The sequence below is a fragment of the Vanessa atalanta genome, chromosome 1 (assembly GCF_905147765.1).
Source record: "Vanessa atalanta chromosome 1, ilVanAtal1.2, whole genome shotgun sequence".
NCBI classification, from domain to species: domain Eukaryota; kingdom Metazoa; phylum Arthropoda; class Insecta; order Lepidoptera; family Nymphalidae; genus Vanessa; species Vanessa atalanta.
The window spans coordinates 1,178,912-1,467,269 of record NC_061871.1 but is presented as its reverse complement, the minus strand read 5'-3'; the positions used below and the strand labels follow the sequence as shown (position 1 = coordinate 1,467,269).

General features: G+C 32.3%; 2 protein-coding genes across 2 annotated transcripts; both read right to left on the bottom strand.

The window, feature by feature from the left end:
* Positions 1 to 51,424: 51,424 nt before the first annotated feature.
* LOC125065653 lies at positions 51,425 to 54,889 on the bottom strand. Its single transcript, XM_047673410.1, has 5 exons — positions 54,755 to 54,889; positions 54,109 to 54,239; positions 53,392 to 53,493; positions 52,250 to 52,360; positions 51,425 to 51,609 (listed from the first exon to the last, which is right to left on the bottom strand). Exons 1-5 carry the CDS (start codon positions 54,777 to 54,779, stop codon positions 51,502 to 51,504), a joined length of 477 nt encoding a protein of 158 aa, XP_047529366.1. The 5' UTR covers positions 54,780 to 54,889; the 3' UTR covers positions 51,425 to 51,501.
* A 13,486-nt stretch (positions 54,890 to 68,375) lies between these two features.
* LOC125077199 (probable G-protein coupled receptor 158) lies at positions 68,376 to 259,443 on the bottom strand. Its single transcript, XM_047689059.1, has 12 exons — positions 259,254 to 259,443; positions 125,004 to 125,789; positions 117,035 to 117,218; positions 102,739 to 102,862; positions 85,573 to 85,716; positions 83,606 to 83,806; positions 82,986 to 83,164; positions 80,520 to 80,734; positions 78,061 to 78,199; positions 70,423 to 70,528; positions 69,909 to 70,052; positions 68,376 to 69,790 (listed from the first exon to the last, which is right to left on the bottom strand). The coding sequence occupies exons 1-12, from the start codon at positions 259,441 to 259,443 to the stop codon at positions 69,182 to 69,184; spliced, it is 3,021 nt and encodes a 1,006-aa protein (XP_047545015.1). The 3' UTR covers positions 68,376 to 69,181.
* Between the last annotated feature and the right edge of the window lie 28,915 nt (positions 259,444 to 288,358).

Sequence of the window (288,358 nt, the reverse complement as noted above, 5' to 3'; positions counted from 1 at the left end):
ATTAATAAATTCATTATAGTGAAGCTTTTGTATTGTTATTCGACAAATAAATACTAATGATATAAAATAATTCACCGAAATTCATCATATTTTTTGTCTTTTGTTATAATTTGCTGTATGTGTGTAAGTGCGTATTCGGGAAATGATGGAAATTACACCACCAAATCCGACAAAACCTTAATGGCTTTAAATTGAGTATATCACGCGAACAAAGAACTGCAAACGTTAAAAGCTAAAGGTAATTAATGATCCCACTGTATTATTAATATAGCATTATTTCTATCTCCCTTACTCGAAAAAAAAAAAACATTTACCTTTCCATGGCAATAAACAATGACTGTTTAATTGAAAAAAAAAAAAAAAAAATTATATACATTGTATCATTTTTAACTTTAATTGAAAGTCAAGATTTTTTTATTGAATTATACGTATTCTATTAAATACTTAAATTAATCCGTTGCAAGACAGTCTGCTTTACGTGGATTCCAAGGAAAGGGAATATAAACATGGCCCATTTCTCAATTCCGAGCTAATACTGAGGTTTATTGACAAAATACTTAATAACTTTTATTCGCTTGACCAAGACTTGATCTCAGGGTGTATCTAACTTATACTAACTGGCCACAAAACTAACGTTGCTATCAACTAGTATTTGTGATTGAAAATAAATTGTTACATAAACCTGAACAAAATGTTTATTATAATTATAATAGTTAAAGAGTTATAATTTGAATAATTTAATATGAAAGATTTTAAGCAGCGAACTTTGCTTCCTTTGTTGGAAAATTAAGATTTATTAATTAAAGTTTATTTCGTAAAGTCAAGCAGACTGCTAAATGCTCTAACAAAAGGATTAAGTCGAGAAAGGGTAATATTGAGGCGCAATATTTGATATCAATGATAGACTCAAACATAAACTAAATATAAAATATCTTTCTTATGCTTGGTACACTAGTAGGTAAAAGTAACGCATAATTAAAACCTTGTGGCTTATTCTGATATGTTGCTCCATCGCCGACAAAAAGTTCCATTCAACACTTGCAGGTTTCTTTGAGATGTTTAATATCCTCTATTCCTAGGTAACATGGGAATGAACACAAATTAAGCGATAACTCAGTATTGAGTGAAATGACAAACAAATCATAAGCCGGTGAGGGCTATGATTTCTGTTCTCAAGTACGATATATTTCGTTGTAACTGCCCAGAATTAAGGCACGTTTGGGTAATGAATAATGATTGTACGCTCGAGAAGGGATTGCATCAAGTACTTATTTCTTCATACTTGGTGGTAGGGCTTTATTCAAGCCCGTCTGGGTCGGTACCACCCACCAAATCACAGTACTCTGTATTGTTGTATTCCGGTTAGAAGGGCGAGTGAGCCAGTGTAATCACAGGCACAAAGGACATAACATCTTAGTTCCCAAGGATGGTGGCGCATAGGCGCATGTAAGGAATGGTTAATATTTCTTACAGCGCCTTTGTCTATGGGCGGTGGTGACCACTTACCATCAGGTGGTCCATATGCTCGTCCGCCAAACAATGCCATTAAAAAAATGAATTCATTGAAAACCTAGGATTATGAGGTCGTAAAAATAACCCGAATATCGGTAAGGTACATTGGTAAGTTAGTCGGTATTAACAGTATTCTCATGAGACTCCCTCAGCTGTTGTCCATTATACAAATATTGGTGCCTTGTGCCCGTATCGTTGCTGACTTGCTATTGTATTGCACGTGTTTTCCATTAAACAATGTTATCTTTTTGTGTTAAAACTGTTGTTTAAATCCAAATTATTATAAATTTAGGTGTATTATCTATGTAAACATGTACAAAATGTGCTTGGCTAGTTTTTATTATAAAATTTGTATTTCGTGATCGGAGTACACATTCGTGTTGGCATCGCAGCTGCAAAATTTGCAATAAGGGTAGGTTTAGAACATGTGATAACGTTGCCAAATGCAAATAGGACGTAGTACTTGGCAATGCTTTGAACATGTATTATTATTTGAATTTCGTGCATGATTTTAATATTTGAAGTTTACGTTTTATGAATAGTTATTATGTGTTAGTTTGATTTGTCACACTTGGACTGGTATTACTCAGAGCTGCTGGGAAATTCTGAATGCGCTCGCTTAGTACTCATTCGTGAAATGTTGTAACCGACTTACGGTGATACGCTATTTTGATACTTGTATCATTTGAATGTATAATTATTATCACAGTCAAGTCAGTCTCACATAATATGTGTTCTTAGTTCAGAATAGCTCTACAGACATTTATAAAGTAAAATGTTTAATAGCAATCGGATATGTTATATAAACGTAAATTGAAAATCGTTCAAAACACCAAATATTTAATTTTCATAATATTATATACATATACATTATATAGCAAAGATCCTGCTCGGAATTCTGAAATAGAATATAAATTAGGTTTTATTTTTGTCTTGCATATGTGTACAATAATGTCTGACGGGCTGTTGGTACTGCGCCTGAACTCTTACCGGTCGTGTTAAATTGGTCCCATTACATTCTGTGAGTGACTACACTTACTTAATAAATTAAATTTTTTTCAATTTGAATATTTCAAAATAAACACCAAATAATTTTAATTGTATCAAGTAAACAATTTAATGTAATGTTTATGTGTTTACGTTCACAGTAAGCTTTTTATACCGATTGATGAATTGATCCTAGGTAATAATAAAAAAATAATATCACCGTCGCAAAAGTCCGGACAAACAACGTCGCGCGCATAGCTAAACAAAAAAGAAAAGTATTAATCCATTAAAAGAATCGATGTCGAGTGTCTCATTATAGTAATGGCAAAACATTTGCGTCAATCTATACAGAGAACTCCACTTACCCGGGAACTAATAGAGTCCGATTGGGAGTATTGTCCAACGACCCGGGGGATAGTCCAATTGGCACTTTCATACACGCTGCGTTCGGGGACTTCTAGATTTTTGTGTCTATGAAACGTGCGATTTAATCACTATTGTGTCTTGAAGATACGACAATAGAGAGTGTCTATCATATCATTACATCATGCTTATAAGTCATAGACCTCACTTGATGTTATCGTAAAATATGCTACGCGGAAATCTCTCATCCTGTGAGTCTTGTAATTCCGGAGAAAAGTGTAACAAGTCCGTACAGTATAAAATTTATTACCGCGTTAATATTATAGGCGACAAAAGGAGCGCGGATTTGCGTGTATCGAATATGTAAAAAAAAAATTAAAAAGTTATTTTGCAAAATTAAGCCAAAGGTTTTCTTAGTATAGTTTTACTTAACATAGTAAAGTAAATAAAACATTATTGTAATGAATAGCTTTGAAAAAAAAAGCAAATAATAACAAATGCATGCAAGAATACAATGCACATTATTAATATTATTTCTAATCTTTTATTATTTATTTTGAAGGCGAGGAAAATGCTTTATACGATGTAGGTTAAAACGAATATATTTTTGAAATGTTTCCTGTTACAATTACTGAGAAAAACGAATCGTAGTCTCTCTAATGAAGCCATTTCTTGAACATCCAAGCCCTAATTGGGTATAATGTAATGTATATCCAGAATAATATCAAATATTTTTATGTATCTTTAAAAAGAAAAAAATTAACACCAAGTTTCTGTCTCTGTAAATTCAATTCGTCCTTCCCAGACCAAGATGTTCGCTTTTATAATCCCACATCATAATACCCATAAATTATTTTTGCTTTTCCAATTAATAAATCAAAATGTCATTTAAAAAAAAATACTAAGCTGTATCGATTAAAAAAACGCTGAGTTTGTGTTCTTCAATCCAAAGCTGCGACCATTGATAATGATCAAATGTATTTATTTAAAAATAAACTAAGTGTGCCCGTGAATTTGTTCGCGTTTCAATTTAATTTACTTGGACATTGCAGCGTGACCTTATTTTGATGTTATATATAATTTTTAAAGAAAAGTAGCCTTATTACATCCTTAGTACAGTCCAGCCGTTCCAGAGATTAGTCGGAACAAACAGACAGACAGACAAAAATTGTAAAAAATGTTATTTTGGTACATGTACCGTGTATGCATTTAGTAAAAAGCGGTTGTTTTAATATTACAGTCACAGTCCAATTTTATTATCTGTATAGACTACAATAAACTTCATGACAAGGTTTTGTGCAAGTCCGCCTGGGCAGGTGCTATCCGCTCATCATATATTTAACCGCCAAACATCAATACTTAAGTACTATTGTTGTGTTCGGGTCTGAAGAAGGTGTGAGCCAGTGTAAATACAGTCTCCATGGTTAGTAGTGGATAGTGTACTTGTGAGCGGTAGTGTTCAAGCCCATTTGCCTGTTCACCAAAATATTTTAAAAAAGAAAAAGCTCAACTACGTCGACTAAACTAACTACAGTCACCACGGCCATAACATATAAGTTACTAAGGTTGGTGACGCATTAGCTTTGTGAGGAATGTGTATATTTCATACAGCGCTAGTTAATTGAGCGATGGTGACCACTTACCACCAGACAGCCATATTGCTCGTTCACCTACGTATTACATAAAAAAAAAAACGATACATTTCTTTAACTAGCTATTACAACAATTCCGCCTCAGTGCGTACTGAGCGATGTACGTAATGTAATATTTTCGGTCCATAGGTTAATGTCACGTCTCAAATGAAATCATTTCAGGTATAAAACTACATCGATAATATATAAATTTTCATTGGTATTATTGAAAGTAACTGGAGTGACAATGATTTTAAATGAATTGTTTTGAAATCCTTATCGTTACACGGGACGCCGAAGCTTTTACACTTATTGTACGATAGGAATATTAATATTGCCTTTAACATTGCTTGACTGTGAAGCTGACTATAAAACTGTCTCTGAAGCAGAAGTAAGGCTCTGAAGTTTCTCTTAAAATTGTATCAAGACTAGACTTCATTGGGTTTCCGTTTAAAAAAATGTGTCTTAGGACACCGGGATGGAACGAAGTGGCTTTTAACTACTGAGTTTCTTGCCGGTTCTTTGTATAATCTACATTCCGATTCGGCGGTAGCTTTACTTTTAATACAGATCTATAAAATGACGATTCAAATGTGCTTGTTAAAGCCTAAATGAACAAAGTTTGAATATATATAAATGACAAAACATTAAAATGTTATTAAAAATCCCTTGTGCTTTGAAAATAAGTTTAAAAATATTATATGAAACCCTATACAGTAGAAAGAGACAGAGAGAAAGAAAGAGAGGGGTAACTCGCCTGGAGGGAGCATAACGCTTTTTTCTTACGTGACGGTCCTGTCAGTTCACTTTACTGTGAGTCGCGTAAAAGAACTTCGTTCCAAAACAAATAACATACAACAATATTGTAACCTTACTAAAGTCTATAACAAATATTGACGGCTTTTTACTTCACGTTTATCTAACAATAATACTATAAGCAATAAGTCGCATTCGGAAGGCTCATTCAAACATTACAATACGAAAAATTCGCTTGGTTAATGGCCGTACATAAACGTCTAAATCGACTGAAGGAGGTTTGGGTTTTATTTAGTGTGAAAATATATTATGACAATGTCAATCGCAGGACCGCCCGTTGACCTTACGGACCCCGAACGGACCTCGGATTTCGGTTGCCAAAGAATTACTTTATTTTTTACAAGCTAGGATTTCATATCTTTAGTATATTATTTAGGATTGTTATTTTATAAAGATTATCTTTTTGAACTGTATAAATATTATTTATATCTATATAATATACTTTTATATATTTTATATAAAAAGTAGGCTTAATGCGAAAACTTTTTTTACAGCCAGATAAACTCACAAAGCCTCACATTCATACATATAAATATCTTCAAATATTGGTCTTAAAATCATGACATTAAATACAAAAAAAAAATTAGATTCTTTATTTTCAGCTTAAAGAGATCACGTGAACACACACACAAACACACTTAAAGACGTTTGTTGGACTCTGGTAATTTGTTCTAAAAAAGAACGGGTGATTCAGAAAATTAGACAGATGAAAAACTTGACCTGTGAACGATGTACTTTGACATGCGAATCAGATAAGAAGTGACTCATAATACAATAAAAAAATTCCTTTGTCTCATTTCAAACTGACCAACGTATGTTTATCTTTTTTTTATAAGTAAGAGTCCAAAGTCCAAATATTTTTATTTTATACAAAGATATGTTAGCAAACGTTACAATAAAATATGTAAGTAATCTTTCCGTACCGTTCGTTCCTACAGCGCTTCTCGTAATACAATAAAATATTATGCGTTCTTTCAAATATACGAGTATTATATTAACTCCGAAGTACTCTTCGAAATTGTAGAATATAAACGGTACATTTACTTACGGAAAATATTTAAAAGATACGATGTCATTCATTTTGATGAGATTTCAAAATCGTGACGAGGAAATTGTGCTCAGGCATAGAATCTGTTTTTTTTTTTTTAAATACATTTTGAAACAATATTCAATTAATTTCAGCGTCATCTGATGATCGCTTCTTTTACTTATTTTTTGTGTTCTTATTGTGAACCTATTTATGGAGTTTTAATTTTATAAGTTATATCGAAGGTGATTAGAACTAAAAGTGCGTCCTAAGGATGGAATGAGACCAACAAAATAATACAATGTTGTCACTGGTTGAGAGTCTCACTCGATATACAACTAAAATAGCTTTTTATTTCCAAACGCAATTTTCAATTTATATATTGTTTATACTTCTTCGTCAAATTATACAATAATAATAAAATAAAATAAAATCTACTCCTATTCACCTACTCGCTCCTCACAAAGTCATATAGTTGTCGAATATTATTATTATTATTAGTTACTTCAAGATTTTAAGTTTTTCTTTAATATTTTCTATCATTATACAAATACCATATAAACATATATAATAATAATATATGTTAATGTATATGTTAATAAAAGGTAGTGATTAGCTTTTAATATACTAGTTAATAGAAATATTTTTCACGAAGTAACAGTAACCAATATAATGGTAAGCTCCAAATTTAAAACAAAATGCAGAACGAGCGCGAGCAGCATTATAGTGAAGCAACAAAAGCGAATACAAAATCAAAAGTAAATGCTAATTCCCGGTATTGCAATGTTTTTGACGTTTATGATAACGTATTAAAAATTTTTGATTACCACATTCATTCATGTATTGTGTATATGTATTTTGTACAGTGAACTCTATACACTACTAACTCTACACGCACTAACTCACAAACGCTACACCTTAGTCAAAATATGTGGCTTCCGTTTCGCTTGGCTTGTCTTGGCAGAAGCTCGGGTACTACCGTGACCTCTGATATCAAAGTTTTTTACGATAATAGAGTAGCCAAGCTTTTCTTGTACTTATTACGAGCTCTTAAATATATTACTTCTTTCATGAAGAAATAGAAAAACTACAAAAACAAACATAACAATTTTCCCCGGTACGGAGTATCAACACGCCGCCCTAATAAGTTTCAAAGTTAAATAAAATTTAACGATCGCTGCCGAATTATCTGGTATACAGTTCCGTAGAACGTCAAACAAACTTTAAGATTAAAAATGATTAATTATTAAAAGATAATGATGTCATCCTGACTGATTTCGGCCAATCTTAAGAAAGACCAACCAGAAAAGACCAGGACATATAATAGTGTATTCGCAAATACAGATGCACCCTCTATTCCCTCACTCTCATAATCCTATAAGGGTACCAGGTAGGTACCAGCCACTCATCAGATGTTCTACCGCTAACAACAGTAGAGCCAGTGTAACTACAGGAACAAGGGACTGAACATCTTAGTTTCCAAGGTGGCGTATCGGCGATGTAAGGAATGGTTAATATTTCTTACAGCGCAATTGTCTATAAATGTCTATTGACCGGAAATAGTTCCAAGATATGGGAAGGTATATACTTCTGACTTCCAGGCTCAGTGCTGAAAATTTTTCGATAGAAAAACCCAATAGCTTAACCTTGAACTCTAGTATCTGCAGCCTTATCTAGCCACTAGACCAACTCCTAAAGTGAAGTAAATTTGGGGAGAAGGCTGGGAGAATACAGGAGGTTGGTGGATACAAATGTGTTAGAATTTTAATTGAATTTAGACACATGCAGGTTTCTTTATGATGTTTTCCAAACTAAAGATGAATTATAAACACAAATCAAGCGGACGAAATTTCAGCAGTGCTTGTTTAGATTTGAACCCGCAATCATCGGTTAAGATGCACGTGTTTTAACCACTGGGCCATCTCGGTTGTAAAATATTTTAACTTTTCCTTGCTATCCGCTACCAATCATGGTGAGGAAGTTGTTATTTACATAACGCCTGTAGTTACACTGTCTCACTCATCCCTCAAACCGAAACGCAGAAATGCTAAGTATTTTTGTTTGGTGGACGATTGGATCGTATTTACCCAGACGGGCTAGCACAAAGTCTTACCAACTGTAGTATGGGCAATAATCACAAAATTTTTATTAGCTTAATCAAGATCATTGATATAGCGTCATACCTATACAAAATCCTATGTTCTAAATTACTTACTATCTGTTTTGCAGCTTGTATTATACAACATTATGATATAAAATTTTTTGCTCATCAATCAATACATATTTCTTGGAGCAAGATATCGTTCCTCAATTCATAAATAATTTAATTGAAATGTTATGAGAGCCGAGATGGCCCAGTGGTTAGAACGCGTGCATCTTAACCGATGATTTCGGGTTCAAACCCAGGCAGGCACCACTGAAATTTCATGTGCTTCATTTGTGTTTATAATTCATCTCGTGCTTGGCGTTGAAGAAAACATCGTGAGGAAACCTGCATGTGTCTAATTTCTTAATTCTGCCACATTTGTATTCCGCCAACCCGCATTGGAGCAGCGTGGTGGAATATGCTCCAAACCTTCTCCTCAAAGGGAGAGGAGGCCTTTATCCCAGCAGTGGGACATTTACGGGCTGCTAATGCTAATAAAAAAAAAAAAAATGTTATGTTCGTCTTCATTCGCCTCTGGTTGCAGCTTAACGATCACTAATGTCATACTCGTGGACAAACACCTGCTTTACTATGTGGACCTAAATACAAAACACGAGTGTCTAATGCGTGACTATTATTTTTGATAAATGTATGTAGCCTGTGTATGTATGAATGTCTGATGATTCCCTAACATCCAAATCTGTTCAAGCATCTAAAAGTTATAGTGGAATATATAAACTCACATATATAAAAGAACTCGTATACATTAAAATCCATTTTTGGGCTGTCGTCTAAAAATAGATCAAAGTTACCATTCAATGAGGCCGTATGTCCGTAATAGTAGAAAGATTATGTAACAGTTTCTACAATATTTAACTGTAACTGTAACTTTTAGTGTTGTAACTTTTATTATAGGATTATTGGTTGAACGACTACCACTACCCCAATGGTCGTATCTTAATTGTGATGTACATACTGGCGTAATAGTGGAGTGAGGGGAGCCAACTTGTAAACTTGCGTAAGGTTATTTGGTGGCAGGGAGCGGGCAAGCCCGTCTGGGTAAGTGCCACCCTCTCACTCATCATATAGTCTACCGCAAAGCAGCAATAGTTTGTATTGTTGCGTTCCGTTTCCAGGGTGAGTAAGCCATTGTAACTACATAACTAAAGGCACAAGGGACATAACAACTTAGTTCCTAAGGTTGGTGGTACACTGGGGATGTAAGGATTGGGTAAAATTTCCTATAGTGACCTACTTGCTAAAAAAGGTTAGTTCTTGATAAACTCTTAGTTCCTAGCTAACATAAATCGACATTTATGTAAAACCTTAGAATAAACCTAAAATATAATATCTTAGATTATTAATAAAAATATAGATAGATACGAGTGTCGCATTACAAAATAGCTAAAACAAACGAGCCAAATTTATTATCTTGGTGTGACAGCTTGACAATAATTGTCAAACTTCATACGTCGTCTAGACATATAAATAATTAAAGGTTAGCAACATATAAAGGTAAGCTTTTATTTATTTTGATGATATCATCATAATCAATTTAAAAATGTCGGGAAATATGAGTGAGTATGTTGAGAACGTTGTTTGATAATAAGAAATTTCTAGAAATTGTGACGCGAATAATATTCATACCAAGAAAAAGCAAAAGTTTTTATTTCTGTTACGCTCGTAAAACAGGTTCTCCGAAAAAGTGTTTGAAATATAAAATGAATTTTCAATTGAAGATAAATAAATAATGATTTGTTTATTTATTACAGATTATAAAAGAAGCGACGTCTAGGAACGAAACGGTTACCTCCAAAGCATCTCGTATAAAAAATACAATGTAATTAATTTTACTTAAAGTAACAGTTGGAATCTGAGTACATGAATTTCTTTCGCTGGATTCTGATTAGGTTTGTAGTACCTTTTTCCGATAAATAAGTCATTGTAATGCTTCTGAGTGTAGTGGTTTTCAAGATTAAGACTTCGACTTAGAGTTTTACAGACAGTGAACAGATTTTAATTGAGCAATTATAATTAGATTAAATTATTTTACACTTGGATAGACTGTAGAGATTATTACACTTTTTATAATATATAATTTTTTGAACAAGTTTTAACAAAATGAAACTTTTAATTAAGAATAGTGCTAAGTTTCAATAATTGTCTAGTTATTGGATATAGAAATCGATTTATATGAACACATCGAGAAACCAAAATTAAAAAAATAAGAAAATGTTAATACGTATGTATAGACAAAATAAATGTTGATCTAAAATAATGTAGCCGAAAGGACGCCCAGTATATCTACTGGGTTTTATATCTCAAATATTGAAATTGATGGTTATTGAAAGAATTCATAAGTAAAGAAAAAAAAAATATAGAGTACAATAAGATAAATCATAGAGTAATAAATAATTATATCAATTTTATTTATGTGAATTATATTGGCGCGCCCGGGGTTACGACTCGTAGGCAGTGGCGGCAAACGGCATGCCACCCTCTTATGCTCTCTCCGCCGTCACCACTCTCGTGGCACCAATCTCTATTCCTAGCACGCATAGTATATCATTTAACTACCCAGGAGATTAAAGAGGATAAATACATGCTGGTGTACATCCTATTCTCTTACATTCTAAGTTCGATCGGAAGGTAATCCTTCACGAGTAAAGAATCTAGGCACAACACGTGGAACACTTACATTATCCCTACTCCAGTATTTTAACGAGAATCTATTGTCAGAAAAGCTCTAAATATTTTTACTATTCGTATCAGTAATGTAACCACTACATAGTTTATAAAAATGCCGACGACGCAGTTAACTGAATCTTCAATGAAATGCTATTTTATATATCGTATTAAAAGTTATTTTAAATGTTAAACAGAAAACATTACAGAATCAACTACCAACTATCAACTACTCGTAACAAAAGTGTCAATATGAGTACTTTTAAAGTTCACTGAGAAAATATTGAGAGAAGTTTAGCATTATGTTCGATAGTATTCAATGGATAGTCAAGACTTTGTATTTGAGACACACGATTGCACTCTAAAAGTTTTAATAGTTTTCGGAACAAGTTTCGACATTATATCCCTTGTTGCTGAACGGAGATTACAAATGAAATGTATACAATACTGTTTATTTTGTACTGTTGTACTGTAGCTTTGTTCGAAATCAACAACTAGATAGAATACATATTTTTTATAGGTATGTAGTTATAAGTGAGTAATATAAATATATGTTTATACCTATATAGGTTAATCAGCGTACGTGCCTTTTCACGTGCGCACGTTCACAGCACGCTCACCGTGCCGGTTGTAGTAACGTAGAGATCGGGCACGGCACCGTCGCCATGAATCGCGAAAACTGTCCTAATAGCTCATTCATCAGATCATACTTCTGTAGACTGTACAGTCACCGTGGCATGATTGTACACATGTGAATAGGTCCACGTGAAATATTTAGCATAGTCCGGCACCGTGCCGTCCCATTCCACAAACATTCACAAAGAGAATTAATACCTATAGGGTACGCGTTGATCTAGAATTTCATTATTGATGATCTTTTACAATAAGCAATATATTGTAGCACAAGTATAGGGAAAAATCTGTAAACCGTAAATTTGTTGGTACATCAGTGTTTGTTTTTCTATTTGTCTGGTGGTTACGGAACCCCCAGTGCGCGAAGCCGAATTGCCCTTGCCCGGTTTTAATGTATGGGTTATATTTGAAAAGCTCCTTAACAGTCAGTTGGTTTTTGTTCAAAATCCATATAAAAACTTCAAGGCGTTAATTTAAAGTTGTGGAGTTACAGAATCCCAGATCATTGTTCTCCTTCCTACGAATATTTATGTTAATAATTTTCTTGTTTTTAAAGCAAAATGAAAGTAATGTTTCAGTAAGTAACTTTTAATTGTGAAAATAAACAAAAATACTACACATTTCCTTTGTCATCTTTTGTTCTGTATCTCTTTTGTGTAAAACTAATAAGATATTATGAAAAACGTGTTTTAAGATTAAAATTTAAAAAAATATATGTGCCGTCGTAACCCAGTACTGTCGGAAATTGGTTTTGGTTTACAAATTGTAAAATTATATATATATATATATATATTTACACTATCAAAACTAGACGTTGATTTTATTAATAATCCGAAAATAGTTTTCGGAGTAAGGAAAATGACGATGAGCTGAGACATTCTTGTCTGACGGTGTAATGACTTTTACATAGGTATCTATGTAAAAGTCTAAACTAGGGAAGGTTGTTAATAACACACTAAAAATCTTCTTAGACCCCGTCGGTCTTCTTACCTCGGATGCACTCTCTTCACAGTCCTGTTCTACCGTCTCCTACTGCGACGTAACGTTATCGTAGACCATCTCATTCCATTGTGTATCGCTACCGACCGCGGTGCTTATAATGCACGACAGAGAGCGGTCTCCGTCGATAAAAGCTGCTAACGAATGGGCAACCCATAAGGGGGTCGCGAGTCGCGTCTACGAGCGCACCACGCTTACGGCAGAAAGGTGCTAGCTATTCCATGCGGATACTTGCATTATAGATGTTTACACCTGTGTGACTAGACGTTACGGCCAATTGATAAGGGCTTAACCAAACATTTTTAATTTTCTATATAATTTTCTTGAAATTAAATTATATCGAAAGAAGTGAGCACACAATTTAATAAAAACTTGTCATATTTTGATGTGTCTCCCAGGAAGGGTTTCCTATATTCATGAGACTGTATTTCTCTATTGATAATTTATTTATGTACATATAATAATCAGAATATTCTGATCAAGTGACGTAGACAACACGCGCATCATCTTAGGTTAGTAGTTTGTCTTACTATTCAAGTACATATTTGCGGTTTCATTTTATGGATATGATCTTAAAAGTTGGAATCTGCTTGTGGTTAGTAAATTTCATGTTAACTGGCCCATAACCGAGGACCCTGCAGTTTCGTTACTATATCACAAACTTGCGCAATTTAAGCACATAACATTTGTTTGCGTTTGTTACGCGTAGTCGTGTAAGGCATTCACATCACTAGTTTTATAGCTTGACATAGCGCAATATGAGGATATATTTACTTGAAACGATAAGCTGATTATGATGTCATAATTTTTATTTGATATTATTTAAGCTTCAAAGGTTTTAGTCCTAAATTTTGAGTTATTTCATCTATATAATCTTCTTGCTTGGTTTAGTTGCTATAATAATATAAATATCATATAAGTATTAATGATTATATCAATACGGATACAATTTTACCTATCGTTCTATTTTATATATATTTAAAAAGCAGGGTCCTTAATATAAATAAAGGTAATACGATTTATGTGCAACATAATTGTGTTTATGTGTGTGCTTGTGTCGTGTTGTGATATTTACTTACCGCGTTCCAATATAAAACTTTAAAAAAATGTATCAGTCACGGGGTGACTGGCAGATGTGTTTCAATAAATTATTCTATAATAGAAATCTATATCAAATTTATAATTAAAGAAGTCAGGCATATCTAATACATCAACAGCCTGTAAATTTCCCACTCCTGGGCTAAGTCCTCCTCTCCCTTTGAGGAGAAGGTTTGGAGCATATTCCACCTCGCTACTCCAATGCGGGTTGGTCCAGGCATACCTCGAGACATGCCATGACATGATAGATATCTCATGTAAATGACAAAAAGAAAGCTTTGTATGGTATGACATAGTACTATATTCCAGTAAGACATACGCTTTGCGCTGTGACGTGTTCGCACCCTTCAGGGCGAGATCCCTATCGTTGTAAACACATTTTGCGGTGAGATTGTGTCTTAAGTGTGTATTCAGTATTTACGGTGAGTTTTAGCATCGTGATTAACGCAATTTAATGACTAAAGTTCTTAAACTTTCACCAAATTTGGTATCGTTATTAATATACTTATAAGTTAATGTGACCACAAATAACGCTCGAGTGAAGGACGGAAATCTTTTATGAAGCGTTCCTTAAGGATCTTAATTTTAACATTTATAATAGTTAGGGAAAAGGAAAATTAAAAAATGAACCAGGTGACGGTACGTGACCTCCATCCATAGACATGGCTACTGTCAAAAATTAAGCCATTACATCGTCAATTCGGGCAAGACGGACAAGGAGATAAAGCAGACGTAGGACCATCAGCTTTACGTGTTTTCCGACGTACAGGAGAGCAACAATGCCAACTACTAATACCAGGCTACTTTTTAGAATTTCTGGATGGAAAAAACAATTACGTTTATTGGCAACTTAGGATTTATCTCCTCATTTTAGTGATCTGTAGTCGTTGGACTTACGAGGGACCTAATCAGTCTCGACCGATTTTGGCCACGGTGATCAACACGACCAGTCGCTCTCGGTGTCTCGAGGGAGATAAGCTAACAACGCAGGACTGCACTACATGTGCATAAGTGTGCAAACAGATTTTCTGTCTATTTCCTCGATCATATCACACTCGATTCGACCGGAAAGAGTTCAGGTGAAGGAAGAATAGGAGGTTTAAGTGCTCTCTGAGGTACGGAAGTGTACGCTCTTTTAATATACAGTCGACACTGGTGCTGAGAATTTATCGACAAAGAAACCCAATAATATTTTCGACCTGACTTTGGACTTGAAGCCAGGACTTTGTTATCTGCTGCCTTACACCTAGCAACAAGACCAACGAGGCAGTGATACTTTATAATATATTAGTATTTTATATTTTGTTATTATTATGAAACGACAAAAAAATTTTTAGTACATTTAAGATCATTAATAAAAATAACATCAAACAATTGAATTTTTTATTATCTTTGTGGAGTAAGTAATAAGTAATATTCCCGCTGCGGTTTCTCGCGTCTCATTATAAAGAGCTTATTGATCTTCCAGTACAACTAAGATATAATATGTACTTATTAACTGTTCGCGGTTCCCTCAGACTTACTTTGAAACTTTACAGTATGATATTAACTATATTTTACGATAATAATTCTATTCGTTGATTTTCAAGCAGTAATTCAATTATAATAGATGTTGTCGGAAAAGAGTTACTTTTTTGTTACATTGATTTTCTCGCCGGATCTTCTCCGTAGAATCAAAGTAATATTCCGAAGGGATGGTGATGTTAAATTTAATATCAAATGTCCATTCATAGTCCTCGCAATAGACTAATGCATAAAATATATTTTTATTTGATTTATTTAAATACAGGCTGTAAACCCTTGTACGGTTTGCGCAGCGTGAGTAAATTTTAGTGATGATTTTAGCCGAGATAACTCAGCGGTTAGAAAAAGTGAATCTTAATCGAACATTAATGCGGTTTTAAGCCCGGGCAAGCATCAATACGTTTTATGCGCTTAATCTGGCTTTTAATTCACTCTGTGCTCGGCGATGCAGGAAAACATCGTTACATTCTTTTATCATTTATCCCACATGTGTCTGATGAAAGTCGAGCATCAATGGAAATTGATATTTTTATATAGTCTACATCATCAATATATATACACACATAGCAATTATAGTTAGATTAGTTATATTGGTGAAAATGGAAAAAAAATAACAAACACAACTTAAGTCTACTTAACAATTGACTACTACGAAACGTGCTACATGTTTATTTATAACTAAAGGGAAAGAAAAATATTATATTAATATTATAATATAATATTCTACTAAAAATTATTAGCAATATTGTGGTGATTACTAAAAATATCACCATCCGTTAAAATTTTTTCCCGAATCCATAATGTATTATTTTAGATTTCGACCAACGAGGTAAATTCAAGATAGTGTATTTGTCAATAGTTCTTGCCTTGTCTCAGGAATCGGTTGTAGATTCGCTGAATAGATGAATAAAGTCTAAAATAACATATATATACATATAATAAAAATTGGGTTTGAAATTACTGTTCCTTAATCGTACATCATAAAAACAAATGAGCTTGGGGCCAGTACCGTATCGTATACAATTAAAATAGCTAACATTTGTACCATTTTTGGTGTTAGGCTTGTAATTAATAACTGAGCCAGAGTTTTGACCCTCATCGTGGTATTCATGCAATCGTAAATCTATGCTCTATATTTCACGAGCTCCGACAATTTGCTATCACCGATCCCTTCCACAAATTCGTGTCATCTCGTTTAATTATAACGAGGGTCGCTTTTGATTTCGAAAACAGAAAAAGAACTTTTTTAATTAGTTTCTTTTGTTTTGATGGAAACGTGTTATTGGTTTCAATTCAATTCGTATTGTGATGTCTAGTAAAGATGAAAGAATCGGTTTGTTCGTTGAATTTGATCATGATTAACAAGAAAATACTGCTAATGCTTGGACTAGAACTTTGTGCAGGCTCTCCTAGTTTGGTAACGAGACACTCACGAGGTTTAAAGCCGTCAAATATTAATAATTTATTTTAACATGTTTCGATTTAAAATAAATCAATCAATTCCGGGATACTACGGGTCTTAAAATGTTTGGACCGCACAGAGCATACCGCCGACCTTCCTATAGTGTCAGACCATCTTCGAGGAGCCCTACCTCTAGAACGTCTGCTACTATTTGCCCAAGAATAATTTGCCCAATGCTTAGCCTAATATGTGTTCGAAGAAACTGGAGACTCCTTTTGGGCATATAAATGAAGGTCTCGTGGCGATTTAGCTATTTTAATAATAAAAAACTATTTTATAAATTTAATAAAAAACTCATACATTTTTTTTATGTATTACGCGCCCTATTTATTTGCTAAATAAAATAAGTGGTAAGGTTAGCTTTATTTAATGTAAAACTTAATTACTGCTAGGACTCTGTGCTCTATTTTTTTGCCACTGACTGCTTAAAATAAAACAGGCGATCATCCCTAAATTATGCAACAGTCATAAACCAGAATGATACTAAGACGGGACCCGCAAGTGTACATTTCATAAGCCGCCAGCGATATTATTATTTTAATCAAGGATTTTTGACGAACACTTTTTAATTGTCTTAAAACCTTGAAATTATGTTTAAAATGAGAGAAGCGCACAACATTCCAAGGTTTCAAGGTTTTAAATGTGACTGGGTGAAACGTATTTGGCGCGAAAAAAAAACTTTTGTCTAGATTTTAGATTTTATTATTTTCTGTATGCTTATAGATACATTTATAGATTATTTGTCTATGAAGTTACTTTTATTATAATAAATTCTTGCAGTTATTGGGCAGTTTCGTTAAATACAAATATAAATTAATATAAACATTATTTAGACGGACAAACGAAAAATAATTTCAAATATAATATTTAAAAACTAAAGTGACCACATCATTATGTTTTTCACAATATTATCCATCTAGAAATAGATGAATATCTAACAAGATGATTTTGGATTTAAAAATATCAGTATTTTATTATTATATACATATAGAATAAGTCTGGCTATAAATAATATATAGCAACCGAAAGGAAAATAGTCATTTTGAGAAACTGAGGCATTTTTCAAAAATTATCTATTTCATTGTCCGAACCGTAACTGTTCAAATTTATCTATTTTCAAACTTCTTTCAACACACACCTGTAGAGGTATTCTGTATGAAGAAATTCGAAACTCACCTCATAACACGAGCGTGTAATTTCAGAATGTGATGTGTTATGTAGACTGTTATAATTATAACATTTATAGGATAAACGGATCAAAATCGCGTATCACCGTAATTCGGTTATCAACATTTCACAAGATAGATACGAAGTGAATCCTTACAAAATCGCACTGCTGTTTAGTTATTCTGTAAGAACAAAGTCGAAACTCACCTAAGAACATCAAATTGACATGTCTACATTAACACTTATACACGCATTAAAATAAGTCACTATCGTCGGCTTACAACATTCTATGTGTGATAGACATTTTTTTCAGAATGACTAATTTATTCATCTGCTACAATATACGAAAAAAAAAAAAATCTTGTCTGTTATGGGCCATGATGAAAAATTTATGTCTTTTTTTTAACGTATTTTTTTTAATGATTGAAAGTGCGTTAATGAATCTAAGGGTATTATAAAAAATAGATTTACCAAAGTAAAATGTTTTATTTTACAATATGTGAGTCGTTATTTTACTCAATGAAAGGTATCGTCTGTCCCTCGAACCACATTTCAGTGGCGGCAAGACTTTTGTAAGCAAGTTATAGTCAACATTATTAGCTTTTTCTGTTTGCCTCGTGGACGGTAGATTTATGTGATATTGTGTAATTTCGCCCGTAACCAACGCACCTACATTATATGGAGCAAACATTTTACCTTCATCTTGGTTTACGATGTGCGTGTCGTTTAATTTTGATATACTCTCTATTATTTTAACCGACATCGCTGATAAGACGCGTATGCGTAAATATTACAGTTCTCAGTATAACCCTTTTATTCATAATTATAGTAAGATATAGCAATAATCGTGAGCCGAGATGGCCCAGTGGTTAGAAAACGTACATCTTAACCGACAATTGTGGGTTAAAACCCAGGCAAGCAATAATGAATTTTTATGTGCTTAATTTGTGTTTATAATTCATCTTGTGCTCGGCGGTGAAGGAAAACATCGCGAGGAAACCTGCGTGTGTCTAATTGCAATGAAGTTCTGCCACATGTGAATCAAACAAGTCGCTTTGGACTAGCGAGGTAAAGTTATTATTTCATATATATTTATTATTATAATAACGGATAATAAATATAAAATATAGCTTTATAAAAATACATAATGAGCACCAAATGCTTACTAAATGAATAGAGTTTTTTTTTGTGGTGGTACCGATGTTATTACAGTTATTATTTATATTAAAAAAAATTGGTTGGCTTATTTTTGTCGATATCATTCCAATTCCAAAAAAAATAACGGAGTTGGTATTTAAATAAAAATACATTAAAGCATACTAAATTTACTTCAAAACTTTATTTTGTATATATAATTTTTTTAGCGATTTTAGCGTTTTTTGGCGTTAGATGATCTATGAAACTGGGCTCTTTCATTTAGAGAGCAGTCAGTAACTTACGTCAATATCTTTTTCAGAGATTTTCACAAATAACATAATTAAAAAAAAATACAATATCACCTGTAACGCGGCGTAGAATTGAAAAATGTTCATAAAACGCAGGCCAACGTTATTCTTGTACCATCAAGAAGTTTCACTTTATAAGTCTAAAGTAAAGAACATAAATCCAAGCGAGGACGAAAAAAAAATTATAGGTCTGAACAAAGCCCTACCAAAAAGATTATTACAATATTTCCTCTGTCACCTTTTATCAAATAAACTGATGATTAAAAAATTTACGAATTCAGTATCATTATGGTACATTACAAAAACCAATAAGGCAAAAATAAAGTATAAAAAACCTATGTAAGAAGTTTTAGTGTTGTAATATGTTATTAACTTTTAACCTTTCTTATCATACGTAAAGATAAAACTTCACTAATGAATAATTCAATAAGGATTCGAGAAATCAAGGAATATTAAAACAACAGACATGTTGAAATGCTTTCTAAAAATAAAACCGTGAGCAGCCAAATTTTAAGCTCGAAACAGATTCTGGGATTTTCTTTCTAATCTACAAGTTAATTCCAGACACAAATCCATGCTTCGTGTTGAGATTTTAAACTCATTTAGTTAGCTGAGCTCGCCAAAAAGGAAAGAACTGCAAACGTTTAAAACAATTATCATAGGTATTACCTTATTTTTTTCATTGTTGTAAAAAGGACTGAATTTATATTATATGTCAAATATCTTCCAGGTCAATAGAATGTAAGTATATAGTACTTTATAACAAGTCAAGTACTACATAATTAATTTCAGCTTCGGAGCGATTTAAATCCATATATGTATATAATATACGGTTCAACCGAAAACCACGATTCTGTAAATGTTAACAATATACATATAATAGTATGTTATATTTCGAAATGAAAGTTAAAATGAATACCATCGTTTAATACGGGTAAGACGAACGCTCGGGGGTGAATAGAATTGACAAAACCTCTAATGAGCGTTTAGGGAATATTATCTGATTTTATATAACTAAAGGCATTTTCATATGTAAGCCAATTGATACAAAATAATGATTTATGAGAACATCCCTTATATATTTTTTCTCTTATTATCTTTTACAAGTTTTTCTTCGCGGATTCGTCACTTAAGCTCGTTTCATACTATATTTCGTCAAAATTCGGTTCCGTAGTTTTGCCGAGGTAGAGCATGATACTTCATTTTGAATTATTAATATTAGTATAGATAAATTATTCCTTAAAACTCTTTCTTTATTTAATGGATCGTTATTGTGTTGGTATCGATATCTGTACCACCATTTTGGTTCCATTCTTAAGAATGCGGATATTAGTCAATGATATCAGTACTTATAAAATTTATACGGTAATAACACAAATTGCATAAATTTACTGAAGCTTTAATAACACAAACTAACTTTAAAACTACATGTACAAACATAAATTAGAATCACCTAAGACTACTAACCCACCTTAAGACTTTAGACAGTTATATTATGATCATAGGTTTTGGTGTTGAAAAGTAACAAGCGGGCAGTCAGAATTACTTTTGCATTTATTAAACAAACATTTATTAAGCAGTAGAAGATGTATACCTAATGGCTATTCCTAAATTACATATTCTTAGTGTAATAAATTACAATTAGGAACATTAATGCAAGTCAGATAAACATGTCCGTTCTAATACGATTACGAGAATGTAAGCTGCCCAAAATTCTTATTGGCGCGTAATATACGGCTCTGCATTTTTTTTTTATTTGTTAAAATCTATCTAAGTAGGTCCACAATACTTATCATGCATGTATAATGACAATTTATGCCAGATTTATACCATATTTAGTTAGTGATATGTAATAAATATTTGTATCTAACTGAATCGCCCTTTATAACATGAGGGTCCGGCTTTCCACTATGTTACAGATTTTTTTTTTTATTAATATTAATTACGTCATCATTATTATTTTTTTTAGATATAAATGAAGTCGTGATGACGTTATCACATAATAACATAATCCGTCTCTAATGAATATTGGGCTTTACAAATAATGATTATTGTATTGACGACAAATAAAACATTCATCTACAAATCTTTTGCCAATCGTTGGATCTGGTTTCAGGGGTAAAATTTACGAGATTTAGAACTTTTTCGAACAAAAAAGTATTTTACAATTTAAGTCTATAGGCTTTTGACAGATTTATGCCTGAACATGAATAAATAACCTCCTTCTTTTTTGCAGAAGAGATAAGAAAAATATTTGTTGCGACCCAATCGTATGATGACGAAAATTGACTAACAGAGATCAACTATTGGGATGAGCGTGTGCTATAATTGACTGCTTTATTGATAGTGGTTAATTTATAAGACAGAAAAGATCCTGGGTTGAAACTCCAGATGAGATCAATAAATAGTTTTTGGATTTTTCTGGCAATAGCCTCTCAGTACCAGCCCAAAATCTGAGAGTTTGTGATGTTTATTGTGTTAGTGTGGCGCTTTCATTATTCGGAGGTCACGCAAAGCCATTGGTGTTGCGTTTAAGGGGTGGTCCGTCGTTAATAAGGAGTGAATAGCTCAATTTAAGCACTTAATTTTTTTAGTAAGCAAGTTAAACTGATTCCTAAAACACTCAGTTTAATAAATATGGAGCATGATAATATCGTTTTCAATTCATATCCTAAATCCATAAAAAACTATTTTTTTTTCTAACGTCGACCGCTTCTTCAATCGCGTATCTAATAAATCTCAGTTAATATATTTCTTTGTCATAAAAGCATTTAAACTATTTTAAAAATGCAATTAAGAGTTGGTTTTAGAGGACGCGATCACGATCTTCTAAGACTATTTCCAATTCTCGTTCCATTTATATCGGTTTTCATGTAGGTACTATAGTTTTATAAGAATAAAGGGATAAAGGGATAAAGACTTGTCTTTGCGCATACACTTATTAACTGTTATTTGTCCTGCGTAGTTGGTTATCCTTTGATAATGATCGCCGTGGTCGTCCTTTGCTCATAATTTTAGATCACGTTTTGATATTTCATTATCTCGTTCTCCATTACATTTTTGAAACTCATTTTTACAAAATAGCTTCAATAATTAGAATATGTTTTAATATAATAACGAAATACATTTATTAAAATAATATCCTACACTGTAGTGGATGTAAGTAGGTAGGACACAATTATTTATTACCATGCATTGGAGATATGTCGAAAAAAAATCTTTGATACTTCGTTCCGTTAACTGTGTCAAATGCCTGATTAGACGTAGGAACTCTCAAGTTTTTTTGGCGATACAATACGCTTGAGATTCTGAGAAACTTCGACTGACACGATCTATTTATCATTTAAATTGACTTAGTCTTATTCCGCTTGAACGGTCACAAAAAGTCAATCGGGCTGTCAATTGTTAACGTTTTATGTCAATTCTTCGCTACAACCTTCGACATATTCACAAACGATTTTGTTAATAAAAAAATTAGAAAATAAATCGACATTACATCGATATCTATACTGATATTATAAATGCGATTCACGACTAAACCATTAAACCGAATTTGATGAAATTTGTTATGAAGCATACTTTAAGTCCAAGGAAGGAAGTAGGTTACTTTTTGTGAACTTAACATTTGATAACCAACCCCTCTAATGCGAATAAAGCCGCGGAGGACCACCAACCTTCTATAAATAATTTATATGGAGCAAAAATGCGTAAAGCTAAATACTATTATTTACGTTTATATTGTCAATAACGAACATTTAATCTATTTATTTATCAAAGTTAACAAATAACGCCAGATTTGGCCAAAACTCGAAAATTAATAAAGAAGTTAAATGAGTTTATACTTATGTCTAGTCTTATTTATTAGCAACTAGCTAATGCCACGGATTTATCGTCCTGGAATTTATAAGACTCCATAACACACAAACCTTTATTCTTAATTTGACTCCCTCGAGGCGTGAATTAAAAAAAGTGGTTAAACTTTAAGGAAGGTAAATCTTAATAATCTTTCTTGAGGCTTAACTACTAATTTCAACTAAAATAATTTTTAAATCGGTTCAGTGCTTTTTCCGTGAAAGTGTAATATACAGATAGAGCTATTTTAGCATTTATAATAAAGGTATTCGGTAAAGGTAAAGGTAAAGGTAAAGGTAAGGTAAAGGTAAAGGTATCGTGAGTTATGGTTGAAATTTAACCAAAAGACGATCACATAAAATAATAGCTCCCAAAGCGGCGCGTAGGAAAAAACTAAGTATGACGATGTAAACAGTGGAGCTAGAGATTCCCTTCGGGATGTTTCGAACAAAGAGGAACACTCTTGCGTCACAATATATTTACAACAATAGTATATTCACTGTAACATTGATCACTTTGATAGAATCAGTGATAATCATTGTATGTTCATAATCCACAAAGTCAATAAATCCTTTTTGGGATATATTTCTATACTAAAATTCCGATATTTTTAACTTTGCCGATTTATACATTTAAATCATTTGTTAAAAAAAAATACATGAAAAGAAACCATATAATTCTATACAAAACTTCCTGACAGAATATATTAAATACACACATATATATATATATATATATATATATATATATATAGGAAAAGAGTAACTACTGTTTCTTACCGGTTCTTCTCGGTATGTACGTTCCGAATCGGTGGTACTATAATAATATGCTGTCGATTAGAAAGTGCTTGTAATAGCTATATACTACATAATAAGGTATATACCTTATACAAGTAAGCTTTTATTTTAACTTTGATATTTAATTGGTGATGTAAGGAATGATATGTGTGTGAACTTAGCAGATTATTGACCAGCAGATCAAAATGAAATGTGAGTTCTGTTAGCAGAAGAGTTCTACAGTTCCTGATAGTTTTAAGAAATAGATCTGGCGTTTCTAACTTAAAAAAAGTTAAGTAACGAAATGATCTGCCACTTACAGCTACTTTCGTTAGCTGATCATTTCACAGCAGATCAAAAATAAATAGGATATCTTTGGACATACAACTGATTTCTATAGAACTGATACTTTTTAGAAATCGTTACGACATTTTTACAGCGAAAATCGTTAAAAAAATTTATAGCAGGCACGTTGCATGCTAACAGGAATCACACTTAATTTTGGTCTGCTGGACAATGACTTACAGTGCTAATGTATGAGCTCTGCTGGCCACCTATCATCAGGTGGCCCATTTGCCAGTACGCCTACCGATATAAAAAAAACAAAAATAAATAAATAGCACTAGATGTTGAGTACTAAATATGCACTCTAAGGTTCTATCAAGCACGTTGTCACGCTCAAAACGAACCGCTTCTAAACAGCTTTGAGAATGTTTAAACTTGGATTTGTTTACGTGCAAAAATACAAATTTATCTTTTAAAACTACATTTATTAATAACTTTAATAAATTCCGCATTCGAAACCGTGTTCCACGTGAAGGTGTTGGGGTTAAAAAGTAACCTATGTGCTATTCCAGGTTATAATCAATCTCTGTTAAACATTGCAAAGATCTCATATTTCGATAATCGATCTCATTCCTCATAAGTTCTATATTTAAGTTTTTTTTTTTTTTAATTTGCTTTTAAATTCCTCAGTACAGTATTTTACTTTTTTACGGCATAATTTCAATTATTTTATAATTTAAATTTGATTGATTATTATTTTATATAAGTTAGTTTGGTTTATATTTTTGAAGGTCGATGTTGTTTACACCTTTAAAGACGTGTATCACTTTGAATGTCACCCATATCAGTTGTTAATTGTACAGAATAAAAACAGAATGATTGGAACTGTCGTATTTATTATTGTTATGATATAGGCAATTATTATTTAAATTTTTATTATTATTTTTAGTATTAAAAATAAATTGATCCCCGTAATATGTGATCGCAGCTTAAGGATGGATATTCCTATGTTATAAGTAATACCTACTCATTCCTTGTTCAGTAAAGTTGAATTGAGTTTACCAAATACGGAATCTGATTTTGACGTTTTGTAATTTCGGAAAGAGAGACGGAAATGGATCAAACGCATTTCTGATTGAACATCTTCCATAGTACTTGTAAAATACTTTTATATAAAAAAAAAAAAAAAACAGAAATATAACGCTTCTTTTTTGAGGTACTTATTTTGCATTGATGATTCATTTTTTGATATCTAACGTTCACTTGGTGTTTGGGTTGGCAAGCCCGTTTATGTTGGTACAAACTATTTATCAAATATTCTTGATTTCTTAAATATTTTAAATTGATAATTTGTGAAATTTTATCGTTGCGTATAGTAAGAACTGTAAAAAATAAATTACAACACTAGAACTTCTGACCCAGGTATTTTCATACCATAGAGAAATTTCTTTCCTATCGGATACTGTAATGTATGAAACCATTATTTTTCATTTTTTTTCGATCTTTAACCCATTTGATAATTTAATTACTGACAGAAAAAAAATATAATAATCTCAGTGGTAAGTCTTTGTGCAGGTCCAATTGGGTAGGTACCAAAAACTGTCGCAGTGTTTTGTTTTGTGTTTGTTCTATTCCGGTTTTACGATGAATAACTACAGACACAAGATACATTTGCTGCAACGGTTGGTGGCGTGGCGTGACTTTGGTGATATGAGAAATTATTTCTTACAGTATCAATGTCTATGGGAAGTGGTGACCACTTTCATTAGGTGGTCAACCCGCCGACATATATGACATGTGAGTCGCTTGTCTTGCCATTTCTTTTTAAATTATTATTGTTGTACAATCATTAGCTTATTAAAAATATAGGACCAATCGATTCGTTACTGTGGTGAGGTATTTTTAAGTTACTGTGGTAAAGTAGGTGTATGGTTTTATTTGCAGATAAGTTTCGTGAGTAAAAATGGAATTCCAATTGGTGAGTATGTTTGTGATGTAAAATTACTGATTTTTTAAATTCATCTCTGCTTAACACTAATACCTGTGAGTAAATTGATTCAGATAATTATAGACATATATTTTAAATCAATCACCTAACAAAAAACAAAACACTCGTGAAAATTTGTCCCGGATCTCTTATTTATTTAAACGTTAGTTCCTCGGCGTTAATAATTCAAAGGTGATTGACCCCTTACTCGGAAGTTTCCCTAAACTTGTTTGTTTAAGTTTCAGGTATAATTGAAACAAGCCTTATTTATAGCCCTAAATCGAACCCTTACAAATTTCAACCATTAATTCCAAAGTTTGCTTGCACTAATTGAATTAATTTACGGGTTTTGAAATTTGCCTCGGGCTGCATTTTTGATTAATGATAGGAAAGAATATCTTCTTTGTTTGTCTATCATGATGAATGGGTTTCAAGTGGTCGCTATTGTTCACACATTGAATACATTGCACAGAAAACAAAGAATTTTAATATAATTCAATATTTTCTGAAAATTGTTTCATTTCGTGAGATAATTCTCTTCAAAGGGTATAAATATGAGCTAATATCCGACATGTTGCGAATGCACAGAATATTTAATATTCACAGAGATTTCGTACAGGTCCATGTCATACACTTTGATCAATAAAGAGTCTTTACGTAACCTTAAAGCTGAAAATAAAAGTTCGTAACGAATTTTTATACATTTATGACTGTTCACAAATTTTTTAGAGATCTCGCTTTGTGTATATTGTATATATCACTTAATAGTGAATATTAAGTAATCAGATCTTTCTAATAATAATCCTAACCTTTAAATATAGACACTCTTGAAGAGAGCACAAATGGCTACTACTCAGGAGATTCTGGATTACGATCTAAAATGGCTCCATAATAGAGAAAAAAGATTATGAATGGATACTCAATACCATCAAGACCAGTTGAATAATCCAGTACCTCATAAAAACTATTTATTCCAAGGAAGATTACTCAACAAAGACAAACTCCGAGTCATTGAAGAAGTCGTCCCCGTAGAGTTAAAATTCAAAAATTTAGATTCTCATGCTGCTTGGCAATATAAAAAGAAAAAAAAAAGCAGATATATTAAAACACAAATTGAATATACCAACGGCAAGGACAGTACGTCTGCTGTATAAAATATAAAATAAAAAAAAAATTCGACACTATGTCACTATTTAGGAAGAAACAATAATATTCTCTTATAATCATTAACCTAATTCTATAACTGATCAAGCGTTCATCATCTTATAACAAAAATATTGATATTTTAAGCAATCTATTAAAATCGCAATACCAGACAATTTAGAAATCCAGTTCTATTTTCCACGATCTACCAAAAACATCGTAATATTACTCGATTATATGAGTTGAGAAGCGAGACCCCAATATTTTTGCCTTAAAATTTTATCACAATAAAAGCTTCAGGCCATAATGCGAAAAAAAAACATAAATACTTGTAAATGTACATATGACGCAATATTTAAAATATATGCCGTATATAAAGTCCATAACTTTGATACTTATTGCATTTTCGTTCTCATTATCATTATGTAAAGGAACATTCATTTCACAAACAATGATAAAGTTCGTACATTTCCCCCAAAAATTGCGACTCGACCATGAAAGACGACAATTCATGGCGCTTAACTGCAGTCTGAAACAAAAGGTGAAAATAATCTTAAATCTTCAGGCCGAATAAGGAAATTCTTGGAGTTTATTTTAAAATAATTATTTCAAAATAGTTCGTGTTTATTTTAAGCTCATTTGTATTAAAACTTTACATTTATAATTGTTAACTCATCGGCTAATCTATAATACTTACAATTAAAAATTAAATTTATATTAAAGTACATATTACCTTTTTTATTATTAGATATCATGACAGTGTACTATGGTGGCAAGAATACTTGCAGCTTTTCCCCGTTGAATCTAATTTAAGAATGCAAAAAATGAACCAGGGGAGGCAATAAAACGAGGTCCTTACGAGATACTTTTAATAAAGAAATTTGCCCAACTACTCCAAGGTCCAAGCGTTTTAAGAGCAAATGGGACGATTATTATTTGGAAGAGACGAACGAAGAGACTTGGATCATTTCGCTTCAACTATTTCTGCGGCGGCTCCGGCTCTTAACATTCTTTCTCTGATATGAGACACGTCGTAGAACGAGTACATAGAGTAGCGTCCCACACTAGGGCCCGTCCTCGTTCCCAGGGAATCAATGTCTCAACCATTAGGTCTCTTAACATCATCATGACTAATTCCACGGGGCTCGATAAGAGCAGTGACGTCGACGGTGGCAAGACCTCTTTTTATTGTATTATCAAGAGAACCGTGACAGAAAAACCTACCTGAGCTCGTCTAGAGTCTACCTTCTTTCCACAGAGGTATCTGTGGAAAGGTATCTCAAAGAGTAGCAGTGTGCTTAGTGACAGCAGACCGATTGATATGTGGAAACATTTACTAATATACATTATTATATTGTACCTATTAACTGGAATTTACACATACACACATACACAGAAAATCGCAACATCACATTTGTTTCTTACACGCGTTTTATTAAATCAAAAGCTTAAAATACTTTATTATGTACAGATTAATTTGCCATCATTTTGGATCAGGTTCACTATTTTCCGGAGGTCTTTTTTGATTACTACTATCAAATGAATGCTCCACGACAAATTACCATTATTATCAGACTATGATGAACGATATATGTATCCTTATTTGCCCCATACTTACTGTTGAATATTATGCCATAACTACATTAATGTCATCACTGAATTATAGCAGAGGGGTATAATTACTTAAAATACTTAAGCACACAATCTTGAGATATAAATTGGAACTGAATCTCCTTCATTTGTTCTAAAGACTCACTGTGTCTTCACTTCATATCCTATTTACTATTCACTTAGCACAATTACTGGGCACAGTTTCTGGGATATCCAGATATACATTTTCATCTTTACAAAATATGTGTAAGTGTAAATATGTTTACAGTTTTGAAATCCATTTTTTAATGTTGAACTAAAATGGTATATATTTCTGTTTATCTATCTTATTTGTAAATATAATTTATTGATGGTTCTGTCAATGGTACTATTGTATAATATACTATACTTTTAATTGTATACTAATTTTACTATCTTCTTTGTTATAGGATCTATGTATCGTTATCCTTTAGTATGTTTATTTCTTGGATTTCTCTTATACGGACCGTGGCTTCAAGGTGGTAAAACTGCTAGCAGAATTTACCCGTTGAATCGCAATTTCTATTCTCTGGGCAAAAAATGAACCAACCCTTCTGTCACAGTCGAGGGAATAAGGCGACATTCAGTTAAGATTTTTGCACTATTGTTATATATTACTTATGTGAACATATATATGATATATATTTTTTGTATTAGTAATAGGTAGAGTTTCTATAAGTGTTGATTTTCAAAGTATGCCAATTTTGTAAACATCAGTAAAGTTTTTATTTCGTGTAATAACATTCGCAAGGAATATGGATATAGATGATCTCATTACAATTCAAAAGTTCTCGCAAGAGCCTACTTGAATATGGAATATGAATTTTTAATATAAGTTTTCAGCATTTTTATTACTAAAGTTGTTTCAGGCCATGCGATCAAGCTACCAGATAAAAATTCTTTCAAAGAGCACTATAAGGGTTTTTTTTTGAAGTTGACCGAAGCTGCTTCCGTTCCAAAGTGCCTCCCCGCATCCCTGTAGTTCGCAAAATTGCTTTGAATCATTTGCGTTGGCAACACTTTGTACTCTTACAATAAAAAAACGCTGAAATTTAAGCTGAGATAAAAAATGATGTGTATTATTAAGTATTTTTTATGACACGTTTTCTATGCAATTTGTATACATTGAACACATGCCTGAACTCCATCATCTATCATCTATACATAAAATGAAACTGTAACAGGAAATTGTCTGTACATAAAATATCGTCAGAGAAGATTAATAGGTGTGGATATTGTTATAGAAATATAGGTAGAAAGCTCAATTTTTTATAACATTTCTCATATGCCTCTCCGACTATAAGTGCAGTGCAGAATTTTTTGGACGTTTTTTAGTAACGTCATTTTTATGGAAGATACTATTGGAGTCCTTATATATAAAATTAGTTAACATTAAAGTTACTTTTATATAAATTCTCTAGACGGAATAGAGAAAAAAAATCTATGACGAAAGTATTTTCGAGCGAAGTCGCGGGTAATGCTCGCATATAATATTTTCTCCCATATTATATGATTTATGGGACGCTCTTGGATTAGGAGGAAATGTTTTTAAGATGATGGACGTTTGAAAGATTATTTTTTTACATTCAGTTTTATTACGAGATAATAATTTAAGCGATATAAGAAATATTAACAAATATTTTGGTATCGCCTAGTGTTACGCAATTCATACAAAGTTTTTTTTACACATTTCTTCTCGATAACTGACACCAGTCTGTTCAGTCATTTTACACTTTGTTTTTACCATATAGGTAATTAGTTTCGTTTACCACAAATCCATCTATTGCTTCATGCTCAAGATTGCTTCAAGATTATCTTGATGCACGTCTACCTTTTATTTTCTTACGAGTTATTTCAAGAATTTTGTAATAATTACCAACGTACGTAGGATAAATTGTAAATGTAATTCCAGCATGTGACTTAAGCTTGGGAGTTTGATGTTGGAAACTAGAGTTAGGCATTAGATAGTAATACACTCATATGCCTCTGAAACCACGTAAATCTGTTCGTCCTACTTCTGATCTCCCTCCGGGCGTTTCGAAATTCGATCTATCCCATTGGATTATGAGAGCAATATCTCTTGCGCAGATAGCTAGCCTTTGAGGTTAGCCGCGCTGGACGAAAATCTCTGTGTAACATATTGTACCTAAACTGGTATGTTATAATAAAAACGAAAATAAGAAGGAAACAAATTATGTAATACTTGAAGTAAGTTAAAATATGATACCATTTACAAATGACCTTGTTTTATTTTTATTTGGTTCAAGAGTTACTTTATAAATTAACAAGAGTATGAAATCCATGCTTGTAACTCAAAGCGCAGCTAATTATTTAATAACATTATATACAAATACCTCCTCCTTTAGATATAAGCTTTAGATACATTGGTTTAAAAGATTTTTTAGTTAGGTATTATAAAAAAATATATATATTAGCAGGTAATAAGTAAGTTATACTTAAGGAACCTTATATAAGAGATCACTAAAACATGTGCAAAAAGGTGCTCGATCATAATAGCAGCCTTCGATAGCTGAGGAATTCCCTTCCAATGTCGAGGCGGAAATTCTTACTCCGGCGGCACGTAGACAGCGGGCATTTTCTTCGAGGATTTATCATTCAGAATGCACTATGCAGGTAATATAGGAAATGACGTTACGTCCTAATGTGCTTGCAAGTTAGCAAGAATATGTAAAAATGAGGATTATTGTATAACTGTAATAAAACATAAATCAATAGTAAAAAAAGAAATAGCAATATTATGGATTTGGTTAATGTACGTTATTGCTATTTTATTTTAAAAGGAGTAAATTAACTGAAGTTAAACATAAAAAATAACTTAAAGATTTTAAAGATAATTGATGAATACAGTGGTGATTAATTTATTTTATTTAATTTATTCAACGATACAAACTTTAACGCCATTTCAAATTAACTTCAGATCGGCACCTAGCCGTTATGTTAAAAACGCCACAAATGCAACTAGTAAAATTGTTTTTAAACTCGAAATTCACACAATAAATTTACGCCCGACTATTTTAATTTCGCACAAACCTGCGGAACGTAATATACGATGGGAAAAACAAGTGCGAGTGATAGTGAACTAGGGAATAAATTTTCCGCTTTATAATTTTAAGGAAAATAGTTATGAAATTATATAATACGAAATTTTGTTACAAAATATATGGGAAAGAAATTCGATTTATTCCTTTATTTTGAAAAATATAATATTTCAGATAATAATTTTACCAACATTGAGAATACCTTTGGTTTATTTATTTTCAAAGCAAATCAGATACTAACTATGTAATTTATAAAAATATTACGTGTATTAAGGAGAAAATTATTTGAATATTAAAAATATTTTTATAAACGTTTTATACACAGCTTAAGTATGATTATTTCAGATACATTTGAACGCTTGCGTTGGTATAACGGTAGCTCTCACGACTCGAGATGCGAAGAACTCAAGTTCGATCCCCGCGTGCTTCAGGCCTTTATCGAAGCTTACATATTTTCATTGGGTATGGAAGTCAAATCAAGGCCGATATTAAATATTCTCCATCGGTCGCGGTTTAGATAACATGTCTTCAACGTATTACCAGAGAGGATTACATTTTTATATTATTTAAAAACTTTATCTAGTTTATAATCGCCGGGTCGTGGGGTCCAACTTTATACGTGATAAAAATTAAGTTTTTTTAGCTATTAATGTTTAATTTTTTGATTACTATGAATTCGTTATGTTGTTTTGTTTTTTATCACAAATTAATCTCTGGTCATGTAATATATTACTTAAAACTATAGGATCGAATTGCAATTATTAACGCTATATTATTTTTTATGAAAATTATTAATAATCTAGTGCTATTTTTATGGTAAGTATTCGTATCTTCTTCGTAATATATTGTATAAAATATATATATTCCGGTAGATTATATAATATTTTATGTAAAATATATGTCAAATTTCATCAGTGGTTTAGTTTCCAGAAAATGTTAATATGTTTATATAAATATATCAAGATAATCTTTAATTGTATTTGGAAGTATTGGTTTATATTCAAATGTTGTTATATGATACAACTTTTAAACAAGATATGTTTATAAAAACTGTATTTTTAGTCAGTGCAGCGTCCAAATATTTGCCACCCTGTGTTTACTTGTGTTCAAATACCAGCTTTAGAAACGGTTATTTGATAGCCGGCTTTCAACCAAAATAATCACTTTTTTTCTCTTTTTCGTTCCGTAAATATTGCTCCGAGCCCAAAGTACTCACAAAAGAGATCTTCTTTGATGTCCTTAAATGAAATGCGGAAGTAATTAAACATTTTAATATTGAAATAGCTCGTGATAAACAATCAAGTTTTGTATTTAGGTAAAAAGTGGAATTGAAATATAATCAGTTCAAAAATGATATTATTTGGAGAAATTCCTTCACTGTCTTAGGTACATATCGAAATAAAATTATATATATATTTATTTAGGTGTACCCTATGTTATAAAATTGTGTGATTTCGCTTATCACTTACTCCAAAAAGTATCTGTGGAAAAAAGTATTTTGATAGATTTCCACGTACTGTAGAATGAATCGATTCATCTGATCGATAATTGTATAAATAAAATAATGTTAGATAAAAGAAATAGGATGACGTGTGATATACAATGGGCGTGTCACTTGAAATAAATATATATATATATATCTATAATTTTATATATTATGAAGAAGAGTCATTTTGTCTTTGAAAATTAGGAGCTGAGTCCTATAAAATGTGCTTGCTAATTAGTACGTTATTTTTAGGCCTAGTAATTAGTGAAGCTAAGAGATTTGATAGAAATCAATGAGCAAGTAACCATAAATAGAAGTCTTCAAAAAATTAAACTAAATAATATTTATGTACATCAAAAACTTTTGTCGTTAAGCCTAACTTAGAAAGCAGCGTTAGATCATCTTCAGCGCTTGCTTATAAGAGATCTCGTAAAAAAATGTGTAACGTAAACAGTGCTATCTATGCAAAGTTTAATCTTAATTAATTCTCTCAGCCCCACTAATGATGTAAATTCAGAAACAAGTCGTTCATCATCTGAGGGTCTCGTTTATCTCGATTTCTACAGTTCATTAATAATTAAGAAGGCACGATTTGTTATTTACAAGAATTTTTGGTTTATGATATAGGTCACTGGTTAAAATTTGACTAATAGATAAATTACTACGATTATCTCATCACCGTTTTGTTGAATTTTGATCATCATAAACTTTTAACTTTTGATCTTTGCAAAATGATTGATTGCTGTATTTTACCGTGTCCTGATACTGTAGCCAGGTTTGTCCTAATAAGGGCATTTCTCATTATGTCAGTATTTGTACACTAATTGGTCCAATAATTGCTTATCATATTATTATAGCAATCATACTTAGGTCATTAAACAACTAGTAGCCGGTAAAGTCCCTAACGGGCTGTAAATGTCCCACTGTTTGTTTTGGAGCGTAGTGGTGCCACGCTGATCGCGAATTGGTCACAATGTTGTCTTAGATTTTCGCGATTATTACACATTGAAATAAAACTAGTTTTTAACGGATTTATAATATAATTAATATACGCGATTAAATCCGTTAAAAACTAGTTTTATTTCAATGGTCAGAATGTGGTATACTGGTGTGAATTATCATCCAAAACTTGTAAATTTCCTTACTATGTTATTATTCACCGCTATGCCCGGGCTGAACTATAACCGAATGGTTATGTTGACTGGATCCCAATACTTTGCCTCGAAATATTAAGCGGAAACTTCAGAAGTGACTGATACTCAGTGACCAGGTAAAAATTTAAATGATTATTATGAATACGTCTTTCTTGAGATTTAATGAAATTATTTTCATGATATTATTTTATACATTTCTAATGTAGGTCACATCGTACAAATATTTAAACGGAATCTGAAGCGAACAAAACAAGTATGTTTCTGGGCGACGATTGAGACAAATGTGATTGGAATGCATTCGTAAATAAAACAGAGAGAATATCGAAAATTTTCAAGCAATACTTTTACACAATATTATTTATGAACCAAAATGCTATTTTATTCATCGACGTCAAAAAGGAATAAATTCTTGTACGACACATGTTCTGATTATTCGATTTGTTTTTGTTTTAATAACCAGAATAACCACAATATTGACATCCGTATATCCTATGTCAAAGCTGAAACTATAAATTAAAATATTTTGTAAGTTCATTATTATAATCTTGAAGCTCAGATGGTTTTAATGAAGAAGGAAATTACATTTGAGTAACAATAACACTAATAACAACATTACGTATTTAACTTTGATATAATTAGTAATACTCGTTATAGACATTAGACGTATTTTAACGTCAACTTTCCGACTACGTAAAAAAAGGCGTAAAAGGCGTCACGCTTAAAGTAAAAGGGCTCACTCTTCCAAAGTCAAGAATAAAACTGCCTTTCTTGGCTATGTAAACATCAGTTTTGGACAGTTGCAAATTGTACTAAAATATCTTGTAAGTACAAAAAGAAGATGAAAGATGTTTTCCTTTCATATTTTATGTGGACTTATATATTATCATCATGTTATATAAATGTTATTATATATAAAAAAGGTCGTCAACGATTTAGGACCCCAGAATAAGAGAGCCCTTGGCCTTGCCCCTGTCCGTAAAAACGATACATCTATCCAAGATTAATTGACAAAGGTTATACAACTAAAAGGTACAAGAATATATACGAGTATGTCTATGATATTCGAATTGAATTTAGTATTCGTATTGGACCATTACTTGTATATAACAAATCAAATCAAAATAAAATATACTTTATTCAAGTAGGCTTTTACAAGCACTTTTGAATCGTCATTTAACAAATTATATTAAGTGAAGCTACCACCGGTTCGGAATGTAGAAGACCCGCCAAGAAACGCAGTAGTAACTCTTTTTCAACATTTAAAAATGGCCGGTCTCAAAGTCAACATATGCTCGTACATATCATTTTAAATTTGACTATAAGTTTTCGGTACTAGCTTTGCATGCTTGTTAGTTTAGTTCTTTGTTCTGGTGTATTGTAATTACAATAAATTTGAGGTAAATAAAGTACATCTTCTTTTTCCTCGGAGTTCAAGCTTGATTCATACAGAATTTCATCGAATTCGGTTCAGTGGTGTAGGCGAGAAAGCGTAACAGACAGAGATACTTTCACATTTATTACATTAGTATAGATGTGTTTGATATGAAGAACTACTGAGTTTCAAGTCAATTCTTCTTGATAGCACCAGTAGCTTTACATATATAATTTTTAACTTGTTTTTGTAGTTTTTTGGATATTCAACGTTGTCACATTTTTATGATGGTAGGCTATTGGACTAATAATGCTATTTGGATATCATCACGGCACTGTACAAAAATGTTCTCTTGTCTCCGTAGTTAAACTCTTTTATTCTGTAAACCAGAAAACAAAATTATCAAGGATATTTATTTATTTATTTAAATGCTTTATTGACCACCATAAAGTTAATGGGACAAAAGGCGGACTTAATGCCCGAAGGCATTCTCTGCCAGTCAACCTTTAGGTCAAACAGAAACACCATGAAGGCGGAATATATAATGAGTATAAATTATATATAATAAGTATTGGTAGGTACCACCCGTACCTAACCGGACTGCTACTTACCACCGAGTGTTCCTTTAACGCTATGTGCAGCAAATATTAAATCAGTTCCGATCTGAACATTAATTTCAACGTTATTAATTGTGCGGCGATTCAGCAAAATTCCATTTCTATTTTATTTAGCTTTTCGGCGTTTTAGCAAAAGCACTCATAAATATTATCGTTTAGAAAAACGGTTCAGTGTTGTTTGGCTTTTATTTTTTTTATGTTTTATTATATAATACTTTCCAGTACCGTTGTTGTACGGATAAAATGAGAAATTAATCTCGTCCTATTCTAAAAGGACCAGTAAGGTCCGATTTACGTAGTGTATAACGAAATATCTTTACATAGTATAAAACAAAGTTGTTTGCCGCCGTCTGTACTCTTAGATCTTACAAATACTAAAGGATTTTAATGCGGCTTTCATCATGAAATAGAGTGATTTAAGAGGAAGTTTTCTAGAATTTAAACTTTTCCGATGGGAGCTATATAAGATTTTTTATGTTTATAATTCAATCTAAAAATTGTATATATTTTCTTATTGTACCCGTATGAAGCCGGGATTTTTAGCTAGTATATCTACATAGAACGCTTGAAGCATGAATATGCTATTTAATTTATAATAAGGACTAATTTTTAAACTATTAAACTAAAATGTTATTGGATGTCATATTCCATATTTTAAAAATTAATATATTATACAAGGGTAAGACAATAGAGTAGGATGCAACACCTTCACAATAAATGCACGAGAAAATTGGAGAAAAAAATGCACAATACCGCATCCAATACAATGTCGCGTCCTTCAAAAGATAAAAATATCTAAAAAGACAAAATGAAAACCAGAATACAAGCCTACAACAAATTATAAAAAGATTCTGAGTCCATATTACATAGTAGTAACCCAAAACTTTCATTTGTGACGCTATTTGGAAATAAAAGCGAGAGGTCACATTCGGGTCCGAAAGCCTTAAAAAAATTAAAAGGCTCCAAAAGGCACCAGAGGCACGGACATCACATCTGAGTACATTCGTTTAATCATATTACTGAAGAAAAAGTAATGTTATGTTGTAAAATTAAAACCGAAATAGATACTTTGAGCTTGATATTTGATCTTTAATAAATAAATAACAAATAAATATTGGACAACATCACATACATTACTCTGATCCCAATGTAAGTAGGTAAAGTACTTGTGTTATGAAAATCAGAAGTAACGACGGTACCACAAACACCCAGACCCAAGACAACATAGAAAACTAATGAACTTTTTCTACATCGACTCGGCCGGGAATCGGACCCGGGACCTCGGAGTGGCGTACCCATGAAAACCGGTGTTACATGAAAAACGGACTTTTGAATTCTCATTTAACATAATTGGAATAAATAGTGAAGTTTCCACCGATATACAATTAAATAGTGATTATGTCATACTTTACGCCCTTTGGGTACATTATAATAAATCGTTCAGGGTGCTGATGGGGTTGCCACAATTCTGTAGTGCATCGGGAATGTTCGCGGAAAATCGGATTGTTATTATGCCACGATGCGTAAAAGATGCGCAACCCTAGTGCGTAAAGTCAGTGGCAGCACCGACAGCATACTAAGGATGATCGCCAGCAGTGATTGTTAACAGTTCCTTTAATTTCAATTTTTGTTTTTGTTCTCTTTAGTATTATTTATTGTACTTACACTAGGATAAGATAATTGTTACTAACAAAAATGGACATATAGTCTGAAATAAATGATGTAGTATTATTATAATTATAATTAGTCGATATGATTTATTGATACAGCATCTGTTCCTCGCGAATCCATCGACAAATAATTATTTTCGCATAAATAATATTAACAATCTGATAGATTTATTTATGGTCAAGATGGCCCGAGGGATTGATCCGGTGGGTCTGAACTCGATCGCAGGTTTAAATCCTGACTATACGAATCGGTGACTAATGAGTTTTCATGTCGTTAATGGTAGAAGGAAATTGTACATTTGGGAAATGAGGTCTAAAGTTTTCACTTTAAATCTTAAACTATGTGATTTATTCGTATTTGTGAGTTATCTCGTGCTCGGTGTTGAGGGAAAATGTTATGTGGAAGGATGTACGTGTATGAAACTCTGTTACATGTATAACATTCACCTTGTCTATCAGTGTAGCAATGTTTTGGAATATAAAAATAAAATTAATGAGTTGTTACTTTAGCAAGGTTTATGTACAAAAAAAGAGATAAAAGCTGTTTGTTTTTCATTTCCACTATATTAGATGCAGAACGTAATATGTATAACGTAGCTTATCATTAAACCAATTGTTGGTTATAACTATTTCCACTTCTATAATAAAAACAAGCATATGCTCGTAAAAACAACGTAAATATTATTAAAGGTACGCAATAATATATCACTGGTTTATAACGCAGTTACCTTGTCAAATAAATTCTCATTAGCCGTTATGGCGGTAGGCTAAGGGTTAGATTAAATGCCACCTCGTGGATCTAATATAAAGTGAGGGCTCTTTCTGACTAGCCGGAGCAAGTCCGGGTGCGAGTTTCGTGGCTTGCCTACCAGGTACTATCACCGGCTTTTTTATTGATGTGCTATTTATATAAATGTTGTATTTAGAAGTGATGTTTTTTCTAACTCAGTTATGTTTTCAAATTATGTTTTTTTATGTCTATGGGCTGTGGTGATAACTTTCCATGAGGCGGGCCATTTGACAGTCTGTCTACCTGTATGATAAAAAAAATGGAATAAAGTTGACACCAAAAGAGATATTGAGTTTCGTCGTCAAAATCGAACTAATTGTCCAAAGTTGTGATACTAGGCAGAATTGCATTCCGTGTATTGAAAAACACGTACAGACTTTGCCTGAACTCTTCCTAGTCCTGTCGTTTAATGTATTCTGCGTGATAAAATCCTGTACAGTTAGCTAATCTTTTAGATAATCCTTTGCCTAAATTCTATCAAGCGTGATTTATAAGATCATCAAAATTTTGGTCATAATATTTGGTCTTCGTAGACAATTTATTAAATTTATCAAAATAAATTCAATTTGACGTTACCGAGCCGGTTGCCGGTTTTTTTTTAAATTATTTTCTTGGCAATATGAGATAAAGCACGTAACGATCGAGGCGTTAAGGACCGAGTGAGCTTTGACTAAAGATTGAATGAAGATAAGAGTGCAATCTGATTTTTTTATGTTTGATTTTATAGTTTTTCAATCGTTGGAAAATCTTTGCCCACTACTGGACGTAAGTTTTTCCCAAGATAAACCACAGTTCTAGGTTCCCGGTTCTCCTTCTTTCGTATCAAATGGCATCCCGCCACCTTTTACATGCTAAATGATATTATTAAAATATATTTATTCATTTAACTTATTTTCATTTTTTTCACTTTATAACATTAATGAAATAAATATAATTAACTTAATGACTTAAAATTATAATATGATAACTACTGTAATTTCAGTATGAAATCTAACCTACCGATCGTATCGAGACTGGATTGCATTGTTTCAAGGAATAGATGACAGCATGCACATAAATTCTCTAAGATTAACTTCGAAACATTGTGTTTCAATTTCAATAGAACTGGTCTCAACCAGATTGCGTTACAATAGCGTTGTATATAATAGTGTTCGATTTAGATAACAAATGCTTATGTGATACTAACTGTGGCCCGTAGGCTCACTCGCCTTAAATTTTTTAAAGAAAATATGTACACGGAGACATTTTCTGTCTGAAATTTTCCCATTGCTACAGCTCTCTCTTTGGCTAGGTTGGGAGCATTCCTAAACTGAAATATACATTCATCACGCTGCTCCAATGGGGTTGGTAGATTCACATGTGGCAAGATTTCGTTGAAATTAGACGTATACAGGTTTCCTCACGATGTTTCCTTCACCGCTGAAATGATGATGAATTATAAACACAAATTAAGCACATGAAAATTCAGTGATGTTTGTTTGGGTTTGTTAAGATGTACGTGTTCTAACCACTGGGCCATCTCGGCTCTTCACATAGAAAGCCTGATTTTAAATAGTCACACCAACGGCCATATACATAGATACCTATGTGCTACCAAAATTAAGATAGTGAGAAAAAAGTTTTTGCGGTATCGAAAAACTTCGAATAATAAAAAAATATATAAAGTACATTTTTTAAAGTATCCAGGGGTGGCACTGAGTTTGTATCCGGCACTAGCCACCAACCTTTGAAGTTAAGATGTTCCTTATGTCTGTAGTTACTCTAGCTCGCCCTTCGGTAATTTAGTGGTCTTCTTGGTGCGCAGTATTTTTTCTACTCAGTTGTTTCAAAACTTTTTTTTTTCAAAATATATATTTTTGGAATAATCGTATATATAGTTCAGCCAGTGTGGTGTTCACCTCACTGTAATAATTTGTGACTCGAAGTCAGTCAATTAATGTATCTTATAATTAATTAAATTTTAGCTGTTTTGGTATAAATGTAGAAACGCCAATGTTCGCTCAAGAACTTTAGCATTTCAAAAATATCAAGCTATTGAGCGAATTTTGTTGACGTCTTAAATATTACGTTACTAAAGTTTCACTGTAAGTCTGATGATAGCGCGATTTAAAAGCGTACAGCGCCACCTATCGAATACTGAATTAACTTATCACATTACATCCGCTGATGGTTTTGCATAACGCGTTTTTTTAATTGAGAAACAGACTTATGAATAAAATGCATAATTCAGAGCTTACATTCACTTGCTGGTTGGGCTTCGTGCATCATATTATGTTCTACAGGCAAACAGCAATACTGTTGTTGTATTCCAGTTTGAAAGGTGAGCCGGTGAGTGAGGCAGTGTAAATACAGGCATAAGAGGTATGATATCTTGATCACAAGGTGTATTGGTATAATGAGAAACTATTAATATTACTTACTTTACTAATGTTCTTTGGACAAAGGCGGCAACTTACTATCGGGTGGTCCGTTTGTCAGTCCACCTACCTGTATGACAAATAAAAATGAATAAGCTTATTCTCCCTCATATATTATTAAAAGGTTCATAAGTCACATCTATAATTTAAGCCACAACAAAACATTCTAATTTTTAAACAGCTATTTTTATGTTTTTATTTTATGTAAAATAAACTGAATTACACAAATGTACGTGTACACGTAGAATTTTAATAGCATTTTTAAAAGCACAATAATAAAAAAAAACAAAATTTTTTTTAGTGATATAAACAATAAGAACATATGCATAATAGGAAAACATGTTCGAGTAAAAGTAAGTAAGTAAAGTAAAGTTTCGGCTTCAATAATTTGGGAGCATAATAGTTTAAGTAAGATAGCTTGTATAATATAGAAGACTGTATAATTATTTGGAGGTGGATTTAAAGCGGTGTTCATTAGAAACGGTTTTACTCTAAGTTTATAATAAAAGAGTTTTTACTCAACCTATTGAGTATCATATTTTTTCGCAGGCTCAGTGTTTTTAGTGAATAATATAATATTTTGCATCATTTTTATAGATACAGAAATTATTCTTAAAGCATCATGAAGACGCCATCAAAAACACATCGCAGAACATCTGTCAGCGTAACCGATGTAACGTTATAATATGTAGCTCGACTCACTTTGTATCGTTTATTATTCCAAACAGACCCAACAAGGGTCGGAAAAACGTGTTTGTTTTGAAGATTTATTTTTTAATTGACATGACAAAGCCAAAGATAGGTTTTTTCTAACATCTCCTAGGGATGAATTCGTATTGGTTTTTAAGGAAAATCAACGTATAAAGCCGTTCTCATTGGTATAATCGCAATTTTCGTCATTGCAAATGTTCTTATTGCCTAATAATTTCACGATTTACACAAACTCTGGCTTTCTTTTCTTATTTTTTTCTTATGGAGATTCAGCTGAAAAAACAAATAATGGAATCGATGAGTAGAAGATTAATAAAGACTGACTTTAAAATACACTAAGAGTATCAAACAATCGTTTTCTGATTTTGAACTACAATCTAGAAAAATATAATTAAAAAATCAAAAAAAAAAAAAGATGACATGAATTAAATCGGAAATCGGTACACTCTTTTTCAATATATCGATATAGAGAAATAAAAAAAAACGTACGCGTCGGATATGGATTTTATTTTCTTGCTGACATCGTTTAATAAAAACTAAAGATTTTTTTAGGAATTTCGAAACCTATACATAAATAAGCAGCCCGTAAATGTCCCACTGCTGGGATAAAGGCCTCCTCTCCCTTTGGGGAGAAGGTTTGGAGCATATTCCACCACGCTGCTCCAATGCGGGTTGGCGGAATACACATGTGGCTGAATTTCGTTAAAATTAGACACATGCAGGTTTCCTCACGATGTTTTCCTTCACCGCCGAGGACGAGATGAATTATAAACACAAATTAAGCACATGAAATTTCAGTGGTGCCTGCCTGGGTTTGAACCCGAAATCATCGGTTAAGATGCACGCGTTCTAAGCACTGGGCCATCTCGACTCAAAACCTATGATTGAACTTAAGATTATTTCAATTTAATTTCATTGAAAACTGCAAGTCACTCTTCTACATTTGGTGCCAAAATTATGAAGACTTATTTAAATGAAATAGATACATTAGTTCTGTTAGAATTGGAGTTAAGTCGAGAACAATTTAATTTATTTTTAACATTTTTCTCTTTTTTTTTATACAGCCGTAGTACTACTCTCTAACCAGCCAGTGACTTTTGTCCGCTCTCTAAAATTAATTATTTGTTAAATCGTAACAATTTAGTGAATCTCTTTAATGTTCAGCACATCAAAAAAAACTTAGATTATTAAAATATCCAGATACAGTTTCTCACAATAAAGGAACTAAACAAACGTGTTAACTTCATTATTTTAGTGTGCGTGACGGATACGCTTGACACTCGCCAAACGTCAAACTATTTTACTAGTGTGTGTGTATTTTTTTCGACGCGTTTTACGCATTCTCTGTTTATCTTAACAAATAAAATAATCAATAATAAAGTTTGAAAAGTGTTGCGATTCATAAATAATGTGGTGTAAAAATATTGCTTGAAAATTTTTGCGATATTTTCTCTGTTTTATTTACGAATGCATTCCAATCACATTTGTCTCAATCGACGTCCAGAAGCAATCTTGTTTTGTTCCATTCAGAGTCCGTTTGAATGTTTGTACAATGTAGTTCGATATTTATGAATAAACAACATCAATACAATTGCATTTAATTTAGAAGTATTAATAATGTTAACGTATTCATTTTCATATTTTATCTTAGTCTCTTTTGGTTTAATCGTTGGAAACCTTTTTGTAAGTCGATTAAAATGAGTCTTAGACACGTAACACGTTAATTCGATTTACATATAATAAGTATTTTTTAAATAATTTTTCCTTTTCTTTATTTATTTTAGTTTATATTTTTTTGTGTTAAAGCTCATTCATATTAAACACAACAAAAATATCTCTTAACATATACAAGGGAGACAAAAGTAATTAACTTTTTTATATTTGCCTATTTATATATACATATATTCTAACATTATAAATGCGAAAGTCTGTCTGTGACGCTTTCACGGTTAAACCACTGTAGCGAATTTGATGAAATTTGGTATGAGGCAATCTTAACCCCACACTATCCCCCCGCCCTTCCCCTATAATGTGGGTGTAATCTCCGTATGTAAAGCCGTATTACAGACGTTTTAAAAATAATTTACTTAAAAAAACAGCCAACAATTAATTGCCCAACAGTTTTTTTTTAATTTTTGGGGAAAAATTTGATCCACTACTCACATGTGCCTTTGTAGTAGATATTGAATCTACACATGGAGGTTGTCTCACGATGATTTTCTTGAATGTTACGAGATGAAAAAATATAAATTAAGCTTACAAAAATTCAGCGATGCTTGCAAGGGTTCGTGTATTTACAAACGTTAAATATATTTCCAATATCAGCGACTGTGTTATAATTGTAAATTAATACAATCGTATCTCAATATACGCAATACAAACAGACGTCTTAAGTGATTAGGTGCCACTGCACTGGTTTTGTCTCAGCTTAACCCGAACTAGCAACAATTAACACAAATCTGCAGTTGGTGATAATGGCCCAGTCTAACAGTCCTGACAGTATCGTCTCTAAATACGCTTAATCCTGTTCATTATAGGTATCAAAATAGTATTATTATTATTATTAAATTAATATAATTTTGCATTTTGTATTAAGTTTTAAAATTGTCGAATATGTTGTTATAAAGTTGTTTTATTCAGTGGGTAATTTATAAGATGATACTCCAATATAAATTAAGATAATTTTAGTTTCGATTCCAGGCTTCGCTCGTGCGAGAAAGGGCCCCACCCCTTTCTCTATGAGATTGAGAAGCCCTTGAACTATTTTGTTTTGCTTTGTTACTATACGTGGCTTATTGAAATCGAAGGTGAAATTAAAAAAAAACATTCTATATCCGTATTCCATACATAGCTATTAGTTCAGCTATATTGTACACTACCAAAAGTTTTTTCCTCAGACCTACTTATATCCATCTTTAATTATACTTCCAAAGTTCCGACAGCGGTGTCGTCGATATTCAGCACGCCATAGTGTTTTTTTTTATGTTAGATGTGGCAAACGAGCAGGAGGCACACCTGATGGAAAGTGACTACCACCGCCCATGGACATCTGCAATACCAGGGGGCTTGCAGGTGCGTTGCCGGCCTTTAATGAAAATCATACATTATCCAAGCTTTCCACCAATGATATCGCGTCAATTATTGTTAATTTGGCTTTTATCCTCTTATGGTTGGAATGGACTACAGTTTATTTCTGCTCAAATTTAGCAGATTCGTAATGTCTCTTTTGCTTAATCAAAATAAATAAGACTTCCTTGCGAATTAATGACTGATATTTTCAATCTTAAATAAAAAGTAAACCCGAATCCATGAAACCATAAATTTAATTTCTACTAAGCCAATCAGGTATAACAATCACAAACGCGTACAAAATTAAAAAAACAGAAGGTTCATAAGGTTTTATTTGTAAATCAACAGAGTACCGCGTGAGAGCACGGCGGCCGTGTATTCATCGGAGTCGGTGCATGCGCTGGGTTCAAAATGAAACTATTATTATGCAAATGAATTTCGAGCATATGACCCTTTTTAAAACATAAGCTTTGTAATCTCGCTGTGAATGGCATTTCTGTTACGGTATTTATACAGCTCTTGTTGCTGTAATTAGCTTAAAACTTGTAAGCCAGGAATTCTATCGACATCTTTAACTACTGAACTCAGGTACTTTGAATATATCGAGATATAGACTTTTCCCAATGTTGATGGCGCATTGGCGATGTACTTCTTACAGCACCAATATCTATGGGTGATGGTGATTACTTAAATCACATGGGATATTTTATGTACTCTATAAATAAATAAATATATTATTCTTATAAGATTTTAAATTAACATGGTTATTTTTATTACTACAAGTATTTAAAAGGGTAATATCCTGTTACCATGTTTTTTAGTTTTATTAGGTGGAACTCGATATTTCGACAACAACAAATGTCTTGTTTACGAGAAATATCGAGCTCCACCAAATAAAAATAAAAAACATGGCACCTAAATATCCCGTTTTATACACTTGTAGTAATATATTATTTAGTTCAATTCCCCTTAACGTTGCGAACTTTAAGGCTATTTATATCTAAAAATAACGTGGGACGTACTGTTTTTTTGTTTATAAATAATTTCATTTAAAGTGCAAGTAACAACTCAACTGTGACAGCATAAATAGATTTATACCTAGAGGGTGTTTTGAATTATTTATATATGTACTAAAATACCGCTTGTTCTCCGTTTGATGCGACGGTAGTTAGTAATACCACGTTGCAACAAAAACACATCGCACCTGTTTGAACCCGCAGTCTTCCGTTTATAATAATAATAATATAATAATAATATTTGCACAACTTAGTTATCAAAAACAAATATATACATAATATAAGGCGATTTCTTATACGACTTACATTTATTGAACGATTTATTTTGAAAGTTGGTTGTATAAATCTACTAAGTAAAATTTGCAATAATTCTATATGTTATGTATGGTAAATCTTAAGATTTTCCAGTAAAACCTAGGATTTACCGCCATGAGTTGGTAAATGTAAGTATTTAATATAAAGGGACGACTTTTTAGGACTTTTACCATTCCAACATAATCTAACCTGGCAGATGGCAAAAGTTCGAATCCCAAAGTGTTATGGACATTTACCATTCATAATCGGTAAATCTTAGGTTTTACTGGAAAATCTTAAGATTTACCGTAGTTCGAGCTTTTACAGTAACATATATACAACATATAAGATGATATATAAATTGTCATCAAAATGCTTAAATCGATTTGATTATTAGTATTTTTATCACTCTTTGAAATGCTCTTGAAGTTATTTTAACATATTTGCCAAATAATAAAAAGTAGAACAGATTGTGAAGTAAAATTAAATTAAAGTAAATTAAAAAATAAATTACATTTCAAAATTATCAAGGCTTAAGTTCTACTACTTACAGGTAGTCTTACCATGCAATATCATATTACACAATGTATGTATTGAAAATATAAGAAATAATAAAAAATAAAAAATAAGAATTATAATACATTTTTCAACTATTATATAATAAATAAAACCAATAAGATAAACCATAAAATTAGATTTAAGCACAAATAAAATTATTTCTTTTTCGATTGAACTGAGGGCGACATTGGAGCAGCGTGGTGGACTATCCAAACCTTCTCCTCAAAGGGAGAGGAGGCCTTAGCCCAGCAGTGGGAAATTTACAGGCTGTTAATGAGGGCGACTATCGTGACATATGTCTAAATCTTTTATTTGATTAACAGTTGGTGTTTAATGTAGGTTCATTTAGGTAACTATACAATATTCTATATATAAATTTGTCTTAACAAGAGCCTCAATGTATAGCAACATTTTCCGTCATGGCGATTGCTTACCATTAACCTATTTATTATTCTACTTTGCTCAATTATTTTTGGTATAAAAACGCGCTTTTATCAATTTAATGAGCTGCATATTTGTAGCTAATGTCTACCTACTCTTGTGGGTAATAGATTTTGTTAACAAACAATGAAAACCTTAACTCGATGAGGCTTACAAGCCATTGATGGGTTAATTAATCCATCCTAGGCTCTCTTATCAGATCATCTTGATGTTACCAAATTATATTCTGTCATCCAAATTACGTACACAAAGGAAAATTTTCAAACCTATTTGTTTACATATGGACTTTATTACAACCGGATAAATGAAATAAGTTAGGAAAGACGGTTTAGTAGCTTAGACTGAGTGTCACTATAATCTACAAATTTCTAATGCAAATTGTGCTGGAATGAACACACCTGTGCAACCGAGCAGAATAAAGGCAACCGCATCGTGGAATCGACTTTAAAGCTACGCCTACATCTGCGCCTATGAAATATTTTATTTTAACCTTTACCGATTGCCTGTGTCACCTTAGCGTTACTTATGAGTTGAGTTATGAAATGCTACACTCGTTTACGGTGCACGTGGGTCCCGACCCGACTTAAGATATCTTGTATTCTTCCTCAATGAAATCTTACGGGAAATGAAGTTACAAATATTTTGTTTAAATTTGAAAGAAACGTTTGGAACTTAACATGTGACATTTGAACGACATTCATTTTATTAAGTATTAAAAGACCGTTAGTAGCTTTTGTGTATTTATAATGCAATGGCACAATTTAAATACGACAGCAGGGAAAAATATTAATTAGTTGGGTTCTAATAGAACTGGTGACCCCAAAATAAAATGCGTGGAAGAACAATCGAAGTATTTGAAGAAAAAAATACTGATCAGTTCTACTAAGCGTATGAATTCAGACAGTTCACCATTCAGTAAAAGTTTAAAATTTTAAACCAGTCTACGTAGAAATCGCGCTCTGAAAAGTATGACGTGATTTTATAAGTTTTACCCAATTACCGAGTTAATTCGACCAAAGTAGAAAGCAAGTACTAGTAATATATATGTATTTGAATTGTTAATAAATCTCTTGTACTTAATACTAAATACGGTTCATTTCAAAAACATAGAACCTTATGTTAGAAGGCGCTATACAGTGACGTCAAATAGCCTTCAACCAGCGGACAATCAAGGCGCTTCTATCGATATATCATTTGTTGAATTATGATAAGTAGTTTAAAAGATACGCGTCTACAGATGAACATATTTATTGTACAAGCAGTACATAAACACGCAATAAAAAAAATAAAAGTTAACAATTAAAAAGAAAATAATTGTTCGTGAAACAGCACACGGCTGAGTCAGCTGTGAGTTCGCGACCTTAGTAATGTTCGAATGCGACACGATTGATGTAATTTGCTGTCCCTTTCTGGCTTTGCAGCTCATAGAAGTGTAGACGTAATAAACCATTTCTCGTAACAAGTAATTATGATTTAATATTTAATGATACTATTTATATTAAATAGTTTCTCATACAAGCTGTTTACTTACGTATGAATCCTTAATTATAATGCTGGCTGTGTATTTTATACATCAAAGACACGCTCTTTGTTATATATTATTAAGATAAACAGCTTGTGGTAAAGTAAGGTAGTTAAATTCATGCAAGCATGATTGTTTGATAGAAATAATTTTCAAGGCATGACCAAATAAACGGAATTAACACGGATAAGGTTTATTTGGAATGTAGTTCCTTAACGCGGCTTACATTAGAGTGAACTGCATAAATCGTCACGTTAGGAAAACCGTTATGCCCCCTCCACTCTCCCTCTTTCTTTTCCGTCTCTTCCTGTCCTTTTCTTTGAAATTTTCTATTCATCATATTTAATCTTATTTTTGGTTTTGCTGTAATTTATGCAGGAGTTTAATAACAATGTATTTATTATCGATCATTGTTAATTTATTACAATGTATTTTATTTAATTCATGATATTTAGTGAAAACAACTTTGTTTCAACCGAGTGTACCACGTTACCTCTAGTTTAAATTTTTTTATTAAGATACTCCGATTGATACTATGCAAACCTATTCTAGACAGGTAAAGCCACGGGCTTAAGCTTGCCAGTCATGTATTCGAGTAACGTAACCTCTTACGAATGGTAGTACAAAAATGTTTATAGCGCCATTTTGACCGTTTTTTGTCCTAAATACAGCTCGGTAAAGGCGTTCTTACTACCCGACTCCTGAGTGCACTTAGCATTCTGAGGGCTGGCGGCTCTTAGAAACTCTCCTTAACATGCATATTTCAGCTTTTACCTCAAACGATTTGTGAAATAAAATTATGGATTCGGATTAATTAGGTTATTCGCTAGTAATTACCGTAAAAGCGTAATAAGGAACAGCTTTACAAATGCAGAATAATTTGATAAACCATTTAAAAACATCGTAGACTTCTTTTTGCTGCGGCTTTCATCCCGTATATTATTGAGATAAAACCTGCGTCTTTCTCTGGATTGAGCACTAGCTCTATGTAAAGAAATTACCTTGACTATGATTCCGTTTCTTTTTAAAACAATGAAAAACAAACGAACTATCACTCTGTGTAAAACTTTATGCGCTGCTGATTGAAAGTCGCTGGTCCTGCACGTGAATTCTCTACTTTTCATACCATCGGATTATGCGATGTTTTTTTTATGTTTTTTTTATGTTAAGACTTATCCCTTGTTTTTTTTATAGAAAATGTAGATCGATTTGAGCAAATGAGCCACCTTATGGTTAGTGGTCACCACTGCCAATGAAAATTGGCGCCGTATATCATTTCACCGATTACTTATATCGCTAATGCGCCACCAATCTTCGGAACTGAGATGTGATGTCCCTTGTGCCTGAAATTACACTGGCTCATTCCTTCAATGCGGAACCCAAAAATCCTACGTATTGCTGTTGTTGGTAGAATATGACGTACGACGAATAGCTGTTTCTTACCCAGATACGCTCGCACACAGCCTTACCCTACCAAGGCCCTAGTTTACCTCCAATTTCATTACGATTGGTTTAGATATTTAATCGCGATGACGTAACAAGCAGAGTTTATATTAGTCTGATAATTAAAATGTCGGATAATCAAAATATAAGCTGCGAGGTCCTCCTGTCCAAGCTTTAAAGGAAAACATATAAATCTCGTATAATATGTGCTTATTGCTTATTACGCGAACTGTTATTATCGTTTACAATGGAACACAATTTTAATTACGGTTACCATTGTTTTATTATGAGATATATCTCTATGACTTTTCACATTTCAGTTGTATGTTAAAAACGATTGCTTGACAGTGACATACCTAAAACATATAATATTTTTAAATTACACTTTACATTCGTTGAACTGCACAATTTAGTTCTAATAAATGTATGTTTTGATGGAAAGTAATTATTTATTCTTTATATAAATAAACATACATTTACAATAGTGAATTTGAACAACGAAGCACAAAATGTGTTCAGGCAATAATAGAATTGTACGAACACACACACACACACATACAAGATCACTTACATCCCGACAGTATATTTGTATCGTTCCTTGTCTATAGTTTTTTATGTATCAAGTACAACAAGAAAAATATATTATTGTTGACCTTTAATTACTCGTATGTTTATAGAACTTAAAAAAAATACATGTTTTACAAAGAACACTTTTCTAGGATTTAATATTTTCAGCCATCTTCAATAGTATGTCCCTCATAATGTTCGCCAGTAGGGGGTAATTTTGACCAAGTAAGGGAGCACGGAGTTGAGGAATACAAACCTGTAATGAACAACCTCATAAAATTATTTATTATATAATGATAATCCTGTAAAATTTTTGACTTGACTGCATTGTTGGACATATTTAATTGTATGTTAAAAGAAAATGTGTATAATTATTTTATTTGATAGATAACGTGTAATAAATAAATAATAGATATTAAAGTCTAAAAACCCTACTGAGATTTTATTTCCTTAAGTTGTGTCTATTATTCATGTTATTCATAAAATTCGTGAAGGATAAAATTCGGCTACATGGTGTGCACATTCACGAGCACGTACTGGAATAAAGTAATTAAGTAGTGGTATAGTTATCTCCTTAAAAATAAGTTTAAGATGAAAAAAAACTATAATACAGCCAGCCCCGTCTTAAGGATATCAAACACCCGGGTACAGGCGGTATTTAGGCGATCTATCCTCCTCCAAAATATATTTTTTATCTCCCCAACTATCAGCACCCGATTTGTTTATGACTCTACACCTCGGGCTAAGACTATCCTGTATCAATGTATCAATACAGACTGTTGCTTTAGATATTATTAATTATTCCAATTTAAAATATAAGAGAAAATGACCTGAATTATTTTTGAATTTATGATACTTATAATACAGTATTATTATCAATTGAATCATATAGTCACCACAGCGAGTAGCACAACGAAAACGGGACAGATGAGGTTAATCAAGAGCGCCAGCACAGTCCGGACGAGCCACCACAGACCAACAACGACCAAAATACTGGCAATCATTACCTTGTAGATAGAAAAAAGATACGTATATTGTATTATATTAATTTAATAATTTGTTAAATAGCGGTTAGTTCATATTAATAGAGACAAAAGTCGAGAAGGTTCTACGTCTGTCTTATTGCATGAACAACCGCAATAGAAAAAAAATTTATATCTGTCTCTAGGGATGATGATCTAAGCCTTATATTGTAATCGGAACACATATAAAAAAAACCACTACTTATGTTATGCTAAGTAATTTGCTCTTTTTTTGGTTTCGTTCACTTCACTAATTATGACAAGAATTTTACGAAAAAAAAATAGAAAATTTGATAACAAATGAACAACAAACGCTATCTATAACTAGCTATGTCTTTCAATAAGTAAATCACAAATAAAATTAGCTTGCCAGCTCCGTAGATATAATAGTACGAGTATATTATATTATTATATCTTAAATGTCAAACTATTTAAAAATCCGTTCAGTAATTTGAGCACGTTTCAAACAATCAAGCACACAGACCAATGTTGCGTCTATTATTTACATATTTAAATTATAATCCAACGAACAATACGGATAAATCTTTAAATAGCTCATAATAAAATTCAGCTGTGCGTTCTTTCTAACCTTACAATTGTACTCCTTAAAGTTTTCTCACCCCTATGAAATAATTCTAGAACTCACCAGATGACGAAAACATTCGATCGCAATACAAATAAAAATCAAGTTCTAATTCGCTTGTAAACTCATCGACTAAAATGAACTGGGAATCGAGCCAAGGAATCAACTTTACCACACTTTTGGGTCTTCAAAATTTTTACATACACGTTGACAAAATAAACTTTTAACTTATAAATATTCCAAAATAAATACAGTGTGCACTAAAAGTAGTATCTAAGACATTATACTAAAAAAAAAAACTATCACATCTCTACAATCATCAATAGTTATTAAATATAACTGTTCTTGTAAATATCTATGTATTTTATTCTTTAAATTTATTTGGAACATAACGTTGGTTTTAATTCAATTGAAGAGCTGTATGTGTATGTACCTGAGCTTCTTCATGGGCTTGAAGCCAAGATCTAAAGGCGGTAATAGCGTTCTTAGTGCCGCTGTCGCAGGCTTCTAAACATGGTCTTCGAGACATTGTAAGCTGTCACAATATTAAGTAAGTATTAAGGTTTGAAAATCAGATTCACTGATAATAATCACTGTTATATCTCAATTAGAGAACCCTGGTATGGCTAATTGCGACCACAAGGATATATATGTAATAGTGTACAAGTGTCTTCGCAAAAACAAGTGAACTCTCTAGTCTAGTTAGTTACCTGTAACCTTGCCTGGACATCAAACAGATGTATGGTATAAAAAAAAAAAACAATAATGGATTCGGTCTTTGCAAAGTTTTTACAATTTATTAATAACAAAATATTTTTTCTCATGTGCTTCATAATATGAAATTGTTTCAAGTGGACACAACGTGGAACTTTTAGATATATTTAATTTTAATCGAGTTTTCTTATGTAGGTTTTTGCATTGTAAATCACGTGGCAATAAATTGATGGCTTATTATATTTTAAGTATACGGATGGACTTCTGATGGCCAAGATTGACCTTTCGCATTTATTTTCTATGTCAATCGACGATTGGTTTAAGCCTATCATTAATTAGTATCAGAATTATCTCCCTTTTTTATAATTGAATACTAGAGCAAAGTAAAGATATAGGTAAATATTAATTAGGTACTAAAAATAATAAAAGGTTCAACCGTGTGTCCAAGAATAGTCTTCTGCCACTGACAATTATTATTGCAACCGTACATATCTCTTGCTATACCTTCGATCACTCTGGTCGCCAACAATAGAGAGCTTAACAAATCCCTTTTCAACAAACGGTTTTCTGGAATGTTCGAGAAACAAATTTATTTGGTATAATATGTAAATTAACACATAATTTATTTTCCATTTTTTTTGTTCTCTCTATAAGCGAATATACTTATTTAAAAAAAAATAATACCTTACACGAACTTAATACTTTAAGCGTATGTTTTATTAATAGGTGGATTTTCTTCTGTTGGGATTCGTAAAAAGTTTAAGGAGGTTTTATATAATTTGAATAAAATACTTACCAACTTTTAAAAAAAAATATGCGAAGGAATGAAATGGTTTGTACAGTATTACATTATGATACAATTTAGGTTTTACCGTCCAATATTTCAGAATTATTGAAAACGAATACGACTGTTTGTTTAAAGTATTGCTAGAGATTTTTTGAAATTGCTTTTCGTCTATTCATTTTCCTACGTTGTTCTATCGGAAAACGTAATAAAAATTTCAATTGAAATAATATAAACACTGTAGAATAAAGAAAAAAATTCTGTCTCCAAATGAAATATGATTTGAATGTAAACTGACCGGCTCCCGGGGCGTTAAACAACATTGTTGTCGAATTTTTTCATCCATTTTCGGGAATATCGCTTGAACATCAAAGAATGAACGGGTTTTTTATTTTCATTTTACGCACACAATTGATTTAATATTTTGCACGAATAGATTTGACGTTTGTATGTCAAATTTATTTGAATTCATTTGGCCATGATTTTGCGTCAATTTCAATCAAACAGTTTATTTATTTTCAACAAATAACTCAATTTATTTTGTGAGTTTGATAATGTACCTTATTATAGTCAGACCTCCCGATCAAAATCGTCATTACTGGTGATTTTCAAAAGGCGATGACATCAAAATCGGTAGTTATGGAAGGAATTATAATTAAAGAAAAGAAACATTAAACTAAATAAAAAATTAAAAGTTTTGATAACAGTAGCCGCTTTTTAATTATTATAATAAATTGCACCGAAATATAACAAGAATACTCGCCACGGAAAGACTCTTCGGCAACTCGCATCCAGCTCCTGCCAGCCGTCTTGCGCAAATCGTCACTCCACCGTGCCTGAGGACGTCCTATATACACTAAATACATATTCTTAATATTGAATAATTATAAAGTTTACAAGTTGTTCCAATGAGAGACCCAACATGATTGATAGTGATTAAGCAAAATTTTTTTAACTACAGTAAAAAGTGAAAAAATAATACATAATAGTAAAAATCAAATATAGAATCAATGCATTAATTGCATTGCATTAATATAAAAGACGTTAATTTTTTAAATGTTATTTTAAAAATAGAAATCCTTGTAAATTTTCAAAATGTCGTTTTTTAACACCATTTAAATTCTTGTATCTATTTTTAAACAACTCCTTTCCTTTGTTTATAATATAGCGAAGCGTAACGGGGTGTAACGATCGATACATACTGTATTTCTGATATCAATTTTCTGAAATCAGGAAGTTGTTTATAATTTCCTGCAGTTTTCATTATAATTTAAGTAATGCCATTAAAAATCCAATTGAATATAATTAATTAATTAATTGTTTTTAAATAATGTCTAAAAATTATTCAGTGATATTATCCCCCCGTAGTCCCCAGTTTATATATAATTCCGTTGGTGATACTGTGAAAGTGTGAATGTTTGTTTTTTTTTAATATGTGTGTTTTTATTTACTTGCGTTTGTAGTAGTTTAGTTCGGCGGGAAACGAGCGGCGTCACTTGGACTGATTCTAAGACGCAATCATGTTGTGTCTCTCAGATATGTATAGTCGAGACTGTATATAACGTATAAAGTATATCTCAGCACGAAGACCACACTGGCATGTGATACCGATTTTCAGATGATTTCAGACCGCGATGATTTCAGACAGTTTTAATATTAATGATTTCTTATATCGCCAATGCGTCAACAACCTTGGGAGCTCTTGTACCTATAGTTACACTGGCACATTCGACCTTTCAAACCGTAACACAACAATGTTAATTATTGCTGCTTGGCGCTAGAATAAATTATGATAAGTGGGTGGTACTACCCTGACGGGCTTGCACAAGGTCCTGCCAAGTGAAAAGTGAAATAATAATTATGGTTAATTTTATGGTTCATTAAATAACTTGTAGAAATTGTAAATTTCTCAAACAATTAACCGACATTGAATTAATTCCGCGAGTCCCCAGTGAAAGATATTAAATTGGAATTTCTGAGGAAAATCCTATAAAGGTTTTATAATTAGTGGTTTGTTTAATGAAAGCGCGGAAACTCTTTGACTATTTACACTCTTGTTAATTTGGTCGACAAATCATTAGTCTTGTAATTTTTTACCCGTTTATACTACAGTATATAACACCCAAAGGTTGGTTTTACGATCGACATTTTTATTTCGCCTCATTCCGGCAAATATTTTTATTATTATACTATTGCTAATTTACGGAAACAAGATACTTTGAATACCGCTGTAAGGATAATTTTATGAAGATCAATTCTGTAATTTTCGCAAATTGATTTAAGGTCATAGACTTGTAAAGAAACATCGAAGTTCAACAACTTTTCCCGTCAATCAAGAGCGAAACCCGAAAATGCTGTAACTTTAAACACTGTAACAATGTTCGTGAATTTAGTCAATTTTCATAAATTCGTTTAAGTAATTAAATATTGAAATGTTGAGATTTGAAGCGATACTGTTTGTACTGTGAACTAGAAAACAAACTTGAACTTATGTGAACAAAACTTCAAGGTCAAATTTGATTGTGACGTGTGAATCGGACGCATTCTAAGTTCTCTAAAAAACTTTTATAGATCTATCTCACGAAGGCACAGCCGTACCATCACGCACCTTTATATTCGGTCTAAATTATACAACACGAGTCCGCCGACGAGTGTATATAGTTTATTAATGAAGAAAATGAGAAGTTCGCTTGGACAGAAATTATTAAATAGATATTTATTTTATTACGTTTTTTTTATTCATTAGTTTACATAAGTGAGAAATATAAACATTATTTTTATTATGTGTTTGTGTATATGATCAAAACGTGCTTTAGATTCCAATTAAGACACTTGTGTTGTGTTGTGTCGATTTTTGTGATATCGGCTAAAGAATTCATTCGAATGTAAATAATGTATGTACGAAGGGGTAAAAGAAAATTTTAATCTATATTAAATGCCTTTAAAAGTATTTAACATATTTCTCAGAACGGGGAATAATAATTTATTGGAGAAAATGGCTTCACATTTTACTAATTTCTTTGAGACAAAAATAGTTTTAAGAACTATAATTATCTTTGTTAAAATTATTGGTTTAACCAACGCTATCTTTGTAAGTGCATGAGAGTTTTTTTTTTTTTGATAAAACACACTGATCTATGAAGTTCAGCCATTTTGTACAAAAAAAAAAAATACTAATTACATAAAGAAACCTTACGTTTATCGTTCTTTCTATGAGTGAAAACCGTATAGAAAAATAATTTAACCTTTAATTTTTCAAATTTTTGAGATTCACTGTAATTACAACAAAAACAGGACGAATAAGCAAACAGCATGATCGAAGGCGGTTATGGGTGACGGCGCTTACTGAACTTGGGTTGTTGCCAACAGTCTGTACTAACTGGCATTAACTCTTCACGTCAGGATCATGGGATCGTACGGTTTATTGACTTGTGTCGTAAAATTTGAATTTTCGATAAACAAGGACCTTTTTTCACTACATTAATGTGATTTTTGTGTGTGAAAAAATATCGTATGTTTTGTTTGTATTCTGCAGGTGAAGATAATATAAAAAATATTTAACTGTGTGCAACCTCGTGGTATACCCTGGGCAACGGAGCCGGCTTGAGCTTGCGCGTCGGCCACGACTAAGACTGGCGCGGAGGAATGCTGCGGAGCTGCTCCTAGTATGTCTCTGGTTCAGCAGGGCGCACCATGTGATTGGCCTCGTTGGCTAGGAGGGCTCGCTACTCAAGCCTCCTAGGTGTTTTACATCGGCAGTCAGTGGCGGAGTCACTGGTGGGGCCGCGTTTGCGTGCCATTGGCGATCCTGTTGCCTCACTACTCGGCGGCATGGCGGAAACCCGAGGATGGTTTTAGTGGGTAGGACAAGGCATTAGGCCCTGGTTGAGTCCCACATACCTGACCCGGTCCCCCGACTGGGCGTGAGTAAATGCTTTCCTCCTCGTAAAATAAAAAAAAGGTATTTGTTAACTCGTCGGTATCTCTGTTGTGGGGGCTCCAGGGCAGTTGCCCCAGTTGCCCTAGTTGCTTATATCCGGTCCTGTTCATATCGGCCTATAAGTAGTAAGTAAGAAGAGAGAATAATATAATAAGTAAGCGAATGGAGATAATCTGAGCATCCGTATCCACTTATACGCTATTCTAGTTTCCTTTAGCTAACCTGTGTCACTATATATTCTTGTCCTTTCTTACTAGGCTTGACTAAAGTACACAGTATAGTAAGTATAGTATTCGAAATTTATTTTTTTATTATTATTAATCAACATTTAACAAATAAATTCTTGATTATGTTTTGTATTTAATCTTATCAAGAACATGGCGATGGTTTCTTCGGATTTTAAGACTGATAGAATGTTATAGAGTGCACCTATGCATATCTTTTTTATTGCAGAGATTGCAAACGAGCTGGATGTTCAACCGATGGTAAGTAACTACTACGATCTATGGACATCTGGAACACCTGGAAGCTTGTAGGTGCATTGCTGACCGTTAAGAAATGAAACATAATAATGCACTTTTGTATTTTTTGCGTAGTTACGTTATTCTGGTATAGACACGATGCACTCAATGTCCTGATCTTGTATCTGAGCAATCGTATTCTGGGTCAATGTAAATGGAAATAAAGCCCTGGGGACATCCCTAGGGATTTCTATGCTTCACAAGGATCTATTGTTGGTCCATTACTCTTAAAATTATTACTATCGCTTCTCAATGTATTTCCGATAATGTAATCATCAATATACTTTCTCGAGGCACCCCCAACACGTGCAAAACACTAAAAACTTATCGATCCTTCTTTAATACTACCACAGACTCTACAATACGATCCTGCAACCGTATATACTTGGGTACAAGCACAATGATCTTAAAAACGGACTGACTTTAGTATTTAATTCACTTTATTTGACATTCCTTTTGAAGATCATCAAACAAAACTTTTGAAGCTTTTCAAATATAATAAGGCATTTGCAATTGATTATAATACTTATGTCCGTAGAGTTAGTGTTGAAAATCAAAGTGCAAGTCAGACTCTCGTAAATAATAAACATTTAAAATGCTGGAAAATTTAAATATACCCAAGCAAAAGAGATTGTAAAGGGTTCTCGATAGATTTTTTATTATAAGTTTAATATTATGAATTTCCATTGTTTAAAGAAATGAATATACGGTATTGCTATGTGCATTATTTAGGCTGAGATATTTTATTTTAAAATATATTTTTTAAGATAAATTTCCGTAAATCATTTTATGTCTCTTGTGAATGTTACTTCATTTTAAAATTATTTTCGTTATAAAAGAAAAAAATAGGAACACGATGTTACCATTTATTAATCTTGAGAACCTGGTTTCTGAGCACAAATCCCATCAAGATTTTCTGTTAAGATATTTTCCGTAGTCTCGAGTTAAGTTGAATGGTACACTCAGTGTTGTAGCCAGGAGGTTAAAGGTTTCGATGCGGCGTTACATTTCAATCTGCATTTATTAACATACTATTTATAAAATATACATACATAACATTACATTAACAGCCTGTAAATTTCCCACTGCTGGACTAAGGCCTCCTCTCTCTTTGAGGAGAATGGAGTGGAATACACATGTGGCAGAATTTCGTTGAAATTAGACATATGCAGGCTTCCTCACGATGATTTCCTTCACCGCCGAGCACGAGATGAATTATAAACACAAATTAAGCACATGAAAATTCTGTAGTGCTTGCCTGGGTTTGAACCCAAAATCATCGGTTAAGATGCACGCGTTCTAACCACTGGGCCATCTCGGCTCAGTTTTTTTACATTTCGTAAAAAAAACTGATTCAGTGATCTTGATAGTGCCAGTGACGATTGCGAATTGTGGATGATTGTGTTCTTGCTAGTTCTATTAGTTTTAATTCAATTCTGTTATTAATGTAATGACTTTTAGTTGTGCCGACAGGGTACAGATTACTTCGCCAATGTCACGTAGGATGGAGAAGACACGAAAGTGATTGATCGGCACGGTTGAGATAACAAAGTCAATTAAATTTCGAGGACAAGTATAGTAGTAACAATTTCCTCGTTAATCCTTAACATAGAACAACACAAATATTAAGATTTAATAATAAGGTAAATTAAAAATAATTGTTAGTATTTTAAACTATATTACAACTACTTTTAATATTTTTATCTACATAAGAATGAACATAATGGGCTAAACACAAACTTCAACAAATATACAACATTTATAGGGCAAGGGACTTTTAGGAGGGAATGTTGTAAATAGGATGAGCTTTAGGAATTTTCATCTATGCCACATTCACACAGCGAGTGGTCACGAACTCTTATTTCAGCTAGTTGAGTGGAGCACCTTAATTCTGTATGAATGTCCGTGACGTAACCGACGGATAATGGAAGTTACCCAACAGTCAGCGTGCCTGTGAACTATTAGTTTTAAAGTAGTAATTAATTGGCAATGATCATTATTTGGTAATGAAATATATGAATATAATCTACTTTAATATATCGTCTTTCATCTTTGGGACGTCCGATGCTAGCTTCGCCATTGGCTACATTGTAAGATATTGCAGAACACGTAACAGTTGGTCTACATTTTGACACTTTCTGGTTCTATATAATTTCTGATTGCATTATGATAATAGGAATTTACTTGTATTTCTAAATAACCTTGTCTATTTTATTATCATCTGTGTTTTGTTCCACATTGTCTTCATGTTATGTGTTATTTATTTTCTAATGCTTCAACTTACCTTAAGCGAGCTGCGATTCCACCACAAGAAAACTTAGCTGTTATTTTGTCAAAACCTCCACGTTTATGACAACACTTTTTGTTTTTTTTTTTTGTACTTAGATTCAATATATATTAAATGAAAGGTTAATTGTTTTGTTTTTTTTTTTTTTATACATATTTTGTCCTTGTTATTTGATTTCTGGCACTAAATCTCCCAATAAATCTGTCACGAAAAAGATTCATAAGAATCGGAAATTTTCTCGATTTAAGAATTCAAAAAACCTATGCATAACTTATATCAATACTGTAAATTGACTGTCTGTTTGATTGATTTTGCAGTTCTTTTTGTCATTTAAAAGATTATAGTTTTATAGTTAAACTTATAAGCTGATACTCCTTTTATCTCTCAACGTTGATAGGCCCACATCCTAAATAGATACTGAATACGGCCACCCGCAAAAGCTAGCAACTATAATAATTGTTTCAGCCTGGGAAAACATTTGAACAGATACTTGAAAAGTGTATATTCGATATATTTTTTTAGCTTAACTGAGATTTTTTTCATTACGTTGAACATGGAAATTGTATATTTCTAACACAATGACATATAAGTACATTACAATTTTTAACCTATACGATCTCATTTATAAATGTTGCTTAGTAGCTGTTTTGTAAAATAGTGATTTCTCTCTTTTGTACAGGATTGATATAGCATTGGAAAGAAGAAGACGGCATTGTTTAATAAATCACCCTCTAAACAATGCTGGTATACAAGGCAAACAGCTAACAATAAACTCCAAAAACTTAACGTTAATGCAATTATAATAACGTGACAAAAGAATCAATAAAATACTCATTTCATTGGAAACTCTTTTATTGAGATTGTCAATATTGCTTTCTTTATATCGACAGTACAACATGTCCTTTGAAACAATGTACAGTGAGCGAGGAAACTGTTTTCATCTCTTTGAAGTTACTTTCGTTTGTTTCGAACGATTTGTATTTGTTTTGACGTTTCTTCTATCACTGTACTTTTAATTAACTTATTATATTATTTTATTGCGTTTTTTTTTTCAAGCACTTTTATTTACAATTAAAGATTTTAGTGACGACATCTGAATTATTATGCAGTATTTGATACGTTTAAGGAGTCTTTATACAATATTATTATTGGGTACATAATAATTAATGTTTTGTATAAGATGAATGCGTGGAAAAAATTAGGCAAAACAATATAATTACAAACTAAAACTTTGAATTAATAATGTAAATACACTTCTGAGATTGACTATGGAGATAAAATTTGTACACATGAAACATATTTTAGAATTTGTCGTCATAGTCACAAAACATCTCACACTATTGTGATTGAATACGACTCCCTTGGCGACAGTTGTTTGTAGAGACACGGTTCATTTTTTGTACAGAGAATCAAAATTGATTTAACAGGAAAATGCTGGCAGCATTCTTGCCACCATTTCACGCGGTCAAGTTTGTGCAGTAGCTATTATTAAATGTTACTTGTGATTGCATATTACTCTATGATTGTTTGCATTAGGGCTTATTACAGGGGAAGTAGCTCTATTATGGGACAGTGTATACGTTTTTACCTCTTAAAATTAAGAGAATCATAACAGAACTTTTGGTGCCAAATGATATTACAAAACTAATGACTTCTTAGTTGAGTGCCCTTGGGAATGAGATGATCACCTTCAGGCATTTCAAATAATCAAATATTATTTTTTACAATAATTGTTAATATGATATAAAGAAAAACTCCCCGAGTTTCTATCACCGGTTCTTCCTAGGTCCGTGGTGTTTACTTACGAACTGGTCATAGAATTTTGTCAATCAATAAGCAAGTATAACTCTTCTATTATTGAATAATGATCTTAGACTTTGTTTAATATAAATACAACGGAATAGATTATTAAGAAAGTCAGGACATAAACGAGAATTAATTGTATTAATGTAAAGCTACAGACAAAGACATTATCTGACCGCAAACATTACATCGAGACTGGGCATTATATAAGAAATGAAACACATTCTAAAATGAATATTACAAAGTTAGTCAATAAATCGCAAGTACAATGCTCCAAGTTATTACATAACTTCTGCACCATAACTTCTAGTGTCCCTTCGTAGACAACATTGAACATTGGTAAATTGTTTCAAGTTTATAGTCGTTTCGTGATGGGAAACGAGAAATACTTGTCATACTTATAGAGCGCTGCTCATCCCGCTCGACTTTTTATATTATAACTATTTATATTGCAATCACCGTGCCAACAGCCTGATCTAGAAAAACCGTCGATATCAATTTAACAAATTAGGAGGAATCAGTTACATACACACGTTTAAGTGTATATATAAGACTAGATACCAGTCCCTGCTTCTATTTTATAGGCATATGGCTCCACTTTGGCTGATGGTAAGTGGTAGTGGAGTCCAAATGCGAAGACGGCCAGTGCAGCCAGGGAGAATGAACTAGTCGCCCTCGCCATGCCACCCCGCAAGATGTCTGTTCACACGGATACAATAAAGCTCTTTATAGAACCATTAGATCGAAGAACACACATTAAAAGAAAATTTTTTGCTCTTTTCTGGATAGTTGAAATTCTTGGCGTTTATTTACTATGATATGAATATATACATATAAAACAGAGTGGTGTGAATCACTTATTGATGAAAATAGCATTAAAATCCATTACATAATTTTTAATATCTAACCGTACAGAAGGCGAAGGCGATTTGTAATAAAATTAAAAAAAAAACTTGCAAAATTGATTCAGAAAATTGTTATTTTAATGTATATGAATATATATTTAATATCGTAATGGTATTTAATAAGAATAATGTACATATATTAATTCGATATTGTGTTATGTGCGAAGTATTCTCTGTATTCCAACTTCTCTTTAGTTGCGTATTGCGTTAGCCATATTCGATAAGTATTTTTCGTCAGTAATTCTGTTTATTTTTTATATATTACGTGTGTGTTTTATATATTGAAGTTTTAATGGCGATGCCGAATTAATAAAACCCTACGAATAAAGTTAAAAAAATACCGTGTATTTACTGTGAATATTCTATTCATTTATATTATACGTTTATGTTACTTTACGAGTAGAAGAGTAAATAAAATAATAAACAATGTCTTTGCCCGTAATGTTAAATAAACAATAAAATAAAGTAACTGCTCGTTAGTACCACTACTGAGCAAAACTCGCTCTAATAAAGAGAAGGATTTAGACTTAGTCAGCGTTTATACAAGATTTGAAACAAAAGAAAGCAATAGTAAGAAAGCAAAACAAAAAAGTAACGTAAGAGCCATGTTTTCCAGATCTTTACGTTTACTTGGATTGTAGAAATATATGAAAAGTAACCAGAAGTATTTTGAAGTAGTTTATAGTACTATAGCGAAAATACAATTAATTCCTTCAAAAACGATGTCAACCGCTTTAAATTGTATGCAAGTGATATCTACTGTTAACAAAATTACCCTTTTAAGTAAATGTATTACATTATTAATATACAAGTTGTCCCTCAGCGATGTACTATGTCCTTTGAGATTGATCGCCGTGTACTTGTACTTCTTCAATGCATCTTTATTTTTATAAAAGGTTGAATTTCTTACGAGCATTTCAACGGTATAAATATTTTTAATATGAAAAACTATTTAGTTGATATTATAAACAATCAGGAACGATAAGATCACCTAACCTTAAGTAGAGCTTAAAATAATTGTAAGATCAATATTTTTTTTTACATAAAAACTTTCCGACATACGAAAACTTAGAAGTATGAAAAATATATATATAAGAATCCAAGTTAAATATATGTAGCTACTGTACAAAGCCTGTCAGCGTAGACTAGTGGTAATAATGCTAACAAAATTTCCCTTTTGATCCGCAATTCTGATTCACTTTGCGAAATCTGGGGAGACTATAACATTTTTATATCGGTCGGGTGTTATACCTTTTTTATCATTTTTACACTATTATTCCAAGGTCAAGTACTACAAGTCCTAAGACGCAAATGCTTACTTAACGCTCTATGAGGTACTTTAATGTAGAAAATTCAATAGTTTTGTAAAATATTAGTATCCGACCACCTTGTATTTATAATCTATTATATTAGATGTTTGAAGTAACAATTAAATATGATTGAATAATTTTTATATAATAAAAACCAGATTATTCTAAACGGATACTTGGAGGTTATTTTTTTTATATAAAAATAATTTTAACTATCAATATTTGTATAATATTAAGTTCAGATGACGTCACTAAATCCGAATATTTTATCGAATAAATCAGCGATTCAACAATAACTATCTTTGGTTCATAATCATGTTCCCTATTCCAAGCTAATTCGTATAAAGTAAACAGTTCAATATCAATTGACTGCATTCTCCATTATAATGTACGAGATCGTAGTGCTTCCCCGATAGCCGGAAGAGATAGCCACTAACGTCCTGTTGTCCATAGGGATTGTATGGATGTATATCGATACGTTTTTGTATTAAGATCGTTCTATGTTATACGTGATTGTCATTTAAAAAAAAAAAGTTCTATATTTAAATGTCACGATTATCACTGTTTATAATAATGACAGTAAACAAGTCATTGTGTAATATATTCTGCACAGTTGACTAGTAGTTTTTTAGATTTGTTGGGTATTATATTAATCATTTTGTGCTCGTTTAATGCGTCAATGTTTTTTATCGTGACAAAAGTTACTATTTTATTTTTTTTAAGAATGGATCCTTGGCCACTGCCTTCCCCCAAACGGACTTAGTTCAACACAAAGTTCAATCACGGAGTTAATACACAATTTATTATAAATATAAGCCGAGATGGCTCTAGATTTAAAACATGGACTAGAATAACTACATTTACTTGTTCTTAATGATTGAAAAAATCGCGATGAGACCAGCGTAAAATAGATGAAAATTTACCAAATAATTATCCAACAATCATTGAGATCAAATAATCGGAGCAACGGCGAAATTAGCTTCGAAAATAACATATCAGGACAACAAGTTTACTCTTAGGCCAACTACGAGTACGTTTTCCATATATATCAGTTTCGACTAGTAATCAAAGTCAATCAGCATTAATTTGCTTATATTATACAAACTCGCTTGGAATAGATCGCATGAATGTTAATAACCTCGAGGAAGCAATTATTTATAATACAAAGAATTCACTTACTGTACATTTAATATAAACTTTATATACAACAATTGTCACTAAACGTCTTTCATTCTTTCTTAATTTACAATATCAGTATTTAAAGATGTGGAATGAATATACACTAGATTAAAACTTAATAACTAAATATGATTAAAATCCTAAATAATAACATTTGTTTTAGGTAATCTGACATCGTGTTTTAAATTTAACGTGTATTTAAGATAATTCACCAACACGCATCGGAGATTCCGTTTGAGAGGACGCCTGACAAGATAAAATGTTTTTTTTTTTTATTCTATACTCGGATATATGAACACAGCAGTATGTTATAAATCGTCAAATTATCCATATACACTTAAATTAGAGGGAACAAAATTAATTAAAAAAATCACCAAAATTACAGACATAGTACGAGCAGAATATAAAGCGGAACATTATAATTACTATAATATAAAATATATACATATATGTATGTTACATATTTACGCTTAAACCGCTGAATCGAATTAGATGACATTTTGATTTTATACATAAATATATATACATATATCTTAGAGCTGTATTCACAATAATTATTATATTTTACAGCCATATTATTTATATTGGTTGGCTGAATGGTCTTGTGTCTTTAATATACGGGTAAAGCCTGTGATTGGTTGAATACTGAAAGCTACATTACTTATAGATGTGTAATTTATAACACGATGTCATTCTTTGGCTTTTTAGATAACACATTTTTTAAATTCTATTTTTAAAAATAATAATAAATTTTATGTCCTTTATTTTCGTGATATGGTTTTTGCGAGTAAATCTATTTTATTAAGAGTTTAGATCAAAATTGGATACTATTTCATTTTAATTTATATTACTATAGTAAGTATTATTTATGTGCAATGAACAACGCGTTTAAAACAATTTACAATATTTGTTATCTTATCGTCTATATTTTGCAGACATTTTCTTTAGTAATTAAATATTATATTAGTATGTTTGTAAATATAAACTTTTTAATTAAATCGTTTTCGATTAAAATTCAAAGTAAATAAAAACTAAGTTTGCTTAAAATTGCGATGAAATTAATATGCAGTAAAACTTTTAATATGAAAACAGCAAGAACCAAGATATAGTCCAAGCGCTGATGTACTTATTTTGGTTGAAGAAAGAAAAGCATATTATACAGACAATAATTAACACATAAACCTTCATTAAAATACTGCAAAGATTTCTCAAATTGAATTTAAAAAAATACATATTAGAGTAATATTCACATATAATTGAGCACCAGTTAAAGTTAAAGCATAAATATATTTAAAACGTTTATAAATAATTAAATATCATAAAATATATTAATAATTATTTAAAAATAATCAATAGTTTTAATTTTTTAATTTTATCGAGATTTTTTTTTTTACGTAAATGTGATTGTGTTTTTCCTAAGCGTCTCTTAGACTACAATCATTATGCGGCGAAACAAAGGCATTCCTCCTACTATTGCGGTGGAGTTCACTTTTCAAAATGACTGCAATTTTCTTGCCAACTTACCTTTTAATTTCTAAAGAATTTCACATGTCAAAGTCGGCGATGTTAAAAATGATGTTCGTAAATAGATTTAAATTCAAAACTAATATTTAGAGAACTGTTCAATGGTAGTTAGAATAGTTTTTTTTAATGGGAGACGCCTCGCAACTGATAAGTTTTTGTGAAGACGGTTTTTTTTTTTACGTTATGAAACAATATTTATAAAGAAAATAAAAAAAAGATAACTAAAATACAACAACAAAAACAGCGTTTGATATATAAGATCAATATGTATCTCTAAGTGATATCGTTTTCACAAGAACGGAGTCACCTAAAACCCTTAAGATTAATATAAATGACAATTTACATAAAAAATATAATTTACGTAAAAGTATGGAATCAATAACCACATTACGCAACGCAAACATTCAAACAATAAACAAATTAAAATATTATACGATGCAAAATGGAGCCCTTAAATATGCTTCTAACAAAACCTTAATTAAGTCACAGACTTTAAAGTACGCTGTGATAAAAACCATTAAAAAAAAACAGTAACATTAAGGTAACATTCAAGAGATAAAAAGTGATCATTACCAAGAATAGTTAGCTGAAATTGTGTCGTTTTATCAAACGGAGCAACGCAAAATTAACAGAAACTCAGCTTAGGTAAATATAACAGCTATCCGTTAGCAAACTTAGCAGTTTAAAGATAAACTCAAAGCGAGAACTACTTTTGAATAATTATGTCTATTTACATCGCAAATTTAAACTATATACCGTAAAATATTCGCAGGAAGTAACTTTGATATGCATTTTTAGAACTATCGAACGTCTTAAAAAATTATTTAGACTAGATTAAAAACTATGAATCACAGTACAGACTAGCATTTACAAAGGAATCTTCATATGCTGGAACCGATTTTAATTAATGACAACTTGGATGATTTGTATTAAAAAAAAATATATAAAAAATGTCAAAAGATCATCTCATGTTACATTGTGTTTAATTGAAGAAACACTCGATATAATATATTTTCGTCATAAGTTTATAAACGGATGCTTAATAAAATTTTAGAAAGGAAATTATTTTTTCCTTAAGATTCGTTGAATCTGTTTATAAACTTAACATTTTTGTCAACAATAATAAAACGTAAATAATAATTGCCATTAAAATATGAATTATAATCAAAATATTCAATACGGCAGAAATTCTTCTGCCCATTTAAACTCATCTCAATATTGGATATAATGGAATGTAAGTACAGTCTTCTCGAGTGTTAAACTGTCACTTCTTCAGTGAAACGACTTTTGTCGTCTAAATTTATAACTATAGCATGAGTCCTTGCATGACCTGATCTAACTCCTCTTATTGTTTCCGTACTACTTGGACTGGATCTAACTTCATTTCTATCACTTTTGATACCATTTCTTGCCGTCATTTCTGGCGGTCGAATATCACTACAGCCGGCTTCACCAGATATTTTAAAAACACCATTTTGTTTTTCATCTTTTATTTCTTCAGCTGTATCTGTTTTACGTTTAGGGGAATCTGTTGTGATATCTGTTTGGCTTTGTTCTGCATTACTGTTTTCTGCGCTTTTGGTTGGTGTGAAATTTTTTTGTCTGTATGCTGGTGGAGCTTCGAAGGGTAAATCTCTGCCACTGCTACTAGATTCCTCACCTGGCGTTACTGTACACATTAGTCTACCAGCAACTGCACTAAACACTGTGTTTAATTTTAATGGTGCTGATTCAGATACCCCTGGTTTTCTTTCATGTGATGTGGCAGCATCTTGCATGGTAGCGATAATTTTTCCAAGGTGAGCACCAGATCCACAACGTTCTCGAAGTTTTTCAAGTTGATTGCATATTTTTTTAAACTCCTCCTATACAAAGCATGAAGGTTACCGTTATATAAAGCAAGTTAAGGAGATTAGTCATGATCTTTGTTAATATATATAGCGTAGAATAAATATTAAATAAATAAATGTTATTATATGTTACCTCCAAATCTCTTTCAGTCATGTTATCACAGAAGCGAGTACTGCGGTTAGTAGTCATAGTGTAGGTAGATTCAGCTGGTCTTGATCTAAATTTTCCAGTTTTTTCCCTGTCATCTTTTCCATGTCCTCTAAACACCATATACGCCTGGCACGAAACAGAATTTTTTTTTTTTAAATAGCATTAATTTAATTGAATTTACTTGGCAAGAATTTTTTACGTGGATATTTCTAGGAAACCTGCATGTCTGATGAACTTCTCACACATGTAAATATAACAATTCGCATTAAAGCAGTGTATGATAAGCCTTCTCCTCTACAAGAAGTGACTACTTATCACGCGTTACTGTGGCTGCGGTGGTTAACGCTAATGGCACAAATATTATGTCAAAATATTCTGTGGTTTTTTCATGATGCGATTTCAAAAAAGAATCAGCGATTTTTTTTATAAGAATAGCAAGAGACACATTATATATTTTTGTAAGCAAATTAACTTTGAAACATATTTAATTACTTACCTTGCTACCGAAGATGAAACAAAGCAGGAGAGTAACAGTAAGCTGGGTGTGACAGAAGAATATTATGTACAGAAGATCTGGGTTAGCTGGTGACTGTAAAAATAGCCTGCAAGAGAATATATCAATCAATCATTATTGTAACACATGGCATCTCGTTTTTATAGTATATAATCCTCTGCGTTAAGAAAGAGACGAGACTTTAGCTCAGTACAGTCTATTTTGTTTATATCATAGATAGATGGTCTAGCCAATGACCCATCTGATGGTAAGTGGTCAGCACTGCCAATATACATTATCTATATTATATTAACTGCAACAAATATTAATTATTCCTAATATCACCTATGCACCAACAACCTTTGTAACTAAGATTTTATGTTCTGTGTTCCTGTAGTTACACTGGCTCATTAACCTTTCAAACCGTAACATATTAATAATAATTATTGCCATTTAGCAGGAGAATACCACCTACCACCATACCACATAGTAATATTTAAATTGATGAATACTCACTCATCATAGTAACTATTCATATGTAGCGGTTTTGTGCAAGCCAGTCTAGGTACTTACCGAACAGGCTTGCACAATGCCCCATCACCAAGTAAAAGCTTAAAGTTATACATAATATAACTGTATCGAAAATAAAACTTACTTTTCAATTTTGTAAAATTTAATTAGGACAAAAACCTGAATAGATAGTAATCTAATTAATATTTTTCAATGATGGTAATTTTGTTCAAACTCTTAATTAACTCGGATGAAATTTTGACTAATTTAAAATCGAGTGTAATTTTATTAAATTAAACGAAAATATAGAGTTGTAAAGTGAGCCTCAAAAGCGTAAATTGGTAATTAAAGCGGGTTTTAATTAATAGTGCGCAATAACAAGGCTCGGTATATTATTTTCAAGTGAAATTCGTAAATGTTCGTATTATTAATTTTTTTTTCTCGAGTACTCGCTAGCTGCTGAAAAAGTTCGTGTATAAATCGCTTTTTTAGCGCTGGTAACCGGGTCTAGACTTTTTAAATTAATTATTTTTAGAATCGTTTTTTATTTTAATACACGTTTTTATTTTAAGCATAGAATATATCTACTAGATTTATTTTGTTAATCAAAATTAAATTTGTTCGAAAAGGCTTTTGCAAGTAGATGAGTTATTTTATAGAGATAAGATTTTATTAAATGTAAAGCAACTACCGGTTCGGTATATAAAACCTACTTAGAATAATGTCAATTGAAAACATCTCAATCCATTAAATCAATGTGTTTTCGAATAGTTTTTGGACAGTAAATTTATTTTTTTTGCCCATCGACAAACAATTGCTGTCTTTCGTAATACCACACAATGAGAATGAGATACAAATATATTGAAGTCTTATGTTATAGTTCCAGTTTTAATATTATTTACAACAGATCATTTAATATCTATAAATAGTGTATATTTGAATATATAGATGTTTAAATTGACGTAGAAGCTCGGCGTAGCTTTCATCCTAAGTCAACATACCTTGTATCCTTTACCTTCAAAGAGAATATCGAGCATAATTAAAAATATAGGCATGGCTAGACGGGCAGACAAAATCACAAGTTATTGACGGGAATATATATAGGTAACTTTTTGGGTTCAAAACATTATATACTTATTGGTATTTAGGAAATTTAATTTGAAATTATAATGTACCATCTGATGGTGGTCACATTAACTCACCACTGTAACCACTGTAAGAAATTAATCATAATCGTTTTCAACATCGTCAATGGGAACCGCCAATCTTGGGAACTAAGATGCCGTGTACCTTGTATCTGTAGTTACATGAGGCAAATGTGTTTTTTACAATAAAACATTTGAAAAACTAAATCAAGCGTGTAAGATCATTTAACAAACAATCAAATCAATGAGTAATGTGCTTGATATTAAAATTAAACTTATAAAAAAATGTTCGGACCATTTCAAACCCATGTAATAATATTGTCAAATGGTATTTTCGTTTTTAATATAATATGATGTTAAAATTTGTTTCATATATTTATTTTTGAACTGTTTATATATAGAACCAATAGTTTGTATAAATATGTAAATATTTAATAAAAATATGAATTGCAAAAGTTGCTTGCAAAAGGAGAATTGGTCATATATTTTTAACCAAATATCAGGACTCCTATTTGAGTATTGTATCAATTTTAAACCATACATTAAGTCTACGCAAACGAAATTATAGGAAGACACGTTTACGCGACCAGTAGTATAGTGTAGGTTGACTTATAATTAAACTTAGTTCAGTAAGTTTATCGGAAAGAAGCGGAGAAAGAATACCTCATACACGTTTTTAACTATATGCTTTTATAGGATTTTAAACCGTTATTAGAATCCGGCCTAAAAATCACAAAATACAATTTTATACCAAGAACACTAGTAAAGAAAAAACGTAATATATTCAAATTCATGAGACAGTTTTCAACAACAATAAAAGTAGCAGCCTTTAAATATCACTGCTGGGCTAAGGCCTCCTTACCAAGGAGAAGCTTTGTACCTTTCTCCAATATACTGCATATGCAGAATCTCATATGCCGCATATTTTCCTTTTGACACCGCTAAACACGAGATGAATTAAAACCAACCAAAATTAATCACATGAAAACTTAGTGATGTTTACCCCGTTTGAACTCAGAATCATCGGTTAAGATTCACGTCTTCTAACCACTCGGCCATGACGGCACTAAACAACATTTGAAATACTGTAAATGCAAACTATGTAAAATAAAGATAAACTTTGTTACTGGAAATATAAAAGAGTATGACATACTTGTAATAACAGTGTGGTATGTTGGTGTCTAAGTTTTCTTGACAAATACATAACTTTCGCATTGCTCTGTCTAAATAATGTCGAGCTTAAAATATTTTATTGAAACTATGTCGACTATTCGTACGTTGTCTATGCGATGTACTAACAACATCACATATTTTTCATTGTTTTATTCAATGTAACAGTTCTTTAAATTGTTGTTTTCGAATGTTTTCGCTGTTTAGAATTTACAATTTCCTAAACTTATTCTTTAACATAGAGGCTGTAACCCATCTGTGGGACATACAATTTATGTATGAATAAAAACTGTTGCACTATAAAACAATATTTTATACTTTTTCGTGTACCATACTGCTATGACGAGTGAATTATATGAGCCGAGATGCCTCATTGGTTAGAACGCGTGCATCTTAACCGATGATAGCGGGTTCAAACCCAGGCAAGCACCACTAAATTTTCATGAGCTTAATTTGTGTTTATAATTCATCTCGTGCTCGGCGGTGAAGAAAAACATCGTGAGGACCCGGCATTTGTCTAATTTCAACGAAATTCTGTCACATGTGTTTCACCAAACCGCATTGGAGCAGCGTGGTGGTATAAACTCCAAACCTTCTCCTCAAAGGGAGAGGAAGCCTTAGCCCAGCAGTGGGAAATTTACAGTCTGTTAATGCTTAAAATGTTTAATTATACTCCTGCTATTACTTTAAACTTATAAACTGAAACTACTATAATCAGATTTATTTCGTCCACTTTTTTCATTTATACCAAAGTCATGATATTTGTCAATCAGTTATAAGCCAAAATTATAAAAAGATTGCTTGACATTCACAGCTACAAGTGCTGTTCGGACTAGTCAGGATATTATAAAAAAGTCACGCTGGCATGGCACTCTACTCGTAATGATTTTACGTATATATGACAACTATTATATAACGACGATAAATGGAGCTAAACTATAAACAAATTTCAACCTTCGAAGTCATCTCATCATCGGACAAGCGGGTTCGATAACGAAATACCAAATAACGGTTAGTTTTACCAATTAGTAAACGATATTTAAACAATTCATTTGTAAATAAGCGATATCAGATTACTCAATGAAATATGTACTATTAAATATGGCTTTACAGAAATAAGTATCTTATTTTTATATGGAGACTGTTAAAAGTAATAATTATACATAAAACTTATTCATAAAGTTAGAGCACGTTTTAAACATAGTTGTACTTCGCAGTTTCACTCGCCCACTCAGACTATACACGTGACAAACGTGAATTTCACGTCATTGTCAATATTAATAATTTCGTGCAGGTCTACGATGTACCCGATCGGAACCTATCCACAATTAAAAAATAATTACTTTGTAGGCGACAAGATATGTATATCCAAAAAATTCGTATAATCGAGTGATCTCGATATTAATCTAAGAAATTCAATGACATGACAGTTCAACGGGCGGCCATCTTTGACGTTTACGGGTGCGTTGAGCAATTGTGTTCCAAATAATAATTTGCATGGTAGTCAGTATTTTTTTTGTTTTGTATGATATTGGTTGGCGGACGAGCAAATAGGTCACTTGATGGTAAGTGGCCTTACATCGCCAATGCGCCAGCAACCTTAGGAACTAACATGTTATGTCCCTTGTGCCTAGTTGCACTGATTTACTAGCCCTTCAAACCGTTATACTACAATACTATATCCTGCTATTTAGCGGTAGAATATCTTATGAGTGGATGGTACCTACCCAGACGGGCTTGCACAGAGTCCTACTACCAAATAAAAGTATTGTCTATTTAATTATTTATATTTGTTTAGTGTTATTTATATTACCCGAGCGAAGCCGGGTTACCATCTAGTATTATAAAATTGTTGTTAAACGAAAACTGAGTGACTTGGTTTGTCACGGTGTTAAAAAATGAACTGTCAGTTGAAGTGCTTGATTAATTTCATAATATATTTTTGTCATTATTCGTATTTAATTAAAACTTGTTAATAAGTGTCCGTGATTTTTTTTTATTTTTATATAAATACATGAAAGTAATGAATAAACTTTGAGTTATTATTCGTTACTTTTAAGCGGGATATGAAATAATTTATTTAATTAACCGTTATTTGTTCTTTACCTAATTAATTAATCTCATCACCTCTAAATCAAAATGCTACCGATTTACTAACCTAATTGGTAGCATTTCGAAGCGGTGTTGATTTTAACGTTATTTTATTTTAATGAAATAAACTTTGCAAATAGGAAACAAATAGATACAAATAAAATATATTTACATTGTTCTTGTTATCTATGTCGAAATCAAAAATCGAATTATTTTTATTAAATCATTAAAGATACAAAAATGTAATTAATAGCAAACCACAGGTGATTAAAACAAATTCTCTTGCTTATTTCCTCCAATGGTACTTTAAAATGTTTAGGCAGAAATAAATTTAGTAAGGCTCGCAAATTGAAATTCACGAGAGCCGTTAAATTTTCAGCACCTTTTCAATTCCGGTGTTTAAATTATACGCTGACGAGTGTTTTGAATGGAAAGTGTTTTTAATCTATACAGCGTGTTGAAGAAAGGTGTTAGCGGTTTGCCTATTAGTAAGTTTCTATTAAGATATTTTAATGTTTTATTTAACGATTATTCTAACCGACCGCTTTTGTCTTATTAGTTAGGTGGACCAACGGAGGTTGGCTGCTGGGACGCACTGATGAAAGATCTGCCAAAGCAGAGCATAGCGGGAGTAAGCCGCGGTTGCGTCACAAGATCGTAAGTTCTCGATCCGTGCCGAAGACGAGGCCATCGCAGTGGTTTTATTAGGTAAGAATAATCCAGTTTCCCCCAAAAGTCTTTATTGAAGGTTTTCACTTATTGAAATACTGAAACGTGTTTCAGTCTGCCCGTGACCACGAACACTGCAAAGTGCTCGAAACGTCGGGATGTTAAAATAATTAATATACGCGATTAAATCCGTTAAAAACTAGTTTTATTTCAATGTGTAATAATCGCGAAAATCTAAGACAACATTAGGTTTTCACTTAGTTAATAAAAAAAACTAGCTAGCTCCTGTTCGGCCTAGTCAAAGGTTACAGGTATGTGGTAGCCCGCATTGCCATCACGTTTGTGTGTTCTATACAAAGATTTTTTACAAAATACAAATGGAACTGTTCAAATATTAAACGTAATTTATTTATGACGTAATATATGTAAGAGTGATGAGTTGGGTGTTTTGTATTGTACAGTATTAGTATTATTGGCAGTGGCGTAGCTATTGTAGGGCCCGGTGGTGCAGTGCACCAGGGCCCCTGAGCTCTGAGGGCCCTCTAACCTAAGCTATGAAAAGAGCTTTGAATAGAGATGAAGTATGGATTTAATTTACTAACGATATGTTCAACTCACTGTATCCTGTATCCTATTCTTATTACTATCTATAATTTTGAATGCCAGTATACGTTAAAGAGGGGGCGAGGGCTCGATTCTTTTTCTAACCCACCTAGCTACGCCACTGTATTGGGTTATTTATTTACATACTAATATTCATCCGTCTGGGTAGGTACTGCCCACACATTAGGTGTTCTACCGATAAACAGCAATACTATTATGTTGTTACTATTATGATGTTCCGACAAGCAAAAGGGACATAACATCTTAGTTGCCGAAGTTGGTGGCACATGGGGGATGTAAGGAACGGTTAATATTTCTTAGAGCACCATGCAAATGGGCGGTCGTATTAGGTTTATATCGGATTGTAATACATTTAGAACCTTTTGTACCCCAAAGGGTTGAGAGATAAATATCTCTCAACCGTGCGGTAATTAGAAGTATTTATTTGTAGGCGTTTAGGTTACAGTTACGTGCTGTACGTACTTTCCGAATTACGGGCATGTACACACTTACAACTAATACAGACTACAACGGGATATTACTGAGAATTCTTTGAGAGAAAATTTCATTCAATATTCATCGGGATTTGAACCTTCCCTTATTAATTAGTGGTATGTCTTCGGTTCAATGCTAAAGGAGAGCCTTGCCTAATATATGGCCTATTAGTTTAACTAATATGTTAATACGGTATACGGATCGCCTTCGGATTTGATCTCGAACCCTTAGAATATTTTTATCGTACACACCCGTAGCCTTTACGCTCAAGTGGACCAATAAATAAAAATATATATAATATAACAAAACATACCACAGATAAAAAAGGCTTTCTATTTTATTTTTTTTAATTTAAATTGTAATAATTAACATAGCAAAGTAATAATACTTAATTGTAGAATTTGATTGTGCCTAAATAAGATTAAATTTTCACATCTCTTTATTCATACAGAAATGTCTCTCGTTATTTATAGCGTCATTATTTTAATTACATTTTGTTAATTACATAATACAATTTTAGATTTAATCACGCAAATGGATTGGGACGTGTTTTTATTTTATAATTTATTGTACTGCAAATATTAATTAAGGTTAAAGTTTTCAAAAGCAAGGTGTTTTGTTTTCAACCGAAATAACTCAACATAATTAATAATCTATTTAAATAATTATTATATAATACGTTTTATTACTAATATTCGAGAGATGCTCTTTCGACCTTTCTCAGAAATATCCTTATAAGAATTTATTTTTGTGTTTGGCTTATTTGATTGGTGGTCCTAAAATTAATATTTTATGAGGAACCAATAACAATGAAGCTACATGACGTGACATAAAGATACCAACATCGTGTACATATTGATTGGTTCTCTGGATTTATAACGTCATCGTGTACCAATAATGGCGTTGCTACGTGTCGCGATTTAGGGACGCGTGTCACTCTTAAAGGTATGTTACTCACATGGATATATTAAGGAAGACGGATAGCAGAAACTCGTTATATATAGCCATAGAGATGAACCGACTCTCGTTGAACTCGGACGGCGCCTTCCGTACCATGATGCACAGACGAATACCCCACATCAGGAATATTACTTCCACTGAAAGAAAATATCACTTTAGCAAATACAGTCTAGCACCAAATACTTAAAAAAAAAAAATACAAATTATCCGTTATTCAAGGAGGCTTATTAAAATAATTTTGAATAGTGATGTAAACACTGGCAAGAAACTGAGGGCTCTTTCAGTTACTGTATTCCGACATTAGAAATACAAAGTTATATTAATACAATTAAGTTTATTTATTCTGCCTACGAGTATTAAAGCATGCAATCATTTGTTAATATTCACGTGCTATAATCACTGGAATATCTCGAATCGTAATGTATAATATGTATAGCATTAGCAGCCTATAAATTTTCCCACTGTTGGGCTAAAGGCCTCCTCTCCCTTTGAGGAGAAGGTTTGGAGCATATTCCACCACGCTGCTCCAATGCGGCGGAATACACATGTGGCAGAATTTCGTTGAAAATTAGACACATGCAGGTTTCCTCACGATGTTTTCCTTCACCGCCGAGCACGAGATGAATTATACACAAGTTAAGCACATGAAAATTCAGTGGTGCCTGCCTGGGTTTGAACCCGAAATCATCGGTTAAGATGCACGCGTTCTAACCACTGGGCCATCTCGGCTCTAATAATATGTATGCTTATTAATTTATCGTTTTAACATATGTAACTTATTTCAACCACAAAACCACAAGAGGACAAAATGCGACTAAATAACATTTGATATCGAATTGAAATCATATAATTGATCGAGAGAAGATAAAATATTTAGAAGCATTGTTGTTTTTCGAAAAAATGCGTTTTAAATGTCGACGAAGCCGTTATCGGAACTTTGGTAGTAAAATTTAAGTGGATATAAGTAGTTGAGTGCATAGTTTTGTATTATAAATAAAAATATGTTAATGTTCATCAAAAACTTTTAGCAGTGTACAATATAGCTGAGCTAATAAAATAGAAGACTATAGGTGTTCGAAGACGAGCTGATAGGATGCCGCGCTCGAGGCTCGGTGAAACCCTTCCAGACGGATCTTCTTGATAATTAATCTTCTTGTGTTTATTATTTCATTAAGCTAAATTCAAATATCTGTGTGCCTGATTTTATGTTACTTGATGATTTTGCTTTGTGCAAGTTCGTCGACCATTCAGTTATCAGCCAACCGCCAAACTGCAATACTTAGCACAAGAGATTACATCTTAGTTCTCAAGGTTTGTGGCGCATTGACGATGTTAATCATTCATTGGTTAATATTTCATATAGCGCCAATGTCTATGAGTCGATTTGGCCTCTTACTACCCGGTGATATATTTGCGAGTTAACCAAATATTTTAAAAAAAGAACCCATGGGTCACAGAGTAAATTAGTTCCAACTCAACCGATTGAACCGACACTTCGCACAGACAGCTCATTATGCTTAATTCAAATCGAATAAAACTTCGTTTCTTTGAGAATATTATAAATATACTTGAGAAAAATTATAGTGTATATAAATTTTTCTCGTAAATGATTTGACGAATAAAATCGCAATAACGCATACGAATTTAATATTTTCGTTATTTTTAAGAGTATTGTTGGCATACAATCGTTTTATATCTATGTCAGATTAAATCATGATTCAAGCGTTGGCTTCTATGTTGAATATTTAATACTCTTAAAATGAAAATTTATAGTGAACAGTATGTATACGCGTTCTGAAATTGTAAAATTGTTATGGCACAAATATGATAAGAAGTTAAAATAAAAACAGATGGGCCAGTAGTTAGAATTCGTAAATATTAATCGATGATTCGGAGTTCAAATCTAGACAGGCAACATTGAATTTTGATGTGCTTAGTTTATGTTTATAATTCATGTCATGCTCGGTGAAAGACCATCGGAGGGAAACCTTCACGTGGTGGATGAGAATGTACCACTTGTATCCAAACTTGAGAGTGAGCCAGTCAAAATCAAATTATTCTTTATTCAAGTAGGCAGTTATACAAGCACTTTTGAATCGTCATTTAACAAACTATATTAAGTGAAGCTACCGAGAAGTACGGGCAAAAAACTCAGTACAGTTCAGTTACTATTTTAAAATGTTTAAAAATACAGTCATTTTAGTTAAATACAATTATATATGTATGCAATATATCCTGCCAGTGTAATTACAGCCACAAGATATGTGACATCTTAGTGCCCTTGTTGGTAGCGCAACAGCGATGTATGTAAGTAATGTTAATCAGTGGTAATTGTTTGCCATATTAAATATCAGACCTATTAAATTAAAAAAAATAAGGGTACCGCCTTATACTCGCGTCTGTAACTTAATACAATTAACAAATTATTCAATTGAAAAAAGAAAATTTAATACTTACAAGTTGTGAAGGAGTGGTCCCACCAGTCGGTATTGCACAAGTAGGCTTTCAAGTCTTCCCTCGTCCTTCCGACTATAACCGCTGGTGGCGCAACCAGGGTCCGTATAGAGAGCAACACGCAGGCAACTCCGACTATCACCCCGATGCGCCGCAGCAGATACATATCCGATATTTTGACTGCTTTGGCAGAACGAACTTGAAATATGACGGAAATTCTGTTGACAAACGTGTGACTTAGAATGAAGAATTCGAATTTTGTTTACAATCTTGGAGCTGTGTTCCACATTCGAAGTAAATAATTGGCTATCATTGGCGCTGTAAGAAGCATTAACAATTCTACCGCAGTAAAAATATGAGACGTAAAAAAATATATAATTTATCTGTCTATTTTTTATTTTATCCTTATTAAAGATTTATTTTTATTCTTCACTTAAAATTGATTTCCATTCTATATTCGTGTTTTTTGAAAAATTATAGCAAACATAAATAATAATCGGCATATTTATTGGTACATTTCTTAACTGTTAACACGAGCGATTTTAAAACATTGTATATTTTATTTCTTTAATGAAACAACAACAAAATTGTGCATCGTTAAAATAGTAAAACCAGATAATAAGCAGAAAGTAAGTGGCAGCTTATCGTAATACATTTTTGTTATTTTATTTCGAATGTCTTATCCCATTTGCAGTTGAATCACTTGGACCTTAGAGAAATAGTGCAAAAACCTTTATTAAAAGTATAACACTTCGCCTTATTGTCTCCACTGGTGACAGAATGACTGGTACATTTTTTGCCCCGAGGAAAAAAAAGTTCAACGGGGAAATGCTGCTAGCATTCTTGAAACCATTCCACACGATCAGAATTTTCCAGCAACAACTTTTAATTATTATTTGTATGTAATTAAGGCCTTTATGTAAATAATTCTTATGTAAATAAATATTCTACCGTATATGCAATTTATTATTTATTTATTCAGTCACATGTGTATTCCGCCAACCCGCATTGGAGCAGCGTGGTGGAACATGCTCCAAACCTTCTCCTCAAAGGGAGAGGAGGCTTTTATCCCAGCAGTGGGACATTTACGGGCTGCTAATGTAATGTAATATGCAATTACATTATAAAAGTAAAAAGAAGTTTATAATAAAGCTCATACAATATTTGTCACAAATTAATTAATTATTTTTTTACTTAGAACATTGAAACACTACCATCAAATATTTTCTATCTTCATAATACAATCCTTTATGAAGACCGTTATATCTGATCCACGAGGAAATTGGATAGAATCCTTTTAGAATCGAGGGTTTTATTAGGTAAGTGGAATAAATCTCGAAGCCACAGCTGTTTCATGAGATCAAAGGGTTCACCGAGACTCGTGCAAATGTTCCCAAAACGGCGACGTTTAATTTGGCTTGTGTATGACACATATTGAGAATTAAATGTTGGGTCTGATTTAAGTTTAACATAATTAGTAGGGTTGGTAAAAAAAAATAATCAGTTATGACAGAAAGTGCTAGGATATGGCATTACCTTTATAGTAAAAAACAACTAAATGTGCTACTCCTAAGTCCCTTTTGAGAGTAGAAGTCCATCACGCTGATCCCATTCGGCTTAGTGGATCACATACGGTAGAATTTTCATAATTACATTGAACATTCGTAATTACAGTTTGTATCTTCAAATCGTAATTATTTATCCGAATATATTATAATAACTTTAACTATTTCTACATTCCGTTATTAAACTCTCTATTAATTTAATGACACAATACAATATTAATTGAGAAAATTCGTCTGCGACCTTTGCGGTCGACATAACACCATTTCAGTTAAACTTGATGAAGTATGCATGATTTGATACTAAGTGATGATAGTGTGAGATGTTGAGGCTTCAGGTATTTTGGTTTTGAAATTGAAACTTTAAGGGTAAGATGCCGTTCAAGGTCGAATTTGATTACGTAAAGCTTAATGGCCGTACTTTAATACGTCAATAATGATATTAAGATTACTAGTTTAATTTTTCTTTTAACAAATATTATTGGAAAAAATAATGATGATTATCTAAACCTATGTAAATGTAAAGTGTGATTACAGACAGGACTTACCATTTGATGGCTATTTTGACAGTCTTAGGTAAACAATATTGAGAGAATAAAAATATTACGATTGGCAGCAAGTAAGAGGGATGAAATCGAAAATGATTTTCGACTTTTAGGGTCGATATTACAATAATAAACAGTTCACATTCATCTTGTTAAAATAATATTTTCTTTGCTTTAATAAGAAATTAACGGTTTTGGTTGATTATTTTTTATTTGTTATAGTCGGTTTGACAAAGTTTTGTCTTGTAAAGACCATTCGTTTTTGAGAAAAGGAAAAGTGAAGCGTTTACAAACTAACCTTACAACATAATAACTCTATAATACTAGACTCTAATATATGGGTAAATATATAATAAAATTACCTCCAAGTTTTTAGCATCAGCGCACCGTATGTTAAACAGAATCCCACCTCCCGAAGCCAAACTCTCGCAGTACAAGTGAAGACTGTTGGTCTCCCATACATGACCAAAGTTGTGGAGTAAATTAGGAGAGCTCCAAGAACTATCACCCTCAGAAGAGCTGGACTAGCAGCACGAACGACCTGTTGCATTGAACATTTAAAAAAAAAACACAAATTACTTAAATTTAAAATTAAAAAAAGAATCAATTGTCAATTATTAAAATTAGAATTTACTAGCTGTGTACTGCCTCCTAAAAGGCAAATCGGTTAGTAAGGTAATCGATTGAAGTATCAATAATTTAGTGCTTACTTAGTACTGTCCACAAATTATTATTTATTATTTTATTTTTAAATAATATAAACTTGTCATATTGCAGTATGAGCAGAGAGCCTAGTAAAAATTTATAGCTTTCAATTTATATGAAGCTAATTAAGTGTATAATTAAATTTTGCAGCATTAAATAAGCACTTAATGTTCTGCATAAATTTGAGTGATTCTGTACGGCTGACAATACCAGTTCTATAGACGTAATCCATTCCCTAATACTAGTTGCTTTAAATATGAAGTGTTAAATTACTTACCCTAACATGCCCATATTTGATAGTGAAGTACACGATAAATGGTAGACAGGAGATGACGAAGCAGGCCAATGCGAAAATGGTTGTCCTAACCACCCAGTTCAAGGCAGCCACGCACGGAGAGCCATCAATACACGCTTCGCAGCCTTCGGCACAGGGTAAGCATTCGAATGCTGTTCCTATCGAGTACAGGCTGTACTGATCCTACGAAGCAATAAATTAAAAACAATACTGTTATTATTCCTGATATAACATGATAACATCTTACTTTACTTCATAAAAACACTCTTCATCATTGGCAATTGTAAATATCACAAGGAAAGGCAAAGCCCTATCAATGAAAAGATTTGGAGCTTATACACTGCAATAATGAAAAATATAAAATCCGATATGGCCCAATTGACAGAAACTAAACGAGATGGCATAGTAATTTAGATAAATGGAAAATAACCAAAAATTTCTAATTCATACCCGGACAAACATTCCTGAGGTATCAGGTATTTATATTATTCATTCCAGAAGGAAAGTATTGTGAGTAATTCACATAATATGACGAATGAAATTTTGAGTTAAACGAAACCATTACGTTTCGTATTACTGTGTTACTTGTGTGTGTTAATACACACTAGGTCATCGTGGTGCTATGCACGTATTGATGTTCTCATACATAAATAGTCATTGGGCTGAGGGCAATACGTGGTAATTGTATGGTGTCATGGACGGCGTCGAATATTTTCGCGAGCTATTTACCTTGACAAATCCAGGCAGAGATGTTCCGGGTTAAAACTAGGGCGACCGTCAGGGTCCAGGGCTCTAATAACGAGTTCTGATTCGCAGATTGGACAGGTATATTGACAGTGTAGGTGATCTGATCCAGCTGGTAGTTATTGTGCTAGGTGAAGTTAGTCTCTTTCTGCAAATGTGTCATGTTGCAGAAAACGTGGCCATCACTGACAAACTTCACCAAAGAAAAATGTGGAGATGGCGTCGGCGCATCTTTACTCCACCGGACGCGTTATTGCAAGTAAGGGGGTTCTCGTAACTTTGGAACCCTTCTAGCCGTTTTGGTATCATGGTAGCATACTCAAGTGGTCCCGTGATATTCACCAAAGAGACGGAGTTACAATTGGTCTTTTAGCGGCCAATCCGACATACTTCACGTGGGTAAAACGCGTAAATGCGCGATTTTCCAGTAAGATAAAAAAAATGCCCATCGTAGTGGAATAAGCTATAACCCTATTTCTAAGTTATTTTATAGTAGCAACAATATAAATCAACATGATACTCACAAAACATAAAGAAGTGTTTTAGATTTTTTAACTTCGTAATCGTCTTTTCCGTTGTTAATTGCCTTAATAGAAGTATTTATAGCGTCAATTAGTTGAAGTTGCGCAAAAGCTTTTAGTGTCGTGTAAATAAAGTAAAGAATTACGAGTAGTAACGAGTATTTAATGTGGTGTGTTAAATTGTGACTTGTTTTTTAAAACATATGAATTAAAAAAACTTTAAAGTAAACTTGTGGAATGAAACGGAAACTTATATAAATACTTTACATCATAATTAATATAAAATTACTCGGTATTTGCTTTGATTTTATTCAAGAAACGATTTGCTTACTGGTAATTGAATTGTCAACGTAGCTCTGAAGCTACCATTACTATTTACGTATCTGATGGCTAAGAATAACGAGTAGTAGGATGAATGTATGAAAAACACATACCAGTCTTTCTTAGCCAATTAGGCTCAACTACTACCGTCAGCAAAACATATTTTTTGTAATATAATCTTTCATCTTTATATGCCAGTCGTGCGCTTGAATCGATCGTGATTGTTGATTTATAAGTTATATAATATATCATTCGAATTATCGAATAATCTCTTCTTGACAAAATAAGAATTATTTTTTCAATAAGATTTTTTTTTTGTCACACTAGATGTGACTTAAGATTATAATATAATAATTGGCTTACTGATAGATTCTTCTCATATTCTTCTTCGATGTCACTTCCATTATAAAATCTATTTTCAGCGGTCGTGTTTGGAAAATAAAATCCACGACGACAAACGCATCGATATGACCCTCTTCTGAACCCCAATCCAGGAACAGGAACACACTGTGGGACACAAACGTTATTAAAATAAATGAAATATTATAGCATGGCCAAATTTATATTTTATTTAATATATTACTTGTTTATTCATTATCAATAACCTGATTCGTTTTTGAGCACATTGTAAAGTTCAAATAAAAACGAAAGAAAAACTTTCGTGCCAAAAAAGTAAACCTTTTATATTTAATAACTTATTTAATACTTCTATGTTTAAGTTATATATATTTTTTTACTATTCAGATAATATCAACAGCAAGCTATAGAAGACTGGTGTCACAAGTTTCTCGAAACTCATCTAACGTGATTGACATCTAATAATTTTGCAATGAATCGAGATGGTTAAACTTTTTTCATTTTCCGGTATTTCCTTGTCTGTTAGGATTCGGCTAAATTTGTAATCCAGATGAATTGATGTTGCACTGTTACATTTTTAGATGGAGAATTTCATACATCCTTTAAATAGACGTAGCCGTTTTAAGATTCTCTATCATTTCTTAATATTATTTGATTAACACCTTATTTTAGCCTTAATTAGTATGTGTGGATCAAATCTTAATTGATTATAAAATAAATCAGTAACACCCAAAGTTTTAGGATTAAATTTTGTGCCATATTTATTATTATTTTTATCATCCTAGTATCGCCTATAATGTTGTTACTTTTTATCATTTAATGTATAAGTGTTTTTTTTTTATTTTCATCTCGCTTTTTGGAATCTGTGGGAGTGACATCGTGAAAATAGACTGAAGTGTGTAACAGGAAGGCGGGGAAGCGCGAGCTATTTGATTTGAGCAATGATTATGTGTGGTGCTAGAATTGTCCGTCAGAGGGTACGAAACCATTTTTCAAGATTATATAACAATAAATCATTTATTTTTTTATATTCTCATTTATGTGACATGTTTCTTCTTCTAATGTTAGTACAATATATAAAAGTAAAAAAAAAGCACTGATTACCATGACCTCTGCACCAATCCTTTAGAGATTGGTAACTCAGCTCGAAAGCCAAACTGGCTATCGTGATGCTGAATGTAACATTCCAGTTGTGAATTGAGCACTCGATCAAATTATTTTCAAATATCTGTAGCCAAAGGTTAGCCCTATAATTACTTCTGTCTGCAATATCAGCCATCTTATTTTTAACTACTGATATAACTACAGTTTTATCATATCTTCAGGCAGATATGAGTGTCTTAGACAAAAATTGACTCACTTCCTTAGCAGTGCCATTGATACCCTTTGACCAGGCTGAGTATTAAGCATCGACTGCGAGGTTCCTAACGGTAATCTGACAGTAAGTATATTATAAAACTGTTGCCTGTGTTCTCTGAAAACATCAGCTATTTCACCCGAACCACTCAGGCTGCCGACACATACAGGAATAGCCTCGTATTTTATTCTGGCCTTCCAAAACGAGCGAAAATCATTTTTGTAACGGTTTGCAGCCAGCTTATGCATTTGTTGCTATTTTCTCTTGGTGGTTTTGACACTTCTCCAGACGACTATTTAAGAAATTATTAGTCTCACTCTCACACATCTCTTCATAAAGAGTACCAGAATTAGGTTTACCATACCAGCACCATAGATAAAAATTTTGTTTAGTCCGCATATTTGCCTCACTGACATGCATGTGTCAACCGACATTTATTTTTCCTAAATACTCTCCTGTTGTATATTTTTTGCAAACCTTTTAAGTGGGCTGCCTTCTGACTGATTTTTTTTGTTCATAGATTATATTTTGGTCAAATTGCAAGTAGAATATGTCGCTCTTAATGTGAATGTTAAGTCAATACAATTAATATCAATTCATTTAACATAACAAATGACGTTAGACACAAATGCCTAATGTTATTTCTATTGATATCAGCAACGGAGCAGAAAATCATTCAACAAATGGTTGGTCATTACTTTTATCCATTCTAAATTTACAGTCGTATTGTATAAAACATAAGCCATTTTGTGAGTTATCAACTCAGGAATCTGTCTTTACCTTCATTGTATCTAAAATTAGATTCACAATTACAAGAATGAATATTAATACAAAGCATTGTTAGGAGGTAAAATATATATAGAGGGTACGACGTCGGGTCAGACGCGCTGATGCGGTTCTTTATTAATGATGAGCTCAAAGATGGCTTTGTAAATAGACGTCAAAGAAACAGTTTTAATATATTATGAAGCTAGGAACAAACTAATTCAATAAATACGAATCACCATCAACACTATGTGAAAATACTTCTTGTAAAGTAAAGTTATTTAATGGAAATTGAAATTACTGATAAATTATTTGTTAATCAACAAAACTTATTCATGTTAAATTTATTTAAATTATTCAGAACGAACGTCACTTGCAGATGGTTCTTGGTTTTATTAGGAAATTAATTACTTTAGTTTATAAAATCAGCGTCAAAACTAAAATTTTTTTAATACTTTATTAAATGAATCAATATAAAATATAGCCCTCCCTTACTTTACTACAATTTAGTTCATTTTTAAAATATACTGACAAATATTAAAATACAGTCAGCCTTTTAAATTGACCTGAATCTCTCCACCTGTGACCAGTCAGATTACCAAGTTGAACTTGTATATTAAAACGCGCTCTAAGTTTTTCATTAAAAAAATACAAATCTCAAATATTTTATTTCATTGTACTTGCGATAAAAAGGCATTTCAATTAATAATAATTCATAGAGAGCTGAAAATCGGTACAGATCTTAGGTAAAGCATTTTAAATAAAATATCAATAATGACCACTAATGACCACATTTCTTTGAATTAATGCAGTAATATGATCCAATCTTGCAAACCTATAAATATCATTATTGATATTAATCAAATCAAATTAAGGGTCCTCCAATGAAGATACGCCTCGAATTGTCCATCTTATTGTCAATCTTCAACGTCTACGAGAATATTATAACGTTTTACTATTTTGTTATGTTATCACTTTTGTGAAACTTAGCCAAAATAATTCGAACTCCTTCATTGAATAACTAATAGAATAATAACCCATATAAATATATCACTAAGAATTTCAACGACTTTCATAAATTAAGCAGGTAATCGTAATTTGCTTTTTTTTATCGTTACATTTCTTTATAGAAGACACCTGTTTGTGTGTTGATATGTTTGTAAAGGTTCCATTTCGAACAGCTGAATATTACTTTCGTATGGAACGCTTTTTTTATTATATAATATATTGTTGTGTTTCCGAAATAAATATTATTTTGAAATGATTATGTATTGCACTATCTGATGGAAGGCGGTCTGCTTGTAGGAGTCTGTGTGCATCCAACTATTAAATTAAACTTCTCGTGTCCCTCGAGTTTGACCTTACCATAGACTGTATCTTGACAATGAAAATCTGGTGAGTTAATTGAATCGACCAAGATTATACACATAGTTTCACCACTAGTAAAGTGTGACGTTTTATGACGAAATGATTTTCTCATCGTAGTGACCACTGTACGACGAGATGAGAAGAGAGAATATATGATGAGATAAACTTAAGAGTCGAATTACTATATTATTGTAAAGCTGAGATGACCCTGTGGTTACAAAACTTTAATCTCAACCAGTTTATATTAAGAGAAGCACTATTGAATTTTCATTAGCTTGATTTGTTTTTAAAATAATTAATATATTAATTGGCGATGAAGAAAACTTGATTTATGGAATGGTTAATATTTCTTACAGCGTCAATGTCTACGGACGTGGTGACCACTTACCATCAGCCCATATGAACGTCTGCCCGGCCCCATCATACAAATAAAATTATATCACAACGAAGGTCCATCTCGTTTGCTAATTAATCTTAGTCGATAGATCGTATAAAATAATGGCGAATTTAAAGTTCATCGAACCGTTTGAGTCGATTCGTAATACGGGTGAATAATGTTACTGCATTTTATACTCTGAACAGGCTGAACTTTAGAAGTGACAGGTCAGAATTAATATAAAAACCACGAGGTTTACGGAATACCTGATTGGAACGAAGTTGCTTTGGCTATAAATTATGTATTAAATAATAAACACAATGAAATAATTAAAGCGAAGAATGTCCTTGGACGATTGGCTAGCCGGCTGTATCCTCGGAAGTCTTAAAAAATATTCGGATTTTCTGTCATGAAATTTTCAACAGGAAATTGTTTGTAAATTTTTCGGTGTTTATTTTTTCGTGCCTTAGAGAAAACACCTTACGTAAAACACCTGGTTCATACAAAACGAGCAACCTATATCAAACGAAACAAGATAACCAAAAATTAAAGACATGATTTGCTTTGCCTGAGATTTATTTTTTCGAACTATCACAGGCATAGTTCTTTATATAAGTGTAAAGTGTGGCACATTTGCCAAACTTAAATTTCGTTAGCCTAAAATTCGATATGTCACTTCCATTTCTACTGGCCTTATTCTAAGGTACTATAGTGATCTACGCTTCATCGGGTCAAACTTCAACTGACCGTGCTTTGACACCGAAAATCTATATGAAGATCTCATTGGGCCGAATGGAATTAGTGAATCATTCCAGCTTAAACTATGACGCAGTCGAAACCCTACCGGATCGAAAAGTTATTCAGCTTACTTCTATTTAGAATTCTCTGAATATAGTTTAGTATCTTAGTAGACTACATACACGACTTTTGTTCATATGAGCTTTTTCTGATATATGACCTCAAAAATGACTGGCAAAAATTGGTAAATAGACGTTTTTTTTTTTATTTTTAATATACAACATCCACGGGCTCACAGTTGCCCGTGCCTTTCTTTATATTTTATTTTTATAAATTGTGGCGTTATTTTATATTTTTACTAAACATCAGAATATCTTCGCTGGACTTCGCGAGCTTGTCGTCTTCTTGGAAGACGTGGCCCACACTGACATTTTTTTTTTTCAGTTTAAAAAAGTATAAAAAAAATAAAAATAAAAAAATAACGGTAAATAGACGTTTAAGTGATAAGAAAAAATACGATGTGAAAATTAATTGAAATGAATCTAAAATAAAATGGTAACTGTACTTATCTACTCAAGATTGAAAAAGTCATTCAACAAATTATAACATCAGAATTTATAATATATTTAATATTGAATATTCTGTTGGGATTTTATATACAACTACACTAGTTTTTGAAGATATAACTACACTAGTTCGTGCCTTTTAGAAGGTAGTCAATGTGTCAAATTTTATCAAGATTCGTTCGGCCGATCTGGCGTTAATGAGCAACAAACACTCATCTATCCAAACTTTAGAAACTATAATATTAGTCAAAGTCAAAGTCAAAGTCAAAAATCTTTATTCAATATAGATATAGATAGTGTTTAAACTTGCTTATTGATTGTCAAAAATCTACCACCATTAGTAAGATTTATAACTTCTACAAATATTTAGTTAAAAATTGTGGGGAATCTGTTATACAATCGTAGTTAACTTGGATTTATAAGGGATAAATCGTCTATGTATTTAAAGTATTTACAAATTAATAATCTGCCTCGCAGACCATTTCCCATAGCCCATGTTATAGAAATAAAATTTATTAAAATTCCATTAACATCAATCGGATTACTCTTTGCACGAAAGCAGCCTTTCCTTTTTAAGAAAATAAAATGATATATATGATTCATTTTATATAAATGCACATTCCTGGCCATATATGAAATATAAATCATTAAGTCTTGGCACGAGCTTGGTAAATATTTTCACTAAATTATAGCCGTATCTTTTAACAAACGATCATCCCACATATGGTATGATTTCATCCATGTCGAGTGTCATAAAAGGCCGTCCATTAGTTGGATCGCGATAGCCTCACAAACATCGAAACTCAATATTATGAACTACAAGATTTGTAAGATTTAATTTAAGTCGGGGTACCACCTTTCCGTCGTAATATATCCAACCGCTACGCAGCAATACATATTTATCGTATTTCGGTTTCAAGGATGAGTTAGCCAATGTAACTACAGCCACAAGAGATGTTACATCTCAGTTTCCAAGCTTGTTGGCGAATTTGTTATTTAAGAAATGGTTAATATATCATACGGCGCCAATGTCTAAGGGCAGTGGTGAACACTTACCGTGTGGCCCATTTGTCCATTTATTTATCTAAAATATTTATAATTATATTAAATAGAATGGTTGCTAAAAATGATGTTTCAAATAACTAAAATATAATTATTATTGTACATGCAAAATGGAAAAAAAAATATCCCGCAGAGTTTCTTTCGCCGGTTCTTCTCAGGTCTGAGGTGTTAAATTCCGAACCGATGGTAGATTTTTGACTATCAATAAGCAAGTGTAAACACTTCTATATTGAATAAAGATTTTTGACTTTTGACTTTTTTATATTTTAAATAGAATGGTTGCTAAAAATGATGTCGTAAATAATGAAATCGTTAAAACGTTAACAGCGAACGAATGTCGTTTACAGACAACGAAAATTCGGATGGATTGGTGTTAGGAACGGGCGAACGGTGACACAACGATCGACACGGTAAAGTTTTTAATTCAAGGTCAACCTTGTTTGTGGGTCATAGTGACTCAATGTTTGAAATAAACTAAACGATACTCCAATTACAGTGAAGCTTTTCAATCATTTATCTTTTATGAATAAAATAAACATGTTTGTTTAATGACTAGTTTATAAGATCGAATACTTAGTCCCATGTTTAAAATTGGATTGGGCCAATATTATTGGAATTTTTTGTCGAGTAGTATCAACAGTGTAAAACCGTCGGAACTGATCTGAACTCTTTCCGGTCATGTCAGATTTACTGTAGCAGTCCATTATGAGAGTGAAGGAATATAGGTTATTTTGCTTGCTCACATACTTAGCGATACTAGTCTCGCTTGAGTCGAAATAGGTCAAAACAACAACTGTATTATTATAGCTAGTCTTTACTAGAAACGTTATGTGTGACTAAGTGGTTCGCAATGCTAACCCCAGTCCTCTGAAACGCACTAATAAATTATTTATGGTTATTTATTTAGATACTTTACCACAGTGAGAAAAAGTACATCATAATAGTACATTAAACATTGTTATAATTATCGGATTAAAAACAATAACATAACTTAAAATTAGTGTTCAGTTACATGTTATACAATTAAATTACGAAGAGATTTAGTTTAAAAAAATGCGTAAAGTGAACATTATATATCTATGTATTGGAATTTGAACAGGGATTGATGGCCTGATTTTTATGACGGTACTGACGAAAAATAGAGAGACACTGTTATAAAATAAACGGATGCGGCCGAAAGGCCATTTATAAAACGGACGTGCCATCATTCGAGCAATGAGAGTAAAAGATTTTGTTGCTGCAGAAACGGGAATTTATAGCCGCGTTGAAAGTTCACATAAAATTGTAGCGTCAACAGAATAATTGTTTTAGTGATATGTCTTGTTTTGTTCGATGTTTCTATATATGTGTGCCTTTAACGTACGTAAAAATGATAGTATACTAACGACAAATTTATTATTTGTATTTGTTATAGATTTATGATGAAATGAAATTGGGTCAATAAAGCATTTAAATTATGAATAATATTATTAGTTTTACGTATCGAGTGGAAAAAATCCTTAGGGATCCCAAATTAAGTTTTAGATGATATAACTGTTATTTTAAACGGCGAATATAAATTAAAACGTTCGGATACAAATAAAATTGCTACCACTCAAAAGTAACGAAGTTTTCATTTAAATAACTGTTAATTTATGTAACATAAATTTCATTAGTAACGTTTTTTTCGCCTTCAAAATTATTCTACATTTCGGCTCTAATCCAGCTTTGTGAAATATGCTGAGTATTTTCACCAAAACTATTACTGTGTCTAAAAAGCCAACGATCTCGTTTAAGGGCCGTCCGTCGATTTGCATACTTATGTCAGTTCTGGCGTTTTACAAAACAGTGCCTACCGTATTGTGTAGATCAGATCTTTTGATGCGAGAAACGCCCTTGTCTTGACCTCCAGACCACTAACTCTTGCAATAAACCAAATAATACAGATACAACCGTCTTCATGATAAAAATAAGTGCTACTTTCCTTTTTATTTTAAATTTCATATACGATTTTTGTCACGATACACAACCGCGAAGTAATTTTATATCCTCGTGTATATGGTAGTCTTTTACGTAATGGCGTACATTCAAATTTGTAATGAGGTTTTTATGTCAGAAAATAATTTATAGATGCGTTATAGTAATAGCATCTTAAATCTTAAATAGAGAGAGAATTTTAAAGGTTCGAAAACATCTGCACCATCAAGCGACAAGGCATTATTACAATACAATAGCTTCTCGGTGGGTCTTCGTGGTGATGAATTAAATTAATTTTTGACTATAGAATAGCATACAAATACAATACAAACATAGCATCTAAATACATGACTGAAATATTTCCCAATCAATGCTTCCCAAACCAAATAATACTACGTCGATATTTGCTTGCAAATATTGCGTAAATTCAGAATGAATACACATTTGCGTTGGGAATAAGTGTTCTGCCTATATTCAAGCTTCGACAATTCAAATTTGGATATAAATATTGAAGTCAAATTTATGGTGTATTCCCATGGAAGTATTAGGCTTAAATTAAGTATATAGTAGTTTAATATCGCTGAACGTCGCCTGAATGTTAAAAAAGATTTTAGACGTTCAAGCCAAGAAATGATTTATTCAGATGGGCTTTTACAGGCTCTTTTGAATCTTAATATCGTGGTTGCTTTAAATGTTGACTTATTTATTTACAAGATACTTAAACATTCTTTATGTGGATATTCAGCGTCGTCATTGTCGAATTTCGTATAATTTATTATTCAAGTCTAACGACAATGTATAGACCCTAATTTTTTAAATTAAGAACTTGAATAATGGTGATCTTTTTTATTTAATTTTGACTACTGATATCTCTGTTTAACATTATATTTATTTGTCATAAATCAAAATTTAAATAACTAAAACTATATTAGAACAAATAATTTACTCGTTAGTCTGGGTAAACATTACGGAATTATCGGAAATCGCCGGATACATAACAAAACTATTAATGATACGTTCATACGCGAAATAAATTCAGGGAAGATCAAATGAAATATCGAATATAAGTTAAACAATGATCAGTTAGAGAAGGTTAAAATATTTATCATTACTCTTATTCAGTAAACCACAGAAACTGCTCACGGCATGGCATAAAATAAATCTTAAACATTTTCCATTCAATGTTATAGACGACTTTCGTTCACATGACTAAGGCCGGTGAGTCACGAACCACCCAAAACCAATTTAAGTGAGCATTCACTTTTTCTAGAATCTAGATCAACAACAGAAGAATCAAAATGTAATGTCAGGACGTTTGCGACATTAGTCACATTTTGAGATTTCTTATCGTCCTATTATAAACCAATTATTTTATTCAATGTTGTTGCTATGGCAAATTGAACCTTGAGAGCTTTATTAATTTTGGGTATATATATTATCCTATGTCAACAATCAATGAAATTACTTCCAAATAGGGCGCCATGTTATAGCGGTCTGAAATATTATAACTTTTAACAATTTAAACTTTTGATTATTGATTGTGATTTCGCAATTTCTATCGGGTTATATTTAAAAGTAAAAAATATACAGATCACGAAAATAAACTGTTAAGGGAATCATTAAATTGAGTTCTTAAAAATGTTATAGATCATTCTTAATACTTAACTTGTAAATTTTTTATTCTAAGTTAAAAGTTAGAATTTAATTTCTAATAATCTCAGCTTAAGGATTGCACCAGATAAAGCTCAGCTGACAATCCATTTATTTACCTTTTGGTCATAATTGTATTTCTTATCTCAATACCATATTTATCTAAAAATATACTTCAAGTAGATTCAGATAGACAATTTTTAATGTTATATTTCTGATTATATATTCGATCAAATCACGTTATACGCAAATACTATTTTCGGTAGTAATGGTATTTGTGAAATATGAGAACATTTCATGTTTGCCGCAAAGAGGAAATCTTGTTACCAAATTCTAATAGCCTAACGGGGAGTAATACTAAGCTATTTAATCTTGACAAACGAATGGTTATGTTGGGTCTTAATGTGGGCCTAGTGAAGGCCCATTTCATGCTGAAATTATGAACAATTGTTACTTTGAATTTTGTACGAATTTTTGTAACTATAATATGTTGTAAGATTTAAGCTTGCAGATCATTACATAGTATAATATAATTTAGTATAATATTTTCCAAGATATTATAGATTTCAAATGTCCCTGGCATAGCGGTTTCTATTGTCTAATGACAAAAAGCTATGAACTTTGTATATAATATAATGACATTCTGTAGTATATTTAGTATCAGTAATGCACCCGGGGCGGGTCGCTAGTAAAAAAATACATTGTAAAGCTTCTTCTTGCTTTCTAATAAATAAATAGTACCTTAAAATACTTTAAAAAAAAAACAAAAAATATATATATTTAGTTGCATTGTTGATAAATACGGAAAGAAACGTGAACTGTAAATTTAGTTTGTAAGAAGTAGAATCACACCGCAATTGTTAAATGTCAGCACGTTACCAGCGACATTGACTAAAATAATTATAAAGATACACATTTCAGAATATCGTATCACTGTCAGTTGCTTGTCAATATTTCACGAGTGAGATGCGTGGTAAATTCGCCAGGTGTGTTTATGGATTAGAATTATTTGATATGTGATTTTGACATTTCAAATTTTCGCGTTATAAAAAACCCATTATATATGCTCGGATTTATGCGTGATCATATTTTATTTCAGTCAGCTCGTTACCATGACGGGTGCCATTGTGTTGAAACGTCGAGTGAGATAAAAAATGGATATGATCGCGACCAAAAATCGAGTATAATATTACGCGATATGCGATTGCACAATGCTGGATAATACCGTCTAATTACCGATCTCTGATTAGTATTTATTACACCAAATATACTTAAATAATAACCGAGAGGTAGGGTTTCGTGCTTGGGTTGGTACGACCTACTCATCAGATATTCTAGCGGATTTGTTCCAGTTTCAAATTTTATCGAGTTAGTGTAACTATTGGCACAGGGATAAGTTCCCAAGATTTGTAGCGCTTTGGCGAAGTTTTGTTTTTGCAGAGCTGGATATTTGGACAGCACCGAGGGGCCTACAGGTGTGTTGCTGACCTTTAGGGAATGGTTAATATTTCTTACAGCGCCAATGTCTTTAGGTGGTAATGACCTCTCACCAGTTGGCTTATTTGCTTAATTATTACATTCAAAGCTTTTCTCATCCATCAAAGAGAAGGTTGTTTATTCCACCATGCGGCTCCAATGGAGCTTGATACACATGTGGCAATATTTCATCTTACTCATTTAGGTTTCCTCATTATGTTTTCCTTCACCACCACGAAGGAGACTATACGCACAAATTAAGCACATGTGAGCTCATTTGTCATTTGAATCGAATCTTTCGTCATCCCTGACGAACAAATAAACAAGAAAACAGTGTAATATTATCATAGGTTGTCTTTAAAACAAATACAGTAAAAGAATACTCATTATAAGCACCACTTAATCTAAATTACGGAATGAGCAAAAGTCTCTGAGCACTCAATAAAATGGTCCTTTATTTTCAAAGTACCTAAAACAGTTTCTATCGATTGGCCTCTTAAAGTAAGTAAGATCCATCTCGGTTAACATCTGTTATATTGGAGTGATTTTCCTTTGAATAAAATTCAGGACCAGATTTATTTAAAGCTGTGGGTACAGTAAACGATCGCTTTTTTTATTATATATGACTTATTTTCGTCGTTGTTGGTAAATAGATATAGCAAAAAAATCACCTTGTATTAAGTATACGTTTAAAGCTTCGCCCGCCATGCTATTTATGATTTTTTACAGTTAGAAGAACTGGCAAATAGGTTACCTGATGGTAAGTAGTCACCAACGCCAATAGATGATTTTAGAAATTTTAATCATTCCTTACATGCACCCACAATCTTGGCAACTAAGTTATTCGCTTGTGCCTGTAGTTGTTCACTATACTGGTTCACTCACCCTTTAAACCGAAACACAACAAGACTAAATATTGCTGTTTAGTGGTAGGTGTACCTACAAAGACGGGCTACCACAAAGCCTTACCACTACGTAAAATCTAAGCAGTTATGCCTCTCATGTCTGTAATAAAACTGGCTGTATTGACAATTCCATAAAAATGTATTCCATTTGGCTTTAAATCAAGGTATTATCTACTCAAGTAGGCTCTTAGAAGCACCTTCAACTTGTCGTATTACTGGATTTAAATAAATGTCAGCAACCTGTTTCAAATCGATTTGAAATGTAGATAATTGAGAAGAACGTCAAGAAAAATTGTAGCTACCCTTTCTTTCGATACAATATCAAGGGAAACATAGTCAACTATAATAATAATATGAACAATTAAAACAATATGACCTGGGTTCCGTAGGAAAAGGCAAAAACCGGAACCCTTATAGATCGTCTGTCTGTCCGTCCGTATGTCACAGCCACTTTTTTCCGAAACTATAAGAACTATACTGTTTAAACTTGGTAAGTAGATGTATTCTGTGAACCGCATTAAGATTTTCACACAAAAATGAAAAAAAAGCAATAAATTTTGGGGGTTCTCCATACTTAGAACTAAAAGTTGAAATTTTTTTTCATCAAACCCATACGGGTATCTATAGATCGGTCTTCAAAAATTATATTGAGATTTCTAGTATATTTTTTTTCTAAACTGATAAGTTTGCGCGAGAGATACTTCCAAAGTGGTAAAAAGTGTGTCCCCTCCCTGTAACTTTGAAAATAAGAGAATGATAAAACTAAAAAAAATATATGATGTACATTACCATGCAAACTTCCACCGAAAATTGGTTTCAACGAGATCTATTATGTAGTTTTTTTTAATACATCATAAATCGTAAACCGCAATTTACCCTCATTCAATAAAAAAAAAAAAAAATCATAAACATAAACCTTGTTACTTGCTGCTACGGAACCCTTCAAGGGTGAGTCTGACTCGCACATGGCTGCTTTTTTAATTTTATTATTTATTTATATTTTTGCAAGCGACCTGTTCCGACTTCATACGGGTCCAATTTATTTTCGCCTTGATTTGCATTCGCTTTTGATTTTGTATTCGCTTTTGTTGCTTCGCTTTAATGCTCTGCCCACTCCATTTGCTCTTGTGATATTTTTTCTTAGGTTTTCCCATTTAGTTTATTAATAATAATGTCATTGTTTACCTTAATTAAAAACAGTATCTCGTTAATGTCATTGTTAATCATGGTCTGAATAATGTTACGTCAGAAAAATTACACAGTTTCAAAGCTTAGAACACTCGTTGAACTGATTCAACCTGATTTGAAATAAAAATGCAAATCTTAGTACAGTTTCCTGGAATAAATGTGTAATTTTTCAAAAAAATTATATTGTTATTTCCTAAGTACCTGAGTTCAACAGTTAAATATGTCGATAAAATACCTGGCTTACAAGTTTTAAGCTAATTACAGCAGCAAGAGCTGTATAAATACCGTAACAGAAATGCCATTCACAGCGAGATTACAAAGCTTATGTTTTAAAAAGGGTCATATGCTCGAAATTCATTTGCATAATAATAGTTTCATTTCGAACCCAGCGCATGCACCGACTCCGATGAATACACGGCCGCCGTGCTCTCACGCAGTACTCTGTTGCTTTACAAATAAAACCTCATGAAACTTCTGATTTAAAATTTTGTACGCGTTTGTAATTGTTATACCTGTATAGTTCAATAGGTAAGCATTTACTTTTTAATTAAGATTGAAGATATAAATTTAAAGCGTACGTAAATAATTTTAAATAGAATGAAAAAGAAACAAGAGAAATCGATTTATTTCGGCTGAGTACTTCAGGATAGTGTAACATTATATTTTGAGGGCTTTATAAATAATTATTTATAGTATAGGCGATTTTTTAACGCAAATATTGTACATGGAGCGTCGTCTAAAAACAAAACTAAAAACTAATCTTATAAATTATAATCATCAATTTTCATTACAATATAATTCCAAGCTTCATTCTTAATTACTAATTGTCACATTAATCTTACAATATTGATCAATAGATGTAGTAACGCAAAATAAATTTAAAAGAAGCCCAAGAATGCCACCGGTGAGCGATAAGATCTATTAAGGTGAGTATGGGATAATTGGCAACGAGTGGAGAGATTATTTGCTCTTATACTAATTGTACACTCACGGTTGTAACTTACGAGAGATAAACAGTATGTTATCAATTATAAATAGTGAGCCAGTGGAACTACAGGCACAAGGGACATAACATCATAGTTCCCAAGGTTCGTGGCGCATTGGTGGTGTAAGGCATGGTTAATATTTCTTACAGTACCATTGTCTATGGGCGGTGGTGATCGCTTACCATCAGGTGGCCCATTTGCTAGTCCATCTACCGATACCAAAAAAAAAAACGAATTTTTACCTTATTACTTATTTGGTTGGCAGTTTCAGCAGAAGTTTTTGTGCCCTCGTCACGAACTGATTGCGTGCGCTATGAGTCGATGGCATGAGTTTTCTTTGCTAACCTCCATTACAATTTGGCAAATTTTATTTTTATAATTCATTTACAATTGAGGCTATTACATTAATAATTATTTTGTACAATTTTAATTTTTAATAATTATCTTAAACGTCACAAGATTGTGAATTTGCTTGAATCCGTACCGTTAAACCATTTCTTACTTCCCATTTTTTGGAATTTCCAGATATAATTTCTATTTAATTTGGGGTATTTTTGATAGCGATACTGTCCACGCTCCTTAAACCTTTCAAAGTTTCAGGAACTTTCGTATTTGTTCTTTTCTCTGTCATCAGTTTAGCACCGAATTCAAACTTCAAATTCGATATACTGAATATGTCGGTGAGTCCTATTTATTGTCTTTTAATTTGTGATTGAATAGGAGTTCAGTGTTTTAATAGCAAATATATCTTTTCAGATTACTATAACAATTATGGAGTTTAGAAGTTTGTTAAAACTTTTTACTACATGTTCCTAATTTTTAACGATCAAAAATAATAAGTACTTAATTTTTTTTTTGCTTAAATGCTTTAGTTTTCAATTTAGAAAGTCGTAGTCATGTTTTTGTGGTTTACAGTGATTCTTGACCCATTGGAATGGTACTCCGGAGTTGAAATAGTCATTTATAGTAAGCAGGACCTAAACCTCATAAAGGTAAAATCATGCTTTCACATCACGGTAAAGGTCTAAATCTTTTGGTTAGTTTAATTATTATTGAACCTGTTTATATTTTATTAAATTAAAGCTGAAATATTAAATTGTGGACGGCTGCAGTTTCCTGGTTCCAATCCAGGTCCATGGTCCAGATTCCTGCTCCCTTAAATATTAGCATTATCTTCGTGCAACTGGAAATTTGTTGATGTACTCTCTTTCATACAAACTTAGTTTACACTGGCCTGGCGAATCGTCAATGGCGCCTACGTATTAATTTTAAATAAGATAAATTATTCCAATTTATAGAACATTGAATTTTCATTTTATTTTATCCCAAGTGGCCCACGCTGAGTCTAGCTGGCATAATTTTTAGTTATAGAATAACTCAAACAATAACATAAACAACAAACAAGTTTTATAGATAACAATGTTCTTGCCTCACTTATTCTACTGATGACCCTGATGAGGATGACAAAAGAAATGGTCTTAAGCTGTTCTTTTACGAATTAGAGAGAAAGAAGTGCAGTTGACGAGATCGATGTTTCGTACCCCGATTGCTTCGCTGAGCATCATATCGAAAAATACCCTTCTCAATCTTTCTAAAGGATTCCACTGAGTGAAAAGTAAAAAGTTCTTAAGTCGACGAAGCGTGAAAGCTTTTACATAGCTTTTTGAAAAACAGCTATCAATAAAAGTTTTCGAGATTGCAGTATTAAAATGTATGCCATTGAAATGGAAATAATTTTTTACATATAATACCTACTTTTTTCATATAATAAAACTGATATCTATTGTCATATTAAGCGGCACAACATACTTAAAATTTTATATCTCAAGATTGTTGATACATTGATGTTAGAAATGACTAACACTCATGCCATGACCTGAAAAAGTTTTTGCACAGAGCTTTATGTGCTTTCCGAGGCAGAAGTGTAACTGTTAAGTTCTAGACTCTGGCCTAAATCTGGCTAAATGGCGTCACCCGGTGCTCGGAATTTGCGGCATCTATGTTCGAAATTAATTTTCCTGCACATGGTATTTGATACGGAGTTTTTGAGATAAAAATTTTAAAGTCTTTATTGACTGTTGTTCTTATCTATTTATATTACGAAACGGCGGTAAATACAGATCGTTCTGAATACATTTTCTATTCAATAAATAATAAAAAATAACGAGAAATAAGTTTGTGCTTTCAAGGTCACTTGAGGTCCTTGTTGTATATTCGTTAATTTATGAGCACCCATTTGTCCCGTATTAAGCTGTCTTAACGCGAGTTAATCAACTGAAAACAGTTTTTTAATCAAATTGAAGCAACGAAACGGATTTAATAAAAGTTTTAACTTTTATGGATTGAAATTCACATTTTATTTTTATCAATTTGTTTCCAGAATTTCTCGTTAAATAAATGTGTGACGATAACGGTATTCGGATCAACCGTAGATAGTGTTAAATGTTGCCTTACGAGGTTACACTGCGAGATGGCGTGCTACTTGACGTTTATTTTAGAAGCAACTATTTTGTGTAAGTTGTAAAGCTTTGTTTCTTTAATTATTGATGTGTAACATTTTTCCCATATACATTCCTACAAGCTATGAGAGGGTTTTCGTGAAAAGGGACGGAAATGTACAACAGGAAGCCCGGGAAACGCGCTATTTAACTCGACCAAAGAGCGGGCGCGATGCTATTGTGCCAAAAACCCCGTCAGATGGTACCAACGCATTAGGGATGATGTGAAGATCATATATAATTACTGTAATACTTGTTTTTGTATATAATTGATGACTCACCTCTGTAGTTGTCTTCTTACACTTGTCAGTTCCCGCGAATATGTTCAGCTGCGTCGATCCCGGCTTGAGAGGACATTGATCGATGTCCACTCGTCTCAGATCGATATCTATACCGCTCGTTCCTCTGTTGAAGAATATGGTTTAATATTATTGTCTCTTAATAATTATATATCATTGCTATATTTAGTATTGAATACAACAATAACAAAAACATTTATTTATCGTTTTTCCCTAATCTTTTTAAATAACAATCAATTTCAATGTTTGTCATCTGCTTGGAACGGATGTCCCGCGACGCCAAAATTTTTTAAATTTCAATACGTCTCTTTTAAAATATTTTTATATAATAATTTGTAAATACACGAATATGGAAGCAAATAGCTCTGTTTAATTGAAAACGTTTAGATTGGAGCAAATATTTGTGTATCTTTTACAAATAATTGATGTTAGGTAAATAGATTTGTTGGTTCACAAAATTGGTTGATTCAAAAAATCATTTAAAATAAATTCTCAAATGTTTTAATAACACTTTTCTCTGTTCCATGGAATTTCCAATTTACGCCTAAAATTCAATTCGCGTTCGGTAAGGAAAACTTTGTGTGAAAATCTGTACTTTGTACATGATGTACATATATTGGTGAATACCAAACCATATTGGAACAGTGTGATGAAATGGTGGTGAGGTTGGCCGTAACTGGGTCCGTTTTCATGGTATCGGTACGTGGTCGGCCAATTGGGCCACCTTATGGCAATTGGTCACCACTGAACAAATTACATAACCACTTACATAACCAATGCGTCACCAATGTTGGGAACTGAGATGTTAAGTCCCTTGTGTCTGTAGTTACACTGGCTCACTCACCCATCAATTTGGAATACAACAATACCTAGTATTGTTGCTTGACGGCTGAATATATGTTGAGGAGGTGGTTCCCGTCCCAGAGGCTTGTACAACCACTAAGAAACGTAAAGTTAACGTTAAGAATCTTCATAGATTATAAACGTTAAAACGTTTTGACTTTTGTTTTTTAGGAGCATAAGTTAAAGGAAACTCATAAAAAAGGATAGCGTTGAACTTAAAAAGTCAAACGGAGACAGTCAACAAGAAACTGCAACAGTCCTGCAGACAGTATTTATTCTCCTTTTGCTTTAGACAAACACTAATGAAATTTTCTTCTACAAAAGCGAAGAAAATATTTTTAGGAGTTCAAATTATTTACATTCTTTACTCATTTATTGACTGTCAGGAATTTAACACCGGTTCTGAAATACCTCAGCCCCATGAAGAATAACAAAAAAGGAAGTAAAATAAAATATAATCCCATATTTTTACCAACAATAACATAAGATAAACAGCCTGTAAATTTCCCACTGCTGGGCTAAGGCCTCCTCTCCCTTCGAGGAGAAGGTTTGGAGCATATTCCAACACGCTGCTCCAATGCGGGTTGGTGGAATACACATGTGACAGAATTTCGTTGAAATTAAACACATGCAGCTTTCCTCGCGATGTTTTCCTTCACCGCCGAGCACGAGATGAATTATAAACACAAATTAAGCACATGAAAATTCAGTGGAGCTTGCCTGAGTTTGAACCCGAAATCATCGGTTGAGATGCACGTGTTCTAACCATTGGGCCATTCCAACAATAATTATTATGTATCCGTACAATTGTGAGCGATTCAGTGTAACTACAGGCACGATGGGCATTATAGCTTAGTTTTCAAGGTTGGTGGCGCATTGGAGATGTATGGAAAGATTAATTTTTTTTACAGCGCTATTGTCTATGTGTGGTATCCACTTACTATCACGTGGTCCATTTGCTGGTCGGCCTACATACATCATAAAAAAATATATTGGGTCGTGTAGTAAGGCCGACTTTCATACATTAGGTACATAGGTCTATCTATGACGTTATTAGTTCCAGAAACATATAAATTGCTTCACAAAATAATTACTAAGCCTATATATTCGGACAGCAAAGGTGAAGTATATTGGAATTTGAAGAACAAAATTCCTATTTATTTAAAAGCATTATTCACTTAAAATATTATACTAACAAATCCGGATTACAGAACAAAGTAGACACAGATAATATTCTAGGTGAAAATAAATTATACGCAAATTTAACATTTCGTATGTAAAGAAATTTGTCAGCAACTTACGATTTAAGCGCTGCGCGATTGCTGATTTTAAGTAGGTTTAAGCGATTCGAAGTTTATTTGAATTGGAGGAATGTTTTTACTTGGTGGTAGGGCTTTGTGCAAGCCCGTCTGGGTAGGTACCACCCACTCATCAGATATTCTACCGCCAAAGAGCAGTACTCATCATTGTTGTGTTCCGGTTTGAAGGGTGAGTGAGTCAGTGTAACTATAGGCACAAGGGACGTAACATCTTAGTTCCCAAAGTTGGTGGCGCATTGGTGATGTAAGGAATAGTTAATATTTCTTACAACGCCATTGTCTATGAGCGGTGGGTACCACTTACCATCAGGTGGCCCTTTTGCTTGTCTGCCTACCGATATCATAAAAAAAAGTGCTGAGGATACCAGATCATTTACTTATATTAATATAATTATTGTATTGTGATTAATATGGACATTGTAAGGGTTCCTGTATAATTTATCACCGGAAGAGAAACACACCGGGTGGCTGCCACTTGCTTACTCAACTCTCGACATTACCTGCCTGGGACGGCTTAGTGCTTAATGTAATTTGTGATTAAATTATTTATAGTTATTAGAAAATACGGTGTTGTTTCTGGAACGTCGTCTCGTTTAGCGTGTACCATACGTCATCCGACGACGTAGACTAGAATCATATTTTTAACTAAATATCATATATAGCTTTATTGGTAATTCGACGTATTCCCGTTAGGAGGTAAAAGGACTGACTTAGACTTTTTGCGATTATTTTAACTCCCATATGCATATAAAATGAATTTCCACCAGCGTTCTTTTGTGGTCATTTTTTTTTCGGTCGCTTTGAAATAAATTCCTAGTTGTTATACATTTTTGGAGAGCTAAGATAATGGCAATGTTTGTAATGTCTGCAAGACAAGTTTTAAAATGTTTATTTTGTCTTTAAGGCGTTTTTGTGTAAAAAATATTAAATAAATCGTTTTCTTTCTCGCATTTTTTTTATTGTGTTTAATAGTTTTTATAAATCAGAAGAAAAAATTACATTTAAATTAAAATATTTTTTTAAATAAATTTTTGAAGTTGCATCTTAGACTTACTTTGAAAAAAGTTAAAAAAAATTGATAACTCAAAAATGGTTCACATTTTCATAATGCATATGGGGGCTTTAAAATATTTGAAAAAGTCACCCCTATCATCTCCTAGCAATATATCGAATTACCAGTAACCCTGTATACAATATATAAACAAATCTAGATTACAGAATCAACCTGACTGTTAATATACTAAGTGAACTTAGCTTTTCGCATGTAAAAAAAAATCTCATCACTCTATGATTTAAGCGCTGCGCGATCCCTGATTTGTATAAGTGATTCGGATTCGCATTGCATCTGTTGCTTACGTAATTGTTGTTTCAGCGCTGTAGCGACCTCAAATACAAGTTGGTTAAATATATTTTAGAAAACGTGGCCTATTATATTTTTCATATTTTCAGTATTGCGATTCAAAATGAAATTCTTATTCAATATATACGTTTTAATTTAGAGTATTACAGTTTAAATAAGGACGTTATTTTTGTAATGCTTAACTTATTGTAATGGCTAAATAATCGATTCATCAAATACCTAGCAGGACGTAGGCAGGACTTTAACGTCTGTCAAGTCAAAAGCAAGTAGTTCACTCATGTGACCTTGTGACTCGGATTGCAAATATTTTTCTTGTGCTGTAATAACGCAGTGTGACTGTGTTTTTTCTAATCCATCGTTTACTAATCCGACCGACGCACTATATTGGACTTAGATCTATGCATGCCTTCTTTGCTTTTCGTATCTAGGAATATATTAATTATTCTTAAAATTAAAAATTGTATAAAAATGTCAAATAGAATTAAAGTATTTTCAGCGTTTTTTGTCTGTATTTATAAAAAAAACATCTGGCCTTATATCTGATATTTTCCTCAGGGATAGGCACAGTTGTAGAATCCACATATTGTTGATCACATTTATAGCTTTATGAACCTCTTCAAAAGATTATAATTATCTAAATATAGAATATATTTGTTAACTGGCTTAAACAGATGGAGGTTATCAATTTAAATTTATCATTTATGAACCCATTCAAAATTATTTATATTTGTTAGGTATAAAGGTATGCTTCATGTTTGGTTCCATTTAAATGTGTAGTTAGTTTTTTTGTTTTTTTATTGCATTGGTTGGCCGACGAGAATATGGGCCACCTGATGGTAAGAGGTCACCACCGCCCATAGACAAAGGCGCTGTGAGAAATATTAACCATTGCTAACACCACCTTTGCGCCACCAACCCTGGGAACCAAGATGTTATGTCCCTTGTGCCTGTGATTATACTGGCTCACTCACCCTTCTAACCGGAACACAACAATACAGAGTACTGTTATTTGGCGGTAGAATATCTGATTGGGTGGTACCTACCCAGACGGGCTTGCACAAAGCCCTACCACCTAGTTATTTGTTTTTGTTAATTTTTAACATGATTAAAAAGCATTTTAAAATGTGTGCTATATTTTAATAACAGAATCATATTTACTTTCAATGTAACCTTTAATACAGGACGTTTAGCGTGACCAATATGTTAGCAAAGGATTTAATGATAAAAAAGTTGTTTCCTGTTTATGTTAGCCGATTACACATCTTTGTAATATCGAGGTTATAATCGGACTTTCATATTCTTGGTAATAATAAATTACTTTTACCAAATAAACAGAATTATAATTAATATTCCAATACTATAATGTATGTTTATTAATAGAATGGAGTGTCAGTGCGTACCTCGTCATAAGGCCACTGATCCTGTAGTTTTGAGTTCAAAGCTGAAAGCGGGTCGGTATAGTGATTGGAATTCTTAAAATTTTGGAACGAAAGTCTTATGCGCGACTTACGGTAGATTGAACGGTGATAAATCGTCACGTAATGCACCCTCCTTCTCTTTCTATCGTGTTTTATATAATGTTATTTAAACTTAATTTTTGTTATTTTTTTAATTCACACGGTATTTTTAATTATTATTTTTATTCATTGAATTATTTATTTATCCTTTATTGCACCCAAACTTAAAACTAAAAATTACATTATTGCTACACAAAGTTGCATGAGGTGCAACAGGCGGCCTTATCGCTCAGCAGCGATCTCTTCCAGGCAACCTTTGGGCAGAGGATCATAATATTTACATATATGGGAAGGGTACAGTAATTTAAGTCATAATATAATACTTACATAATATAAAATTACACAATACACAGATAACAATAAATATATATAATATAAATATATACTATAATAAATATTTACATAAATAAATACATAAAATATATATATATATAAAAAAAAAAAAAGGAGATATAACAGAACAAAAAATTATCAACGACAAAACGACTGCTTAATGCAACAAGTAAAAGTCCTTAACCATTCTTTTAAAAACGGCTAACGACTGTGCGCGTCTAATAGCTAAGGGTAGTGAGTTCCAAATTCGAGAAGCTTATTCTTAAATGTTATTTATTATTTTTTTGTTTATTCGTTTTATTATTTATATATCTTTTAACTTCGCTCCAACCGAGTCTCCCAAGACAACTCAATTTTTATTTTCTATAAAATAAGGACAATCATTTTTAATATTTTTTTGTGGCTTTTATTTTTGTGAGGCTTTTTTAAGGCACAGATGATTTCGCTAAAGTCACGTGCGAATGAACTTAAATATAATACTTATTTATAAATTGTGAAGTGTATGACTTGTACCATACTGAAATCGCGTTAAAATCTATGCGAACGGCCTGCTTCTCTGGCAGACTATGTAGATTTCACCAACGGTGAGTGGAGACGACGGATATTATAATTCTTATAATTATAAAATATTCTCTTTTGTTTTCCGTCAAATATTAATGAAAAAAAAAAACTGATTCTTTTGCAAGAAAATATTTATTGTTACGATTTAATAGTTTTTTTTTGTGAAATATTGTGTAGCTTTGAAAATGTAATGAGTCGCCATTCACAAGATAATTTTGTTATATGCTGTACAAATATCTTCATCCCAAATTTTAAAAAGAAAATGTAAAAACCCAGCTTATTTTAGGACTTTTTGTTCGAATCTTTGTTTGTTCAACTAGTAAAATACTCAATGTAGCAATTAAGAGTTCTTTTGAGAAAAGGCATTCACGAACCAAAACCAAAAATCCCTTTTCTTGGTGAAGGAGTTACTAGAGTAAGTACTCTCTGGAAACCATTAGAAACCTTTCTATAGAAATTGTTCTCAATAGAACATAAGATTCGTATGAGAATTACGTTCCTTCACAAGAGCCACTTCTTCACTCAATATCTTTTATACTTTTTTCCCTATTGTTAATTCAATGATTAAGACGAATTCAACTTTTTACTTTGCTGTCGGTACCAAAACGAAACGAATCTGTGAGCTCTCGATTGAATCGTAAGTAGAGAACGATGAATTTCAACAAATTGATTCGGCGGATTGAATGTGGAATTGAATGCTAAGTGGGCATATTTACCATTATTTAATATATATCATAAGAAAAACGAAGAACATTAATGGTAATTTCATTTTCAATACACATTCATACATCACAATAGATGACGTTCAATCATTTATTATCAGCTATGTTTATACTTTGGAAATAATTGTTTTAGTTAGTTTGTATGATAATAAATTTTTTTTTTTTTTATCTTTACCTATTTGTTCATAATAATAATATATAATATTTGTATTTTTAATATATTTCATAATATTTTATACAGTAATATTAATTTAGCAACAAAGGCAATGCTTCAAAAACTTTTGTCTTATTCATTATTTAAAAATACTTTTATATAAATTAAAATAACAAACGTAGTAGTCTTTTAACAGATGGAAAAAGCCAGAATCACTCCCCAGTGATTTTTCTGCCAAGTCCATTCAAATATTACGGCGAAGTTAAGAGCAAAAGAGAGATCTCACGGACTTTTTTCTTAATTAATTTACTCTTTAATCCATTGATAAATATAACCAGGAGCTGAAGCATTAACCGACATTATCTAATTGAATATTTCAATAAACTTATTTTATACGTAACACGTAAATAATATTCATTTAAAAATATTTTTTTCATTTAAACATTTTTATCAACCTAAACAACTAGATAACGAGCTCCCAAGGATGATGCATAGTATAACAATTAGATGGCACTTATAATTAAACCCGAGCCGAGATGGCCCAGTGGTTAAAAACGTGCATCTTAACCGAAGTTTTCGGGTTCAAACCCAGGCAGGCACTACTGAATTTTCATGTGCTTTATTTGTGTTTACAATTCATCTCGTGCTCGGCGGTGAAGGAAAACATGGTAAGGAAACCTGCATGTGTATAATATCAACGAAATTCTGCCACATGTGTATTCCACCAACCCGCATTAGAGCAGCATGAAATATGCTCCAAACCTTCTCCTCAAAAGGAGAGGAGGCCTTAGCTCAGCAGTGGGAAATTTACAGGCTGATAATGTATGTAATGTAATAATTAAACCTTTGATATCTCTACATCGCGATGGCGAGATTTGATATTTGTTTTATTTCTATAAGAAAATATGATTGGTACAACTACTTAAACAGTTAAGTTTAAAAACACATACGTTATTAATCGCACATTGATACATTATATAAACGTAATATAAATATATTTATATAATGACATGAATATTTTGTATCAGAAAGTGAAAAGTTAAGAAATATTTTACTTTTCAATTAAGCTTCGGCGAAGCCTTTCTGATATATTGAGCTGGTTTCTGACAGCGCGAACAGTGAAATTATTACAAAGAAACCAGAGCGATGTATATGATCGGAAAGTAGCAAGCGAATCGATTGAAGCCTACATACCCACCCATACTTAAATCGTAGTCAACGTTCATGAACGTTACACAGGAGTTATATTTAAATAATGAGGATAGTAAGAGTCGAATAGAGAAAAGAGACATTAAATACTTGAAATATTGACATTGTCTACTTGAAAACCGTTTAAGTTTAGCGTACTAGACAGAAATATGATTTAGAAGTCAAGACAAATTACATAGTATGTAGTAAAAAAAATCAAATCTGCAAAGTACTCCGAAACGCATTGCGAATATTTGTGACGTCATAATGTTAGCGTATTTATGAAGCCAACCTTCGTACACAAACTTTTGCGGTGTACTTACTTTGAAAGCTTACATGAATCATTCGACCAATCAATTTCGACCAGTGGCGAATCGCAATACAGATTGCCAAGCGCTTGCTCACAGGGTCACAACATGAAAAGTCATTTTATTCAGATTCATTGGAATTGCTTGCCACAAAAGTTGTCTCGTCGCTGTCCGATCGGGTTATACCCAACTACCCGGTCAAGTCTTAGTAAATAATAAGTAATCAAATCAATTCAAACTCTTTATATGATATATTATATATTTGTTACATATAAAAAAATATTTTTATTACATATATTATTAGTATCTTTTAAATAATCATCACGAAAGCTTTTCGTACTTTCATACTCTTTGTCGTACTTAGCCATGCGCTGAAGCATTTTGAGCACGAGAATATTTTTGTGTAAATTGGAAAAATAGCTCACATTTTTTTTAAAGAAGCATTCAAATGCGTGATTTGTATTCGCTAGTTGAACACATTTGCTTATCACATGTTTATTGAGGTATCAAAGAATAAATACTTCAGAACTAAGAACTAGCAAAACTAACTTATACAAAACTCTCAGTTAAGGGGGACCTGAAACATTAATAAGCAGTGTGTTTCTAACTCTGATAGAGATTTGTGAAAGCCCGTCGCACCAAACAATACTCTATATTCCGGCTTGAAGTGTGAGTGAGTGAGTGTACGTGTAGTACATGTATAATGAACGAGACATCTTAGTTTCCAGCGTTAGCGATGCATTAATTATGTTTTTACCTTGCGAATATCTGTGAGTGGCGGTAATCACGCTCTTAATAAAAATATAATATATTTTATTTTATATATTGAAATAGGCGTTTGAGGCAAAACGTTTCGAGTATAGTTCTAGTAATTCACGAAGGCGCGCCCTTGCGCGTTAAATTATCATCGGCTTGCAATAGTGTGAGTGAGTGACGTTCCTGCTTACAGATCTCTTAGTGTGCGTGAGATGACTAAGAGTAAGGTCAGCAAAAAATAGAAATAATAATATTATTATTCTATATTTAACAATTTAACGTTTTGAGACTTTTTAAGTGAATAGACGTGTTAGTTCAATATAAATTAAATCGGGCTTCAATATAAATATTTTTTTTTTTGTTTTGTCGATATATGCGACAGAATAGCGGTTAAAAATAATATTATTATGATAGTAAAAAGATAGATTGCATTGTTATTGCAGTATGATATTTTATTTAATTATCGTACGTTGGTAAGCTTTTAAACTTGGATCGTAACTTAAGATTTATGTCATAATAATAACGACCTGCCCCGGATTTGCACGGGTGCAATGTATTAATAATAAAAATATATGTCAGTAATATAATTTACACCTTATAGCACTTAGAAATAATGTAGCTTTATACCAATGAAAGAAGGTTAGGATAAGATAATTAGCTCCGGAGATTACCTCCTACATACAAACAAACAATTTTATCCTTAATAAGATTTTTTTTTTATATTAAAAACTAGTTGTCGTCCGCGGCTTCGCTCTGCAGTCTTCGCATAATCCTATGTCTTTCCATACAGTTCAAGTTTCCTTCATACCAAATCTTATCGAATTCAGTTCCGTAGTTTGGCTGTGTAAAGCAATAGACAAACAAACAGAGTTTCGCATTTATATTATTCGTATAGATTATGAGTGACACGTGGCGGGTTTCGACCAGACCAGACCAGAGAGACGGAGATTTTAGACAAAACTTGTGAGAGGCCTAAGTCCAGCTGTGGACTGCGATTAGCTAAATGGTTTATCACAATCATTTAGCCAATCGCGTAACACGTAAAAAAGAAATAAATCTCAAACAAAATTGAATGTTTTATATGTCAACACACAATATTTTATCAAAGCCGTATTCGTACTTTTGTTCCGGATCACGAAGGTTTTATTCAAAGAGGTTTTTAATTCAATTACTGTTTTACATGTCCAACATTTGTATAGTTCGCATGAAAGTTGGAACGGCCAGTGAATGTTATCAGGAATTCTTGTATAATCCATTTCCCCCAACCAGAGTATCTATGACCTAATCTCCGTTATTACTTGGAAGCCAATGTCCAATGGATTGGATTAAGCCTATATCTCCCGACCGGTCTCCTCAGTTTCAGTATTTTTTATTGATTGGTCAACTTCAATGGCGTAGTTACTTTTGAACATTGGATCAATCGCATTAACAATGAGTATTATTAAAAATATTTTAGAGCCGACTGTAAAAATTGACTTTTTTATGGGTACGCCACTCCGAGGTCCCGGGCTCAATTCCCGGCCCAGTCGATGAAAAAGTTCATTAGTTTTCTATGTTGTCTTGGGTCTGGGTATTTGTGGTGCCGTCGTTACTTCTGATTTTCCATAACACAAGTGCTTTAGCCACTTACATTGGGATCAGAGTATGTAATGTTGTCCAATATTTATATTTATTTATTCATTTAAAAATACACGTAATGAATGGTACTCCTATTTAGGACACAATTGCTGTCAATGCTTATCAAATCTTTTTTGTTGTTTGCCTTTTCTTTAATTTTGTTGTTGTTCTTTTAAAGATTAGTAGTATATACGTATACCTGTATACTTTGCTTGTTTTCATTTAGTTTTAGTCATCTTTGTTTGTACATTTTTTCAACTGTGCGGTTCTCATAAACTTTTATTTCGTTCTTTCTTAAGGTTATAAATTATTAGTAAAACCAATGAAATGTAAACTTATGAATAGATAAAAAAATTAATAACCGTACGCATACATATAAATTTTGACATATGCTATAATATTATATAAACTCGTAAATATTTAATTTTCAACCAACTTCAGAAAAAAGTATCTATAAGGATTCAAAAATACAGAATGAAATATTATATGGGCTCGAATTTTGTTTACTCAACTCAATATTCACTTGTTTGAATGTAGATATGTACGAAACGTTTATTGTTACGATCCGCTTAAATATTTTTTACCATCGTTGCTGCATTTAAATTAAAAAAATATATATTTCCAAACAGTACAACGAAAATTTTCTTCTCTCGAACAAATTTTAAATAGAACAAATACCAAGAATTCTTCTACGGTGTTACGCTGTATTAGGACGCTTCATACCATTGAATTTATCTTTTATAGTATTTACTTCTATTTCTTTATTGTTGATTTCCAAGCAATGTATACATTTATTTAGGGGTGTAAGGGGGCGCAATTACATCTCATTGCCTCAAGTCATCCTCACAGACTGATGACAGGCAGCAGCGTCAACGGTGCGAGAAGTTGCGCCCTGCGGTCGCCAACCGGCATTCCCAGCGTGGCGACTATGGTATTACCCCCCACCCCCTTGATGACTCCAATATACCCACGACCCTCAGTCGACGGCTTTCGTGGATGAGAAGGGCCGAAGATCCCGATCTTCGCCACTGAGACCGCTCAGTGGCGCGCCTTGGGCTCTGCCAAGGAGCAACAGCCTATGTCCAGCAGTGGACTAATACAGCCTGATTATGATGATATGATAACGTATAAATTTAATTGTACTTTATTGACATACACAGTAATAAAAATGCTGGAAAAGAGTAACTATTGAGTTTCTTGCCGTTTCTTCTAGCTTTACATTTAATACAATACTGTAACATGGAGATTAAAAAAATATTTTATGAGCTTGAATAAATAAATGTGACGACCTCCGTGGTCGAGTAGTGTGTACCGGTTTTCATGGGTACGGCACTCCGAGGTCCCCGGGTTCGATTTCCGGCCGAGTCGATGTAGAAAAAGTTCATTAGTTTTCTATGTTGTCTTGGGTCTGGGTGTTTGTGGTGCCGTCGTTACTTCTGATTTTCCATAACACAAGTGCAATTCAACGGGGAAATGCTGCTAGCATTCTTGCCACGATTCCACGCGGTCAAGAATAATTCAGTAACTATTATTAATTCATATTTTTTTATATATTTAAGCACTTAAAGTTATCAAATCAAATGTTTATTAATATAATACTTTGATTTTGATTTTTAATTTTATTTTTATGACAAAGAGTTATTTGGTTTTGGTTACGATACACTTCACAAATATAATGTTTGTTATGTACATTAATTACAAACACTTGTATACAATTAACGCAGGCACTTTGACAATGAATAACAATAATTAATATTAAATAAAATATTTGTAGTTATTTAAAAGATTTGAGACTACGTTCTATATAATTACGTACGTTTTAGAGATTTAATACATTGATAAATTGTATAAAATAAGCTAGTATAGAAATGTTAGCATATTTTGTTGCTAATTGTCCTCGTTAGAAGATAAATTCAGAACTGTCTTGCATATTTATGTTTAATAAGATCTCGAAAAAGGAAGAGTCAAAAGAGTATGTTGTTAAGAACTTGAATAAATAATGTAAGTATTTACTAAAAATTTTATATTCTACTAGTTGTTGCCCGCGGCTTCGCTCGCATTTTAGGGGTTGACTGTCAAGTGTTAGGCCAAAAAAAGTAGCCTATGTCCTTTTTTAATGTTCAAGTTTGTTTCATACCAACTTTCATGAAATTCGGTTCATTGGTTAGGCAGTGAAAGAGCGACAGACAGACAGACAGAGATGCTTTCACATTTATAATATTAGTATAGATAATACGGGTAACTGGCTAGATTTTATACAAATGTATCACGTTTATAGTAAGCCATGTAATATTTGGTGATTTGGCAAATCATTTCATGTGATCGTTATTGTTTTGAAGTATTGAGTAACGTAACGATAAATACAAAGAGATGGACGAGCGTAATTCACAATCGTGAATAATATGTTTTCATAATCGATCGATGTTATTGATTCATGTTCTAAAATTAAATGTATACTGAAATATGTAAAAACTTTTTTTTTATATTTATATTAATAATAATGTATACAACTTATACTCTATTCCAACCATAATAGAAGAAAAGCCAAATAAACAACATTTTACAGCAAATTGACGCGATATCATTGGTCGAGAGCTTGATTAATTTATGATAATTACTATGGATTTGCGATTTTATCGTCAACGAAACTGTTACCGGAATCTTAGAAGTGAAATTGAATTAAGAATAGAATTAAGTAGATAAGTGTAATAGTGTTGTGTTATAAATAAAGACATATTATTCATAAACTCTTAGTAGTATACAAAATAGCTGAATTATTACCAAATCGCATGAAATACGTAAATCTAAGGTTTGTTTACCTTTATTCCTACTTCAATTGGAATAGACTATATATTATTTATATATTTAGATAGAGTGTCGGATACAAAAGAACTAAAACAAATGTGACAACTTTATTGTCTTGGTGTGCGTGACGGCTACGCTTGACACTCGCCAAACGTCTTAAAGTAAGTAACGTCTAGGGTGCGTGTACTTTGTGTCTACACAGTCAGTTTATCTTGACATATGTGACAGTCTATCTAGATATATAAATAATCAAAGGTATAGTACAAAAAATAGTACAAGTGTAGTGTACAAGTGCGACTCGTGTTGAGTCTTGAGTTGAGATCTGTGATTGCCTGCAAATGATTTTGGTTTTTAAATTAGGTATAAAGCAAGTTCATTATTAAAATACGTAAGTTCCGTAGATTTTGATATAAGTGACGAATTAAAAGAAAATGTTTTCTAAATATTTTTTAAGCTGTAAAGTTTAAAATATTTTTTTATTCACTATTTTTTTACTTACAAATTTCCCAACACATTTAGAATTCATTTGTTACCGCTATAGATCTGTGAAGTGAAAAGACTACCCTTTTTATATCACCCACTAGATTCGCACAAAACACCGTGACAGACAGACAGACGTGGTCGCATAGATTAAATATGGTATTCTATTTATTGTAACAACTTTATTAAGCACATTTATCCTACACAAAAAATAACACAATATTTTGATATCGAGCGATTATACAAGTTTTCTTTTAATACAAATTATTATAGACTAAACTGTTACAAGATCAGAAATTTAATTAACAAACTTACTTGAAAAAGTACGTTCCATTGTTGTAACCGAAGAAGGGTACAGTGTAGGTAAGCATCCAGATATTGCCTCCACCGCAATCGTAATAGGGCTTCGACCATTTGCCGTCCTCGTACGTGACGGACAAGATTTCATCCGGCTCCCGTTCTGTGTGTGCGGTGTCGTTATAAGTGTATGTGTTGTAACCTGCACCAAAAAACTACGTTAACTATTTTTTTTTAATGAAAATTGTATCAATGCATGGATGGTTCTTTATCAAAATCAAACTAACGACTAGAACGTCATCGTTATTATCAAGATTTATTAAAATATTAAGATACTACGAATACTGTACGACTTATCGAAAAGAGCGACCAAGGCAATCTTTTCAGCTTCGCTGTATTTTTCGGAATTGAGCCGAGACAACTTAGAAAGAGAAAAGACTGCGGGTTAAACTTTTTTTTTATGGTATAGGGGGCAAACGAGCAGGAGGCTCACGTGATGGAAAGCGACTACCACCGCCCATGGACATCTGCAACACCAGGGGGGTTACAGGTGCGTTGCCGGCCTTTAAGAAATAAGTACGCTCTTTTCTTGAAGGTTCCCAAGTCGTATCGGTTCGGAAAGCTGGTTCCACAGAGTGGTTGTGTGAGGCAGAAAATGCCTTAAAAATCGCGCTGACCTGATTAAAACCTGATTAAGCGTTACAGATTTTCATATGCTTAATTCGTATTTTAATTTATTTCGAACTCTGCGGTGAAGGAAATTGTGAAGGAATTTTGATCACACATAACATTCTTAATTCAAATAGGCTAATGAAATGAATGAATGTATTAAATGATAAGTATATAATTAAATGTTAACCTACTCCTAATATGGAATGTACCAAGAGACATCGTGCTTATATAACCAAGTATATTTTTGATAAAGTTTCTAGTGTCACGGCGGCAAATATATATTTTGCTAGTAGTAATAAACCAATATTTACATCGTAAACTTTGCAAGGGTTTTCGAATAGAGTTATTAAAATAAATGTAAATATACAGCCCATACGGCCATAGCCTATGTCAACTCGGTAGCCGTGTAAATATTATACTAAAACAAACCGTTTTTTAAAAAATATAAGACTCTTTTCGTAACCTATATTTCCAATTTCACACTCTTGAGTGATGAATTTCCAAAAATGATGTGACAGTTACCTTTAACAGCTAAGTGGAAGCCTATACACCGATTTCCATATTTATAAAATGATGAATTTGCATACAAATTTTCATCCTAAGTTTCATCGTCTTTGGTAATAATTAATGAATTTTCGATAAAACAACCCCCTTTAACTAAGGACATGCCTGATTTCTATATTTCTAACATCAGAAATGAGAATTTTTTATACTGACTATCATCGTCCATTTATCCCTTTTGAAGGTAAATTTTGAAAAAAAATGTTTTTGGTTATTTGCACCTTCGAATGGTGGTGGTGCCTTCCTTTTAGTAAGAGTTTCTGTGCAATATTTTCTCCTGTTAGGCCTACCGGTTAAGGAGTTTTGTTGCATTTCAGTTCAATTATTAAAAAAAAAGTTAATTAAATAAAAATCTCAAATTTGAAGCGTCGATGTTTAACAAAGAAATAATTAACTTAGTTTGTTTAATTATTTTATTCGTCTTTCTCGTTCTGTCGTTGTCTTAATTGTAGTAAAATATTTCGAAACATTTTTATCATTTTGTTTTGAATTCCGTAGATATTTTAATGAGAATCGAATGTTTTCAACTAAAATATTGAAAAAAAAGTCAAAATACGAAACATTCGACGTTTCGTTGTACATCTAGATCGTTCTTATTTTCTTATATCAGATCTATATCTTAAGATGTCGTTTGATGTTTTCTAAGATAATTTTAAATATAAACGATGAATCTTAGTTAACGCCGTGTATTTGTAATAAGATTTTCTTTTTACCAAATCATATTTATTTAAAAGATTATCAAGTATTTTATAGAAGCAGAAATAAAATACAACGCTAAAAGTACAAGTTTGGTGATTTCCTTAATAATCTCAGCTTTACGTGTAGCTACTACTCTACTATTTCTTTTCCATTATCGACAAGTCCAGCTCCGCCATTTCCTTCACTAATACCTCATTGAACAGTTTCTAGCTTACATTCAGCCTTGAAATTAAAAGCTGGAAGCTCTTTGAATTTCATTTTCATTCTGAGTTGCTTCAGTTTTTTTATTGTATTCGAGCACATTTCACAACGGCTCTCAGCAAAGTTGAGAATAATGGCAAATTTATACTGCAAATAAATGTATATGCACTTTCTTATTGATTGTACGGCGATCTACAAAACAAAAGTTTATCGAGGACGTACTTTGAGATTAATTGAGTTTTATAAGATAATTTTTCGTGTATAAATTAATATGTTATAAAATTTCGCAAACAAATTAGCCGTCGCAACAAAGTAACCAAACCAGATGTTGCAATAAATAGTACAAGCCAATTTAAATTAAAGTGGATATTTAAGCAAGCTATTCAGTTTTTAAAGTAGTGTTTATAAAATATTTCGAAATCGCTTAGAGAAAAATGTATTGGATTTGAGCTAAACTTGTTTCAGAGTATCGCAGAACAGTGAATAGTTGCCAGCCAACAGGACTGAATTCCTACAATCTACTGGGAAAATATTCAAAGTAATCTCGTCACGAATTTCCTTATTGTTCGTTATCAAAATGTTGTGGAAATAAATACAGCGTTGGGAACAAATGTTATTACAAATTTTAAATTGAAGTTTGTTTATTGAATTTTAAAATATAAGCAGTTCGGCTAACTGATTGCAATTCCTATATATTTATGATATAAGTAGGTAGACGGGCAAATGGGCAATATGATGATAAATGGTCACCACCACATGTCAAACCAGAACAAAACAATACAAAGTATTACTGATAAGCGATAAGTGGGTGATAACTACCTAAATTATCCGGCACCAAGTTACCACCAAGTGATAAAAATTGCTTAAAACTAATATTACATCATAAAATCTCTTAAAAACCAATTCTAGTTCGTGCCGATCGGACTTATCGAAATATACTTCCATAAAATTTTTATAAACACCGGACAAAAAGATAATGTCTTCGCCTCTAGTTTTATAAATAGAGACAATTACGATGAAACTGTGCTTGACGATAATACGAAAGAAATCCTAGATCAGGTTAAGATTACAAAGGAAACGACGGCGCTAATGGTGTCGTTAGAAATTAAGCTGAAGGCTTTCTGTAAATGCTTTCGAATAAATAGGATTATACTGACGGATAATTTCGTAAACCGATGAGTCACTGATATATTTACGTTTCTGAGAATTATTTGTAAAATTATATAGATGTATTACTTATTATTTTGTTATTTATACTATAAAAAATGAAACATGATTTTTTTTAGTAACGCATAACTAAAAATTGGACTATACTAGAATACTATCGATACATACATCTTACACGAGAAGATGTCGCCCGTATATAACATTATTTAAGTAGTTGCGCTTCGCATTTTTAGTCGCTGTAGATTTATTAAATTTCATGTGAATAATAAATCAAATCAAATCAATTTTATTCAAGTAAACTTCACAACGAAGCGTTTTTGAATCGTCGATATTAAAATACTACCACCGTTTCGGAGAGCAGCCTCCAGCGAGAAGAAACGGCAAGAAACTCGCATAGTTGCTCTTTTCAAATAAAACAGATTTACAATGCTGTTTTATTAAAATAATTAGTGTCCTGTGATGGAACCCGAGCCTAAAACCAGGCGTTTTTTGAAAAGTACTCTTTTAATGAATAATAAGATTTATTTATTAATTTAGTCTTAATAAACTTTTTAATAATATGTGATATAGTTCGATTATTATTGACTAAAATCAGATGTTACAAAAATATTCTTCAGAAAGCCGCTCCGTTTCTTATATAAACACGTTAAAGTTTGAATTTTTCATCATCTCTGTGAATTTAACTCATGTTAAAACTATTGTTATGATATTTGTAGCTTTCTCAAGTTAAAAAGAATAAAAACTAACGTCGACTATGCAAGTGCAATATTATCAAAGATAAAAAGTTGGATGAAAAATTAGGTTTTGAACAAAATGTATATTGTGTTTACTGCACCTAATTTAAAACAACAGCGTTTAAAGTTTATTTTAAACAAACTTAGTGTAACTGTGTTTCTAGGAAGTACTTTTCTTACAAAGTTTAAATGGAATTCTCGTATCTTGTGATCAAATCAAATAAAATTTAAGTATTATATTCAAATTCATCCATGTCAATAATATAAATGCGAAACATACTCTGGCACTGATTACATACATATATAATTGTATTTAACTAACATGACTGTATTTTTAGATGTTGAAAAAGAGTAACTACTGAGTTACTTGCCGAGAAGAACCGTCTCGGTAGAGTACATTCCGAACCGGTGGTAGCTTCACTTAATATAGTTTGTTAAATGACGATTCAAATGTGTTTGTAAAAGCCTACTTGAATAGAGTATATTTTGGTTGATTGATTGGCTGTCTGACTGCTCTTCCACGGCTAAGTCACTAAGCTGAAAAAGCTTTTGGTGAAATTTAACGTAAACCCCAACGCTGAACGCTACTTTTTTTAAGTTCACCCCTCTGTGTTATAATTGAGAATAAAGGTTCCAGTGTTATTAAGTTTTATAAATTTTGCTCGGGTAAGGAAGTGGGTTCAGCTAGAATACAGTAAGGGATTATCTTAAGAAAATATTATATTTACTAAACTTACTTGGCACACACAGACCATCAGATATTCTACCGACAAACAGCAGTGCCCAGTATTGTTGTGTTCTGTTTTGTAGGTAGCCAGTGTACCTACAGACACAACGGAGATAACATCTTAGTTCTCAACGTTGGTTGCGCATTTCTGACAGCACTATCGTCTAAGAGCGGTGGTGACCACTTACCATCAATTGGCCCTTTTGCTCGTCCACCTACCTATATCGTAAAAAAGAGTAAATACAGTGGCTGTTTATTATCATCTATATACAATTATTCCATTTGTATTTAATTTATACAATTGCATAAATAAACTGTTTTTCTCGGTAGAACTGCAATCCTATTCAGACGTAAGTTTGTATTCAACATAATGTTATGGAATGAAGTTTCAATCGTGCTCCTAATAATTTACTAAAATAAACTAAATTATAATTTTCATCATTTAAACATTATATTAAAGCTATAATCAAAAACTAGTTAAAATTTATTTAACCCTATTATAGTTTTAATGTATTTTATACTATCTCGAAGGCAGATTGGAAACAGTCAACCTAATCAATATCAATAACATTCACCTGAAGAAATTGACTCTAATAGGTGTAAGCCGTGCTTAATCTGGGATCTAGTATCCTTGTAATTATACTCATTCATACAAGTATGCAAAGTATTGCGACATGAACTGAAAAATATGTTGCGTATTACAACAGTTCAATTTTAATTGTTCCGCATAATATAATATGATATATTTAGGTATACGTTTTAAGTGAACAAATTTTATATGGTTAATAAATAATGTTTGAATAAAGATCGAGTTTCCGCCTCCGCGAACAATAAAATTCTTCCTGGAGTGAGGTATTCATTTCAGTAATAAAATTCGGCAAATATTTTTAACTTTGCCAATTAATAAATTGGAATATTTTGTTACATATAAGAAATATTAAAGGAAGGTTTTACAGATAATAAAGAAGCAAGGAGAATATTTGTATTACGTAAAGATAAAATTTTATGTGAATATATATTTAGTTGTTGGAAAAAAACAATTTGGTGGTAGGGCTTCGTGCAAGCTGGGTAGGTACCACCCAATCATTACATATTCTAACGCTAAAAAAGAATACTTTACTGGTACTACCGCTAGTACCGTTTTATAAAAATTTGAAGGGTCGGTGAGGTAACTATAGGACAAGGGACATGTAAGTTCTCAGGTTAGTAACGCATTAGTGTTCTAAGGATTGGTAAATATTACTTACGGCGCCAATGTCTAAATGCGACGGTGACCCATTTTATTGGTGGCTACTTTATTTGTAAAAAAAATTCTATTGTATTTCTCGTAGGTTCTGTTTGGTAGAATCTCAATTTCGTAACAATTTACATTTTTATAATCTTGTTAATTGATAATTAAAAAAAACTTGTAAAAGCCTGCTTAAAGTAAATTTTGTTTTTAATTACTTAACTAATTTCTAATAAATATTCATTACAAACAAAACAACACCCCCTTTTGAGGAGAAGATTTGGCGCATGTTCCACCACGCTGCTCCAATGGGTTTTCCTTCACCGCCGAGCACGATATGAATTATAAACACAAAGAAAGCACATGAAAATTCAGTAGTGCTTGCCTGGGTTTGAACCCGCAATCATCAATTAAGATGCACGTGTTCGAGCCACTGAGCTAACTCGGCTCAAAAAAAAATTTTTCATTTTATAAAAAAAAACAATATATGTTTTTAAAATCCAATATAAAAAGTAAAGATTTTGACCTTGTATTGTTGTGTTCTAGTTTCGAGTAACTGAGCCATTACCCTATTCACTGTAATAAATTATCTGTACGTCTTACAAATCAATCTGTCAATGTTGACAAAGGCACTTATTACAAGTCCATTCTCTCGTGTAGGTATCTTATTTACTTTTGAATTTATTTAAAATACTAAAAGCCAAACAGATAAATGTGTCATAAAAATCAAGTATCACATTTTTATAAAGTGAAATGCAAAAAAAAAAAAGAAAATCTTGTGCAAAATTTAATTACATTTACTTTCAAAGAGAAATTAATTAGGTGCTCCTAAGGGCTACTGACGCCAGTGAATTACGAGAGGTCAGTAAAAATGTTTGAAGTCATATGCATAAAATTAAATTTGTAACATAAATTACTAATTATTATTAATAAATAAAAGATTCTAGATATTTCAATTTGTCGTCTACATGAACTTTAGTCGCTTTTAATAATAAAAGAGAATATTTATTTTGGATATACCTTTGAAAACTATCTTATCTGTTAAGTTTCCGGCACATAAAACACCGGCAAACACGTTTTTTTTTATGCCATATGATAAGTGGTCACCACCGCCCATAGACAATGGCGATGTAAGGAATAGTTAATATGTCTTAATGCGCCACCAACCTTGGGAACTAAGATGTCATGTCCCTTGTGCCTTTAGTTACACTGGCTTACTCACCCTTTAAATCGGAATACAACAATACTGAGTACTGTTGTTTGGCGATAGAATATCTGCTGAGGGGATGGTTTCTACCCAGACGAGCTCGCACAAAGCCCTACCACCAAGTGAGTGGTTTGAAGGAGAATGAGCCAATAACTTTCTAACAAGTCCAAGGGATATAACACAGTTTCATTTAGTTTAATAAGAAGCATGTAAAAGAAGGCTCGAGGAACTGTGGCCCCGTGGATGTTGTAAAAGTAAATAAAAAAAAAAATGGTGGCGCATTGGTGCTATGGAGGAATGGTTAATATGCTTTTTTGTATCAATGTCTATGGGCAATGTTGACTTACCATCATGAGGCCCATGCATCAGACCACCTAAATATATGACATAAAAATCATAATTATTAAACGAAGGCAATATTGCACACTTTTAAATTAAATCTGATAATAAGTTTACCGTAACTTAAGCAAGGGATTAATCTAATTTAATTAGTAAGTCTATCATTTGGATTATCGTTTAATTTCAATCAGATGCATTTAATGTATTAATAAATATTTTACATAAGAAGAATAACATATAACTAGTTAAAAAACATTAATTATAAACTCGGAAATAATTAATGTATATAAACTGGTTTTGTCAATGTTTTAATTGGGCTTTTGTTATTGGTAAGTATTATGTTTGTTTTATGAATTTAAAACAACTTACTTGTCTTATTTCTTTACATACCAAATTGTGACAACAAATTGTCATTAATAATTAAAACGCTGGCTCTTGTAACTTTTACTCACCTCTCCTAAACTGATTGTGGTTTCGAATCACGCGCTCGGCATTCTTGCGGGCTATGTAAAACCATTCGGAGGTGTTGCTCAAATATTTGTATTCAACAGCCAGATCCTTCGCCAATATCGGACCTTCGGGTAACCGATAAGCAAATGGACAAAAAAGTTGATAGTCCTTGTATTGATATTGATCGTAACAATTACCAGCAGCAAAAACGTCATCATCAAATTCGACCATCGAAAAAACGCTCGCATGAAGCAAGTATTCGTTATGCATCACTGTCGGTCCCGCGTACTTCCATAGCCTGGTTAGCATATTCGCTCTGTTGACAGCTACATCAGCTTCTATTCTAAATCTTTCTTGAGCGTATCTATCTACGACTCCCTCACCTAAATTGAGATGAGTCCCAGCAGTACAATTCTCACCTAACAAATGTTGCGTTTCTATTAATCTTAGAAATTTAGTTACAACGTCTTCGTGTACACTTGGTCTCACAACTGTCACATTCTCCGAATTATTTGTATCATTAACTATACTGTCTTTGACGTTCGCGTCTGGATTTGTGTCATATGACATCCTTTGTGTATCGTTGTCATAGCTATGTTCTACATTTATAAAATGGTCTAACAACGAGACATCGTTTGTTGTGTCTCTAGGAATTACATTTCCCGAGAAATTCCCGAAATATTTCTGAAACATATCTGGTGTTGTTTCTTTATATCCGTCTTCGTCTGGAGCTCCATATGGCCTGAGGGCTGATACGACTGGATCTTCACCGGATTTATCGATGCTCTCTGTAACAAAAATAAAAATAGTATTACTTTTATTTCCTTGACGTGAGTTAAGATTAAAATATATTTTGTAGGATTAATTTATATGGCAGGAAATATGGAACGTACATTTCGAAAGTACCGATTAAAATAAAGCTTAAAAATTCAATATATATTCGAAGGATATGATTTTTTTTGATACGCAATATTTCATAAAAATATTTAATCTCACTCGGCATGCAAATATAGAATTTTTCCATTTTATTTTAAAGTAATTGAAAGTAGGACAGTTATTTAAGTAACCAGCGATATTTATGCGATATTCGACTTTATTAAAAAACTGATTCTTTTATTTAGTAGCACCGACAAAGATATATGTAAAGACGGTATTCCTATAAAGGGGATTTAGTCGGAGCAACGGGCTTGTAAAATCAGCTATCTCGCCTTGTAAAGGAGGATTTTGTTTATGAGAACAACAAATTGCGACTTTCATTACGAGGCGAGGCAATTGATGGGGCAGCATTATTTATTGAAAGCAATTTGAGACTGTTCTGCGTGAGGAACAATAATTCTGTGAATAAAAAATTGAGTCTGAATGTCTTTGTGATTATGATATAACGGTTTAATTGTATGATGAAGCGTTCTTTTAAAATGCCTAATAAATCAACGGTGTCTTGTTTTATTTCGTCGTATAAATTTACTAAAGGCTCGTACAGAAATATGTATAAGGCATATTTAATACAAGAGAAAATAATTTGTAAGGAGAAGTTATATATTTTAATTTCATATGTGACAAATGACATTTAGAATAGTTGCCCACTAATCGATCGTGCTAATATTTACCATATATTTTTGGTGCTGGTAACAATACAATATAGCGTTGGATCTATTTAATCTTACGAAACTATTATTAAAACAAAAAACAATATTAAAGCTGGTTCACCTAAAATATGTTTAAATATAATTTAAAATAGCACTTTGGTTAATTTATAATAATTGTATTACATTTTGTAAGCAATAAAGCGGATAATTGTTGAATAATTATAATATAGAATCATAAGATCACAAACGATGATCATTCCAGTAGCATGTGCCAAAGATCTCTTGATGCCTAGACGAGACGGAGTGGGTACCGCTAATTTTTAGTAGTGATTATTTCAGTGCGTTAGGGGTGGACTAGGTGTTCGAGAAAATAGTCAGTTCCACGTAACCATACATTCATGTAGTGGAAAGGCGTAACATTTTTTTCCAGAAAGATAATAAAGGGCAAATGTTGATGCATTTAATAACGTATATAAAAAATTTATGTATTTTCTTTAATAGTACATAAGTACATTCTATAATCCGTCACTCACAATGACGACAAATCTAACATGCAAAGAAGCTGTAGGATAGGTAGAGGTAGCGGTATGTAAACTCTACCTTCTTCCAAACTCCGGGATGCTACTGGGAATTTTTCAATAGAAAAATCCAATAACTATTTACTACTGCTTTAATTTGAAGATTCGATCCAGGAGCTTACAGTCGACGGTGTTATAAGCTATCTACTATACCAACGCGGCATTTCATCCAATAAAATACTAAGGAATGAACACTCTCAATATATCTAATGTACGCATTTGTGGTTACGTTTTTATTATCTTCCTTGAACAAATTTATGTTCCTTTACATTTCCATACTCCTTACAATCAATTCTCTTATAATCTGATACTTTTATATTTACCTTCCAAAGTCTGTTATTCGGCCATAAATTGCGTTTTCGTTGGCGAAAATAATGTTTTCCAATCATTCTCATAAATGCAGTATTGTTAATGCCATTCGAGATATTACTATTGTGAAAGTATTGATATTAAAATCTAGGCTCAAGGCGTTTTACAAGATTGTATTTAATTTTAAGCCACTATTGGGTTTTTATGGATATTCGATCGAGATGAATCGGTAAGAAGATCAGAACATACATACATCATAACCTTCCATTTGGTCTCACAATAGTGGTATATATTATACACACATCGTTTTTTTATGTAAAAGGTAGGATACATAGGTTACCTCATGTTAAGTGGTCGACACCACCCTAAAACATGGGGATGCAGTCAGAAATAAACCTTATATAACAAAAAAATTACCGTTTGATCTAAGATTACGATTCACAATAATTGGAAAAATTTCAAAATAACATCAGTATTGAAACGTATATCTTGTCTTGGAAGGTTTTATTGACTTTCCGGAGATGGAATCTCGGTGTCTTCAGTTTATTTTTATTTTTCACGTTGATATAATAATCAAAATTGAATCTATCCAAATAATGAACAGAATGGTAAATATATATATATAACATACTTATGCATATAGTAACGTAACTGTGGGTGATCAAATTTTGTTGAAAAATCTGTAAGAGAAGAACGAGAATCATAATAAATACTATCGTACATGTTATGTTTTTTTTCAGTTAAACTGTGGATTATATCTATAAAAATTGACAAAGTCATATTGATCCTGCATTTTAATAAATAATAAATAATTTTAATCGAAATCTTACGTATATTGCTGTCCCTATATATTTGCAGAATAACCCAAATGTACAATTTATTTTAATATATTCACATAAAGGATTGGCTTAAGGCTGCAATAGAGGAATACAATTTTATTAATACCTCTATATAAAAAATCTGCTATAAAAATAAGCTGCTCGCTACAATGGACCGTTTCACGGAGCGTGTATAAAACTTCGATACACTTGTGAAGCCGATACAGACAGCGTTCATTAATACATAACATACTTAAGTATGGCATGTGATGGTTAAGTTAAGCCTCAACGACGTCATTTGTTTAAAAAATTAGTAATAGATGCAAAATAAAATGTATATAACTATCAGGACAGTGTAATACAATTTAAGTCAGTTTGTTAGCCATTTTTAAACATATATTATTAGGCAGTTATTTTCAATATATATTTACAATCTGAGTGTAGACCACACTTAGCTTGACCACTGAAAATATTTGAATGATTTGAATATAATTAATATAATGTAGGAAGTTAAGCCTACGTATATAAGGCGTCGACGAGCTGCACTCGGGGCGTATTCGTTCGTTAGTCTACGGAGGGTTCTCTTGATTGTCGATCGTAACGATTATTTTATTTTACCTCCACTGTTGTTAAAGTTAATCACCTGATGTATATATAATAAAATCTAATTGTCTTATTAAGTATTCAAATATTTTTTTTTTATTCCTCTTGTGATCTCTTTTGATAATTATTCGTAACGTAAACGTAACGTTATACTGCTAAACATCTTAGTGATAGTATAATTGTAATATTGTAGATACAGGCACAAAGATTATATATTAGTTTGCCATAATTAGTGCATAGTACAGTGAAAGATATGATTTATACTTCTCATAGTTAGCGCAAAGGTGATCGCTCATATCATTTTTTTTGCTTGACCGCCTTCCTAATCATTAAAACTACACAATTTGATGACCTCCGTGGTCGAGGAGTGTGCATACCGGTTTTCATGGTTACGCCACTCCGAGGTCCCAGGCTCGATTCCCGGCCGAGACAACGTAGAAAAAGTTCATTAGTTTTTTATGTTGTCTTGGGTCTGGGTGTATGTGGTACCGTCGTTACTTCTGATTTTCCATAATACAAGTGCTTCAGCTACTTACATTGGATCAGAGGAATATATGTGATGTTTTTATATTATATATATTATATAATCACGTAAATATGTTCTCTGTTGTGTACTTAACCTCATATAACTAGTAAATTTAGTAATATACAAACATAAAAACGTTATGAGTTCGTTGTAATCATCTCTGACATAAAACAAAAATATATTTTCAACAATAAAGGTACTGCTTACAGTAACGGTTAAATGCTTGAATGCTATGAAATAGTAATAGCTTAGAATTAAGTAAAGAAACAGCCCATAATTTTTCCACTGTTGGGCTACGGGAGTAAGCCTTAGAGGAAAAGGTGTGCAGCTTTTTCAACCACGCTGCTCCAATGCAGATTGGTGGGTTAGGTTAGCATGTGGCAAAATTTCATTGTAAATATACACATGTAGATTTCCTCTCGGTATTTTCCCGCACCGCCGACCCCGATTCCAGAGACCCAGTGGTTCCTGGCTGGATTTAAATACGTATCAACGATTAAGATGCACGCGTCCTTACCACCGAGCCATCTGGGCTCTCTCATCTAGCCTTGATTTGAAACAACACAATTTTTAGCTTCTCAAAATATATAGATTCTGATTAACGCCTTCCTCGATTTTTCTTTATTGTGGTACAAGGATAAACAAAGAAATCGATAGGTAGCTGGAGACTTGGTCAACAAACTTGCCGCTTATCTAGAACACGAAGACAATCGGAACGCTTGATCCGAATAAACGCAAGGAATAAGCGAGAGCGTAGTGTGTTAGTGTACTGTTCTTGCTTTACAATACAGATTGAGATTACAATTATATTATAAAGAAACGGATATTACTCCTTTATAATATTAGTGCAGATAATATTATTATGCCTACTATTAGCGGTATAAAAGTTTAGTCTATTAAGGTAATATATTTCATCGACGAAGAATATATTATTATAGGATTGGACTTCGTGGTATGTACTACTAAGTAACTACTGAGTTTCTTGCCGATTCTAGAGAATCTACATTCCGAGCCGATAGTAGCTTTGCTTTTGATATAGTTCTGTAAAATGACGATTACAAATTGCTCGTAAAATATACTTAAATAAAGTATATTTTAATTTTATTTGATTTAAAGGTATATTGTATCTGGATGTAGGTGTGGCCAGTATCGTCGGTATTTTTAGTATAAAGTTCTGTTATAGCATAATAAAAGAAATTTTTAGAAATAACTATGACAAATAAATCCTTTAAACCTTTTTTTATATAGCATAGGTTGGCGGATGAGCATATAGGCCACCTGATGGTAAGTTGTCACCACCACTCATAGACACAATGAAGAAATATGTTGTGTCCATTGTGCCTGTATTTACACTGGCTCACTCACCCTTTAAACCGGAACACAACAATACTGTAATAATGAGTACTATTGTTTAGCGGTAGAATATATGATGAGTGAGTGATACCTACCCAGACGGGCTTGCACAAAGCCCTATCGCCAAGTAACCTTTTATTAACACTTATTACTTAAATGTAACCTGTTATTACTTGGTTATTATTATTTTTATTTTAAACAAGCAATTTATGAAAAGTTGCTTGTTTAAAATAAAAATGAAACGATTAAATAGTTTTTATTGCAATAGTAAAAAAAGCTCAACTAGTTTAAATTTATTGCAAATGTTAAACTAGAAATTACTTAATAAAGAGTAAAATAGGTAAAAAAATCTCCCTCAAAGCCTTTGAAAGGCGGCCGCGATAAGAGCTGCTTGAATTTTTCCACGCCAAACAAACCGGGCTTACATATTTAAATTAATTTTTCCACTAATAAAACGCTTTGAGCGACGTTTGCCGAATAGAGAAATAAACAAATCTTTTAGTAGTTGCAGTACGGCTTTTGTTATAAGTTCAACCCTCATTATAAATCAAAGGGAATTTTACACAGTGTTTAACTAGTTCAAATCTGAAAGTACCTTAGTACCTGAGCCGTACGTAATATTATTATAATTTATAAGTTTTATATTTTTGGTAGTATTTTTATTATTTCTTGGTGGTATGTAGCTATGTGGCACTCATCAGATATTCTACCGCCAAACAACAGTACTCAGTCTTGCTGTTTTCCGGTTTGAAGGCTGAGTCAGCCAGTGTAACTAGAGGCACAAGGGACATTATATCTTAGTTCCCAAGGCTGCGGGCACATTGGCGATGTGAGGAATGGTTAATATTTCTTACAGCGCATTGTCTATGGGCGGTGGTGACCACTTACCATCAGAGGGCCAAATCCTCATCCGCCAACATCTGCCATAAAAAATAATAATTAATTAGCAATATTTAGTAAGAAGTTTAATTAATTTGTTTAAGTTTATTTACTTTGTTAGTAGTATACAGAAAAGTATTTTAAGTTCTCAACACTTGCCCGCGAGTGGAAAGTTGTACATTATAAATTTGAAAAATATTAATTTAAAACCTTAACGAAAGCTCTTAGCATAGCCACTAGCATAGCGTAACATTGTATTTGCATAATTTATTTGCTTCATTTACACAAATATTAATAATGACGTCAATTTCAAAGGACATCGTTATATAAAGAGTTAAAATAACTCATAATATTTGCATTGACCGTCCACATTTATTTTGCTCAGAGAAAGATATTTATTTTTCAAGTTACGCTTACAAAATTAATATAGAATATTATATATTATACTTAAACTAGCGACCCGCCCCGGCTTCGCACGGCTGCAATGTGGGGTAATACCTAAGAGACATATACCATCGCGGACTTTTTTGAAGACCGTTTTAAGGTGTACAATACTGTAGTACATTATTTTGATCTATCTCGTAGGGTTCAGCCAGCGATTACAATGTAAGCGCAAAAAATGTATAAATTTACGACATCACATTAGAAACTTTTAAAATTATCAGTGTTACTTAACTATATTGTCTATGTATTATATACAAAAACCTTCCTCTTGAATCACTCCATCTATTAAAAAAAACTGCATCAAAATCCGTTGCGTAGTTTTAAAGATTTAAGCATACAAAGGGACATAGGGAAAGAGAAAGCGACTTTGTTTTATACTATGTAAAGATAATCAAAGCACGCGCTAATATGTATATAGGTATGTATATATATCTTATTAATTCTGTTCACAACAATCACACATATGCATGTACATATATTTTATTTTAAAGTAAAACAAATATAAACAAAATACATATAAAAAAGATATATATCTAGGATCGAAAACAAACATATTTATAAATGCAGTTAAACTTGTATATTAGGGAAGCGAGTTTAAGGAAGTTGTTTGTATTGAGACGAATTTTTCGAAAAGTGATCGGCAAATCTTATTTTATATGGATGCTAGATAGGGTATGTAACGGTAGGTGGTCACCACAGCCGCTAGATTGACGCCGTAAAAACCTTTAATAATTCCTTACATCGCCAAAGCAACACCAAACTTAGGAATAACCAATCTTATGTTCTTTGTACCTATAGTTACAATGGCTAACTGGCTCTCTGCTCTGCCGGTAGAAAATGATGAGTAGGTGGTGCCTAGCCACACAGGTTGCAAAAGTCCAGCAAGAAAATTTTAAATATTACTATATATTGACATTTTAGTTATATGCACGTAGACCATTTTGTGTTGACCATGATACAACAGTAGCTTTAGCCCAGGATCGAAGATATAGTAAATCGTTTCGCGTATATTTTGTGTTTCCTGTCATAGATAAAAAGTGTGTTATATATCAACTATTAATTGTAAAAGTTGGTTGAAAATTGTGATCGCTACGAAAATACGCCAAGCTAAGTCATGTTCCGCAATAAAAGATTCAAATTGCTGTCACGAATTTGACGCACGGTTACTACAGTATGAATATGCTATGTTAATATTATTAATAACGATCTTAGATAATACTAATACTTGACGCGATTTCACATGGACATGGTTGCTTGGAAACTCAATTTTATGATTTTTCAGTAGCTCTTTATACAACTCACTCATTTTTTTTGTCTGTTTGTTATTTGCTGTTGCTCTATTGGCTTTTATAGTCACCGGACGTGGAGGCGAGTACTAGACTCAGCCTTGAAGTTTGAGCCCTCTCGGGCTTCGAGTGACGTTCGTCCTGAGTCGTCGGTGTCCCTTATGAGGTCGTACCTCGGCTCAGAAAGTAGTCAGTAGAGTGGGGAGCGTTTCTGCTCGTAAATGCTGTAAGTGTGTAGTGTGTACTATTTTCCCCACGAAAGGACAGTGTTGCCACTCCAAGATTTCATTGCCTAATAGATGGTAGCAAAGAAACGTACTAAAACATAATAAATCAAAAGAGAACTTCAATGTTTTATGTAACAAAAAGTAGCTTCTATGTTGTGAATACTTCAATCAATAATATGTACACTTAACTTTTTCAAATATCTTTAATTATTGAGTACTTTTATATTTATTTATGTTTTAAACTTAGTTAAAGCCGTCAATATATTTTTTTTCTTTTTTTAAATTTCTTCTATCCTTATTCGATCAAATTACCTTGAAATATTTTCATCCTCTTATTTATTAAGATCTATTCCATCTTAACTTTTTGCTTTATCATTAAGAACCTTTTAAGTTATTAAAATGAAGTTGTCTTGCCGTGACAAATTGAGACTACTTAGAAAATTGAGTTCGGTTTAAAACTTAGAGTTCGTTTAATCTTATGATTTTAGACACTTTAATATAAATCCAATTAAATAGGATTTTGTAGGAATTGGAACAGAATAAGATACTACTATAAATTATGTTGAGATTACTTTTAGCAGTTTAGTTACTGTATTTGGATAGTTATAGCTATATTTCTGTGATGTTATCGTTTTAATGTGATGTTAAAAGTGCTATCACTTCAGACGCAATTTCCATAGTATTTTTTTTATGATTTCGGTAGGCGGACGAGCAAAAGTGCCACCTGATGGTAAGTGGTCGCCACCGCATATAGACAATGGCGTTGTAAGAAATATTAACCATTCCTTACATCACCAATGCACCACCAACCTTGGGAACTAAGATGTTACGGCCCTTGTGCCTGTAGTTACACTGGCTCACTCACCCTTCAAACCGGAACACAACAATACTGTTTAGAAAGAAAGAAAGAAAGAAAGAAAGAACACTTTTATTTGTTTAGCGGTAGAACATGTGATGGTACCTACCCAGACGGGTTTTCACAAAGCCCTATCACCAAGTGAGGTGAATTTTCTTAGTATAAGTAATTTTCGTTACTTTGCAGGTTCTAGTCGATTAAAGGGCAATATGTTAAAATAGCTGGAATATTTCGATGAACGAAAAAGTTCTGATAAGAAACCTACCCAGCTGTAGGAAGCTGAAATAACGACGATCATAATGTGATAACCATTGTCGTGTTCATTAGCTAGTATTGATATCCAGAACGGAAGATTATAAAACTTTAGGAAATTATAGTACAATTGATATCTTGTTAATCTGTAAACGTTTAGTATGGCGTAACAACATTAATTATTATTATTTAAGGACTTCATGTTAATAATTCTCATGTAAATAAATACTATGATTGTTGAGTTTCACTAGTTTTACGACGGTAGTAACCATTTTTGTATTTGATATTACAGGTCTACTGTATGGTGATACTGATCTGATACTGGTATCCTTGGTTCGTTGTTTAGCATGGCGCGGGAATGTAATCATTGCGAATTGCCAAACTCCAGGCTGCTTCAGATAATCTAGAAATCCTTTTATATATAATATGGGTAGGGAAATGGACTACCTGATGCTAAGAGATCATAGACATAGCGCTATAAGAAATGATAGCCATTCCTTGAAATCGCCAATGTACCATCTACCTTGGGAACTAATCAAATCAAATCAAAATATACTTTATTCAAGTGGCCTTTTGCAAGCACTTTTGTATCGTCATTTAACAAACTATTTAAAGTAAAGCTACCACCGGTTAGGAATGTAGATTCTACCGAGAAGAACCGGCAAGAGATTCAGTACTCACAGTCATGTTAGTTAAATTCAATTATATAATTATGTATGTTATGTCTCCTGTCTGGAAGTCAACAAGCATTAACTTACTAAGATAACCTAACTAAGATGTCAAATCATCCTTTAAACAGAAAGATAACAAATACTAAGTATACTGTGTGGCAGTTATACTGTTGGCAGCATAGACGCTTGCAAAAAGCCCTTCGATCAAGTAAACCACCCGTGACATACAAGTTCACCGCTAGATAAACGAGGAAGTAAATGCAATTATAGACTTTGTTTGCATTTAAATCAATTAAAAAAGTAATTGGCTTCATTACTACGTTACTGTTGATGCAGCTCACCCTACTCATAACATTCACCGTATTATACCGACAGGAACATTCATTTTCTGGTCCCGACTTGCTACAAGAATGCTTGCGTTAGTACAAAGGAGTCTTTGAAGACGTGCATCAAAGTATGTTTATGTCTGTAACCTGTTTTACAACTCACAGACATAAGTATAAGTAAAATTGTTACGGGGTAATGTTGCAGATAATTAAATATTTATTATACAGAATATACAGAAAAGAGCGCTTCGGACTAATAATAATCTTAGCTCTAGGCCATAATTATAAATACATAAATAAATATTGGACAACATCACATACATTACTCTGATCCCAATGTAAGTAGCTAAAGCACTTGTGTTATGGAAAATTAGAAGTAACGACGGTACCACGGTTTTACAATATACATATATAATAACAATAATATACCATTTATTCGGAAGAATATACAAAAATATACCATTCTTATTATCAGTACTTGGAAATAAAAACAAACTTGTAACCGTTGCTGTCTGCTTGCATACGGAACAGATAATGTTTTTGGGTATTGGTTTATGTATATATAATAAAAACACCAGAAAATACAACTTATTTACAATTTGACAAATTAAAAAGATATTAAGATACAGTTATTCAATATTATTTATCTTACTCATTAAAATAATACTGTTTGGGTAGAGATGCTTGGATGTAAGCTCGATTCCAAACGCAGGTCTAATCGAGGACAGTCACTATGGATACTAACGTCAGTGTAAATTTGGTCTATTTTAAAATAGCCGTTATACGAGTTACTTGCCATCGCTGAATGCAGCTTTCCGAAACGATTGATAATGACGATTCAAAAATACTTTATTGTAAAGTTTATTTAAATTAAGTATACTGGATTTCGATTTCAATTTTTTCTTTAGATTTTAATGGGACTCGATGTGTAATATCCTCCAGGACATAAAAGAGTTTTCCAACACGGTTTATAAATGGCAGAGTCCTGAGGTAACGAACATTAAAAAAAAAGGTACAACCTAATCAGGTTGTACCTTTTTTTAATATAATATATATAAAATAATGAGGTTGGCAATCGCCATATTTTAAAGACCATTTCTCTTTTTATTCAAAAACAAAAGTAAATAGTGAAATAGTGAACGAAGAGTCTATAAATGTCCAACGGTTGGGCTAAGGCCTCTGTCCATATGAGAAAAAGGTTAGGAGCTAATTCCATCAAGCTGCTTCAATGAGCACGAGATACATTTTAAGAAACATTTTTCGGTTATGATTTAGGTATATTAACGGCCATTTCACCTTAAAGTAAAATTAATCAGACAAATTTGACTAATCGAAAGAAAGTATTGCTAGCATTATTAAAAAGACTAATTTATTCTTTTTAAATAAACATTATTATCAAAAATCTCCAGTATTTTATTCTATGCACATAGAATATTCACTTGGTAACGCTTTGTAAATGCCTGTCTGAGGAGGTAGGATTTTTTTACCCTTAATAGGCTAGCGTTCGACTCTTATTTTGCCTGATGTTAAGCATCGACACGGTAAGAACTTCTTAACAACACAAAGGTTGTACCTATCGGGAAATACTGACTCAGGCAAAGTATTTCACAGTTTAGCGGTGCGACAAATAAAGGTGGGTTTGATGCGCTTCGTACGCTTCGTGTGTACCACAAATCACATATTCTACTGCCAAACATCTATACTTGGTATCGTTGTATTCTGGTTTGAAAGGGTGAGTGTAGCGGTCACTACAATAACAAATCCCTTGTGATAAGATTACACTTCATTTGTATATTTCTTACAAATGTCTATGAGCGTTACCGTTGCTCATACCCCTTACCATCAGCTGGCTATTTGTCTATTTTAAATAGAATATAATTATTTTTAATTATATTCTATTTAAAATAGGCAACAAACGTTATAACAGTGTAAAGGTTCAATATCTATAATATAATTTATATTGAACGTGCATTTATTTGGCACAAAACCTGGCTCCAGGAGAAGTTTTTCCAATTAGTACTTTGGTCTAACCTTGTACTTGTTCTTAGATTGTTTGCTAACTGACCTTTGAAACGTGAATATGTAAGTGATTTCCGTAATGGCCACAGACAGTCTCATCGAAGACTCGATCGTTTGATCGTGAACTATTTTTGACTATTCCTAGAAGATACGAATGTTTTATTGGACGTTTATACGACGGAATAATCGTTTCGATTTCTTAAGGCTTCTATTTATTAGATAAAAACAGTATTTCAATATCTCAACGATATGTATCTTTAGTAAAATGATATTCGATATTATATTTATCGATTCAAAGATTTCTTTATGTTTTGTAACAGAGAGAGAGGGAGAAAGAGAGAGAAGATACCTGGTTGTGGCTATATTATACGTTTGCTGGTCCCGAGAGCCTTGGTTTAGTTTTTGGGACGGGACAACAAAAACGTTAAAAAGATTATGTCTTTCTTTTCTACAAGGAACTCTAAATTTAAAAGTCAGCATTTAAACTATCATAGCCTAAAATATAGGAATGCACATTAACACACTTACACACATTAAGACACTCATCTAAAAACAATCTATATCAAATAAAGATGAACAGTGTGACCAAACTTGATCCCACAACTTTGGCATAAACTATACACTAAGCGATTTTATCAAGGCTCTGGACAACAAAGTAGAAACAAAATTACACCAGCACTAATTATGTCAGCTGTGAAGTGTTCTTTACGCACATTTTCTCATAAATTTTCATCAGTAAGTCATTGTTAAGGAAAACCCTGTGAAACATGTTCATATTTCAGTTAAATGGGTACCTGACGTTGAAGTTTATTAAGCGCCTTGTTAGGAAGCTTTATACATTATGTAATATATGTAATACAAGTAGCTACTCGCGACTACGTGTATGGATTTTTTAATATCGTCGCCGTTTAGGCGGGAGATGTTTTGTATTTAATTTTGAATTTAGAATTATTCTGTTGTTCGATTCTATTCTAAGCTGTCTCTACAATCGATTTTAGTTATAATCAACGCTTTCGTTCAATATTTTTTATTCCGAGTATATAATGACGTATATCACGTTACCGTCATTGTATTTTAAAATAAGAATGTATTTTATATATATTTTTTTTAAATGGAATGTTGATAGCTAGTGAGTCATTCTTGCGAGCATTTTGATTATATGTCAACGTTTATAACTGTAGATGCAATTATTGCTAATTATTGTCTATAGTTTTTATTAGGTATTTTTTTCACTATCCTGATAAATAACTACCTCCCACCAAAACTTTACAAAAGAAAACTGGGGTATATAATCTCTAAAAATTGTTTTAATGGTATTTATTTTATATATAACCATTGAGACCATTTCAGAATAACTCTGCTTTAATTTGATGAGGAATTTACTTAGAATGGTAGAGCTAATGGTATTGGTAGGGCTTTGTACCAGCGGGTTTGGCTAGGTACCACCAACTCATCATAAATTCTACTGCCAAGCAGCAATACCCAGTATTGTTGTGATCCGTATCGTAAAAGAACATACATAACATCTCAGTAGACCATTGACAATGTACGGAATGAGTAAAATTAATAGTTATTTTAAATTTCCTTAGTTAGTATGCTATGTGCTCATAACTCAGCTATAGATAAATTCAATGTATAAACAACATGTAATATTTTTTCTCAACTTTTTACAAATGTTAGGTTCAATATAAATAATTCTCAGCCCTCATAACTTTATTTCAGGAAGTTTAGAAGGTCGACCATATTCGTGTCTCGTTTCCTTTTATCTATAGGGAAAAGTAGAAAGAAAAAAGTTTTTATAAATTCGTTATTATTGAATATTTGAATAACTATTTTTAGTATTTTGGATGGAAAAATATCATTGCATACAGACTAAGCATTACTCAGATTTTTTTTACTGTTTTTGGTACGTTGTCATTAATTGCATTCAAAATGTTTAAATAGTGATTCCATATTTTTAATAATCAGATATAGGTACATTTATTAATAACCCTCCCATATTAATAATATTATTTTTAAATAATTTAGTTGCGAATACAAAATTATCGAGTATCGAAAGGATAGTGTTTATAAAAAAAAAAATAAGTTACTTGTAACCCTTTGTTTTTTTTTACATATAAAACCTCTTTGGGTTACTTATAGATTTACGTCATCTAATAAATTATTAAAAGAAAAAAACAATAAACGAGCCACAGATAGAAATTCTATGGTCAAAATTGAAGACATCATAAATAATTGTGTGTCAAGTTTCGAGAGCAGTGTCCAAAAATAGTTCGAACCACTAACGTAACGTGTTCACGTACGCTTTATTTGAAACTCGTGTGCTGTCGGCCCTAAGGACCGTCTCTAGGGAATATTCTGAATTCTCGATGAGCGCTTGACCCTATGTCGAATTCGACCGCCGCTTGACAAGTTTGACGCTTATTTACTTCGAGATAAGTTATATTAGATTTATCCACTTTATTGAATTGCTAACAGTGTTCCAATTTAGATTTATTAATCTATGGTACAAATAACTTTTTTATATCTCTCTTCAGTTATGGAGTTTTATTTACGTATCTATATATTGTATTGTTGTAATAAAAAAAAAAAAAAACATTGAATATTATTAATATAAAAATAATTAAATATAATAGAGACATTATCCAGCTTTTCTATAACCGAAGTTAATTTGATTCCAAAAAGTCTGCTTCCAGATAAGATGAGTTAAATTAGCTATAAAATAGTTATTAAATTAGTTATATAAACTTATAAAAGTCCCGTTATATATATATACCTAATTTCTAATACAGGTTCCAGGCAGACTAGTATTCTTTCAAATTAAATAACGATCACTGGAATGGTTCAGTCGTGATGAGGTTATAAACAGACGTTTAATCAATCGACAGTTGCTTTTTCTCTGATAACTGATTTTACCAACATAATATCAACCCCTGTACTCCCACCATTTCTCAGTAGCGTTGCAATTCACCTCGCATTCACTAAAGTATCTGTTTAAAAGAGAAATTTCGAGATTCCATCAAACAGACATGAAGGAAATGACGTATAATAAATCATTCCATGAAACTTCAGGAGGAATGTATTGCTTCTCGAAGAAAAACAACTTTCGCATCGCATGTTGTTGGAGAATACGACGAGTTAGTGATGCTTGGTATAATGAAATAGACAGATTTTGTTTTCTACTCCAATAGAGGATATGGAATTACTATTTCGTTTATTGGAAGAAATTTATTCTGTTTGCTTGGTGATAGACTTTGTGCAAACACGTTAGATAGGTTCCACCCATTCCTTACTTATTCTATCGCTAAAGCTATTCTAAGAATCGTCGTGCTTAAAGGATGTGTCAGCTAGTTAAATTTCAAGCAAATGAAAAATATATTTTCAAATTAAAACCAAACTAACTTTTAGTCAACGTTGGTATATTAGATTGTTTTGTTTCTGTACCAAAACTGTACGCAAAAGACATTGTATGTAAAAGACTTTGGTTTCCGGTATCAAAAAGTACTCTGAGGTAATAAACGATTAAAAAAAATAGAGCCCATAAAAATTACATCCCGTATTTTTTCGTCCTTAGGTGTGATATTTTCTTCGTCAAATTTAAACGGGACCAAACGGAAAGATTATCAGGTTATAAAAATTAGAACCAAATTGATAATGTACGGACGGTTTTTATTGTCTGTAAACGCTGAGAATGTTGGATATAAAGATATTTTTAGATTATTTAGTATAAGTATTGCACCCGTGAGATACAGGGTCGGGTCGCTAGTATATAATATAAAGAATGACACAGATGATCCTAGTAATCTTACTTAGTACGTAATTCTTAAACGTTTCTACGTATAAATTATCCAGTTACGTCTGGTCGTGTAAGCTTGATACTGGTAACCTATCGGTGTTAATTATAGCGTCATCATTGACCAATTACAATTCGAATACCACAATGCAAAGCATTATAGGAAGCTGCCAAAGGGCATTTGTATAACTTGTACTGTCAATTTAGCTCAATTGATCAACAAAGACCTTAAGCTATATGTATAAATTTTCAGTCACTAAAATACCTTAGACATATACAATATGATTTAAATATGTTTTTTTTTTGACATTATGATCGATGACAGCTTGTAAATATAAACCTTGCGTGCCTCCATTCTTTTTTAAGGTTTAAGAAATTATTCCACCATGGTGTTCAAATGCAATGAAATATTGGCATATTTTTATATGCCACATAAACATTACCGCCACTAGCTTGAGAGCTAATATTTTATGTTTCGTGTGCCTGTAGCTACACAGGCTCACTCTTCTGAAACCGGAATATAACAACACATAGCATTCGAGTTTGGCAATGGGGTAGTACGTACACAAACCATCGATGTCCATCAACAGCAATGTTGAATATACTTTAAGCCTTCTTATAAATAGACAAGCCCTTGTGTGCATACATTATTTGCGGATTTGACTAACGATGTCAATCTCTCTGAACTGAAAGTATACATTTTGGAGTTGAAGTAACATTTGCGGTTCCCACTACATCTGTTAGAGAACTCCTCTAACAAATGAACTGATTTATTGTTTTAAAAGTTTTAAGTAACGTTTAGGAATTTCCTCAAATAACTCGTGGCATTTTACTAAACGATGTTTGTTATTTTTTATCTCTTTTGTCTTATTATTAAGTGACTTTAAATGAAGAGGATTTACTTTTATGTGTGAGTTCTTAGAACATATTTGTTTTATCATAAGATTTTGATGACTATTTTTTGCGTTGGATTCAGCTAACGGTAAGTAGTCCACGTGTCCCATAGACATAAGCACTGTTTAAAATTTCAACCATTTGTTTTATAACCAATGCGCCACGAATCTTGCGAACTGAGATATTTACGTACACTGGCTCACTCACCCTTCAAACTTGAACATAATAGTACTAAGTATTGCTGCTTGTCGGACGATTATATTATAAGTGGAAGTTTGCCTACCCAGACGGGCTTACGAAAAAAAAAGACCTACCGCCAAGTAAATAGCTCCAAAGTTACATTATATTTTTTTGTTTTAGATATCGTTAAATTTAGTAAATCGATTTTTTCTTAAACGGTTACAACTACATAATACTCAAACAAAGCTTAGGACTTAAAACTCGTGGAAATTCACATTTAAAATTTTATTATAACTGGGATAGAATGTAGTTCCCTGTTATAAGTTGTTAAGCTTTTAAGCGCTATGCTGCTATTTTTATATAACTAATGATTTTATTAAAAGTTTGTTAAATAATTCTTTAGCGCTTTGTTAGCCGCTGAAATTTGGAACTTGAAAAAGGAACATGTTCGTAAAATTTAACGACCTTTCACGTTAAATATAAATGATTATCATTGGCTATTTCTAATAGTCGATCAGAAGTTTATTTTGACTGAACTTCCTATATATTTGTTGTGTTGTCGATCTGACTGGACATGCATAAATATTATATCTTTAAATATTCTCGATTCTTTACTTGAAAGTAGAAAGGAATAAAAGTAACCGTAAACACATCTATTAAAAATAATATTACGATAAAATTGAAATTTCGACGTAGAAGTATAGTAATTATCTTTTTATCTTTTAAACATACGTGAAGTGATTGACATCCGAAGCTAAAAATATATGATTTGCTTTAAATAGCTAATTAATTCTTTCGGTGTGCTGTAGTAGTCGTGATAAAAAGTATTGAGAAAAGGTTTTTTTTTTTAGATATTTGGTTTGAAATGATTTTTTTTTGCTTCTTTGAACTTCAATCTTCCACTGTATATATTAAACATTTTAAATATCAGCATCTATCGATTCGCTTTGGAGTATCGTAGTGGTATAAGCTCCAAACTTTCTCCTAGAAAGAAGCGGAGGCTTTAGTCCAGCAGTGGGATATTAACATGTTTTAACTTTACAAAGTTCCGTTAGGATATATAATGTTTTGAGGTTATTGGTAACATAAAACAGACACATTTAATATGACGTTGTTCGACATTTATGTCGTAACATAATAATTGCTCTTTCTTGTGACTTCATGGCATAAAATCTTACCGCAAAAGTAATAAAACAAACATCAAAACGGTCCATTAGTTTTTGAAATTAACGATAACAAATGATAGCTACGTAAAATCTATAAATAATAGATGCAATAGTTTTATTTTATTTAAATAACATTTTCTATTTTTAATAAAAGCAACTAACATTATACTTGGTTTGCTTTATCTGGTAGGTATAACCCGTTCATCATATATTCTAGGCAGAAATCCCTCTTGATGTTTTCCGGCTTAAAGGATGAGTGAGCCAGTATAACTACAGGAGCAAGGGATACAACATTTTAGCTACCAAGGTAAGTGCGAATTGGTGATCTAGGGAATGGTGAATATTTCTTACAGTACTTAAAAAAAACTTAACCCAAAAATTGTTTGACTGTAGTTTTAAGTTCAAGAACTCAGTATCTGCCTTATAAGTTAACGAGCGAGTTAATTAATTACGCAAACGTTGATGAATTATGCTATTATAGCTCGTATTTGTCCCTTCGTTAAGCAATGCTCTCTCTATTGTATTGCATGTTACTCATTAATAAGCGTAGGATGAAATTAGATCGAAGTTGATATAATTATATTGTGTGTATCCACCAACCCGCATTGGAACAGCGTGGTGGAATATGCTCCAAATCTTTTCCTCAAAAGGAGAAGAGGTCTTAGCCCAGCAGTGAGAAATTTACAGGCTGTTAATGTAATAATTACATTGTTTGTTATCAAAACATGTCAGACGAAATAATAACGTATAAAAATTACCGTTGCACAAGGAACACCTTCTTAATACCAGTATTTAAGTCATAAAATTATATATCAGTAATATACTTTATGGCATTTACGCCACGCACACTTTACAAGAAATTAAAGAGCGCCGACGGCGAATAAAACGTCTCGGCAACGGATATTACTCTAAATTCAAACTTCTGTAAATCTTCTTCGTAAAGAACATATTAAAGATAACGAAGACCCAGCTTAAAGTAAACAGGAAAGTTAAATAATTAACAGTATTTAATGTAGTTTACAATATTTATTTTTCCAGTTTTTGTTACAATCATCCAATCTTCCGTTAATAATATCTTCCGTTTTTCAAGCCAGATTATCAATTCCCATGTCCAATTCATAAATATTCTTTTTCTACTTTTATTTATAAAAAGTCAAAATAAAAAAGTATTCATTTCATTTATATAATTCTGTGATTGAATTTAACTCAATAATTAGAAGCAATACAACCTTTAATGATTATTTATAAATATTTTATATAAAATAATTTATAGTCTTATACTATATATCGAACGAGCCGAGATGACCCAGTGGTTAGAACGCGTGCATCTTAACCGATGATTTCGGGTAGGCACCACTGAATTTTCATTGATTCGTGTGATTATGGATGAACGTACAGTTGATATAATTTATTGTTTGTAACAACAAACATTATTAATGAAAAAGTGAGATTGTGTTACATTACATAGCATTTTGTTCAATCCAGTATAGGAGGATACCACTATCAGGTATTCTGCAATCAGCAAGGAACATAACATCTCAGTTTCCGAGATTGACCATGCATTGGCGATGTAAGGAATTGTTAATATTTTAGACACTTTCAATGTCTATTAGTCAGCACTTTTCCGGTTTGCTTACCTATTACATTTTTTTTTAATAATGATATAGTACTTAAATACATTTATATAAACTAATGTAGAACTAAAGAGACAAGTTTAATTGGTACTGACTGCACGTTGACAGGTAACATTCTCAGAGCTAGAATTCGATAATGAGATATTCACGTTAACTGTCATTATATTTCGCTAAGGAAAATTGATGGCTTAAGAAGACGGATGATAATATTAAAAGCTTCTTTGTTTCTCCTTATCGATAAAAAAATATAACATTTATTTTTTAAATAGGAGTTTTTCATAATATTTACATATCATTTTTCTATATGGGTTTTGTCACTGAACTCCAAAACTTAAATGACACTACAGTTCAAACTGAAGTCGCCGTTACATATAGTGTTTAATACCCTAGCCTTAAGGTTAACAAAACGCGACTTTGTCTTATAAAACTTACAAAAGAAAAATTCATACGGTTCACCAGTTTCTTAGTTGAATAAAACTAACATTATCGGAACATATATAAATCAAGGGCCTTACCTTTTACTAATATTCACCGGAGCGTTATTAATTTAAGGATATTTCTTCATGTGTTAAGATAAACCGAGACCTGGACGTAAATTGGTCCAGATGATTGACGTAAAGAGGACCGATAGTTCCTTTGAACTGAGAATCAATCACTTGTTCTATTTCAGTTCGACTGCCAAGTCACGAGTTTGAAACTAACGAACTTCGATCACGTCTAGACGTATAAGTATTAGTGCTTCCCGCATCATGTTTCTTGTTAACTTGAGTTTCGAAGTTACTGAACAGTTCGGTTGTTAGCGTCATATTAAATATACATACGACGGTAAGTAAAAACATCGAACAGAATTCGTTAAATCGCTTCACCGAGTGTGAAAAGTCATTTGTCCATATAACGATCGTTGCTCTGAAATATTCAATGACTAAAACTTATTTGACCCCAAAAGGGTTTCGGTGAGCCGTTGCGTATTTATTACGTAAGATACTGCCTCGTTGGTTTCATGGACAGCTTATACGACCGCAGACTGTGACGTGCTGAGTTCAAACCCAAGACAGGGACAAAATGTTTCGGATTTTTATTGACGCTTAGTTCTCAGTGGCAAACCTAAACTTTTTCGGTCGTTTCTTATTTTCCGTCTTATTGGACTATGAAAAAAAGGAAGAAATTGTACAGAAATACGCAGATTTTTAGTATATCTTGAGGCTGACCGATGCGGTTGAAAGTAGTCAAGAGAACGCACCCCACTCCATAGGATCAGTTCTCGCCCACGACGTCATCCGCGGGTCAGGAAGTTGTAGGTCTTATGTTTAAAATTAAGCCTAAGTAATACCAGTGGTTTAACAATGAAAGCGTAACAGACAGAGTATATTATATATATATTAAATAGTTCAGTAATTTTTGTATCTTTTTTTTAACAACACTTGTCATAAGGTGCGACTTTTGTCAAAGACGATTAACTAAGCATAAAAAATAGCCAAAATAACCAACATATGTCCGACAAAAACTATTAATTACATAACAATAATGTTCTACTTAAACGTAAACTTTACAAAGTAATTTCGTGGTAAACCTAAAATTTGACCTCTTGTATTTTAAACTACGTACTCAAAGTTGAGATGTTAAACAAGTTTGCGGTTTCAGCACATATTTTAGGTCAGACGAATGTAAACCTGGACTGAAAAACGACGTACTATGGTATACGAATATACCTTATAATGTAGAAGCAACTTACTATTACGAGTCTGTAAGTAGCATTCTTGTGGCCACAAGTCTAGGAATTTCTAATTACAATCGTTTCCTCTTCACAGACTTGAATTTTATTGGTTAACCAACATTAAATTAAAAGTTTAGCTCCTGCCGTTCAATGCTTTATCAATGATACCTACGTTATGATAAAAATATCTCATTGATTTTAAAACGAAATGCTGAAAAGATAATCTATCTATAAAGCTGGGTCTACCATAAATCGCTTCTGTGAAGCTTATAGTCGAATTGAAAATGGTCGGTTGAAAAGCCGGAAAATCTTTTATCTTTCAAATACGAATACAAATTGTTTTATGTGAAATGCAGTCCACACTAAACTAAGGCGTCGAGGAATATTAATGGCTTTTACTTAGGGAATTGTTACCTAAGCCAAAGGCATCGCTTAAAGTTACATCATTATAATATCATACCTAATTGATTATTATTTCGTGTAAATCATCTGACACGTAAAGTAAAATATACAAATTTTACTCACATATTGCTTGGTTGAGACAAATCGTAAATAAGAAAAAAAATGAATTCAATAGTGACCCTGATTATAAAATAAAAGGCACACGTAGCGATCGGAACATTATAGTGAACCAACGAAAGCGAATACGTTACGTCTGGTAATTAAGAATTTGTTAAAACAACAATATTTAATAATTAAAATGACGGCACTTTTGAATTATTAACAAAAATCCTCCATCTACCTTTTATATAAATAATCTGAGACTAGTGAATTTATTCATTTAAAATAAATTATTTGAATATTTTTACATGAAACTCGTTTACTCAAATTGGAAGTATTCATTAAAATAAAAGTAAATTACAACCCATAAATTATCACCATTTATTTACTTGATGGTAGGGCTATGTGTGAACCCGTCTGGTTAGGTACCACCCTCTTATCATATAAGCAAGCAGCTATACTTTGTAGTGTCGTGTTCCGTTTTGAATGGTGAGTGAGCCAGATTAACTACAGGCACAAGGAACATAGTAACTTAGATACCAGAGTTGGTAGCGCATTGGAGATGTAAGGAATGTTTGAAATATTTTACAGCACCAATGTCGGTGCGTGTTGGTGTATTATTATCAGTTGGCTCATTTGCCTGGATAAGCTATTTCAAAAAAAGAAAAATCTTAAATAGAAAATGACGTTTCGGAAGCTGTAGTGATAGTGTTATGTTAAACGCAAAAATATTTTCAATGTGGGAAAAAATCCTTACTATAAAGCGCATAAGCTCCACGGTTATCTTTAAAAAGCTGACCGTATGGTTAATACGTGTAATCGGTTAATCTGCTATAGTAGTTTTCATTCTGAACAAAAAGGTTTTAGTTCCAAGCTTTACGAAGACTATTTTCTTTTCTTTCTCATGCGTAAAAGTGTTATGAAGAAATACTGTCAACCACATATAATCCCGTTACAATGAGTGAGATGATAGAAAAACATATAAGTCAACAAAAGAATGTTATATGTATATTTTATAAACATACGAATGAATACGAAAGATGAAAGAGCTGTCAGGACATTAAGACACAATATTTTTTGGTATATTTAAACGAGTATATTCTATTCTATATAACTCAATGTGAACTATTTGTAATCGATAGAGTATTTAAATGATCGTAATATAAGACTTTTATAAGCGTATTAAATCTCTTGATATTCATAGATAGGCTTATAAATTAGCTTGATATCCTAGCTTCGTAGCTGCTAGAACAAAAACATGCAGGTATATATATATATATACAATAACATATATCAAAATAATTAGGCCCGTCTGGGGAGGTACCATCCACTCATCAGATATTCTACCGCTAAATCACAGTACTCAATATTGTCGTGTTCCCATTTGAGAGATGAGTGAGCCACAGCACAAGGGACATAACATCTAATTTCCCAAGGTTGGTGGCGCATTGGCGATGTAACGAATGTTTGAAATTTCTTACAGCACCAATGTCTATGGGCGTTGGTAATCACTTACCATCAAGTGGCCCATTTGTTCGTCCGCCAACCTATGTCATAAAAAAATAATAAACAAATCCAACATATACATTATTTTCTCTAAAACATATCTACCGTTATCGACTTGAACCAATTTCTATACAAAAAATATCATAACTTTTTATAATATTTACAATTTTACTACCTTAGGTTTTATTATCATCACGTGCCTGTAATATAATCAGGATCAAAAGCCTTACGTATTTTTGGTGAAGACGCTTCGAAGAACCATACACTAACTAAAGATAGATCAATTCACTCACGAAGACTTTAAACTGCCTCTACGTTAATTTAATAAGCTATACTAATATTAAAAATGCGAAGGTAACTCTGCATACGAGAGTCACTCTGTCTGCCTGTCTGTCTGTTGTTCAGCGCCAAACCACTGAACTGAACTTGATGTTATCAGGTATGAAGCAAGCTGGAAGCTCAAAGAAGGACAAAAGCTTTAATGAAGCTAAATCTAGACAAACGACGACAAAATTTTTTTGAATAAAAAAAAAAATTCTGTGTAGTATTTTTTTTACCGTCTTTACTCTATGTCGTCTCGCACACTAAGGCATCTTATTAGCAGGAGCGTCAATCACTCATACTAATGCACACCGATCATAATTAAGCGTGGACGAGCGCACCTTTGCCTTTCCTCCTTAAGTGAATAGATCTATAAATATAAAGCCAATACGAATATTTATCCAACCGTCATTGGTGCTTATAGGCTTTCTCAATCATTATTATCTTGAGTATCAAGGCTTCCAATCCAGAATCCCTTAAAATACAGGTATCAAAACTAAATACTACGGATTCAGTACATCGTTCTCGAATAACCTGTCTGTCTGGACTCTGGAATCCTCTTGAAATAACAGCTTATCTAGACAGGTTTGTATTTCATATTTCATGTCTGTATTTTATCAAAGGTTTCATGTGTTTTTGGACATTGTTAAAAATTTACACGAAATAATGAGCGATAGAAATTTAATGCAATAGTATTTATAGTATTTATGGTCATAAGTTTATTTTACTTAAATAATGTTAACATATTATTTAAAACTGTCATTTAGGAGCCTATTCGATTTAAGTACGATTTGAATTTAATGTCACGGATTTTTGTAGAAGTAATTTATACTATCATAGTTTAAAAAATTTTTTATGTAACTTTATTTAGAATTTGCGATTAAATTAACGTATTTATTTTATAATGCAACAATATTCTTTATAATATAATCTTTATAAGTAGTTTATATAATTATTGTATTGGCTGCCTATTTGATACATAAATAAATAAATATTAATAAAGTTTTAAGTAATTAGTCAAAGTATCATAGCATGAACTAGCTTTAATCTTTGTGACAGCTGCTAGACCGCAGGGGTTGCATGACCTGATTCTGAGCTATCAGTTTTTATGCTATTAACCCTCCTTTGGGATTAAATGGACAATATACAGATAATCATATAAAATATACTATTACTTGTTACACGTTTATTTTATTACTGTAGCTTTCATCTGTCTCGTTGGCGTAGCTTAAATTCTATCAAATAAGAAAAACTTGTGGGACTTAAAAAAAAAAGAGAAAATTTGGTTCTACGCCTGAACTCTTTCCGATCGTGTGGGATTCGCCTGTTGGATTATGCACATGAACAGAGCACATGATAAAATATGTCATAATATTATATTAATATGATGTTTTACCCGTTTGGTTGGTATCCTTTTAATCTAAGACAGTTTTTACTATATTGTTTTTTATTATATAGACCAATTTTATTGCAATATAATTTCAACTGGTTAATTTTATTAATTACTTAATTGCTTGTCCTTATGTCCCTATGTCCTTCCAAAGTATTAGTTAAAGAGTACGTTATAAAAATGAAAACGAATAAAAACTATTTGAAAGATGTTGAACAATCATATAAGCAATTCACTATTATAGTGAGATACTTCACTAGAGGATCTCAAGCTTGTGTCACCAAGCCACTTATTGTTCGTGACAAGAAATAAGTACTAGTGAGATTAATGTCACTAGTTCAGACCCACACTTTAAAAGAGACCATCTTGACATTGGCTTGTAATCTTTCATATTATATTTTCTCGGGGCTCGTAAAAAGGAGGCAAAGATAAACTGTCAAAATGTTCTTATTGACAAGTATATACTCAAGCCATACTATAGATACCTCAAAAGTAAAGTAAGCAGTAAATCGTGTTCTACTATTTAGTCAATGTTTTATGAAGATTTGGCAAATGATCTATTTCCCAATGCATCTTACACCAATCTCTGGTTCCCTGATCACTAAAATTCACCAACTGGTTGATTTGAAACATTAAATCCAAGCCAATATGTATCTATGATAGTGATTGAATTTTTGTGACAGTTGAATTAAACAAAAGTTGTCTTCGCTTATTCCATTTTTTTTAAAACAGAAGCTGCGTTTTGCTTTTTTACAATGGTAATGTTTTATATATCTTATATAGATTTGCCAACATTTCTTTTACTTAAACAGAATAGTTATTTAACATAATTTAATATATGTAAGTTTATTTTGAGGTACATCACAAGCCCACAGATTTCGACCCTTCACAGCGGTTCGTTTTAAGTAAATCTTCTTTGAAGGCTTGCTATCTTGGTATACCAAGAATTGGTCCCAAGCAAGTTAACACACTCCGATAAATTCCTTTGAAGATGAGCCTTGAATCATGTGTACTTAAGTTGATGTTTTCTTGGTTCTTAACGTCTTATTTTTTTTGTGTTATATAATGCGGCGTGTTTTTTTTTTATTTCTTTGCCATAATGCTTTCTTAATTTTAGGTTTAGGTTTGCAAAGATAGAACTCCATGGAGTACAGATGTTTCGATTGATAAATTAATTATAAAATATTTATGTATCAAAACCGCTGAGTTTCTTTCGCCAATTCTCGCAGGTCAAAGTATTTTCTTTTCCAAACGAAATACCCTGATCTAAAAACGAGTAAGGGACGGTGGTAGTTTTTAATTTGCCATTCAATAAGTGTAATGTTTCTGTTCCAATAAAGGTATTTGATTTGACTTGATTACATTTAATATAAAGTGTTTTGTCATGCATAAAATGCAAAGTAATTTTTTAGTCCGAAAATATTCTCAAGTAATATCTAATCAAGATAAGAATTAATATTTTTGGAAAGCAATAACAGTTGTTTGATGTTTCCTCGATGTCATTGTGATGAAAAAATCAATTGCCTTATCAGATATTTCTCAAAGGCGTTGCCACTCAAGTGTAAGACAGACCTTCGATATTCGAATACAAAGCATACCCTTATGAAACCTTTAAGATGGATTATTCAACCAAGCTGAAGAAGGTAAACTAGTTAGTAAGCTACATAAAATATTCGTTACTTGCCTAAATATTTCAATCTTTTGGATGTTCCACATTTTATACATGTGTCAATCAAAGAGGAGTGTTGGAGGGGAGAATATTTAGTATATATATTATTTATAAAGATTAGCTAATAACGTGATATTGATGAATTTAAGGATAATTGTCTGTTTTAAATCTCATAAGAAAACCGTGTTGAGAAATAACTCTTATTCTTCAGTCAATTATTAACAACCTGTTAATATCTCACTATTACCGCTGTTATCTTAAATGCCTCCCCCCCCCCTTTTGAGGAAGTTTGGCTTACTTCACCACGCTGATCTAATTCGGGTTGGTGGATATACACAGTAGATTCGTCTGATGAGAATCTGATTCCTATGATTATAATTAAAAATTAAGCACATTAATTCAGTAGCGTTTACCTCGGATTTGAAATCATAAATTGTCGATTAAGATTCAGGATTTGTAACAAAAGGTTCATCGCGAATCTTCTTCTTACAAAAATAAAGATTTGTTTTTTTAGATTTAGGCGTATGTGAATTTGTTCGAATAACTTTGAATGTATGAAGTTGTTTCAAAAGAAATGAAAATGAGTACAGTGAAAAGTTAAAAATTATAAAAACTTAATGACAGGGTTTTGTCAGTAAATGAGCTCAAACTTGACCACTTTACTAGCATTGAGAAATTTCCTAAGCCCAAGTAGATTTGGGTGGCTTTCTTACTAGATAAACTTATTATATTCTGATCAGAATTGATGCATAAATTTCTTTTAAAAAATCAATTTTATCAAACACTAATACTGATTTTATTGAAAATTATCTCCACTGAAATTTTCTTTTTCAGAAACAATTGAAAATTTTTACATTGAGTAACAGTTAATGGTCTACAGCTTCGCAAAAGCCAACAAAGCTTAGAGCTTGTTTTACCTACCTGATCCAATGCGGGTTAATACAAACTACGAAATCGATTAATATATAGGCGGTTCTTCATACGGGAGCATTCGCCTTTATTGTAATAGTTCTTATACATAAGTGCGTGAGAAGAATTGAGCGTGACAATGAGCAACCAATAATGTTACAATTTGTAATAATACAACAGTGATAACATAAACCGAGCAAATTTCACAGATTTTGAAATTAGTCCAGTCATTACATACATTTGGAAATTTTTGGCTTTTTCCATCGATATCTTGATAACGGTGAATGATACGTGGAAAATGCAAAGGAGCACAATTGTAGATCGTAAAAAAAGCAACAAAAAAGTATTCCACGAAAATTTACGTATCTCTCTATAGCCGAGTTATTATGAAAAATGGAATTTGACCCTTTTTTCAAGGGCGTAAATTGCATAAGGCTTGTTTGGTCGACAATTTAAAGTTAAGCTAGTAATATGTAAAATTTGGGACTTATGAGTTCATTTTCATTTCTCACCCGTTTTTCCCGACGATTCAACATTAGAGCGCTCAAAATAATCGTTTCGTCCGATTTTGTCAAAACTATATATTCGATTCTTGTTGATTAATCTTTGGTAAGATATACGTATTAAAGGAATTTTGGCCTATATTCAATGTTCTGTTAACATGTCAAAAGGTATTAATTATAATTATTCAAAGTTTAATTATAATTAATGTTTAATCATTTCTAAGCACTATAAGCTAAATTTTCGATTAATGAATTAACAAATACGGGTTGATATTGAAGGATTAATAAATTCGCTCACCTCAATTATAATTAAATTGAATTTTAGTTCCTTGAAACCAATTCATTACTATATAATATATTTGTACTAATATTAATTAGATCGTAGGATATTATATTTAGATATATGAAGATATATTGTATACATATACATTTTCAAGCCTCTATTAGTACATGCGGAGTCTTATGCCCCAAGGTTGCCTGTAATATATCACTTTTTAGCGATAATGCCGTCTTTGGACATCTTCGCCAGCTTTATTTATAAAGGTTTTTTTTTTAATAATATGGTACAATAAAAAGTATTTTTGTATATTACTTGAAGTATTAAAAAAATGATTTGATTTGATTTTATTTACTTAATATAAAATAATAGCTGGTAAATAGTAGCCAGTACGTAGTTGGTAGTTGTCTATTTGAAGATTATTCCTACGCTGCTGATTGGTTGATCCATATGTGGCCGAACTTCATGGGATATGAATATTTCTAATGGTGTCTTTCTTTATTTTTACCGTGCCAATTTCTATAGGCGGTGACCACTTACCGTTAGGTGGCCCACTTTACAATCCTAGGTGGATCCTATTGTATAAAAAAAACAAAACAAAAAGCCAATAAGGAGATAAATCTTATCAAATGAGTTCTCTGCCTCATGTTTATAGATAGAATAATTGAAATCGATATTATTTATATTTTTGTAATTTCTGAGTGAAAAGAAAAACTGCAAGACAAAGCGTAATTAGTCGAGCTATATTGCAGGGATACGTGCAATACGATTATTACCTGTACCTCTAAAAATATTATTCTATAAAAGGACAGCTTCCCTTCTGAGCGCAGTTTACCCTCCTAATTTTTAATATGAAGCGTTTTAACTAAAATTAACACAAACGAATTAGTGAGAAACTGTTTTTAAGCTAACGAACAAAGTTTTCATCTTTACATAATATCATGTGGAGATGTAGATGTATATATGATTTTATTACATATAAATATAGACTATATTATAGAAGACTGAATAATTTCCTGCATTAATGAGTATAATCACTATCACTCAGCACTACAATATAATTAGTTCTGAGTGGTGATACATAAATATATGAATGGTGGTATATTTTTATTTCCAATGACTATTTCCAACAGATGCAATTTTCGAAAGAACAAAGCATCGTCTCGTTAGCTATTCAAAGGTAACAAATGACGAAAGTCACGTTTGTACTCGGGCGACGTGACATTTCGAAACATTCTTTTTTTGCGAAAATCTAAGAGAATATTTGTACCTTATTCAAATGTGTAAATAGATTTTTATTTAATCCCGTATTTCCCGGATGATTTTATTGAGTTACGTGTTGAGGAACAAAGAGTCAATTTTTATTGATATTCGGTTTTGTTATAGTGGGTTACTATTATATAAAATTATTGTAAGTAGTGTATAATATAACTAAGATGACACTGATTTATCGATTACCAAATAAAAATTACCAACGGTTCAGAAAATACCCTGATGCGAGAAGAACCGACGAAATAAACCCAGAGTTTTTTTTTAAACATTTTGTGATTGTTTACAAATATTCTATGTGACAAAGATATTGCTTAGAGACGATCATCCAGTTCTACAGTGTTTTTACTCCCAGAAATCACTCGATTCATTTGTTTTTAGTTTGGCAAAATTGTAATAATTGTAATTCATGACTGATTTGGAAAAACGATAAAATATATATAATTTATCTTGCTTGATGGCGAAGAAAAGAGGGGAGTAATGTTTTGGAAAGAGCCAAAAATCTTGTCCTTAACAGGATATGATGTCATTTCTCAGCAGAGAAACATGTTATACCGTTACCTTAATTTAAACGCGACTTTTTCCACCTATTAACTCAATAATAAAAAATAATCTAAGCAAAACAGTTCCGTGCCTTTTCTCTTGTATTTTTGAACCAATATCCGATTTTCTTTTTTTATGGACGAGCGATATAGTACTTATACAAATGTGAACAGAAACTACTGGATACAGACGAGTTGCTAGTCTTACGTGCCTTTGAAGGTACGAGAGTATATATCTGCTAATAAAAAATATTTTATATTTCAAGTAGGCTCTGACACGCACTTCAGAATTCGTCGCATTACATGATTAAATATAATTGAAAGTTACCAACGGGTCTCTTTGGGCTAACAACTAAATAATATACCTAGTAATTTTTCATTTGTTTTAATAAATCTCTATTTCTAGTTTTTTTTTTTTTTTTATATCATAGCTAGTAATTTATTTAAATGTAATCGATTATGTTAATGTGTAATATAAAATCTATTTACCGGGATAAACCTGTAAGATTATGTATGTGAAAATAACAAATAGATCTCGTTAGATATTCGGTATTTGTTCTTTGAAGCGTGAAACAGACACAAGCGCCGTGACACTTTTGATATAAGATATATTTTTTTCGGAAAAAAACCTTCGGATTTGACATTTCACACGTCAGAATATTTCGAAATTCAATTTCCATATAATGTTATCAACAGTCGAGCCCGTGACTTCGTTGGAGTTCGTGATATGGAAAATCAGTTTCGGCTTTTCTCTTGCTTTTGTTTTCCGAGAAATAATTAATGAAGATTAAATAAATAATGTAAGTCCATAATTGGGAGATATTATATTACAAATGTTCCTTATTTCGAATATTGCACTGATATAAGTTTTAATATATTATGTACTTATTGTATCATTAGAATTCATGATATATAAAATAATATAATAAAAAAGTCACTTTCGACGTTTGAACTTCTATTGAGCCCTCTGGTATTATTTGTTATGACGGCAATTGTGCCGATGGACTTTAGCGGGACGCTACATTCATTTATTCGCTAAATTAACAGCGCAAATATTCTTCTCTAATTATATCTTTGTTCTGTTTGTAATTGAAGCTCGGGCCTAAAGGATTTGAAGCATAAACATTACATTGGTTACAGAATAATGGTAAATTTTTCGTCCAGAAAATTGGAATTGCGATCCAACGGCTGTAGTGCTAGCAGCGAAATTCTTGCTACAATTCCACGCAATCGTGATAACTAGAGTGAGCTACTCTGATCTTTTTAATTAAAATTTATATTTTAAACACAACTCATATAATAATAATCTCTTGATAAATTAAGTAAATGTTAAAAAATGTACTAACAGTATAAAAAAATTATTAGCTTAATTTTATAATCAATCTCGTACTCGGCTCGGTGGAGGAAAATATTTTGGAGGATACTGCATGTGTCCTTTTCAATAAACCTCTGCCTTAATTCACTAACTCGCATTGGAGCAGCGTCTCGAGATAGGTTCTAAAATTTTACTTCAAGAGAAAAGGAGGCCTAAACCCAGTGGGACGTTTATAAGAAGTTACTTTACTGTACCTTTAATATATTTTAATTTATTGCGATACAGTTGTTTAATAATAAAGTATGTCAAAAATATTCATTAATAGGTTCACAAACGTTGTTAAACGTTTGTAAAATTTAATAAATAACCTAAAAATAGATGGAAATGTACAAGAATGTCTGATATCCCTTCGTCTATATTGCTACCTGTACGCCAAACTCATTAATTTCTCGCTTTCGCTGCGACAATTACATAATTCGTGTCGTCGCCAGAGCCAACGTATTTAAAGGATACTTTGATATGTGCAAGTAACTGGATAGCTTGTATAAGCAATTCATAATTGCCTGATGTAAACCATTATTAAATAAACCTACATACACATATTATGTAGGTATTTGATTTGTTTGATTGAGCAGTATTAATAAACAACTTGTTTTTCGAATATGGTTTAAGTATATAACGGAGCCGATTCTTGTACATAATATGAAGACGTTCATTCAATCATATACTTCAATGCGTGTGTATGATATAAATACCTTGTTAGAGGGCTTCTTGTAAGCCCGTCTGGATAGGTACCAACCACTCATCATATTCTAGATATTCTATAGCCAAACAGTAGTACTCAGTATTGCTATTCAATTTGGTAAGCGGGTACTAATAATTTTGACTACAGGCACAGAGACATAATATCTTAGCTTCCTTTGGTGACGTATTGTCGATATAAGGAATGATTAATGTTTCTAACAGCACCAATGTCTATACGCGGTGGAGTCTACTTACCATAGGGCGAATCGTTTAGCCGTACATAAAAAAATGCTTATACTTAAATATACTTTTCCAAGTAATTTTGGATCGTCAGGTTAACGTCGTTAACATCTGTTTAAGATTAATAGACTTCGACACTATTTGACCGATGACCATGGAAGCTGGCACATATATGTTTTTTTTTCACGTAGCAGGTTTTCATAATGTCCACATTGTTGTGACTCACCACTAGATGGCGCTGCAGTACTATAACGTTCAATTAATAACCGTCTATTTGCAAGTACAATATAAAATTGCCTTGAGATGGCCCAGTTGTTAGAACATGTTTATCTTAACCGATGATGGCGGGTTCAAATCCAGGCAATCACTATTGAATTTACCACACGTGTACCCACCCGTAGCATGCTAGAATTAGCTCCAGACCTTCTCCTTAATGAGAAAGGAGGACCCAGCAGTCGAATATTTACTTTAAAGAATATTGCTCTAACATTTATGTTGGGTGTTAAAATAATTGAAGCTAAGTTAAGTTCCAAGATTGGTTTTTATTGATGGTACACGACGGGAAAACTAGTCAAGTGCTTAAGTTCAAGGACGTGAAGCAAACGCAACACAGAATTAAATTTATGTGCATCATTAAATCAGAGACCGTGCGTGTCGTAATTGTTACATGGCTATGAAGTGTAATACTAAAATGTTCCCTTTACACGCCTTTAAGTTCACTCGTCTCCGGGCTTCCGGCTTTATCTCGTTTTAATTAAATGTATTGACGCGTCGCGTTTGAATATACAAGCATACATTTTCTGTTATACGAGAAACGAAGGTATTTATTTATAAATAATTGAATAGAAAATTTCAGTAAGTAGGTATACAAAAGTGAATCAAAACACTTTTCATTGCTAGCCCTTATAAGCATTAGGCACTTTTGTATGGTCGTCTGACAGTATTAATAAATAATAATTAAAATAAATAAATATTGAACAACATCGTATACATACATTACTCTGATCCCAATGTAAGTAGCATTTGTGTTATGGAAAATCAGAAGTATAATTTACATGTATTATTCACCTGATTTCCACGCGTCTCCTTTGTAACGATAGGAATCGTACCATTGTTATATTATAACGTTATTTATCTCAATAAATAACGTAAGGGAAAACCATCTAAAGTCTATTTGAATTGCAGGAGTTAAACAAATAACTTTGACCTTGAATTATCATGACATTATACATCGTGATCTAAAATAATCTGTTATATTCATGATGGGTTTTGTAAATGGTGAATATGATGTTTTGAATGTAAGCGAATTGCTAACGTAACGGAAGTAGTTAAGTGGAATATTTATTACATAATCTAATTAAATATGTTCTTGTGAATTTAAAGTTTGTTTATAAAGATAAACAAACTCCAAAGAACCTTCAGAATAGATCATAATTAAAATAACTAACGAAAGGAAATTATATATATAAAAAAATCTACAATTAAGTTTAGTCGTATTTGCTTCACAAAATTATTTTATAAAAACAAACTACGTCGTTTATTTCGTTGGCCTACCGTTGTTTGTATATAACAAATGTACTAAAAAAATTTTAACAGTCCTGCCAAACTGTTTCACGTGTATAATTAACAGTTATTAAAATGAAAACAATGAACTCGATTGGGTTCTGCGGTGACAGTGCAAATATTGTTCTCACAGCTTTCGAATGCCCAATTAGCAGAAGTATTTATGAAATAGTGAGGATGCGTCGCGCTGAACTCTTTAACATAATCAAATAACGCGGTTAACCAGAGGTGGGTTATTATTATTTTTATGGATCAGTCCCGTTAATAACTCATATTTTAATTGATTTGTCTCTTTTGTTCGAACCGTTAGGTATAATAAATTGCAGCATAAACAATGGAGTGTTCGAACAGCTGTCTGTTATCTTTTCATAAAATTGGGAGCTATTTGTATGGGACTAAAAAAATATGTCTAAATTTATCGACTGAATAAAGGAAGGATTTTTCGTATATGAGAATATAATTAGATAACTGGTTCAATCAATCACATAAGAACACATAAAACATGACCAAAGTTAATATATTCGAATTTAAGCATTATATTTTATTAGGTGAGAATCGAAATAAAATCCCAAGAACATATCGCCACTCATATGAACACAGGCCAACCATTCGGCCTAACTATAGGCCATTTTTCATGCTGTCAAACGAATAGGAGGCTCATCTGATGAAAAGCTACCGACCGCTTCTACCACCGACCAAGGACATCTAACAATGCAACACCGGGGGGCTAGTGGCCTTTGAGAAATTATGAGTCCTCAGCACTGCTCATAGATATTGCTACTTGATACTATTAAATTTATACTTAAAATATTTTTTATTGATTTTGAGAATGATGTTATCTTCAATACGCACTTAGTTACACTAGCTCACCCACCCTTCAAACTAGAACACAATAACAACCGTAGTGGAATAAGCGCCTGAACTCCTCGAGATGATTACCCGGCATTGACACATCAAGCTGTTACGCATTCAGTAAATATTATGAAAACTTACTGACGTAAACTCAAAGCGTAATAAGTGACAATTTACAAGTTATTCTTGGAAAAAATCCAAATATTTGTGACAACAATGAGTTATGAGTTATTTTGAGCTCAGCGGTGAAGATAAATATCGTGAGAAATCCTGCATGTGACGAAAAAATTCAGGGACATTACAAGTATATCCGCCAATCCGCAATGACTGATTGGGCTCTGTGTCTGTCTGTGATAAGAGGTCGTTGTGATAAATGGAAATTTATGGTTTATTACATATCTTTTTAAATATTAAAGTTAAGGCGATTTATATCTATTTTGATAATAGCGTTGTTGGAATTTATATTTACAAAAAATAAAATAAAAAGTTAGAATTCTTTCTACTTATTCTCAGTATATCCAGATTTCGGATTCGTTTGTAAATTCAAATTAAATTTATCTAGTAAAATAATGTTTCAAAAGAGCTTTTTGAATAATGTACATTTCTGATTTCGACAACTCAATTTTTGTCGAGTTTAATACGTGTCAAAGGGACTTTAAAACGCGTGGCGGAAGCTAAGAGAACGTTTGATTGTTCAATTACGGAAAAAGGTCTATTATATAAAGTATGATTCTTCAGACCGATTACTTCAGCAGAATAAAGACGATTACCAAAATTATTCCAAAAGTAGGCAAGATAATCCTTTATTTTTGCGTAACAAAAGAGCCTTTGAGTGCCTTACAATGAAACAGTAAAATCATCTGTCATATTCCGAAGAATGCTGTCCCTTTTATAAACCTGATGTTTTCCTTAATACCGCAGTGAATATGCGAATATGGTATGCCTTATATTTACTCTATGAAATAAACGAAGCGTACTTCGGAACGTTGTAAAAAATATATTAAAATAACTTGTAATTTATTAATTCCGTTTAGGTATTTGACTAAACATATGTTTTGATTTGAAAATAAATTCGCCCAATCTATTAAAGGTGTAAGGCGAAAATACTTCAATTCCTAGCTTTCATAGTTGCCATTCGGTCGGAGTCAGATTTTATCTGATGTGATATCTGAAATCTAAAAATGGAGACCTCGTTTGAGGAAATGTAGTGTAGGACGCCCCGTTGTGATGTGGACTGGCAATTTATAAAAGGCAGGTACGATATGGATGGGTGGGGGGGGGATGTATCGGGTTGGTTGGCGTTCTATGGAAATAGGATCGGATTGTACAATAATAATACTATAATCATGCTACAGTTAAACTACCTATGTATTTTGTTTGTTATGGTTAGGATATTGTAATTATATTGATTTATTTTTTTAATAATAATGCCACCTGGTAGGTTCCGTGCTATTGAAATAAGACTAGTTAGGTTTATAAGTGATATTTTTTATTTTTGTTATTTTTATTTTTGTCCATGATATTTGAAATTAGCTTTGTTGTAGATTAAGTGTTAATAATAAGCACATTTAATTTATTATTTGAATGAGGTCAATATTTACGTATTAAGGTCAAACCTTTGAGAAATTTTTATATTTTTTTACATCTGTAATAAATTTGTAAATTACGTATATTAATACAAAAACGGTTCGACAAAGGCCGACTATTTAATAGTTTAAAGCGAACAATTTAGGCTTCATTTTTACCAAGCTACTACACTACGTATTCGTAAATAAATGTAGAGATATGTCACAGAATTGTACTCAACATATTTAGGTTTCTTTCCCAAGAGCCCGTCGTGAATTATAAAAAACAATCAAGCAAATGAAAATAGACAGAACACGTCCTGATGTCATTTTCCACACATATTATATATTGGGTCTTCTTAGTTCACATTATATACAGATATATAAACGATTATACATGCATATAAACAATTTTACGGCAGTCAAGAAAATAATAATATTTTTATGTGAAATATTTATTGCCATGCCTTTGGGGTAAGATCGACCCATATTCCTTGATTCCCTCTTTTATGCCGTCAATGCCCCTCTCCAACGCCACATTCCATTGTATGTGTGTGGAGTGTTTTTTTTTAATAGGCAGGCATCTCTTGCTTTACCAATATGCCACCAGCCTTGTGATCTAAGATGTGATATCCCCCGTGCCTGTAGGTAAAAATTGATGAGAGGGTGATACGTACACAGTCTTGCAAAGCCATACCACCAAGATAAAAAAAGTTCTGCGCAAGCACACGTGCACTTATTCGCTTACTCTCATAATCATATGCACCGCCAAATGAACATGGTCGGGTAGAGATTAGGTGGAGTACCAATAGTTAACGTGCTTTCTGAGGCACGGAAACATTGCCGAAATCCTAAGGGTCATTATGGGCTCATATGAATTATCCGGGTGGCTAAAAATGTGAAGGGCAATTTACTTCTTATTTTTGGTTTGGTGGTGGATACTACTATTTGTGTGTATATGATAAGTTGGTATTTTAAGGCTTTAACGTCCCTAATTCAGATTATTTTGTCGCATTTAATACATGCTGAATCCTGACTCCAACGAAAAAATTTAGTAGCAGCCCGATATTGAGTTTTCTAATTCATATCCATAATTTTTGTGTAAGCATGTAGTTTCCTTTTCAAAATTATATTATGTTATTGGTAGTTATTATTTATTTAATAGAATTAGTAAAAACGTGTTCAAGTTGAATGGAAAAATAAATGCAAAAATGTTCATAAAGAACTGACTGATTTTTCGCTTACAGAATCAGAAATTCGATTCAGTGCTCGCCAGTAGAGTTCTTGTCACCATTTCAAGCGAATATGATTTTCACGAAAAAATCTAACAGTTCCAAAACTTTTGAAACGCGTTACGATGTAACAAGACATTGATTAGTTCAGCTCAATTTATTTCACTTCTAGTGATAATGTTCTATAGTTTTCAAAAACGAATGTGAGTTTTGATAAAACTGCTTTTTCGGGTTTTTTAGCATATTGAAAAATGTATCAAATACTCGATTGAAATTAAAAGTGACTTCGTTTAAATTTTAAACTGAATATACCTGCTACAAAATTTAATATTATATAATTTTTTAAATTTATTTAGGTTAGTTTTAAACCTGTTTGTTTTTATTGAAAATTAGAAAATGAAAAATCCAAAAAATGTTTGGTTTTTAAAACAAAACTACTTATTTCTAAATATAATTAAAATTATTTATCGTAACAACGGTAAAACAACTAACTTGACTTCGTGAACCAACAAAATAATTGCCGAAATGAGGCGAGATTTTTTTTTTCAATCACATAGCACTCTTCTGTTTTGAGTTTTAAAATATCATCTATTTATGGTTACGATCAAAATTTTATAAACATTTATTGTGATATAAATGAAATCTATAGAGTTTTTTTTGGATAGAAATCACACACATTTATGTGTGTGTGTTTTATCAACAAATAATTCAAATTTTGGAAATTAAAAGTTGAGGTTTGTCAAAAATGAAAACGGAAAATGTTCCACTGCGAGACGAAGTCTCACTCTCATTAAGGAGTAAGTTTAGAGCTTTTTCTACTTCGCTGATTCAATGTGGTTTGGTTGGTTGTGGTGGAGCTGCATTTCGAAAATTGGACTCATTACAAGTTTAAGTTGTTAACACTATATATAAACAAATGAAATGAATTCAATTTCTTTTATAGTATTTTTTTATATAAAAAAAATATTTAGTTATAAAAAAATAATTTCATATAAAAAATGCAACGGACGATAAAACATCTCTTTTTTATTATGATATAGGTAAGCGAACTTTTAAATGGGCCTGTAAGAAATATTAACCCTTCCTTAAATCGCTAATGCACCATCAATCTCGGAAACTAAGACGTTACGTCCCTTGTGCCTGTAGTTATATGGCTTACTCACACTTCAAACCGGAACACACAACTACTGTTTGCCGGTAGAATATCTGATAAGTGTACTTGCACAAAACTTGTTAATTATAATATTTATTGCTTTATTTAATCTAGCTAGTAGTTAATCTCTAGTATTTTAGTATTATAAAATTACTTTAGAAAAAAAAAAATATATGTATTGTACCTAAAAATAAATGTTGTGACCGTCTTAAAGAGTCGCACACTTTATATTTAGTATAAATATGTTTTTTATGTATAACATGTGTACGTGTAGTGACTGCTGATGGTCCTTAATAAATAAATAAATAAATAAACAAAACCTAATTGAAATGGGAATATACAGTAATAAAGAAAATTAAAGAGGATATACTCTACATTGAGCTGAGACCACTGCGTATGTTAATTCGCTATACAGTACATTTACATTTCTTTAATTACAGAGCTCTTGTTCAGCACGACTGTATTTTTTTTCACGACTTTATTTTTAAACTGAAAATTGTTTATCATGAAGCACTCATACTCTCTTGTTGCTCTAATATTTGCTCTTCTATTATAATCGTGTGTATCAAACAATTATGTTTGTATTTTACTATTTTGAGACGCAAGGAATCCGGGTAATTTGTAATAAAAGTTCTTTTTAATATTTGAAACTAATGATCCAATACAAAAAAGTCGCTGGTAGAAATGTACATTATGTCTCAGTACTATAGGGTGTAAATTGTATTTATAATATATAATTTTCTTTATTAATTAATTGCAACTATGCGAAGTCGTGGTGGGTCGCTATTTTAAGCATAATTTGAAATAAAATATAGACTTATAAATAAATAGAAAGGGCAAAACTTGAGCCCACGTTTGACAGCAATTTCATTATGTTATCTAGATCGAATGATGTATCTGTCTTTGCTAAAGTCTATAGCTCGTAATGTCCAAATACGATTAGGTGACCTACTTGTTAGAGTTACAAACAAAAAGGCCACGCAAGGAGTTGGTTGACCATTGCGCCATACCTTCCTCGCTCGCTCCCTTCATCCTTATAAAATAAATAACGGCCACTCAAAACCCAATTATTAGGAGAATTGACTTCAATAGAATAATTCGTTTATCCTCTTAGCAATTGAATAAATATCTCCAACGTCGTTTCTATTTTAATTTATTCATCTTAGTAACAATTTTAACAATATTTTGGATATATAATTCAATAACAACTTATTGAATTCGGTTTGTGAAATAAGTTAATTTATTAAGTTTTCTCGTTAAAATGTTTTTCTACTTCAATATCGGTTTAGAATTATTAGGTTCCATATAATTGGACTTCTCAAGAGATTCTCAAAGTTATAAGTTGTTATAGATTTATTTACCCTATTAAATATAAAATTAACATGTAATTTTATTTTTGTCGCTTAGAACCAAAGTGGTCTATTTATTAGGGAACTGGTAGTTATATTTTTGTTTCTGTAAATTTAACTATTTAATATACATATATTTATTAATATAATTCAAAGTTTTACAATATAGTATGATGTATGTATGTTTTGTATTTTTTTGTACCCAAATTAGAAGTTTATTTAGTATTTTTATACGTTTTAGGCGATTTTTTTCACAGCCAACTATAAATACATTGGTCAAGAAAACTCATTGGTAAATTTCAACAAATAAACTTCGGTTTAGAGGCACATATTTTCGCCTCTAGGTCACCTCTGTAATGATTGATCGCTCTGAACTCGAATTACGTGTAAATATATTTAATTGATCAATTATCTCACATCTTTCATTCAAAATAAATAATACTACGTCATTTATAAAAGATTGGATGTATCAGGTAATTGAACACTATCGTCCGTATACATTGGTGCTGTAGGAAATGAAAACCTCTAGGAACTAAAAAGTTGGTCATTGGTGCCTGCCACACAACCCAGACACAACAACGATAAGTATAACTGTTTAGCCGTAAAACCTAGACGGCCTTGCATATAGCCTTACTACCAACTAAAATCATATCTGGATATCTTGCTACAATTTCTAGGCCAGCTAAGGTTGTTCTTGTTTAGAAATTGTACGTAGTCTTGGGGTTAAGAAACTGGCGTTGTGTACTTACCTGAATTTGTGTCAAATTGACGCTCAGTTAGATTATGAGAATGAGGAAATAAATACACACAAGTACATCTATGGTTCCCCATTTCTTAAAATTTGCCGGGAAGAAGAACTATCACGTACCAGTATTCATATCGATTGAATGAGTTTTTTTTTTTCTGAAATAATGACCAAAAAAAAAAACAATCCGGCAAATTTTCTATTCATAAACGACGAAATATATTTAGTGAGAAATAATTCAAAGAAATGTTTTAAATTGCAAATGGGTTACAATTATCGACACTTGAAATTATTCAATTCGGAATACATTTCATTAAAAACTTTGAATTTCGACGTTTTAACCATAAAATCGTCGACACCGCGCTGGTTTTTAAACGGATCGTTTCAAATTGAAGCGGAGACCGCAATTTAAATACTTTATACTATTTCTTATTTAAACAGTTTTGCAATAATAATAAAATCACTGGGATCGACTCAGTGAGATTGCGGGAAACCTTGATGAGCACCACGAAATATTTGTTCGCTTGCTTTGTTTTTTCATATCGAGCTCGCAGAACCCACTCCTGTAGGTTTGAAGGTAATTCGATGTGTCGAGTCTGTCATGCATTTCCATCGCTCCGTATTGAATCAGTATTGTAGAATTCAGCTGGAAAAGGAGGAATGGGCCCCGCCGTGGGATAATTACGAGCTGCTACGTAATATTAAAAATTTAGGAATTCTATGCTTGACCCTGTGATTCAAGCTTGCTTCATCAAATGCGTAACAGACAAACAGAGTGGCAGATAGAATTATTTTCGGTATAATCTTTATAGTAACATAAATATAATATATATATATATATAGTAAATATAGTATACATTTTTTTATCTTGATTAAAAATATGTATAATGTTTTTTTTTGTAAAGAAAACTACATATGTTTGCGACATTGTAACTAAATGTATTATAAATTATTTCGAAACAAGTATAAAAAAATCGACTATATGTAAAACTTTTCAGTCGTTTGAACGTATCGAACTGTTATATCCAGAACGAGCTGGTAACGTAGTTTACCTTTGTTACTCTCGCAAACGTCCATTTAATACCCAGAATAATAATAATAAATCAGTCTCAGACTAACCGCGTATGATAGAATTATGATTAGATGCCATCATTAATTACCATAAATTTTATTTTTTAAAACGATAATACATAACACAAAAATATGTGAATAATTGTTAGAAATTATTAGTTTTAGTAAACGCAAATACATTATTAAAGCTTTAACAAAAAATACTAAAATGTAGATATAAATCTTAATTATAAACGGCTACTGTACAAATCGTGATATACGTCATGCAAAACGTATTGTTTATTGTTAAGCTCATGTCAAAAAAACGTGATAAATAAGGAATATTACTCAATACAAGATTATTAAAGATAAAAACGCGGCCTTAGTATTTGTTGATTTCTGGACAGGATATAAAGTTAATTGTAATATACTGATACATTAAAATGGTGGAAAAAAGTAATGACTGAGTTTCTCGCCGGTACGGTATAACGTACATATATAATTGTATAACTAACTTGACTGTATTTTTAGTTTCTTGCCGGTTCTTTTCGGTAGAATCTACATTCCGAACCGGTGGTAGCTTTACTTAATATAGTTTGTTAAATGACGATTCAAAAGTGCTTGTGAAATCCTACTTGAATAAAGTATATTTTGATTTTGATACTTCCCGATATAATCTACTTTCTAGCTTGGTGGGTAGCTTTAATTTTGATTTAATACTGTTACATGACGATTCAAAAGTGTGTTAATGAATCTACTTGAATGAGGAATATTTGGATCTGATTTCATTTAATATAATCATCGTAACCGCGCATTGGTGTGAATGAAAGAGGGACGATTCCAGATAATTGAATGAGGGGTGTTCTTTCAATTCATCAACCCTAGTAAATTAGAATTATTTAGCAACAAAGATTATCAATAAGCGTATATATAATCAAATAGTCGAACTAATAAATTCCAAGCCAAACTTTTACATTTGAAGTCAACTGAAAATAAATCGTTTTTTAATAAGTTGCCAATCAGAAGGACTCATTAGCTCTGTTTTAAAAAGCTTATTACATTTTAATAGTAATTAATTTCCGTCATTTCATAAAACAGTGTAATGAGAAAATAAGTAATTATACGTAGAGTTTGTTGAACGTCACAATAAGGCTATTTTGTTCGAAACACCCTTAGTATTTTCAGTTTTGTAATTTATTAAATCTTTGATCAAAATGATTTACAGGATTATTCGGATTCTTAACGACATAAAACAAAATATTTAATACTAGTTGGACTATATATTGGTATAAAAAAAAAACTTAGAAAAGTTAGCTTAGAATTATACTACGTAAATTTAGATATTAGGTATACTTTAGTTGATGGATAAACGAACCACCAATGTACTCGTAGACGCCATCGTCGTGTCCGCCGCAGGATTGGTCCTTTACCGTACCCTCTCAACCGTCTGGATCATGACGGTCTCACAAAAGGAAGGTCAGCCATCCAAGTTGCGGAGCATTCCCAACACGATTGCTCGCAGATAAATGCAGGTAAGCGAAACCATATTTTATTCCAATGAGAATAAAATTTATAGAATTTTATTCTCATTGGAATAAAGTTTAGAGTTAGTTAGTTAGATTAAGTTTAAGAGTTAAAAGGAGAATTCTTTCGGCTTTTGCTTATACAATCGGGTGAACCCATCTGGGCATTATTCTGTTAAAACTAAACCAGGTAAGGTGAAGCTATAAGTGATATAAAAACGATATATGTATGTATCCTTCGTACGGTATACCTCCTCACCGCTTTATGAATCTCATATCCCTTACTCAAAGGTTCTCTGAAAGTGATCGCTCTCTTAGCGATAAAACGCCTAGCGTATTTTGTACATACCATTAATTTTATTATTTGTTTATAACTGTATGCTTTCGTTACTGTTTTGGTGTACAATAAAGAATATTATATTATATTCTATGAGATTTTTGGAATATACCCAGAGTATATTTGACTTAACTCCGACTGTAAATAGTATCAACGTTTCTTACGCTATCAATCGATCGCAATTCACAGGATCGAAGATGTTATGAAGAATCATAATTATTGGCACAAGAGTGATCCATTATTTGTATGGACTACGACAGTTACAAACTGTGAAATTACTACCAGAGTGTGAGTTAATATCTGAATTGTTAAATATATAACTAAAAAAACATATTTAGCAAATAGAGATGAAATAAAAAATTCTGTCTATATTAATATTATAAAGAGGTCAAATATGATTGTTTTTATGTAGGGTGTAATCTTCGAAACGAATGACCGAACTATAAAAAATAAAATCCTGGTAGATCGCTTCCTTATTTTCGAGTGCTATTTCGTATAAATGACATTTAAATCATATTACTTTCTTTAATAAGAAATTGGACCCGTGTAAAAAATGTATAGTTTTAATAGGTGGTAGGGCTTTGTGCAAGCTGGCTAGGTGCCACCCACTCATCATTTATTCTGCCGCCAAGCAGCAATACTTTGTATTATTGTTTTCCGGCTTGAAGGGTGAGTGATCCTGTGTACTAAAGAAACAAAGGACAAGATGAAAAAAATATTAAAGTTTAAAAAAAATAGTTGTTGTGTATTTACACAACGCTTTTTCTTCTTGAAATAAAACTAGTTTTTAACGGATTTAATCGCGTATATTATAGTGTTCGTGGTCACGGGCAGACAACACTGTAAAGTGCTCGAAACGTCGGGATGTTAAAATAATTAATATACGCGATTAAATCCGTTAAAAACTAGTTTTATTTCAATGTGTAATAATCGCGAAAATCCGAGCCGAGATGGCCCAGTGGTTAGAACGCGTGCATCTTAACCGATGATTTCGGGTTCAAACCCAGGCAGGCACCACTGAAATTTCATGTGCTTAATTTGTGTTTATAATTCATCTCGTGCTCGGCGGTGAAGGAAAACATCGTGAGGAAACCTGCATGTGTCTAATTTCAACGAAATTCAGCCACATGTGTATTCCGCCAACCCGCATTGGAGCAGCGTGGTGGAATATGCTCCAAACCTTCTCCTCAAAGGGAGAGGAGGCCTTTATCCCAGCAGTGGGACATTTACGGGCTGCTTATGAGTGTAAAGTGATGTAAATAACATTTAACATGAAATTTTCAATTATTCAATGTGTCACCGACTTTAGGTATTTAGATTTAAATACACTGCGGAAATATACGATACTTTAATAAATCACAAACTATATCATTAAAATATTTTAGTATTTCAATTGATTCTTTCCGTTTAGATTTAAATATTTATTTTTATTAATAATACGGTTTTTATTTTGACTAGAAATTAAGCTTATCATTAGAGTCGGACAACCAGCCATTCGTTTGACTTGAAATATTAAGTGTTTTTTTTTTGACTATAATTAAAATCCTAACGTTGATAATTAAAGTGTTATAGTGTAAAGTTAAGTGTTGTGAATTTTGAGTAATTTAAATAATGAAGGCGTAACAAATGCGATCAATAATGTATGTACCAAAAATCAGGGAAAAGCGAATACTATAAAGCGTTATTATACTAAACAAAAAAAAAAAAGTTTAATATTCAAAGTGTCATTTATCGCATTAGACATAAATTTCACCTTAACATTAGTTATTTGTGTATTTCACGCGGCGTATAACTTACAAATTACTTTTTTTTTGTAAATGAATTGATGTAAAAACTTTATTTCGAGTTATAAGAATTTATTTCAGTTCAAATATTTCTTGTAGTATAAATAAATATTAGCTTTGACTTCTAAACTATATAGTCGGTATCAAAAGTCATCGCTCTCTTTAAATATGGTATATTTAATTAGGGGGTTTTATTACCATAATTCACTCTAGGTCATAGACTTATAATACAAGTAAAGCAAAGGCTTATTCCATTACGTTTTTCTATTGGACTGATAACTATAAATATGTCAGTCTTTATTTTTGTTTGTAATGTATATCAGTCTCATTATATATTTCTTAATCACCATGAGATTAATTATAAATACAAATTAAGCACATTTAAACTCCATGCAGTCCCGGATTTGTGCGGCAGTTCACATCACTAGGCCATTAAGCTTAAAAATAATAAATCGAATTTAATTTTAAAAGGCTGAAAGGCTTATTTCAAATACATAATGATGTACTTATTTTAAGACTTTCGAGTTAATCAAACGAAAACGATTCATACATTCGACGTGAGAATCGATTGAGCTATTCGAATGATTAATCGCTGCGACCGAAAACCATTAAATAGGATCGCGTGTTACATAACTAATTAAGATCGAACAATTTTGTGATTTAAATCACAGTAGTTAAATTTACGAAGAAATCTCACGCAAATTATGCGTAATAACAATTATATCACAACGCACTAAATGTTTGTTTCTTTATGTCGTTTATTTTCTAAATAGAATAAGACTACCAGAAATTAGCACTTGGTGGTAGTATAATGCTTTGTGCAAGTCCATCCCGCTTATCCAGCACCAATGTATTTGGGAGCGGTGACTACTTAACACCAGGTGGCCTATTTTCCCGTCCTCAATCAATTTGCCATGTTAAAGGAATTACTCGGTCTAAATAATTTTGAATTCGGGTCTTCCTCGTCCCCACTACCCATGGCTATATCAAATGTAGTTTTAATTCAGGCAAAATTTAGTCACATTTGCCTTTCCTGGAAGCTTGAGCACGTGTATTGACTGCCAGATTGATATTGACGGTAAATTCTAATTAAAAAAAAAAAAAATAGCTTATTTATTTTGATAATCAAATGTCTTGTAATTGAAAATAAAAAGTAAAAAATTAACGGCCTGTAAATGTACCAGTGCTGGGTTAAGGTCTATACTCCTTTTGAGGAGAAGGTTTGGAACTCGTTCCACGACACTGCCAATGCGAGTACACATTTGGAAGAATTTCACTGAAATTAGACACATGCAGGTTTCCTCAAGGTGTTTTCCTTTACCAACGAGCACTTAATAAAATTTTAACGCAATATCAGTACATGATTAACTTTCGTTTGCTTGGATTTGAAGTCATAATCATCTGTTAAGAATGACGCATTCTAACCACTGCACCATCTCAGGTCATGTAGTATTGTGACTGGCAAAAATAATTCTATTATGTGAGTAAAATGGAAGGTACTCTAATGTTCTCCTTTCAGTAGACCAAGTTACATAAAATACCATTTTTAGTTATGTTGAATGCGTATAAGAGTGAGTGGTCTTAAGCCTCGGTTAATTTGTTCGTAAATTCTGAGAAAAATATATTGAATAATAAATATATATATCGAACACATTATTAGGATAACATTATATACTTCCATGACTTTCATTGTTGTTATCATTGTATATAACTTTGAGTATGCTGTATTTGTAGAGAATTTATAAGAACACATTAATCTCAGGAACGAGAATCCAAATTTGAATAATGCTTTTGGCATTGGACCGTTCATAGACGAAGATTTCAGACTTTATTACTAAAACCTAAGAGACCCCAAGAGCAGAAAATTAACCATAAACGCGAACCAATTCTGCATGCTGTAGTAGCATTAAGTTGATGAGACGTTATGAGGGAGAGTATCAAATGGAACTCATTACGAGTATGAATAAGGCATATGTTAGATTTAAATTGAACTCGGGCAAAATGACGGGCACTTCTTCTCTTGGGGAAAGGTGAAACCACAACTTTTCATTTTTCGCTTATTATTTTTTATGGCAACATTTATTCCATTTATTTTATGCCTTAATGTGACCGTTCCACTGCGAGTTGGATGATATACATTTGACAGAAATAATATTCAGTTTTCTCACCGATAACCTGGTTTAAGTTTAAGATCCAAATGGTCGAACCACTATGATGTCTTGGCTACTAAATAGAAAAGTGATTATCATCCAAGTAATTTTTATACAAATATTATCCCGTAATAATACGATTAGCGACAGTTCGATTCAACTGTAATATATTTCATGATTAAAAAATGCATTAATAATGACCTATTACGTTGATACGTCGAGAGCGAGCAGTTAAGCCATATACCTTACTTATTAAGTGGTACCCTGAATTATATATGATATCTTTAACCCTCAAAGGCTCACACGATGATCATGAGAGTATTAACACGTTTCCAGCGTAATGCATTTTGAAGTACCTTCCATTAGGGTGAGACGCGATTTGCAATTTTCTTCCATACTGAATAATGTTAGTTGGTTAGCCGCTTGGATTTTAGGTCGTAGCTAAGTAAAATCATAGTCTAAATTAAACTTGACAACTTAAGTGTCAATACTTGCTGGTTTCCAAATTTCCCGCCTGTGCCTTAAATCGGAATAATTCACACACACAGGTAGAAGGAAAACTTAATGATAATTTTTTTGTGCTTCATTTTCACTTCATCGGATTTTGAATCACAAAGATTCTAAAAACGATTTTCACCTAAAAAAAAATACCTATTCAACTAAGTCTTTGGCACTTCTGGATTGTTTTATCACAACCGTTTATACCAAGAGCAACTGGAAGACATTCTCTAGTTACTCTTTTCCAATTACTAAGTTACATAAGAGTAGATAATATTGAATGAGATAAATTTACTCCTGCTTTTTTCACTAATTTAATCTATAGAGTAATGTACTTTATGTACGAATATGTACGAGGAATTATCAATATCCACTCATCATGTATTCTATCGCCAAACAACAATTATTAGTATTATTGTTCCAGTTCGAAGGTTGGGTGAGCCACAGTTACTACAGGCACAAGAGACATAACAACTTAAATCCAACGGTTGGTGACGCATTGTCGATGTAAGGAATGATTAATATTTCCTACATCGGCCATATTTATAGGCGGTGGTGGCCAGTAGTTATTTGGTCCACCTACATTTATTATAAAAATATGCAATAAATCGTAGAAGGATCTCCGATGATTGAACTTATAAAATAAAGTTATTCATATGAATTCTTCTAGTTTGTATAAATCGTTCAATCTCGAAGTATACATGATTTCCAAACCAAATTTGCAAATAAAATTTCTCGTTCCGCATTTAAGCGGTTCAACGTTCAGTATTTTCATGTGTTTTTTATGTTAATCGACTGCCTCGTTGGTCTTGTGGCTAGATAAGGCAACAGATCTCAAGGTTCTGGGCTTAAGCCGGTTTTTGTCGAACTAATCTCAGAAACTGTGGAAGTTGGGAGTGCGTAAATTCCTGTGCTTCGGAAAGTACGTAAGCTGTTGATTATTCACCTGAGATCTTTCCAGTCTTTTCTGTCTGATATGCCGTCCCATTGGATTGCAAACACATGTGCACTTATTCCCTCAAGCTCATCGTGAGGAAATAAGTGCACCTGTGTTTGCGTACACACTTGGGCACTATAAAATGTTCTGTGTAGTCGACTGTTCTCCTTTAAGATTAGCCGTTGTGACTGAAATCGGTCGGGGCGACATCATCATCTTAATTTGAATTAAGTGAGACTTAATTTAAAGAAACCCATAAAAGTTTACATTATTTTTAAATGTATTTGCGTGTACACACATAAATATAAAGATTTAAAATTAGATTTTTTTTTGTTAAAATATAAAGACAATTTCTGCTAAAAAACTTGGTAATTAATTACCTTATTTTCCTACGGAAATTATTTACGAGTAACGTCTGTTTTGGATCCGGCTAATATGAAACGTCAAATTGATGGTTATTGGAATAATATTATATAAGGAAAGAAAAAATATATAAATAAAAATTAAATTAATACACGAGTCCTCAGCCAAAACAAAATTAAAATTAAAATCGCCTATTAATGATTATAAACAAACTTATTAAATCAAATTTCTATTTATTAAATATTAACTAGCCAATTGTTGCTGACATAGCGCGCTGGTGACGGCTGGAAGCGACTTCGTTTTATAATTTGTCGAGACACTAAATAAGATCGAATGAATTCTTGTATTATGTACACCACGCACATATAAGTATAAAAAATAGCACCATAAGTTAGTAGATTCACAAACACGATAGACGATAATCAAAGGCTGCATCAGGATTGATCCAAATATAACTTCAACATAGAATTGGCCACCGAGGGCGTTTGAGCAAACACTAAGTCACAATTTCTATCAAAGCTATTCAGTTGGCTCTTGATGTATTCCTTTTAGTAATTACAATTCTATAGTATACATACAGTCAATATAGTCTATTAGCTTGGGACAGTCATTTAAAATAATCGACCCTCACTGATTGAAAATGGACTTGATGGTAGGGCTGTGTGAAAGCCCGCCTGGGTAGGTACCAGCTACTCATCGGATATTCTACCACCAAACAGCGTAACATAACATCTTAGCTCCCAAGGTTGGTGGTGCGTTATTGAGATGTAAAGAAGGATTATTATTTCTTCCAGCACCAATGTCTATGGTGGTGACCATTTAACATAAGATACACAATTTGTCCGCCTATCTATTACATAAGAAAAAATCAAAAAGAACATGTTACTGGCTTCATTTACGCTGTGCTATGATTGTTATTTTGCAGGTATTTTTTGATTCAATTTATTTTTGACTGGAAAAAACTTTTGGTGAACCTTGGGGACTTGTAGACCGTGACGTCTTCGCACCTTATCCCTTGAGTATGCGTATTGCGTTTACTATACTTCGTTCCTATACATAATCATAATTTAAATGGTCTATAAAGAACAAAAAAGAAACTTTTACACTAAAACTTTCACCGGAAAATTATAACGTAATTTAACGTAAAAAAAAACATTTGACACACTATTTACCTATATGATATAAAAACTTTTCGCAAAATTTAAGTAATCGTATTTACTTAGTTTGAAAATTTCAATAGATAAACTCACACATCAAATTCTTAATTTACTTATTTATCTACACAAGTAAATCTCTTATATTTCATACAAATTGTGTCAAATGTGAAATGACGTTAAACGTTAACCCTAACAGTTTTTGTGTTAACGTTTTTTTTAAAGCATATAAATAATACCTGATAAAAAATCCCTAAAACGAAAGTGAAAACTATTTAACAATAATTAAGAGAAAAAAACACATAACCATAATTTCCGCAAATATAATCAACAGGAAGTACTTCATTAAAGTAAGTTCTTACAACACTAACAATATACTAGTAACATGCTAATTCTACGTTCACTATCGTGTTCACAATCAACTTTTAAAGTAATTTAGGGGGAAGTAAAACGCAATCTGTTTTATCCGGTTTTTTAAAAATAAACTAAAGCGATAATATACACGCTAGTGGCGCAACTCCTAGCGCTTAACTTATACGTACTTTTAAATTGGGCTTAATGACACATGCTTGACTGTTTTGTTCGTTTAGGGCTAGATAATAAATAAAAATAAAATAAAAAAGCCTTTAATGCTGCTTCTTTTTACAATAAATTGATACATTCCTACTTGTTAAAAACTGAATAAATATTCTAATTCTAATTTGTATTAAAGTGATCGGCAACTGGTTGCTTTAGTTGAACAGCTTGTCTGTCGACAAAAGCCTCCTCTAAAGATTTCCACGTATTCCTGTCTCTTGCTAATCGGCTCCATATTGGGCCAGCTATTTTCCGCAAGTCATCTTCCCATCTTTTATTTTGTCTGCCTCTACTTCTTTTTCCATCCCTTGGATACCATTCTGTTACTATCCTAATCCATATTTCTATATTTTCTCTCGACATATGCTCCGTCCCACGCCTTAGGGCTAGATATTATTTCCCAAATCCCGAGGTCTTCGGTTCAAGACCCAGGTCGGAACCGACGCTATTAAGTTTTGTATCGAAAAAAATGAGTATCTGCCCAGAGTGTAGAAGTTAGAAGTGTGTGCGGAAAGCACATAAAGCCGTTGGTCCTGCTCTTGATCTCTTTCTTGCCGTAATTTGCCGGATTATGAGATTGAGGGAATAAACCTGTAATGGCGCACACCCTGGTGCACTATGTCGTATGTAGTTGTGTGGTCTCTCTTGAGATTTGCCGCCGTAGCCGAAATCGGTCAGGACAATATAAATAAGACAAGCTAACGAACCCATATTGACAATATTACTTGAATGTTCTCATATATACTAGACTATAGAAGTATTTCTGGTTATAACCAGAAACGATGTTATCAAATGATTTATTTTAGTTATGGCGAATAAATTTTGAGTTCAGTATTTAATCTCGGTGTGATACACATTTATTCAATCGCTAAATATCAACACTTAATCTAGCTGTTTTCTAACTTAAGTAAGATAATGTATATACAGACACAAGAGACAAAAATCCTTAAATTCCAAAGGTGAATTGACAGACAGACAGATAACACGGGTGATTAGAACTTCTTACTAGTTTTAATGGGAAGCTGAATTTGTTCAACTATCTTCCTTAAGGAAATTAAAACGCGCTGCAAGAAACTTAGCGAAAACGAAAACTTATTTTATTGGTAAAGTTGCCCAGTAATTATAACACCCAAGCATACAGATCTTAATTAAAGGTTTTGGTTTGGTTCAAACCCGGGCAAGCACAAGAAAATGTTCATGTCATTTATTCATGTTTATCACTTATTTCGTAGCTAATGTAATCATTGTGGAAAAATCACTTGAAAATGAAATATCAATTGACAACCCAGATTGGACCAGCATGGTGAAAATTTCAATACCCTCCTTCAAAAGGGGAGCAGACCTTAGCCCAGCCGTGGGAGATTTACTTTACTCAATTAGTTTTTTTATTACCAGTGTTGCCATTATTGCACCTTCAAATTATACAGAAGCGTCGTTTTATATTGTAATTTTGTCAGAACACATGTATTCTAAGCAGAACAGTTTATTGAAACAACACAAACTAATATGCAAATTTGTGTACGTTGTATATTTTATGGGATCTAGACGATAAAGTAAACAAAACAATTTATATACCAACAATTAAAGCTGGTGTAAAGATAATGAAAACTAACCAAAAATTATATAGTATATTTGATATAGCTTATTTGGTGGTAGGGCTTTGGGCGAGTCCCGTGTTGTAGTTGTAGTCCCGTGTGAAGGATAATTGAGCCAATGTAAATACAACAAACAGGCACAAGGGGCATAGCATCTCAGTTCCCAAGGTTTTAATGTTTTAAGGAATAGTTAATATTTCTTACGGCGCCAATCACTATTGGCAATGATGACCCCCTACTAACACGTGGCTCATTTGCCTGTCGGAATAAAAAAAAGGTACGATTTTTGACTCTTGATTGAAAGGGTATGACAATGTGATATTTCATTCAATTCAGACAAGTGATTTTTAAACCAAAATCAAGACACTCTTGAAATGTTTGTTTTCCTCTGTCCTTGGACGAGGGTAGTTTTGGATTAAGAGTCTCAACCTCGGGACTTTTATCGTAGATTTAATATGTGACTATTCTTAGCTATTATTAGTAGTAATTAATTTAACAACTCGAAAACTAATGAAATCCTTAATCGATTTTCGCATAACGGCCGACACTTCGACGCACTCAAGGACTCGTAAACCACGAAGGCGGTGCGATTGACGGCGTAATTGCGATGTAACACAATTAACTGTCAGATTACATAGAGATTGGATATATTTTATTATATAATGTTGAATTTTTAAATTGTCTGTATAAAAATAAATTATTCTACAAAATACGAAATAGATAGTAAATGTTCTAATTTCAAGTATTTACATTAAAAAAATCTTCTACTATGCCTTTAAACTGTAAAGAATAAAAAAAAATTGAGACTAAAATATAATGCTGTGAAAAAGACTGTGCGGTGGGCATGTATTCAAAATATAAAAAAATGTTCATCATCTTAAATTGCACGGGTATAGTGTGAATCAACATTTTCCTCAAACTTTCCTTATGCCAATATTTTCCAGTATTAAATCCTTATCAATTATAGTATCGAACGATTTATCAATTCCTGGCTAGGATTTCTTTTGTTTTTCAAAAATCTAACTACGCTATTTTATTCCTCATAGTTTCAGTTTTGGCCAATCAGTCCCATTTAAGGAATTCATATCCTGTATATTGTTTTATGTACAGTCGGTCATTTTTTGCTTATCAACTGATTTTGACGATCTTTTTACGTTTTGATACCACTTAGGTACTCGCACTTACACGTACTTCGTAAATTACATCGGTATTATATTTATTTTACCCATCTCGGTTTCATTGGTACTACTCGTATATATATTTAAAATGTTTTATTTGCCCCTTATGACCTTTTGTTACAAGAAACTATCTAAGCACATTAACCCTTTTTATACTTTCTTTTTCAATTGGATCGATGAATAAAGATGTAGTATCTTTATTAATCTGTTATATTAGCACGACGGCTAAAGTACACATCGTGCCTTTTGCCGTCACGGCATACGAGTCGGTCTCGCCTCCAAGGATATTTCACATCAATAATGTTCTCTTGGTCGAATGCCAATACAGTGGCCAATTGTTAACTGAGCAGAATGTATTATAATTAACGTCATACTTAACAGTGACTAAGATACAGATGCGCCCGATGGTATGTTTATCAGGCTGAAAGAGCGTGGCGTCGTAATAGCCGACGTCATAATCTGTCCTTCTAAATTTTGAAAAGATTACTTTGATAGACAAAATTCTGTAAATCTGAAAAAGTTTTACCTTTCACGGTTAAACATTTAGCTCGATAAATGCGTTCACAACTTTTAGTTTTATATAATTCGAGATAAATTGAATCTGATGAGACCCTTGTTTATTTTTACAAGCTTTTATTAAACAATGTATGTATTCAGGTGAAATCTTGCAACTCAATTTAAAAACAGATGTGTTTAACCGATTGTGTAGACAAACATGTAAATTAAATAATTTGATGTGAATAATTTTATTTATAAAATTTTTCAAAATACGTAAATTCGAGTACTTCTCGCGTCAAGTTTTTATGTCATATAAATTGTGTAAAATTTAAAATGAATTGAAATAAAACTAGTTTTTAACGGATTTAATCGCGTATATTAATTATTTTAATTATTTTAACATCCCATCATCATTAAATCCGTTAAAAACTAGTTTTATTTCAATGTGTAATAATCGCGAAAATCTAAGACAACATTATTTAAAATGAAGTTATAAGTTAATAATAAAAGTTTTAGTCTAAAAGTTTATTTTTTTCGTTTTACAGCATTTAAAAAGGATTTTTACTTTTAATTTATTAATCAGTATTTGAATTATATTTATTAAATCTCTTAACTCTTGTTTATTTAGTTTACAATTTCAATGTTTCTGTTCTATTTTCAAATATTTCTTAGTCATGTTATAGAATAGATTTATTTATAGTTCATAAATTTGAATCACTTAAATGTATTTGAATAAGTTTTTATTCAGAATGTGTAGCGAATTTGAATATTACTATTAGATTGAGTGACTACTCAGCTTCATTGTGTATCTCTAGATGTTGTTTTATATTCCAACTAGCAATACCACACTAAACCATAATGCGAATTGTATTAACTTTGGCTAACTCACCCTTCAAACCATGTTTCAATAATATTACCTATTATTTTTATTATAATATAGATAGGCGGGCAAATCGACCACCTCACGGTAAGTGTTCATTACTCATAGATAGCGGTGTTGTAAGAAATATTGACCATTCCGTACATCGCCAATATACCATATAACTGGGGAGCTAAAATGTTATCTCCCCTTGTGCCTTTAGTTATATTGGTTTATTCAACCTTCAAACTAAAACAGGACAATATTGCGCACTGCTGTTTAACGGTAGAATAATTGATGACAAGCGGCCTTGCATAAAGCTCTTCTAACGATTCTAAGCTCGGAACTTCCAGGAAGTTGCAAGTGTGTATACTCCCGTACTTACAGCACGTGAATCCGAGGTCTTGTTGTCTTACGTAGTTGGCTGGTCTCCCTTGAGATTGGCGAATGTGGCCTAAATCAGTCAAGATGACATCATGATAATTCAATTCATAGTTTAATGGCTTTTAGTTATGCCAACAGGACACGGATTATTTCGCCAATGTCACGTAGGATGGAGAAGACACGAATGAGATTGATCGGATTGACGTTTAAGGTATCGAAGTCAAAAAAATGTTGAAGGCAAGTATAGTAGTAGCAATTTCCTTGTTATCCTTAACTTAGAAAAACACAAACCTAAGGCAAATTAAAAATAATTGTTAGTATTCTGAACTATATATAATAAAACATTACACTCAATTGGACTATTCATATTTTTTTTTTTCAATTTATATAAAAAAGAACAAAATGGACTAAAAACAAACGTCAGCACACAGTCAACAAGAATGTCGTAAATGGAATCAAGTAGATTAGGACAAAGTAACAGGATATGGGTTGCAGAATTTTTCTAGGCAACATTCACACAGCGAGTGGCCATGAACTCTTATTTTAGTAGATGAGTAGGTGTACATGAATGGCATAGTGGAAGTGACCCAACGATCAGCGTGCCTGTGAAATGAAAACCAAGGTCGCCTCGGAATTTCAGGTCGTAACGCCGAATAATACTTACCCTTAATAGATTTTAATGAAATAAAAAAATAATTCCAGGATTTATTCATTTGAGCTTTCGCATCTCATCTCATGTCATGAGGAATGGTCAAAATGCTCAAATGTACCATATTGGATAGCAATCGTAGCATAAGAGTCAGCCATCTTATTTCCAATAATACCTAAATGACTTGGAATCAAGAACAGCAAAACTTGTAGACCTTGTTGATAACAGGACAACTGGGCCTCTCTGAACGAAAAACGATAGAAATTTTTAATTTTCCTTAATAGCCAACAGACAGCTTAATGAGTTACATAAAAGAATTGATTGTTGTATATTGTATATTGTGTGACTGGGTATACATTATAGTTTCTAGTAAAACAACCTTACTGGAAAATATAGAGGTCTCAGGGAGGCATTTAAATAGACGTGCTATTTTATATTTAGGTATCCAACAAGCTGCGACAACGCAGCCATTTGATGAGAGCTTAGAGCCATCAGTATATTATATAGGGAGGTGATTTGGCCATTTTTGACAAATGTTATTTGAAATTGGACACTAGTATCAGGGGAACCTATTATGACACCGAGGTTTGTTTTTACAAGAGGATTTTAAATAGAAGCTTAAAAGGAACTGGATAAAAGAGAATTAGAAGGAAAAGTGGTAAGAGGATGAGGGAGTTTGGTATACTTGAAATATATTCAACTACTATGAATACTAAAATTATAACTTTTAACGTTCGAAATACAAAAAACAATCGAATGCTACAATTGTATACATTCCGTTCCGTTACACAGATGTTGTATATTAAATAACAATTATTTCAAACACAAACAGTATCCGGAAACCTTTTAGGATCATTTATAATACTTCCTATCTGTTCTCTCATCTGTTTGTCTCAGTTACATGAAGCGTAGAGCTCGATCAATTAATCACTAGATGTTGGCTTGGTCGAATGTAAACACGATTTCAGTATAAATACAAAAGCACCTATTGTATATAACCTTAGATGCAAGACTATGTAATTTTAAGCAATGTATTGATTGTATCAATAATAAAATTATGCTCGCGTAACTCTGTATATATATAAAGCTACCTAATAATAAGTAAATAACTGCCCTAAGTAATATTAGCCACTTCTTAAATTGTCTATGCTCCACTAACCTTGGGTATAACGATGAAAGCTCTCCTACTAAGTAAAACTTAGAACTAACCTTTGAACGTTATATGTCATACAAATGATTGATAATATATTATTATAGGTGCCATGAAATAAAAATATAATATTTTTTGTATTATAATGGGATTATTTAATTATATTTTATATTTCGAATCAAGAATTAGAATTTATTTTACGTTTTGTAACTAATTACACTTACGATACTTAAGGAGAAATGGGTTTTTTTCTGGCTTAAAAAACCATAATTCTTCAATATATTTATTAACTTGGCTCACGTCGACGTAGTCTTCTGTAGCTTCGTGAAATTAGGATTAACAGATTTACGGCCGGCCGTCTTTCTGACAGCGAATCTTTTTGGGAATTTAATACTATTCAATGGGTTGGGTTTTCAAAATCATAGGTGTAGTTAAGGCGCTTATGAGTTTAATTTTTGGACGCGCTCAACAAAAAATATCTCCCCAGCCGGGACTTGAATATTCATGGTTTGAAATTGGATAGCTCAATGCGAAGCGGAGAGTGGCCAACCGCATATTGCGGGAATATCTGATGCTATTTTATGAGACAGTAGATGTCATAGCGCGCTTTCCACTTTTGGGAATTTGGGTGAATTGGACGCTACGGTCCATAAGCAGAGGTGCATCCTCAATCAGTGTAGTGAAAATGCGTGCCTTTTAAAGGCGCCAACGGATATTACTGTCATGGTGTTATCGTTTCCATAAAAAGTGGTACACGTGCATATGTGTAGTCAAAGACACTCTGCTAGCAATCATCTATATCTTAGACTTGAGAAGAACAGCCGAAAGAAGCTTAGAGGGATGTTTTTCGGGATCTGGAAGATGACTGCAACGCCGATCTTACTTGGCAAGACGAAAACGGCAATGGTATCGACGCTGCCAACTCTCAAGGCCCCGTGCGTTGGTGTTGTAGGAAATTTTCCTACTACGATGCGTCGGAGATTATCCGAAGTGGATATGGTATCTTTAGATAGGATTTATTTCAGTAATTTTTTTTTTACATTACATACGGAAAATTCATTCAATCAATTAATACGCGTATACTAAATTTATTATATTTAACGATATTTTTATCAAAACACAATGAATTATTATTTCATTGCAAATATGTATATATAATTAAGTTAATAATAAGCTATTGAAAGTCATTAGCTTGGTAATCATTATAATCAGTCACGTCACATTCATACAACTTAAATAAAGCCTAATATTGATTTCAATTATAATTGAAATACTCGCCATGGAAAGCAGCACGCGATGTTATCTATCACTTATTTCATATCATATCAATCTTCTTGAATATCATAAAACTTTATTAACTTCAAAATGTCATTACCAAGAAATCCTCGGCAATATTTGGAGAAAATTCAAAATGGATGCGGTCGCTGCGCTGTTGCTGCAGATGTATTTGTTATCGGTTCAATGGCGCATTATATAGCTCGCCTATTATTCAGATCGTTAATTATAATATATTTTAGCAGGTCGTTATAAGAGATCTATATCGAGATGTATCATTAATTAAATAATGATATGGCTGTTGTTGCCATCGCGTTTGTGGTTCTAATAATATAAATAAATAATATAAATATAACTATTGGACAACATCACATACATTACTCTGATCCCAATGTAAGTAGCTAAAGCACTTGTGTTTTGGAAAATCAAAAGTAGATCGAAATCGATAGTACCACAAACGCCCAGAACCAAGACAACATAGAAAACTACTGAACTTTTTCTACATCGACTCGGCCGGGAATCGATCCCGGGAGTGGCGTACCCATGAAAACCGGTGTACGCACTACTCGACCAAGGAGGTTCTATTTAATATCAACGTAATAGATGGCAGCACTGTGTGATATGAAGTTCGTAATAATTCACTTTTGTTAGCGAGTAACCCTAGCCTCCAAAATGGTGTTATGTCATTTGATTTTATATCATTAATTATATAACATTATTATTACATATAATTAATATAACAGAAAGTATTAAATTACTAACAGTATTTAAAACGGGATATTTACCATGTTTTTTATTTTTATTTAGTGGAGCTCGATATTTCGACATTATCTACGAATGTCTTGTTCACGAGAAATATTAAATTAACATTATAAAATTATAATTGTAATTAATTGTTCAATAATTTGTTAAGCTTTACACCACCCCCTTAAAGCAAATTTATCGATAAAGCTATAAAAGTATATCTTTAGTTAAATATTTTAATATCAATATGAATGTCCAGTGCGTAATTATAACATTTCCGATGATAATTTACAAATTAAACTGACATATTTTGTTTTAATAATGACTTAATAATTCGACAAATAATAATAATTATATATAAATGGCTGTCACGACCAGCTGACACGTGTTCCGATATCGCAAATAAATACCGCACACCTTTAATATAATGGCTTTTTAATTATGTTTTATAATATTGTTCAGAACTACATATATGTGATTGAAAACGTGGATCCTATCTACCATCATGGTAACAAATCAAAAACACGCCATTATATTTACTCCGAAGAGATTTATATTATCGGCCATTGGTAAGTGGTCACCACCGTCCATCACAATAACGCCTCCAACCTTTGCTTGTTACTAAACTCACTGTCTAAATACTGCAGGGCAGTAGCATATATTATGAGTTAAAGGAGTAAACGAGCCTTCGTAAATCCCTACCACCAAGAAAGAACCTTATTAATTTTAAAAACTCAGTAAACAGACAAGCCTCGACAGTCTTCGAATATAAAAATTTAAATTCATCTCGAGTTCGCGAGGGATAAGTGGAAGCAACAGACAAGTATTCTAACGAATGTGCTCAGCATTGAAGTTAATAAGATTGACTCTGAATCTTTACTATAGAAGGACGACGAATAAAATCAAATATAGTAGTTTATTATAATTTATCTTAATAATTTAAACCTATCCATAATAATATATTATTAAAAATACTGTTTTGTTTTGTCGACAGTATATATATATACGCAAAATTCGTATAATCGAGATATTTCGATATTAAATCAAGAAATTCAATGACATGACGGTTCAACGGGCGGCCATGTTTGACGTTTACGGGTGCGTTCAGAAAGATGTGTAAAGAATGATTATTGTTAGTTTTCACCGTCTTTAATATAAAATATGAATGTTTGACAATAACGTTTATATAAAAGTTATATGAAGTAAATGATAAACGTTATTTATTTAAAAAATAAAAATGCAATAGAATATCAATTGCAAATATCAATTTCTTTTAAGTCTTCTTCATGTTACTAATATTGGTGAAAATATAATTGAGTTGTCTAGTCGAATTTAATAAAAAATATATAAGTGTATTGCTTTCAGTATTCACGTACTAATGAACGGTCTTACTCTTTGCTTTAAATTTACTTAAAGTTACAATGTGTTATCTTAAGATCCTTCATTTCAAAATCATTGCGTCTTAAAATAAAAACAAACTTATAATATGGATATGACAAAAAGTTATATTCCATTTTAATCCGACGTTTTAGGCTAAAGTTCATCGTATATCATTTAATTTATAAATTATTTCATCACTAAATATATGTTTATGAACATCTGACAACGCCTTTGTGTGTAATTGTTTCTATGGAAAATATCAAATGGCGCGTTCCGGTCCCAATTAAGATCATAATGTCTGTAGGCACAAGTGTATGAACTCACATCGAACATTACACGTTATGAAAATAATAGGCCCTTTAAGTTTTCCTGTTATGGGTAAAGTTAAAATAAACAAATACTTAAAGCAAAGCCTTTTAAATTCATACAAAGAGTCTTTCTTTGAAACATCGCTGCATAAAATGGGTACCAGTCCTAAGAAGGAATGAATATTCGCTAAAACAAAAGCGAATACGAATAATAATTAACTGAATAAAACTGGATAAAAGGCCAATTTATAAACAAATGCAGTCCAAGCTTAAATAAATCCTTGCAGTTGACTATAAATACGCTAATGCTATCGTTTGTTCAAACACTTAAGCAGCGTCCGGCTTTCAATGGAATTGTTCCGGCTAACTCGTTCTGTTTAGTTAGCTGGCTACTGATACGCATACCTCAGAAACAGTGTTAAGTCGGAAGTATTAAACTTAGCGCTATTTTATTTCTGCCGATTTCTAGAATATTCCGTCTACACTATAAAATACTATTAAAAAACCCGTCTCGCTTTTCTGATATCTAATGAAGCTGCAGGCGATGACATTACCATACAATATGTTTCATTTTTGTTGGAGGAATACTCAGTAACAGCTCGAAGCTAAGGTGGCAACGTTACCTTATCGTTCCCAATACGTATCAATTTGTACAATACCAAATAAATTATTCAGTAGATTTTCCCTAATATATGACTCTTATACGATTGTAAAAAGTCATACAGTGCACGCGAAATTAGCTGTATATTTAATGGATACACGCATCAAAAGGACGAGTCACCGCAAGTCGTAAGAGATACGAAGTGAGCCTTCACTACACGCTGAAAACATAAAAAAAGAACATATTAATTTTATTAAATTGACAAGAGTATGTTTTTACTCGTTTAATTTTTTAATTGATATTGTCTTTAAATGAATCAGATTAGTTAGTCCTTTGAAGTTGTTAGACAACTCATGATGGGATTGATCTCGATGTACAAATATTCACAAATTAAATTTGACTTGTACACGTCTGTGATATTGCGTAGATTTGATGATTTGATATGAAATACCAACCTGTCAAACAAAACTCAAACCATACAAATATGTAGGATTTTGGTCAAAATGGATTCATGCTTTCGACTTCAAACAACTTTAAAATAAACACAAGTCACAATAAGTTATTAAAAACCGGGCCTTGAAATACTGAGCAGTTCCTAGGGAGGTTGTATCGCAGCTAATGTTCTGAAGTGAAAGTTAATACACCGACCACTCACCACCAAAACTGTGTATTACTATCAGGTGGCATTTGAAGGTTGAGTAAACCGATGTAACTGCAAGCAAGTGACATAACATAATAGCTCCCAAAATTGGTGATGCATTGGCGAGGTACGTAATGGATAATATTTCCATTGTATATGATCAGTGGTGACCACTTACCATCAGGTGGCCCATTTGCCCATCCACCTACCTACAATTATAAAGAAGAGTGACACAATGACCATATTAATGACAATACGACAAATATTTTATTCAACACAATGCACTTTTCTTTAAATTAATTATATTTAAAGCTTGGAATTCCGTCCAAGTTTTCCAGTTTGGAATATTCTGTTGAGAAGAATGAGCGAGGAATAGTAGCTTAACTTCCTTATAACTTTCAAGCATTCGGTATTATCACTCGCTTGCTCATACCAAGCAAGAAAAATTACTCCGCGGATATTCACGGCTACAAATTTCGCCTAATGAGAGATGACAATGCTTTCGCTGTTGCAATTCTATCCTTGTACCGAAATTTTGGAAATGCTAAGTGTCAGTATTATTAAAAAGTGGGCGTAACACAAACATTTTTTGACGGTTTTTATTATACCTTTGAAAGGATAGGGATTGCTATGTTCAACTCTGCTGAAATTTGGTGGTGTCTCTAGTAAGGACTACCCAGTATTCATTTATCGAAAATGGGCAAAATTAAGTGATAATATTATCACTGAAATGTTAACCTTATAACATCAATGCACCACCAAATTTGTTAAATTGTTACGTCCCTTAAATATAAATCGTACCTTTTTAACTGTAACATACAATTAGTAAGAAAAGCTGTTTGGTGGTAAAGTAAGGTTACCTTCTAAGATGTGTTTGCACAAAACCCTGCGACAAAGTTCTAGTCCACCACTTAGTCACAGATTACTGATTGAGATTATTTATTTATATACACAAGGTACTTAGCTTTGCTAATAATATTCGTACAATATAAATCCATTATAATAGAAATAAATTTATTCATGCAATGGGTGGGATCTGATATAATGATACCCAGGGAATTTTACACGAATTGTCATAAAGTTTTTTTTTGGCACAGTAAAATATTTCAAAAAGTTATTTTGGAGTCAAAGGGGATAGAAGGAAAATGATTTTATATTATTGTTTGTAATTTGTAAGAAATAACATAAAAAACAAAAATGGATGGTTTGATATAGTTATGACTTCTAATACTAATGACCATTACGATAGATGGATGGATTTAGTAACAAATTTTATTGCACTCAATTACAAAAATAACGAGTTTTACGGCAAAATGAGATTGCTTGCCTGAATGGAAAGACCTTGCCTCTAATAGCGATCCCTTACAGGCAATCTCGGGCGTAGTGAGATTTGACTTTAAGAGACGGCTAGTGAAATTGACTCTATATACTCTATAACCAATTATTGTATTAATTAATAACTGACCGATCCGGTTTCATATGGGGAAGCTCTACATGAAATTTATATACTGAGTTGTATATAATATGTTATAATATATACAATTTGACTCAAAATATATTTAAAATTTTGAGTCAAGAGGTTTGTTGGCGTGCGCAAAATATCTCACCAATGTTTCTTTAGAAATTGGATAAACAGAACAATCATTATTATTTATTTTTTAAATTTATGTAAAATCTGCAAATTTTTTAAAACTAGCCAACTTTCCAACATACATTCATTCAATTTACATTAGTCATTTTAGACTAAAATTAGTTGCCGTTTATGGTTATCTTATCTATTTAAATTTCGATAATATCATCAGATGTACTATAATTATTATCATAAAAGTTTTACTATTTTTATTTAAATATTTAATAAATATATTATATTGCCCTAGAAAGAATATTATTTTAAATAGTATGTGGAGGCGGGCGGTTAAAAGACCATCATCACCAAGGTGAAATATTCTCCATCCCTTTTTTGGGGGCTAAGATTTTATCCCTTCTGCCTGTAGTTAGAGTGGCTCACTCACCCTTCAAAGCGGAACATAATAATAATATTGTTTGAGCAATTGGTACCAACCTAGACGGGCTTGAACAAAGCCCTACTACCAAGTTAATACGAAACTTATTACAAGCTATGGTTTTGGTTGACATTTACTAAAACCCGTCTGCTTACATCATTTTTTTTTTGATAAGCTTATAACAAGGATTCTAAGTCGGCTTTCACCATCCCCGTTTGGAGATTGCATATTCTCCTCTACTAATATTACATCGTTACGAACCACACGGTCTGTATTACTAAGCAGTTCTGTTTACATAAATACACATCCAAGTCATAATTGAATAAACAATGTCTCGTATTGCGTACACAGTATCCACGTGATCTGACAAACTAGACGAAATTATTCAATTTCACAATTAGTTTAATGTCACGTATACATTTTCCTATAAGGTAATATAACCTGATCTAATTTAATATGCCGCTATCTTAAAATTTCATATATTTAATCCAGGGTAATGAGGTTTGAAGCTGTTTGAGAGTTTGAATGTGCTTTAACAGATTAACGATATGATTTACATTTCGTCGAGTAAAACAATTTCAAGTTGAGAAGGCACCAAACGAGCACGCGATAAGATAAAAAATTTAACTACTTACTTGAAAACTTATTTGTTCCGCCTCAACTTGTTTGCTAAGTTTGCTCTAAACTTTTGAATTTCCTTTTTTTCTCGGTCGATTTGTAAAACTTCTTCGTTTTCTTTAAACGATTTTGTTACTTTAAATGAAATTTCTACTATGATAGTCATACTTATCATAATATTATATAATTTGTTTTGATGACATTTATTTTGTGATCGGAAAAATTAGTTTCCTTACTTGCACTTTTTTTCGTAGTCATATGATCCTTACATCTATTCGCGTGTAATTTTTCATTCAGTTCATCCATCTCTTTGTCGGGGTTCCTTCAGCTATCTTCCTCCACTTCATACATTGCATTTTATGCATTCCTTATGTTGACAGGTAACATTACACTCATGACATCCATTTTTATATTACTTTATTTTTATGGTATAAGTGGCATCTAACAGGGTCATCTGATGGGAAGTGGCAATCACCACCCATGGACATCTAAATTACTTGTCTTACGTACATTTCCATTTTTTGAGGAATGAGCGTGTTCCCTTTTTTATAACTTTAAATTCATAGTACTTTGGAAAAAACCGCTGGCAATAGCTGGTTATTCAGAATAGTTGTGCGAGGCAGAAAATGCTTTAAAAATCACATTGCCGTAGATTTACGTTTCACAAATTCAAATTTCAAATTCAATTATACTTACCTATTGAGTCGAAGTAAAAACTAACACCGGTTCGGAAAATTAAATAGCATGAGAAGAAACGACGAACGAAACTCAACGGATTTTATTTGTCAATTTTATTCAACAATTCTCAATAAAACAAAGAAATAGCCAGGAGACGATCGGTTGATACAAAAGGTCAACTCATCCATGAACTCACTAATTATATAACATTTTCTAAACAAAAGTTCGTTGGCATTTTTTTATTTAACAACGTAAACATTTTGTATTCTTTCTGGGATCCCTTTGTCAAACTAACTACATTGCCTTTCAAAATAATTAGCATCTCTATCTTTACGCAGTCCACTAATAGGAGTAATAAAAATCCACAATTATGATTGCAAGTATTTTAATCTATATTTATATTATCAATGCGACTGTCTGTCCATCTGCCAAACCACGCAACGGAATTTAATGTAATTTGATATGAAGCAAACCTGAACCCCAACAAAGACATAAGCTACCTTTTTATGCCTATTATTATTATCTGACGATCAATTCCTAAAACGCAAGTGAAGTCGCGAGCGCCAACTAGTATAATAAAAGTAAGAAAAAGTGTAATCCAAGCGACACGATGTCATAAGGATATTCAAACAGAATATCCTTATGCAAAATATATTCCTGATTTCTTGGTTTATTTGTGTAATATTCACCCGTGCGATCCGCCTCGGCTACGCACGGGTGCATTTTATTAATAAAAAAAAATGATATGATATACACAAATATATCTAGCATATCCCCCAACCCGTATTGGAGCAGCGTGCTGGAATATTCTTCTCCACAAAGAGAGATTTCTCCTTAGTCCAGGAGTGGGAAATTTACAGGCTGTAGATGCTGTATACTTTATAGCACACAGATTTTCGATTTTAGATTTCGATCATTAGTTCTGGATGTTACCTTTTATATACAACCAAACAAATTTTACCCCTTTATAATATACGTATTAGTATAGTTTTTGAAAAATACAAGTTCATTAACATCAACTGCTATGTTCATACTAGAGCAGAGATGGCCCAGTGGTTAGAACGCGTGCATCTTAACCGATGATTTCGGGTTCAAACCCAGGCAGGCACCACTGAAATTTAATGTGCTTAATTTGTGTTTATAATTTATCTCGTCCTAGGCGGTGAAGGAAAACGTCGTGAGGAAACCTGCATGTGTCTAATTTCAACGAAATTCTGCCACATGTGTATTCCGCCAACCCGCATTGGATCAGCGTGGTGGAATATGCTCCAAACCTTCTTCTCAAAGGGAGAGGAGGCCTTTATCCCAGCAGTGGGGCATTTACGGGCTGCTAATGCTATGTTTATACTATGCCAAATACTTTAACTTTTCCTACAGTACAAAATTCCAAATGAAATCAGTAGAGCAGTGCGCGAACGCACAATGTACTTACTCATGTTACGAGATATTGCTACATATTTTATTATGGACCATACAATATCGAGACGCTCCTGCCTACAAGGCACCCGGATTATTATGCTCAGAATACACAGTCACCGAAACGATATCCCAAATTTTGGCAGTACGCATGAGAAATTCTGAAAGCGTATTTCATGGGTGGAATGTCAATGATGTGGGGGTGTATACGTTTCCATGGCGCTCAGTTTATCCTGTGGTGAAAGAAGTTTTAAGAAGAATGTATTTTAAATGTTAAACCTTAATTACTTCTACTGATTATATTGTCCTTTTATAAATAGAAAAAAAGGTTTTTTCATTTTTATTCGGTACGATACACAAATTTTATTATATTTCAATATTCTTTGATAAAAATAAGATATTGCCCCTTCTCGTATCAGAAAGAGAATGATTGATGATAAGTGTTATTTTTAAAGTAAAGTGGTTTTCCAATAATAGTTCAAGAATATACCGTACAGTACAAACAATTGGTAGATATTTTCTACAAAAGAAAAGGAGAGGATACGTTATTCACCGAACTCCTTTCCGGATTGTACGCGTTTCATAATTTCTTCCGGTACATACAGGATGCTGTATTTTCCTGCTTGTGACGTTTCATTTTCTGGATACGGGATGGATTGTGAAGATGTATTCCATATGCTTGAAAGGCAACATATACATATTTATAGAAAGCGTTATAACATCGTCCGATAAAATCGGATTTCCGAGTTAAATAGCACTCGAACTATAAAAACGGAAATATATTACAAACGTTGTAGATTACATTATGTGATAAAAGTGTATATTTTCACCATAATATTGCCAACCGAATTCAGAAAATGTGTTTAATTTTCTTCGACAGATTATTTATGTATTAATTTAGAAAGAGTTTTGGTGATGTCACATGATTTTGATTTTTACAGACAATTTGATAAGAAATGATTTTTAAATCCTAAATTATATTTAAGTACTTGACGGATAATAAATTGACAGTATATTGACATGCTGTTCTTTAGAATGAATTTGGACTGTGACCATACTCTGAAGAGATTAACCACCTACACAAGTAGATTCTTTATTCCCTCACTGTAAAGGTCAAATGGGATCGCAATCCGACATGTGAATTTCCTAATAAAAAACCCAATTTATTTCACTGACCCGATCTGGGATTAGAACTCGGAACCTTATGATCTGCAGCTATAAAAGCTAACCACGAAATCAAACAGCCAGTTAAAATACTAACACCAGTGATAAACGACGTCAATAAACCCGGGTTGTCCTTTATGGCTTATTTTATCAAAACACTCAATATTGGGTTGAACGTGAAATATGGAGTGTCTTATGAAAAAAACTTCGAAACGAATTGAAAGACGTGAAAAATCGATCAGTGTCAGAAGTGGTGAGAAAAATCGTTTAGATACGAATCTTCGAAATCGGAAGCTTGTAGTCAATGGTTTTCCGACGACCATTTGTCATTGGATGGAATTTCAATTGGATTTGAAGTTATCCGAGCCAAATAGTGGTGCGATTTGGTTCAAAATGATTGTTATCTCTACATTTCAGCTCATAATATAAATTAGACGATACCTAGAATATTGGAACACACGTATACAAGTAAATATTATGTTTATTTTTAAAATGGTATTTCATATATGTATAGATTTTTTTTTATGATATAATAAAAAAGTATTTTAACGGATTTAATCGCGTATATTATTTATTTTTTTTTTTCATTTTAACATCCCGACGTTTCGAGCACTTTGCAGTGTTCGTGGTCACGGGCAGACTAAGGTGACTTAGTCTTCTTCTTCTTTCTTCTTCTCTTCTTCTTCTTCTCTTTCTTCTTCTTCTTTCTTCTTCTTTTTAATTCGAACAGACAAATGTCACCTTAGTCTGCCCGTGACCACGAACACTGCAAAGTGCTCGAAACGTCGGGATGTTAAAATAAAAAAAAATAATAAAAAAGTATTTTGGTAATGTTATTTCCTGTATATATTTCGATGGAAAACTTTTGAACCTTGATATCGAACTTTATATCGCGGGCTCCAAATGTATTAAAAAATCAATATCACAATATGCTTGGAAGTTAACCAAATATAAACTTCTTCGAACATTTTCGAGATATTAGTTTCTGTCATAATTTATATACCTACTTCCTTTCAAATATGAGATTATTGCAATTTCTCGATTGAAATTCCGCGATATTTTACTTCCTGCATTCTGCTTCGGCCACATGTTCTAAAACTTCTGATTCCTATTACGTGTTAGTTCTCAGTATTGCAAGTATTCCATTGGAAAGTTTTCTTGGACCTTCGTTTTGCTTTTATAGTAAATTATTGAAAATTCGATCTTATTTAATGTCGTTAAAGTTCGATTTTCCTTGTTTCTAATTTGCAATATCTGCTCGATGTTGAGTTTGTATTGACACTTGTGATGGATCGTGTATTAAAGAAGATACTTACTTTGTTGTATTCATATATTTCATTAAGTTGAAAAGTTCGATTGATTTGTTTTTGGAATCAAGTACATGTACATCTTATAAACTTCCTCTTGTTTACTGAGAACGTATGAAGTCACTTGACCACGTTGCTTGAATTCGGGTTGGTCAATATATTTCTTATGCTTAAAATATATTTATGGAGCATAGTTCATTATTTATACAAAATAATTATTGACGTTAGGGCCTTAATTATATATAAATAAAAATGGAATGAGTGTTATTGTTCTATAAGCGGAGTATTTTAAATATTTTTTACAAGTAAGCTCTTAATAATTATAAGAAATATAATATTAATTTAGCCCTCATCGTCGGCATGGATTGGTTTAATTTATTTTATTAATTAAATATGAGACATCTCTGTTTTAGGCGTAATATTTATTTAAGGTAATCGTTAGGTGGATTGGGTCCAGGTGTCCACTGGATAATACAATCATAGCACAGCGTAAATGAAGTCCAGTGTAACATGATCTTATTTTTTATTTTTATGTAATTGTTCGGATGGGAAAATGGGCCACCTGTTGGTAAGTGGTCACCAGCGCTCACAAACATTGGCGCTGTAACAAGTAATAACCATTCACATCACACCGATGCGCCACCAACCTTGGGAGCTAATGTTATGTCCCTTGTGTCTGTAGTTACACTGAATCACACATCCTTCAAACCGGAACACAACAATAATAAGTATTTCTGTTATATTATATTCATATTTAGTTAGTAAGTGAGTTTAATATATTACTTTATATATTGTCAAGGTAAATAATTATCTTGCATACAACGATAATATATTATGAAACTACGTATTTTACAGGTAACCACTTTCCATCAGATGGCTTATTTGCTCGTCACGTCTATCTCACTATTATTAATAATACACAAGTATTAGAACCTAGAGCTCATGAACAACAAGAATTACGAGTAAAACAATTATTTGCTACACATATTAGTTCAGCGTGAAGTTTCGTAGATAACAATAGTTATGTCTTTAATTTCGCCAACATATACACGAATTTTCATCATAGTTATATATTCCTGAGTAGTTTTTATATTTAGCAAGATATAAATTTGTTGTTATGAGCGATTATTTACTCGTTTAAACTTACACGGACGCTTGTTTGAAATTAAATTGTTACATTAACTACACATGTGATACGAAGAGGGACGTTTATTATATTAGGTACACTTTGCCCTTTTTTGCATCCTTGACAACGTGTATGCAAAATTTTCTTATTGGTTGTTTAATTTATTCGTGAAAGCCTAATAATCCCTCTTTAGTGTATTTTTAAACATTTATTAGAATTTATTAAGTCATTAAAAGTTGTCATTTTCTTAATAATAATTATATTAACATTAATAATAGTATTGTATCCATATAATTATAATAATTTAGATTAAAAATAAAAGCGCAATGCAAAATTGTCATAACATCACCAATAAAAAACCGAAAATAAAAATAAATGTCAACGAAATCTCGTAACAATGAATCAATCTTTACAATGGCAAACCATAAATTTAAAAATAAAGTAACATAAATTAGTTATATTGTGTTTGTTTTAATGGATATAATAAGATGACAATAAGTACTTATATATATAACATATAAGTACATAATATCTGGGCGAGGTAGTTGAGTTAATTTTTCAATATCTAATTGCAAATAAAATTTTATTTTAAAATTTTTCACCTACAATTTCCAAATGCTAGTCACCTTTAACGTGAAAATTACATTTAAATTTTCTGTCAGAGCGGACTGAGCAATTTCGATTTTATATTTCAACAACATAATTTGCAATTTCGAAAGGAATGATCATTCGTCACATAAATTTCAAATATACGAAGAAGATATTTCTAGCGCTATTTTCAAATTCACGCTTCATTTCAACTCTTTAATGCAGTACATTCCAAGCGTGACAATGAAATTAAAACGTATAGAATAGTCTTAATAAAATATTGTATTTCAACTTAAAATGACTTCATACAAACTTATATAATGATATGTAATATATTTTTGTAGGTATTTTGGTACAATAGTTTTTCAGTTAGGTTACAAATACAAGAAAAAATTGATCGGACTTATTGATATATAACTATAAATAATACTCAGTCAGCTCCTGAAGCGACAGAAGTAACTACGTAGAAATGTCGGGCAAAATAATAAAAATAGATATTCAGCAGATTGATGGATGTGTAAAAATATAGTGAGTTGTTGGTTTGTAAGATCGTTTATAAGAATTAGAGAAACTACCATGTTGATAATATAACTTGATGATAAGTCTTTGTGCCCTATCCAATACTCACGTACATATTATACTCGTATTCCTATCACATTTTTTTGTTTTGTGTATCGGCTTGAAAGATGAGAGAGCCAGTGTATTTATATCTTAGATCTATAGGTAGGTGGCGCATTGCAATCTTCAAAAAATCAAGAAATAAAATAAATTATACCTTTAGGCAGATGATAAATATTTAATAAGAAAATCAGAATATTTTAAGATATTTTTATTAAGAAAAATCATCAGATTGAGCATTTAAATTGAGAAATAAAACGAGTTCCGTTTTCCGTCGCAGGTTTGAATATATTACGTGGGCGACAGGCAGACCGTCCACCGAAAGGACCAAAAATAGGTAGTTAAGGAATTTATATTGAAATATGCTAAAACAGCACAATTTCTTTGTTGTAAATTACATTGGGATAAACTTTTAACAGCAATACAGTTGATCGTACAATGAAGCGTGACCATGAATTCATTCATTCATTCAATCACAAGAGGAGTGAAGACAAATTAACTGACATGGCATTGACGCGATATAAAAGGTTGACATCTTGAATAATTTATGGTATTCAGAATATTATTGTGAAAAAAAAATTGAATTACAGTGAAGTTGGTATTAAGTTGGTATTAAGTTGGTATGGTTAAGTTGGAATAAGTTTAAGAGTGTTGCATTGTAAATAGAGATATATTGATCTTGAACTGTTATTAGTGCAAAATATAGCAGAGATATTAGCAAATCGAATGGAATATGAAAAGTTAGGTTTTGTTTATAAATATAAATAAGCCAAAGTCATCGACAAAGCCCACCGGATTAGTAAGCTGAAGTGGCAGTGGGCCGGCTATATTTGTCGTAGAACCGATAAACGTTGGAGAAAACGTGTTCTAGAGTGGAGACCGCGTCTCGGCAAAAGTAGTGTAGGACGTCCTCAGGCACGGTGGAGTGACGATTTGCGCAAGACGGCTGGCAGGAGCTGGATGCGAGTTGCCGAAGAAAGACCATAGTGGCGTGCATTTGGAGAGGCCTATGTCCAGCAGTGGACGAATGTTTTCTGATGATATGATATTATGATATATATTTGCTACTTGTTCGATTGCAATAGGCTGAATACATAAATTAATTTGAACATTGAAAATTGTTGTACTTTTTTTAGCATTCATTGTAAGGATGGAAATTTTTAACGAAAATTACTAATAATATACCATCAATGTATAATACACAAATTTGGTCGAATTTTCTTCGACAGAAAAACCGCAATCACACGCTGATGATGATTAATTGATTATCTGTGATTATAAATTATTCCAGTATATATTGAAACTGAAGGTAATTGTTTCATAACGAATGGCTCAATCAAATAATCAAATATTCATAACCTAAAAGTTAACAGCGTTCTCTTCGGTGAGTTGATAATATTAGCTGTCAAGTGGTGTGTAGTATCCGATAGACGATCAGCTTAATATAATATTGCATTTGATCGGATATTTTACAGGGTCGTAAATTTGTCAGTACGGTCAACATTTTTGGTCGAGCTATCGTAATTGCAAAGAAATCTATGTACCAACTCTTACGGTGATATTGGTTTTGCTGTTATTATTTTGTACTACGAATTAATATAAAGATTACGTTCTTAAGTTGAATTTTATAGAAAGAATCAAGTCGTGTTTTAATGGATATACCTATACCTAAAGTCAATGACCCTGTTTTAATTTTCGAAAAATGCACATGGATTATTTTGCAACTGTATCTGGTAGGCGTCTATTTTACCGCTAAACATAAATAAAATAGTGTTCTGTACTGAACGGTGTGGGCGAAGATATGAACTAGAAAATGCTGAAGCGAATAAACGGCACAAATGTTCTTTTCTTATTCAAAATTGAAAACTGGTGGCAGGAGGGCTGGTTCATTTTTCATCCAGATAATAACAATTGCGATTCAAAAGCAAAATGCTGCTTGCAATCTTGCTACCATTCAACATGGTTATGATTTCTATAGTAGCTGTTTTTAAATTAGGATTTGAGTTAACTTAGTTATAACGTCGGTGTGAATAATGATAATTATTATAATACTATTTTCGATGGTCACATGATGATGTGGTGGAGATAATTTTATACCGTATAGAGGCTGAAAGAAGTTGCTAAAGCTGTGGCACTGCTAGCATTAGTAGGTACAATTGCAGGTCATTTTGTGGTAGGGCCTTGTGCAAGTCCATCTGGGTAGGTACCACCCACTCATCAGATATTCTACCGCCAATCAGCAGTACTCAGTATTGTTGTGTTCTGGTTTGAAGGGTGAGTGAGCCAGTGTAACTACAGGCACACGGGACGTAACATCTTAGTTCCCAAGATTGGTGGCGCATTGGTGATGTAAGGAATGGTTAATATTTCTTACAACGCCATTGTCTATGGGCGGTGGTGACCACTTCCCATCAGGTGGCCGATTTGTTCGTCCACCTACCGATATCATAAAAAAAAGGTTATAATTTACTGAGTTTTCATGTGCTTTTGTATTTATAATTTATCTCGTGCTCGACATATTGTGCCCAACATACACACACAATATATCCTTCCTGGGTTGTGCTAATTCCATGGTGCATAATATAGGATAAACGCAGGCACAAGAATTCACTCTTAGAATCCATAACGTCGGGTGGCAATTGGACATGTCCAAACAGAGTTCAGGCGCAATACTAACGGCTTTACAGACATTAGTTTGCCAATGTCGTAACAGAACTGCTACTGAAAAATTCTTGAGAAAAAACTCGATTACTTTTTAATGACGCCCGGTATTTAAACTCAGAATCTTGGGTTCTGCAATTTTGTAAGCTAGCCAATATTTTTGCGCATGACAATTGTTCAAAAGATAGCGTCTAGACCAGAGAAATAATTTTAATTATAAAATTATAGTAACTATAGTCTCGGTAATTAAAACCTACTCATTATTTCTACCGTTAAACAAGAATTCTTAATATTGTTGTGTTCAGGTCTAAAGAGTGAGCACAATAACTAAAGGCACGTGGTATACCTTGGTTTCCAATGTTGGTGGCCCATTGGTATGTAAGGTTGGTTCATTTTTCTCACAGCGCCAATATATATGGATGCTGGTGACTAATTACTATCAGATGGCTCAATTGCCAGACTACCAACCTCATTTGTCAATGAAACAAGACAATACTCGTTAAGTAATACAAGAAAGCAAAAACCTTTGTTCAGTCAGATTAAATTTTACTTTACCTTTTGTATTTTTTTTAGTAACATTTTTCCGCCCTCAGCCTCGCCTATTGACGGTCCCAAATCTATAACTGTATAAAAGCTTGTTGAGAACCATTCAGCCGTACTGGCTTTATTGAGTTACAAACATACATCCAAACTTTCACGTATAAACGTGAAATATTAATAAGATGATATAAGCCAGTACTTTTAAATACAAGAGCTTCAATCTGTTAAGCGAACTAAAGCAGACCGCAGATAAACAAATATAATTTTATTATTTTACTAATAATAGTTATTTTTGTACATTCAACGACTTTGAAATAAATACTTACTTAAGTTTTGAAACATTTTGTTTGTGTTTACTTTAATTTTTGAATTAATATTTAATGTTCAAAACCGACGAGGTTAATGAAATTCATAGTATTTTATTCATGATGTACAATAACAGCCTTTGACTCGTGTAGAAAGTCTATGAGGTAAATCTATCATATCAAGCTGCTCTAATTCGGATTGTTGGATACAAAAGTAGCAGATTTTAATTCGAAAAACACAATAACTCTCATTATTACTTGAATTAAAAAGGTTTATCGATATTTTTTTTTTAAAAAAAAAACATACTTTATACAAGAATAATATTTTATTTCACAAAATAATTTAAAACTTCTTACGTATCCGTTACGTTGACTACGTTGACATAAAACAAACGGAAAGACAACGCGACGATCACAACGAAGCTATCTAATAATGGTTTTTTTCTTTTGAGTTCCCGACCCATAAAAACAACATATTAAACATTATTTATAGTCTGTGTTCATCCGGAAAACATAAGCGTGATTAGTTGACAGTCGACGACCCAAATACCAATATTTATTTGCTTGTAACAGTAACAATGACAGTATGATTAATAGTAGACGGAAATTGAATAATAAAGAATAAAAATCCAGGGCCGGATCTACCATATGGCTTTTTGGGCTACAGCCCAGGGCCGTGGATTCAAGGGACCCCAGCTAAGTCAAGTCAAAGTCACAAATAGACGATAATGCGAAACAATCCATAACTTTATTAAATTAAACAGATCGTATGGTTTGCAGCCCATTTGAAACCCATTCAATTAATTTAATTCAAGTCTATGTTCAGATATGTCTTAGGTGGGCCCCTAAGTAGTGTTAGCCCTGGGCCCCATATACTTACGGTCCAGCCCTGCGAAAATATATTTTTTTAATCAGTCAACTACTGCGTCAACATTTAAAACTTTATAATTATCTTATAACATCAAAGAGGAAAGACTCTGTGTAATTAAATCTAGTTAATTTATTTCATTCATTTTACCTTTGATTCAATATTTATTTTTATATATTTTTAAAAATGAAAGAATTTTCAAGGTAAATTAATCATCAAATATAAGTAAAGAGATATTTATTTCTAAATAATTAATTAGAGGAGGGAAATATATAATTCAAGAAATGAGTGTTCAAAATTAAATTCAAGAACGTTAATGAGGTATGTGAATCGAATCTCTCCCTTAATTATAACATTTAAAAAAAGGAAAAAATATTTCATCAAATGACAAAGCTCATGTTCATAATCTTTCTGATTCAGAGCTCAAATCCGTATCATAATTAGGTGTTTATTTTTCGTTTATTCTGTTTATAAAATCATTTTTATTTAATTCAATGTTAGACACGTAAATTAAAATGTACTCGCACTTGGCTGAAGTAGGCTCTTAAAAGCACTTTTGAATCAACATTTTACAGGATTATATTAAATGTAAAGCCACAACCGGCTTTAAAACTTAGTAGGTACTTATTTCCACCAATTAATAATTATAGACGTGACCTTTTTAAAATGTCAAATTATAGCTTCACCCTGTTTGTCATGTGTATTAGGCTACGCTCAGATTATAAAACAAAAAAAGGATTAATCTGATGAATCCCGCAAAATATTATAAGGAAGCAACAAAAACGATTACAAAATTTAGAGCGTATTCAAATTTCCGCGTCTTTTTTTTATACCGTCAAAAGTATTGTCTTTGACTTCTTAACACATTTTAAATTACTAAACATGCTATCGGAAAATTGCATTCAATTTAAATTTTGTATTCGCTTATGTGAGCGTACATATCTATTACTTTGTTTATATTAAAACTAATCAATTAACCTTACTAACAGCTCAAGCAGAATTAGTTCAGACCACCTTCGTCTTGTTTACCAAAGGTTATATTTGACTTCCCTCCGACTTTCCGTTGCAGAACTTCCAAATTAATGACGAGATCCACTTCGAAATGTTTCGGTATAATCAATTCCATCGTACGAACTTACCGACTATATTGAATGTGGAAGAAGTTGCAAGGAACAAGTTTTTACCTTTTGTTTTCCAGAAGTAATATTGTTTGATTACGAGCTTCGTCCAAGTCTTGGATGTGACGTTTAATCTTGTACGTTATTAGTTTCTAAGTCTTCGCTTTCAGGTCATTTGCGAAATTAAAATGACAAAAACACGCTGAGATTATTGATTCATGTTTTATAAATATTACATAATATAAATAACATTTAAATTTAAAATTATTAGTTTTTATAATAGATTTAGTAATTTTTCCATAAAATCAATTAAGTTATAAAAAATATTCAAGAACGTTTTTTGATAGAATAAAATATATTATTTCAGTTGTAATTTTTTTATAAGGTATTATTCCTGAAGTAAAAATAGCTTATTCGTTCAAACGCAAAAGTTTCACAATTGCTTAACCATTAATTTAAGATAACAATATAAAAGGTTTATACATACGGGTCGGCGCAAGAATCTGATATTATTCAACTCGAATTCCTATTATATTCATCTAAAATTTGAATGAAATTCAGTCTCTGACTGCCAGCAAAAATGATAATATTCTTAAAAGGAGCTTAAGGTCTATAATTCAACCTCCTATATTCTCATATCTAGAACGTCATCGCCATTGATGTCTCAAGAGTGTTTAATAATTTCCAATCTTTGAATTTCCAAGTTCGATATCAAAAGATTCACATGTAAGATTTTTAAGCGACAGATAAAATTTAATTTTTGCAGAAAAAAAATGTATTGAAATGCTATAAAAATGAATATCAATAAAATTATATAGCTTATTGGTTTTTTTTTAGGGCCTTGGTTGGCGGATGAGCATATGGGCCACCTGATGATGGTAAGTGGTCGCCACTGCCCATAGACAAAAGCGCTGTAAGAAATATTAACCATTCCTTACATCACCTATGCGCCACCAATCTTGGGAACTAAGATGTTATGTCCCTTGTGCCTCTGATTACACTGGCTCACTCACCCTTCTAAACGGGACGCAACAATACAGTGTACTGTTATTTGGCGGTAGAATATCTGATGGTACCTACCCTGCCTGGTCTTGCACATAGCCCTACCACCAAGTAAAGCAAGTACTGACCAAGTTTTGACCACGGGGACAGTTCTCTCTCGTGCTCGACATATTGTGCCCAACATACACACACAATATATCCTTCCTGGGTTGTGCTAATTCCATGGTGCATAATATAGGATAAACGCAGGCACAAGAATTCACTCTTAGAATCCATAACGTCGGGTGGCAATTGGACATGTCCAAACAGAGTTCAGGCGCAATACTAACGGCTTTACAGACATTAGTTTGCCAATGTCGTAACAGAACTGCTACTGAAAAATTCTTGAGAAAAAACTCGATTACTTTTTAATGACGCCCGGTATTTAAACTCAGAATCTTGGGTTCTGCAATTTTGTAAGCTAGCCAATATTTTTGCGCATGACAATTGTTCAAAAGATAGCGTCTAGACCAGAGAAATAATTTTAATTATAAAATTATAGTAACTATAGTCTCGGTAATTAAAACCTACTCATTATTTCTACCGTTAAACAAGAATTCTTAATATTGTTGTGTTCAGGTCTAAAGAGTGAGCACAATAACTAAAGGCACGTGGTATACCTTGGTTTCCAATGTTGGTGGCCCATTGGTATGTAAGGTTGGTTCATTTTTCTCACAGCGCCAATATATATGGATGCTGGTGACTAATTACTATCAGATGGCTCAATTGCCAGACTACCAACCTCATTTGTCAATGAAACAAGACAATACTCGTTAAGTAATACAAGAAAGCAAAAACCTTTGTTCAGTCAGATTAAATTTTACTTTACCTTTTGTATTTTTTTTAGTAACATTTTTCCGCCCTCAGCCTCGCCTATTGACGGTCCCAAATCTATAACTGTATAAAAGCTTGTTGAGAACCATTCAGCCGTACTGGCTTTATTGAGTTACAAACATACATCCAAACTTTCACGTATAAACGTGAAATATTAATAAGATGATATAAGCCAGTACTTTTAAATACAAGAGCTTCAATCTGTTAAGCGAACTAAAGCAGACCGCAGATAAACAAATATAATTTTATTATTTTACTAATAATAGTTATTTTTGTACATTCAACGACTTTGAAATAAATACTTACTTAAGTTTTGAAACATTTTGTTTGTGTTTACTTTAATTTTTGAATTAATATTTAATGTTCAAAACCGACGAGGTTAATGAAATTCATAGTATTTTATTCATGATGTACAATAACAGCCTTTGACTCGTGTAGAAAGTCTATGAGGTAAATCTATCATATCAAGCTGCTCTAATTCGGATTGTTGGATACAAAAGTAGCAGATTTTAATTCGAAAAACACAATAACTCTCATTATTACTTGAATTAAAAAGGTTTATCGATATTTTTTTTTTAAAAAAAAAACATACTTTATACAAGAATAATATTTTATTTCACAAAATAATTTAAAACTTCTTACGTATCCGTTACGTTGACTACGTTGACATAAAACAAACGGAAAGACAACGCGACGATCACAACGAAGCTATCTAATAATGGTTTTTTTCTTTTGAGTTCCCGACCCATAAAAACAACATATTAAACATTATTTATAGTCTGTGTTCATCCGGAAAACATAAGCGTGATTAGTTGACAGTCGACGACCCAAATACCAATATTTATTTGCTTGTAACAGTAACAATGACAGTATGATTAATAGTAGACGGAAATTGAATAATAAAGAATAAAAATCCAGGGCCGGATCTACCATATGGCTTTTTGGGCTACAGCCCAGGGCCGTGGATTCAAGGGACCCCAGCTAAGTCAAGTCAAAGTCACAAATAGACGATAATGCGAAACAATCCATAACTTTATTAAATTAAACAGATCGTATGGTTTGCAGCCCATTTGAAACCCATTCAATTAATTTAATTCAAGTCTATGTTCAGATATGTCTTAGGTGGGCCCCTAAGTAGTGTTAGCCCTGGGCCCCATATACTTACGGTCCAGCCCTGCGAAAATATATTTTTTTAATCAGTCAACTACTGCGTCAACATTTAAAACTTTATAATTATCTTATAACATCAAAGAGGAAAGACTCTGTGTAATTAAATCTAGTTAATTTATTTCATTCATTTTACCTTTGATTCAATATTTATTTTTATATATTTTTAAAAATGAAAGAATTTTCAAGGTAAATTAATCATCAAATATAAGTAAAGAGATATTTATTTCTAAATAATTAATTAGAGGAGGGAAATATATAATTCAAGAAATGAGTGTTCAAAATTAAATTCAAGAACGTTAATGAGGTATGTGAATCGAATCTCTCCCTTAATTATAACATTTAAAAAAAGGAAAAAATATTTCATCAAATGACAAAGCTCATGTTCATAATCTTTCTGATTCAGAGCTCAAATCCGTATCATAATTAGGTGTTTATTTTTCGTTTATTCTGTTTATAAAATCATTTTTATTTAATTCAATGTTAGACACGTAAATTAAAATGTACTCGCACTTGGCTGAAGTAGGCTCTTAAAAGCACTTTTGAATCAACATTTTACAGGATTATATTAAATGTAAAGCCACAACCGGCTTTAAAACTTAGTAGGTACTTATTTCCACCAATTAATAATTATAGACGTGACCTTTTTAAAATGTCAAATTATAGCTTCACCCTGTTTGTCATGTGTATTAGGCTACGCTCAGATTATAAAACAAAAAAAGGATTAATCTGATGAATCCCGCAAAATATTATAAGGAAGCAACAAAAACGATTACAAAATTTAGAGCGTATTCAAATTTCCGCGTCTTTTTTTTATACCGTCAAAAGTATTGTCTTTGACTTCTTAACACATTTTAAATTACTAAACATGCTATCGGAAAATTGCATTCAATTTAAATTTTGTATTCGCTTATGTGAGCGTACATATCTATTACTTTGTTTATATTAAAACTAATCAATTAACCTTACTAACAGCTCAAGCAGAATTAGTTCAGACCACCTTCGTCTTGTTTACCAAAGGTTATATTTGACTTCCCTCCGACTTTCCGTTGCAGAACTTCCAAATTAATGACGAGATCCACTTCGAAATGTTTCGGTATAATCAATTCCATCGTACGAACTTACCGACTATATTGAATGTGGAAGAAGTTGCAAGGAACAAGTTTTTACCTTTTGTTTTCCAGAAGTAATATTGTTTGATTACGAGCTTCGTCCAAGTCTTGGATGTGACGTTTAATCTTGTACGTTATTAGTTTCTAAGTCTTCGCTTTCAGGTCATTTGCGAAATTAAAATGACAAAAACACGCTGAGATTATTGATTCATGTTTTATAAATATTACATAATATAAATAACATTTAAATTTAAAATTATTAGTTTTTATAATAGATTTAGTAATTTTTCCATAAAATCAATTAAGTTATAAAAAATATTCAAGAACGTTTTTTGATAGAATAAAATATATTATTTCAGTTGTAATTTTTTTATAAGGTATTATTCCTGAAGTAAAAATAGCTTATTCGTTCAAACGCAAAAGTTTCACAATTGCTTAACCATTAATTTAAGATAACAATATAAAAGGTTTATACATACGGGTCGGCGCAAGAATCTGATATTATTCAACTCGAATTCCTATTATATTCATCTAAAATTTGAATGAAATTCAGTCTCTGACTGCCAGCAAAAATGATAATATTCTTAAAAGGAGCTTAAGGTCTATAATTCAACCTCCTATATTCTCATATCTAGAACGTCATCGCCATTGATGTCTCAAGAGTGTTTAATAATTTCCAATCTTTGAATTTCCAAGTTCGATATCAAAAGATTCACATGTAAGATTTTTAAGCGACAGATAAAATTTAATTTTTGCAGAAAAAAAATGTATTGAAATGCTATAAAAATGAATATCAATAAAATTATATAGCTTATTGGTTTTTTTTTATGGCCTTGGTTGGCGGATGAGCATATGGGCCACCTGATGATGGTAAGTGGTCGCCACTGCCCATAGACAAAAGCGCTGTAAGAAATATTAACCATTCCTTACATCACCTATGCGCCACCAATCTTGGGAACTAAGATGTTATGTCCCTTGTGCCCCTGATTACACTGGCTCACTCACCCTTCTAAACGGGACGCAACAATACAGTGTACTGTTATTTGGCGGTAGAATATCTGATGGTACCTACCCTGCCTGGTCTTGCACATAGCCCTACCACCAAGTAAAGCAAGTACTGACCAAGTTTTGACCACGGGGACAGTTCTCAAAAACTAAACAGGATATTAATTGCATAAATGCGTGTGTGCAAGGTCAAGTACATTTTCTATTTCTTTAGTCCATCATAATTACCAGATATATGATATGGGTGAGAGATGTGGGTGTACCCAAATAATACCGGCTAAAGAATCATACTAATAATTCCGTAAAATTGTCAAGCAATTTAGCCACGCAAGTGTAATTTCCTGCTATTATTATACACTAATATGAATTTTATAGCTGTTTATTTCAAGCGGCAACCCAAGTCTCTGCGCCAGACAACCATTTCTCAGTATAAATTTATTCCGAAACTGACTTTATTATCTCGAGTTTTCAGCATAATAGTCCAAAAACTTAAAAGTTATGAGTAAATTATTAATATTCACATTTTATTCTCGGTAAGAAAATTCTTCAGATTATCATATCATTATAACTTTGACCCGCTTTTCAGATAAATACATGTTTAATTGGAAATTATTTCGCTGTGACGCTCCACGAAGCCGTTCGTTTTAATGAATGGTCTTTAAACCGGTCATTTATTATATGCGTTTTACTTGAGGTTCATTAAATTTATTATTTTTTACATGTAAAGCTTCCATAATAACAATATAATAAATCTATATTAGCAATACATCGTTATAAAAAATATATAGACGACCTCGGTGGTCGAGTAGTGTGTACACCGGTTTTCATGAGTACGCCACTTCGAGGTCCCGCGTTCGATCCCCGGCCGAGTCGATGTAGAAAAAGTTCATTAGTTTTCTATATTGCCTTGGATCTGGGTATTTGTGGTACCGTCGTTACTTCTGATTTTCCATAACACAAGTTCTTTAGCTACTTACATTGGGATCAGAGTAATGTATGTGATGTTGTCCAATATTTATTTATTTATTTTGTTATTATAATTTTATTGAAGCACTCATGTTCCTTATTTTTTTATACAGTTTTGTTGCTTTAAATATTTTTTAATGTTAATTTTAAATACAAAATTATCTTTCTTAATTAGATTATTCTTTATGACCGGCTTGGGTCATGGTCACCCCCAACTTCGCGTGGGTGTTATTTATCACTAAAAAACCTGAGAAGTGATTATTTGTAATGTGCTGTTTTACCCGAACGATTATTTATAGCTTTACTTATAAATCACACAAATCCACTTACACAATTCACCTTGAATGGTGAATTGAAAAAACCTAGCATAGGTCCTTCTCCGGGACTCAAACTATTTCCGTACCGTATTATACCTAAATCGATCCAGCGATTTAAGCGTGAAGATGTGACAGACTTACTTTCACATTTATAATACTCTTATAGATTTCCTATTTATAATACTATTATTCCCGAATGTAATTATTTCCAAATCACGTTACACTCTTTGACGCCTCGTCGATTTTCTCTCCGCAACTATTAATCATTCTTTTGTTATAAATATTGAATTTACGATCTTCGTTTAAGATAACATAGACATCTTGGCTTTCAACTCCGGATATTTATACTTCAAATATAAATTATTAATTACAAAACCTATTTAGTCGCCTTCGTGCTCCATGAAAGATACATCATCATATTTTTTTTTCACATTGACAGCCCGTAGATATCCCACTGCTGTGCTAAGACGTCCTCTCCCTTTGAGAAGGTTTGGAGCATATTCCCCTATACTGCTCCAATCCGGGTTGGTGGAATACACATGAGGCAGAATTTCGTTGAAATTTGACATATGCTGGTTTCCTCACGATGTTTTCCTTCATCGCCGAGCACGAGATGAATTATAAAGATAATTTAAGCACATAAAAATTCAGTGGTGCTTGCCTGGGTTTGAACCCGAAATCATCGGTTAAGATGCACGCGTTCTAACCACTGGGCCATCTCGGCTCATATATGCTCTAGTTAATTAAAAATCTGACGCAGGTCTAATTTAAATATATATCATGATTTATGTATAAGAAAATTTCGTTTATAATTTAAAATGATTATAATTTTTTCAAATAGAAAAATGCTATCTCGAAGAGTAACTATCTAGTGATTTTTATATAAATTATAATAACAAAATAGGCTATTAGTGACTATTCTGACTTGTCAAAATTCCACCGTTTTAAAGATTCATTTCGTATCTAAAACTCAAATAAACTACGATTAAACTTTAATCTTGGATAAGGCCTTTCAGAAAATACTTTCAAGGAGATATTTTAAGGAAAATAAAGATCTTAGATAGACTTTAATGCTGTTATGATAAGGATTGAGTAGAAGCACGTTTATCTGATGTTACATTTGAATTTATTTATTTTAAATCTACGAGAAACCACTTTTTTATAACTATGGCGTGTCATTTTATTTTAGGATTGTATTAATGTTAATATTATTAATGATAGCATAAGTATTTATTTAAAGATGAATGTATTATCGTTGTATCTGTTGTGTGCAACAACTCAAGTCAAAGTCAAAGTCAAAAATCTTTATTCAATATAGAAGTGTTTACACTTGCTTATTGATAGTCAAAAATTTACCAATGCATCGGAAATTAACACCTCGGTCCTGAGAAGAACCAGCGAAAGAAACTCAGCGGGATATCTATTTTGTTTTTATTTTGATTTTTTTTTATTGCCATCTTACAATAATAAACATATTTTTGATTTGAAGCTGCCTGAAAATGATCATCTCATTTCCAAGGTGTGCAGTCAACTATAAAGTCATTAGTGTTGTAATATCCTTTAGCACGCAAACGCTCTTTAACGATTCTTTTGAATTTTATAATTAAAAGCGCAATCTCATTTATTATTTATTAATTTAAATAATTTTTGATTTGATTATTTAATATCCTGTGTAAGTAAACTATTTCGTATCATTTATAACGTTACGTTATGATTGTCGATTTAACTAAAAAAAAGTTTTAAAGAATTCAAGCCGGCAGCAATGGGTTCTTTGGATTCGTCGTGAAATACACTTCAATTAACAAAAAACAATCCCACCATGAGACCATATGACTCGCACTATCAAAAAGTTATAGAAACTCATGTAGAGTCGAGCTTCTAACTCTACACGCCCTAACTCTACAAGGCCTGACTTTACAAACTCTACACCTTAGTTAAAATATGTGGCGTGGCGTAAGATCAAAAATGTATCCATTGTTCATTACTTTTCTGTTATACATATTTAATTAGACCGCTATTGACAAAATATTGATATAATCCAAACCCAAGTTATAAGGTAAACATGAATAGTTCATTTATCTGTAAACATCCTCAAACCACCTGGTGAGCCTTAATTCAATTATTATTGCCGTAATTATTATCGCCATTATTTTATACTCATTAATTTTTTTATGTTAAGAGTCTAGTATTATATTAATACGATATTAGTTTCACGACGAGTAATGGTTCTGTGCTAGACAACGTTCTCCTTGTAAGTTTATTTGGTGGGAATGTAGGATTTCGTGTGAGTATTTCTGGGTAGGTATCATCCACGCATCACTTATTCTACCAGTGAGAGAGTCAGTGTAACTAAAAGGTACAAAAGTAGGGATTAATATTTCTTACAGCGTCAATTTCAATAGGCGGTGATGAACACTTACCAACAGGTGGCCCATTTTCCCGTCCTTTATTTTACCAAAATTCAAGTAAAGGAAAGAAGGAAAGATAGGACGATGACTTAAATATGCGTATTACAAAATGTAAATCAGCTAAACTTTTGGGCAGACAGGAAAATGGAACGTGGACCAAAATAGTTGCGAAGCGATTTCATGGAAGGCCTGTTTGCTGGATGGGATTGACACGGGCTAAAAATGAATTACTTATCTTTATAAATATGTATAAATTATATGGATGTTATAATTATATGTTTGATATTATTAGAATTCAATAATAATACGGGTTATAGTGTACATTTTTTATGGAAACAGTTTTTATCCCATACGAAAAATGGTTTCAAACTAAAGGTAACGTGAAAAATATCGCAGACCACAGCCAATAAATTATAAACATTCAAACTTAGACACGCGATGATTAAAGCACTATGTCCAACTAGAAATCACTGATAAAATCTTTCAAAGGTAAACATATGTTTGTCGATGTCTAAGGAATCAGTTTTCAAACAGAACTCACTTTGAAATCGCGCATTTTTAATCGGAGGGTTTGTATGCTATAGACCGATACACAGCTAAATATACTTTGGCTTTAAAATCACACTGCTTATGTCAAGGAGCTAACTGCATTCGTAAGTATGTGATTTGTGGAACTTAATAATCCAGTGCTGGTGGACCTTGTAGAAAACTGTCTGTTTGAGTACAACACATTTAAATGCAAATCAAAATATACTTTTTTTCGAGTAGGTTTTTTTGAATCGGCAAAGCAAGACAAAAAGCCCGTACGCTTTCGTATTTAAAAAGAAAAAAAAAAACAATAAAAATTGAGCAATGTCAAATATATTTGAAACCGTAAAATTGTAAAAACCGTTTGATTAAAATCTATCTCGCGAGATCGTGAACTGCCGAAGTATTGTCAATCGTAACATAATGCTTATAATTGAACGCAATATTTTTCGGTAGATTATAATATATCGATGTGCGTAATTTCAGCTAAATTATAAACACTAACCTTACCTAACCGAAATATCATAAGACATCGAATTTTTTGACGTTTTATTTGGAGATAAATCACCGTTCACAATATTTCGGCAGTTTACAATCTCGCGAGATAGATTACAGTCTAACAGTATTTACAACACGGTAATATTTATACATAATACCTCAGGCTTGAAAAGAATCGCCGAAAGCAACTCAGCAAAATTTAATCGCTTTAATGTTACTATAATATTTTATTACTTAAAGCTGCCTGGAGGCGATCGTTTCATCCGCGAGGATTTATACGACGTTACTATAATCGTTACTTAGTGGTCTTGGTTAACTTTAGCAAAAATATACATTTTTTTTTAATATTAAGTCTATATTATAACAAAATAAATATAGCCAAACGAAATCGATTTAGATAAAATATATTCCAGATCAGATATTGTCAAGAATTTGAGGGATAAAAACGAATGTAAGGCAGGTGTCATAAAGTCCCATCGTAAAACGCACCGGTTTTACGACCCTAAGTATCTGGTAATGTTGTGAAGTCAAAGACGTATTGTTTTCAAGGCAAATTGGTCGATTTGGAACAAACGTTTTATGATTTTTCGGCAACGATTTCAGAGGTTATTTTATATAAATTTGCTTGAATTTAGTAATCATGGCGCTATCGGAATTTTTATTGCAAGTATCTTTCCCTAAGGCGTTGTATGGTATGTAGTATGGTACTAAATTTATATTGCAATAATTGTTGAAATACTTTGAATTTCTTAATATATTATATTTTTTGATAAATATATTCGAGATTGAACTGCGATCATACCTTTTCATTATTATTTCGCTCGATGTTTCGACAAAATTGCACCGATTGTGGTCACGAGCTGACTGGCCCACGCCTACTGACGTCGATTGGACGAGTTTTCCTCGTTTACCTTTATTACAATTTTTTTTTACTAGATTACCGCGAACGCACCAAAGTAACACAATCAGCCCACGCAATCGATGTTGAGGACACTTTAGTTTTATCAAATTTTCCAAGGATCGACATTGGTGAAAAAAAATCATATCGTCGTCAGTAAAATGTTGGTGTCAAATATTTTTTTACAAATGTTTCAGTCATTTTCAACTAGTCTCCGCCTGCGGTTCCACCCACATGGGTTAGGTACATTTTCCGAGATTAGAAGTAACCTATATACTATTTCTAGACTATAGTCTATCTTTCATTAATTCTTTCAACATTTTCCTATCCAAATTTTCGAATTCATAATATTAGTAAGATACACATTAGGGATAAGTCGGTATTAAATTTTGTATAAGAAATTTATTTAATATTGTATCAATAGATGACAGTAATAGTTTTTAATATCGCGGTGTAATTCGTTTAACATTATCGATCTTAACCTAAAGGATATAACGTTTACTTCATTCCACTTTAGTTGAGGTGTAATCTCATAAAATATACCCTCAGGAAAGACGTCATTCTAAGCCCGTATAAATTTCAAGGCGTTATCAAGTACTTGACCAATGTCTGTGGTCAATGTAAATTTACTACATTTAAAAAAACAGAAAAAAAAATAGTACGAAGTGCTACGAGGAGAAGCGCTTTCATCGCTCCCGGACACGCCTTGAGCCGAGTCACGATCTCATTGAAGATGTTGTATCTTTAATGACCGAGAAGTTAAAGCTAGTATGGCCAGTAGAATTAAAACAATTATAAAAAAGTGGAGTACTCATATTTCAACAGAAATAGACTATTATATTAAGTATACAAAGAGTGTATATGCCGTTTTATACAAAAAGAGTTTTACAAGCAACCTCATTATAGTGAATCTGTGCGTTTATATGCATGTGTGTAATAAATGTGTGTGTGTGTAAATATTATTGGAAACGCTTCCATTGATTAGCCGAAAAACATAATTCTACAGTTTTGACTATCAAAATAAATTTACTTGGTGGTACCCACTCATCAGATTTTCTACCGCCAAATAACAGTACTCTGTATTATTGTGCTCCGATTAGAAGGGTGAGTAAGCCAGTGTAATCACAGGCACAAGGGACAAAACATCTTAGTACCCAAGGTTGGCGGCGCATTGGTGATGTAAGGAGTGGTTAATATTTCTTAGAGTGCTTTTGTCTATGGGCGGTGGTGATTACTTACCATTAGGTGGCCCATATGCTAGTCCGCAACCAATGCCATAAAATAATATATATATATATATATATATATATATATTATTTCAAAAAGTCTTAGCCTAGATACTTAAAATACAAATGATTACCGGGAAGTTGCTGATGTCGTTTTTAAATTGGCCTACAACCTTTTTGCTCATCATAGACGTTATCACGTCGTTGGATTTTAGGCAATTAATTTATTACATTTTGGGTTTCGAATACTTGATAATTAATTTAAAGATAACGAAACATCCGTACATTTGACAACTTGTATTAAGTAGATATTTTATTAGTCACGAAACTAAACAAATTATAACATAGTACTAATTTTCGTTCCCGATAAAAAAGTTTACAAAATAATATATTTATAACATTCTAAAGCCAATAACGAGAAAGAATTAAAAAGTACTCAAACGATTTAATTCAAAGTCAGAACATCTAATATATTTCCCAGAATCGTCGTCAAAAGTTTCAAATGAAAAAAACAGAATTTATAAGATGACCTCTCAACTTTGATATTAAAAAAAAAAATCTAACAAACGTCATATACATGAAAAAGGCGAATCAGAGAAGTTTTTGAACACTTAACATTTCTCATTAAAATATTAAAGTGAAAAATTCCACAAAAAAAACCGTCGTACTGTAAGGTCATTTTCATGTTATGCCTATAACGTGAAAATTACCTTACGGTACGGCTTTTATTTTGAAAATGAATGACTTTTTAGTGGACAGATTTATTAATAAAGTTTGACGTAATGAGTGATGTGTTAAATTATTTATTTGTATTATATTGCGCCGCGTGTAAAGAACATATGTACGACATAAGATGGATGATGTTAGAATGATGGATACAATTATAAACGAAAGCGGTCTATTTGCTTTTAATTGATCACAAACGTGTAACTGTAGTCAGACTAAAAGAAAAAAAAAGTTAGAGCATATACATTCGAATAATGTTTAAATTCCAATTTTGGATTATAAAATTAATGGTAGATGGAGCGTGTGAAACATTATACTGAAGCAAATAGAAATTTGATTCTTTTTGTTTATTAATAATAATCATTGATAATTATTACGGGACTTTCGACGTATTAACAAAAAAACGCGTCGTATCGCTCTACCGGTAATTCGTATTCGCTTTTGTTGCTAAATTTAATATTTCACGCGGTCTTGTTTATTTTTAATCAGACTTTAATTATACTTAATGCATATTATATTACTTATAAATAATTATAAGCAAATTTTACTTTAATTAGAACGGTGAGATAAAGCTTAACAAACAAGATGATATATCGTTATTGTAAAAGAAATTACTTAAAAATATATTTACAATAATTGTTGAGGTTTTAAAATAACTATTTTACGTTACTATAGTTTAAAAAATATTTTGTTCAATACAACCAAATCGACGAAATATACATTACATATATATACCTATATATAAACAATATACATACATACATTGATAATATACAATTCTGTATCATGCGAAACGATTATAATTTAATGGGTTTTAAAACAAAATTTAAGTTAGCGAAGAAAATGAGATTTGTTTCGCGTCGGTGTGATAAAGTTTTAATATGAAGCATAACCATACCGTCAGGAGTAAATCCAAGATATGATAAAATAAATAATGACTTGTAAATTTCATCTGAATATATTTTTATAATTTGTCTAGATGTGTATGAATTATATATATGTCTACGTATTACATAATATTAGCATTGTAAATTTTCCCACTCTCCCTTTGAGGAGAAGGTTTGGAGCTGTGTCTAATTTAACAGAAATTCTGCCACATGTACATTCTATATATATATATATATTCTTAAAAAAATAATAACATTTGATTTTGTTTTGGAAGAAAAGATTTGGTTATAGAATTATTGTACTCGATTTATCATCTGCAAAATTACTAATGAAAGGATCACAAGTCAAGATATTAATACAATTGTTATCAGAATGTCGAGATCATTCCCTCCCCCCCGAGGAGAGGTGTTCTAGGCACTGTGCCATCTCAGGGGCGTACCCATGAAAACCGGTGTACACACTACTCGATCACGGAGGTCATCAAATATATAGTATTTTACCAAACACTTTACTTAGTGTTGTTGTTCTCGTGTAATGTTTTGTTCCGGTTTGAAGTATGAGTTAGCCAGTGTAAGTACAGGCACAAGTGATATCTTAGTTCCAATTATTAGTGACACATCAACGATGTCCGGAATGGTTAAAATTTCTTCAAGTGCCAATGTCTAAGGGTATTGGTGATCACCAGACAGCCCATTTGTCTGTCCAACTACCAAAGTTATATAAAAAAGACTAAACTCAAAAAGTAACGAACGAATTTTCATACAGTTAGCACTAATAGACCGAATGATTCATGAAGAAGAATAAAATGTATATACATTTAGGTTTTGTATAATATAATGATGGTTTTTAAAGATTTTGGAGTAAATCACGCTGACTGTGAGTATTAATGGCGTGCACCGCGTATACCAATAGCGTTATTTCTATTACGACATAAACGTTTCATGTTGACCCTTATTCGTGTGAATCCGGGACGGGTTGCTAGTAAAATGTAATGCTAATAAGCCGAGGGATGACCTCCTTCTATTCCATTTGTTTTAATTTTTTTTATAGCATATTTATGCGGCCTGGGAAATGGGCCATTTGATGGTAAGTGATCACTGCTGTCCATAGACAATGGTGCCGTAACAAATTTTAACGATTACTTACATCCGACCTTGGGAATTAAGATGTGATATATCTTCTGCCTATTCTTACATTGGCTCAATTTACCTTCAAACTCGAATACAACAATCCTATATTGTTGCTTGGTCGTAGAATATATAATGAGTGGGTGGTACGTAAATACCTTTACGTTTAAAATGTTTAATTTATAATAAAATCGATTGCCAGAAAAAACTTTGCTCATAGAAGTTTGATGCTAAGTCAACCCACACCTCGATACTTTATTACAGACATTACATTCACCACCTTTAATATAACCGTAAAGTTTACATTCAAACATCAAACATGTTTCCGTTACGGATGCAATCATCGCAAACACCCGATAGTAATCATTGTTTGCGCGCAGTTCGTTCGGACTGTATCCGTCAATGATTACACTTTATAGAATTGAGATTGTAATCGCTGTGGCGATGATAGCGTAAATTATTCACAAAATATTACAAATACTTCATTATCATAATGATATATAGTCCAGAATTGGATTTGGACTTTATAAATTTCCGCAATATGTTATTAAACTCAGTTTACTAGGTAGGTAGGTGATACGGCTTTGTACAATCCTCCGACAAATATAAATACATTGGGTCACGTGTTTATGTTGAAAGAATGACTTTGACATAGTAATCACAAGAGAATCACGCAATGTTTCACGTTGTAGTATAGATATTTTTTGTTTTTTATTCTAGTATTTTTAAGGGGCCTTTATAGGCAGCCTATATGTCGGCCCCATCGTTACACACTAAATTAAGTCAAAATTAGCTCAACAAGTATGACTAAATCAGTTTGAGAGAATCACTAACAAATTCATAGACTTTAATTGATGAAATACTCGTAGGGTTACGATGGATTGAATTAAAAGCACCAATATTAAACAAATTTAAATTTAGTTCATATTTTAGTGTTTCTCTCAAACTGTGGTTACGGACACATGCCGATAATAAGTGTTAGTATAGATTGCCAATGGGTTAAATGGATATGACACGTATTTTAAAAATAAAATTGATATATGCCTTATTAAAGGATGATAAATTTTCCAAAATATACCATATTACGTATTTTATGTTTAATTTTTCTTGGCAATAATTCATATGCTTTTCGGTGTATAAAAATGTATAATGCATATGCAAACCCATCTAAGTTGAACCTTCTTAAGAAAAAACTAACTCTTTACCCAGCATGATACAGTAATAACATAATTGTATAACATTTTATTTATTATGTTATGAATGAAAAAAATTTGTAATTAATTTTGGTCCTGCCAGTCAGATCCCAATTGGCTCGTAACCACAACAGATGCAGCTATATCATAAAATCGGATATATAAAAAACAAGATAACATTCATCGTAACAGGTTAAAGAAACTGTTGTTGTAATAATTGTTGGTTCCTATTGCCGGTTCATCGGAGAGATTAAATTCAGAACTTCTTTACGAAAATCTTGTAATACTATAATCGTAGAGATATTTATAATATCTCTACGATTGAAGACTTTTTTAAGTGGAAAAATTTTAAAATAAATTTACAGCATGTGCGATTCCGTAGTCAAAATTTATAACGTCATCACGATCGTATATCACGTTGCTTTGGACAGTTATCGATACATCGACACGAGTTTTTTTTTTAAATCGCCGACATTTTTACTTTTGCCTCTTCAAATTTCAATGTTTAAATTATCAGCAGGCGATATGTGAAGTATAAAAGAACTTGGAATGGGTGTTAGTTGTTTTATGTAACATATATTTATTACGCATATTACTAAAATTATAAATCGAAGCGAATGTAAAAATGTTTAAATTAAGGCTCGGACTACGAGTATTTGCATATTATATATATATATATATATATTATAGTTGAAATGGAATAGGCGTTTGTATTCCATCTCACTATATATATGTAATATTTACTTAATATCAGAGTTTCATCTTATTTCACAGTGCAGTTTCAGTGAAGGTTGGTGGATACTTGTGGTCTTCCGTTGATCCGTACTCCATACAGCGGATCATCTCAGTATAAATGCATTATTCGACGATCATCCAGTATACGACAATCATATCGGATAAAAAAATCAAGAGGTAAATACGAAACGCTGGTCTAGATAATGACTGTTCATTTTTAAGGCGTCCGCTAAAGAAACACAGGTTCCCGCTCACGTGTCTGTATTGAGAAATAGTTTAAGCAGTACTAAATAAATAGCACGGGTGCGACCGACGGGATTACACACGCGCTACGAGTAGTTGGTTTCGCTAAATCTGTTGAGTGCCGACGCGACATCATTGAAGACATTTAAATTATAAACTGATATTGTATAAAACTTTAAAAGCGTAGAGATTTAATACATTGTGTTAGAAATATCGATGAAAAACTTTGTATGCAAGTATATTAATATCAACTCCATAAAGATGGCACTCGTTCCGCGGTAGAACGAAAAGAGATAGACATATTTTCAGTTATAGCTATATACTACGAAACCTTAAAAACATACAAAAACGTAGACAAAAACAAAATAATCCTTAAAATTAGAAAAAAAGGTAAAGAAACGTATTTATAAAGTTCCCGAACACACCCACCGAAGTACATTTATCTGTATAATATAATACCTATTCAGTTATTCATTCTTATCTTGAAGATACCCAAACTATACGTGGCAGGTTACAGGGAGAGCTTTCCACATCTTTGCGCTTCTTATCATAAACGTAGATCAGAAGCGTTTCGTGTAAGTAGAATGAATGTCAACTACATAAAGGGACCATTGCTCACGGCATATCGCCGTTCTGTAATAGAGTAGTGAGGTAATAAAGTTGTGAAGATCTGGAACACACAATGATATCTCCTTATATTTTCCTTTTTGTAAAAGAACTCACTTTTAAAAAAGATCATATTTTAATAAGTAAAGGGAAGTTAAATAATTTTGAGCAGGATAAATGTTTACTTCAGAAATATAAAATAAAGATGTAAATCTACGACTGGCGGTTGATGCAGGCAGATCAAACTCTTGGGGTGCATGTCAGTCGCCTCCTCGTGGCGTACCCTGGGCAACGGGGCCGGCTTGAGCTTGCTCGCCGGCCACGGCTAAGACTGGCGGGGGGGATGCCGCGGGGCTGCTCCTGGTACTTCCCTGATCGGCGTCAGGGCGGACCATGTGAGTGGCCTCGTTGGCTAGGAGGGAGTGGGAGGGCTCGCTATTCGAGCCTCCTAGGTGTTTTACACCGGCGGTCAGCGGCGGAGCCTACCATCTTATCCGCCGCAGGGCGTCAGATATTGACGCCCGGCCTCCAGTGGCGGACTCGGGGGATTTCGCCACATTCCCGCGTGGAGGATGAGGGGGAAGGCGCGCACTAGGCGCGCTTTCCATGAATATTCAGCCGCCTTACGGCATTGCGTTGCATGCCCTTGGCGATCCCGTGGCCTTACCACTCGGCGACATGGTGGAAACCCGAGGATGGTTTTAGTGGGTAGGATAGGGCATTTGCACTAGCGTGCCCTGGCATGGGGCATTAGTTCCCGGTTGAGTCCCACATACCCGTCCCGGTCCCCCGACCGGGCGGCATGCGTAAATGCATTTCCTCCTCGTTAAACAAAAAAAAAAAAGGCAGATCAAACTCAAACTCAACCCAAATTTCTTTATTCAATATAGAAGCATCACACTTAATTTTTTATAGTCAAATAAAACACTACCACCGGTTCGGAAAATAAAATACCCTGACCTGAGAAGAACCGGCGAAACAAGCTCAGCGGGTCTTTTTTTTGCCATTTTATTATTTTACATAGAAATAGCCAAGAGGTGATCGTTTCATTTCCAAGGTGTGCTATAAATTCACTAATTGAACCTTTCGCACACAAGCGTTCCTTAACATTTTTTTTTTTTAAATTTGGCAATAGAGGCATTTTTAACGCTTTCTGGGATCCTGTTGTAGAACCGTATACATTGCTCCACAAATAAGTTACTGACTCTATACAGTATAAAAAATATATATATTGACATATTGTCAAGCTTTAATACAACCTAAATAAAAACTTTATAAAACGCATACAATTTAATACATTTGAGAGTAATGAAAATTTATTACCGAAGGAAAGTTTTGACTTACCTTCAACTTTAATCTTACACAGCCAAAAAAGTTTTACTCAAAAAAGAAATGTTTCACGTAATATATACATAAAATAATCATACGAAAACTCGTAAAAACATGTATATATATTTTATTAAAAGCATTGTATTCGGGTACAGGACAAATCATTTCAAATATAGGATTATAATTCAAGTATAATTTATTTCACGCTAAGAATCTGAATGAAGTTTATGCAAACACGATGTATCAGAAATGTCAGCTATTATACAAATATATTATTCTGTCTAAAGAATAGGACACGCTGTATACGGGGTGTTTAAATAGCTCTTAGATGAAGCTCACTTGTCATTTCGTTATTCACGAATAAACACAAACATGACAATTAAGATCTGAGTTTGCTTACAAATAAGCTAAATCGAGATTTATTTATATTTGCAATCCCCGTTACTTGTTAGTTAAGTCTCGACAATACGCAATTAAGACTTAAGAAAAAATATGTGAAAAAATATAGACTCATACCTAATTATGTTCTTTTCTTTAAAATAAATGAATGTACATTAAAATCATTGTCACAAATAAATAACGCAAAATATTATTAATTGGTGATTTTTTTCCAGGTCATAAACTTTTCAATTCTTATCAAATCCCCAAGCATTTTCAATTCTGTTGAGATCTGGACTGCATGCTGGCGATTCTATTATTGGTACACCGAAGTCGCGAAGCCATCATTTCGTAGACGTGGCACCATGAATTGGGGCATTGTCTTGTTGAAATACTATATTTTTATCTTCAGTCAGAGCTATGAATGGTAAAAGATAATCGTATAATAAGTTCTGATAATCATTTGCTAAGCAAATGCTCGTAAAAGTAATTATTTATGAGAAACTAATGGTCTTTATTATTGATATTTGCATATTACATTAAATAAATCATATAACTTATGACACATATGTAATAAGATAGTGTTCTTGTATATTTCCGGTAGAATAAAATGATTTCACCAGACACCAAAGGCCAGAACGGAATCATTACCCAGAAAACATGGTACAGTTCAGCTATTAATCTATTTTATCTTATATCTGTACACTAGCTGACCTTACAGGCGCCCTGCCTAAGTTATGTCTTATCGTCTTATAAGTCGAACAGGAATGAATAATCATAAAAAGGAAACCCGTGTAAGCTGCTAATGCGGCACAAACGCTCTTAAGCTTTCTGAAAATTTCCAATTTTCTGCGCATTTTTCTTCCCGTAAGATCCTCCTACAAAGTATTAGATAACTTTAAAAAGAAGATGAATAAAATCGGTAAAGTCGCTCTCAAGTTGTGGTGTGACCATGGCAAAAAGGGAATTATTTTTACATATATATATACAAGTTAACTTTGTCTTCCATTACAATATATATATATATATATGTTTTTATATGTCATTGTCTTACTTACATTACCAAAAGTCTTATATAAAATTTTCAGCTTTTGTTTTCTATTGAAACGCATTACCAAAACCTTGGAGTCACGTAATTCTAATTTCAAAGTTCCTTATAACTTTTCAATCCTTATACTCTGCCACTAAGGGATTAAAATTTTCCATAAAACCCTTCTCGGAGGATTTATAAAATTATTTTAATCGATAAATTATACACAGGTAAAACCATGTTCTAAAAATAAAAACGCGTATTAGATGACAATCACCAAAATCTAATAGAAGCAAAAACAAATGAGCATCACAAAGACTAAATGCCTAACCTGTAGTATATTAGACAACTGACACACATTCCGAGTCAATGAATCGCAAAATCGTGGTCGCAGGAGCAAACTTGTATTTTCATATAAATATTTTTTTTTTTCATAAAGGCATTACAAAAAAAATGCAGACAAAATAGATGAAAACATCAAATTATACATAACACATATTCGGCTCGATTCCCGGCAGAGTCGATGTAGAAAAAGTTCATTAGTTTTCTATGTTGTCTTGGGTCTGGGTGTATGTGGCACCGTCGTTACTTCTAATTTTCCATAACACAAGTACTGGGATCAGAGTAAAGTAAGAATTTAAAAAAATAATGTATCTCGACATATCAATGGTAAAAATAGCAAGTCATATTATATTAATTTATAATAAATACGAATTAGAAATATATGATATTAATAATAACCATTTGACAATATTTCAACCACAATCGAATCGAATGCCTAGCCATCTGCACAGTGCTTACCAAACTTGAGCTATCTATTTCCTCATAGTTACAGTCTGTGAGACTGAAATTGGTAGTATGGCATTATGTAAGCCTGTCTGGGTAGCTACCACCATATATTCTACCGCTGAACAGCAATGCTTAGTATTGTTATGTTCTAGTAATAACATTGAGTGAGATTTTTCAGTACTTTACATTAGGTAGCCTATTTGCCCCACCCCCTATCCACACAATAAAATCAACTGACCAGCGATCAAACGTCTATCGTCTTTACTTGCTTTACGTTTAAAAACCTGTGACCTGCCTAACTCAAAACTGTAATATGCGAATTCATTGATAGAAATAATATCTTTTATTTTTCCGAAAATAAAAACTTTAAGGTGATTTTATTTGCTTACTTCCTGAGTATTATATGCTGACCTTGGGCACCGTACTATGGGAATACCCACAACAAACAGAAATAAATGAATGCGTTGTACGTATGGGAATATACTGTGATTAGGGTCTTACCTCTGCGGGGCACGGGAAGCTTAAGTAAAAAAATACTCTCATAAATATTAAGTGAAGTTCGTAGTGAATTCTAAACTAAAATCGCGGTTTCCTGTCAATAAACTCTAAATTTTCATGTTAAACCACTTATTTTGTTTTTGATTCCAAGCATTGATTTTATCAGTCTTAGTGTTGCATCAATTAAAGGTGACACAAATAACGATTACTGCTTAATCGTATCAGCTAAAATACCAATTTGTCAACTATTAGTGCAACTTCACCATATTATAAGTTTTTCCATCAAAAACACAAATGAGAATATGGGAGCCAAGATCAATAATAGAATATGAGTGGTTGACGACTACGCCAAAAGAATTGAGATCTGAAAGACCAAGATCAAGTCAAAGTCATATCTTGAATTTGAATAATTTATCCGAAGTTATCTGCTTTGTGTAAACTTCTTCTTTGTATATTGGTATCTCGGAGCAATCGTTAGGTTTAAAATTCCTTAGCTTCATCTACCAAGCAACAGCTGCGAATCAATCTCTTTAGAACATTTCATTGTGTTACGGTAGTAAAAAGTTTTGTCAGTAATCTTTTTAAGCTATTTTTCCTGGGGAACGGAGACGGGCTCTGTTGTAGGGCACTAAATTCATATTGGCCCCGTCTCGCTGCGTTCTCGCGGCGGACAATGCTGAAACGAACAAACGGCGCTAGTATTCATCTTTTTGCAATTGCAATTGAAATTCATAGACCTTGGAGTTATTACTCATGCAAAAATATGCTAAAGTAAAACACCATTTCTTGTAGCCTTTACTGCGGTCAGTAGGACTTGTACTTTTTTTTTGACAAAAATTGAAATGAAATTAAATTGAGAACGTCTGCGATCTTGTCCATTCCACACGATTTAATTAAATCCTAAATGAATAAAAATGTGAATATTCATTTTATATGTATTAAATAATTTTTAGTCTTCTAAGTAAAACTTATTTGATTACGAAGTAGTTAAAAATCGAGTGCAGTTTTGTATGAATTTTTGACGTTTCGGTTCTATGATGTCCTTATGAGCTCTTTTTTATCGACTTCACAAGTCATTGTTTTTTATTTCTATCATGAATCGCTATTTTTGTATTCCACAAATCCATATTCCGCTATTGTACATATTTTGCATTTGAAACTAGATCTAGATTTGTTTAAGCGTCGTTTCAAGGAGTTTCATATTTACGTTTCTTTATAAAGAGTAACAGTAGTTTCTCGCTCCATGTGTCATGAACAGAAACTTCATACGTTTTCAAACGGTTCTTGTTTTCCACTTACTTTTCAGAAGTGTGGTCGGATGAGTTTCAATTGAATGTATTTGCTGTAGTTTTCAGGGTTCCGTATGCTGATAAACACACAATAGACTATGGTGGCTAGAATAATAATATTTATATCAACAAAATAGATGCAATTATATTATATGACTCTGACTTCTAAACTAGATTTAACTGGTTTTTAAGAATCAGTGCTACCCATAACGAACAGTACGTACAGACAACCATTTATGATTATTAAGATTATATATTATTATTATTATTTATGACAAATAACTATAACATAAATATAATTATTATATTGTTGAAGCAAAGTACAATTATAAATTTTAATTTTATTAGTAAATAAATCTTGCAGCTGTATTTTTTTTTTTTTTTTTTATGTCAAAAGTTGGCAAACGAGCAGGAGGCTCACCTGATGGAAAGTGACTACCACCCATGGACATATGCAACACCGGGGGGCTTGCAGATGCGTTGCTGGCCTTTAAGACATAAGTGCGCTCTTTTCTTGAAGGTTCCCAAGTCGTACCTGTTCGGAAAAACCGCCGGCAAAAGACTTTAATTATTTCACAAACAAAAAACCCATTATTGAATATTTTTTTCGTGTTGACAAAAGTAACTGTGAATGAAACTCTGTAAAGTGAAGTAAGCTGAGTACTTTTTCTCGGTGATATAACATTTACAGGCCAATTCTTTTCAAGATAGCTCATATGTAAACTAAATGTATATCTTTAAATTAAATCTGTACATGAGTTCATATGCTATAAGATTAAATTTTTTAAAACTAAATGTAAAATGAGATTATTAAAGTTGTTTTATCTAATACAAAAAAATGTATGCTACAACCTGTTTTGTATATTTTCAAAGCTAAATGAGGCGACGAGGCGCAACGAGGCGGTAAAAGAAAGAACGTCCATAAGACTTATAGATATTTATATTACGCTTATTTTCCTAAATATAAAAGATAAGGCGTTCAAAGTTTGAAATAATGAGGGTCCCGGTTAGGGAGTGTCTGCGACTTAGGTTCGTTATTTTTAGAAGATGTCTCTTGTGGGCACTATACATGAATGTTGTATTCGATAGAACGGTATTCGGCTTCAGGCTTTAGACCGGCTTGCGAAATAACGATCATTAATTTTTATTATATTATAAATACATAATTTTTCTCTGAGTCCAATTGAGATTGTGATTTGAGAATCAATTTTCTATCAAAAAACGTTATAATGTACTATCTATATAAAGTATTTTAATATCAATATTAAAATCAAAACATATTTTATATGGTAAAAAATATTTAGATGTAAAATGATTCAGTACTTGTTAATACTCGAGTTGGAAGTATAGATGACTGACACCTATTTAAAATATATTGGGTAGAATTTTCACCCAGAAAATATTCTTATTAAAACATTTTTGTTTTTATTTAAATCAATTTTAACGTTGCGACATTTTAACACTTAGCGACATTTTAAAGGTCGATGCACATCACTCGCGAGGATTTCACGCGCCGCGCACTATACTCTTATACATTTCTGAGTATACGCTTGAAAAATCGCTCAATTATTCGTGCTTCCGTCTCACTATCTAATAAATCACATTTTGCTTTACCACCCAGGGAAACGCAGATAATTGCGTCGGTATTTACAGTTATGTTATTTGTACGTAGAGCGAAACAATGATAGATGCGAATAAGCTTTTTCAGTACTGAAGCTAGTTGCAGATGAAGTCAACACGTGCTCGTAATAAATTCAACACTGAGGCTAATTAATTAATTTTACTAATATGAATTAAAAATAGTTACTGTGCTACATTTCCTCATTGAATCGCAATTCCGATCCCCTGGGCAAAAAACTAGGCAGTGAAATAAGGCGAGTTGTTATACTTTTAATAAATATTTTTGCACTACTACTCCAGAAATATGTATTTGAGGACTTCATGTCAATTGTTCTTATGTAAATCCTAATTTGAAAAAAATAAAAACTTATTAAACCTCGTGATCTGATTATCAATATCTTCTGTTTTAATAATAATTAAAATAAACTAATTGCTAACTTCAGACACACAAAGATCCATCACAAGTAGTGTATATAATATATTACATGAGCTTACCGGTCTATTTATAACCTTGGAGCTCGAGACTCCCTTCGGGATGTTTTTAATAAAGTGGGTATACTTACAGTTGGTTCACTTTAAGTTTACAACAATATTATGTAAATTTACAATAATATAGATCTTTTTCAAAGAAACGATGACAATCTTTGTATGAACACGAGGAGTAAAGATAAACTAAGTAGTTAGTAGTTTCAACGGTTATTTTTAACTTGGCTTATGAAAAATGTCAAAAAAATATATATAAATAAGGCATATTACTCAATACAAGGTTATATTAAAGATAAAAAAAGTGTAGACCTAGTATTTGTTGATTTCTTGGCAGGATGTTTATAAAGTTAAATGTAGTTTTCTTACATACTCTGTAATAAAAACTTTGGAATAGAGTAAATATTGAGTTTCTTGCCGGTTCTTCTCGGTAGAATCTACTTCCTCACCGCGGTGGCTTTACATTTAATTGTGCATTATAACATGATGATTCAAAAGTGCTTTTATGAGCCATGAGCAATTATTTGAGTTTAATTTTGATTTTGATCATATAGTTAAGTTGTATTATTATTAGTTCTACTGTGTCTAAGTAAAATGTATTATGTTTCATTTTGCTTTAAATCAAGAGACGTCTTTCAACTATGTTCGCATACAAGAATTTCTTTTCCCTAGAATTTCGCTTATTCTTTTAAAATTCAATATTTCTTTTTGATTTATAGCATTTTATAATCAACTTAACCGAATTATTAAACACATAATTCCGTAATAGCTTCAACCAAAACATAAAAAAACCAAATTGATAAAAGCTGAGTGTTCCAAAAACTAAGTTAAAACGTTTTAACGAGTTTCTTAACCAACTAATTATTTATGTTAATCATCACGTCGACGGGGATTCATTATCGCAGGCTTTATGAGATACCTAAGAATTTAAATTTATGCTATTTTTCCTGTAATACTTTACAAAATGTGTTTTATTTGAAGACGAAATGCCCCTGATATTTCAGCCCCGGCAGCTATTTTGCAGTCAGGAATATTATAGGGCTAAATCGTGTGGGTATGTAAACACAAGTGCACTCCCTTTGCTCTCGTTACTCTCTATATTGTGGACAAATAGGATGGCGTTGAATTGTCATTAGGAAAGCGGGAGACCAACGGGCTTCTACATTTCGAGGCACATAAGAATGATTGATCTTAATTATGGGTTGATACTGATAATTTGTACTAAGCCATATAAAATTAGTATTAATTATTACGTTTTAAGTCTGTATTAAGGGAAACTGGTTATTTTTTGCATTAATTTGTATTATTTTAATAGAGAGATACAAGATTTGACCAATCCATGCTAAATTATACGTAAAAAGTCATATTCTAAATAAAATAATTGTATCATATTTTTAATGATACATATATAGAGTTATAATGGGGTTTTTCTTCAGGATTGAATTCAGTACGAAGTTATTTCTCAGAAAACCAAGGTTAACCACACTACTACGTAACGTGTACCGCAGAACTATGGTCATATGGTAATAAAAAGGTAATTAATTTAATAATTGAATTTACTGAAGAGAAGAAGAAAAAAGCGTACAGATTGCTGTGAGGTCGTATAAAAATAAAAGGTAATAAAAAATAATATAGCGATGAAAATTAATTGCGATGCTCAGAAATAGTCTTGGTATATTTATTTACCGTGATTGAATACTCAAAAAAAATCCGTTCCATCACAGCTGTCGTCTTAAAATATTCGTCATTTATTAAACGATTATTATTATGCGAGAAAAAATCCACATGAATCCTTAATAATTCGAGAAAATCGAAGAAAATAAAAATAAATATTTTTTTTTTTAAACATTAATATTTTGCTATATTGGTGGGCGCACAGGCAAATGGGCCACCTACCATCATAAGTGCTCGCAACCGCTCATAGACATTGAAGCTGTTAGAAATGTTATCCATTAGTTACATCTCCAATGCGCCATCAACCTTGAGAACTAAGATGTCATGTACCTTGAGCCAGAAGACTCACTCTCCCTTCAAATTGGAACAGAACAAAAACAAGTGTTGCTGTTGGGCAATCTGATGAACGGTGGTTGGTTGGCCCAGGCAGGCTTATACAAAACCCTACTTCGCGGAAATTTAAATTTGTCAAAAAATGCTAACTTAACTTAGCTAACAAAAGGGCACTTCTTCATACCCTATCTGTGTATTATAAAAAAAACATTCCTACTATTATTATGAACTCAGTAATTACAGAAGTTTGACTACTTATAAGTATCGTATAGTGTGAGAGTTTGACTAATATTAATTATAATATGTACTGAGATAAAATCCATCTAATGGAACACGTGAGTCTAGTCTAAATCAAATTTATGTCAAAGTGATTAGTTAGATTTACTTATACTTTATGTTAAATAAGCTACAAATGATTATATGCAGACAGCTGTTATATAAATTATTTAACACTTTATTATACGTTATATAATATATTTTTTTAAAAAAGGATATCGCTTGCTGCGCTTTTTTTTAGCTCAATAATAGACATTGCCATGTTAAATTTTAATACTATGACAGGTATTTGCCTTGTTGGTCTGTTAAAAATTATCATTAAAGGCTCGATATTTGGAATTCGATAGTGTTACAATTGTCTTTCTTTGGAAAAAGATATAAAACCATTGATACTGTTCCTGAATCTCTAAAAGTGTCGAATCCCCGTTACATTGAACCATTTAAAAAGTTTCACCACTGCAAAAAACTACACATGATTGCATACATATATACTTTTTTATGATTTATTTAAAGGTAGGGGAATGAACAACTGGGTCACCTGATGGTAGTGGACACCACTACCCATAGACAATGGTGCTGTAAGAAATATTATTCATTCCTTAGGCTAATGCGCCACCAACCTTGGGAAGTAAGATGTTACGTCTCTTTTGCCTGGAGTTACACTGGCTTACCCGCCCTTATAACCGGTATACGACAATACAGAGTACTAATGTCTGGCGGTAGAATATTTGATAAGTGGGTGTTACCTACCCAGATGCGCTTGCACAAAGAGCCCTACCACTAAGTAAAATTACTTGGGCAGTAACTTTTCCTGTATATTTTGATTCTCCGTTGCACTTTTAACTGAAATGGCGTTGAAGAAAATTAACAACATCATTCGTTTTTTATTATTTATGTTATTTGAAATATGTAGGCTGAACAAGTGAGCCACCTGATGGTAAGTTATATCGTCAATACACCAAAGCTTCGGGAACTAACTTACATGACCTTTATTTCATGATATGGGTGGCAAACGAGTAGGAGGCTCACTTGATGAAAAGTAACTACCACCGGCCATGGACATACAGAAAGTGTAAAGGATTTTCGGAGATATAGGTGGGAACTTTCATGTCGGAAAATGCATTGTACCAATGTAACAGAGTGCTAAACAGCATGGGAAACATTCTTGATCTCGTACTTGTTGACCAACCTGACTACTGTGTAAGTGTTTCGCACAATCCTATAAGTAAGATAGATCCACTTCATCCTCCTCTCGAAATTACTTTTCATAATACCAAAGTGAAAAAATTAAAGACTAATGCATCAGTTGACCGATTTAATTTCTTTAAGGCTGATTATTCATCTATTGTTCAGAGTTTAAGTTATATAAATTGGTGTGAATTGTTTAGCGGCAAAAGTATTGATCAAATGGTCAGTATTTTTTATGAACAACTGCACATGGTTATCTCGAAATTTGTTCCACTAATAAAAAACTCAAACGCAAATAAACATCCCCGATGGATAAATGGTGTGGTATCGCGAAGGCTACACGAGAAGCACAAAATATTGAAGCGATATAAGCTGTATAAAAATCCGATGGATGCAGTATCGTTAAAAATTCTTAGCGATCGCTGTGATAAACTTACTAAAGAGGCCTACAACAACTACCATAGAAAAATCGAAGACCGAATTTATGAGAACCCAAATTTATTCTGGACATTTCTTAAAACCAAAAACAATAACAAAGGACCATATCCAGCCACCATGACGAATGGAATGGAAACCGCATCGGATGGTAATAAAATTTGCAACATGTTCGCAAATTATTATTCTTCTGTGTATACTAATTGTCAGAGCGTCACAAAATTTGAAATTTCCAAACTAAATGAGCGTTTGAGAGCCATACATGCCAGCAGTGATAACTTCTCAACAATAGTACTAAGCATGAGGGACGTTTTATTAAAGCTTGAAAGCCTGGATACCGCAAAAGGTGCGGGCCCGGACAATATTCCACCAATTTTTGTCAAATATTGTGCTCCTTGTTTGGCACAGCCATTACACCATATATATAATACCTCACTAAAAGCGGGATATTTTCCAATAAAATGGAAAGAGGCGAAGGTAGTGCCCATCCATAAGAATGATGATGACTCTGTGGTGCAAAACTACAGACCTATTTCAATTCTGTCAGTTTTCGCCAAAGTCTTTGAATCCTTAGTCTGTCCCCTCATTCAAACTCATTTTAAGCCTTTTAATTCTGAACATCAACATGGCTTTTGGCCTGGTAGATCTACAAGCTCAAATTTAATCAGCTTTACTAATTCCCTTTATGAAGCTCTAGATTCTCAAAAACAAGTGGACGTAATTTACACGGACATCAAAAAGGCTTTTGACAGAGTTCCGCATCATATACTGACTAAAAAATTGATGATATACGGCTTTACAGGTTCATTACTGAAATGGCTCTCCTCGTACCTAAAAGATCGCACATTTTTCGTAGTTATGAACGGTTACAAATCTGAAAAGCACACAATTTTATCAGGTGTTCCTCAGGGTTCCCATCTTGGCCCTATTTTATTTAATATCTTCATAAATGATATAACTTTGTGCTTCATGCATTCAACTCCATATATGTACGCAGACGATCTTAAGTTTACCCGGATTGTCTCATCTGTACATGACTCTGTTCTTCTTCAGAGGGACCTGAATAGTGTGGTTGACTGGTGCGAGGCAAACGGCATGGAGTTTAATGCAAAAAAATGCGTACACATAAAATTCACACGTAAATTAAAGTATATACCTACTACTTACAATTTGTACGGTAACAATCTAGATGAAGTTAATGCCATTAATGATTTGGGAGTTTTATTAGATAACAAGCTAACCTTTGTATCTCACCATGATGCAATTGTTAAGAAAGCTTCGAAATTATTGGGTTTCGTTATTAGGACTACAAAGCCGTTTAAACAAGTCAGAACAAAAATAATCCTATACAATAGCCTCGTTCGTAGCCAGCTTGAATACTGTAGTGTTGTCTGGCGACCTCACTATTCTGCCCATTGTCTTAGACTTGAACGTATTCAAAAAAGGTTTTTATGGCATATTTCCTATCAAGCTAGAATTCAGAAATCTATAACATCCTATAAAAATAGACTAAAATATTTTAAAATTATTAGCTTAGAACAAAGAAGAGACTTACTGGACCTTACGTTTCTATATAAACTACTTCATAATAAAATTGATTGCTCAAGCTTACTCTCTAAATTAAATTTCAGGGTGCCTTACAGATATCCTCGAAAACCTATTACGCTGTTAGTACCACCTCTCTGCAGAACTGTTTTTGCTCAAAACTCAATACTACCACGTTTGTGTAAACTATACAATGGGCTTAGTGATTTGCTCGATATCAGTACGGACTCACCTAAGACTTTCCGTAAAGTTATTACAGAAAGAATGTTACAATAGCATATAAATGTAAATATGTAAACTTATAGTACTTTGTAATGTGGTTTTTGTTATTTCTGTTCTTCACTTTTCTTTTTTTTTTTTCTCCTTTCAATGTCGAAATATTGTTACTTAATGTTAATCAAGCACTTTAATATTTAATTATATAATTGTAATCGGAGCAAGAACGCTATGCATGCAGTTTTTGCTTTTGAATGGGTGTACATAATGTATCTTATTTTGTACATGATTTCATTGGTGTGTAATTTATGTAACATCCGCTAGCAAAACATAATAAATAAATAAATAAATAAATAAACTCATCATTAAAACCGAAATAGAACAATATTATTGCTGTTTAGAGGTAGCATAAATGATCAGTGGGTTATACCTAACCCGATAGTTTTACAACACTAAATTCCTATAATTATGAAAAAATTGTCGACAAATTATAATTATTTAAACCAACATTTTATATTCATTACACACGCACATACGAGTATATTACAATTAATTATACCTATTAACAATTTCAAAGCAAAATATAGACACTGATTTTAACGCGTGTTCAATAGTAATTAGACTTGTTGAAATTAAATACTCGGTATTAGCCTAATTAAGCATGAAATAATACTGAATGATATCGAAACTTAAATTCTAGTTTTTTGATGATTATAACAGGATTTGGTTCAATCATAACGACTAATTAATCAAAGCGTCAATGGCGTAAAAGTATACGAACATCAAATCACAGATGCTCAGATCATAAGTTCGTTCCTGACCTCTTAGCCAATCCATGAACTGAAATGAATAAAATTTATACTAAACTAGATAGTGTTGTCCAGTATCAAAGAGAACACGAAATATATGGTGAACTATTGTAGAGCTATGACACTGTAAAAGTCAATAGCTCAGAAAAGTCAGGAGACCAGAAAGCGTACAAACTACCTTTGTAAATAAAGTAAAAAAATATTTGTGTGCCAAAGGTATATATACAAATACTGAAAAGAGGGCTAATACCTCCTTGCTATTTCTTTATGATATTGAATATTGTAAACAATCGCAAAAATAGACAAAAAAAATCCCCGGAGTTTCTTTAGGCGCTTTTAGATATTTTTTACTTTTACAATCAATAATTAATGGTAATTATTTAAAATTGAAGAAATTATATGATTTTTAATTTTTTGTTTTCAGTTGCAAGATTAGACACATACATCAAGATTAAAGTAATTTAAAGCATGTAAATATATATACTCGCATAGAAAAGAATTCGATAAACTGTTATTTTATCTTATCAAAAATGCTGTCTGGTAGAAGTGATCACCACTTCCCATAGACATTGGCGCTGTAAGAAATATTAACTATTCTTTACATCGCCAATGTTTGACCAACCTTGGGAACCTTGTGACCACTTCCCACAGACATTGGCGCTGTAAGAAATATTAACTATTCTTTACATCGCCAATGTTTAACCAACCTTGGGAACCTTGTGACCACTTCCCACAGACATTGGCGCTGTAAGAAATATTAACTATTCTTTACATCGCCAATGTTTGACCAACCTTGGGAACCTTGTGACCACTTCCCACAGACATTGGCGGTGTAAGAAATATTAAATATTCTTTATATCGCCAATGTTTAACCAACCTTGGGAACCTTGTGACCACTTCCCACAGACATTGGCGGTGTAAGAAATATTAAATATTCTTTATATCGCCAATGTTTAACCAACCTTGGGAACCTTGTGACCACGTCCCACAGACATTGGCGCTGTAAGCAATATTAACTATTCTTTACATCGCCAATGTTTAACCAACCTTGGGAACCTTGTGCCTGATACTCACTTTTCAAATTGGAATACAATGATATTAAGTTATTCTCTTGGGTTGTAGAATATCTTATAATCTAAACTGAAAATCGAAGAATATTGACTAACTAATCATTGGAACAAAGTTGACGCCAATAGACCGTATGAAATGATTATTTACTAACTAATTGAACATTTATGGTTCCCAAGAATTAGTAGAGACTTTAGCAGTTACTAATATTTAAATTCATTCACGAGCTAAACTCACACACGTGCTAGAGTGGAGACCACGCTTAAGCAAAATTATTGTAGTTGGACGGATGATTTAAAAAATACATGTCGGTTGCCCAAGATCGAAAACTTTCGTCCAGCAGTGGGCGGTAAAAGGCTAAAAAGACGAGTTCGTATTATTTCTGTCACAACTGTAACAAAACATTTTCTTTTTCCAACATATTAATTAACTTCTCTAATGCTGTTTCACTACCTGACTCACTTTAACATTTTAAGCTAGAACGTTATGCCATGACGTATCACAACTTCACTCATTATCTTAATTTACAATGTTTATTTTATTACAAATATACTTTCAGTGAGTGTTATCGCAGTGATGAAAACAGGACAAATTACGTTTATTTATTATTTTTATTATTAACAAGTAGATTAGTATGATTTTATTGTGATAAATTATTTGGAAGCTAATAAAACTATTCTTAAGTACGTAAATGCATAAAAATAATCTCTTACTAGCTCGGTCATAGTATGAGATGGTATAGTGAGCAGACTCCTTTAAAAGATAATCTGTCACGGGGAACATTGTATATGTACAAGGATTCATCATCTAATGGATATAAAAATATTGTTAAGGAGATTATTAGATTGATGATTAATCAAACAAAGTTTCGTCTTTGTCGTCCGTATCACAAATTGATGATGACCGAAAGAGACAAATCTATATTAAAAGTGTCCTTATGAGTAAGGCCGTTACGTTCTAAGTTTGGTATGATAGCTTAAAATTGTAGGGTAAAAATATCACTTACTATCAGATGTAACTTTTAAATAAATTGCATGAGAATTTATGTTAAATAATATTTAAAACAAATTACAATCATCATTCCAACGAATACAATGAAAATGTGTATAATTTATATCTAGTGTGAAGTATTATTTCTGTTGTAAGCCCGTTATGCGATGTGATTACTTTAATGTACACTTTGTTTTACGTAACACAACTAATATTCGCCTCACGCGTTGAACTTACGTTGGAAAAACTGTTATGCTTTCAGGGTAAGTATATTATGTACTTACATTAGGAATTTGTAAGACAATGGGGGATATTTGTTCACCGAAATTCTTAGTAGTGAGCGAAATGTCCGACATGACTCAGATTTATGAGCGCACTACGGTTATTTATAAATTTAAATGGAAATGTTTTATTATCTTTTAAGCCTAGTGTTACGGTTTTTTTGGTGTCTCAAAATCATCTGTTTAGATAGTTTATGTTTTGATCTGTTGATACGATACTTGATTCTAAAATATACATTATAATAATAATTAACTTTAATTCAGTTACAGGTAGAACAGATTTCAAAAACAAAAAGTGAATTTAAACGTTTATATGGCATATAACACCAAAACATAATTTGGAAAAATATAATAACAAGTATATTATTAAAATTCAAATATCTTTATGTATTATCTACGTTTCTTCGGCGCGATTTTCCAATCAGTATGTCACTTCAATGTTAGAAGTTTTAATGGCGTTTGGGGAGGAAAACCCACTCGAGTGTAAATTATTTGGTACCGAATGTATATTTAATACGAATGAGTTGAAAACAAACCATCCTTTCCATGAAAAAATGAGATCGATTTGTGCTCTAGATTGTTGAAAATACTTTAAAACGCGTTGTATTTTTGTATGACATAGGTTGGTATACGTTCTCTATGGGCGGTGGTGACATACTATTTGGACCACCAGATAGTATGTCACCACCGCCCATAGACAATGGCGCTGTAAGAAATATCAACTATTTCTTACATCGCCAATGCACTACCAACCTTGGGAACTAGGATGTTATATCCTTTGTGCATGTAGTTACACTGGCTCACTCACCCTTCAAACAAGAATACAACAATACTGAATAATGTTTTTTGGCGATAAAATATCTGATGAGCGGGAGGTACCTACCCAGATGGGCCTACAAATATAGCCTAAATCACTAAAAAATAATATTTAAAAAAACTGAATTGTATCGCTTTAAATGTTTAAAAAACATAATTGTTACTTATCATTTATATATATATTTACTACTTATATAAGGTATAGTATAGGTAAGGTATACTTTAAGTGATGAAGGAGGTTTCCCTTTGTTTTTGTATTGGTCTTATTATTTTCCAGATGATATATAAATTAAAGGTAAACTAATTTTTCCCAATAATAATAAAGTCACTGCACAGCGATAATTATTTTAGTGACAATTATATTAGTTAAGCCTGAGTACTGAGCTACTTACAAAATTTAATAATGGCAGCTACATTAACGTTAGCGAATACACTAAGTCAATTGAAATCATAGGTGAGGTACTATATTAAATGGGGTGGTGAGTAATATTATTAGAGCGATGGCATATATAATATTTTATCAACCGTAGCCGTGGTCATCATCTTCAACACATTTAATAGTTACTCGGTCATTTGTCCACTTAGTATTTCGGAAAGCAATATTCAGTATTTTAAAAATTTTTAATCTTAATTTACCAAAGATAATTCGACCGACGTGTTGAAGTAAGCTGAAAATTTTTCTACTTAAAAGGAAGAGGAGGTCATTGCCCAGCAGTGGAACGTTAAAAGACATTTAATTTTAAATATCACACCTATCACTAATAACAATAGTCTGTAATTTTGTATTTATTGTTCATCTTCATAAGAAACATATATAGCAATTAAGTAAACATTTAAAATTGGAAATATATTTATTCCACGTCAATTTTTATACCAGCTTTTGAAGTTATTTAAATGTAGCAAAATCCATTTTTTTTAATATAACGTTCTCATTCATTTCCCATTTAATTGATATAAATAGAATCTCAGTTATTACATTTATATTTACCACCACGAAATTTAGAAACTGGAAGCTGCCTATAAAATTCCACTGGAATTAATTAATATTTTATTTATTTGTAATGCTCAAGTATTTGTTTGTGACGTAATTAAATAAATAGACATCGTATTGTAAACCTTCGGTTATGGGTCCTTTTCATATCCTGGAATGATATCCTTTTATAAAAAAAGATTTCGTTTATTTTATCAAAATTAATTTATCCAATTGGTCCTTTTGGGTATTATCTACATTCCGAACCGTCAGCTTTACAAAAGATTTAATCCTATTAAATGACGACTCTATGGTGCTTGTAAAAGACCCTACTTGGTAAAGGTATATTTTGATTTTGATCAGACCTTATATTACTATTATTTACTTGGTGGTAGGGCTTTGTGCAAGCCCGTCTGGGTAGGTATCACCCACTCATCAGATATTCTACCGCCAAACAGCAGTACTCAGTATTGTTCTGTTTCGGTTTGAAGGGTGAGTGAGCCAATGTAACTACAGGCACAAGGGACATAACATCCACATCGTTCCCGAGGTTGGTGGCGCATTGTTGATGTAAGGAATGTTTAATATTTCTTACAGCGCCATTGTCTACGGGCGGTAGTGACCACTTGCGATCAAGTGACCTATTTGCTCGTCAGGCTACCGATATCATAAAAAAAAAACTGTGGTAGGTTTGTGCAAGTCCGTCTAGTTAGGTAAGTAGAGTACCCAATTCATCATATATTCTACCGCGAAACAGCGATATGTGATAGATGAGATATATATGATGCATATTAATAAGATGTAACTACCTCATTGGTGTAGTGGTTGGCTATTAACGGTGCAGATCCCTAAGTCTTGGGGTCAAACCTCGTATCAGATTATTAAAATTTCTCTGCTAGGACATTCGCTCAGCTCCTAGTCTGGAAATGGTGTTGACATTCCCGTACTGAGACTATATAAGGCCATTGTTCTTCCACTTGAACTCATTCCGGTCGTGTCGGATTCGCAGTCTCATCGGATTATGAGATTGAGGGAACAGAGAATGCACTTATGTTTGCACTTACGCTTGAGTTCCACGATAGGCGCCAGATCGCCTTTAAGAAATCATGACATAGACAAAACTCGATCAGACGTATTAATTTATTTTTAAAAGTTAAACACTATAATTGTCATTGAAAAATTGGTAAGAGTTGATTTATACTCAATAATTTACTAGATTGCTTTTTGAGTCGTATTTTTAATTCTTGTATCCAAAGTATTACCAATAGTCCTATTTCTAATAGCTTATACGAGCTTTGAAAGGGGGCGAAATTAATACACCAAGAGGTATGTAAGATGGATAGATGATATTAAGGAGATAAGAGGGACAATCTGTACAAGATGCATGGAATCTGTAATGATGGATGGAAGCGGCTAGAAAAGGTCTATGTGTTACAGGAAACATTGCTTATAAGGAAATTCAATTTGCTAGATTAAGATTTAATACAGTTAAAACTTACAAATGTTTAGCACCAGCTATCGATCGAACCTGCAATTTTCACTTTAATACGCGACTTTTATTTTGATTAGTTTTTAATTTAATTGAATATATAGGTACATTTTTGGTATATTATTGAAAGATAATCGCTGTATGCGATTGTCTGTCTTTCACTAAATGTGAGCCCTTGTAACAATATATTTCATTTGTACAAAATATTTTACATGCGCCATTGCTTGAAATTTAATCCCTTTATTTTTTGAATATTATTTAATCAAATTTATTTATTTAATATTATGAACATTAATTTAAAAAAAAGATAGATTGTTTATATTTCCGATATTACTCGCTTGTTTATTTTTACTCCAAAGTTGCCACTAATCTCGAGATTGTGATGCAATTTTACAATATTTGTCCAAAAAATATTCGTCCGTTACATAAAATTTATTGAACGGAACATCGTAATATTTTAAGTGGAAGTCCAAATCAGTGTTCGCTTTACTATAAAATCGCTTAAAAGCATTTAGTTTTATTCCAGCTAAAGCTAATGATTCAGTTAATCTCTATAGAGTATTAACTGCCTCGGTACATCAGTAGCTATTTTAAAAGGCTGTATATTTTCAGGTACTGGATTCAATCCCCGAATATGGCCAGTTAAAAGTTATTACGTTTTTCTGTTAGGAAATTATTTTTAGAATTGACCTAACTTGCGCAGATTACACTTCCATATCTTAAAGCATGGAAAAACAATCAGTCTTATCACGCGTTTCGACCAGCTCCCTAAGCATAGGCCATTTAAAAAGGTCGCCTTCTGACCGAAAGAGAAGTTGGAACCTAAGCCACCATGCGGATCCAGTTCGGATATGGATGTAGCAGATTGGGAATCTTCCGTAACAATCAAATATGATATACCTAATCATAAACTCAAAATAAACACATACAAATTTAATGCATGTCCTCGGGTTAGATCGCACCATTTTTGCTTAAGAAACACGTATTTTACCCTCTTCAACAGTAAATCTTTTTTTTTATATATTAAATATACATTTAAAAATTGAGATTCAAGGAAAACTTTCGGATATATCGTGGTTTATTTACATTTTTTTTTTAATAATACAAGCAAGTGGGAAATATAGTAAGTGATCACTAGTGCATTAATTTATGCATTATTTGCTTATCACTCGTTTTTAAAATGGAGCAAAATATAAAATAAAACTAAGATGGAGTGCGCAGAACATTATAGTGAAGCAACAAAAGCGAATACGAATTCCCGCCAGTACGAACGAAGTTACCTTATTGATGATTGCTCGCTTCAATAAAACATTCAGCGCGCTTCATCTGTCTTTTGTTTTAATAAAATTAAGATTTATTAATTTCATTGATTTGTTCGTAAATTAGTGGACATAGCTACGGAATATATTGATGTATTCCAAGTATTTGTCAAAATTGAACAATAACATTTAAAAAAGGTGAGTGTGTTGATAATTTTTTTTATAATTGATCCACAATCGCTTGGCAATTTATGCTAGCTACATTGCCAAATTGCCAAAACTGTTTGCCAGTAATATTAGTCTAAGTATAAAGTTACATGTGTTAAGATTCAATCTTCTGACACAGAGGCAGACTTCCAACACGGGCTTAGTAATAAGGTTCCACCCTTAGGGCATGAAGTCCTAAATTTATTCCGGGGGATAATCCAATAACTATATATTCAAGTTTAAAGGCTAAGCGAAAGAAAACAAAGGAAAAACTCCGATAATCGTAATTTTGTCAAGACAATGTTTCCATTTAGAATTTTTCACACTTCATCGTATAAATGAAAATAAAAAATCATTTAAAATTTATCTTTTTACCCCAATAATCGAATAAATAAAAGAAAAATATAACAAATTATTGTGTTATATTTTAATATTTTTCTAAAACTCTAACGACGGTACCACAAACACCCAGACCCAAGACAACATAGAACCCGGGACCTCAGAGTAGCGTAGCCATGAAAACCGGTGTACACACTACTCGACCACGAAGGTCGTCAGATTTGATAAATAAAATTTTAAGAAAATTCTAGCTAGGAATATTGTTAAAGCAGAAATAATTAGTAATGGTTAAACTATTTCTCGATTTTATCTATACGATCATACCTATATGGTCTCGTCGGTGTTATTCTAAGAGTGTTTAAGAAACCGACGTCACAATTGAGTGTTTTTTTTTATAAATAAATTCGTTAATAGACAATTACTGTTATATTCAGTTTTATTCTAATTATTAAAAACTAAAAGACTTTTATTGTCGGTATATTTATATATCTATGTTTGTAGAATAAGTAGATTTTTTTTCGAAACATTGAGCGTTATGAGTCGTGCACTTTAAATGTTTACTATTTTAGAGTGTTTTCTAAATAAGCAAGACGAGGTGAAATTAAGACTTGATTATATATTTTAAACTATGAATGTTTTTAAATTTATACATGTATACATAACAATGTGGCTAAAGGAGGTATCACTTGAACTCATTATTACAATGAGAATTGTTAGTACAGCAATCGTATCGTTCGGTGCGAGCTCCACAAACTCCTTTTGTCTTTGGAATAAAGGAATTCGAACTTTAAATCAGTATAGAGCGGCACCTCACACACAATTCGCTTAGAGTTACTATTGTTTTTTTATTGTCTGAAATCTTTCCTTTGAAATCCGAGATGGCCCAGTGGTTAGAACGCGTGCATCTTAACCGATGATTTCGGGTTCAAACCCAGGCAGGCACCAATGAAATTTCATGTGCTTAATTTGTGTTTATAATTCATCTCGTGCTCGGCGGTGAAGGAAAACATCGTGAGGAAACCTGCATGTGTCTAATTTCAACGAAATTCTGCCACATGTGTATTCCGCCAACCCGCATTGGAGCAGCGTGGTGGAATATGCTCCAAACCTTCTCTTCAAAGGGAGAGGAGGCCTTTATCCCAGCAGTGGGACATTTACGGGCTGCTAATGCTGAAATCTTTAATAGGACATAGAGTAGAGCAGTGAGCATTGACATTCCTAAAAGCACGCTATGAATATTTTTAATAGACGTCGTAACGTAAAAATTGGTCAATTACTACGAGAGTATATTTGATTTTAAAGTTCTAATGGATGAATATTTCATATTATTGTGGGATACTAATACTGCGATATAAATAAGCAAAACACGTGCAAACGGGTAAACGTGACAAAACTTTTACTAAAAGGTGAAATATGCAACGTTCATGGCACGTAAATCCGACATTAAAATTTTACACTTATCGCACACAAAACTTTTTTTGTTTCACATAAAAAATTAAAAAGATACATTTTCCACTTTACTTTATTTTTATTCTGTACTAATTTTATAAATGCGAAAATAACTCGCTGTGTGTCCTACTGTTACTCTTTCATGGCGAAACAGCTAAACTAAATTTGATAGAAAATGGTATGAAGCAAACTGAAACTCCAAGAAAGGAAAGAAACTTATGCTATGACTAAGACCTGATGATAAAATAAAACGCGAGCAAATCCGCAGGCGGCAGATAATATAGAATATATACTTTAAACATTGAGAACGTTCGTTTCGTCGTTATTTTAAGCTAAGCAAGATATGCCGTCGAAAATTAAACGCTTACCATAAAATGGTAGAACAGATTTAAGTTAATCAGTTATAATACACGTCGTGCCCGACTTGAGTGATATTGATTTCGTATTTCCATCTTTAACGCCGCTTAGATCACGTAAAATTTGTAAAATTATTCACCCGTTGAGATCTCTTGATCGTGTAATCGGCAGAACAACTAAGGAACTAAGTTGATACATAATAATATAAGTAGAGTTAAGAATAATGTTAGAGAAAATTAAAACGAAAAATATATCTTTGTGATTAATATTGTATAATAATTCAGAATGTTATGGAAAATAATAAGTCATCTGTAAATTATAAAATATATTACATACTTAATACAATATCTATGAACTCTTAATAGTTGTTCGTGGTGATAAAGCTTGTGCAAGCCCGTCATTCATCAAATATCTTATCGCCATAATAATTAGTATCGTTGAGTTTGGTTTAAAGGTTAAGTGAGTTAGTGTATGGCACAAGATACATAAAATATTAGTTCCCGAGGCTAGTAGCGCATTGATATAAGGGATGGCAAATGTCTCTTATGACTAATGGTGCTCTACGTAGCAATAAATCTAAATTATTTATTAAAAACAATTATTGAGATGATTCTCTATAGTCACTTTGTAATTGAAATTTCATATATGATATAATATGAAAAATATTAATTTAAAATGTAATTAAATTTAAATAAAAAAGGTAATTCTAAAACCAGTATAATTTTTTCAATTATTAATAAAAGTAACAAAACAATCAACTTAAACTACAATTAACAAATGAATATTTCGTTTTTTAATCTAGAAAATTCTTTCATGAAAATTTTCTTCAAAGACATCCAATAACGATGCAAGATCGTAAACGAACATCTTACGCCATTCGAGAGCCAAGAACTACAATCGCGCACAGCGTAGCTATTAGCAAATAGGGGGAATTGCTTTTGTTCGTGACACACCTTGTGAATGAAACGATCGCCTCTTGGCTTTTTCTTTGTTATATCGAATATATTATTTTGTATAAACAATCTAAAATTAATAAACGAAATAAAAACAAACTGAGTTTCTTTCGAGTTCTTCTCTCGGCAGGGTATTTTAATTTATCCGGTGCAGGAGGACCAGTTTTAATTCGACAATCAATAAGTAAGTGTTATGATTTACATTGAATAAAAGAATTTGATTTGATATGATTATATTGTATTATAAAGCTTATAATTTATAGTCTGTGCATGAACAGCACAGTACCCAGCTTATACGGCTTCAGATAGCGAGATGCCAGTTCAGGTTATATTATATAATTTTTTTTATTTAAGGTCACCTGTTTAAAAGTACTCTCATGTCTTTAAAATTGTAAGTTTATTCGTCATTCGTCATAAGTGTGAGGAAATAAAGAGAGTGTCTCTGTTATGATACACATTCATGTGCTATAGAATTTCCTATTTGGTTGGCTAATTTTGGAAATTAGACACTTTGACCCGAATATGTCAAAGGAACATTATTAATTTTGTAGTAGGGCGGTTAGGTCATATACATTATACCGCCAACTTGAAATACTTAGTATTGTTGTTCCGTTTTTAAGAATGAGTGAGTCAGTGTAACTACAGTCACAAGGTACATCTTAATTTCCAAGATTGGTGGCGCATTAGCGATGAAAGGTATTGTACGCGCGAGAGAAAAGTGGACTGTATTTTTGGTATAAAAGGGGTTGTTACCTTAAAACTCTGGGCTCTGACTTGCGAAGACACGTTCTTCTTGGGAGCGCTCCCTTGGTCTTCATACACTCGAAGAACACAGATAAAGGGATGGGTGATATTATAGGAGAAGGATTAGTCCGTTACACAAGCTAATTTCAAAAGCGCGGCGCACTCACATAACACACGTTACCGCGGCTCACACCAGAAGGGAAGAGAAAAAACAAGTAAGTCATACGTCAAATCATTCCATAGACAAAACATAGACGTTTCAACGTACGCATACACCTAAATACGCTACAGGTATGGTTAAAATTTCTTACAGTACCAATGTATGTCGATAGTGGTGACTTACAATCCGCTGTGATCCTTCCCAATATATATATATCGAGACGGATATATATAAATATATATATTATTAAATGAGTGAAGAGCGTAGAACAAAATCTGAGCTTTCATATTTAGAATATAAATTTACTAACCGTTGCAAATGTTTATAACATAACATACATACATAAGCAGCCCGTAAATGTCCCACTGCTGGGATAAAGGCCTCCTCTCCCTTTGAGGAGAAGGTTTGGAGCATTTTCCACCACGCTGCTCCAATGCGGGTTGGCGGAATACACATGTGGCTGAATTTCGTTGAAATTAGACACATGCAGGTTTCCTCACGATGTTTTCCTTCACCGCCGAGCACGAGATGAATTATAAACACAAATTAAGCACATGAAATTTCAGTGGTGCCTGCCTGGGTTTGAACCCGAAATCATCGGTTAAGATGCACGCGTTCTAACCACTGGGCCATCTCGGCTCTCCAATAGTGTTGGAGAGCCGAGAATGTTTGTTCAAATGTTTATAAGCTAGAGCTAAAAGATACAGACGGTTGTATCTCATTCAACTTTCTGTAAACGATCTTATCGTGGTACATTATAATAAGTAAGTATTCTAACAAAAACCTTCATTCGCAAAATTCCAAGATTTCTAGATAAAATCTCCTCTATTATTGTGAGATGGGCCGTTAGAATAAATTTTCCCTACATTTATTTAAGAAATTGACTTCGAATAAATTCCTTTGTGTGGCATTTTAGTTGCTGAAGCAAATAATTCGTACTAATATTTGGTAACTTGATATTTCAGAGCTTAAAACACTTACAGCCATTCACATTCTCAATTTGACTGTCTATCGAATGCTGGAAAGGAAAATACTTAAATTTAGCAGTAGAACTTTGATGATATGAATCAGCAATCTTCAATTAAGTACTAGTCCTTCTTGGATTTGGAATATGATCCTTAATTTCACTTTTCAGATGTAGATGTAGAAGTAGACAAGTATTTTCAAAATTGTCATTTTGCAAGATCAAATTAAAGGCAAGGTAAACTGATTCGATATGTAGATATACCAAGAAGTATAAGCGAGAAACACTTTGCTACTAATTTAGTTAATATTGTAATGTCAATAAATTAAAAAAATAATATTAACAGCAACCTATGTACAGTTAAAGTTATAAATCAGTGATGTTCAAGTAAATTGTAAACAATTTATAGAAAAATGGAATGATGAATGATGATGGTAACAAGCGGTTAAAACGCCGTAATGCTGTTAAAATTATCGACATTTCTTCGAAAACGTACAAATTATTTAAAAACAAAAAACATTTTTTTAAAGATTTCTATCGATGCTCATGTTTAAGGAATTACTAATGTTCCTGGTTACCCCTCCATTAAAGCTTAATGCTTGTGCTAGGAGATGATCATAGCTTAAACGGTCAGGTCACTCGTACAGAATTTCATAATAATTATGTCTCAGGACAGATCATGTATGCGAAATAGACACACAGAGGTACACTCTCTATCCCCTCGTTGCTATAGTTCAATTTGATGGTATTCCGTAACTACTGGACAGTTTAAGCTTGGAACCAACGGATTATGAAAATGAGGAAACTGACACGAATAGAAAAAGTTGGACTTGTTTGGTTAGATTGTCGACCGCGAAGGAGCAACGGCTTTGCGAACTTTTCAGGGCAAGGGCGTGAAAACTGCTAATATTCATACTCTGCACTGCTACAGATAATTTCTTGAGAGAAAACCTATTAACTATCTATTGGCCAGGCATAGGTTTATTCACAGAACCTCGACACCTGTACTCGACCAACCAAGCAGGCAACTATATATTCACGTACTCAACCACATACATACGGGTGCAATGTTGACATCACTTTAGAAACCTCAACACATATAAACTTTCCTCTTGAATCAATATATATATTAAAAAAAACGCATCAACATCTGTGATGTAATTTCAAAGATCTAAGCATACGACCTCCGTGATCGAGTAGTGTATGCACCAGTTTTCATAGGTACACTACTCCGAGGTACCGGGTTTGATTCCCGGCGGATTCATCGAGTCGATGTAGAAAAAGTTCATTAGTTTTCTATGTTGTCTTGGTTCTGGGTGTTTGTGGTACCGTCGTTACTTCTGATTTTCCATAACACAAGTGCTTTAGCTACTTACATTGGGATCAGAGTAATGTATGTGATGTTGTCCAATATTATTATAATATTATTATTATTATGTTAATACATAGGGACAAACAGCGGTAAGCGACTTTGTTTTATTATATACTATGTAATGATTCACACAATGTAAATAAATCTTCATCGTCTTTGACACTGTACTCGTAAACGTTTACCCACACATACAAAATTATTGTAACACTACCACTGTTATCACGTATTCGTCGGACGTACGTAAACCTCGAGAGTGTCGATTAAAACTACGGCTCATGTTGATCCTTCTAAGTAAAGAACAACGAGCAGATGTTTAACTTCTCACGTTAAATCCGATTAGGCGAAGGGTTTATATACAAAATAAGACGCTACGCCAACTACTATTAAGCGGAAAAGTTGAGGACCTTTGACAGGCTTATTGGTAATAATCTGTATTTTAAGTAAATATTCATAAAAAAAATATCAGTTTTTTTTTTATATATTTGTATCTTCACAAATCTTGGTGTAACTTTAATTTGATTTTTTTATTTTATTTTTGTGTGCCTTCATATTTTTATTACCAGGCAGCATTACAATTTCAGTTCGAAGATTTACAAGGAGAGTTAATATTACATTCATTCAGTGTATTTTGTTTTTGTAAAATCATCAGTCACAAAGGATATCATTGAAAATCTAAGTACGGCCTAACCCAACATAAAAAGCTTAATGGTACACTTTTTCAAGACACATCACAGTTGCAGACATATAAACAAGATAATTGCATTTATGTATTCATGCACCGAAGGATTTTTTTTTTCAAGTTATTATGTTAACCTTGTATCAGCTATCTCTTTCCTAAATAAATGTTTTCTTATTTTTATTAATTTATCTACGTAATAAAAATAATGGAATCTGATTTGCTAATAGAAGGACGATAAGACTGACAGAGTATCAAAGGGAAAAAAAACAAAGATATCATTACACGATCCATTTCGCTCAGGCGTTAGTTGACAACAAAAGCACGTTCCATATAATCAGGTATACTATAGACTAGAAAAAAGTACTTAAAGTGATTTGTAATCTATCTTATCAGATTATGAAGTTCTATTGAAGAAATGTATTTAAAAAAATTGCGTTTTATCTCTCTCTAAGTAAAGTGAAAATGATTTAAACCCAACTGGCTTGGTTGTGCGTGAATCAAGCGAAGCGGAATGAAAAGCTACAGCCACACACGTGTAACCGAGATTCTGTGAGCTTGTAAGTTTAGCTTAAGAGCGCACCTAAAGCCTAAATGTTATATTACGCGAATGTAAGTACTTAAGGTAATTGTAAAAGTATTATGACTAAGCTGTTAGTATTCCTACGTAGATAGATCACGATTTTGAGCCCTGACTTTATAATTTCAAATAGCTTATAACTGAACATTTGCACACTTGGATATATATTAGGAACAAAAATTTATTAGTACAATTTCAGGATCAGGACGTGACTGTGTGAAATTCATTAATTAATTTTAATTCTACAAATTTTAATTGTCGTAAATGTGTATTTTCAAGTATCGTTTTTCAAAATTTAATATTATTACACTAAACAAATTTTGGTTTTATATGTGTTTGATTACATTACCTTAACCATAAATAAAATATGTAATAAAATAACCTTTAGAATCTTCATTTTAGCTTAATAAAGTGTGAAGCTAATGTCACTATAGATCGTAAAACGAGAGGAGATTTAATCAATATACACTATATAAAAAGTATTATTACATTGACCTAATAACTGATACACAATATATATATATATATCAAAATAACTAACTCAGGAGACTAAACCAAACAAAAATGGCAAGTTGAAGTGTATGAAAAAGTCGTGAGGAAACCTATCAAACAAATATCTTTCAATTCTGAACAAAGTACGATATGATATTCAGTATGTTTCTCCACCATCGCCAACGAGGTGTAAAGTTTTGCTCTTCAGTAGAATAGGTTTTTAAGCTGTATTCCAAGATTTGATTTACAAACTTCCCAAGGAAAGCTCAATAAAATATTGTAACTAGTTACATAATGAGCAGATAAGCTTTTTCTTAAAGCAAAATAATTGCAAGCCTTTATTATAATGTACAGTTCATATTATCTTAAATATCCTTGAACGTTTAATGTAATATAATCATTGTACAAAAAGGAAAAGCATTTCAGTTCAAACCTGAAAAGTTATGAGAAATGCTGAGGGTTCCGTATTACCAGACATATAGACAGAACTTAAGAACAAATTTACCGTTTTCGGATATTTGTTTCTATACTTGTGCTAAAACATATTACCAAACTTTAGGTCTACGTGAAATGCGACTCAAACAACGTCTTTTAATTGTGTAGACTTACAGCTGATAAAGGTTTGATTTTGCACAGTTTCAAGGGATCATGAAATTTAGTGTTTCTTATTAATTTCAACTTTATACCACTACACGTTCCTTAAACAAAGGTTCTTGACGAAAAGACAGACAGACAGATAAACAGAAGACGGACAACGAAATGATCAAAGGAGGGTCCCTTTTTCCTTTCGATGTACGGAACCCTAAATAACACTAAACATACTATAAAAATGACGTATTGTAAATTTTCTGTAGTATCATACTTGATACATACATATCTCAATATTTTGGTACATTATGTCGCTCGATGGCTTTTGCAATCCATAATGTAAAATGCCATGATATCGTATGAAATATTGGCTAAGGCGTGAAGTTTGCTTTGAAGCTAAGTAATTATATTTTTCTAGAGTCCATAATAACTCATAATTTATATGCAATACACCGCATATTTCCATTTTGCCTTTTGCATTAGAGTTATCAGTAAAGTAAAAAAAAATATTCTATATATCCCACTACTGGGCTAAGATCTCCTTTCCCTTTTAGAAGGTTTGGACTTATTCCGCTATGCTGCTCCAATGCGAGTTAGATACATACATATGTGGCAGAATATCGTTGAAATTACACTTGCGGGTTTTCTCATTATGTTCACCTTTGATGGATTGGGATGGGATGAATTATAAACACAAATTACGCACATGAAAATTCAGTAGTGCTTATTCAAATCACACGGGCAATCTGTGTTTATATTATGAAAATATATGTTTTTATTATTACATCAACTTTGAAAATACTTCAAGCAAGAAGTGTAATACATCGTACACTAAAGCGTGCTAGCTTTGAAGACTTTTAATATGAGAAATTCTTTACGTGCGATACGTCCTCATATAGACATATGAATAAAAGTCATATTACTTATCAATATCCAACAGTTATTAAATAAAAGATACATAAATAAATAAGATATGTATTCTACCGCCAAATTGTCCGTCCGGTTTGAAGGGTGAGTGAATCAGTATAGGCGCAACATATTACTTTCCAAGTAAGTGGCATGTGAGGCGATGTAAGGACGGTTAATATTTCTCACAATGTTGATGTTTTTGGGCGGTGAAAACTTACCATTAAGTTGACTATTTGCCTGTCAGCTTACTTGTTTTGAATTTAAAAATAGAACAAAGCTTCATGTTGTCACAATTTGCAAATTCTCGTGATACGTTACAAATATATATTTTAAGAAGCATGAATACACGTGCCTAAATTTATAGTATTTGATTATAGTGAACACTATGATGAAGTTTCTAGGACTTTGTTGAGAACGTGAGGTAAGTGTATTCTCTTCATAGAACCTCTTAGCAATTATTAGTTCTAAGTAGAATTTAATGATGTATTTCTCTTAACTAATAATTGAATATTACAACACAAATGTAAAGTACCTTCTACAATTTTGTTTCAATATAGATATACATTAACGTAACTTAAAGCATTTATTTCAATAAGTAAATATTACAATTAAAGGTTTTTTTATAAGTGCTTATTTATCAATGTTAAATGTTCATGAGATTAAAATTTATTAATTGAATAATCTTACGAATACCTTGCCAAAAGAAGGATGAATTGATCTAAAATAGAAAATTAATAAATATTCGTCACAATTTCCATGAAAGTAATCAATATAATCGTGGCTGTACGTAATTGTTATCAATTTATCAATCATTAAAAAAAATATCTTAACTGTAATATCGATCTATAGTATTTGAAATTAAGCTGATTATTTCCTGAGCCTCTTTTAAAATTGCGCTTTTGTTCTCGCATCTCAATTGAAATGCTTAGGCGGTGTATCAAAGAAGAAAATAAATAATGAAAAACGAAAATCGTCTGATCGCTTTCGTTGAGAGCAAATTCGTTGAGGGCTAGTTCATTTTCCGCAGACAGATTTCAATTCAAGTGGAGTATTACATCTTCATTGTCTATCGACACAATTGTCAGACGTTTTAAATCTACACTAATATTATATATTCGATAAAAAGTCCACTCGAATTAAACTTGATTAGATTTAGTATTATTTATTTATTTTTATTTTTATTTATTTTGGATGTAGGCTATTTTTTTATAACTAAAACCTTAGAACCCCTAAAGTGCGCGTAAAACCGAGAGCTTCTTAGCTTAATAAAAATATTAAAGAGCTTAAATATTATTTTAATTTTAATCTTTTAAGAATATAATATATTTTTAATTAAATACAATTTAATTATTATTTGTCTGCAGGGATTGGATTTCGAACTTGTTTTATTATGAATGTAATATTTTATGGAGTAACACACCTTATAAGTCAAAGTTCAAATTAATTTATCTTATGTATATTTACAATAATAAAGATTAATTTTAATAGAGGTACCGACAGTCATTGTATAAACACGAATATTATAGGCAAACTTAAGTAACACCAAGTCTCTGACTTCACAAAGTCAATATAGTCTCCCTGGGGCCAGGTTTACATTTCTATAATCAAATTTCGCAAATATTTTTAACTTTGTTGATTAATAAATCTTAATCTTATTCTGAAAAAACAAACATTAAAAGATAAGTCGTATTGCAAAATACAAGAATATATTACTAGTTGCCAACCGCGACTTCGCTCGCGTATTAGGTTGGGTGTAAGGCGTAAAGTAGCGAATATCCTTCCTTGAAGTTCGAGCTTGCTGCATATCAAATTACATCAAATTCGGTGAAGTGGTTTCGCTTTGAAAGAGTAACATGAAGACATATATATATAAAGTTATTATCTCATTTAAAATATTAGGATACGTGAGAATTATAGAGTTACTATTCTTTGGTTTCCATTAATATAAATGAAATTGTATTAAGATATTTTTTTTTATTTAACCCATTAACAGCTTAGCCTAGTGCTAATATTTACATAGAAAATGTACCTCTAAGTTATTAAAAATATAATGTAATTTAATTAAAGCAATGCTAAGCAAATCAAGTTCGATGAATATTATGCTAGGTGAACTGTATGACGGTAGGAGCACATTTCTGGATCGCGAGTCAATAGCTGCATAGTATATGCAAAGGTTACATGCTACTTCCATAATTTTTCTAATAATACAGGACACTTATTTTCATTTTATATTAAGCTGACTATTCTCATTAATAAAAGATAACTAATGAGCTCCTCGTAGTTTTTTCTCCATTTAATCAAGATTCCGAACTGGCGGTAGCTCTACATTAATTATAACCTTGCAGAATGACGATACAAGTGCTTGAAAAAGAAGGAGACTTCTTGAATAACTAGTATTTCGATTACGTTTTCATTTTTAATATCATGTTGTGAAAATTTCCATCCAATTAAATATTTTTTTTTCGTTATAATCTTTAATATCTCCACAGTACATGTCGACTTTTATTATTTGGAATAATATTTGAAAAAAGATATATATATATATACAAAGATGAAATTTGAAAAAATGATATTTGAAAAAAGATATATATATATTCAAAGATATATATTTAAAGCGTTAATTAAGCAACTATCGAGACGAGATGACAAGGTTAATGCGTGCATCTTAACTGGTGATTTTCAGTTTGAACCCAGGCAAGCACTACTGAAGCACTTTCATCTGCTAAATTTGTTTATAATTCATCACATTCTCGACGGTTAAGGAAAATATCGTGAGGACAGATGTAGATTCCATCTATCTAATTTCATTGAAATTCTGTCACATGTGTGTCTATCATTCCGCTTTGAGACAGCGCGGAATAATTAGCTCCAAACCCTCTCTTCAAAGGGAAAGCCTTAGCCCAGCAGTGGGATGTTTAGTAGACTTTACTTCTAATCCAACTAGACTATGCGAAATTGGAACAAGGTTTTCATATAGTCATTATGTATCTTGTTCGTTAACCTACCCTCAAAAAAATCAATATCAAAATATACTTAATTGAAGTTGCACTTTTGAATCGTAATTTTACAAACTATATTTAAAGAAACCACCACCGGTTCGGAAAATAGATTCTACCTAAAAAACCGACAAGAAACTCAGTAGTTACTCTTTTTCAACATTTAAAATACAATGTGGCTAACTAAATATGAAACAAGAACATAGCAATAAATTATATTGATGGATAGCGATATAGAATATCCCACCAAAAACATTTTAGGAGACCACATGCCTCGCACTATCAAAAATTTATCAGATCTCATGTAGAGCCAATCTTCTAATTCTACTCGCCTTAACTCTACAAGGCCTAACTTAGTCAAAATATTAAGCTTGGCCATTTCGCTACATTCACATGAGCATAAGGTGAAACTGTTCCACTCCAATCCACTGTTCATTACTAATCAGTCATACTGTTCTTGTAGTAACGAAACGGAACTGCTAAAAATTTAACCAAAATTTATCAATCAAATCCAGATTGAACTGGTGATAACTAGTTTGACTTCGAACAATTTCTATCCGATGTTATTGATTATAGGTGAATCACTTAACATTAAATTAAAGCGATCTCCTTGCTTGGAATGAATTTAAACTCACATACATATGAGATAACAATCCGAGTTCCGCCGTTAACGATATACAAGGATAAGATCTCAGACCTAAATAAATATATGTTTCAAGTGAGAATCGAACGACGAGTAACATTGATTGAGAGATTTCGCTACCAAATGCTTTATTACTTATTAACAATTATTACATCTGTTTCAATTATAACGGGACGATCACAATTATTAGTAAAATTACAAAATATTCATTTTTCTTTTCATTAATTCGATTAATTCAAATAGCTTTTAGAATGCAAGATGTTCTATAAAAATACGCATTATAAATATATATTTTAATTACAGTAGATAATAAGTTAATATTAACGCTTTAATTATATTCTTTACATTTCACCTTTCTTTACTTGGCGGTAGGACTATGTACATTTCTGAGCAATATTGGATGTTGTTTTTTTCTGGTTTCAAGGGTAAATTGGCCAGTATAACTACAGACATAAGGATATAATATCTTAGATCCTACAGTGGCGCATTGGCGATGTTAGGATTGGTCTATCTGGTGCTAATATCTATGGTCATTATGTGGCCCATTTCCCCCTCCGCCTGCATTATAATAAAGAAAACCTCAGAAACTTTTGTGCAAGCCTGTCTGGGTAGGTACCACCCACTCATCAGATATTCTACCGCCAAATAACAGTACTCTGTATTGTTGTGTTCCGGTTAGAAGGGTGAGTGAGCCAGTGTAATCACAGGCACAAGGGACATAACATCTTAGTTCCCAAGGTTGGTGGCGCATAGGTGTTGTAAGGAATGGTTAATATTTCGTACAGCGCCTTTGTCTATGGGCGGTGGTGACCACTTAACATCAGGTGGCCCATGCTCGTCCACCATACAATGCCATAAAAAAAAAACTACGTAATTTCTAAATTTCTTATACACGTTCCTCAGCGGCGTATCGAAAATGTATGTAAAAGTCTATTATATGAATTAAATTTTTTTTAGCAAAAATAAATAACTACATAATTATTTAACTAATAATATAATTGTTTATGAAATATATTCTGAAAATAGAACACCAAACAAAAACAACATCAAGTGTAAATAATTAATATATATTAAATATTATATATTTATAAAAGTAAATATAATGCAATCATTGCAATAGTACAATCTCTATAGATAAACCTATTTTATGTAATACATTTTGATATTATGTAATAAATACACCATTTAGTTTTGGTAATGTTTATGTAAAACCATACATACTGACTATTATCGAACTCCACCATATAAAGGACGAGTTACTCTCTGAGAGTCTTAAGATACTATTTTCAGATTTTTTTTGTCTATTAATTAGTCGTCTCTAAAGACTACGAATAAAGAAAAAGTAGTTCTAGACAATTGTATATATATTTATTATTGATAAAATCGTTTAAAATAAAAACGTCCTAATCGACATTTTTATACAAAACTGGAACCTCATGAAATGAACGCCCATTAAATCATCCCTCAAGTAAAAAAATACGGTAACCCTTAGACGCCAAGTTATTTATAGCTTATTGGTTATTATAAACGAGAAATACAGCGGCTTTAACCGTTTGTCAACATTGCGAATCTTTCGAAAAAGTATTATTATTTTTTTCATCAGCTTAAATAATTTAAGCAAATGTCACTTGAAGTTTATAACTATTTTATTATTGTGTTTTTTTTTACTATGTTGCCAGTGCGAATATTTTTATGAGTAATAATAAAATTATTTAAATCGCCGCAGAACACGGGCGTGAAATTTCAGAATTTGATTTTAGCGACATTGGCTATACAAATTATGAAATTTATAAGATAAACATATTAAAATAGTGTATCGTCGTGAGTCGTTAGTCAACATTTCATAAGTGAGATAGAAAGATATTTAGAATTTTTACAGAATCGCCCTGCTGCTCGTAGGCCGTAGGTCCAGTCGAAGAATAAAGAAAAACAAACCTTAGATTTACGTATTCTACGCGATTTTATAATATCCCTTCAACATTGTGCACTACTGACAGTTCGTGATTGATATATCTTTATTTATAATACAACACTATTGTACTTAAATAGTGTTGTATTATGTCAATCTCTAATGTCAAATGCTGTTTATTTGGCTTTGTCCTCTTGGTTGGAATAGACTTTATGAGCAACTATACTGCGTATACTTTGTTGACATATATTATTATCATTATAATTAGAAAAAATGTTTATTCCACTTACAAAACTTATATTTTTTAATAATAAGGAACAGGAGTACATATAAAAATCTAAATATACGAGTTTAGTATTTTGTATTAAATCGTACCACTGGTAACTGAAAATGAAATTATATGTCGAATTAACAAAAAATATATATATATATTATTTATATTGCGAATTCCATGAATGCTTTCATCCATAATTTCAGAAATAAGGGACAGATTTTTAAATTTCAAACATTGAAAACAAGGCAATCTTCAATACAATCTTTAATCAACAATGTCACCAAACTGGGTCATGAATTTTCAAAAATTCAATCACTGATAAACAGAAACCAATGTTATGTAAGATTCCATAAAAAAATTCATCCCCCATTCAACCCTCTTAGGAGATGATTTTTTTAGAATCCTTTCTTTACAACTCCTTTCCATAAGGAAATCCGGTACAAAATTTCATCCTGTTAGACCAACAGATGTGTTGTTGTATGTTATTCTGTTTCGTTGTGTGTCAGTTAGTCATATTAAAAATTTCTGAGCAACCTTTGGCGCTCACATATTTTGAATGTTGAACACTTATACAAAATCTTATACTTATATATATTTCAATGTTATAGAAGAAATCATTTCACCCCAAGTATGCTATTATTTATAAACTCACGATTCGTATAACAGCCATTTTGCATGCAAACGTAATTTTACTATTATCTAAATTTAGCAACAATGATTCAAATGTATTCTTGGATTCTTTGTAATATTTAAAAAAAAATTGAAATCGTATAACTTAAAAAATATGTTCGAATAACCCACAGCAGGTAAATAAAAGTTTAAATCTCAACTAAATAGTAATTATTAGTATAATCTGGCAAACGTACAAATCCCAATGCGTTTGAATTTGTATAGATCTCAACAAAATAAGACGAAAAGTAACAAAGACATTTTTCGACGGCTCGCTTTCTATTCGAGATATCGATACCCAAGAATCGAAAAATGACAATTTTTTTTTACTTGGCGGAATTCGATAATTTTTCCAAAAATAATAAAATTAATACGATTAATTAGGCACTGTTGAAACCTTATTATTAGAGATTTAGAATCCCTTATTAGCTAAATAAATTAATAGTCTATTTTGAAGCGTCACAAGCAAAAACTTACTGTAAATACGCACTTCGGTATTGATTACAAATAAAGTATCACACATTTTGATTTATTAAAACCATAGTTTTATTTAATATTTATAATATAATAGCAATTAAATATAATTATAGAATATATTTATTTCATACCTATGACGTTAGTAGAAAGCTATTTGAAATATGACAAAAAGGAACAAATTATCACATTCAATGAGAGATTCTTCGCTTTTTTGTTTTTTTCCGCGTTCAGTAAGGGTATTTAGATTAAAATATTTCGGAACGAATTACGTTTTGTTATTGTTCCATTTCCGGTATCGGTTTGGTTAAAACAAAAGTCCTTATCTAATGAACTGAACCATTAAAGTGATCCATTAGATATTGATAACTTCGTCAAATTAACTTTATTACAAAAATATTTTTGTTTTTATAGTATTTATGTGTGTGTGTGTGTGTATTATAATTTATAACAATAACTCTATTTTAATTGAACTTAAATATTTATTGTTAAATATATTTTAGTAAAATTTATATAATCGCTATGAACTAGATGTAAAAATATCTATAGAATTTCGAATTTAAAATAATTTTTATAACGCTTATTCATTGTAACCGCAAACAACAATTAATTCTAACACTTTCTATATCAACACAAAAATTTCAAAATAGTTAATTTTTTTACACCTACCCACTTTTTATCAATTTATCTTTTCTTAAATAAGGCTTTGTCGTGATGAGGAAAATTTGCTCTTAAATTACATTGAAAATGAGAAAGTTTATGAATAGCCGAAGTAATTTGTTTTCGTTAAACGAAATTTCAAAATATTTTACCTAATTCGCTGCTGGTTTCTGCTTCTATGACCTGAGCGACCAGATCTCTTGCCCTCGTATGCAGCCGCGTGAAATGAACCCTGGACCTGCCATGCCTGATCAGAGTTCGAGCATGTCTTAAATGTTTCACATCACTCTTAAATTCACAGTGCACTAAAGACGCGAAGTATATGAATATTAGTGTCCGCATCGTAAATAACACGTGCGAACGGCTCCAACGCCCGACTACTACTGACGGCAAAAGCGCCCGAAGTTTACCCCGACTTATTTTTCTCGTCTTGATTATTCGAAATTCAAATTAAATTTTATAATTCGTCATGTTTTTCTTTTGAGATATTACGTTCATAAATATTTCTTACACAATTCCGTAGACAGTTAATACAGCCGTTGGTAAACACCCGCGTAATATAAGCGTGTAAACGGATGAGTATCTAAAATCATTGAGCCGTAAGCACAGATTAGTATCAATAATTTCATCATCAAAAAACAATTACCGAACGCATTGTATATTTTGAACATGCGTTAAACGTACGTTTTATTACCGTTTCTGTTTTGTGTACTTGTTTCAAAATACACAATGGTGTAGCGATAGCCGGTATAACTCCAATACAGAAACATATTTATGAAATGTTACAAAATAATTAATAACTTGACTTCATATGTGACATAAGTCGGATATTGTATTGTCATTACTATAAACTAAACAAATAATTATATAGAGATTAAGACAGAGAGAGTTAAATAAATTTAAATTATTAAGGTTTGGTGTCCGTCCCCCAGTTATTTTGACGCTGTATATAATTATATACCGGAAAATTCGTAGTAAAAATGACTAAATAGACAAGATACTGAATTAAATAAACATTTATTTAGGTGACATAAAGCAATGGAATCTGTTGAATTTTGTTATATGCGGGATATATTTGAAATGTAAATATTGACTTAACGTTTTAATTCGTACAACCGATTAGAGATTTTTCGAATGTAATATTTATTTTTTGGGTAAAAGTCATTGTTTGCGTATTTTCTAACACTTGAAATACAAAGTTACATAAAATATAAATAGAACATTAAATGCGTTGTCTCTTCATAATTGATATTTGTTTGTTTTAGAAATTTCTATTTTGGGGGGACCGTCTTGTCTTTGTAAAAGCTCCGTGTTGTAGCCCTGGATGCCCTACCCTAAATTTGGACCTACCCTTGCTTGTAACATAAGCACACTCTTACTTCAAACTGGAAAATAGAAATATAAGTATTACCTACCGAGAAAAAAGGGTAGTTTTAAACATTTGAGATACAAAGTTATTTTAGTTAAATTTATATAATATACCATAGACTTAAAGTCAACAAGTTTTATTTATACTATGAGCTATATATTGAGCTTATATTTTAGTTTATAAATAATGTACGCCGAGTCAACCTAATATAGATGACCATTGTCCTTTTTAAAGTCAAAGTTATACTGTAATATATAATAAAATTAAACTAACCATCTGATAAAATCCCATTGCTCTCTTGTTTTTAAGGTGCATGCTTGATATTTATCTCAAGGCTATTTTTTATACACATGTGGCAGATGTTCTTCCAAGATGTGCATGTACATCACATGTTTTCCTTTGCCGCTAATCACGCGACGAATAATAAACACCATTTTTTTTTGTAATATATTTTATAATCCAGTGACTACAACCAAAGCGATCCTCGCTTAAATTTCACGTGATTTAACTACTGGAAAGAGCTTTTAGAGCTCTACTTAAATGCAATAAATTAATGTTGAATGTATGTTGTTATAAAATATAAATAATGTACTATAAAAATCATCTACTATTCGGTTGTCTTAGATGTATTTTTTTTTCTTCAAATTAAATTAAATTAAGCCGCAATCGCATACAAAAAATAAAAAAATTCCCAAATCGTTTGACATATTACGTAGTTAAAAAACCCTTAGAACATATTTTTTTGATATCGGTTAAATTTACTAAATGTGGATTTACTGCGCTTGTGCCCAAACTAAGAAGTCTGGTTAATGTCTCTGTCTCAGTCTCTTGTAATGAATACAAATTACGACAAGCTGCTTTTATCAAAATATTACTCTTAACTTTAGAAATCTTAAAAGGCAATGACCAATCCTTAAAAGACTGGACAATGTTAGTCTTAGCTATAATTGATATATATTTGTTGTTTGCGAAGCGAGACTGCTTTTGAAAAGCTATAAGGCTGTTTAGCTGCGGCTGCCAAGGTCCTGTATTCTTGGTTTGGCTTTGTGCAATTCTGGGTAGGTATCCAATCGTCATACATTCTACCACCAAACAGCAAAACTCAGTGCGAACCAGTGTAACTACAGGCACAACACATAACTCTTCATTCCCATAGCTAGTGGCGCATTGGTGATATGATGAATAGTTGCTATTTATATTATTTACAGTACCAATATCTATAAGCAGTGGTGACCACTTACCGTCAAGTTCTCCAACGGTGCGACCGCCTAACTATCTTCTTAAAAATTTAATAAGATAGTTTAGCCGTAATCCCTACCCGGCTCATTTAAATGTCAATTTGGTTTCTCTATCTAAAGCCTAAAGCGAGCTTCGAAGGTGAATACCTAATACTCCGGTTAAGCATGTATAGCTGAACTTTCTAGCATGTTGGATTTGCCATTTGGATAATGAGTATGGAAACAGATAGTACTCTCGTGTTTGCGCAAACAATTATATACTATAGTAAATATTTACCATGTATAGTTTGTTAAGAACACATAAAGAAATAAGAAATATTACTCAATAAAAGATTTTATAGACGATAACAAAAGCGAGGAGTTTTAGGTTAGAACGCGTGCATCAGAACCGATGATTTCGGGTTCAAACCCAGGCAAACACCACTGAATTTCATTTGCTTAATTTGTGTTTATAATTCATTTCATGCTCGGCGGTGAAGGAAAACATTGGAGGAAACCTGCATGTGTCTAATTTCAACGAAATTCTGCCACATGTGTATTCCACCAACCCGTATTGGAGCGTGGTGGAATATGCTCCAAAGATTCTGCTCAAAGGGAGAGGAGGCCTTAGCCCAGCAGTGGGAAATTTACAGGCTGCTAATGTATGTTGTATAAATTTAGTTGTATTTTTTTGACATGCGATGACAAACGCATCACTAAATAAGGTTAGATGGATATTAATTTAACTCAGTAATAGGGCATTTTACAAGTCCGTCTCCTCCCACTCAGATACTATACCGCCAAACAGGACTAAGCATTGTTATATTCTTGCCGTTTCTTCTTGATATCACTAGAGAGATACCAAGAAGAAACGGCGAGATTACCATTGTATACTAACGACCCAAATAAAATATTTCTACACACAAACACTCCGCACGCCCCGTACTCGTTACTACTACGTGGTAATTGAAATAAAACAAAACGTTCCCAGAATACCAACAAAATATTTTCGAAGTCGAGAGCCTATATATATTGCGGTGAGCCAAACGTTAGCGCGATTCAGAATTGTGTTTCCCAAACAAACTTTTTGTACAAACATTTATTATATTTATACGACTGTACATACAGCCATTATGATTGTTATTGGAATTTTGTTAAAATATTTAATGGTATTAATAATTGTAAAAATAAAACGTATTTTAGATAGAAATATATATCAATGAAGTTGTCAAACTTGTAATTCTTATTGCAGGCAAATATATAAGGAATATAAAACCGAGTGTAATAAGTTTTATGTACTACTACTACTTTTTAATTACATTTTATTTTTATTTAATAAATTCATAATTTTTTTCCATTGGTTCGTGGTAGGAAAAAATAGTTTATTTTTTCACAGGTAATATTTTGTTATTACAAAATCTCTGGGCTTTTGTTCTGATTGACTGTTTCATTTTTCGCTCAGTGTCAGAATTTAGATTTAACAAGGACATCTTGTTATCAATCTGGCCAAAATCCTTCGCGGTCATGTTTTGTAGGCTAATTCTAATATAACCAGTAATAGTGTATTATATTAATGAGTTAAGAGTAAAAAGCTGTTACGAATAAATAAATATACCAATTACTCTACGCGCTCCAGCTGTGCAACTAAAAGCATAATCTAGTTTCAATCTAGTCTAAAATATATCTTAATATAATAGACTCAGAAATCATATTTCCTTGCAGATGGAAAACTCCTTTAGCCTAACCATCCACTAGTTATTACTACTAGTGAGTTTTCCGCGAAACTTCGCGTTTATTCAATTTTTAGGATTTTCAAAACCTATGGTTTAAGGTTTTGTTTTGATTTCATTTCATTGTAAACTGCAAGTTACTCATCTACATTTGGCGCCAAAATGATGAAACCTTATTTAAATGAAATCTTTAATGTCAACATTCGTTCAATTAGAATTGGAGAATGTCGATAACAATTTACTTTAATTTTGTTCACGTATTTCATTTTGTTTCTTTTACAATCGTACCGTTATGTAACCGACGAGTAACTATATTCACCTCTCTTAAATTATTTCTTGTTAAATTGTAACATTTTAGTAAATTACAATCAAGATTCATCTTTAATTTTCTGCACATCCATCCTGGAGTTCATCAAAATGAGACCATAAACGTTTTTTTTTTTTTATGTGCAGCTGTCGTCCCATAATCACTGGGACAAAAATCGGCTTACGCTATTCATATATATGATAACTTACTTGAGTTAAAGTTAAGTATACAAGAGCCTTTAAATATTTAAAATAAGAAAAAGCAGGTAGTTTTTTTGCGAGCTGTCATCTGTGAATACTGATACATAAAGTGTGTGTTTGATATTTTAAGTAATTAATCTCAGAACTTACCAGTCTCATATGATTTTTTTCAATTCAAAGACAATTAATGTCACAGTTCAAAATAAATTTAAAAGTGCGTCTCGATACGCCCAACAGAATTGGTAACTCAAACTAGTCTATGTTGAACTATTTAATATTTAAATATGTTTAACTTGAGAAAAGCTTAGGTTATGATTTGAATTTTATGTATATTAATATGATAATGTAAAGGAAGATTTTTTATTAATAGAATATTTTATCGATTGTAATATAAAAAAACTTTACTATTTTGAATAGGCGTTTAATAAAAAGTGGCAATCGGAATCGGTGAATTGATTAAGATATCGAGTGAAATTCGACCAAGAAAATATAATTTTGAATTGTCAAAAAATCAATTACAACTAACTAAAATACGCTATTTCGCGCTATACTTACAGTGGAAGATATGGCTAATCAACTTGACAACGTTGCCTGGCTATATCAAAATAAATACGCCGTGATCATTAAAAATATAACTATGCTACGGAAGTTTTTACAAATTCTTACAAAATAATAATATTAAAACTCTCGCCTTTAACATTTCTTAAGGGCGTAACATTATTAACGAACCAAGTATAAGAAGTTTTTAGCCGAATCGAATATTAAATAAAAATAATCACAGTTAATAATTTAGTATTCATTGTTAAATCTATATTTTATTATTTAGATTATATTCGGGTTAATGACTCTTTCTCTTTAAGATGTAGGTAGAGTGTTGGTATTCATTGTTAAATTCCTTTTTTAGGTAGATGTAAAACTGCCACTAATGCTGCATAGAAAAGATTTTACGTGTCAAATAGGTTTGCTGTCAAACATGATATAAATAATAAATACAAATTAAGCAGTTTTAGCATCAATAGCGCAATGGTTTACGAGCCGCCTAGCTATGTAAAAAGTCGCGCGATCGATCCTGACCCCTTGGGCTGTTCGTATATAGTCGTCCCCACTCCAAACACAAGTGATAAACATAAAGGAGGAGGGGGGGTAAATAGGAATATTAGTAATTACTGAATTAATATGGGACTTTGCTAGTATGCTTTATGAACTAAAAAAAAGTAGTTAGTATTGTAAAGTTGGAGTGAGTTACATAAACATGTAAACTGTGGAATACTTTGCCTGAGTCTATATTTCCCGATAGGTACAACGTGGGTGTATTCTATCTAGGTATCTTCTGGGAAAGCGAGTTTCATCGTAGACTGTGTCGATGCTTAACATCAGGCAATACAACGGTCAAACGCTAGCCTATTATCGTGAGACTCAATAAGAATGTAACACTATATATTAAATATCATAAGAATTATTATTTTTATTATTCAAATTAACGTATTTATTTAATTTCTGTAATACATACTAATAATAATAAATATATATTATTAAACAAATGTTCAATAATTAATTAAAACTAATATTAATAAATTATTGAATCAATTGAATGGAATAAAATAAACTTTTTATATAAACTGCGTTTAGGGGTCACTTAGACTACGACCGCTCGCCGAGTCAGTGGCCCGCCACGAGCCAGTTTACACGCGTTTCCTGCTGTATACTCGATTCAGTATCTTCGTAATTATTAATATACATATATTCCTTGCATGATTAATAATTCTTGGCATTTTGAGTAATATTTCCCCAAATCTGGGGTTCAGTAATGGAGTACCTTCATTCCGGAATATTTACCACCTGCCTTTCAATTCGTGACAACGCGGCGGCCGGATTACGCGAGTTTAAAATTAATTAATTAAAAGGGACTTCCAACCCGATCCCAATAAATTCGTTTTAACAAAGGATATTTTTATTACTATTTTATTTAATACACCTAAACATTACAATATTACTTTTGGTTACCTAGTGAAGAATTAGAATTATTGTATTAATTATGAAATGGTACCTGTCCTAGATTCAAATCTTAGTATTCAAGCAAGACCTTAATTTTTGCCACTAAACCAAATGTTTTTTAAATCGAAATCGGCCATGGCAGCCTAGGCGAGGAAGATTACCCAACAACGCAGGACACATTAAAGTGCACCAGTGCGTGCACTAATACTAGCTAATCTAATCTAGCTACACTCTCTATTCCCTCACTCTGATAATCTCAGCCGAGATGGCCCATTGATTAAAAGGCGTGCATCGTAACCGATGATTGCGGCTTCAAATCCAGGCAAGCACCACTGAATTTTCATGTGCTTAATTTGTGTTTATAATTTGTCTCGTCCTCGGCGGTGGAAGTAAACATCGTGAGGAAACCTGCATGTGTCTAATTTAAACGAAATTCTGTCACATGTGCATCCACCAACCCGCATTGGAGCAGCGTGTTGGAATATGCTCCAAACTTTCTCCTCAAAGAGAGAGGAGGCCTTAGTCCAGCAGGGGAAATTTAAAGGGAAATTTAAAGGCTGTTAATGTAACGTGTAATGTAATGATAATCTCACGAGAGACTAACGGCTTAACGTTCATTACAAGACGGTAGTGTAGACACTTTCTAACTTCGAAACCCCGAGTTGCTATTGAAAATTTTTCACCAAAAAGATCTAATAACTTTTAGCGGCTCAAGCTGGAGCTACCATGAATACTAAAGTTACGAAGTTGTAATTCTAATATCATTAATTTTATTATAAACAATGAACTATAACAGTTAAATAGATTAAAACATGTCGCTAACTCTATTAGACTGAAGTTCCAGCATTCTTGCCTGCACTACTAATGACGTTGTAACATGAAGGCTATTTGAATTAATTACATTATAAAGTGCAAAAGTTTAACAACTTAAGCCATTAAACAATGGAACAAAGAAACGTATACGAGTATAAGACAATTAGTTTTGGTGTTAATATAATGTTATTTACTCTAGCTCTAAACCTTTATCTTAACTACAACGCACTTTAGTAAGGTGAAATTTGGAAATTAAGATTTTTTTCTATCAATGTAAGCCTTCGTTGAATAATAAGTCGGGAGGGGTAGCCTATTAACACATCTCCCCAAATTAAGGCCACATTGTCAACGTATACAGCTTATTACTGACGAAAATTATTTACTAAAAAAATATTACTATATTGATAAATATTATAATTGGAAATCTCATAATCCTGTCATGCATCATATTCACAGAGTTCTCTCCAGGTTTTACTTTTTACGCGTCCAAACTCAAAGTTAAATGAAATGATGACTAACATCCAATATCAGTAACATAAATTGTTGCAATAATTCTTTAACACCAAGATAATAATGTATTGTATTCAATATTCATATATCCGAATCAAGTAGCGTTATGGCTGAGCTGCATCTACGGCGTAGCAATTAATGATAGTTCGTAGCCTGCTACGAGCTCGCACGTAGCATGAAATTTATTATGACAACATGACGTGTAGAACGGTGAACGGAATCGGATTCAATTAATTTTGTAGATTACGTTAATCTATAACTCGTCCTAATAATATAAATGTTTTATATTTTTTTTCTTAATACATTAAAAACTATAATATAAACATTAAATTATAGAAAAAAAAAATCGAATTTGAAACACTTCACTAATACATTGCTTGTGTCTACTGAATATTAAATAATATTTCTGCTAAGTGAATTTATGCGGTTATGGCGTTTTATTATCTGTTCTACTCCTGCTATTGCGCGGGTAATATTAAAGACATAATAAAATGAATATCAAGCAACCTCTGCATTTTAATACAGCCAAGCCTACCGAATAGTAATAATACATATTAAAACGCACGCCTTACGCCATTTTTAACCGACTTCTTTTATATTACGTTTGTTCAACCATCATTTAATATCGCTGCGGTAGAAGAAGAATATTCCAAATTGTAGTGTTTAGACAAAATTGTATTAAGAATAATTCTTTAAGTATTAATTTTAATTATTAATTAAAGCGTTCATTAATATTTGTTAAAAAAAACTTATAAAATAATAATATCCCAAAATATATGATTGTAACTATTTAGAAGATATTATAGAGCTTCAATAAAAAATAACAAACATACAGTTTATATTGTAGGGAAGTACTCTTATAAACAGTTATCTTTATGATATAAGTGACATCGCTTTGTCATAATCTACTGGCTATGTGTAAAAATCTAATATCATACTAGTCGTGAACTTGATGACATTTCATTCGAATAATTCGAATTCATTCCGAAACCGACCAATTTTTAATATAAGAAATTTTTGGCTGCAGGTTTGCATTGCTCATACCCTTGTTGTAAATCGGTGACTCGTTCACTGAAGCAAACGGATTTTATGAAACGTTATACTTACTACAGCTTACTCACTAATAGCAGACAACGACTTATAAAAAAAAATATATACAAACTGTCATCCTTAACTTCATCCTCTTAGGTGGTTAATTTTCTGAAAAGCTTTAATAATCTTATTTATAACAGAATAATAAATACTGATTTTCATATTTCTAGTATCTTACTTACTACCCCTACCTACCCCTAACCCTATTTAATAACTCATTTAGGCTTAGAATTAAAAAATAACTTTCTTAGAACCCTCTTATGTTTTTTTAGGAATGCCTGTGCAAAATTTTATCCTACAAGATAGAATGGCTTAAGCTATGACTGGTATGTCAGCCAGTTATTTCACAATTTTGTTAAGGTAAAACACAAATCTTGCAAAAAACTATGCAAGTATACACCATTTTGTATTGTAAATTGTATGACAAAAAGAGACGCCATGATTACAATTTGCAGCCGTCAAAAGGAAAAACTGATAAGTGTGTTCCAATGTGTGCCAAAAATGTAACTAAATGGTGAAATGAGGAACAACCATAGTGGAAGGAGAATTATTTAGATGTTTGATTAAGAGTAAGCCGTTTGTAGTCCAACATCATTTATACAGTTGAGCCCAGTAAAATGATTGCGAAGATAATTGAAGATTCATCCACAATATTTGCAATTATTTTATCTAACAAACACTACTATTCTGTTACATACAAAGAATCGCTTATCTTCGATGAGTGTTTTTGCCTTGCAATGTGTGACTATTTTTCGAAACAAATTGAAATGACAGCACCGAATAGGTCTATAAACGTATCATTCGACTGAGAACTACTCAGAGAGCAATCGTAATTACATCAGAAATGTCGTTCGGCTTTAGACAGGTCCAAAAATTGAAATACTTTCCGAACTTTTCCTCGAATTTGGTAAAAGCTTAACCGATAAATTCAGAAGCATTTTACCTTACCAAAATATACGGCTTGAATTTAGAAAATGAATTTGATGGCTAATAACACATTACACGCTACAATGTCAGTGAGCCATCTGATTATTTTATTTATGTAGGAAACAGACACACAGTATTATTGTTCATAAGTTATATGGATTTTTTTTTTCTTTTTCTTTTATTCCATTATACCACAGCTAACATGTATTTGCTCAGTAAATCAATGTACGCTATAATACTTTAAATTATTTTCCTATTTATTTCAAATAGCACACAGCGAAACGTGACCAGACTTGTTAACGTAACGAAACTTTTTGAATATTATATACCAAAACTATACATAATTCATTGGTTTTATAAAATTTGTTTGCAATTAATAATTTCTTTCAATAACTATAATAAACGTATGTTAATCTGTTATTATATGAGTGTCCTGTGACGGACGAAATTATGTGTGTGACATAATTATATTAAAATTTTTATTTTCACGTCTATTCAAATATACGCGTTTTAAAATAAATATATTCTAGATTTAAACATGTAGTTTGTATTCAAATTATAGTCAAACTGCTCTGGGGGATATGTATATCAATTTTTATAAAAATTGAAATTCAGAGCATTCAAATATACTTTGGCGTAACAGTAATATTTAAAATTACTATATACCATATATTTATTATTATAATATAATAAAACATATCAAGTATCGCAATACATGTTGAAAAGATACAGAGGCTAAATTGAGATTGACCTTTGAGGAATCCTCAAAGGAGTTATGCAATTTCTCAAAGAACGTGAGCAAAGCGCAGAAGAAATAAAAAATATTTCTTTTTTTTTTTTAGCATTAGCAGCCCGTAAATGTCCCACTGCTGGGATAAAGGCCTCCTCTCCCTTTGAGGAGAAGGTTTTTGGAGCATATTCCACCACGCTGCTCCAATGCGGGTTGGCGGAATACACATGTGGCAGAATTTCGTTGAAATTAGACACATGCAGGTTTCCTCACGATGTTTTCCTTCACCGCCGAGCACGACATGAATTATAAACACAAATTAAGCACATGAAATTTCAGTGGTGCCTGCCTGGGTTTGAACCCGAAATCATCGGTTAAGATGCACGCGTTCTAACCACTGGGCCATCTCGGCTCTCCAAAAAATAATAATAATACTAAATTGAAGAGTGAGCTGGTTAGATTACTTGAAAAAAGATTTGAATATAGTAGTTTTTCGAGAGAATTTTCTGAAAGTGATAATTCAATGAGTTTATTCAATATGTGTAGAAAAAATTTTCAAAACCCTTTGACTAGTGAGATGAGATTTAAACTTTCTGAGATTCGAAATTAAATAAAAAAATAAATTAAGCAAGAAAACATTATGATATATAGATCGAGGAAGAATTGGTTGAAATCCAATTAATGTCAGATTGACAGAACGACGTCTGGACGTCACCAAAGCTATATATGTTCAAAAATTTAAATGTATATGAGTTAAAAAATATAATTACACCAAATAAATTAACAACAAAAATATAATATTATAATTTCGAAAGTATATAAAATTGTCAGTACGTAAACGATATAAGACAATCATTTATTTGTAAGCCCACAGCGTAAAATCATATGACATTATATTGAAAAATATATGTATATACGTACATGTATGAGAATTAAATAAGCCATCTCCAAGGACAAATATCTAGTTTACAGAGAGAGAGTTACAATTATTAAATGAAAAATTAGACACGCTGCAAAAACAAATAAACAAACAAACCTAATATTATAATTGAATAAACATTCGTGTTGTGTTTATGCAACTTTTTATATAGAAAAATGATTCCTTATCGAATGATCACGTTACTTGTCTTATATTAAAAACTAGCGACCTGCCTCGGCTTCGCACGGGTGCAATGTTGATACTAAATATACTACAGAATACATTAGCAGCCCGTAAATGTCCCACTGCTGGGATAAAGGCCTCCTCTCCCTTTGAGGAGAAGGTTTGGAGCATATTCCACCACGCTGCTCCAATGCGGGTTGGCGGAATACACATGTGGCTGAATTTCGTTGAAATTAGACACGTGCAGGTTTCCTCACGATGTTTTCCTTCGCCGCCGAGCACGAGATGAATTATAAACACAAATTAAGCACATGAAATTTCAGTGGTGCCTGCCTGGGTTTGAACCCGAAATCATCGGTTAAGATACATGCGTTCTAACCACTGGGCCATCTCGGCTTACTACAGAATGTATTTATATAAATCAACGAAAAATTGTAAATACCGTTAGATTATAATCTATCTCACGAGATCGTGAACTCTCGAAAGCGATTATGATTTATACTGTGTAGTTAGTTTTAGTTTAAGCTAGGTAGGTAATTATTATACATAATTCGTACGTCATCATATACTATATGGCGTACGTGGTAATGAAACGAAATAGAATTATTTTTGGAATGTTATAAAATTCATGTTCTATCCATTATTAAATGCTGACTTAAATAGTATGTCAAATTTAACAAAAGAGATTTTACCTTGTCAAGTCCATATGTATATCCGTAGGCGTTACTATTTGCGAAGGTTCATTAATATTAGTACGAAATAATATAATTTGTAAACCTCGGGAATATCTATTGAACTTAATTTTCGTGTTTAATTTTATCATGTGACATTTCAACACAAATATAACCTTACTTTGTGCTAGCCGTCTGAGCCGTCCACCCACTCATCAAATATTCTGTCGCCAAACAGCAATACTTAATATTGTTTGTTGAATGGTTAATAATCCGATAATGTTACTACTTCGATTTAATGTTATATGTAGCAAACGAGCAGGAGGCTCCTGATAGAAAGTGACTACCACCGCCCATGGACATCTGCAACACCGGGGGGCATGCAGGTGCGTTGCCGACCTTTCAGAAAGGAGTACGCTCTTTTCATTAGAAGTAGTATTATAACTGAATTAAGTCACTAGGGCGTATGTATAATACATGCGTGAAGTAGCATAATGTTATATTATACGATAAAGCTTTCGACCTTTCTAAAGTATTCAATTGTGAGATTAGAGAGAAAGCTCTTAATCTTATTGCTTTATATCTGAGTCAAAGAGCAGAAACAGTTTACATAAAATTGAGAATGTCTTTTAGATCTGTGCGTCCAGGCGTCCCAATGGGATCAATTTTAGGTCCTTTGCTATTGTTAGTATACATAAATGTGAGATTTATGATAATAGTATTTGTGATATAGGATATTTTGCTGATAATAACAAAATATATTGTCTTATTAAACAATTCATTATCACAGTCATTATCAGTAAGTATTCAGTATAACATTTTCAGATACTGGATACTGATACATTTAGTAATGTCGAAAAAGTTAAAAATATTGTGCTTATTTTATGAAGGTAAACCAAACAATGTTGAGCTAATGCGAAATGATGATTGCTATATTGTATACCATTTTTAAAATTGCACGGCCCTCGATCATGATCTATAACAAGGATAAACTAAAATGTCGGTCTCTAAGAAAGATGCTATGCTCATCCATCCTAATCTATAATCTAGTTAAATAGTACGGCATATAAATAACGACATCGATTTTTACTCCAAACCAATGGTAGCAGTACGAATTAATTTACTCGTAAAACGAAGATTCTAAAATACTCATTAGCGTCTCCTTGAGTAAAATATATTCTTACTTCGACATGTTCTATTTTGTTCTACTGCTTTAAATAGAACAGTAGTTAGAATCTTGAAACGATATGGCAAATATTATAAAAAACACGTATAATAAAAAAATATCCAAGATAAGAGAAGCGTGAAACCGCGGACAAAGCTAGTTAAAGCTAGATCTCGACATTTTTAATGCATTTAAATTAAAGTCATAGAGTCTAACAAAGTATGACATAAAGAACTGAACTGAAATTTGAATAAAATTTCAGTTGATAAAGCGAGTTGGTTCCCTACAGTAATTCGCGCTATTCAAAATTTCGCCAAACTTTGATCTTCGCTTTACGACATTCATTCAAAATGCTCTAAGGTTTCGCTTTAGTTAAGACCTAGCTCAGCTATACCCTTAACAACGTTCTCGTTGACCTTTTCCTCTACAACCTGGTACTCTTGGATTTTTCTTGAGCTTGAGGACCTTTACTTTACTGGAATAAAATCACTTAAGTATACTGTTTATACTAAGATTCACTATAACTTACCAATGCTTTGTTGAAATTATTGGTATAGGATATATTGGTATGAATCAAAATAATTACGATTATGTACTTTGTACATCCTTTTGAACTTTGCGTTTGCGAATGTAAACGTAAAGTCAAATGCACTTCTAAATTGGGAAGCATTCAAAATCAAAATCTAATTATACTTTATTCCAGTTGGATTTTATAAGCACTTTCGAATCACGATTTTATAAAACTACATTAAATACAGCTACCAGTTCGGAATGTAGATTCTACTGAGAAGAACCGGCAACAAAATCAGTAGTTACTTTTTCCAATATTTAAAATACAAAGTTATGTTAATTCAATACAATTTAATATATCAACAAGTATAAGCTCCACGCTTTTTACTATCTATATAATCTTGCACAGAATAATATATATTATTAAGTTCATTTATTATTGTATTTTTTACAAATGATTTGAATTTTTGAAAGCTAAAAATATTTGTATGTATAAATATAATATAAATCATTGGCATAACCAATGCTTAGACACAGCAAATTCACTTAAAGAGAGAAAGTTTTATGATATTCACCTTTAAAATAAAAACAAAAAAATAAGCTCTTCACGTATGTTTTATTTTAGTTATTGTGATATCTCATCATGGGCAATTACGTATTACCATAAATTTATTTTTTAATAAATTAAAAAGCAAAATTGTATAACCAATGTATTGCTTTTAAATATATAATTTATAACATATTTGAAAGCAATACAACGTAAGTAATAATATTTTTTATGTTTTCATTTATATATTATCACTTTTTTTTAATGTGCTTGCCTCATATTCTTATTTACTGAAATAATCGCAAGTTAATTGATAAATACAGTCGTTGCCATGGATGCATTACAATTTGGCAATCTGGTGCAATGATATCTAGATCGTTCTCTCTTCTGGGAGATTTCGGCATGATTACGGAAGGAAGATTTGAAATCATACGTCAAGGAGATCGCAACTCCTCCCGTATGAGGAAACCTCGGTAGATATTGCTCGGAACGAGTATCTCCTCTCAACTGAAGATAGTTCTAATGAGTAAACGTGGAGCGTGGAGCTTAATAATTAATTGTTTAATCAATTATAAAACCAATTATATAACTAATATTCCTCTCATTAAAGAGTTTATGTATATGGAATATTATAGATTGCTTAGGAGATTAAAGAGGTTTATTGCGTAAGTACTTGAGTTGTGTTACGTTATATGTATATAACAATAAAAGTAAAGGATTTTTTGCACGAGAATGAGATGAAATGAATGAAAGAGAGAATGAAATGTATAATTCAAGAAAGTTAAATCAAAACTTCTCCTTAACAATAAGCGGTCATTCCTAGTGGTGTATGTTCTCGTCCTGTCCTGTGATATTATTAGGCCTAGATTGCTGTGTGACCAGCCGTATAATTGTCAAAAGCAAACATAATCAAAATCTTATCTGTGTTGAAGGTGATTTAACTTTTTTATTATATGATTGAGATAACTGTTATTGAAAATTTAATCATTATTTTTTTTTTTTTTTTTTTTTTTTTTTTTTTTTTTTTTTTTTTTTTTTTATGTCATAAGGTGGCAAACGAGCAGGAGGCTCACCTGATGGAAAGTGACTACCACCGCCCATGGACATCTGCAACACCGGGGGGCTTGCAGGTGCGTTGCCGGCCTTTCAGGAAAGAGTACGCTCTTTTCTTGAAGGTTCCCAAGTCGTATCGGTTCGGAAAAACCGCCGGCGAAAGCTGGTTCCACAGAGTGGTTGTGCGAGGCAGAAAATGTCTTAAAAATCGCGCTGTTGTGGATTTTCGGACATCTAGGTGGTGCGGGTGATATTTGGAATTTTGACGAGATGTCCGAAGGTGAAATTCAGCAGCCGGGATTAATTCGAACAATTCCTCGGAACATTCCCCGTGATAAATTCTGTAGAAGATGCAGAGCGATCCAACATCTCTACGCAAAGCCAAAGGATCAAGCAGATCGGAAAGGGCTTGATCGTCGATAATTCGAGCCGCTCTACGTTGGATACGGTCAAATGGAAGGAGCTGGTACTGGGGAGCACCCGCCCAGAGGTGAGAGCAGTATTCCATGTGAGGCCGAATTTGCGCCTTGTATAGTCTTAGACGATGGGCCGACGTGAAATACTGTCTTGCTTTGCTGAGCACACCAAGCTTTTTTGATGCCAATTTGGCTTTGCCTTCCAATTGACCGCGGAACTGAACGAGACTCGAAACATCAACGCCAAGTATTCCGATACTAGCTGTAGCGGCTAACGGAATGTTCTCGAATCGTGGAGATACGACAAATGGTGTTTTTTTAGCAGTTAACGCGCAAACTTGCGTCTTTTTGGGGTTGAAGTGAACTAGGTTTAGCCGACCCCAGTTCGAGACTTTGTTTAACGAAGACTCGATTTCAGATACAAGTTTGTTCCGGTTTTCTTCGACATTATATTACATAAGTATCAAATTGTTAAACTAGGTATTATCTGAAAATCTATTTTAGGAATATTTTTCAAATATGTACCATATTTAATTAGAATTTTTATATTTAAGTCTTTATAAGTCACTAGGCATAATATTACGATGTAATTTAAATTTTCAATCAGTTCAGATAACATTCACAAATTGCAAATTGAAGTTTTAGAGATAATATCGTTAAGAGCTAACTAGTCCTGAAGTTCGAGAAAATATAGGGCAAATTCTGCTATAACTATAGTTGAATATCAGTAATAAAGGCAAAATCCACTCTGATGTCAGCTTAATTTAATTTCCTGAAACAGAATAATACAATTTCAACGGATATTATGTCATACCAGAGAGAACATAGATTGCGTAAATTTTAATTAAAATCTATAGTAATAGAAGGAACACGTGTATTATAATTAAAGCTTACAAATATCATGTTCGATAGGAATTAGGAATCAGGCACATCTCAACCTTACAAGTCCCTTGACAATGTGTAACGAACAACGATCTTCATTTTCTTGCGCCTCAAAATACCAGTCCCGTATTAATACTAAAAATTCAATATCAAAGTTTAAAATTGTGATAGTTATCAAAGCGACAAACAAAATAATTATTTCATGATGAGTTTAGAGATGACTTTGAATTTAGAACATTGACATTTTTTTTTTTCGAAATAACAGAAATCACAGAAGAGGAAAGCCGACGATACACATTCAAACAAATCTTAACACATCATAATAAGGCGCGTGTATACTTATGTGTGCGCGTGAGAAGTTCTTCTTCATCGGTATAATTAAAAATATTCATTAATTAATTTCAATAAAATAATATTAATTATTATTAGTATAAATTATAATTAATATTATAATTATTGTGAAAAATACAATTATATTTATGAAAACATAAATATAGTCATGTTATTGAATCCAATGCAACACACAATCCACACAACTCTGTGGCCCAAACTCTCGCCAGTGATTATTCCGAACTTGTCATTTTTTTCTGTTTCTTTGAAATAAGTTCCTAGTTGTTATACATTATCAGAGAGCTAAGAAAACGGTTATGTTTTTAAAAGAGGCCTTTTTGGAAATTCAAAACAATACTGAGATAATATCGTTTTCCATCTCGCTTTTTTAAATTTGGACCGATAATTATTGTTTTAATATTGATATATAACCAGTGTTTAATCGTTTTTATAAATCAGCAAAAAAATAGATTGAGATTGATACTTTTTTAAATAAGTTCTTGTAGTTGCGTTTTTAATTTATTTTGAAAAAAGCTAAAACACCTGATAAGTTAATACTTGTTCACTTTTGCATTATGCATAGGTAGGTAGGGTTAAAATTATCGCGGATAGTCACCTCTACCAATTCCTAACGGGAATACGTTGAATTACTAATAACCCACAATATCTTACAAAGAAATTAACATTATAATTACGTATAATGTTTAATTTTATATGTTTGTGAACCGGTAGTTTTAAATACGCGATATTTTATTAATTTTAAAACATAAATATTCAAGTACAAAATATTAGAAAATATATATAAACTAAAGAACACATTCGTACTTACCTAATTGAAGTTACCAGAGTACAAAGTCAGTTCACAAATTCACTTTGCAAATGCTTTAACTGTGGTCGAGCGTCATTTATTAAATAAAAATGCTAATTTAAAATGATTAATGTCACTTATTATTTACAAGCATACTTAATAATTACGTCATTAATTACCAAGTTGGTTTATTGGCTAGTTTATAAGGCCTAAGATCCCGAAGACCCGAGTTTAAATACCGAGTTTTGCTGCTTGACACATGCAGGCACAAAAGGCTTAAATGTCTACGGAGATATAAATATAACAAGAAAAAATAATGGGTTTCATCCAAGCAACGCAATTGATGTTTTGCTGAGGAATTGTCATCGTTAAAGTCTGGCACTAGGCAATTCTTATACTTCCATACCCCTGAAAGTACGTAAAATCGCCCAAATTCTGTCCTTTCGTTTCTCGTTCAGGTTAATTCGTCAGGCATCACCTAATGTAAGAAATTCCATGCGTATCCATTCCATTGCACTTCTTATTTCACATACATACTGTACGCATAATGCACCTAGAATTTACAAAACTAGAAGTTACCTAGAAGTTACTATAACTGATATAGTATAACGAAATCTGGACTACCAGTTTTCGTTATTCACAAATTCACTTTGTCGAGTTCGCGGTTGAACTCCGCTGAGAACGGTGTAACGCTAGCTGGCTGAGATTTATACGTTAACTGTCGGTTATAGAGAATTTCGAGGATAATCTTGTTTGTATTTGAGTGTAATGTATTACTCGAATTATAATTATTTATGTCAATACATTAAAGATACATGCAAATATGTGTAACCCGTTCATTAATTATATTGAAATTGTTTTAATTATTATTACCATTGTATATTCATTAATTTTACAATGATAATTAATTGAGCTATAACAAAATGATCGTAGAAGGAAAATAAATTGTATTAATTTAAAAATAAAATCAGTCATATATTTGTTACATACACCATCGAATCAGGTTTCTTTATAAAATCAGATTTTTTCATAAAATAGATATTGACAAAAAATGGTTTTCATTATGGTCATATTATTGATTATTATTATTACTGGGACATAACATATCGTGGTGCATTGGGCATTTAAGAAATTGTTCAAATTTCTTACCGCTTCTTTGTCTATAGACAGCGATGACCACTTACCATCAGGTGACCCATTAGCCCGTCTACTATACGGCTAACATACTTTATTCGAGTATGTGTTTACAAGTACTTTTTAAACGTCATTTAACAAACTAAATTAAGTGAAGCTACCATATAATCATCCTAATACTCCTGGCCTTATTCCAATTTAATCGGGGTCGGCGCAGCATGTCTTTTTCTTCCATACTTCCCTGTCTGACGTCATCTCACAAGTAACATTATTTGCAGCCATAACGTCTTTCGAACACTCCATCCATCGTTCTTTGATCGTCCCCTACCTCTATAACCCCGCCTGCCTACCAATGCTATAAAAATAAACTAAATATAAAGCGGAATCTTTCCTGAATGTTTATAGAACGAAAGTTTTATTAAGTGACTAGCCACATTCCGCACATATAATAATATTATATTTATCAAACTGCCATTGCAAGGTAACGTTGCGCTTTCACCGGAAAATATTTCTATAAACTTATAAATAAATTAATATACGTCCGATTCACGGGTATTGCTATATGCATACTATGCGACCAAGTTTTATGTCCAAACTGACTGCTAGTGATAAACATAGTGCTCCGTGCACTCAACTGCTTCCACCCATCTATGTCTCAGGTAAACTAGAAGATCACCGGCTTAGCGACCCCGATGAAAACTATACTGTCGGTCGCCAATCAGCTAGCGCTCCTCTAGGTATCGCTGGAGCTGGCAGCTTAAAATGACCTCCATTATCTTGGAAAATGGTGATGGATATAGGCTTATAATTGGACGGGTCTGAACGGTTACCTTTTTTTAACATCCCTGTTCAGATGGTATACGTCCTGAACATGGATGTCCAAAGAAGGATACTCATCCGCAATCGCTGATGTTGACTTCCTGGGGTAACAAAGCCAAATTGCCCCTTGTAATGTTCATAAATATCTTATGTGGAATAAATATGAATATATTTGAAATATTACGTGTACAGTTCATTTCATTTTTCACGGATAGCACTTAATAAATTTTATTTTCGTGTTGTTTTTTTTTTTTATAGCGAGAAATAAACAGTTATAACAAAGGATTGCTTTAACTGTTTAACATGTGTTTACTTTACACAATAACTTGCGATTTGCACGCGAAAATCGCATGACAAAGAATATTTACTTCTGACAAACTAGTCGACACCTGCAACTTCGCTCGCGTTTTAGGGGTTGATCGTTAGGCATTGCGTACAAAAAGTAGGCCATGGTCTTATTTCATTGTTTCAGTGGAATGGCCATGAAAGGGCAACAAACAGAAATAGTAACATTTGAATTAATATTCATATAAGATGGTTCAGATATTTTGAGAATCATCAAGTGGATCTTAGTTATCAACATTTTTAGAAAACAAGCGAAATATTTACTCATTGGATAATTTAAGCATTTATATTTATGAATACAAAATGTAGATAAGGAAAATCCTCAAACTTAAATTGTAATGCTGCCTCGTAATAAAAAAATGCAGTCACACAAAAACAAATTAAAGATAGATACAACTAAGGCACGAGCAAAATGTCTGTGGAGACACAAAGTTAACGACAAAAAAAGTTACTATAGTTAAAATATCTCCACATTTTCTAAACGGGGTATAAATTGAAACTGCCTATTCACACCGCACTCTCTTTGGTTTCGAACCACAACAAGAGCGTGGCACAAACTAAATTAGTGAATATGGAAGCTGTGATAATTATACTTGTTAATGTTTTATCAATTATGATTACTACTTATTAAATTTTATAAAACCTATTTATTACATTTTCTTACCTAAACTTGCACCTACAGAACGTCATATCAGTCATGACGAATGATCGATATTATTTTCATATGACGCTGTCGTTGGGTAATCTGAAAATGTCAGCCCGTTTGTAATAATTAAATTTTTTCCGAATCAACCAGACCAAAAAAGTTTTCGATATTCATACCAAGTAAGATGACTTAAGAGCGTAGTTTGTAAGCGTGGGAATTTATTTTAGAACACACACATAGGTACTTTCTAATAATACAGTTGCATTATGCAGTGTATCGTACGCATCCCCGGAGACAATTAGTTGCTTGTTTTAGGTGCAATGAATAAATTAAATTTTCATTGCGCTTTCATAACGTAGGATTTATTAAAATACATTTAATTACGAGTAATGTATTAGCTATAAGGTTGTCACTCGCAAACACAATTATAAATTATTTGTTAGCATAGGGTGCGGTCAGAGTGCATTAAGATGCTTAATATACATTATGATTTTTAATGTTTCAACCGCATTCGTCTAACTAAATAATTATTATTATTTTCTGGATATTTTAAGGTTGGTAGGTATACCAAATTAGGGCGTAAAGTATATAAATTTTATAAATAAAAATAGGTAAATATTAATCAAATATTTTTTTTAACTAACAAAAAACTAAAGACAAAATACTTTTTCTTGGTTAAACAAATCTTTATTAAAAAAAAAGTATTTTTATGAAATAATTAAATTAAAATTATTTTATATTACACTAAAATCAGGGGGGTGGGCCGTTGACGGTATCTGGTCATGAAAGGTACTAACTAAGTATAGCATCAATACTTAATGGAATGTATATCAACCGTTTTTTCTTAGCACTATGCACTATTTTAATAAAGCATTTAAATAATTAGAAATTAACCAGACAAACTAAATGACATGAGTAATGGTATGAGTTGTGTTTGTTTTAAATTTCGAATTTAGAAAAAAAAATAAGCAGGATAGTGCAGACATTACATTACATTCAGGTATATTCAGGTATTCACTATGTTCATCCTTACAATTTTGTATTTTTAATTTGACATTAGGGGAAAAAGGTTACCCTTCGTATTATAAATTTCGATTAATTTTCGTATTTACTTAGTTTATGTACTTAAGTGTAACAAATATATTATAGCTTGTTACAAAAAAGTCCAAAACTATTATAAAAAGTAAAAATTAAGTGCTCTCGCCTTGGGCTCTGGGGTGGGACTGAAAATTTATTAACAGAAATGTCGAATAATAAGTCAAAACCGTCAAATTATTTTCTCCATACTAAAAAGTATGGACGACAAATGCCAAAAAGTAAGCAATATTTAAATAAAAATTACTATAATATTGTGTGATATAATAGAAATTGAACATGGTGAATTTATTATTTACACTTTTGTGTCCCCATTTAACCAAAAATATATGAATAAACTAGCCGCTAAATAGCTTAAAAATGTTAATAGATAAGGTCGATTTCAGTATTTGGAGTGATGTTGACGATGAATTTACTAAGTTATTGATATATATTTTATAAATATGATCTGGTGAAACTTGAGATATATCTATTAAGATAATTAATGTATTTTTTTATCCATAATCAATGCTCCAGTTTTAAGATATTTTGAAAATAGTAAGCGCTATTTTAGCGTTCCACAAGGACTGTCCTCTTAATACAATTAGGAATTCTATTGAATCGGTAATTATTTTTTTATGGTATGTTTAGTCGATGGGGCATTAAAACATATTAACCGTTCCTTCCACCAACTTTGGAAATTACGAAGTGTTGTCCCTTGTGCCTGTTAACACTGCTTCACCCTTCAAACCTAAATTGAAAAATATAAAGTTTTGACGTTTGGCAGATGAATATATGATGTGATGATTTGATGGTACCTACCTAGATGTTCCTGCAAAACCAAGTGAATACTTCAATTATTTTCTATTTAGAAGTTATTTCATTGGTCAGTCCTTCAAAAATACTTCTTTTGTGGACACCATCACATTGAGTTCTTATTGTTAGCTATATTTTATTCGTATTATATTAGATAAAACTGAGGACATAAAACTGATATGACGTCGTATATTGTAATAAGTTTTTCAATCAATCACGAACTTTGAGCAACGGATCTTACAAAAACTATGTCCAGTACAAAAGTGATATTTATCGGTAGATTGATATTAAGGTAGATAAAATCGTAAACAATAAAGTATAACTTGTGAAATCATAGTCATCAAAATCTATACTTCTACTTGTAGGACTTTGTGCGTCTCGATACTCTCATTTATATCAATATTAAAAACTACAGTTCCTAGTTAATTTGCTTTTAAGCATTTCACGCCGTCGTGAACAATTAGCTTAGCCCAACTTTAAGTAATTTATTACGAAGATACTATATATAACAATATGTCGGCTTGAAAAACATAACCAGCATATGAATAGCTCACAACTGGGCAAATCTCCTGCTAAGCAAAATATTTTGAGTTTATTTTATAACGCCGATCCTATTGCTGGTCACACAAGTGGTACAATTTCATCTGAAACAATGTCCTTGTTTACAGCCGAGCATTCGTTAGAAACAACCAACCAAACCGAGCACATAAAAAGTAGTTCTGTCGGGTTCAACGCCCAAATTATCATCGGTACCTCAGCTCTACGTTGTATTTACATACATATTAAAGCTCGCTCTATTTTTTTCTTATCGTGCGCTTATTCACATATAATTATACTAAACATATCGGTCTGTTAGCAGTAACACTTTGTTAAGATATAATCAAATAACAATAAAAAAAAATTGCAATTAAATTCGGCAACAATCGACTTACGAATACTATTAAGTTCGTATATACTACAAAATCCGTACGTACGAGTACATAGGTCGACCACATCACGCTCGATTGCGTTTTAAATATACCTATTTATTTTATCGTTTAAATGTATTTTATCTGTAACCATATATGAATTATTCATATTCCCAAGCGGCGTCGAATTTTGTACAACAATTTGCGGTTTCAAATACACTTTTATCTCTAGTTGTGTCCTGTCAAATTTAACAATATACCCGTTTAGTTTTTCAACTGTTGTAACTGTTCGTATCCATGTATTCTGACAGTGTTTTATCCTCATGTACTATGTACATATATAATGTCAGATACATCTTTGCCTATTTGCCTAGAAAAGAAAAACAGCCGTGGTAACTTGCATCAAAAATATAATTAAACAAAACCTATGACAAATGATTTTATCGATTAATTTTCTTTTAAGTAGCTAACATTAATTTATTGCTAAAGATAAAATAATGTATAAAGAAATGAACTTTATTGAGTAATAACTGAAAATAAGGACGCAGATGATCGCAAGAAGCAGTTTCTCTTCGACGATAAATAAAATTAAACTGATAGTAAATTTCTATGCAAATTCTTTGAATAGGAAATTATTTATAGGTCTGTTTTCGTTCAAGCTGAGTTTATTAACTTGCAATCATTTAAATTGATATATGTTTTTAATTAGGTAGCGATTTTAAATTGATATAAAAATAGTTTTTATTTTTCAGCCACAGTAGACTAAATTCTTTTTCCTTATAAAAACCGCTTCTTGTTAAGAAATATTACTATCACAAAAGGAACTAAATTTAATTACTCACAGAAAATATCCTCAAAGGAAAAACTGCCAAAAATATTTTTTTACCAAGTGTTTGAAGTGTCACGAAAGAAAAGTTCTTTAACTGATAAAGTTCAAGATAAATGATGTTCGAAGGAGAAGAATACAAAATGGGATTTCAAATGGAGGTAAGAGGTTTTAGTAGCTGCGATGTTGTTATTTGAAGGTGTATTGAGGATTTAATTCCTAATTTTAAACATTAATATGTTACTAATATTGTTAATCTTTAATATACTTTTTTATGATAAAGGTAAGCCGACAGGAAAATGGGTCACCTGATGTTATATGGTTACTACCGCCTATATATACATAGATATTGGTGCTGTAGCCGAGATGGCCCAGTGGTTAGAACGCGTGCATCTTAACCGATAATTTCAAATTCAAACCCAGGCAAGCATCGCTGAATTTTCATGTGCTTAATTTGTGTTTATAATTCATCTCGTGCTCGGCGGTGAAGGAAAACATTGTGAGAAAACATGCATGTGTCTAATTTCAACGAAATTCTGCCACATGTGCATTCCACCAACCCGCATTGGAGCAGCGTGGTGGAATATACTCCAAACCTTCTCCTTAGAGGGAGAGGAGGCTTAGCCCAGCAGTGGGATATTTACAGGCTACTTAAGTATGGTGCTGTAAATATGCACCACCTTAATTCTAAGCTTACACCGCCAATGCGCCACCTGATGATGATGTTATGTCCCTCGAGCCTCCAAAAACACATCCATAATAAATATAGCTGTTTAGCGGCATTCAAGTAGTAAAATATCTACCAAAAAACACTGAGAAGATTCGGTAACAAATTACATTAAAAAAAAATGTCTTTGTTAATTGGTGTTGTCTAAAATTAATAATTACATTTTGCTATCAATCGACGAGGAGTAAAGGAAAATAGCAGTTTTTTTTAAATTCTTTAATATTTGTTTTTTATTAGAATAATGACGAATAATAACATGTTTAGATATTGTGACGTCAACTTGACTTATTACGGCCTTTCTCATCAGAGACTAACCAACTGTGTACAACATCACAAAGGAGCAACGGCTTTACGCAGCTTTGTGTTCTGACTAAGAATTGATTGAGTGAAAAAGGAAAAGCCTTTCTATGCCCGATTTGAGGTTCACATACACAATCAAAATATTCTTTATTCAAACTTCATAGAGGCTCGTTTGAATCGTCATTTGACATAATTGAATTAAAGCTACGACCGGTTCGTAATGTAAATTTTATCGAGAATAACCGCTAAAACACGCTGTTGTTAATCTTTTCCGCCTATTTTTTTTTATAGTTGTAATGGAACAGGCGTTTGTCTTCCATCTCACCTGACGGAAAGTGTAGATGTAGACGAAGATGGTACACGCCCATCCAAAACAAACCTGTTCACTCTACTCTTAAAGGCTCCAGAGTCCAACTTATCAGGAAAAATAGACCCAGACAGGTCGTTCCAAATATTGGTGACTCTCTCCAAAAACGAGCTGATTTTATTTACGTAGGTATGTTACTAAATACAATAAAATTTAGGTAGTCCACGCTTCTTTATCATCTATATAATATAACAATAAGACTTATTATTCAATGATAGACATGTTCGATGCATATGCCTATTTGGCTATATTGGCAAATGGACTATCTACTAGTTGCATATTGATGATGATATCGTCTTAACCGATTTTGATAACGGTGGACAATCTCAAGAGATATTAGGCAACTGCGCAAGACACAATATATGCAAAAGCGTGTATGCAAACACAGGAGCACTCCCAATTCCCTTATTCTCATAATCAGATGGAATGGTAAATTCGATACGATCGGAAAGAACTTAGACTCAGGAGCGAGACCTTTACATATTTTACGAGGTACGGATGGACGTTCCAACTTCCAGATTCCGAGCTATTACTGTGAGCCTAGGACTTTAGGAACTACGACCTCATATGTAGCCATTAGACAAACGTGGCGATCAAGATCCTTATTCTCGCTTACCGCTTATATGACTTTACCGCTTAACTTGGTTGTGCAAGCCCGTCTGGGTAGATACCACCCATTCATCAGATATTCTACCGCCAAACAGCAGTACTCAGTATTGTTGTGTTCCATTTTAAAGGGTGATTGAGCCAGTGTAACTACAGGCACAAGGGATGTAACATCTTAGTTCTCAAGGTTGGTGGCGCATTGTTGATGTAAGGAATGGTTGATATTTCTTACAACGCCGATGTCTATGAGCGGTGGTGATCACTTACCATCAGGCGGTCCATTTGATCGTCCACCTACCGATATCATAAAAATACATATGAATTCACCATTTGACCTTATGCTTCCCTATGATTAATAGTTTATCTTACTTTTTTTCGTTTCAGCAAAATGCTTCTCGACATAGCGTAAAAATTTTCACATTACAATATATAAAAGTCTTCGTTTATTTGATGATGACTTACTTCGAATAGCTCATCCAACTTCAGCCCTGTTGAAAACAATATCGTTTAAAGCTATTCATTAAATATGATACGTTTAAAAGGTCTTAATTCAAAGCGATTAAGGTAGAATTTTGCTTACCACCATAAATATAATATAGTTCATAGTACCGTTTAAAACTATTGCAAAAGTTTACAGTTTCATTGCTTATTTATTTTTAGAACAAATATTTGTTATCTTTAGAAACAATTATGAAGAAATTAAATACCGTTATTGATATTTAGTAACTGTAACTTAGAGGACAATAATCTTGCCAAATGTCGATACAAAACTGCTTATACCGAAAACATATTCGAATAAAGTATGTCATGATTGTATTATATTTTGTGCAAACGTATCGTATTAGAAAATAAATGTACTGATTAAGGTGGCGGGACTCGACTGGAAGCGGTAGAAAAACTGAGAGCTTTAGCACAATTAAATAAATAAATATTAATAAATATATCATCACGTATATTACTCGGATCTCAATGTAAGTAGCTAAAGCACTTGTGTTATGGTAAATCAGAAGTACTACTAACACCCACACGAAAGACAACATAGAAAACTAATGAACTTTTTCTACATCGACTCGGCCGGGAATCGAACCGATTCGGAGTGGCGTACTCGTGAAAACCGGTGTACACTCTACTCGACCACGGAGTGACTAACAGTGAAATGCAATTGACTGGTGATCGATAATGTTTCCATATATTATCTATACGCTATCGAGAAATGGATAAATTGTATATCTTACAACTACGTGACTTGACCTCTACTATGTTTATAGACAGTGGCGCTATAATTCTTTGGTATCGCCATTTCTTATATTCCTTTCACAGTTGTTTCGCCGTCTATTGTTTCATGCCTGTAAACGATCACTATATTAATATAGTTGTAAATTAAATGGTCAGTAAATAATCAAACATGAAAAAAGTCTGCAGCAGTTCTCTTTTTAAATCGTTACATACACTTGCTTGATTAGTGTCTAAACATTGGTCAAAATCAGATTATTTCATTAATTTGGCTTGAACTGAACGCTCATTGGTTGCTTATTGTACCATCAGTTCGTCATCAACCACTTTATTTTTAAACAATGTAATACAAGATGTACAAATATGTGATTACTTGTCGATGTATTGATATTAAAAGTAAATTTTTAAGCTTTTTGAAAAGCTGTATTATCCCAGTAAAACAGTGTCAACATTTTGTTAAGACCTCACAAAACTACATGGCCTTTAAGAATAAATTAAAAACACATAATAATAACTATTGCTCGTACAAGAGTGACATTATATTTGTTCCGCGGTTGGCTGTACTTGGCCTACGTTTAGAAAAAGATTAAGGGATAATGTTATTAAGCAGTTGCTTTAGCTCTTCCATATTTAAAAAAAATATATCATGATATTACTCATATTTATTATGTTTAATTTTAATTAAAGTCTCATAGTGAACTCGTTTACCGAATTTATATCAATAATAACTCAAATTTTATGAATCGTTAATGGATTTTACAATTAATTGGTTATTTATCGGTTTGTCTGTTTATTGTGTAATTAATATAACTATGAAGGAAATACGCTATCAGTTTTGTTGTTTGTTGTATTTAAATATTGCTCCGGTTTGCTTTATTGTATGATATCCGGGACTTTACCCTTTCAGTAAACATTGGGCCAGTGACTTTGGCCGAAGTTGGGCCAATGTCAATACCCACGAACGTTCACAGTAATTACTCATTTCACATCTGACATTACATAATATATCATAAATTAAGACCCAGAAGACTTTTGTAGACTGAAGACTTTGACTTAAGTATGAAGCAATGTAAGCAAGAGTT

What these genes read in the sequence shown, in the direction of transcription:
- LOC125065653 (XM_047673410.1), bottom strand. Translation starts at nt 54,779, where the DNA reads ATGTTGTTTAACGCCCCGGGAGCCG. An exon ending in GTTTAACGCCCCGGGAGCCG is followed by an intron (nt 54,240 to 54,754) that starts GTCAGTTTACAT and finishes CGAACATTCCAG; the next exon opens with AAAACCGTTTGTTGAAAAGG. An exon ending in TCGTTGTGCTACTCGCTGTG is followed by an intron (nt 51,610 to 52,249) that starts GTGACTATATGA and finishes TGTTCATTACAG; the next exon opens with GTTTGTATTCCTCAACTCCG.
- LOC125077199 (XM_047689059.1), bottom strand. Translation starts at nt 259,443, where the DNA reads ATGCGGACACTAATATTCATATACTTCGCGTCTTTAGTGCACTGTGAA. An exon ending in GGACCACTCCTTCACAACTT is followed by an intron (nt 78,200 to 80,519) that starts GTAAGTATTAAA and finishes ATTTTCTTTCAG; the next exon opens with TGGAAGTAATATTCCTGATG. An exon ending in TGACTGAAAGAGATTTGGAG is followed by an intron (nt 69,791 to 69,908) that starts GTAACATATAAT and finishes TGCTTTGTATAG; the next exon opens with GAGGAGTTTAAAAAAATATG.